At 45.9% G+C, this 288,358-nt stretch overlaps 2 protein-coding genes across 2 annotated transcripts; one reads left to right on the forward strand and one right to left on the reverse strand.

Moving 5' to 3' along the window:
- The first annotated feature begins 4,464 nt into the window (after nucleotides 1-4,464).
- On the forward strand, nucleotides 4,465-137,749 carry pigk (phosphatidylinositol glycan anchor biosynthesis, class K). Its single transcript, XM_080195161.1, has 11 exons — nucleotides 4,465-4,589; nucleotides 14,728-14,781; nucleotides 17,869-17,960; nucleotides 19,037-19,172; nucleotides 20,412-20,523; nucleotides 24,248-24,344; nucleotides 27,841-27,958; nucleotides 29,295-29,405; nucleotides 47,397-47,569; nucleotides 77,206-77,281; nucleotides 137,134-137,749. Exons 1-11 carry the CDS (start codon nucleotides 4,482-4,484, stop codon nucleotides 137,248-137,250), a joined length of 1,194 nt encoding a protein of 397 aa, XP_080051287.1. The 5' UTR covers nucleotides 4,465-4,481; the 3' UTR covers nucleotides 137,251-137,749.
- A 21,969-nt stretch (nucleotides 137,750-159,718) lies between these two features.
- On the reverse strand, nucleotides 159,719-221,076 carry st6galnac5a (ST6 (alpha-N-acetyl-neuraminyl-2,3-beta-galactosyl-1,3)-N-acetylgalactosaminide alpha-2,6-sialyltransferase 5a). The gene is made up of 5 exons (XM_080195163.1): nucleotides 220,907-221,076; nucleotides 220,457-220,654; nucleotides 195,333-195,742; nucleotides 173,785-173,892; nucleotides 159,719-160,098 (listed from the first exon to the last, which is right to left on the reverse strand). The coding sequence occupies exons 1-5, from the start codon at nucleotides 220,946-220,948 to the stop codon at nucleotides 159,864-159,866; spliced, it is 993 nt and encodes a 330-aa protein (XP_080051289.1). The 5' UTR covers nucleotides 220,949-221,076; the 3' UTR covers nucleotides 159,719-159,863.
- Between the last annotated feature and the right edge of the window lie 67,282 nt (nucleotides 221,077-288,358).

A 288,358-nucleotide genomic window follows, 5' to 3' on the forward strand; every position in this document is an offset into this window, starting at 1 on the left:
ATCTAATTTCTTCTTGAAATCAGGCATTTTGGCCTCAACTATATTCCGTGGCAGTGAATTCCACACATTCGGCACCCTCGGGTGAAGAAATTTCTCCTCGCCTGAGTTTGAAAAGGTTTACTCCTTATCTTCAAACTATGACCCCCTAGTTCAGGACTCCCTCACCATCGGTAACATTCTTTCTGAATCTAAGCTGTCTAACCCTGTTAGAATTTTATAAGTATCTCTGAGTTCCCCTCTCACTCTTCTAAACTCCAGCGAGCTGCCTTTTTGAATTGCTGCTGTCCTTGTGGTGTAGGTACACCCACCTTGCTGTCAGGCAGAGCAGCGATGGTGAAGGAACCGCGATATATTTCCAAGTCAGGATGATGTGCGACTTGGAAGGGAACCTCCAGGTGGTGGTGTTCACATGTGCCTGCTGCTCTTGTCCTTCTAGGTAGCAGAGATAGTGGGTTTGGAAGGTAACATAGAATCATAGACTCCTACAGTGCAGAAAGAGGCCATTCAGCCCATCAAGCCTGCACCAACAGCAATCCCACCCCAGACCCTATCCCCATAACCACACATGTTTATCCTGTCAGTCCCCCGATACTAAGGGGCAATTTAGCATGGCCAATGCACCTAACCTGCACATCTTTGGAATATGGGAAGAAACTGGAGCACCCGGAGGAAACCCACGCAGACACGGGGAGAACGTACAGATTCCGCACAGATAGTGACCCAAGCTGGGAATCAAACCCAAGTCCCTGGAGCTGTGGGGCAGCAGAGCTAACCACTGTGCCACAGTGCCGCCCATATGGTAGAGAAAGAATATTGCGTCTCTCCCAGTGACCTTTCTTTAAAACTGTGAAAAATTAAAAACATAACAGATGGGATTCCCTGGCCGTGCTCACCCTGAAACGGGAGAATCCCACCCAATGTCAGTGGGCCTTTGTGTGATCCGTTCCCCCCCAACATCCGCCACGATTTCCATGGTGGGTGGGATAGGAGAAATCTCCCCCAACGTGAATTAAACAAGCGGGAACGGTAAAAAGAACAGAAAGGAAGTTGTTTGATAGGATGGACAGCAGGAGAACTTGAGTGATTATAGGGTTGTTTAGGGTGCAGGCCCAAAGAGGGCCAAGTAAAGAAACAAAGTAAGAGTCTTGAAGAGGTGTGAATGGCAGGAATCTGAAATCAAAATAAAGGAAGCGAGTGAAAACCCCTAGCAAAGAAAAGTGAACACAATGAGACCATGGATTACAATCTCAATTTGTGGAGTGCTCAAAGGTGAGGCACTATTCCCTCAACTCGTGTTGAGATTTGTTGGAATTCTGTAGCAGAGCAAGGACCATAGTAGCCACCTATAGCCCGAATGAAATGATCCTGTAACCAATGGGTCAGGCGCCCTCTCGCTCCAACTGGTCATGATTACAGAAAACATAAGATCATAAGAAATAGCAGCAGGAGTAGGCCATCTAGCCCTTCAAGCCTGCCCCACCATTCAATAAGATCATGGCTGATCTGAAGTGGATCAGTTCCACTTTCCTGCTTTCTCCCCATAACCCTTAATTCCCTTGTCTGTCAAAAACCTATCTACCCGTGACTTAAATATATTTAGTGAGGTAGCCTCCACCACATCAATGGGCAGAAACCAGGCAACCAACAAGAGTCAGAGGCTCTGTGTGTACTTGCACCCTCAATCTTAGCAGGTCCCAATCTGTGATTTGGCACAATCTTCACCACAAATATCCAATGAAAGAATCTACTTTGCCTCCTACCAAAGCCCCCAGCATCATAGGCACTGGGATCCGGCTAATTCGATTAACTCCTCGTGATGCTAAGAAATGTCTGAATACACCAGACACAGCACCAGCTCTGGGCCCTGACAATATCATGGACTGAAGACCTGCACACTGGAACTAGCAAAGTGACGATAATACAGGTTACTTGGAAAAACTCCAGTTGCTGGTTCCCTACCTGACACTCAGGAAGAAAGCTGTTGAGAATGGCAGCCTTGGTCACTTGGACTAAGTAAAGTAAAGTTTATTTATTAATGTCACAAGTAGGCTTACATTAACACTGCAATGAAGTTACTGTGAAAATCCCCTAAACAAGCGGAGGTGAAGGGTCAGGCTTGGGTAGATGTAGCAAATCAAGAGGCAGGGTCAAGGCTGGAGAGAGCAAAATACTAACATGGGAAATGAGGGGCAGAGAATGGCAGGAAGGAACAGAGAGAAAAAGTCCTAAACCAACAGTCAGGACTGAACGCTACAAAGATAATAGTGTGACAAAACTCTATACCTGTGCATAGCATTCAGATATAGAATTTGGGCAGCAGGGTGGCACAGGGAGGCACTGCTGTCTCACAGTGCCAGGGACCCAGATTTGATTCCAGCCTTAGGTCACTGTCTGTGGAGTTTGCACGTTCTCCCCGTGTCGGCATGGGTTTCCTCCGGTTTCCTCCCTCGCTCCAAAGACGGGTGGGTTAGGTTGATTAGTCATGCTAAAATTGACCCTTAGTATCAGGGGATTTAGCAGAGTAAATATGTGGGGTTACAGGGATAGAGCCCGGATGGGATTGTGATTGGTGCAGGCTCAAATGGTCTCTTTCTGCACTGTAGGGATTCTATGATTCTATTCATAACAAAGTAAATGGATTGGTTGAGCACATTAAAGTAAGTAAATATGATCTGATAGACATTATGGAGACATGGCTGCAGAATGACAAGGATTGGTTTTAAGATTATTTATTATTGTCACAAGTGGGTTTACACTAAAACTGCAATGACGTTACTGTGAAAGTTCCCTTGTCACCACATTCCGGTGCCTGTTCGGGTATGCTGATGGAGAATTTAGCATGGCCAATGCACCTAACCAGCATGTCTTTCAGACTATGGGAGGAAACCAGAGCACCCAGAGGAAACCCACGCAGACACAGGGAAAACATGCAGACTCTGCACAGACAGTGACCCAAGCTGGGAACTGAACCCAGGGCCCTGCCGCTGTGAGGCAGCAGTGCTAACCACTGTGCCACCATGGGTCTTGAACATAGAGGGATATATGACATTCAAGAAAAATAGGAAGCTCAGTAAAGGTGATCGAGGATGGCATTGGTACAAAGAGATTGTTATATATTTAAGTGGTTACATGATTGAGTTAAGAGCTGGTCACATGATTCGATGGTACAGTCATTGGTGTGTTTCACAGGCTACCACTTAGCTTCAGTTTCTGTCCTTTCAATAAACTGTTGTCTATTAGTTTGAATCTACATGTGAAAACCAGCCCTTGTCTATTTGTTGAAAACCCATAACCCCCAACACAGTTAGTACATTACAGAGATGACCTTGGTTCAGGAGGTAACGATGTAGAGTCAATGTGGGTGGAGATGAGGAATGGTAGGGGAAATGTAGGGTAACACAGTAGCTCAGTGGTTAGCACTGTTGCTTCACAGTGCCAGGGACTTGGGTTCAATTCCTGGCTTGGGTCACTGTCTGTGTAGAGTTTGCACATTCTTCCAGTGTCTGTGTGGGTTTCCTCACAGCACCAGGGAGCTGGGTTCAATCCCTGGCTTGAGTCACTGTCTGTGCAGAGTCTGCATGATTTCCCCGTGTGCGTTTCCTCTGGGCGCTCTGGTTTCCTCCCAGTCTGAAAGACATGCTGGTGAGGTGATTGGCCATGCTAAATTCTCCCTCAGTGTACCCGAACAGGCACCAGAGTGTGGAGACTCGGGGATTTTCACAGTAAGCCCCTGATCGAAGTCTACAAGATTGAGGGGCATGGACAGAGTGGATAGTCAGAAGCTTTCTCCCCCCCAGGATGGAAGAGTCAATTACTAGGGGACAAGGTTTAAGGTGCGAGAGGCAATGTTTAAAGAAGATGTACGAGGCAATTTCTTTACACAGAAAGTAGTGGATGCCTGGAACTCGCTGCCGGGGGAGGCAGTGGAAGCAGACATGGTAGAGACTTTTAAGGGGTGTCTGGACAAATACATGAATAGTATGGGAATAGAGGGATATAGTCCACGGAAGGTTTTAGTTCAGTCAGGCAGCATGGTCGGTGCAGGCTTGGAGGGCTGAAGGGCCTGTTCCTGTGCTGTAATTTTCTTTGTTATTTGTTCGTTGCAGAGTTAATGTAAGCCTATTTGTGACAATAATAAATTTAAGCTGGCCATTGGCATCAATCTCAATGTGAATTGGGCCATGTGAGCAGAGGTGATCGATTTAAGAAAACTGGCTGCTCAGTGTCATCTTCTGTATCCACGACAACGTGACGGATAGGTCAGGTTGGGGCAACAAGTCAGACCCTTTGAGATCTGTAGTGGGGTCAGGCACAAAAATGTAGTCTCATTAAAGCTTCGTTATAAATAATCGGTGGATGCAAAACAGAGAGGCAGTAAAGAAGTTGCATTGTTAATATTGTGTGTGCTGCAGCCGGAACCTTTGTTCGGGGGCTGGTTTTGGCCGGACGTTTGCAGAGCGCCGGTTCTACTTCCGGTCAAGATGGCGGCCCCCAGAGCCGGTTGGAGGCCGCTGCTCTGTCTGTGGAGCCTGGGGATTGTTTGGAGTCTTCTGGCCGGCCGCGGCGCTTCGGAGGCGGAAGGAGTCCAGGTGAGGAGACTCCGCCGGGGTTTAGCCCTCGCCGAAAGGTCGGCGGTTCCCGGGCCGGGCGAGGTCTTAGGGCCAGGGCTGAGGCTGGAGCTGGGGGAGTGAAGCAGCCCCCGGAGCTCCGGCTGCTCTCAGCCTGGCCCAGAGAGGGGCTGGACCGTCATTTAACCCCGAATTGGAGACAATGTTGACCATTCCCCTGGTTATTGGGGAGAGGGCAGGTGTTGATGATGCACTCTGTAGGTGAATAGCCCACACACAGCATTGCTTGTGTCAGTCTGTGTTTAGAGAGGAACGTCTGCATTCCGCCAACATTTCTGAGTGTGATGAACAATATGATAGGGACCAGATAATTTTGTGCTGTTGATTGAAGGATTGATATTGGCCAGGACAAGACCCACAACAGCGCAGAGTCGCTGAGCAGAGACTGATAGCCAAGTTCCACACACATGAGGACGGCCTCAACCAGGATCTTGGGTTCATGTCACACTACCTGTAACCCCCACGACTTACCTGGGCTTGCAAAATCTCACTAACTGACTTGTCTGGAGACAACACACATCTCTTTAACCTGTGCTTAACTCTCTCTCTACTCACATTGTCTGTACCTTAAGACTTGGTTACCTGTAAAGACTTGCATTCTAACCATTATTTTGTAAATTGAGCTTGTGTCTTTATATGCCCTGTTTGTATACAGAACTCCTACTTGCCTGATGAAGGGGCAACATTTCGAAAGGTAGTAGATTTTGCTACCAGATAAACCTGTGGGATTTTAACCTGGTGTTGTGAGATTTCTTGTTGTGTTTACCCCGTCCAACGCTGGTATCTCCACATCATGGTTTAGGTCTGGCCAGATAACGATGGCAGAACTGCAGACTAAGCCAGTTGCAACGTTGCCAACACTTACAATAATCAAAAGTTTAAAATTCTCAGCTGCAGAAATATTATCTGGAAAGGAAGAATGTGCAGGGTTACAGAAAGAAGGTGGGGAAATGGCTCATGTGTGATTGCTCATTTGGAGAGACTGGGCAAATGGCTGGCTCCTGTGCTGTAACAGTTCATGCCCCTGCCTACATCAGAGGATGAAGTAGTAATGGTTGAGAGCTTCAAGTTTCCAGGTGTCCAGATTACCACCAAGCTGTCCTGGTTCCCCCATGCTGACACTATAGCTAAGAAAGCCCGTCAACACCTTCTTTCTCAGAAGACTAAGGAAATTTGGCATGTCAGTTACAGCTCTCACCAGTTTCTACAGATGCACCATAGAAAGTATCCTTTCGGGATGTGTCGCAGCTTGGAATGACTCCTGCTCTGACCGTAAGAAACTACAAAGGGCTGTAAACATAATCCAGTCCATCACGCAAACCAGTCTCCCGTCCATTGACTCTGTCTATACTTCCAAAACAGCCAGCGTAATTAAGGACCCTACGCATCCTGGACACATACTCTTGTACCTTCTGTCGGGAAAAAGATACAAAAATCTGAGGTCAGGTACCCCCCCCCCCCCCCCCCCATTGACTCAAAAACAACTTCTTCCCTCCTGCCATCAGACTTTTGAGTGGACCTACATTATATTAAGCTGATCTTTCTCTGCACCCTAGCTATGCCTATAACCCTATATTCTGCACCATCTCCTTTCCTTCTCCCCTATGGACTCTATGAATGTATGCTTTGTCTGTGTAGCAAGTAAGAAACAATACTTTTCACTGCATACTAATACATGTGATGATAATAAATCAAATCAGTTCTATGAAGTTAGTTCATTCCAGATTACAACTGGCTGCATCATCTCCTCCTTCAAACCTCACCTCCCTCTTTTTGCCAGTTATCGTAAATTCATGTGCTGCGGTTTTTGCAGGATCCTTAGAGAGAGAGCAGATCAATAGGACCAATTGGATAGCTAGTACAGGCATGATGGGCCAAATGGCCCCCTTGTGTGCTGTATAGTTCAGTGATAATTATCTGAATAAATGCCTGCTTTCATTTCATTAAAGATTTTTTTGTACTGCATACTGAATTATGTTCTGAGCGCAGAGTAATTGGATAGATGTTCTGAAAGACAATTTCCTAAATGTGACTTTTTCATTTGTCGTCTCTACTTTGCATCTTTCTGTTTGTGACTAACAGGATGAAAGATGCCAATGATAAATATCACTGCCATTTTGTTACTGGATCTAGAACCAACTTCCAGTAGATCAGTTGGTTAAAAAAATGCTGTATCCATTGTAGAGGGAGTTTTACTCTTTATTTAACCACACTTCACTTTGGAGTGCATGATGGGACAGTGAAGGGAGAGTTTTACTCTCCCTCTAACCCATACTGTAACTGCTCAGTGAGTGTTTATCCAGCTGACTGGGATGACGCTTGCCTGGTTACCTTTTTATCTATCTACTTGTAGCCAGAGAACCGCTAGCAAAGTCTTCTCTTTCTTCTCCCCCACCATCACCTCTGATGTCCTCCCAGGATCTTTCCCTCTCCTGTTTCTCATCCACAGGCTGCTACTCAGTGAAATTATCTGAAAATACATGGCCAGTTTCCACATCTTCAAGTCACATTTGTACCACACAAGTGCCAGGCAATGGCTGTCTCCAACAAGAAAAAATTTAATCATTGCCCCTTGATATGCAATGACATTAGCATTGCTCAATCCCCCACTATCAACATCCAGGGTGTTACCATTGACCAGAAACTGAACTGGACAAGCACTATAAATACGGTGGCTACAAGAGCAGGTCAGAGACTGGGACTTCTGTCACAAGTAATTCACCTCTTGACCTCAGTGTGGATTAGCTGGCAGAGGTAGTCACAGCTATCTTCAATCTCTCTCTACAACAATTGGAGTCTCTATCTGCTTCAAGAAGTCAATCGTCATCCCAGTACCAAAGAAAAGCCAAGCAGTGGGCCTTAATGACTATCGGCTGGTGGCTCTGACATCCATCATTATGAAATGCTTCAAAAGGTTAATCATGGCACGAATCAATTCCAGCCTTTCAGGCTGTCCGGATCTGCTACATGTTGCCTATGCCGTAACAGGTCCACAGCAGACACCATCTCCTCGGCCCTGCACTCAATCCTGAAACGCCTAAATAACAAAGACATCTCTTATTTATTGACTACAGCTCAGCCTTCCTGCAAAACTCCTCTCCAAACTCTGTGGCCTGGGCCTCGGCTCCTCTCTCTGCAACTGGATTCTGAACTTCCTAACTCAGAGGCCACAATCAGTAAGGACAGGGAACAACACCTCCAGGATCATCCTCAAGACCAGTGCCCCACAAAGCTGTGTTCTCAGCACCTTACTATACTCCTTGTACACCTATGACTGTGCGGCCAAATTCCCCTCCAATTCGATTTTCAAGTTTGCTGACAACACCATAGTGGATTGGATCTCAAACAATGAAGAGAAAGAGTACAGGAATGAGATAGAGAATCTGGTGCGGCAACAATAATCTCTCTCTCAATGTTAACAAAACAAAGGAGGTTATCATCGACTTCAGGAAGCGTAAAGGAGAACATGCACCTGTCTACATCAAAATGGCCAAAGTAGAAAGGGTCGAGAGCTTCATGTTTTTAGGTGTCCAGATCAACAACAACCTGTCCTGGTCCCCTCCAGTCTGACACAACAATTTAAGAAAGCCCAATAATGCCTCTACTTTCTCAGAAGACTAAGGAAATTTGGCATGTCAACTACAACTCTCACCAATTTTTACAGATGCATGATAGAAGGCATTCTTTCTGGTTATATCTTACTTGATATGGATCCTGCTCTGCCCAAGACCCCAAGAAACTTAAAAAAGGTTATGAATGTAGCTCAATCCATTATGCAAAACAGCCTCCAGAGTCCGTACACTTCCCGCTGCCTTGGAAAAGCAGTGAACCTAATTAAGTACCCCACACACCCCGCACATTCTCTCTTCCTCCTCCTTCCATCATGAAAAAGATACAGAAGTCTGAGGTCACGTACCAACCGACTGGAGAACAGCTTCTTTCTTGCTGCCATCAGACTTTTGAATAGACGTACCTTGCATTAAGTTGATCTTTCTCTACACCCTAGCTATGACTGTAACACCACATTCTGCACTCTCTCTCATTTCCTTCTCTATGAACGATATACTTTGTATAGCGCACAAGAAGCAATACTTTCCACTGTATACTAATACATGTGACAATAATAAATCAAATCAAATCAAACCACCCACTAGGATGTTGATCGTGGGGGATTCAGCAATGGTAATCCAACTGAATGTCACAGGGCGTTGGTTAGATTCTCTCTTTTTGGAGATGATCTTTGCCTGGTACTTGTGTGACGTGAATGTCACTTGGCAGTGCAAATCTGAGTGCTGAGCTGGTCTTGCTACATATGGGCTATTAACATAATATACACCATAGAAACAAAGTAGGCTGGAAAGGCTCAGGTCTGGCAGCAGTAGATTCTGATTTAATTTGATTTATTATCACATGTATTAACAACATTATTGTTTCTTGCACACTATACAGATAAAACATGTGATTCATAGACAAGAAAAGGAGAGGGTGCAGAATGTGCTATGGAGAGAAAATGCTTGGATAATATGTTTTTTTTCTAGGGGAGAAAAGTCAAGTACTAGAGGACATAGGTTTAAGATGCGTAGGGAAAAGTTTAGAGGAGATGTGCGAGGCAAGTTTTTTGCACAAGGTGGTGAACGCCTGCAACGTGCTGCCTGGGGAGGTGGTGGGAGCAGGTACCATAGCAGCATTTAAGGAGCAGCTAGACAAGTACATGAATAGAATGAGAATGGAAGGATATAGACTTCATAAGTGCATTATGGTTTTAGTTTAGGCAGACATCATGATTGACGCAGCTTGGAGGGCTGAAGGGCCTGTTTCTGTGTTGTACTGCTGTTTTATTCAGGTTGATGTTGTTTGTCCATTGTTGTCGATGAGGACCTCGACACCATTAGTCATTTTGAGGCTGGTTGCAGTGTGTCCGAAGGTGACTGATCAGGCCAATTCAGGCACGGAATGTCTTGGCACATATTGGACAGACTTGTGTAGGCACTGTAGTTATTGCGCTGGTGGCTCTGGACTTGCGCAGCTCGAGCTTAGGTTGTGCTTCAGCAATGCACCTTGCTTCGTAAGCTTGACATCCCTTGTGGATGAGGCAGTGTCAGGTAGGGTGGCTTTGTGCCAACAGGACAATGATGATGATGATGGTGTCGAGATTAGCGCTTGATTTGGATTAAAGTGAGGGAGAGTTGCGCAGCATCAGCCTCACTCACTCTTCCCAATTCCCATCCAGTGGGAGGACAAGAGTCAAGATGGCTGGAGATGAGGCACAGTGGATGACCAGGACGTCTTTTGTATCTTGCCCTGCTTTTCATGTTCCATGACACTTGCAGAGACTGCATTCTTGACCGTTGGATCTTCCATTGGTCTTGTCTAGTCAATCCACCGGAGTCTGTCTTCACATGCTGGGATAGATGTCTCCCCATCTTGTCGAGGATTGAGACCTATCGGCTACCCTCACTTGGTTTAGCCGGCTTGTCGATGCTGTTGCCTGGGGAGTGGCTGCTCTCGCATGCAAACAGCTATGGGGAGTGACAGGTGAGAGCTGAGTGCCAGGTGGGGGAAAAAGGATGGACAAACCTCCCTGAAAGGACGCGACATGTTCCCCCACCAGAGGTACAACTCCTCCCTGACACCCCATACACCCATACGATTTGACCTTTTATCAGAACTCAGCACTTGGTTGAACTGAAGGATGTGAGTGAATAAGTTAGATTGTTAATGACAGCTTTACTAGTGCCGCCTCACAGATGGAACTTCATAACTAGTAGGGTTTGGACCTACAATCCCAAAATTTCTCAATCAGTCCCTAACCACCAAGCTACATTACTAATGAAGCTATTAAGGCAGGGACATGTATTTATTCAGGATATTCTTACATTCTTGGAACATTCCAGAGCAAATAACAACCAGCAATGTGTTGTAGTGTAGGGAAATGTAATCGGCAGTTAGTGAACATCAAAGATTGTACAGACAGAGGAGATGTGTGGCCAGTTAATTTGTTTTGATGCAGGTTAAGGGGAATGTTGGCCACAACACTGGATTCCGGATCCATTCACAATCTTTTACATTGACCCCATCATACAGAAGGGGGCCTCAGTTTAAAATCTTAGCTGAGCGAAAGCACTCCTGACAGTGTGGCACTCTCTCAATACTGTACTCGAATATCAGCCAAGGTTATGTGCTCAGGTCCTGGAGTGAAATGCAACCAAAAGACCCCAGCTGTCACAATTCTGTACATACACTTGTGTACAGCTCTGGTCACGCTGTTATAGAGAGAATATCATTAAACTAGAAAGAGTTCAGAAAAGATTTACTAGAATGTTACTGAGACTTGATGGTTTGAGTTATAAGGAGAGGCTGGATCGTCTGGCGCGTAGGAGGCCGAGGGGTGATCTTGTAGAGGTCTGTAAAATAATGAGGGGTAAAGATCAGCTAGATAATCAATATCTTTTCCCCGAGGTAGGGGAGTCTAAAACTAGAGGGCATAGGTTTAAGGTGAGAGGGGAGAGATACGAAAGGATCCAGAGGGGCAATTTTTTCACACAGAGGGTGGTGAGCATCTGGAACAAGCTGCCAGAGGTAGTAGTAGAGGCGGGTACAATTTTGTCTTTTAAAAAGCATTTAGCCAGTTACATGGATAAGATGGGTATAGAGAGATATGGGCCAAATGTGGGCAATTGGGACAGTCTTAGGTGTTTTTTAAAAAAAAGGGCAGCACAGACAAGTTGGGCTGAAGGGTATGTTTCCATGCTGTAAACCTCCATGACTGTATAATTCATAGAATCCCTGCAGTACAAAAGGAGGCCATTCGGCTCATTGAGTCTGCACGACTGTCTGACAAAGTATCTTACCCAGGCCCTTTCCCCATAAACCAGACATTTACCATGGTTAATTATTAAACCTACACATCTTGGGACACTAATTTCACTATAGCCAATCCACCTAACCTGCGCGTCTTTGGACTGTGGGAGGAAGCCGGAGGACATACACAGGCACGGGGAGAATGTGCAAACTCCATGTACAGTCCCCGAGGCCGGAATGGAACCTGGCTCCCTGGCACTGTGGGGCAGCAGTGCTAACCACAGTGCCACCCACTGTTGATGGGATTACAACTGCAAAACGTAACAGAGAAAAATGAATGTTTTGAAATGTTCCCAGGCAGACTGCAGGCCCAGAAGAATATTTACCACCCAGGGGTTGTATCGTTGCTCCTTGATGTTGGGGCTGGTTCAATCACATTTATATTAAATCAGTGTGGTTCAGAAACACCCCTGCTACAATGCAGAACTGACGGGTGTAACTGGCTGCTCAGACCTGTTAAGCCAGACACATTGCAGACACACAACTAGACAGCAAAGCAATTACTTACACATGTGCTCACTTTAACATTGTAAAACACTCAGAACACTGACGTTTTATTGGGTAAAACTGAAGATGAGCCAAGGGGGACACTAGTATTTGGTCAAAGAGGTGATTTTCTTTAGGAGAGAGAGGTGAGAGACAGAGGGGTTCAGGAAGAGAACTCCAGCTCTCTGTCTTGGCAACTCACAATAGGCTCGCACATAAGATTCAATCAAGAAAGCATTAAAACAGGAACCTCAATTTGTGTGTCGATAAGGAAAAGGAAGCAAGCCTTGCATTTATATAGCACCTATCATGACCAGACATCTCCAGTGTGTCAATCAAGTCCCTTTGACAGACAGTTGCTGTTGTAATGCATCAAATAGATTCCAAAAACGCAACCTGTAAAATAATTAGTCTCTGCGACTAGATGTATTAAGTCTCAGCATTTTCTCAGAAATGAGATTCTGAATTTAATTTCAGGAGGAGATTCATATCCCAGTTGATCCACGACCTCATTAGCAATGGTGCCAATTTGATTAACTCCAGGCAGCTGGTTCTCTCCACTAGTTACTGCAGATTGCTTAATCCTTCTGTGCAAATCCAATTAGGGTCTTTTATCATTCATCTGCAGAGATACACTCTCTTTAACAAGTAAATTATTTAAAAACTTTTCATTTTTTCCTGTCCCTGAATGATTTCACATTAAAATCAGAGTCTCTACACTGCAAAAGGAGACCATTCAGCCCACTGAGTCTGCACTGACCCTCCAGCAAAGCATCCCTGTAACCCCATGTACTTACCCCACTGATCCCCCTATCTACACATGTAATCCAATTAAACCACATGGGGGGAGGAGGAGGGGGCTATAATGAAACAATAAAAACCATCTCATGTTGTTTTTATTGTTATAGAGGCAGTGGCGTAACGGTACTTTCGCTGGACTAGTAATCTAGAGGTCCGGGGTACTCTGGGGACCCGGGTTTAAATCTCACCATGGCAAATGACATAGAGCCATTGTCGATTGTTGTAAAAACCCATCTGGTTCACTGATGTCCTTTAGGAAAGGAAATTTGCTGTCCTTACCTGGTCTGGTCTAAATGTGACTCCAGAGCCACAGCGGTGTGGTTGACTTTTACATGTCCTTTGAAATGGTCTAGCAAGCCATTCAGCTCAAAGGCAACTAGGGATGGGCAATAAATGCTGCCCCATCCAGTCACATCCTATGAATGAATTTAAAAAAAAATTAACATTGCTATCGAGTTCACCCATTTTATGTTCTTCTGCAGTTTTGGGAGGTCAGTTTGTTTTAGCAATTACTGTTTTGTAAGAGCATTGAGTGCAATTATTCTCAAGAGGTTTTCTTCTCCCACTCAATAAAGCCAGATAGAAGGGCCGAATGGCTCACTGCTGTTGCTGCCAACATTTCTGGTTCTATCACTGTTCTTAAAGCAAATTCTCGCTCTGCGTATGTGTCTGTGTGTATGTCTTGCTCTGCCTATGTGCGTGTGTGCTTGTTTGTGTGTCTATCTCTCTCTCTCTTGCTCTGCCTGTGCCTGTGTCTCTCTCTGGCTCTGTGTGTGTGTGTGTGTGTGTCTCTCTCTCTCATATTCTGCCTATGTGCCTGTGTCCCTCTCTCTCTGTCGCTCTGCCTGTGTGTCTGTCTCTCTCTTTCTCACTCTGCCTGTGTGTTTGTGTGTCTTCCGCCCTTGCTCTGCCTGTGTGTGTGTCTGCCTCTCTCACTGTGCCTGGGTGTGTATGTCTGTCTCTCTCTCACTCTGCCTGTGTGTATCTCGTTCTCTGTCTTGGTCTGCCTGTGTGTGTATGTGTCTCTTTATCTCTCTCTGCCTGTGTGTGTCTCTCTCTCTCTGTCTCTCGCTCTGCCTGTGGGTGTCTCTCTCTCTCGCCCTCTCTCTCTCACTCTGCTTGTATGTATGTGTCTCTCTCGCTCTCTCTTCCTCTGCTTGCATGTGTGTGTCTCTTTCTCTCCTCCTGCCTGCCTCTGTGTGTGTCTGTGTCTGTGTGTGTCTGTGTCTGTGTGTGTCTGTGTCTGTGTGTGTCTGTGTCTGTGTGTGTCTGTGTCTGTGTGTGTCTGTGTCTGTGTGTGTCTGTGTCTGTGTGTGTCTGTGTCTGTGTGTGTCTGTGTCTGTGTGTGTCTGTCTGTGTCTGTGTCTGTGTGTGTCTGTGTCTGTGTGTGTCTGTGTGTGTCTGTGTGTGTCTGTGTGTGTCTGTGTGTGTCTGTGTGTGTCTGTGTCTGTGTCTGTGTCTGTGTCTGTGTCTGTGTGTGTCTGTGTGTGTCTGTGTGTGTCTGTGTCTGTGTGTGTCTGTGTCTGTGTGTGTCTGTGTCTGTGTGTGTCTGTGTCTGTGTGTGTCTGTGTCTGTGTCTGTGTGTGTCTGTGTCTGTGTCTGTGTGTGTCTGTGTCTGTCTACCTTGCTCTGTACGTGAGACTGTGTGTATGTTTTGCTGTCTCAGCTTCCAGTGCTGCCTTGTGAAGCCTCATGGCTGAAGCAAAGTACTGATGGTCACCCAGTGCCTCTGAAACCTTTGGAAGTTCTCATTCTGGTCTAATCTGAACCTAACACAAATTAAATCGCTCGATTATAGACGTCTGGATCCCTCCCAAATTTAAAGGAAAATAACTTTACAAAGTTTGGATTTAAACACAACATGTGACTGAGAAGCAAACAAAAAAAAACAGTTTGTCGTGAAGTTCAGAATATTTCCTAATTGATAAGTGTTTTGTTTTTGTTCACACAGACTCGAGTAAAACAGTTCTTCAGAAGCGGTCACACGAACAACTGGGCTGTACTGGTGAGATTGAACAAGACACAAGACAATTGTGATAGTTTTGCACTGGTTGATGGGGCTTGTCCCAATAACTCAGCTGCCTTATATTGTTTCCAAAAAATGCATGTTTGAAATTTTCATCATGGTCTCGTTTCTATCTCTGCAACTTCCTCCAGCCCTACAATCTGCCGATAACTGAGTACTCGTCCAATTCTAGTGTCTCAGGCTACCCCAGTTCTTTGCCCCCCACCACAAGTAGCTGTATCTTCAGCTGCCGAGACTTTAATTCCTGCCTCAGACCTCACTGGAACTCTACCACTTTCGTCTATAAGATTCTTCTTGAAACGTAGATCTTTGACCACTCAGCATGCCTGGACACACATGTCTCTCAGCACCAGTGACCGTGTTCGATTCCAGTCTTGGGTCACTGTCTGTGTGGTGTTTGCACATTCTCCCCTGGTGCACCAGGTCCCTTTCACAGTCCATAGGTATGCAGGTTAGGTGGATAGACCATGCTAAATTGCCCCTTAGTGTCCTTGATGTGAGTTAGGCGAATTAGCCGCGATAATGCACAGGGACGGGGGTAGGGGAGGGCCTGGGTGGGATGGTCTTTCAGAGAGTTGGTGCAGAATCGATGGGCTGAATGGCCTCCATCTGCACTATGACTTTACTGTGATTTCAAGAGCAGATCAGACACTGGGACAAGTAACTCACTTCATGACTCCCTAAATACTGTCCATTTATAAGACACAAGTCAGGAGTGAGATGGAATACTCTCCCCTTCCGTCGATGAGGGCAGCTCCAATAACATTCAAGAAACTAGTCACAGAACCAAAGAATACTACTCGTTGAGTCAGCTCATCGAGTCTGCCCCGATGCATGAAAGGCCCTGACTTGCCCACCTAATTCCACTTGCCAGCACTTGGCCCATAGCCTTGAATGTTATGGTGTGCCAAGTACTCATCCAGGAAAAAGAAGTTTGCTTGATACTGATTAAACAGTAGTAGCACATAGTGGTAACAGTATGTATCATGTTCAGGATGCACTGTAGCATTTGCTAAGGTTTCTTCGACATGGGCGGCATGGTGGCACAGTGGTTAGCACTGCTGCCTCACAGCACCAGGGACCTGGATTCGATTCCAGCCTCAGGTCACTGTCTATGTGGAGTTTGCACATTCTCCTCGTGTCTGCATGCGTTTCCTCTGTGTGCTTTGGTTTGTTCCCACGGTGCAAAAATGTGCGGGTTAGGTTGATTGGCCATGGTAAATTGACTCTAATGTCAGGGGGGATTAGCAGGGTAAATATGCATGGTTACAGGAATAGGGTCTGGGTGAGATTGTGGTCGATGGGCCAAAAGGCCTCTTTCTGCACTGTAAGGATTCTATGACAACATCTTCCAAATCCGTGACCTGTACCACCTAGAGGGACAAGGGCAACAGGGGCATGGGAACCCCACCACTTGGAAATTTCCCTCTAACCCCTACCACATCCTGACTTGGAACTATAATATCATTCCTTCAGTGTCACTAGGTCAAAAACCTGGACTACCCTTATGTACTGACAGCATATAGACTGCAGCTGTTGATGAAGATTCACCACCTCCTCAAGGATACTTAGAAATAGGGAATACTGGCCTAGCCAGCAAAGTTCACATCCTATGAATGGAACAATATCTCCTTATGCAGTTTGATGTCAAGTTTTGTTTGGTAACACTCCTGTAAGACGCCTTGGAACATTCTAACATATTAAAGGTGTTACATAAATACAAATCGTTGTTGAATAAGGTGACTGACAGTGCTGGGGAACGAAGGCCTATCGCTTTCTACCCCCTGGTGCCCATCTCTGCTGCTCTGGTTAAGCAGAATGCTCTGAAGCACAGTAAACCTGTTATCAATTTAAGTGGTTGCGTGATTGCTTTAAGAGGCAGTCACGTGATTTGATAGTGATGTCATTGGGATGTTCCACAGGCTCCTGCCTTAGTTACGTTTTCTGCTGCAGTTACTCCCAAAATAACCCTGCTGTTATTTTAAATCTGCGTGAATAAACCACGCCCTTTTCTTTTGTGTAAAACCCACAGCCCGCAACATAGTTAGGACATTGCAGACCTCTCTTTTCAATAATGTTCTATAAAACAAACTTGGCTAGCATGTGGAGATCTAAAGCTCCCTCTACGTTGTTCCATTAAGTGCTTCCAGTTCAGTTTGTTTAGGTATGAAGCTGCCTCTATATTGTCTTAGCCTTACCCTCTGATACCCTGACCTAGTGAGAGGTATCTGAACAATAAGTAAGTGGACCTCTTCATAAGTTGATAAGATATAGGAGCAGAATTAGGCCATTCAGCCCATCAAGTCCGCTCTGTCATTCGGTCATGGCTGATATGCTCCTCATCCCTATTTTCCTGCCTTCTCCCCATAACCTTTCAACCCATTGCCAATTAAAAATCTGTCTAACTCTTCCTTAAATTTACTCACTGTCCCAGCATTCATCGCACTTTGGGGGAATTCCACAGATTCACAACCCTTTGGGAGAAGTAGTTTCTCCTCAACTCTGGTTTAAATTTGCTACCCCGTATCCTAAGATTATGACCTCTCGCCCTCGAGTGCCCCACAAGAGGAAGCATACGCTCCACGTCTATTTTATCCATATCTTTTAACATCATGTCCACGCAGCTGAAAGCTGGATTCAGGTTAATGATACATCTGAAAGATGCTGCTTCAAGCTCCAGGGACCTGGGTCTGATTTCTGGCTTTGGTCACTCCCTGTGCCTGCGTGGTTTTCCTCTGGGTGCTCTGTTTCCTCACACATTCTGAAAGATGTGCTGGTTAGGTGCATTGACCGAAACAAGCACCGGGCTGTGGCAACTAGAGGAATTTCACAGTAACTTCATTTGTAATGTTAATGTAAGCCTTACTTGTGACTTCAATCTTATATATCTCTAAACTATAAATGTTAGTGGTTTGACTGGGGTGCCTCAATCAGCTGGTAGCTGATCATTTTGCAATTACTGTTGGAGTAGAATTTGTTGCCGTGCATCCTTGCACCTTGTCATGACTGGATGGCCTGCCTTGATGTAGTGTTAATTGTTCTGCTCTTCTGGTTTCTACTCCCAAGGTGTGCACATCCAGATTCTGGTTCAACTATCGTCATGTTGCCAATACGCTGTCAATTTATAGAAGCGTTAAGAGACTCGGCATCCCAGACAGGTAAGAGAAACTCCAGCAGATTATAAACAGCCCACCTCGTTCTTCAGTCCGTGGAACCCAGTAGAGAGAAACCTGACCACGCTGTAAATGCCCTGTGCCATCTGGTGTTGATGTGATAGTTTTTCTGGTCACTCGTGTAACTCGGGGCATACTTGCATTACTCAAAGGCAAGTTCATTCTTTCCTCTTTATGTCCCGTCCCTCGACACGGCAGGTTGTCCCACTGGGTTTTGCAGCCAGCCAAGTATCTTGGACGTGCACCATTGCTGCAAACTAGTAAAATGTCATCCAATTTGTGCACAGCAAGCTCCCACAAATTGCAATGGGATAAATGACCAGTAATTTCTCTTTGTGATGTCAGTTGAGGGATCATCATTAGCCATGGCACCAAGCAGAACCCTCCTGCATGTCTTTGAAATTGTGCCTTGAGATATTTAACATCCAGAGAGTCATAGAGGTTTACAGCATGGAAACAGGTCCTTCGGCCCAACTTGACCACCCAGCTGAAAGGGCAGCTGTTATCAGGTTAACGATACATCTGGGAGACACAGTATTGGGGTGGCATGGCAGCACAGTGGGGTTAGCACTGCTGCTTCACAGCACCAGGGATCCGGGTTTGATTCTTGGCTTGGATCACTGTCTGTGTGGAGTTTGCACGTTCTCCCCGTGCCTGTGTGGGTTTCCTCCGGGTGCTCTAGTTACCTCCCGCAGTCTGAAAGACATGCTGGTTAGGTGCATTGACCATGCTAAATTCTCCCTCAGTGTACCTGAACAGGCGCCGGAATGTGGCAACCAGGGGAATTTCACAGCAACTTCATTACAGTGTTAATGTAAGCCTACTTGTGACAGAAATAAATAAACTTCAAACTCTTAAATCTAACAATAATACCGCTAGGCCATCACCTCCCCACTTTTTTTTTGTTATGGGTTTCAGAGTGGAGATTGAGGTGAAAGTAGAGGAGTATTTCAGAGACTTGTTGCTGAACATATTGGGTAACATGGGTTTTCCAGTTGTATCTGGTGACTGTGGAATGCATATTGAGCTCTGGAGCTAACGCTAACCTCTCTCTGTTCCAGCCACATCGTGTTGATGCTCGCTGATGACATGGCGTGTAACCCCCGGAACCCCAAACCCGCCACCATCTTCAGTCACAAGAACATGGAGCTGAATGTCTATGGAGACAATGTTGAGGTTGACTACCGGGGCTATGAGGTCAGAGTGCTCGCTGTATGGTGTAGCTTTTTGTTGGTGTAAAATTATCCCTTTTACCCCCATTTAGTAATTAAAATATAACATACCTTTATGGAACTGTTGAGAGAGGAGGGGGGAAAGTGGGGGAATAGGAGGTGAAGGAGACGGGGGTAATGAAGAGAGAGAAACGGGGGTAATGGGGAGAGAGAGAGAGAAGGACAGAGGTAATGGAGAGAGAGAGAGAAAGACGGGGGTAATAGAGAGAGAGAGAGAGAGATGAGGGTAATGGAGAGAGAGAGAAAAACGGGGGTAATGGAGAGAGAGAGAGACGGGGCAAGGAGGAGCGAAGGAAGGGTAGAGGTGGGGGAGGGTAAAGGAGGAAACTGAGATGGGGGAGTAAAGGAGGAGTGGAATGGGGGCTGAAGGAGGGAGGATGGGGGCAGCAACTGACAGCTCCCTTCCCACAACTCTGGTATTCTCCAAATGTACACCTTGTGGTCACACTACACCTGATTATGAAACGAGGGTAACATCAGGAAAAGATTGAGGAAGCATTGATATAATGCTCACACTTTTGTGGGAAGCCTGGATTGACCAGATTGTCTTTGTCTTTGTGTGTTCATTATTGTTTGTTTCCGATTTCCACCGGTCACAGTGCCTGTAATGCAGCTTCATTGACTATTTGTCTATTTATGTCTGTAAACACTGAGGAGCTCCACACTGTGATTTCTCACTTTGTGTGTGAATTTGGAAAGGAACCCTCTTCTCCCAGGATGAATAGGGCAATGTTATTGGACTGGAATAAAGGGAACCTCACTCTCTCTGGCTAAGCTCTACCTGATGTGAGAATGTTTAATATCGACACTGCATGTCCAGCGCTGACCTCTTATCAAGATTGCAAAGAACCCAGTGACTTACAGCAAAAAGAACTGAATTTATACGCACAAGATCACATTTCTCAAAACATTCAGCTGATTACTTTGACGGGCAGTTGCTATGTGGATAAACGCAGCTGCAAAATGTGACCAGATCCAGAACAGGCAAACATGTTTCCTGCATTGTTAGTTGGAGGATGGACGGTAGTGGGGGGGAGCAGTGACTGGGGGGAGTGGGGGGGCAGTGGCTGGGGGGGAGGGGATGGTGGCTGGAGGGGAGGGGCAGTAGCTGGGGGGCAGTGTTGTTGGGGGGGGGGGTGGTGGGATGAGGTGTGGGCCTGGACATTAGAGGGGATTTAGCCTCACTGATTTATTTTCTTCTCAGGTTACTGTTGAAAACTTCTTACGGGTGTTGACGGGTCGACTGCCTCTCAGTACACCCCGATCCAAACGCCTGCTTTCAGATGACAGGAGTAATATTCTCATCTACATGACGGGTAGGTACGGTGAGGGAGTCTCCTAATATTAAACTAGCCGGAAAGAATGTGTTTAGATAGTGGATCTCTCAACCTCAGAATTTCTCAAAGCACTGTTGTAATGTATAAAAGGTGACGGCCAATTTGTGCACAGCAAGCTTCCACAACCCATCTGAGAATGATCAGATAACTCCCCCTGATTTAAGAACATAAGAACATAAGAAATAGGAGCAGGAGTAGGCCATCTAGCCCTTCGAGCCTGCCCCACCATTCAATAAGATCATGGCTGATCTGAAGTGGATCAGTTCCACTTTCCCGCTTTCTCCCCGTAACCCTTAATTCCCTTGTCTGTCAGAAATCTTATCTACCTGTGACTTAAATATATTTAGCGAGATAGCCTCCACCACTTCAACGGGCAGAGAATTCCAGAGATTCACCACCCTTTGAGTGAAGAAGTTCCTCCTCAACTCTGATCTAAACTGCGACCCCCCCCCCCCCCCCCCCTTTATTTTGAGGCTGTGCCCTCTAGTCCTGCTATCCTTTCTAAGCGGGAAGAATCTCTCTACCTCTACCCTATCCATCCCCTTCATTATCTTGTACGTCTCTATAAGATCTCCCCTCATCCTTCTAAACTCCAACGAGTACAGACCCAGTCTATTTAGTCTCTCTTCATAGGCTAACCTCCTCATCTCCGGTATCAGCCTAGTGAACCTCCTCTGCACTCCCTCCAAGGCCAATATATCCTTGCGCAAGTGCAGCGACCAGAACTGCACACAGTACTCCAGCTGCGGCCTCACCGGTACTCTGTACAGTTGCAGTAAGACCTCCCTACTTTTATATTCTATCCCCCTTGCTATAAAGGCCAACATTCCATTCGCCTTCTTGATCACCTGCAGACTAGGTTTTTGCGACTCGTGCACAAGGACCCCCAGGTCCCTCTGCACTGTAGCATGCTGCAGCTTTTCACCTTTTAAATAATAATCCCTCCTAGCATTATTTCTGCCAAAGTGGATAACTTCACACTTGCCAACATTATACTCCATCTGCCAGGTCCTCGCCCACTCGCTCAGCCTATCCAGATCCCTCTGCAGACTTTCCACACCCTCCATACAATTTGCTTTTCCACTCATCTTTGTGTCGTCAGCAAATTTCATTACCCTACACCCAGCCCCCTCCTCCAGATCGTCTATGTAAATGGTAAACAGTTGAGGCCCCAGCACCGATCCCTGCTGCACTCCACTAGTCACCAACCGCCAACCAGAATAGCACCCAGTGATAGCAACTCTCTGCTTCCTATTAGACAACCAATCCTCTATCTACACTAACACCTTACCCCCAACTCCGTTCCCCCTAACCTTCTTCAGCAAGTTAGGATTAACTATTGCCAAGAATACGAGGGATAATCTACCTACTCTTCTTTAACGTGCTACCTTGGGATCTTTGCGGGCAGACAGGGCCTCAGCATAATATCGCCCCCGAAAACTGATGCTTTTGACATTGCAGCATTCCTGCAGTGCGGTGGTCAGTCTAGGGTTTTGTGCCCACATCCCTGGATCTTTCAGCTCTGTTTGAACAAGCTGTGGTTATGTGCCTTTCAAAGCGTGAGTTTCCGATCTTCCAGTTTGAAGAACTTACTTTTGAATTCTTTCCAAATGTCGCTTCCAGTTGGATGTCTTCAACAATCTTGCCTCCTGAGGTTCCTTTCCTCTGGATTTCCGAAGTATTGTCAGGCTTCACCTTCCAAGCACGCACTCAGATCTTCGTCCGTGCCAAGCAGAACGCCACTGCTCCAGAAGGGTACCTTTGCTCTTACGGCTCACCAATGTGTGGCTGCCTTCTCAGATTTTCTGGCCTTTTCTCAAGCCCGCTTTATTTCAAGTCAGCTCTCCCCATGCTATTTTTTAATTTGGGGCAGCACAGTGGTTAGCACTGCTGCCTCACAGCACCAGGGACCCATTCTGGCCTTGGGAACTGTGGAGTTTGCACATTCTCTCCATGTCTGTGTGGTTTCCTCTGGGTGCTCCAGTTCCCTCCCAAACTCCAAAGATGTGTGGGTTAGATGGATTGGCCGTGCTAAATTGCCCCTTTGTGTCTCAAGATGTAGCACTTGGAGCGAATGAGATCAAGGGTTATGGGGAGAAAGTAGGTTTAGAATGTTGAGTTCGATGATCAGCCATGATCATAATGAATGGTGGAATAGGTTTGAAGGGCCAAATGGCCTTCTCCTGTTCCTGCCTTCTATGTCTCCATGTAAGATGGGTAGGTTAGGGGGATTAGCAGAGTAAATACTTGGGGCTATGGGGAACAGGTCTGGGTGGGATTGCCCCTTAGTGTCAGGGGGATTATGTGGGATTAGGCCTGGGTGGAACTGTGGTCGGTGCAGACTTGATGGGCTGAATGGCCTCTTTCTGCACTGTAGGGATTCCATGATTCTGTGGAACCTTTTGTGTTGCTGCTGTCATTGATTTTGACTCAATGGGATTTATCTCTGATTCCTACCTTTGGCCGTGCCTGGAACCTTCCAGTGGGAACCTTCTCTCCCTGCTCTGAGATGACCTTCTTGATTTGGGGCGTTCTCTCTGTCCCATTTCTTACGTCCTGCTTCCTGGAACGATTCCTGCCGAATGTTAGCAGAACCAGTTCCCGATCTGAAGACATAAAAGAAACAAAATGCGTGTGTGTGTGCGCATCCCTCCCTCCTGCCGACACAAGCACAGAAGTCCCAAGGCCTGTTGGGAAACTCGTGTTGCCCCACTGAACATCGAAAACTGTTTTCTTGCCGTTTTCTTCTCATCGCCAAACAGATGTAGAAGCTTGAGTCCACAAATAAAGCAGTAGAATGCAGCGTTTAAAGAATGATCGTCTTTGTATAAATAAAAACAAAGTTTAACTCAGCAGAACGGTAATATCTATGAAAATAAGAGCACTAATAAAGCAGTTCTTGTTTACAGAACACTCTCTGGCAGACTGAAAACCCCTCCAAATGGAACATATGCTCAGAATCCTTAACTTGCGTCATTAAAGTAATTACAGAGGAGAAAAGGTTCATAAGAACACTGTACTCAAAATGACACTGTAACATGAACAAATATAAAAATAACTTGAATTGAAAGCTCGCCTTATTAACGGTGACCATGAAACTATTATCGATTGTCATAATTTGCTATTGTTTATTGCTGTCCCTTAGGGAAGGAAATCTGCCATCCTTACCCCTGCTGGCCTATAGACCCATCACAATGTGATTGAGTTATAACTGTTCTCAATCTTAGAAATCATAGAATCCTCACCATTCAGGAGGAGGCCATTCAGCCCATCAAGTCTGTGCTGACTCTCTTACACATTCTTTCTCCCCTACTCTATTCCTGTAGCCCTGCACATTTTACTGTGGCTGATCCGCCTAACGTACACATCTTTGGACACTAAGGGACAATTAGTATGGCCAATCTACCTATCCTGCACATCTTTGTACAAGAGATGGGCAGCACATGTTGCAACCCACATCCCATGAACAAACAAACAGAAACAGCCTCCCCATCAAGCTCCCAATGTCAGCATGAACAGGGTTTCAGTTTCATGTCTCATTTGGGTGTCGTGGAATGCAGACTTCAGTCTTAATGGAGGGTGAGAGAATTGGAGGGTGTCTTAGTCCCACAAATCTTCTGAACTAAAAACAGGAGCACTGCACACTGACCTGACCGCCATATCATCGTTACTACTTGTGCGATTGTCTTTTTTTATATTAAAGGACACGGTGGCAATGGTTTCTTAAAATTCCAGGATTCCGAAGAAATTACTAACGTCGAGCTTGCTGATGCATTTGAGCAGATGTGGCAAAAGAGAAGGTAAAAAGATTGAACAAGCTGCTGCTTAGTATTCACTATCCTAGCCTGGATATATGTGTAAGGAGTGATGCCACAGTCAGACACACTCAGAGACTAAGGTATTTGCAGGTAGACCTATCCCATGCCACAGCCCATGTTCCTTTTTAATTCTGACAGGTAGAAAGCCACTTGTTGTCCCTGTTTAGTCTTCTCAGATGTGCACAAATTGGGTGCTGGTCTCTGCCAAGGGATCACTTGTGTATGACACACTCCTCATGTTGTGGGGAAGAGCCCTAATGAAAGGCAGACAGAATCTACTGTTCAAGAACATGGCATAGTGGCACAGTGGTAGCACTGCTGCCCAACAGCGCCAGAGACCTGGGTTTAATTCTGGCCTTGGGTGACTGTTTGGATCACAGAATCCCTATGGTGCAGAAGGAGGCCATTCGGTCCATCGAGTCTGCACAGACCACAATCCCACCTGGTCCTATTCGCATAACCCCGCATATTAACCCTGCTAATCTGCCTGACACTAGGGTCAATTTAGCATGGCCAATCAACCTAATCCAAAGAACAATACAGCACAGGAAATAGGCCCTTCAGCCCTCCAAGCCTGTGCCGCTCATTGGTCCAACTTGACCATTCCTCTGTATTCCTCCATTCCTAGTCTGCTCATATGACTATCCAGATAAGTTTTAAATGATCCCAGCGTTTCCGCCTCCACCACCCTGCTTGGCAGTGCATTCCAGGCCCCCACCACCCTCTGTGTAAAATACGTCCCTCTGGTATCTGAGTTCAACCTCGCCCCCCTCACCTTGAACCTGTGACCCCTCGTGTTTGTCACCTCCAACCTGGGAAAAAGCTTCCCACTGTTCACCCTATCTATACCCCTCATAATTTTATACACCTCTATTAGGTCTCCCCTCATTCTCTGTCTTTCCAGGGAGAACAACCCCAGTCTACCCAATCTCTCCTCATAGCTAAGACCCACCATACCAGGCAACACCCTGGTAAACCTTCTCTGTACTCTCTCCAAAGCCTCCACGTCCTTCTGGTAGTACGGCGACCAGAACTGGACGCAATACTCCGAATGTGGCCTAAGCAACATTCTATACAGCTGTAACATCAGGCGCCAATTTTTATACATCTTTGGAGTGTGGGAGGAAACTGGAGCACCAAGAGCACGCAGACACGGGGAGAATGTGCAGACTCCACACAGACACGAGGCCAGAATTGAACCCGGGTCCCTAGCACTATGAGGCAGGAGTGCTAACCACTGTGCCACAGTCCCTCCCCATATCTGTGTCGGTTTCCTCTGGGTGCTCTGGTGTCCTCCCACACTCCAACTGGCGATACTGAATTGCCCCTTAGTGTCAAGGGGATTAGCAAGGTAAATACGTTGGGTTACGGTGATAGGGTCTGGGTAGCAGTTGTCAGTGCAGGCTCGAAGGGTCAAGTTGCCTCCTTCTGCACCGCAGGGACTCTATGATTCTGTTTAATCCCTCTTTCCTCATTGCTTAAACGTATGCTATGTTTAAATGAGAAGAAAAGTAGTTGTCACCACCCTCCTTGTATTTTCGCCAGCAAATCAAAGTTGAGCATAATTTTCAGATGTAAACTAAGACTGACATGGATGGGCCAGAATTTTAATTTCCCTGAGTTCCACATCAAACACTAGTCAGCCATCCACAACTCCGGACCAGATTCTGGAGTCTAAATGAATAAGGAGAGGTTTTTGCTGGAAGCTATGTTTATTTTCCTATCCTCAGTTGTTTTGTGTTTGTGAGACAGGCGCAGAATGAAACAAAAACGGTAACCAAAAATTCAGAAAGACTTGCGGGATGCCTTGGGAGAAATCTAAACCGCTAATTGCTAACTAAATTTTTTTCTCCAAGCTGAGATGACTGACTAGGAATTTGGAAACATCATTTAAAAGAAAACTCAATGAAAAGTGCTCATCGAGAAGCCATTAGCCTCAGACCTTTTTTTTTGCATCTATTTCTGTCGGTAGACAGGGAGGAGCTTCACGCTGTGATTTCTCAACCTGCGCTTCCTGCAAGTGCCACTCCGTGCTGAGATTGTCTGACTAGGGAATTGGCTGCTTCGAGATGAGATTAAAACTGGTGGTTCAGACACCAGAATGAAATTAAGATCACTCCAGGACTAAATTAGCACAATGTGTGCGCGTGGGTTTGTGTGCCTCAGCCGTGGCTTTGTGGCAGCACTCACGTCTCTGAGTCAGAAGGTTAGAGTCATAGAGGTTTACAGGGTGGAAACAGGCCCTTCGGCCCAACTTGTCCATGCCACCTATTTTTTAAACCCCAAAGCTAATCCCAATTGCTCGCATTTGGCCCATATCCCTCTATACCCATCGTACCTGTGTAACTATCAAAATGCTTTATAAAAGGTATTATACCCTCTACTACTGCCTCTAGCAGCTTGTTCCAGACACTCACCATCTTATGTGTGAAAAAATTACCCCTCTGGACACTTTTGTATTAAGAAGAAAGCTCACCACCACCTTCTCAAGGACAATGAGGGATGGGCAGTAAATGCTGGCCACACCATGAAAGAATCTTTTTAAAAAGGAGGGATAGAGAGGTTTGATCTCCATGTCAGCCTTGCAAAAACAGATAGTTCTCTCTGGCAGTCTGAATCAATAACCGTGATACCTTTTCGAACCACGTAAAGCTCCCCTGATTTTAGTTCAGTCCGTCACTCCTCTGTTCAAATCCTTTTTGCTAATACCTCGAACCAAGCAGTGCTCTTTTAGCAAGAAATCCAGAGCTTCCCGTCCCATCCTTTCAAAAGGCTGGGTACATGAATCAGGAAGAGTTAGCAAGCAGGTACAACACGAGATTAGGAAGACAAGTGGAATGTGGCCATTTATTGGGGAGTGGAATATAACAATTGGGATGTTTTGCTATAGTTGTACCATTGGTGAGATCACAGTATAGCGCAGTGTACAGAATGTTGTGGGCTGTAGTGCCCGTGCGCCCCCCCCACCGAAATTTGAGCATAAAAGCTTTCACTGCAGCATCGAAAGATTGATTTGGGGCTCCCCGCTGCCTCCCCCCATTCCCTGCTCTGCAACCCTTTGACCCCCCCCAACCTCCACTGATCACTCCACCCTTGCATACCCTCCCTTACTGATCATCCCATGTATGCACAACTCACCCCTTGCAGAGCTCCTCTCTTTGCCTCCTTCCCTCCCTGAAGGTCTCTCTGACACCCCCCCCCCGCAGAGCTTCCCACCCTTGTCTCCCATTCAGCACCCTCGGCAACTCTGCGCCCGGCGCCCTCTGAAAGTACTTCATGTCGGTAAAAACTTTGGGACGTTGAGGTTGTGAATGGCGCTATATAAATGCAACTTCTTTCGTAGCTGGAGAGCTGCCGACTGTTTTGTTTTGTTCTTCAGTGGTTTGGGAAAGGGAGAGCCTGTGAGAGCAGCTTGATTTACAGGATGCAGGGAGGCCACACCTTTGCTCTGAGACTGACGAGCGTTTGCTTTCTCCAGGTACCACGAATTGCTTTTCATCATCGACACTTGCCAGGGAGCCTCCATGTATGAAAAGTTTTATTCTCCTAATATTCTGGCTCTGGCCAGCAGCCAGGTTGGGGAGGACTCCCTTTCAGTAAGTCTGCAGCTCTGTTGAGAATCTGATTGATGATAATCTGTGTAGAAACAGTAAATGGAGAAAATATGGAGCTGAGTAGTGAAAAGATGGATGTTTGTGGCTGGTGCCCTTGTAGAATCTTACAGCAGTGAAAGAGGCCATTCGGCCCATTGAGTCTGTGGTGGCTTCATCCCATCGTGCCCACATTTTGTCTGTTCCCCCATAAATTCAACTTCACACAGCGCGTCCACTTCCTTTCAAAATTATTTATGGAATCAGCTTCCAACAGGGCCCTCAGAACATTTTAGGCCACGGTAACTCTGCGAGAGCACATTTCTCCTCATCCTCCCACTACTCTCCTCCACCAATGATGTTAAATCTCTCTCTGACCTCTGATAACTGATCTGCTCTGTTGAAACCTCTCCGTTGAAAAGCATCTGTTATTCCTCTCTTGACCTTTGCTCCAAGGATAACAGCCCTAAAATTTTCAACCCCTCCTCTCATATCTGAAGCCCTTTTCACTGATAACGTCCTGGTAAAATTCCTCAGGACCCTACCTAAAACCTGGAGTGTGCGGCCCAGATTTGTCCAAAGTTCTCCGGTTTTTAAGTTTAAAGTTTATTTGATAGTGTCACAAGTAGGCTTACATTAACACTGCAGTGAAGTTACTGTGAAAATCCCCTAGTTGCCACACTCCGGCACCTATTTGGGTACACTGAGGGAGAATTTAGTATGCACCTTTCAGACTATGGGACGAAACCCAAGCAGACACGGGGAGAACGTGCAGAATCCACACAGAGACAGTGACCCAAGCTGGGAATCGAACCCAGGTTCCTGGTGCCACGAGGCAGCAGTGCGCTAACCACTGTTTCACCCCAGCTGAGGCCTTTAATAATTAATGAAATTCTAATAGGATTTCTTTTCTTTTATATTCTGTCCCTCTATTTATATACCCAGTAACCCATATAATTTTTTAAAAAATCACCGTATTAACTTATCTAGACTGGCCTACAGGTGACTCCAGGGCCACAGCTCTTAACTACAGCCTGAAATGACCTGGCGAGCCGCTCAGTTCAAGGGCAGTTAGGGGTGGGCAACAAATGCTGGTCTTGCCAGCGATGCCCACATCTCATGAGGGAATGACTAAAATAAATGACATTTCTGTTACCACTATTCAGAGACAGGTTAGTTCCCCAGAGCTATGATGATGTATTTATTCAGTCAGTGAACAATTTGAGAGCAGACTAGTTAATCTTTGGTGAAGAGTGATGCTGCTGCTAAATATTCTCGTTGTCTCACAGGCTTTCATACATTTACCAATGACTGCTTAACGTTTGATTTGCCTTTCTATTAGCACCAGCCAGATCTTGCCATTGGGGTCCATCTGATGGACAGATACACTTACTACCTTCTGGAGTTTTTGGAAGACATTCGCCCAGCCAGCCAGAATAACATGAACGACTTGGTAAGTCCACTCAATCAGGCAGATTCGAATGGATTACTCCTGTGGAGGAGTCGCTTGCACTCCAGTCTCTGAGTTGGGAGGTAGGGGGGCAAGTTCCATTCCCACTTCAGAGTCTTGAGCACATTATCCGGACTGAAGCTCCAGGGCATTACTGTCGGAGCGCCGTCTTTCAGTTGTGATGTTGAACTGAGGTCCCATCTGTCCACTCAGGTGACCGAGTTGGCTGTGTATAATTTGCTAAGTACAGTTTGACTGTCATGCTTCCTCCATTACAACAGCGATTATAATTCAAAAGAATGCAGGTAACAGAAGCAGGAAGCGGCCACCAGGCCCTTCAAGCTTGTCCCGTCATTCAATATGATCCTGGCGATCAATGCCAGTCTCAAAACCTTTTCAGTGCCATTTCCCCATAGCCCTCTATTCCTTGATTTATCAAATATTTATCCACCTCCACTTTAATGCTTCTAATGATCCAGCCTCCCCCCACTTTGGGGTAGAAAATTCCAGAGATTTACCACCCACTGCAAGAAGGAACTTCTATGCATCTCAGTTTTACATGACCAGCCCTTTATCTTGTAGCGATGCCCCCTTGTTCAAGATTCTTCCACTAGTGAAAACATCTCACCATCTACCCTGTCAAACCCCCCCTCCTCAGGATCTGACAGGTTTGAATAAGGTCACCCCTCACTCTTCTAAACTCCAAGGAGTACAGAAAGCAAAAGAGAAAATGCTGGAAAATCTCAGCAGGTCTGGCAGCATCTGTAAGGAGAGAAAAGAGCTGACGTTTCGAGTCCAGATGACCCTTTGTCAAAGCTCTTACTCCAATATTGGCACTTCATTGGCTGTAGACTAAAGCTGGAACCGAGATTTTCTAATGATGACTCGGGCAGAGGCTGTGATGCTGGGGGTGAGGATGGAATTGCGAACCGACTAGAGGATTCCAGCCTCATTGGCCCAGGGTCTGACTTAGACGGGAAATTAGCGAAGAGGTGCAGCTATCCACAAATTAGTGCTGCTGCATTCAGGAGAGATGGGAAGCAGAAGTTGAAAGGAGATCTATTTTGTGAAAGAATGTTATTGTTTGGGCGGGAGGTCTTGAGGCATAGCGGGCAGCGTTTCTGCCTTTGAGTCAGAAGCTCCAGGTTCAAATTCCACCCCAGGATTTATCATTGTCACGTACTGGGATGCAATAAAAAGTATTGTTTCTTGCGTGCAATACAGACAAATCACATTGCCATAGAGTTCATGGGGGAGAAGGTAAGGAGAGGGTGCAGGATGTAGTGTTATAGTTACAGCTGGGGTGTAGAGAAAGATCAGCTTAATATATGGTAGGTTCATTCAGAAGTTTGATGGCAGCAGGGAAGCAGCTGTTTTTGAGTCATTTGGTATGTGACTTTGAGACTTTTGTATCTTTTTCCCCAATGGAAGAGAGAATCTCTGGATGCTTGGGGTCCTTATTTATGCTGGCTGCATTTCTGAGATAGCAGGAAGCGTAGATGGAGTCAATGGATGGTTGGCTGATTCCTGTGATGGACTGGGCTACATTCACGACCTTTTGTAGTTTGTTGCAGCCTTGGGCAGAGCAGGAGCCATATCAAGCTGTGATACAACCAGAAGAAATGCTTTCTATGGTGCATCTGTAAAAATTGATCAGAGTTGTAGCTGACATGCCAAATTCCCTCCGGAATTCTCCTGAGAAAGTGGGAGCGTTCATGGGCTTTCTTAACTATAGCATCAGCATGGAGAGACCAAGACAAGTTGTTGGTGATCTGGACGCCTAAAACTTGAAGCTCTCAACCATTTCCAGTTCATCCCCAGTTGATGTAGACAGGGGCATGTCCTCCACTACACTTCCTGAAATCAATGGCTATCTTCTTTGTTTTACTGACATTGAGGGAGAGATTATTGTTGTTGCACCATTTCACCAGGAAGATGCCAAGGCCACGATGACCAAGGAAGGTGCATTCATAACGCAGGCAAATTAAGGATGGGCAATAAATGCTAACCTAGCCCGCGACACCCACATTCTGTAAATCTGTGGTCTCCAATCAGCTGATCACGATTGACAAGTCAATCCTGGAGTCTCAAAGTCAAAGGCTGCTGAAGGTGTGCGGAACTCGGACATCTAGTAATGATGAGCGAATCAGCTCATTGGCTGCCAAAACACATGCGCCAAACTGTGGACTAAGCTGAGTGAAGACATGATGAACGAGGAGACGGGGAACTCTCAAGAGAGCAAAAACCTACCATTTCCACCAGAAATGGGAAAGCGAATTTCACTTATGTCACAGACAAGACCATTTGTCAGCAGAATGCAGCACTGAGTCAAAGAGGTGATTTGGAATGGCATCACAAGATAATGCATGCAGAATTTCAAGAAAGTTTCCCTTTAAACAGCACCATTCGGACACAAAAAGTTGGGGAGTTAAAGGGAACATGTTGCAAGCTCAGCAGTCACGCTTTTCAATACCCACGGCAAAAGGCAAGGCTAGCAAGGAGACAACTTTTCACCTTAGCCATCTGCTGGCAAAACATAAACTGTTCGCTGATGACAAGGTTTTCAAGGAGGCTACGATTGTTGCTTCTGACACCTTGTTCCAAAACTTCAAAAGCAACAATGAAATTATGACAACAGTCAAGAATGTGCCACTTGGTGCTTTAACCGTGTCTAAGGGTGGAATAGTTTTCTGAGGATGTGTCTCAGTAAATATACCAAGAATCATCAGGCTGTGAATATTTCTCAGTACAGTTTGATGAGTCGGTAGACGTGACGGCTAGGGCCCAGCTGACTGTTTGTTTGCTTTCATGTGGCATTCAAAGATGTAGCAACAAAGGAAGACTCCTTCAGTCTTCTGCCAGTCAGAGTATAGGAGGTGTGGACGTCTACAACAAATGTAAAAGATATGTGAATGAGAAAAACATTCTCATCAACAAGCCCATTTCAATCACAACATCAATGCTGGGTGTCAGTGCAGGCTTTGTTGCATTTTGCAGAAATTGATCCTGAATTCCCCCCCCTTTGTCAGTTACCACTGAGTTATCCACCAACACGCGAGCAAGGTCATTGACTTTTCTCCTGCAATGACAGTTGTTGTCAAGACTGTCGACTCCATTCGTGTCAGAGTTCTGCAACTTTGCTTGTTCAAATCCTTACTCGAACTTGATGCCATTTCATAGAATCATAGAAACCCTACAGTGTAGAAAGAGGCTATTCGGCCCATCGAATCCCACCTGGGCCCTAACCCCGTGACCCCACATATTTGCACTCCTAATCTATGCATCTGGGCACTAATGGGCAATTTGGCACGGCCAATCAGCTTAACCAACACATCGTTGGACTGTGGGAGGAAACTGGAGCACCACGAGGAAACCCACACAGACACAGGGAGAACATGCAAAGTCCACACAGACAGTGACCCAAGCCAGGAATCGAACCCAGGTCCCTGGCACTGAGAGGCAGCAGTGCTAACCCTTCAGTGTTAATCACCATGCTACCGTGCCGCCCTGAACTAACTGTTCATGGAGAAGTGAGGTGGTTAAGTCAAGGGAAAGTCCTCCAGAGATTTTTTAGATTGGCTTCCTGAAATTGTCACCTTAAATCGAGAAATGAGATGTACAGAGAGCAGTCAGATAAGGTGTGGTTGCAAAAATTGAATGAGCTGAGCTGTGAACTGTGGGGGAGGGACAGAGACTCGTCACACATGATCAGTGCACTGAATGTGTTCAAGTTTAAACTTGGCCCATGGTTCTCCCAGTTGAAGAACAAAATTCCTTCCCAAATCTGGAGAAAATCCAACAACAGGTCAAACAGATAGAGTTTTATTCAAACAAGTTCTGTGATCACCTGAATAAATTGGAAAAGGAATTCTGCCCATTTTGGGAGTTAGACAAGTTGGAGCAAATCGTTCTGTTTGTCTCGCATCCTTTTGTTCAAGTGGATATTGGATAGCTGGCAGCAAAATGTCAGCAGGTGTTGGAACAAAGCAGTGGACGTGACATGGAAATAATCACTGTGCAAAATGACATAGAGCTGAAAGCTAGATCAAGGGATAAAGACTTTTGGGGATTTGTAAACAGAAAGAAGCACCCTCCTCTGACATTGTGCGCACTCAAGGTAAAGACTTACTTTGGTTCCACGTACCTCTGCGAGCTGGCTTTTTCCCTTGATGAAAATCATCAAGTCCAAGTATTGGACTCATCTCAGAGGTGCCCATCTGATGGACTGTATGGGACTGGCCATCTCAAACTTTTTAAGAGTAGATCGTGTGTTGAATTTTGATGCTAAGCGTGATCTTGTGCTTGGGATTGGTTCAACTGGGCCTGGAGTCAATAGAGTTTAGAAGGATAAGAAGAGATTTGATTGAAACATACAAAATTCTATCAGGGCTGGATAGACTGGGTGCAGGGAGAATGGTTAGCCTGGCTGGGGAATCTAGAACCAGGGAAAATGTCTTTACTCAGAGGGCGGTGAATCTGTGGAGTTCTCTACCATAGAAGGCCGTGGAGGCCAAGTCACTGAATATATTTAAGAAAGATTCTAATGGCATTAAGGGCTATAGGGAGAAAGTGGGAATATGGCATTGAGATAGAGGATCAGCCATGATCATAGTGAATTGCAGAGCAGGCTGGTAAGGCTGAATGGCCTACAACTGCTCCTAGTTTCTGTGTTTCTATCTCTATCAAGTAGTTTACAACAAAGCCATGTATAAGACTAGGAAAAGCTTAGTAGTGGAGAGCTGTGGGAACTGTGGACCCAAAGTCCCTTGATCCTCTCAAGCATATTGCACTTACCACAAAGATGTGCGGGTTAGGTTGATTGGCCATGCTAAATTGCCCCTTATTGTCAGGGGGTCGAGCAGGCCTCCTTCTGCATTAAGATTTTATGATTCTATGTCTTGTCTCAAATTATTCACATAATACATTTTGTAACAGAGAACTGAGCCCTCCTGATCAACAGTAGTGGGCCATTTAGCTTGTTAAGAAGACCAAAAATCGTGACTTTAGTCTTCCCAGTATTTGTTCATGTGGAGTTTGCATGTTCTCCGTGTGTCTGTGTGGGTTTCCTCCGGATGTTCTGATTTCCTCCCACAGTCCGAAAGACGTGATGGCTAGGATGCATTGGCCATGCTAAATTCTCCCACAGTGTACCTGAACAGTTGCCGGAGTGTGGCGAATAGGGGATTTTCACGGTAACTTCATCGCAACGTTAATGTAAACTGACTTGTGACACTAATAAGTAAACGTAAACTGAACAAAATTTCTTTGCATCCACTAATGGATGTTTGAAACGCAGTTAGATAACCTAGCAACAGTGAAGAGACCACGAATGTTGGTCTTTCTTTTAGTGAGGCAATTTCCCCATCCTCAGACAGCCGTCTCATCTCCATGTAATTCCCTTAGTCTGTATATTGATATAGGGTTTTAAAAGCTAATAAATGTAAAGCCTGAAATATTAATATCTTTCAGTGGGATTTCGCTGACATGCTTCGTCTTTTTAAAATTCTCGATCAATGTTCACAAAACCAGCTGTCTCTAAAGCTTGATGGAATGACCTTATAGACTTTAGATTTAAGTGAAAAGCTGAACTTTGCTTTAATTAGCTGGCTCTGATCCCTGTGTTAATAAGGCTGTGGACACAGTGAAAAGATTTTATTAAACTGGTGCTGAAGGTGAGTGATATTCCTGTTGGGGATTTTCACACTTTTCCTCTTTTGGACAACCGGTGCTGGTGTCAAATTCTCCCAGGTTCATGCGGACCGGGGGTTTGATGCAAGTTAAAGATACCTCCACTCTTGTCACAAAGAAATATTCTTGTTTCTCAGCCCCAGCCTCCAGAATGCAGCAATTCCCCCCTCCCCTTCCCCTCTCCTGTACTAGCCCATCTTGTGGCTTCTCCAAGTGAAGAGCGCCAATCTACTGTTGAGTTGGAGCAGTTTGTGCAGGGAGTCTATGCTCAGGAGGAAGGGGATGGAATATGTGAAGGGTGGCATGCTGGCACAGTGGTTAGCGCTGCTGCCTCACAGGGCCAGGGACCCAGGTTCAATTCCCAGAGCTCGAATCGCTGTCTGTGTGGAGTTTGCATGTTCTCCCCGTGTCTGCGTGGATTTTCTCTGGGTGCTCCGGTTTCCTCCTCCACTCCAAAGATGTGCTGGTTAGGTTGATTGGTCATGCTAAATTGCTCCTTTGTATCAGGGAGTTAAAAGGGTAAATAAGTAGGGGTATGGGGATAGGGCCTGGGTGGGATTGTGGTCGGTGCAGACTCGATGGGCCGAATGGTGACCTTCTGCACTGTAGAGATTCTATGAATCTAACTATCGACGGGACACGGTTGTCACTGGCTGGCCTGAGGGCAGTGGAGTGTCAACCACATTGCTGTCACTCTCGAGTTGCATGTAGACCAGACAGGTAAGGACGGCAGATTTCCATCTCTAAAGGACATGAGTGAATCAGATGGGTTTTTCCGATAATTGACAATCGTTTCATGATCATCAGACGATCCTTGATTCCAGATTTTTTTTTTATTGAATTCAAATTCCACCATCTGCTGTGGCGGGATTCGAGCCCGTGTGCCAGAACATTAGCTGAGTTTCAGGATTAATAGTCTATGATGATACCACTAGGCCATTTTTGTTATGTGTGTGTTATGAGGAAATGGTAATGAAAAATTAAATGTGAGAGTTCACATTTATTGGTGTCCTTCATGACCTCTGGATGTCCCACAGTGGTGTATAGACAATGAAGCACTTTTTGTACAGTGTGGTCATTGTACTGTAAACAAATGTAGCGACCAATTTGCACACCATAAAACTGCAATGGGGTAATGATCTGATGAACTTTTTGCTTCAGTGATGTTTGTTAGAGGGGTAAATAATTGGCCATGACATTGGGGAGAACTTGGGTGGCACAGTGGCAGAGTGGTTAGCTGTGCTGCCTCGCAGCGCCTGGGATCCGGGTTTGATTCCAATCTCGGATCACTGTATGGAGTTTGCATGTTCTCCCTGTGTCTGTGAGGGTTTCTTCTGGGTGCTCCGGTTTCCTCCCACACTCCAAAGATGTGCGGGTTAGGTTGATTGGCCATGCTAAATTGCCCCTTAGTATCAGGAGGGACTAGTAGATAAGACATTTCTTGATCTAATTCCCTCTTAGTGTTGTGGAGACTATAAGACATTTCTTGACCCAAAGAGTGATGAGCCTGTGGAATCCATTACTACAGGAAGTCACTGATGCCAAAACATTGAATGTATTCAAGCGGCGGCTGGACATTGCACTTGGGGCGAATGGGATCAAAGGTTATGGGGAGAAAGCAGGATTAGGCTGTTGAGTTGGACGATCAGTCATGATCGTGATGAATGGCAGAGCAAGCTCGAAGGACCAGATGGCCTCCTGATGTTTCTATGTTTCTAAATGCATGGCGTAACAAGAATAGAGTCTGGCTGCGATTGTTGGTGCAAGTTCAATGGGCCGAATGGCCTATTCCTGCACTGTAGGGATTCTAACGCCATGAGACCTGTCACACCCAACCTAGTCAGCAAATGAGTTCTCGGTTTAATCTGAAAAATAGCACCCCCCACAGTGCAGCACTCCCTCCATACTGCACTGATGTGACTGTATGTGATGTGCTCAAATCCTCTGGTGGGCCTGCTACACACTATACCGATATTAATCAGTGTTACATTTGATGAACCGAGAATTGAGTATTCCAGGAATCTGCTGTGCATTCATGCAGTGACATATCTTGTATTACTTTAATGTTGCTGCTCTGCGTGTTGCTGGGTGACTGGTCGCCCACACGCAACCCTCCATCAGTAACAAGCTGGGATGTTTTGATGATATTTCACGTAGATTCAGGGAAAGAGAAGTTATTCTCTCGGCGGGATGCTCAGAGGCCATTTACAATGCGGTACCATTCGTCCAAAATAAAAGTGTTATTTTTAATTGATGGAGAAGTGAAAGCCAATTGAAGGAATAAAGATTAAAACCTATCGCTATTTAAACAGCACCAACCCCTAAAGCACTGTCTGCTGCCTGACAAACTTGCTTCGTATTAGGGGCTCCGTGCATTTGCGAGTTGTTTTGCACATGGCTCGAGCTTCGCTTATTGGCACTTTGTTTCTGATTCAGGGAAGGCACCTGAAAAACCTGGCTCGCTGGTTTGAGTGGCGATCTCGAAGGTTAAACTTTTTGTTGTTTTTAATCCCATTCCTGAGTAAAGGAGCTTGATCTAGTGGAGAAGATGCCTGCTGGAGTTGTGGGGAAAGGGCCTGGGAGGGAGTGTGGTTGGTGCAGAGTCGATGGGCTGAATGGCCTCCTTCTGTACTGTAGGGTTTCTATGATTCTATGGCATCAGTCCCTCTCGTATGCAAATGGATGCTGCACCTTTGTGTGAAAACACCCAGATTGGGTGGCTGAATGAAGCAATTAGTAAAGACTTGAAGTCCCAGGAGATGAAAGTGGGGGGAAATTGCACCACAGAAAGCATCCTTCCTGGATGTATCACTGCTTGGTATGGGTCCTGCAATGCTCAAGACCACAAGAAACTACAAAGGGTTGTGAACAAAGCCCATTGCATTAGCAAACAGGCCTCCCATCCATTGACTCTGTATACACTTCTTCCAGCCAGCTTTTCCGAGGCAACGAGAAGGACCCCACACGTCCCGGACATATTCTCCCCTCCTCCCTCTGGCGGGAAAAAGATACAAAAGTCTGAAGTCATGTACCAACTGACTCAAGAACAGCTTCTTCCCTGCTGCCGTCAGACTTTTGAATGGAGCTGCCTTATATTAAGTTGATCTTTCTCTACACCCTAGTTATGACTGTAACACTGCATTCTGCACTCTCTTCTCTTCTCCCATAAAACCATAGAATTCCTGCAGTATAGAAGGAGGTCATTCGGCTTATTGAGCCTGCACCAACAGCAATCCCATTCTATCCTGTTAACCCCAGATATATTTACTCTGCTAATCCCCCAGAAACTAGGGTCAATTTAGCATAGCCAATCAACCTAACCCGCACGTCTTTGGAATGTGGGAGGAAACCGGAGGAAACCCACGCAGACACGGGGAGAATGTGCAAACTCCACACACAGGGTGACCTAAGCTGGTATTTGAACCTGAGTCCCTGGCACTGTGAGGCAGCAGTGCCAACCATTGTGGTGCCCTTCTGTACTCTATGAATGGTATGCTCTGTATAGTGTGCAAGAACAATACTTTTTACTGTATCCCAATGCATTTGACAAGAATAAACCAAATAAACTGAGATAAATTAAATAATTTGGTCAGTCTGAGAAACTATCCCAAAACTGAAAATACCCCTCCCTCCCACCGACACATACCTATAATCTAAAAGATCCATCTTAAATTTTTTACACGTGTATATTTGGTATTTCCAAGTCTGGACAGTGCGTGACTCGGAGGGAAGCTTGCAGGTGGTGGTGTTCCTCCTAGGTGGGAGAGCGCATGGTTTTGGAAAATGCTTTGATGAGCTGGTGCAGTGCATCTCATAGATGGTGCACACTGCTGTCACTGTGCGGTAGTGATGGAAGGTACGTCCTTGATATGCGTGCATCACCCTGTTCATCTAAAGGGAAGACTAAAGTCATGATATTTACTATCGATCTGAGATGAAAAGGAATGTGTAAACATCTGGACGAGAGTGTCTTGAATCGAAGAGAACACCTGTGGAATGGATCTTTTCAAGAGCAGACTTGGTTTTGATATTGTATTGACTCCAAAGGTCAAAGCAGCACCTTCTCTTTAGAAGATTGGTGGCTTTTGATGCTTTGTTGATGAGTAACTTACACAGATGTAGCCAGTTGGATTTTTAAAAGCCTTTAGAAGCGTCCGATTTAAACAGAATGTTTTACATTTGTGTGAAAAACTCTGAGCCTGGGATGCAATCGTTTGGGCTTACTTGCCTTGGAGGCCTCGCTGGGAGAGGTGGCACAGTGGTTAGCACTGCTGTCTCATGACACCAGGGGCCTGGCTTGATTCCCGGCTTGGGTCACTGTCTGTGTGGAGTCTGCACTTTCTCCCCGTGTCTGCGTGGGTTTCCTCCGGGCGCTCCAGTTTCCTTGCTCAGTCCGAAAGATGTGCAGATTAAATGAATTGGCCATGCTAAATTCTCCCTCAGTGTACCCAAACAGGTGCCAGAGTGTGGGGACTAGGGGATTTTCACAATAACTTCATTGCAGTGTTAATGTAAGCCAACTCATGACACTAATAAATAAACTTTAAAGTTTAAAACTTTAAGAAATGCCTCAAAAATGAATTGGTACAAAATGAAGTTTGGTCGATTCTGTAGAAAATTGGGGAATCCACTTTGTACCTGATGAGTAATCTTCTTTGTGGCGTTGCTTTGGGAAGGAATGCTGACTTTGATTTTAGACCTTTAAGACCTTTATTCCAGACTGCCTTGGTTCAACCCCGCTCCTGAAAAGCAAGATCTCCGATAATGCAGCATCTGAAGTAGGGGCCACGATTCCACACGCGGGAGGTGGGATTTGAACCCAGACCTTCTGACTTGGAGGGCGGAGAACTACCTTTAGAACCAAGCCAATGTACCTAGTATGCACTTTGTGTATTTATGATTTAAAGTTTATTTATTAGTGTCACGAATCGGCTTTTATTAACACTGCAATGCTGTTACTGTGAAAATCCCCAAGTTGCTACACTCCGGCGCCTGTTCGGGTACACTGAGGGAGAATTTAGCATGGCCAATGCACCTAACCAACACATCATTTGGACTGTGGGAGGAAACCGGAGCACCTGGAGGAAACCCACACAGACATGGGGAGAATGTGCAGACTCCACATAGAAAGTGACCCAAGCCAAGAATTGAACCCTGGTCCCTGGTGTTGTGAGGCAGCAGTGCTAACCACTGTGACACTAACCACCAATGACCTGAAACAACTGCCTTAGCATGATTATGGAAATCAAGGAAATTTGGCTTCAGTAACTTGTGCTGTCTTTACACTATTTCTGTAATTGTTTAATCTTTACCAGTTTGAGAAAATCCCTGCTAGATCCTTCCATTGTTCAATAAGGCAGCCCCCCCGCGCCCTGTGAAAATACTTTGTGATGAATTTCCTGAACTGATGCCAGTTCAGACAGGAGGGTCAGGAGGCTGGGAGGGAGGGAGGGAGGGAGGGGAGGGGGTTGTAAATTTGCTCTCGAGGACTCGGGAGCAGCAGGATAATTTTTCTGCATTTTTTCAGCGTAGTTCTTTTCCCCCTTTGCTGAGACCTACATTATAGTTTTTGTGTCTGAAAGTGTTCTTATGGAATCAAATTTATTTGTATTAGGATTTGTAAGAAGTTCCACAGTTGCATTTTCTTAAATGTGGCGTATCTAATATGCAGAGATGAAGGTTTCAGATCTCAATTGTTATGCATTTGGAGCAGTTTACAGAAGGAATATGGTGTGTGTTCCACACTTTGCTTTGGGACTGATTTGCTTACATTGATTTCCATTAGTTTTGCACTGATTTAAAGTTCTGGTGCTTTTTGTAATAAGATTCTCCAGTACTGACTCTCATTAGCTTTTCAGCTCAAGGTTTCCATCATAAGCAAATAGCCTTGATCAGACCCCAGCTACAGTACGTGGTGTCCCGCTTTGGGAACTGCATCTCACAATGGATGTATTGGCTTTAGAAGTGGATATTGCGTGCAGGAATCAGAATTATACCTGGCCTTAAAGGGCTAAATTATAAAGACGGGTTGAATGAGCATGATTCGTACTCCCTTCAGTTTAGAAATGGAATGATTTCATTGAAGCGTTTACAATGATGAGAAGAATTCAGAATGGTAGCTGAGTTTGGATTCTGTCAGGGCCACTTAGTTTCCAACCTCATTACTACAGCCTTAAAGTTAAAGTTTATAAGTCACAAGTAGGCTTACATTAACACTGCACCAAAGCAAATGTGAAAATCCTCCAGTCGTCGCACTCCAGCAGCTGTTTGGGTACACTGAGGGAGAATTTGGCATGGCCAATACACTTAACCAGCACATCTTTTGGAATGTCGGAGAAAACCGGAGCACCTGGAGGAAACCCCGCAGACCTAGGGAGAATATGCAAACTCCACACAGACAGTGACCAAGCCAGGAATCGAACCTGGGTCCTTGGTGCTGAGAGGCAGCAGTGCTAACCACTGTGCCACCATGCTGCCTTGGTCTAAACAAGGGAAAATGAGTTGGATTCAGGAGGTGAGGGGAGAATGACTCTTGACATTAGGGTAGCATTTGTGGTAAGAGCAAACCCTAGCAAAATTGGAGCTCATGAGAATTAAGAAAAACTTTCCAATTGGTTGGATTTGTACCCAGCACTGCTTGTTGCAGGCCTATAAGCTCAGTTCTAGGTCATCACTGCAGGAATTCCTTAGGGTAGTGTCCTAGGCCCAAAAATCTACCCACCTGTTTCAATAATTACTTTCCCTCTGTAATACAGTCAAAAATGGAGATGTTTGTAGATGATTGCACAGTATTCAAATACCTTTCTAAACTCCTCAGAGGCTCCCTCCTGTGTGTCTGGCCTACTTATATAAGCCATTGAACTGGTAAACCACAAATCTAGATCAATGCTTTGGGGTTTCAGGTTCAAATCTCACCAAAACTCCTCAGATAATAAAGGATTCCATACCAACATGCAACAACACAAGACTGGGGAAGAAAATGTGCCAGTTAATGGCACTTACAAACACGGTTCAGTACTATTTGCCATGCTTCATAGTAAAGCAATCCTTCATAGAATCCTACAGTGCAGAAGGAGGCCATTTGGCCCATCAAGTCTGCACTGACTACAATCCCACCCATGCCCCATCCCCATAACCCCATGCATTTATCCTAGCTAGTCCCTCTGACACTAAGGAGCAATTTAGCATAGCCAGTTCATCTAATCTTTGAACTGCAGGAGGAAACCCATGCAGGCATGGGGAGAATGTGCAAACTCCACACAGACAGTGACCCAAGCCAGGAATTAAACCTGGGTCTGGCTTTTTGAGATAGCAGTGTTAATCATTGTGCTGCCCCATGTGCAATAAGACCAGGACAACAGTCAGGCATGGGCTGTCAAGTGGCAAGTAACACTGGCACCACACAAGTGCCAACCCATGGCCATCTATAGCAAATGAGAATGTAATCATCTCTACGTGATATTCAATGACAGTCTTCTCTTATCTACATCCATTGGCCAGAAACTGAACTGGACCAGCTACATAAATACTGCGGCTACCAGAGCAGGTCAGAGGCTGTGACTTCTGGAGTGACTCTCCAAAGACTGTCCACAATCTGCAAGGCACAAGTCAGGAGTGTGATGGAATACTCTCCACTTGCCTGGATGGGTACCGCTCTAACACTCAAGGAGCTTGACACCATCCAGGACAAAGCAACCCACTTGATTGGCACCCCATCCACCACCTTCAACATTCACTCCCTTCACCACCAATGCACAGTGGCAGTCCAGTGTGTACCATCTATAAAATGTACTGAAGGAACTCACCAAGGCTCTTTAGGCATCATCTTCCAAACTCATGACTGCTGCCATCCAGAAGAACAAAGGCAGCAGACACATGGGAACACCACCAGCTGAAAGTTCCCCTCCAAGTCACATCCTGTTCTGACTTGTAACCATAGATCTGTTCCTTCATTTTGCAGGGTCAAAATCCTGGAAACCCCTTCCTTGGGGCAGCACAGTGGCATAGTGGTTAGCACTGCTGCCTCACTGCCGGGGACCTGAGTTAAAATCCGGTTTCGTGTGGAATTTGTTGCACGTTCTCCCCGTGTCTGCTTGGGTTTCCTCCCACACCAAAGATGTGTGAGTTACGTTGATTGGCCGTGCTAAATTAACACGAGTATCGGGGGATTAGCAGAGTAAATATGAGGGGTTACAGGAATAGGCGGGATTGTGGTTGGTGCAGACTTGATGAGCTGAATGGCCTCCTTCTGCACTGTAGGGATTCTATGATTCTTCCCTGACACAGCTCTGTGAGTATAGTCATACCAGAGGAACAACAGTGGTTTAAGAGGAGGCAACTGATCAGCAGCTTTTTGAGGGCAGTTAGGATTGGGCTATAAATACTGGTTTTGCCAATGTTGTGTGCATCCCATGAAAGAATTAAAATAAAAACAAGATAACTAGTGAGTAATTTTTTTTCACTTAGCAGTTAGTGGAATCAAAAAATTCTTCCAGTGCAGGAGGAGGCCATGTGGCTCATCCAGTCTGCACTGACAACGATTCCACGCAGCCCCTACCCCTATGACCGCACGTATTTACTCTTCCAGTCCCCTAAGGGGCAATTTAACGTGGCCAATACATCTAGCATGCACATTTTTGGACTGTGGGAGGAAACTGTAGCACCCGGAGGAAATCCATGCAGACATGGGGAGAATGTGCAAACTCCACACAGACATTGACCCAAGCTGGGAGTCGAACCCTGGTCCCTGGCGCTATGAGACAGCAGCGCTAACCACTGTGCCACCCGTGCCCCCACTTTCAAATGGTTCAACATCTTTGGAATGAACATACTGCCGCTCTCAATAGAGATTTGTTACCCTACAATCTCCACAAACTCAGCCTTCAGGTTCTAATTTCACAAGCTGGTCAAATGGTTTTGATGCCAACCTTCCCGCTGTAAATGGAAGGAACAATAAAACTCTGATAAAGAAGAATCTGTAGCTCCTTCAAAAGAGACTTGGAAGAGGGTTTAGTTGAAATTTTCAATACTGATACTGACAAGTCTTTAGGGAAGATCACCAAGGGATGTGGAACAAAGGGACGTGGAGATCAGCCATGATCTGAAGAAAGAGGCTTCTCACATCTATTATTGAATCAGACAGAACACATAGTAACATAGAAAATACTGCTATGGTTTGCAAAATCTCATAACTGTCTTGGCTTGAGACAATTCACATCTCTTTATCCCTCTCACCACGCACACTGTCCGTAACTGTAAAGACTTGATTCCCTGAAAAGACTTTGTTTCCTGTAAAGATTCGCATTCCAACCATTCTTCACATTCTAGTCTGTAATTTTCTTGCAATTGTGCCTTTGCCTATATATGCCGTGTTTGTGAACTAACCTCCATTCACCTGATGAAGGAGCAGTGCTCCGAAAGCTCGTGATTCCAAACAAACCTGTTCGACTTTAACCTGACGTTATGAAACCAGTCCAACGCCAGCATCTCCACATCATAGAAAATAGAAGCAGGAGTAGGCCATTTCGCCCTTTGAACTTGCTCCACCATTCATTTTGACCGTGGCTGATCATCAAATTCAGTATCCTGCTGCAGGGGAGGCTATTCGGCCCATTGTGCCCTTGCCGGCTTTTTTGAAAGAGCTTCCCAATTCGCCCCACTTTCCTCTTTCTCCATTGCCTTGCACATATTTCCTGTCTAAGTATAACTCCACATCAAATTACTGTTTGATCTGCTCCCGCCACCCTTTCAGGCTGTGCGTTCAAGATTATTGCATCTTACTGCGTTTTAAGTAAAAAAAAATCCCTCCACTTCCTTCGGTGTGTTTGGACAATTATCTTAAATCTGCGTCCTTTGGGTAACGGAAACCATTGTCACTACCTATTCTCTATATAAATAAACCCTCAGAATTTGACCATTTCTCTTCAATCTCCTCTGAACTTTTCTGCTCGAAGAAGCCCAATCCCACTTTCTCTAATTTCTCCATATAACTCTCCATCTCTCCGTGATGTAAGAGGAGAGGTTGACCAGGTGGGGTCTGTTTTTGCTGGAATTCAGACGAATGAAGGGGGGGGAATCTCATAGAGACTTACAAAATTTTAACAGGACTAGACACGGCAGATGCAGGGAGGATGGTCCCGATGGCGGGGGAGTCCACAACCAGGGGTCACAGCCTGAGGATTCAAGGTAGACCATTTAGGACGGAGGTGAGGAGACATTTCTTCACCCAAAGAGAGGTGAGTCTGTGGAATTCATTACCACAGGAAGTAGTTGATGCCAAAACATTGAATGTATTCACGAGGCGGCTGGATATAGCACTTAGGGTGAATGGGATCAAAGGTTATGGGGTGAAAGCAGGATTATGCTATTGAGTTGGATGATCAGCAGTGACCGTAATGAATAGTGGAGCAGGCTCGAAGAGCCAAAAGGCCTCCTCCTGCTCCTATCTTCTATGTTTCTAAATAACTGGTGCCGTTCTGATAAACCTCTTGCGCACATCTCCAAGATCTTGATCTTTCTAAAGAATTGGAACACAAATACCTTCGCTGAAATTTAAACAGTAGCCTTTAACAACTAAAACCCGCATTTGAATTGCAGCTTCTATGTATCCTAAATATCCCTAAGCTGCTTCAAAGAAGTATTAGAATTTTTGACACCAAGCTGTGTGGAAACATGAGGGCTGATTAAGTTTTTAAGTTTAAAGTTTATTTATTAGTGTCACAAGTAGCTTACATTCACACCGCAATTAAGTTACTGTGAAAATCCCCGTCTGGCCACACTTTGCCCCACCTGCTAAGGCAGAATTTAGCATGGCCAATGCACCACGCGATGGCCGAGTGGTATAATCACTAAACTATTAATCCAGAAACTCAGCTAACGTTCTGGGGACCTGGGTTCGAATCCTGCCATGGCAGATGGTGGAATTTGAATTCAATAAAAAAAAATCTGGAATTACGAATCCAGATGACCATGAAACCATTGTCAATTATTGGAAAAATCCATCTGGATCACCAATGTCCTTTAGGGAAGGAAATCTGCCATCCTTACCCAGCCTGGCCTACATGTGACTCTCAACTGCCCTTCGGGCAACAAGGGATGGGCAACAAATGCTGGCCAGCCAAAGACGCCTATGTCCTATGAAGGAATAAAAAAAAAGCAGCACGTCTTTTGGACTGTGGGAGGAAACTGGAGCAAATGGTGGAAATCCATGCAGACACGGGGAGAATGTGCAGACTCCACACAAACAGCGACCCAAGCTGGGAATCGAACCCAGGTCCCTGGCACTGTGAGGCAGCAGTGCTAACCACTGTGCCGTCCAAGGAATGGATTTTAGAATCATAGAATCCTACAGTGCATGAGAAGGCCACTCAGCCCATCGAGTCTGCACCAACTACAATCCCTATCTCCATAATCCCATTTACCCTAGTTAATCCCCTGACACTAATAAACAGTTTAGCATGGCTAATCCACCTAACCTGCACATCTTTGGACTGTGGGAGGAAACCCACGCATACGCGTGAGAACGTGCAAACTCCACACAGACGGTGATCCATGCCGAGAATTGAACCTGAGACCCCAGTGCTGTGAGGCAGCAGTGCTAACCACTATGCTACCATGCACCCTAGGAGTGGTAAAGAGATTTATAACTTTTTACCATCATTCCCTGGCTTTGTAACATCTTTACCAATTTTAGGAGCTCAGAAAGTTACCTAACAGCGGGTGATGACGTTGATCTGTAGTCACTGTCACTGGAGAATATGTGGCAGCCATTCTGCACAAAGCAAGTTCAGCAAATATGTTTGGCATAATTGCCAGATAATTTGCTAGTTTATGATGATGGTTTAGGAATAAATATTGGCTACGGCACCGTGATGACTCTCCTTTGGATTAGTGCTATGGGATCTTTGTTATCCACATGAGAGAGCAGGCAGGATCTCGGTTGAATGTCTCACACAGATAATGGCATATCTGGCAGTGTAGCACTCCCTCGGCACTGTCTGATCCAGAAGAATTTTGTCAGTCTGAACTGGGGTTTCAGTCCATGGGATTCAGAGAGGAGATTGGTCCCTTTAACCTGTGACTGATCTAATTGAATGATACCCTGGGCTCAACGGACTGAATGGCCGTCACGGTTTTGTCGTATACTTGCCAACAGATTTATCGGGATATTTTAGTCGGGTAAACCAATTTGGGAAATTGCGGGACCAGCTATGATATCTGTACTTGCAAACTGTGACAGACATGTTCTAATGCCTTTGCGAGGAGCTTCTTGCTTCTGCATTAATCTTTGGCTTTTTTATCTTCCAGTTCAAAGTTTGTCCCCCGAGCCTGTGCGTTTCTACCCCTGGGCACAGGACTGATCTATTCCAGAGGAACCCCAACAGCGTCCTCATTACAGACTTCTTTGGCAGTGTCCGCAAGGTGGAAATAACAACCGACATCATCCAACTGACCCCGAATGACACTGAAACCGAACCAGAGTAAGTGGGTCTCTGTGTGTGTGTGTGTGCGTGTGTGTGTGTGTGTGTGTGTGTGTGTGTGTGTGTGCCTCTCTCTCCCTCTGTCTGCGAGTGTGAGTCTCTCTTTGTCTGCGAGTGTGAGTCTCTGTCTGCGAGTGTGTGTCTCTCTCTGCCTGTGAGTGTGTGTCTCTCTCTGCCTGCGAGTGTGTGTCTCTCTCTGCCTGCGAGTGTGTGTCTCTCTCTGCCTGCGAGTGTGTGTCTCTCTCTGCCTGCGAGTGTGTGTCTCTCTCTGCCTGCGAGTGTGTGTCTCTCTCTGCCTGCGAGTGTGTGTCTCTCTCTGCCTGCGAGTGTGTGTCTCTCTCTGCCTGCGAGTGTGTGCCTCTCTCTGCGAGTGTATGTGTCTCTCTCTCTGTGCCTGCGAGTGTGTGTCTCTCTCTCTGCCTGCGAGTGTGTGTCTCTCTCTGCCTGCGAGTGTGTCTCTCTCTCTGTGCCTGCGAGTGTGTGTCTCTCTCTCTGCCTGCGAGTGTGTGTCTCTCTCTGCGAGTGTGTGTGTCTCTCTCTCTGTGCCTGCGAGTGTGTGTCTCTCTCTGTGCCTGCGAGTGTGTGTGTCTCTCTCTCTGCCTGCGAGTGTGTGTGTCTCTCTCTCTCTGCCTGCGAGTGTGTCTCTCTCTCTCTGCCTGCGAGTATATGTCCCTCTCTCTGCCTGCGAGTATATGTCCCTCTCTCTGCCTGCGAGTGTGTGTCTCTTTGTCTGCCTGCGAGTGTGTGTCTCTTTGTCTGCCTGCGAGTGTGTGTCTCTTTGTCTGCCTGCGAGTCTGTGTGTCTCTTTGTCTGCCTGTGAGTGTGTGTCTCTTTGTCTGCCTGCGAGTCTGTGTGTCTCTCTGTCTGCCTGTGAGTGTGTGTCTCTTTGTCTGCCTGCGAGTCTGTGTGTCTCTTTGTCTGCCTGCGAGTCTGTGTGTCTCTTTGTCTGCCAGCAAGTCTGTGTGTCTCTTTGTCTGCCTGTGCGTGTGTGTGTCTTTGTCTGCCTGCGAGTCTGTGTGTCTCTTTGTCTGCCTGCGAGTGTGTGTCTCTTTGTCTGCCTGCGAGTGTGTGTCTCTTTGTCTGCCTGCGAGTGTGTGTCTCTTTGTCTGCCTGCGAGTCTGTGTGTCTCTTTGTCTGCCTGCGAGTCTGTGTGTCTCTTTGTCTGCCTGCGAGTGTGTGTCTCTTTGTCTGCCTGCGAGTGTGTGTCTCTTTGTCTGCCTGTGCGTGTGTGTCTCTTTGTCTGCCTGCGAGTGTGTGTCTCTTTGTCTGCCTGCGAGTGTGTGTCTCTTTGTCTGCCTGCGAGTCTGTGTGTCTCTTTGTCTGCCTGTGAGTGTGTGTCTCTTTGTCTGCCTGCGAGTCTGTGTGTCTCTTTGTCTGCCTGCGAGTCTGTGTGTCTCTTTGTCTGCCTGCGAGTCTGTGTGTCTCTTTGTCTGCCTGTGAGTGTGTGTCTCTTTGTCTGCCTGCGAGTCTGTGTGTCTCTTTGTCTGCCTGTGAGTATGTGTCTCTTTGTCTGCCTGCGAGTCTGTGTGTCTCTTTGTCTGCCTGTGAGTGTGTGTCTCTTTGTCTGCCTGCAAGTCTGTGTGTCTCTTTGTCTGCCTGCGCGTGTGTGTGTCTTTGTCTGCCTGCGAGTCTGTGTGTCTCTTTGTCTGCCTGCGAGTCTGTGTGTCTCTTTGTCTGCCTGCGAGTGTGTGTCTCTTTGTCTGCCTGCGAGTCTGTGTGTCTCTTTGTCTGCCTGCGAGTGTGTGTCTCTTTGTCTGCCTGCGAGTCTGTGTGTCTCTTTGTCTGCCTGTGAGTGTGTGTCTATTTGTCTGCCTGTGAGTGTGTGTCTATTTGTCTGCCTGCGAGCCTGTGTGTCTCTCTGTCTGCGAGTGTGTTTGTCTTTCTCTGTCTGCTTGTGTGTGCATGTATGTCTGCTTGTGCGTGTGTGTGTGTGTGCATGCATGCAGTCTCATGTCGGTGTATGCATGCATCTGCATAGGTGTCTGTGTGCGTCCGTACACCTGTATGAGTGTGTGTGAGAATGGGTCTGTGTATATTAGCTGCCTGAGAATGAGTTTGGAATGAGTTGCTGTTGGTGAGTGTATCAGTTGTTTTCCTGAGCCAGGGCAGTGTGACGAATGTAAGCGTTAAGGGTAGAATGAATGTAACAATGTAGGTGTGTAATTGCTGCAAAAGACATTTTGCCAAAGCTTTCCATCTTGTACTCATCAGGACAGTTGTAAGAGTAACAATATCAGGGGAGACAACAACTTTATACTGCATCAGAAGGGAGTGCTGATTGGTTGTCAAGTGACTGTATTGGTAGTGACATTGCCATGGAGAATGCACCAGTTGATGATGACTGATAGTTAATTGACAAGCAATATTTGAGATTCAGAGTAGGCAGCTTGACTGTGGTCAAGATACTGCCCCGAGGAATGAATCAGTGGATGGAGATCAGTTAGTTTGTTTAGCTGAAACAGGTGCAATGTGTTCTTCTGTCTGCAAAGAATCGGGTCTTATTTATTAATGTATGTAGCTTCCAGTACACACACATGCTTGTCAGATTGTCAGTGTAATATTTAGCACATCATTGGGATTTATTTAGCAAATATTGTCCAATTACAGAATCACATTTAATGTTCAACACAATGTTTTGAGTTTTGCAAGCAGAGTCTGTACCTTGCCCACCGCAAACAGTGGTGGGGATGTATTGTTTACGATCCGCCAGTCTTTGGGATGTGCGACCTATATACTTGGCATCACACTGAAGTTCATATATCACATTACGCATTAAAGAACTCAGCAGCCAACCTGAATGAGATGCCACTACGCTAACTGACTTCATTAGTAAGTATGTAGAAGACTGCGTGCCAAAGAAGCAAATCCATGCGTTTCCCGACCGGAAACCCACATGGATGAACAGGGAAATCCATTTCTTGCTGAAGTCTGGGTCTGACATGTTCAAGCCAGGCAACACTGATCTAAACAAGAAATCCAGATATGATCTGCGGAGAACCATCAAAGATGCTAAAAGACAGTACTGAACTAAGCTAGAGTCCCAGGCTAGCCACACTGACTCCCACCGACTATGGCAAGTTCTGCAAGATGTAACAGGCTACAAGTTGAAGGCATTTAAAATTGCCGGCTCCAACGCAGTGAGCTCAAAACATTCCATGCCCATTTTGAGCAAGTGGTCAGTGAGAGCGCGCCTTTCCTGGAAGCCTCGGCCTGATTGATTTCCGAGGTCACCATCACAGATGTCAGATCATTCTTCTTGAAAACCAATCCGTGGAAAGCGACTGGCCTGGATGGGATACCCGGACGAGCACTCAGATCCTGCGCAGATCAGCTGGTGGGGGCATTCGCAGGCATCTTTAACCTCTCCGTACAACAACCTGAGGTCTCTCTCTGCTTCAAGAAGACAACCATCATCCGTGTGCCAAAGAAAAGCCAGGTAGTGTGCCTTAATGACTATCGGCCAGTGGCTCTGACATCCATTATTGTGAAGTGCTTCGAAAAGTTAGTCATGTAACAAATCAGTTCCAGCCTCCAGGACTACCTGGATTCACTACAGTTTGCCTACCATCCCCCTGGCCCTGCACTCAACCCTGGAACACCTATAACAAGGGCACTTATGTCAGATGCTTATTTATTGACTACAGCTCAGCCTTCAACATCATTATTCCCATGAAACCCATGTCCAAACTCCGTGGCCTGGCCCTCAGCTCCTTCCTCTGTGACTGGATGCTGAACTTCCTAACTCACAGACCACAATTAGTAAGGATAGGCAACAACACCTCCTGCACGATCATCCTCAACACCGATGCTCCATGAGGCTGTGTTCTCAGCCCCCTACTGTACTCCTTATACATCTGTTACTGTGTGGCCAAATTCCCCTCCAATTTGATTTTCAAGTTTGCTCATGATACCACCGCAGTGGGTCAGGTCTCAAACATGATGAGACAGACAACAGGAAAGAGATAGAGAATCTGATGAACTGGTGCAACGACAATCATTTCTTCCTAAATGTCAATAAAAAGGAGATTGTTATTGCCTTCGGAAGTATACTGGAGAACGTGCCCCTGTCTACATCAAAAGGGGACAAAGTGGATCTTCAGGTTTCTGGGTATCCAGATCACTAACAACCTGTCCTGGTCCCCATTGCCATTGCTTTAGTTAAGAAAGCCCATCAACATCTCTACTTTCGCAGGAGGCTAAAGAAATTTAGCATGTCTGCTACGACTCTCCAACTTTTACAGATGCACCATAGAAAGCATTCTTTCTGTTTGTGTCACAGCTTGGTATGGCTCCTGCTCTGTCCAAGACCACAAGAAACTACAAAGGATCCTGAATGTAGCCCAATCCACCACACAAACCAGCCTCCCATCCATTGACTCTGTCTACATTTCCCGCTGCCTCGGCAAAGCGGCCAGCATAATTAAGGACCCCATGCACCCCGGACATTCTCTGTTCCACCTTCTTTCGGGAAAAGGATGCAAAAGTCTGAAGACACATACCAACCGAACCAAGAACAGCTTCTCATCAATGCTCTGTTTAATTGAAGCATTATTTCTAAGATGGCGCCGATGCGTGGTGATTTCTTGCAAGCATACCCTCTAATTTTATCTTTTACTCTCGTTCTAGGCTCTTAAAACCCTACTCTAACTCATTTTAGGTCCATCTCACATTACGCTGATCTTTCTCTACACTCTAGCTATGACTGTAACATTACATTCTGCAGTATCTCCCTTCCTTCTCTCCGAACAGTATGCTTTGTATAGTGCGCAAAAAGGAATACTTGTCACTGTATACTATTACATGTGACGATAAATCAGATCAAAATCAAAGATATTACTGGTGCAAACTCGATGGGCTGAAGGGCCTTTACTGCGCTATATGTCTCTATGAGATGAACGAATGGCTGTATAGCAACCATCGGAATACAGAAAGAAGGGATAAAGCAAGAAACAAGCCTGTAAAAGAACATTTAAAAGAAAGCAGAAGAAACGCACACTGAATAAAATGGAGGTAGAGGTTCTGCTCTCAAGTTGTCAAACTCAATATCAGATGTTGAATGCTGTCAAGTGCCAAATCCTGGAGCTGGCACTGAGCCTTCTGGACTCAATATTTAATTGACTAGAGAGCGATAATTCATTTTATTTGTTGACTTTTACAGGCAGATCTTCAGATACAGAATGCAATATAAAGGAGGTGTTTTATTTATGCAGAACTATGTGTACAACTCCCTCTAGTGTGATGTTATTGTAAATATTAAAACAGAAATTTCAGCCTGTTTGTGCTACAAGTGAGAATTGTTTTGTTACTCGTGTATTTTGACTGTTGTTTGATATTTTTTCAGCTCTTTGCTGTGAATTGTTTGCGCAACATTTGGCATTGAATCTTCTGGAAGCCTAGGGCCTCATGCTGGTCTGTCCTTAGCTATGTCAACAGCTTGAGTACATTTACTGATGTCAAAGTTCATGTGTTAATTTTCTGCTCACTTTGTCCAACTCACCATGTCATTTTTGAGCCAATTCTTGCAAATCAACTGCCTCCACCGGCTTGACATTGTTTGTGAACGTGATTCATTAATGTTGAGCTTTTAAATCTATAATTAATTTTTATTTCTCAAATTTATTGATTCAACTATACCACACAGTTTTAAAGACAAACAGGACTTGATAATTTTGAACATCACCTCACCCTTTTTACAGTTGTATTGCTTACTGACTCAGTGACTCTCATTAGGTCTGTCACTCTGGAATCATAGAATCCCTTCAGTGCAGGAGGCCATTCAACCCATCGAGTGTGCTCTCCAACAGAGCATCTAACCCAGGCCCATCCCCACCCCATTCCCTTAACTCCATGCATTTACTCCACTAATCCCCCTAACCACGTTTTAGGGCACTGAGGGGCGATTTAGCATGGCCAATCCACCTAACCTGTGCATCTTTGGCTTTGGGAGGAAACCAGAGCACCTGGAGACACGGGGAGAATGTGCAAACTCCACACAGACTGTGTCCAAGTTGGGAATTGAACCCGGTCCCCTGGCTATGAGGCGGCAACGCTAACCAAAACTCTATTGCCATGTCTCTCTCGGTGTCCTGGGATCAATATTATCTTTCCCTAACATATTCAGTTTGAACTGGTTTCATTAATGGAAGATTTTCATCATTATTTATGCTTAGAGAAAGGTATGATGTTCGTGCCTTCCTCCGTTACATTTAAAGGCTGTAATTATTGAAGATTATTTAGTGTTTTTGCTGATTCCCTGCGACATGCATAGCCTTTTTTTTAGTGCATTGCTCTGAGGGATAAACCAGCGAAAAGCTGCCTCTCATTTTGTTGGTTCATTCCTCTTGGCAATGCCTTGACGAATCAGTCAAGCTGCCTGGTTTAAATGTCAAACTAAGATTACCAGTTAACTATCAGTCACCATGGACTGGTGCATTCTCCATGGCAATGCCTCTACCAGTCAGAGTCCATTTGCCAACCAATCAATGCCATCTTTTCATGCAGGATAATTATGTTGTTTTCCCTTTCTTGTATTCTTGTGAATTGTCCTGATGAGTGCAAGGTGAAAAGCTTCAACAAAATATGTTTTCTTTTCTGCAAAACTCAAGTTCTGTACTAGTAAATGACTATTTAACCAGTTTATTGGAGTTCTGTGATGAGGTAACATGTTTTTTCTTTTATTCATTCAAGGGATGTGGACTTAGCTGGCTAGGTCAGCGATTATCACCCTCCCTAACTGTCCTTGAGAAGGTGGTGATGAGCAGCCTTCTTGGGCTGGTGCAATCCATATTATGTGGATTAAGGGGAACCAGTAGATGTACTGTACTTAGATTTCCAGAAGGCATTTGATAAGGTGCCACATCAAAGGTTATTGAGAAACATAAAAGCCAATGGTATGTGGGGTCATGTATTGATTTAGTTTGATTTATTATTGTAACATATATTAGTATACAGTGAAGAGTATTGTTTCTTGCATGCTATACAATCAAAACATACCATTCATAGAGAAGGAAAGGCGAGACTGCAGAATGTAGTGTTACAGTCATATCTAGGGTGTGAGAAAAGATCAACCTAGTGCAAGGTAGGTCCATTCAGAAGTCTGATGGCAGCAGGGAAGAAGCTGTTCTTGAGTCGGTTGGAGTTTTGTATTTTTTTCCTGACAGACGAAGGTGGAAGAGAGAATGTCTGGGGTGTGTGGAGTCCTTAATTATGCTGGCTGCTTTTCTGAGGCAGCAGGAAGTATAGACAGAGTCAACAGATGGGAGGCTGATTTGCGTGATGGATTGGGCTTCATTCACAACCCTTTGTGGTTTCTTATGGTCTTGGGCAGAGCAGGAACCATATCAAGCTGTGATACAACCAGAAAGAATGCTTGCTGTGGTGCATCTGTAAACGTTGGTGAGAGTTGTACTGGATATGCCAAATTTCCTTCGTCTTCTGAGAGAGTAGAGGCATAGGTGGGCTTTCTTAACTATAGTGTCGGCATAGTGGGACGAGGACAGGTTGTTGGTGATCTGGACACCTAAAAACTTGAAGCTCTCGACCCTTTCTACTTTGTCACCGTGGATAGAAGATTGGCTGGCTAACAGGAAACAACAAATAGGCATAATTGGTTTTCTGGTTGGCAGGATGTAACATGTGGTCTGCCACAGGGGTCAGTGCCAGGGCCTCAACTGTTTACAAGTTATATAAATGACTTGGATGAAGGGACTGAATGTATGGTCTTTAAACTTGGTGATGTTGGTAGGAAAGTGAGTTGTGAAGAGGATATAAGGAGGCTGCAAAGGGACATAGATAAGTTAAGTGATTGGGCAAGAATCAGGCAAATAGAGTGTAATGTGGGCAGATGTGAAATTGTCCACATCTGAGACGTAGAGGGATTTGGATGTCCTAATGGATGAAGTGCAAAAAGTCAGAATGCAGGCACAGCACGTAATTAGGAAAGTTAATAGAATGTTATTGTTTATTGCAAGAGGATATAAAAGTAGGAATTTGATTTATTATTATCACATGTATTAATATACAGTGAAAAGTGTTGTTTCCTCTGTGCTATACACATAAAGCATAGGAGTGCAGAAGAATGTAGTGTTACAGTCATAGTTAGGGTGTAGCGAAAGATCAACTTAATATAAGGTAGATCCATTCAAAAGTGAGTTAGAATAGAGTTTTAAGAGCATAGAACGAGAGTAGAAGATAAAATTAGAGGATATGCTTGCAAGAAGTCACAATGCATTGGCGCTATCTTGGAAGCTATGCTTCAGTTAAACAGGGCATTGGTGAGAGAACAGTTAGAGTACTGTGTACAGTATTAATCTCCTTTAAGGAAGGATATAAATGTGTAACTATTCAGAGAATGTTTACAGTACTGATCTAATACCTAGAATGGGAAAGTTGCACAGGGGAGGCTTGTATTGGCTGGAGTTTAGAAGGGTGAGAGGCAACTTGATTGAAACATAAAACGTACAAGATTCTGAGGGTGAATGTAGAGACAATGTTTCTTCTTGCAAGAGAATGTATAACTAAGGGGTCGCTCATTTAAAGCAAAGGTGAGGAGAACTTATTTCTGAGGGCTGTGTGTCTTTGGAACTCCTTCCCTCAAAAGGTGGTGGCGGCAGAGACTTTGAATACTGTTAAAACAGAGCTCGATAGTTTCTTGATAAGCAAGGGTGGCAAAGTTATTGAGGGTAGGAGAGAATGCGACTTCGAGGTCAAAGACCATAAGACATAGAAGCAGAATTAGGCCATTCGGCCCATCGAGTCTGTTCCTCCATTCAATCGTGGCCGATGTGGTTCAAAATAGGATCAGTCATGACGTCCCTGAATGGTGGAGCAGGCTTGAGGGGCCGAGTGGCCTACCCCTCTTAATTCACACGTTTGAGATTTCGCCCTTGTTCCGATTACTTCTTGGTTAAAATGTAAATTTGGTTGAAGTGCTGAAAATAATGAGGGGTCTAGCTAGTCGAAGGGTAGCAATTGTTCTGGTTGACAGGAGGGTCCGTGATGGGAAGGCACAGATTTCCTGTAATTGGCAATGCATCAGAGCGGAGGTGTTTTCATCATGCAGAGTGTTACAATCTGGAATGTACTGCTATAGAAAGAGGGATGGCAGCAGATTCAGTTATAACTTTCAAAAGGGGATGGAATAAATATTTGAAACACAGTGGGGGAGTGGAAACTATTTGGACTGTCTTTCAAAAAGCCAGCAGCAGAAATGGTGAGTGGAGTGGCGTCCTGCATTGCTACATAATTCTATTACTATATGAAAGCACTGATGTAATTTTCACACCAACTAATTATCTCGGACAGAGGAAATTGCATTGCTACCTTGATATATGTATTCCAGCAGTGGCGCAAAATGCCCCCTGCTTTCAATTTTGTCGTTTTTTTAAAAATATTGGACCAAAGTGGTTTCTTTTGGTTGATTTGCGGGATACGGACATCGCTGGCTAGGCCACCATTTTATTACCCATCCCTAATTGCCCATGAGCAGATGGTGGTGAAACACAAAGTGGTGACATGGGCATGAAGAGGTGAGGTAAATACCAAGTGCAATGATGCACCAAGTAATCGTGTGTCACGACTGCTTTCCAGTAGGTGTCCCCCTCTCTCCTTTTTTTTGAAAACCAGGCACTGTGTATTTCTCGCTAATCTTACTCGCGGTGACTCCTCACTGTGCAAGCCACTGAAGCGGAACTCAAAACAGCACAGTATGAGAAGTTAATGATGTGAAAAAGCCACTTGGCCCTCTAAAGGTCATTTGCCTCGGATTAACAGCGACTCGGATTTGCATAAGGCCTTTAACATAGTCAAATATCCTGATCAGAATAAAGATGGCACTGAATCATTGAATCATTGAATCCCTATAGTGCAGCAGGAGGCCACTGACAAGAGTCCCAACCAGGCTCTATTCCAATAAACCCACATATTTATCCTCCTAGTTTCCCTGACAGCAAGGAGCAATTTAGCACGGCCAATCCACCTAACCTGCACGTCTTTCAGACTGTTTGAAGAAACTGGAGCATGTGGAGGAAACCCATGCACACATGGGGAGAACGTGCAAACTCCACATAGACAGTGACCCGAGGCTGGGATCGAACCTGAGTCCCTGTGAGGCAGCAGTGCGAACCACTGTGCCACCCTAGTTTGTTTATTAGTGTCACAAGTAGATTACATTAACACTGCATTTGAAAATCCCCTAGTCACCACACTCCAACGCCTGTTTGGGTACACTGAGGGAGAATTTATCATGGTCATTGCACCTAACCAGCACGTCTTTTGGACTGTGGGAGGAAACTGGAGCACCCAGGGGAAACTCACGCAGACACGGAGAGAGTGTGCAGACTCCGCACAGATAGTGACCCAAGCTGGTAGTTGAACCTGGCTCACTGGTGTTGTGAGGCAGCAGTGCAAACCACTGTGCCATCATTCCAGAGAGTCAGTTATGCACAGAAGGAAGCCAATTTGCCCATTGCGTCCACCCGAGAGATATTGAGAAGTTGTGATCAGTGCAATATTAATGTAAACCTTTCTATTATGAATCCTGTCCCCGTTAATCAGCTCAGCTGCTTTCCAATAGCTGTGGTCTGCCGCTTCCTAATGTAAAGAGCCATTGGCCTAACCAAAATCAAAACCTCTCCAAAGGTAATTGAAGTTGAAGATATAGAAAATTAAAAGCTAGTTGCAGAAGCTTATTGGTGAAACTGCAGGTTTAATCGAGGTACTCGAAATGATGAGGCCTTACAGCAGGAAGTGTTTCTAGTAGCTGGGAGGATTGGTAACGAGAAAGTGCAGATTTAAGGTAATTGGTAAATGAGCCAGCAAGGAAAAGGCAGTGCTTTCATTACACAGCTAGTTTTTCTGTCATTAACTTCCTATACTGTGATGTTTCGAGTCCCGCTTCAGTGGCTTGCACAGGGAGGAATCATTGCAAGAAAGAAAAGACCAGGGGTTCAAACCATGATCAGATATAGCTTTTAGATTTAGACTTCCAAAGATTCGGGTAACAGTAAAGTCACCATAGTCCCAGACGACCACAGGCTGCCCCCCTCTGAGGGGGAGAGCTGACTGGTGGCGATTTTAACCTGAGGATCATCACAGATCAGGAGAGGGCAAGATGGGTTGGCACGGTGGTTAGCACTGTTGCCTCACAGCGCCAGGACAATTCCAACCTCTGTCTGTGTGGAGTTTGCACATTCTCCCCATGTCTGCATGGGTTTCTTCCAGATGCTCTGCTGTCCTCCTACAGTCCAAAGATGTGCAGGTTTGGTCTATTGGCTGTGCTAAATTGCCCCTATGTGTTGGGGGGGTCATGGGGATGGGGCCTAGGTGGGATTGTGGTCGGTGGAGGCTCAGTGGGACGAATGACCACCTCCCGCACTGTAGGGATACTGTGATTCTACAAAGATTGAGAAGATGGGGCCTTCATGAATAACCTCAACTGGTACGGGAATTGAACCCGTGCTGATGGCATCATCCCGCATCATAAACCAGCCGTCCAGTCAACTGAGCCAAACCGAAAGATTAGAGACTAGTCAGTCGAAGGCATGGCTGCCAGGGCTGAGATGTCAGCAATCAGAGTTGCGCAGGAGGTCTGTATTGGAGGACTACAGAGAGCTGGGAGGATTATAGAGCTTGGAGAAAGCTTCAGACAGGGAAGGATTGTGATAGCTTCTGTCTGTACTTTGGGTGACTGCAGTATTTCTGTCTCTACCAGCCTGTGTGGTAGATTATTCCAAGCATTTCTTCATCTTTCAGCAAAACGATTTCGCTTCATATCTGATTTTTAAATTCATTTGTCACCAATTTAAATCCTTCCCCTCTTGTCCCATTCCCTGTTCTCAGAACTCGAACTAAAATAAAAGGCTCATTTTAAAAAAAGCCTTGATTTTATTCCAGAGCAAAAACTGCCACCCTTCCTGCTCGATCAGACCATTCACATTAAAACTGCCCCATCTGCTCTAGAGAGGCAAACAGCAAAGGAATCGGGTGGATGAAAGAGGGTAGGTGGCTAAGTGTGGAAGAAAGAGGGAGCCTTGACTATAAACTTGCCCAAGGATTGGGCTGGAGTCACTTTATTTTTTATTCATTCGTGGGACATGAGTGTCACTAGCTGGCCAGCATTTATTGCCCATTCCTAGTTGCCTAAGGGCAGTTGAGATTCAACCATATTGTTGTGGCTCTGGAGTTACATGTAGGCCCGACCGGGTAAGGACGGTAGATTTCTGTCCCAAAAGTACATTAGTGAAGCAGATGGGCTTTTCCAACAATCAACAATAGTTTCATGGTCATCAGTAGATTCTTAATTCTAAATTTTTTAAAATTGAATTTGTATTCCACCAGTTGCTGTTGTTTCACAGCACCAGGTACCTGGGTTCAATTCCGGCCTCTGCCTGTGTGGAGTCTGCACGTTCCCCTCGCGTCTGCGTAGGTTTCCTCCAGGTGCCCCATCTCCTCCCACAGTCCAAAGATTTGCTGGTTGGGCCTATTGACCATGCAAAATTGCCTCTTTGTGTCAGGGGGTTACAGGGATGGGGCCTAGGTGAGCTCACTGAGTTTCTGGATTAATAGTCTAGTGATAATACAACTGGGCCATTGCCTCCCCACCTGGCCCTGAAATCATTAATGTCGCATGTATCACAACTTCCCAATATCTCTCGGGTGGATTCGACGGGCTTCCTTCTGTGCTGGAATGATTCCATGGCTCTTTGGTTTGGTGTCACCTTTATTCTGACTTCATCACAAATGAGTTTTTAGATAGAGGCTAATGTTGTTTGTGAAATATTCCACACAGACACTTTGACCCAGTTTATCACATTTACTCAAGTGCTTTTACTTTACGAGACAGACAAAGGACTGTGGTTCAAACTGAGTTTTATTAAAAACATTCACGGACTAAAGAAATAACCCTTACACAATAGATTTAAGTTAACGTTCCCCAAACTAGGTTAATTGCCTGAGAAATAGATATTACCCAGTCTGGTGAAATTGAGTGGGCTATTGAATTTAATTCACTGAACTCACAGTGACAGGTGAACTCAGGGTCCTCTGAGCACAGAGTTGGATCCCGCACGCCGTCTTGCATCATCCCAGGTCGCAGTAGGTTTGGTGGCGTCGTTGCTGGAGTTTGTCTTGTCTCTTTTCTTCTTTGAATGTTCCCTGGTTTTTGGCCAGTGGGGTGACTGTGGGGGTGGTGGGGGGGTGTCAGAATGGAGGGGGTCACAGCACCCAATGAGGTTAGCCCAGGTCGTCCAAGTTGTGCATATTCTTTCCAGGATATTGTTAATGACAGGGAGTCTGGCTGACACTAGGGAATACACAATCGTAATGTCCTCTGGCTGAGTACCTCCTGATGAGTTTCGGCCATGACGACTATTTCATTGTAAAGTTTGAGCCTCTCTGTTCAATATCTACAAAGTCTGGCTCTGCTTTTGGGTCATGATGACATCCCTATTGTAACGTGAAGCACCCCTGTTTGAGCTCTGAGACAGTTCTGGTATGTGTCCCTGTTGGCTTTTGACCTGTAGTAAACATAAAGAAGCAATTTTTAGCTGTATTAATTTAAAATGTCCAGTTTTATGTTGGACCTAATTTCTCAGGCCTTGTCCATTTCACCACAGTATAATGGCATAGAATTGGATAAGGAATTTGAAACGGAGGCAGAGCATTTGCGGGCAGGTGGGTGGGTGGGGTGGGGGTGTTGCATGGGACTGTAGTTGGAGCTCTTTGCTTTATTGAGCAGCTACGGTTAGAACAGGCCGAATGGATTGAGTGGCCTCCTGTGCTATAGAACACACCACCTGGAGGCTCCTCTTTGAGTCACTCACCATCCTGACTTGGAAATGTATCGGCCATTCCTTCACTGTCACTGGGTCAAAATCCTGGAATTCCCTCCCTCGCAGCACTATGGATGTACCTACACCTCAGGGACTGCATGATCCCAGAAGGCAGTTCACCATCACCTTCTCGAAGGCAATTAGGGATGGCAATAAATACTGATCTAGCCAGCGACAGCAATGGACCCACTATTTCCAGGGTGCTACCCTTAAATACTCTGGGATGAAGATTATCAGGGCCTGGGGACTTATTTCAATTTCCCTGAAACCATTTCTCTACTAATGTTGATTTCCTTTAGCTCCTCACTAAAACTCTCAGAACTTCTGGTATGTTATTAAGTTTAAAAAAAATCCACACCTCGGTCAGATCAAATTTAAATAAAACTCCAATGAATACAATCCGAACCGAATTAATCTCTCCTCATATGCCAGACCTGCCATCCCAGGAATCAGCCTGGTAAACCTTGACCGCACTTCCTGTATAGCAAGGACATCCTTCCTCAGATAAGGATGCCAAAACTGCACACAATACTCCAGAGATGGCCTCACCAGCGCCCTATACAATTGCAACAAAACATACCTATCCCTGTACTCAGTTAGAGAGTTCAGACAGTTAGTGGGTAAGATGAGTATAGAGGGATATGGGCCAAATGCAGGCAATTGGGACTAGATTAGGGTTTAAAAAAAACAGCGGCATGGACAAGTTGGGCTGAAGGGCCTGTTTCCATGCTGTAAACCTCTATGACTCTATCGCTCTACTCAGATCCTCTTGCTATGCAGGCAACATAACATTTGCCTTCTTTACTGCTTGCTGTACTCGCACGCTTACTTTCAGCAACTGATGCACAAGGGCACCTAGGTCTTGCTGAGTATCCATCTCTCTCAATTTACACCCATCCAAATAATAATCTGACTTCCTATTTTTGCTACTGAATGGATAACCTCACATTTACCCATATTATACTGCATCCGCCATCCAGATGCCCACACACTCAACCTGTCCAAATCACGCGGAAGCATCTCTGTATCCTCCTCACAGCTCACCCTCCCACCCAACTTTGTATCATCTACAAATTCGGAGATAATACATTCCGTTCCCTCTTCCAGATCATTAATGTATACTGTGAACAGTTGGGGTCCTAATACAGATCCCTGCAGAACCCCACTAGGCACTGACTTGCCAATCAGGAAAAAGACCCATTTATGCCAACTCTTTGCTTCCTATCAGCTAACCAGCTTTCTACCCATCTCAGGACATTACCTGCATCCCATGTACTTTATATAGTCATCTGAAACCTTGTCGAAAGCCTTCTGGAAATCTTAATAAACCAAATCCACCATTCTCTTCGGACAATTCTACTAGTTACATGCTCACAAAATTCCAATAGATTCATCAAGCCTGATTTCCCTCCTGTAAATCAGTGCTGACTTTGTCAGAATTCAGCACTGCCTTTCAAATGCTGAACAATGAAATCCATGATAATAGACTCTAGCAATTTCTCCAATGCTGATCTTGGTCTATAGTTCCCTGTCTCTCTATCTCCCTTTTTGAATAGCGGGGCTTACATTAGCCACCCTCCAATCTGTAGGACCTATTTCCAGAGCCCAAAGAATTTTGGAAAATGACCACCAATGGAGCTACTATTTCTGGGCCGCTATCCTTAAATACTCTGGGATGAAGATTAGCAGGGCCTGGGGACTTACCCACCTTCAATCCCGTCAATTTCCCTGAAACCATTTCTCTACTAATGTTGATTTCCTTCAGCTCCTCACTAAAACTTGTTTCTCTCAGCACTTCTAGTATGTTATTCATGTCTTCCTTTGTGAAGACTGAAGCAAAATACTCAGCTATTTCTTTATTCCCTGTTATGAATTCTCCCAGACTTGCTGAGTTTTCCGACGTTTTCTAAGTGGTTTAAGAAGTTAGATTTGGAGGTGGTTACATGAAGGAAAAGGGTTCAGAAGGATGTGTTGATGAGATTGGTTGGAGTAGGATGAGAGGGGAGTTTGTGTTGGGTCTGTTGGATGGGACGGCCAGTTTCTGTTCTATAAAAGCAGTAGAATCCTTACTGAGCATCTACACTGGTTGCATCAGCCACTTGATGTGGTCACGTGCTCCACATTCTAAGCTTCCTCTGGGTAAAGGATTTCTCCTGAATTCCCGATTGGATTTATTAGTGACTGTCTCATATTTATGGCCTCCGGTTGTGGTCTCTTGCACAAGTAGAAGCAGCATCCCCTATCCCTACTCTGTCAAACTCATTCATGATCTTTGCATAATCATATGTAGCTTTGGTTTCTGGATGACACAAAATGATTTATATCTTTAGGAAACTACATTTTCTCTTAAAAGAAGCCAGCATTGCGATTGCATTGCTGTTTATAATGTATAATAGGAAACAATGGTTTCCCAGGGAACAGGCCACTTTATGAGTCAGGCCCATAACTCTCACACCTACAGGGGAGATGATTTATTAGGTCTGATGGTGGCCTGTTTATCAAAATCATTACGCTCTTTTGTATCCTTTTTGTAGGTGCTGATGACATTTTAGGTGGTTGCGCTGTGAATTAGAAATTCAGATAGATTTATCTTGCTTCATCCAATATTTGAGGCAATTACCATATCAATTTTCATAACTGGTGTGCCAGTGGATCACCCAAGGCAATTGTTTTCAGCTCATTCTGTGCGCAGAGTGGCTGTGATGTTTGTTTGTTGGAGAACATCGCTTGAGACTTGAGGTGTGGGTTTAGCTGCTCTATCTCTGTTACGGCCGTTGCTGTGTTAGGGCAGTTGCCAAATTCAGGGAACCCTGATTAAAAATAAAGCTTTGTGCATTTCCTGATGTCAGGACATCTCAGAAGTGCTTTTTGGCCAATGAAGCATCATTGAAGTATGGCCAGTGCTGTAAGATAGCAGCCAACTCACATGCAGCAAACTCACACAAACTACAGAGTGATGATCTGTTTTATTTTTAAGTGATTATTGATCAGAATAGGCCAGGGGGTGGGGTGGAGGTATCTACCCTTCTTCCTTTGAAATAGAGCCAAGGGATCTTTTACTCCTGCCAGAGGGGGCATTGCTTTAAGTGCCTTCCAAAAGACGACACCTTTGACAGTGCGGCACTCAGTATTGTACTGAAGTGTCGGCCTACATTTTGTGCTCAAGTCTCTAAAGTCAATCTGAACCTACGACCTTCTGATGCACAGGTGAGAGAGTAGTCAACCGAGCCATGGGTCAACAGCAACATCCAAAAGAAGCCTTGAGGCCAGTGCACTGAAATGCTATTGATATTTAGTTCGAAGCTGTTTTGTAGGGAGTTGGCTCGTAGCTGAGTAACACGAACAAGCAGGTCACAGGTTCGATCACCAGTCTGTAGGAGAGGTCGTAGGACAGTCATGGGTTCAGTAAGAGATGCATGGTTAAAACTGCCTGTTTCCACTTACATAACACTGACTCTCCACCTCTGCCTTGCTCTACCCAAACTATAACTGGCATCTAAATGCCAATTCTTTTGACTCCATTTCTTCTCTTTATTTACCAGGGATTGAGGGAGCAGCTTTTATCTTGCAAGGGAAGGTTGGGCAGGTTGGGCCTGTGTGTATTGGAGTTTAGAAGACTGAGAGGTGAAGTTATTGAAACAGACAAGATCCTGAGGGAACTTGACAGAGTGGATGTTGAAAGGATGTTTTCACTTTATGGGGGACACTAGAACTAGGGGGGAAGTTTAAAAAGAAGGGGGGTCTCCATTTAAGACAGAGATAAGAACAATAATTTCCTTTGAGTTGTGAATTTTTGGAACTTTCTTGACTGGAAAATAACGGTGACAGAGTCATTGACTATTGTTAAGACAGAAGGAGATAGATTCTTGAGTGAAATGGGAGGGAGTTTGTGGTTATTGGAGTGGGGTAGGAGGGGGGGCAGTGTGAGGTAGATATATAGTCAAGGCCACAATCAAATCAGCTGACTGAAGGGGCTGAATAGCCGACTGCTTCTAATTTGCATGTTTGTATAATACCCAATCTGGTGTACAATCCTCCAACCCCATCCCCAGAGAAAAAGAAACTACAAAGAATTGCGAACGTAACCCAGTCCATCAGGGAAACCAGCCTCCCATCCATTGACTCTGTCTACACTTTCCGCTGCCTCAGCAAAGCAGCCAGTGTAATTAGGACCCCATGCACCCCGGACGTTCTCTGTTCCACCTTCTTTCATCAGGAAAAAGATACAAAAGTCTGAGATCAGGTACCAAATGATTCAAGAACAGCTTCTTCCCTGCGGCTGTCAAACTTTTGAATGGACTTACCTTATATTAAGCTGATCTTTGTCTACACCCTAGCTGTGACTGTAACACTACATTCTGCACCCTCTCCTTTCCTTCTCCCCTATATACTCTATGAATGGTATGTTGTATCAGTAGGGCACACAAGAAACAATACTTTTCACTGTACACTAATGCATGTGATAATAATAAATCAAATCAAATATCTGCCTCCTTGCTGTTCTTGACCTGTAATATTACTGAAGAATGATTGTTTAGTGTTATGCATTCCCTTGTAGTGATATACTGTTGAACGTAAACATCATTGACCCTCCTGAGTGCCGACTTGATTAAGTCAGTGAGTTACTGAGCTGATTGGGTTTGAGTTGTCCTCTCTGCTGATCTCATCTAGAGTCAGCTAATGGGCAAAGAAGGTTTGACTTCAGGAAGGAAACATAAGGTAGACTTTTCAATCCTGATTAATGCCAAGAGCCCCCACCCGTTCCTATTGGAAGGTTTGTTAGACACAACTATTGGATGCGGTTGTGTTAGTTCATCATATGATGGCCCACGCAGTTGAGTAACCTCATAGTACACTTTGCCCAGTATCATGCAAGAAGATTGGACCTCAGGGGAGGGGCTGGATGGTGACTCTGGGCCCACAAGTGTCAGCACCTTTGCAAGAGGAGAAAGAAGGAAGTATTAGACTCCCCTAAAGAATGGAGTGTGATTGATATTCCCCCCATGCCTGCAAATGTAGACACATTTCAAAAACAAAATGGTGTAGTAAATGACATGCCAGATGCTCTTCATTTCATTCTAATTACTATAATGTAGGGCTTATATGAAGATTAGTAGTTACATCTGCTCAGGTTCATCTGTCATTTGAGAGGACCTGGATTGCTGTGTGCATTTAGAACTTCATTAATGTTGGTACCTGATGGAGACCTAATGAGCGGTTCCCAGCCCCCTGCCAACCCCCCCCGAAACAGGCTGTCCTACAGAGTGAGGGCCCTCCTTCCAGGGCACTCATGTGGAAGGGATGCTTGGTGGTGGGAAGTTTGACGTGAAGTAATGAATTGTTCCTCTGTGGTTCTGGTGGACGGTAACAATGAGGGCAGAGGCTTGTGAGGAAAGACTTCCATTTCTAAAACATTTTTTTGACCTCATGATGCCCCAGTGCACCATTCGTTCATAAGTTCATAAGATATGTTGCCTGGCATGGAGGGTATTAGCTATGAGGGGAGATTAAATGAAGTGGGATTGTTCTCACTGGAAAGGCGGAGGCTGAGTGGCGATCTCAGTGAAGTTTATAAAATTGTGAGGGACATAGAGAAGGTGAACAGTTGGAAGCTTTTTCCCAGGACAGAAATGACAATTACAAGGGGGCACAGCTTCAAGGTAAGGGGGGAAAGGTTCGGTGGAGATGTGCAGGGGAGGTTTTTTACACAGGGGGTAGTGGGGGCCTGGAATGCACTGCCAAGTGTCAGGGGGACTAGCTAGAGTAAGTGCATGGGGTTATGAGGATAGGGTCTGGGTGGGATTATGGTCAGTGTAGACTTGATGGGCCAAATGGCCTCCTTCTGCACTGTAGAATTCTATAATTCTATGACGTGAGATGGTTGAGGCAGATACGTTTGCGACATTTAAGATTTATCTGGATAGATACGTGAACGGACGGGAATAGAGGGATGCAAGTGTTGGTCTAGATAGGACAACGTGATCGGCACAGGCTTGGTGGGCTGAAGGGCTGTTCCCTTGCTGTACTGCTCTTTGTTGTATATAGGAACAGGATTATGCCATTCAGTCCATTGAGTGAGCTCCGCCATTCGATCATGGCTGGTAATTGAAGTACTTATTGTTTGAAGAAATTAAGAAATAGGAACAGGAGTAGGCAATGCGGCCTCGAACTTGCTGTGCCATTTGACCCGGCATGGCTGATCTCTGGCCTCAACTCCACTTTCTCACCCAGGTTCCCATCTCCCTGGGTTCCCCGAGAGAGCAAAAATCGGTCTATCTCAACCTTGAATATATTCAGTGTTGACGCAACTGCCACTCCTCACAGTGGAGAGTTCGAAAGATTCTAAAGAGAGTGAAGATCTTTCTCACCATTTCAGTCCTAAATGATCTTCCTCTTGCTCTGAGGCACTTCCCTGTTATTGGTTCCCCAGCCAGGGGAAAACAGCCTCTGGGTCTGCTATCTAGGAAACACTGCAGCCAATTTGTGCACAGCAAGCCCCCACAGTAACAGTGAGCCACACAAACAGACAATCTGCTTTTAGGCATTGGTAGAGGGACAAATATTGGCCAGAAAACTGGGGAGAATTTGTCTCTTTTTTGAAACAGCACCGTGGCATCTTTTCTGTTCACCTGAGAGGGCATTCGTTTTAACGTCTCATATGGAGGATGATACCTTCACTGCATGGTGGCACAGTGATTAGCACTGCTCCTCACAGCACCAGGGACCCCGGTCCAATTCTGGTTTTGGGTATCTGTCAGTGTGAAGTCTGCATGTTCTCTCCGTGTCTACGTGGACTTCCTCTGGGTGCTCCGGTTTCCTCCCACTGTCCAAAGTTGTGCAGGTTAGGTGGATTGGTCATGCCAAATTTGTGCGATTACAGCATTAGGGTGGAGAAGAGTCATAGTCATAGAGGTTTACAGCATGGAAACAGGCCCTTCGGCTCTACTTGTCCATGCCACCCTTTTTTTTTAAATGCCTAAGCTAATCCCAAATGCCTGCATTTGGCCCATATCCCTCTATACCCATCGTACCCATGTAACTATCTAAATGCCTTTTAAAAGACAACATTGTACCCACCTCTGCTACTACATCTGGCAGTTTGTCCCAGACACTCACCACCCCCTGTGTGAAAAAATTGCCCCTCTGGACACTTCTGTATCTCTCCCCTCTCACCTTAAACCTATGCCCTCTAGTTTTTTGGGAAAAGATATTGACTATCTACCTTGTCTATGCCCCTCATTATTTTGTAGATCTCTATAAGGTCACCCCTCAGCTTCCTACGTGCCAGAGAAAAACGTTCCTGTCTATCCAGCCTCTCCTTATAACTCAAACCATCAAGTCCCGGTAGCATCCTAGTAAACCTTTTCTGCACTTTTTCTAGTTTAATAATATTCTTTCTGTAATAGGGTGACCAGATTGCACACAGTATTCCAAGTGTGGCCTTACTAACGTCTTGTACGACTTCAACAAGATATCCCACCTGCTGTATTCAGTGTTCTGATCGATGAAACCAAGCATGCTGAATGCCTTCTTCACCACTCTGTCCATCTGTGACTCCACTTTCAAGGAGCTATGAACATGTACCCTTAGATCTCTTTGTTCTGTAACTCTCCCCAACACCCTACCATTAACTGAGTAAGTCCTGCCCTGGTCCAATCTACCAAAATGCATTACTTCGCACTTATTTAAATTAAACTCCATCTGCCATTCGTCAGTCCGCTGGCCCAATTGATCAAGATCCCACTGCAATTGAAGATGCCACCAACCTTGGTGTCATCTGCAAACTTACTAACCATGCCGTCTATGTTCTCATCCAAATCATTAATATAAATGACAAATAACAGTGGGCCCGGCACTGATCCCTGAGGCACACTGCTGGCGTGGAGAGGACTTGAGTAAAATAATCCGTTAGAGAGCCAGTACAGACCCGATGGGCCAAATGACCTCTTCTGCATTGTAAAGATTCTATGATTCTACCTCTAACAGTGCGCACTCCCTCAGTACTGCACTGGAGTATCAGCCTAGCAATTGTGCTCAAGTCTGTGGAGTGGGTCTTGAACTCATAACCTTTTGACTCGGGCAAGAGCATAATCCATAGAAAATTTCTTCAGAGACCATTTTGATTGTTATTCATTGTCTTCTGTGTTTCGAGCTTGTTCTGCAGGATTACTTGGACACTGAATTCTATTATGTACTCAGAAAAGGCACACAGGGTGGGGTATGGAGCCTGTCATAACTCCCCGAATTTGTTGCGAAGTTTTCAAGCAACAAGTAAGTTACACATTGGCTGGAAGTCTATCACCTCGCCTGACATGGAATCAGAGCGGGCAATGGCCCGACAACAGAAAGCTTCACTGACCTCGGGTGAGAATTTCCAGTTTCACCCGAGCGAGGCTGTAAAATCCCGCCCAGTGTGTTTTTTATTCATTCATGGATGTGGGCACCAGTGACTGGGTCAGCAGTTATTGCCCATCACTAATTGCCCTTGAACTAAGTGGCATTTCCGAGTCAGCCACATTGCTGTGGGTGTGGAGTCACATGTGGGCCAGACCAGGTAATGATGGCAGATTTCCTTCCCTGAAGGAAATCATTAATGAACCAGATGGGTTTTTCCGAAATGGCTTTTTGACAATGGTTTCATGGTCACCAATGGACTTTATAATTCCAGATTGTTTTTTTAATTCAAATTTCACCATCTGCTGTGGTGGGATTCGAACTCAGAGCATTACCTTGAGTCTCTGGATTACCAGTCCAGTGACAATACCAGTGTACCACCGCACAGCTTGAGATCTTTATAATATCGATGTGATTTTTTTATCAGCTTTGGCGGTCATCGGCACTCGATGTAACTGCTGGTTGCTCCTGATTTGTGTGCACTGTAATTTATTAGTCCCGACTACAGTATGACTTCTGAGCATTTGTTATCCTAGTTTATGACCTCATCTGATTAAATTCTTACCTTCCAGTTGGTCTTAAAAGTATTCATTTTTCTCTGTCTAAGCACTATGACATTTATTGGCAGTTTAAAACAAAAACAAATACATTCGCAAACCAGCTCCAGAAGAGCTGTTGGGAATTGTACAGAAAATCTACTCAGAGGACGGATGTGTTTTGAAGGATGGGTTCTCCGTAAGCAGGGAATTAATCACCAGCTTCACTCTGTAGGCACTTCTGATTTCATCTGTTGTGCTCTGTTGATTCAAATTCAAAATGATCATCTTTGTATTCACATCCTCCCATCACCGCACCAGCATGCCCTTTATCTTTCTGTGCCACGGTGGCACAATGGTTAGCACTGCTACCTCACAGTGCTAGGGATCCGGGTTCGATTCCTGGCTTGGGTCACTGTCTGTGCAGAGTCTGCACGTTGTCCCTGTGTCTGCATGGCTTTCCTGCGGTTTCCTCCCACAGTAAAAATATGTGCTGGGTTAGGTACGTTGGCCATGCTAAATGGCCTCTTAGTATTTGCGAAAGGATATATTGACCTTGGAGGGAGTACAGAGAAGGTTCACCAGGCTGATACCGGAGATGAGGGGGTTAGCTTATGAAGAGAGATTGAATAGACTGGGTCTGTACTCGTTAGAGTTTAGAAGGCTGAGGGGGGATCTTATAGAGGCGTACAAGATAATGAAAGGGCAAGATAGGGTAGAGGTAGAGAGATTCTTCGCGCTTAGAAAGGATAGCAGGACTAGAGGGCACAGCCTCAAAATAAGGGGAGGGCAGTTTAGAACGGAGTTGAGGAGGAACTTCTTCACTCAAAGGGTGGTGAATCTCTGGAATTCTCTGCCCATTGAAGTGGTGGAGGCTGCCTTGTCGAATATATTTAAGTCACGGTAGATAGATTTCTGATAGACAAGGGAATTAAGGGTTATGGGGAGAAAGCGGGAAAGTGGAACTGATTCACTTCAGATCAGCCATGATCTTATTAGATGGCGGGGCAGGCTCGAAGGGCTAGATGGCCTACTCCTGCTCCTATTTCTTCTGTTCTTAGTGTACCCAAACAGGCAGTAGAGTGTGGCGACTAGGGGATTTTCACATTAACTTCATTGCAGTGTTAATGTAAGCCTATTTGTGACTAATCAATCAACCTTTTATTTTTTCATTAGTAGCTGTGCCTTCAAGCAGGGAAACTTTAAGCTCTGGAATTCCTTAATGGCATGGTGGCACAGTGGTTAGCACTGCTGCCTCTCAGCACCAGGGACCCGGGTTCGATGCCCAGCTTGGGTCACGGTCTGTGAAGAGTCTGCAAATTCTCCCTGTGTCTGTGTGTGTTTCCTCTGGGTGCCCCGGTTTCCTCCCATAGTCCAAAGATGTGCTGGTTAGGTGCACTGGCCATGCTAAATTCTCCTTCAGTGTACCCAGAGTGTGGCAACGAGGGGATTTTCACAATAACTTCATTGTAGCGTTAATGCAAGCCTACCTGTCACACTAATAAATAAAATTCTATTCCTCTCTCTCCCCCCTTCAAGATGCTCCTCAAAACCTTTGACTAAGTTTTAGCCTCTGTCATTAGATCACCTTCTGTGGCATGGATGCCTAACTGCCTAACCTGAGAATGTTCCTCTGGTGCACCTTGGGAAGTTGTAGGTGCTACTGAAATGCAGCTCGTAATGTAGTGGGCTGAACAGGTACAGCCACAGATCCATTACCACGCAGGAATTTGAATGTTTTAAGCCATTACGTGAGTGAGCTTCTGTGAAAATGTGCAGCAAGCAATTAGGAAGACAAATGGTTTTGTTGGTCTCTATTGTGACAGGAGTTGAAGTGGAAATGTTATGCTGAAATTGTCTGGAGCCTTGTGAGATCACACCTGGAGTGCCAATGCGATCTCTTTACCTAAGGAAGGAAATACTTGCAGTGAACGTTCAGCAAACAGATTCCCGGGATGGTGGGACTGACCTAATTGAAGCATGTACAATTCTTAGGGTTCGACTAGGTAGATGCAGGAAGGACGTTTTCCTTGGCTGGGATTGTGGGTGTGGGATGGGGAGTGGGGGTGGTCTAGAACTAGGGAACACAGCCTCAGAATAAGAAGTAGGCCTTTAAGGACAATGAGGAGGAATTCCTTCACTAAGGGCAATGAATCTTTGGAATTCCCTATGCCGGATAGCTATGGAGGCTCAGTCATTGAGCATGTTTGAGATGGATATCGATTGCGTGACACAGTGGTTAGCACTGCTGCCTCGCAGCGCCAGGGATCCAGGTTCAATTCCCGGCTTGGGTCACTGCCTGCACAGAGCCTGCACGTTCTCCCTGTGTCTGCATGGGTTTCCTCCCACAGACCGAAAGATGTGCTGGTTAGCTGCATTGGCCATGCTAGATTCTCCCTCAGTGTACCCAAACAGATGCCAGAGTGTGACGATTAAGGGATTTTCACAGTAACTTCATTGCAGCGTTAATGTAAGCCTATTTGTGACACCAATAAATAAAACTTTAAAAATAACCCAGATATTGTAGGTGTCAATGGAAATGGATGTATTGGGAAAATGGCATTGAGGTCAACCTGTTTGAATGGCAAAGTGGGGCCGAGTGGCCTACTTCTCCAATTTTCAATGTTCTGATGAAGTATGCATTGGGAGCTCCAGTTGTGCTCGCAGTTCTGGTCCCAGACACCAGCCTCTACCTTGCAGCCTGAACTTGGGACAGGAATGCATGGCATTGCCTCCTCCAATAAAAGTCTTTTTTGTTTAAATGCTTATGCCCGTGCGTTTCGTAAACGGGAGCCCAGAAACAGGCACCAAAGTAAAACGAGGCTTATGAAAAGGGACAGAGCCATAAACCACTCCGTGACAAAGATGTGGTGATCTTCTGTGCGTGTTTTTAATATAAAGTGCACAATTCTCCCATCAGTCAATGTAACTGGCTAATGTGTGAGCTTGTGGGGGAAAATGTAATGAGCTCCAGTTTTTACCTGGATGAATCATGAATAACGCTTTATAAAGCTGCATGAAACAGGGCTGTATGCTGCATGCAGCAAGAAGAGCGATTTAATTACCTGTGGTGATTTGTTACCAGACATCTCTCTCTTTTTTGAGAAAAAAAGGAAGTAAATTCAAAGGTGCAGTGAAGAGATAGGAACTGGGGAAGGTGCATTTGGAATAAACTGGGTTCTCATCTCTCGCAGACGATAGCAGATCCACAGTAACATCAGCTGCCAGAAAGAGAATTAAGTCCTGGGTTTGCACTGGGAGCTTGGTGGTGTGTTGTTTCAGTAGATGTTACAGAGAGCTCATTTTTAACTATCAGCATTGGCGGGCAACAGCTGCATTGATCTCTTCCTTCTTTGTCACTGCAGGTTTACTGCGAAAATTGAACCAGAACATTGAAAATTGGAGAAGTAGGCCACTCAGCCCCACTTTGCCATGCAAACAGTTCGACCTCAATGCCATTTTCCCCACTACACCCATTTCCATTGATACCTACAATATCTGTCTTTTTTACAGTTTTATTTATTGGTGTCACAAGTAGGCTTATATTAATGCTGCAATAAAGTTACTGTGAAAATCCCCCAGTTGCCATACTCTGGGCCAGTTCGGGTACACCAAGAGAGAATTTAGCATGGCCAATGGGGCAGCAAGGTGGCACAGCGGTTAGCACTGCTGCCTCACAGAGTCAGGGACCCGGGTTCAATTCCAGCTTCAGGTCACTGTGTGGAATTTCTTTCGGGTGCTCCGGTTTCCTCCCACAGTCCAAAGATGTGCGAGGTTAGGCGGATTGGCCATGCAAAATTGCCCCTAAATGTTAGGGAGTAAATCCATTGGGTTATGGGCCTGAGTGGGATTGTGGTTGGTGCAGACACGATAGGCTAAATGCTTCTGCGCTGTAGGGATTCTATGAAATACCCAGAAGATATTCGAGTAATGCCACTTTCTAATGGATCAGCAGAATTACTTCCTTGCCAGTTTATTTGTCTTAACCTGAGGAGAATGCCTATATGACAGAGACAAGTAATTGCATTCTTTCTGCAGTTGACATTGTTCCTCTGCTGAAGAAGAGCAGAAGAGACAATCTGGGCAATTATAGGCCTGTGAGCCTTACATCAGTGGTGGGGAAATTATTGGAGAAGATTCTTACGGACAGAGTTTGATTTGATTTAATTTATTATTGTCACATGTACTAAGACACAGTGAAAAGTATTGTCTATACAGACAAAGCACACTGTTCATAGAGAAGGAAACAGGAAAGTGCAGAATGTAAAAGTGTTAGAATTAAATTTTAGAAGCGTTGAACAGGAGTAAAATATAAAATTAGAAGGTATGCTGGGCACCTCTTGCAAAATGTTGCCTTGCTCTGGCGCCATCTTGGAATCCACATTTGGAAGAGAATAGGCTTTTTAGCGATAGCCAGCATGGTTTTGTGAAGGGGAGGTCGTGCCTCACAAACTTGATTGAGTTCTTTGAGGAAGTGACAAAAAAAATTGACCAGGGTAGGGCAGTGGACGTTGTACACATGGACTTTAATAAAGCCTTTGATAAGGTTCCTCATATGGGATCCAAGGTGAGCTGGTAAAATGGATACAAAACTGGCTTGGGCATAGGAAGCAAAGAGTAGCAGTGGAAAGATACTTTTCTAACTGGAGGTCTGTGACAGGTGGTGTTCCACAATGCTGTTGCTTGTAATATATATAAATGCTTTGGAGGAAAAGGTAGGTGATTTGGTGAGTAAATTTGCAGATGATGTAAAAACTGGGGAGTAGTGGATAGCGAGGAGGATTGTCAGAGGATATAGCAGGATATAAATCGGCTGGGCCGAAAGATGGAATTTAACTGGACAAATATGATGCGATTTGGAAGATCTACTGCAGAAGGAAAGTATACATAAATGGGAGAGCCCTTAGAAACATTAGCATACGGAGGGATCTAGGCATGTGGATCCACAGTTTCCTGAAGGTGGCAACACTGGTGGACAAGGTGGTCAAGAAGAAATATGACGTGCTGGCCTTCATTGGTCAGGACATTGAGTATAGGAATTGGAAAATCATGTTGCAGCTGATTAGGCCACATTTGATTTGGGTTTGATTAGCTTTGATTAGGCCACATTTGGAATATTGTGTATAGTTCAGGTCGCCACAGTTGCAAAAGAATGTTGATGCATTGGAAAGGGTGCAGAAGAGATTTACCAGGATGTTGTCTGGTTTGGAGGATATAGACTATGAAGAAAGATTGAACAAACTTGGATTGTTTTGATTGGAGTGTTGGAGGATCAGGGGGGACCTGGTAGAGGTTTACAAGATTATGACAGGCTTGGATAGAATGGATAGTCAGAATCTTTTTCCCAGAGTCAAAGGATCAATTACTCGGGGGGATTGGTTTAAGGTGAGGGGGGAAAGTTTAAAAGAGATGGGAGGGGCAAGCTTTTCACACAGTGGGTGGTGAATACCTGGAACGTGCTGCCGGAGCAGATGGTGGAAGCAGGTTCCACAACAACGTTCAGGAGGCATCTGGATGGATACATGAATAGGCAGGGAATAGAGGGATATGGGCCACATTGAGGCAAGAAAATATTAGAGAGGCATCTGTGGTAGCACAGACTTGGTGGGCCGAAGGGCCTGTTCCTATGCTGTACTGTGCTTTGTTCTCACTGAGTAGTGGAGCAGGCTCAAGCGATCGAATGGCCTCCTCATATTTTTTGTGCACTTGTGTTAAATTTGTGAAGGGATTTTTGTCCATGTGATTGCCGCTGGGGAACAGAATATGTGCTAGTTGGCATAGCTCATGCCAAACACCTCCTCCAACAACCCCCCCCCCCCCCCCCCCACCCCCTCATCTCCACCAAGCTACCACCCTTCTCCTTTGCCAATATACCCGACAAGAGCAGGGTATCTGGGATTCATGATCAGGTTCTTTTCCCAGCTTGGGTCATTTTCCCCACACCTTTCCCTTGGGCAGGTGAGAGTTTCATCGAATGGCAGACCCAAGGTGATACCATTCGACCTCGCTAAGACTTTTAACATGTACTTGGTGCCAGATGCTCACTTTGCCAGGGCCACAGGCTCTGAAGACAGGCCGAGATGGGAAGTACATTTGATTGTGTTTTTTTCTGTTTCCTTGTGAACCACAGAAATGCTCTTCCAAGCCCCTGGCTGACACCTTGGATCTCCCCATGTCCTGTCTTCTTATTGCACCCCACTCCCCCAATCAACATGCATCTCTGACTACTGGAGACATTTCCCTTGGATACAGAGGGCATATCCATTAACACTGCTCCCTCAGCAACTTCTAGATGCAAAATAAAACCATTTCTTTACCACCCAAAATGACCACCATGTTGTGTGCCCTAACCCCCAACCTCCACATTAGTATATAGAATCATAGAATCCTTACAGTGCAGAAGGAGGCCATTCGGCCCATCGAGTCTACACAGACCACAATCCCACTCAGGCCCTATCCCCACAACCCTATGCATTTACTCCGCCTAGTCCCCCTGACACTAAGGGGCCAATGGCTAATCCACCTACCTACACATCTTTGGACCATGGGAGGAACCCGGAGGAAACCCACGCAGATACAGGGAGAATGTCCACACAGACAGTGACCCAAGCTGGGAATTGAACCTGGGTCACTGGCGCTTTGAGGCAGCAGTGCTAACCAATGTGCCACCGTGCCATCCTAGATAAATAATATAACTTCCTTACCCCATGCCAGCTATCTTGTTGCCTCGTTTGAGCAGCATTGCTGATTTGGAGATCGTTTCACATTAGGGCCTTGTTACTTGGGAACTCCATCATTTTCGTTTCGAACCTTGGGCTTTAATTGCTGCCGCGGTTTGTTAATGAATGATTTGTAAAACTTCTGTGTTTATTTTTAGCTACTTTACAGAAAGCCAGGCGACTCCAACGCTGAAATATGTGGACCAACTTGCCGTGGCACAGATAATTCATCAGGTATGATTAAACCCTCACTCTTTAAATGCTGTTGCAGAGGCTCATTTAACTCCAGGGCCCATCCATTCCCCGAAAAGGGTTCTGTTTTTGCACATCATGCGCATAACTTTTTTAAGAGGCTTGTGATGATGGGTTGAAGCTGCTATATTTATGTGTGATTGATTTTTCTTTCTGCACAGCGGATTGAGAAATAGAGCTGGAAACTAGGTCTGGTCTGCCTGCTTCACTGCTCTGGGAGAACCTTAAAGATCCTTCGTCCTTGCAAATTACTACCCATTTCTTCACCCAGAGGGTGGTGAATGTGTGGAATTCATTATCACAGAAAGTAGTTGAGGCCAAAAACATTGTCTGATTTCAAGAGAAAAATTAGATATAGCTCTTGGGGCTAAAGGGACCCAGGGATATGGGAGGAAGGGGGGGAATCAGGATATTGAATTTGATGATCAGCCATGACCAAGATGAGTGGCAGGGCAGACTCGAAGGGCTAAATGGCCTACTCCTGTTTCTAGTTTCTATCTTCAATCTCCCTTTCTTCTGTGAAGTTATTGAACGTGCTGTTGCCTCCAAAATCGCTACCTATCTTCCCTGCAATTGCGTGCTTGGGTTCCGTTCGATCAGATTTGCATACTTGCCACATCGGTGAAGCATTGCTTTAAGCAATCATTGGTGTGTCCTCATGACCGGTTAACAATCGCTCTTGCACACTAACCCGGATAGAACTGCCTTCCAGGATATCCACGATAACTCCCCTGCTCCCCTTCCATCAAGAAAGTGCCGTGGGATCGTTTCTGTCCGCTACATCTCACGGGAAGGATTCACTCGGGTCTGCACTGTGAGTGTCGGCTGAGAATATGTACCCTGGAGTGTGGCTTGAACCCACAACCTTCTGCCCCAGGGGAGTGAAAAAACCCAGGCCAGAAACTCCAACTCCGGAGAGAGGGAAAAAGCACTGTCGCTCCTTCCCACTTCGAGGTGCAATTGAAAAATGAAAGTAAAGACTGGAATTTTCTAGAATCCTAGAATCCTTACTGTGCAGAAATAGGCCATTTGGCCCATCGTGTTTGCACTGACAACAATCCCACGTAGGCCCTATACCCATAATGCCATATATTTACCCTGCTGATCCCTCTAACCTATGATCCTGGGACACCAAAGGGCAATTTAGCATGGCCAATACACCTCACCTGCATATCTTTGGAATGTGGGAGGAAACCGGAGCACCCAGAGGAAATCCATGCAGACACGAGGAGAATGTGCAAACTCCACACAGTGACCCAAGCTGGGAATTGAAACCAGATCCCTGGCGCTGTGAGGCAACAGTGCTAACCACTGTGCCACTGTGTCGCCCATTTTCTGTGGGAAAAAAGTAGCTGTGCACAGACATTTCACCTGACCTTTCAGTCAACCTCAATCAGGCTCCACTCAGCAATTTTCAAAGGACCATTAAACCCCAGAATACTGCATTAGTCCACATTAAAATCTGCATGATGTCCATTATAGTGCTCCAGTAATAATTAGAGGACATCAGCTGCAGACGACACAGTGCTGACAAAATCCTGCAAAGAAACATACTTAAAGTACATTTCTTAAAGGCACAGTACCGTCACAGTCAGAAAGCAACCTCTGAGCCATTGCTAATTCCAGGTTGCCTTTGCCACTGTTTGAAATCAAAGGCCAGAACGCCACCAATTTCAAAGTTTGTGAATTCTTGTCCCACTCCAGAGATAGGAGCATTTAGCTTGACCCTTAAATGCAGCACTGCGGGAGTGTTGTATTGTCAGAGAATTAGATCACGATCTTCAGAGCTATCGGATAAATACAGAGGAGCGGCACCTGACGAATCGCTCTCGCAGAGAGCCAGCACAGATACAGTGAGCCGAGTGGCCTCCTTCTATGCTGTGGCTGATCTGTGAGCATGGCTGATCATCAAATTCAATATCCTGATTCCCCCTCGTCCTCCCATATCCCTGGATCCCTTTAGCCCCTGTTCCGGGACCAGCATTCCTCCCTCTGATATGGTTGCTCGAAGCAGATTAAGTGTATGTTTATCCAGTCACTGTGAATGCGACGCTTGCTGAATTTCTGCCACTTCACCAAGGTGACGGTTTCTCTGAAGCATGATTGACACTTTTGGATCAGGCATTTACAAAAGGGAAATCATGCTTGATGAATCTACTGGAATTCTTTCAGGATGTAACTACTAGAGTCGGCCGAGGAGAACCAATGGATGTAACTTATTTAGACTTTCAGAAGGCTTTTGACAAGGTCTTACATAACAGACTACTATATAAAGTTAAAGCATATGGGATTGTGTTTTGACATGGTTAGAAAGCTGGTTAGCAGATAGGAAGCAAAGAGTTGGCCCTTTTCTGATTGGCAGGCAGTGACTAGAGGGGTTCTGCAGGGATCTGTGCGAGGACCCCAACTGTTCACATGATATATTAATGAACTGGAAGAGGGAACTGAATGTAATATCTCCAGACTTACAGATGATACAAAGTTCGGTGGGAGGATGAGCTGTGAGGAGAATGCAGAGATGCTTCAGCATGATTCAGACAGGCTGAGTGATTGGGCATACGCAAGGCAGATGGATAAATGTGAGGTTATCCACTTTGGTAGCAATAATAGGAAGACAGATTATTACTTGAATGGATGTAAATTGAGAGAGGTGGATACTCAGTGAGATCTTGGTGTCCTTGTGCATCAGTTGCTGAAAGTAAGTGCACAGGTATAGTGGGTAATAAAGAAGGCAAGAGGATTTGAGTATAGAGATAGAGATGTTTTTGTGCAGTTGTATAGAGCGTTCATATGGCCATACCTGGAATATTGTGTGCAGTTTTGGTATTCTTGTCTGAGGAAGAATGCCCTTGCTATAAAGGGAGTATAGCGAAGGTTTACCAGGCTGATTCCTGGCATGACAGGTCTGTCATATGAGGCGAGACTAAATTGGTGAGGATTATATTCCTTGGAGTTTAGAAGAGTGAGAGGGGATCTCATTGAAACTTATAAAATTCAACAGGGTTAGACAGTGTAGATGCAGAAAGAATATTCCCAATGGTGGGAGGAGTCCAGAACTAGGGATCATAGTTTGAGAATAAGGGATAAACCTTTTAGAACTGAGGTTAGGAGAGATTTCTTTGCCCAAAGGGTGGTGAAAGCTTGGAATTCACTATCACAGAATGCAGTTGAGGCCAAAACGTTGTCTGATTTCAAGAAGAAATTAGATATAGTTTTGGGGCTAAAGGGATCAAGGGATATGGGAGGAAGGGGAGGGGTCAAGATATTGAATTTAATGACAGCCATGATCAAAATGAGTGGTGGAGCAGACTCGAAGGGCCGAATGGCCTATTCCTCCTTCTAGTTTCTATGTTTCTATTAGTGCAAGCCTCATCAAACTGCACCTCTAACATGTCTGCCTGGTTAAAAGAAAATGGGGATTGGCTCAAATCTTTTTTTATTTGTTCATGGGAAGTGGATGTCGTTGGCTGGGCCAGCATTTATTGCCATCCCTGAGGGCATTTTTAAGAGTCAACCACATGTAGGCCAGACCGGGCAGAGACGGCAGATTTCCTTCTCTGAAGGGCATTAGTGAACCAGATGGATTTTTACAACAATCAACAGTGGTTTCATGGTTATTATGTGGATATGCTGGCGTTGGACTGGGGTAAACACAGTAAAAAGTCTGACTTTTGACTGTGTTCATGGTCACTAACAGACTTGTAATTCCAGATTTTTTATTGAGTTCACATGTCACTATCTGCCTTGGCAGGATTTGAACCCAGGTTCCCAGAACATCACCCTGGGTATCTGGATTACTAGTGCAGCAACGATACCACTACACCACGACCTCCCTATCACTATGGGACTGTTAAATTACCAGCCAGATGTTCAGTTTGACTAAATCCAGATGAATCGTAGAAGTAGTAAAGAGAATAGTGCCAGGAAATCCAACTCTGCTTCAGTGAGTATAGCAAAGGGGTGGTGGGGGTGGGGTGAGATAGAGGAGGAACCAAGCCCAAACCCTGCCGAGCATGGATGAGTGGGGTCAGGAAAGATTTGGGGAGGTTTTCCTGAAAAGCAGAGGGATTTGCTCGTATGGGAACAGTCAGTGCACTTTACAGTAATTCCACTGTATGTGAAGTTGTTTTGGTCTATTTCTCCAAGATGTGACGAGTCGCTCTCGAAATGCAAGCCTTTCTTTCAAGGAGGTAATGGCGTTAAAGACAGATATAGATTTTACTGTCTACAGGATCGGTGTAGGTTGATGTAAATTATGCGTTAAAGCTTTTGCTTCCACTTGAAACTGTTGACTCCGGGGCTTTCCAGGTCTTTGACTGACAGTTTCACCTTAGGGAAAATAATTTGTCTGCCCAGCAAATGGAAGATTGAAAATCTGAGACATCTTGTGTGACAGAGGCTCCCGGAGGCTCTTTCAGCTTCCAGTGACCCTACCCGCTGGAAAGAGCCACTTGCCGAAAATTCACTCTTCACGGCTGGATCATCCGGTAAATGAAATGAACAGCGGACCAGGCGAGTTGTCAATATATTTTCATAAGCAAGAGTGAAGATAGTAATGAATTACAGAGCCGTGCTCAATGGTGTTCTCACCGTTACTGTGCTGCTGTGTCACGCAGGGAATTGGAGATGGCACTAAACTGTGTATCCAGGGCAGCCCAGTGTCAAAGTTGCAACCTTGCTTTTGGAATCTTAAAAAGCTGCCAGCTGATGCTACATCCGGCTGGGGTTTTTGATGTGCTAGCAGGTTAAAGGGTCTCAGCCGGGGCATTCAATTAGTTCGACTTTACCAAACATGTTATTGAGCCTTGGGTCAGCAGGACATGCGATTAATATTCTTTTAACACCGTAATGCTACTTGGATTGTTTAGTACAGTTCCCCACCTCGTTTAATAAACTAGCAGTAGTTTATATAGAACACAAGCCGTAATCCTCTCTGCAAACAAAAAATTGGAGTTGCCGGTCATATCGTCTTAAGGCGCTCTGTTTGTCTTGGCAGAAATAGCCACGTCTACTTACTGATGACAAGAGTTCACAAGTCAGCTATTGCCACAGAATCAATCTGCCTAAAGCCGCAACTTTTACCAAGGGCAGTTAATACATGTGAGCACTGTTTGAGCCTCTCGATTACTGTAGAGTGAAGGAGACACGAGTCCTTCTTCTTCATAAAATACCTTTATTTCACTGATCCAACTCCACACACAATTCTCCACCAACCAACACCTGTGGCCCTCTCATATATCAGTGACTTTTATTGAATAACTGACATCAAATTAGGACTTAATTGGAAGGTCTGTCAACCCATTCCTAACAAGCACCGTCCCCTGCAAGTTCCCCTCCCAGTTGCACACCACCTTGACAGGGGACCCTATCGGAATTTTCACAGTAACTTCATTGTGGTGTTAATGTAAGCCTAATTGTGACACTAATAAATAAACTTCAAACTGTCACTGGATCAAAATCCTGGTATTCTCTTCTGTGGGTGCCCTTACACCATGATGGACTGCAGCGATTCAGGAAGGCAACACTCTACCATCAATCGATGGTAACTAGAGATAGGCAATGAATTGCTGGCCAGCCAGCAACGCCTACATCCTGTGAAGAAATATTTTTTTAAAAATACATCAGATTCCTCAAGGTTAGAGTTAGTGCAATAGTTAGTGTTTAAGTTTGAGCAGTTAGCCCACATGGTCTTGGTTCAAAGTCACTATTATTTTCTTAGAAGAAAAGGAAGATTTCATTGTGCAGCATCTTCTATGAATAAAGGATATCTCAAAGCGCTTTACAGCCAATTTGTGGTGATGTAGGAAGCATAGCAGCCAATTTGAAGATTCTTAAACATTCACTCCCTCTAACCCTGGTCACACAATGTTATTGTCACATAGTGTTACCCTGTTATGCCAGCCATTACTTTGTTAGAACATAATAAGAACATAAGAAATAGGAGCAGGAGTAGGCCATCTAGCCCTTCGAGCCTGCCCCGCCATTCAATAAGATCATGGCTGATCTGTCGTGGCTCAGTTCCACTTTCCCGCCCTCTCCCCATAACCCTTAATCCCCTCTCTTATCAAAAACCCATCAACCCGCGTCTTAAAAATATTTAGCGAGGCAGCCTCCACCACTTCAACGGGCAGAGAATTCCAGAGATTCACCACCCTTTGAGTGAAGAAGTTCCTCCTCAACTCCGTTCTAAACCGCCTCCCCTTTATCTTGAGGCTGTGCCCCCTAGTCCTACTGTCTTTTTTGAGCGGGAAGAGTCTCTCCACCTCTATCCTATCCATCCCATTCATCATCTTATACATCTCAATGAGATCTCCCCTCATTCTTCTAAACTCTAACGAGTACAAGCCTAGTTTATTCAGCCTCTCCTCATAGCTCAACCCCCTCAACTCTGGTATCAGCCTAGTAAACCTCCTCTGCACTCCCTCCAAGGCCAAAATATCTTTGCGCAGGTGCGGCGCCCAAAACTGCACACAGTACTCCAGCTGCGGCCTCACCAATGCCCTATACAGCTGCAGCAAGACCTCCCTACTTTTATATTCAATCCCCCTCGCTATGAAGGCCAGCATCCCATTCGCCTTCCTGACCACCTGCTGCACCTGCAAGCTGGGTTTTTGCGACTCATGCACAAGGACCCCGAGGTCCCTCTGCACCGTCGCCTGCTGCAGTTTTTCGCCACGTAAGTAATAGTCCTTCCTACCATTATTCCTACCAAAGTGGACCACCTCACACTTGCCAACATTAAATTGACATGAGCAACATAAATGGACAATTCAGAATTACGTTTCAATCAAGCGAGGGAGGCTTCACACAATGAGAGATTCTGATAGTTTGTAATAGAGTGCAGAAAAGTCCCTTCAGTCTATTGAGTAAATACCTAGTCTTTTTTTTTAATTAGTGTCACAAATGGGCTTACATTAACATTGCAATGAAGTTACTGTGAAAATCCCCTAGTTGCCACACTCTGGCGCCTGTTCGGTACACCGAGGGAGAATTTAGCATGGCCAATGCACCTAACCAGCACGTCTTTCAGATTGTGGGAGGAAACCGGAGCACCTGGAGGAAACCCCTGCAGACACAGGGAGAATGTGCAAACTCCACGCAGACAGTGACCCAAGCCAGGAATCGAACCCTGGTCCCTGGTGCTGTGAAGCAACAGTGCTAGCCACTATATCATATAATAGGATTACTATTGCAACAACACTTTTATCATCAGTAGGGTAAAACTAACCTGTCTCATGATGGCCTAAGCCAACTCACATTCCCTATTAGTGGGTGAACAATCCAACACTTGGTGAATTCTGCTTCACAATGATAGGAAGAGCTGACTTTGAAGGATCAAGAAGCAAAGTCACTGTGAATGCTTGGCTGCCACAAGCCAATTATCCTTGTGGTAACTTTTCTGACACCTCCTACTTAAAACCCAAAAGGTCAGAAGGATTGTGAAGCCCAACTTTCACGATCTGTATTTGTACTGAACTTATTATCTACCTCTAAAGGCCCACTAATCCCATTTTCCTACGCTTGTCCCATAGCCTTGAATGTTATGATGTTTCAAGTGCTCATCTAAATATATTTTAAAGGTTTCCCGACTCCACTACCTTCCCAGACAACGCATTCCAGATTCCCACCACCCTCTGAGTGAAAAGGTTTTTTCTCAAATCTCTTCTGAATCTCCTGTCCCTTAACCTAAAACTATGCCTCCTCGTGATTGAGCCTTCAACCAAGAGGAACAGCTGCTTCCTATTCACCCTGTCCATACCCCTCATAATCTTATACATCTCAATCATGTCCTCCCTTAGCCTTTTCTGCTCTAAAAAAGAACCAATCTAAGCCTATCTAGTCTTTCCTTGTAGCTTAAATGCTCCATCCAGGCAACATCCTGGTGAACCTCCTCTGTACCCCCTCTAGCGCTATCACATCCTTCCCATAGTGAGATGACCTGAACTGCGTGCAGTACTCCAGCAGCTAATACAGGACTTGAATATTGCTAAAAATGGCAGGACTATTTAACCACTCAAAAGTAGTGAGTAAAGAATAGTTACAATATACAATGGAAATGATATGCATAAAATCAACCCCATCCAGTGTATTGTAGCCTCCAGGTGTTACTGAAGAAGAAATTGCCCACTCTTTAGTATTACCACCATAAACATTCTTTCCATCATAGAATTTCCACAGCGCAGAAGAAGGCCGTTCAGCCTGCACGTATTGTCCAACAGAGCATCTGTCCCAGCCCCTCTCTTCCCACTCCGTGCCTCCGTGGGTTTCCTCTGGGTGCTCCAGTTTCCTCCCACAGTCCGAAAGACGTACTGGTTAGCTGCATTGGCCGTGCTAAATCCTCCCTGTAATTCACTTTGGTAGGAGCAACAGATGTGTCGAGTATAGGGCTAACGGGAGGACTTTGAATAGTGTGGATGAACAGAGGGATCTAGGTGTGTGTGTACATAGATCCCTGAAAGTTGGGAATCAAGTAGATAAGGTTGTCAAGAAGGCGTACGGTGTCTTGGCGTTTATTGGTAGGGGGATTGAATTTAGGAGTCGCAGTGTAATGTTGCAACTGTACACTACTCTAGTGCGGCCGCACTTGGAGTACTGTGTGCAGTTCTGGTCCCCGCATTACAAGAAGGATGTGGAGGCGTTGGAGAGGGTGCAGAGGAGGTTTACTAGGATGTTGCCTGGTATGGTGGGGAGGTCCTATGAGGAGAGACTGAGGGATCTAGGGTTGTTTTCGTTGGGAAGAAGGCGGCTAAGAGGGGATCTTATTGAAACATATAAGATGATTAGGGGTTTAGATAGGGTGGATAGTGATAGCCTTTTTCCTCGGATGGAGAAAGCTAGCACGAGGGGGCATGACTTTAAATTAAGGGGGGGTAGCTACAGGACGGATGTCAGGGGTAGGTTCTTTACCCAGCGGGTGGTGAGGGATTGGAATGCCCTGCCTGCTGCAGTTGTAGATGCGTCTAGTTTGGGGGCGTTTAAGAGATCTCTGGATAGGTTTATGGACGAAAAGGGATTGGTATAGGCTAGTGGGTCATTGTTTTTGTAACTGGTCGGCGCAACATCGTGGGCCGAAGGGCCTGTTCTGCGCTGTAATGTTCTATGTTCTATGTTCTATGTATCTGAACAGGTGCCGGAGTATGGATTTTCACAGTAACTTCATTGCAATGTTAATGTAAGCCTGTTTGTGATAATTAAAGAGAATAAAAGCCCATCATGTGTTCCACCTCATGATGCCTTGATCTGGAAACATCAGGATACCAGTCATTGGGAAAACGCAGGGAACACAATGAATTTTTTGACTGCTCCTGATATATGAGCACATTTAATCAGCCAGCTTGTGTCGTGGGAATACTGGGTGACCCCAAAGAATTAATTGACCCCCCCTTCCCCTCCCCCAACTCCCTAGTTCCTAATTCAGCTAATCCTTTTCTGTCAGCAGCTAAAAATAATTTTACTATTAAGAAGAGCCAGTCTTTCCTTCAGTAATGGTTGGCTAACAGTTTGAAATGATGCCTTTAGAGAAATCTCTGTATAAATTGGAAGGGGTGAATGAATTTAATAAGATTTGGGGCCTGTTTTGACAGTTGAATATAATTGCATTTCGTGGCACCTTCAGGCTGAAGGCTTTCTTCAATCTTAAGTTCAGCTCATTGCATTAATGTAGATTCATCAATAATGGAAACTGATGGAGCCGTGTGACATTTTCTATTGCTGCTGTGTTTCCTATATTACAGCAGTGAATACACTTCAGAAGTACCCCTGACTGGGGAACGCTTTGGGATGTCCTGAGAATGCCATTGGATCCTGACAATGCAGAAAGAGGCCATTTGGCCCATCGAGTCTGACTGATTCTCCAAAAGACCGTTATACCAAAGCCCTTTTCCCCATAACCCTGCGCATTTACCATAGCCAATTCCCCTAAGCTACACATCCTGGGACACTAAGGTGCAATTTAGCACGGCCAATGCATCTAACCTGCACATTATTGGACTGTGGGAGTAAACCGGAGCACCTGGAGGAAACCCATGGAGATACGGGAGGGATGTGCAAACTCCACACAGACAGTGAGCCAAAGCTGGAATTGAACCTGTGTCCCTGGTGCTGTGAGGCAGCAGTGCTAACTACCGTGCCACCGTGATGCTCTGGGATAGTGAAAGTAGGTAACGAGATAAGTGCAAGTTCTTTTGGCCTTAGTGCTGTTGTCAGTTTACACACAGTAAAGTCCCTTTAAAAGCAGAAGCACATGACATGGTAAGTCGTTTTGGTAATGTTGTTTGAAGGATTCAGATTGGCCGGAACAACAGGAAAAACCCTCCTACTCTTCAGTGTGATGGGAATGTGTGCGTTAATCAGATTGGAAAACGAGGCCTGTCAGTGCAGCACACTCCCTTGGGATCACAATGAAGCACCAAGCTCAATGGCCTGTTTCTGTGGTCCTGCTCTCTATGGGAATCACCGCAGGCAGGATGGAAAATCTAATGAACCAGTTAAAAGGCCGGTGACTTGCTTCCTTCCTGCTCACTCACCTAACCTGTCTCTGCTCCTTCGCAGATTGTTTGTGCTCTTCCCACAGCTCACTTTCTCATCTAGCTTTGCGTTGGATACATTTCACTCCATTCCTTCATTGATATGTACATTAAATAGCAGAGGCCCTAGCCCTGATCCTCCTGGCACCCAGACAGTTACAGCCTGATAATAATCTTTATGTCCAATCTCAGTTTTCTTTCCTTAAACCAATCTTCATAGGATCATAGAATCTACGGTGCAGAATGAAGCCATTTGGCCCATCAAGCCTGCACTGACAGCAATCCTATCCAGGTCCTGTACTATCCCCTTAACACCACATATTTACCCTCCCAATCCCCCTGACATTAAGGGGCAATTTATTATGGCCACTCAACCTAACCTGCACATATTTGGACTTCTGCCATTTTAGATTTCTAAACATAAAAACATTTTATGTTCTTATGTTTAGAAAGGGAGGTGGTGGTGTAGTGGTATTGTCAATGGGCCAGCGACCCACAGTAATGCTTTTAGGTGCCATGTTCAAATCCTGCCATTTCAGATTGTGAAATTTAAATTTAGCAAAAATCTGGAATCATGAAATCACAATTGTCATAAAAACCCATCTGGTTCACTAATGTATGGTGAATAAGTCTGAAGGAAAGCCACATGTGGGGATGTACAGTGGCTGGGTGGCTAGCACTGCTGCCGTACAGCGCCAAGGACCTAGTTTCAATTCCCGACTCTTCCCACACTCTGCATGGAGTCTGCGTGTTCTCCCGTGTCTGCGTAGGTTTCCTCCGGGTGCTCTGGTTTCCACCCATAAAGATGTGCTGGTTAACTGCATTGGTCATGTTAAATTCTCCCTCTGTGTACCGAACGGGTGCCAGAGTGTGGCGACTAAGGGATTTTCAGATTAACGTAATTGCAGTATTAATATAAGCCTGCTAATAAACACTGATAAATAAACTTAAGCTATGTTTAAACTTGATGGTTTGAGTTATAAAGAGAGGCTGGATAGACAGGGACTTTTTCCCTGGAACGTAGGAGATTGAAGGATGATCTTATGGAGATCTATAAAATAATGAAGGTTCAGCCAGATAGTCAATATCTTTTCCCAAAGGTATGGGGAGTCTAAAACTAGAGAGCATGGGTTTAAGGTGAGAGGGGAGAGATACAAAAGTGTCCAGAGGGAAATTTTTTCACACAGAGAGTGATGAGTGTCTGGAACAAGCTGCCAGAGGTAGTAGTGGAGGTGGGTACAATTTTGTCTTTTAAACAGCATTTATACAGTTACATGGGTAATATAGGTATAGAGGAATATGGGCCAAACATAGGCAATTGTGATTAGCTTTGTGGTTTAAGAAAAAAGGGCAGCGTGGACAAGTTGGGCTGAAGGGCCTGTTTCCATGCTGTAAACCTCGATGACTGTGACTTCAGATCCACGGCAATGCGGTTAACTCTTAATTGCCCTTTCAAGAGATGGGCATTTAATACCATAATAACTCCCAATCCTGTAGTTTAAAGGAGGGGAGAGAGAGAGACAAAGAGGATTAGGGAGGGATTGGAGAGCTTGGGCTCCAGACAGCTGAAGGTACAGTCTCTAATGGTGGGGCGAAGAAGCTCACAGGAAGGAAGAAATGCACAATAAACACATCCATTTATTAACTTCACGCTGGGTCTTGTCTCACATACATTCTGCTGGACTGTGTTGCATTAAGGGCACAATTAAAACTGGAGTGCTTGCAAAGGACAACAAGTTCAGATTCTTCAATTATTTCCCCACAGCATGCAGGTTTCAATTGAAGTTGTCAGCAGGTTAAAAAGAATGGCGCTTACAATGTCAGGATTTAGAGTTCGTCTAAATAGCTAATTATATTGCAATTAACTGCCAATTTCCCACACTGCCGTGGGCAGTAGTAGCTTAACAAGAGAAAAAAGATAATTACTATTAAATTGTCAACTGTGAAATAATACCTTTTTTTCCCTTAATGATAGATTAGGATCGCAACTTTGGTTTCATATCACATTCGAATTTTAGCAGCAGCAAATTACAGTCACATTTGTCATTAGCATTGCCGGAGGCTGGTTTTAAAAGTTATTATGCATAAAAGCCTGTGCAGTTAGATATCACTGACGGCGAAAGAGATTTATAAACATTCACTTGTATATGGAATCACCTCGGGCCTTGTTTCATCTCGGATGAAAATGCACCCTGGAGCCACCTGGGCGGAACAGTAGCCTTGCAATTTTGTTTTATTTTCACTTGAGCAGTTGGAGATACAGGTTTTGCTGTTTTTCTGTCGCTTAAATCATTGAAACACAGAGTACAGGAGGCCATTTGACCTGTTGTATCTGTGGTAGCTCTTTGAAAGTGCTCACCATTCCCACTTCCTCATTCATGCAATGTGGGCATTCCTGGCTAGGCCAGCATTTATTGCCCATTCCTAATTGCCTTTGACAAGGTGTTGTTGAGCCGCTTTCTTAAATTGCTGCAGTCCCTGAGGTGTAGGTACACCCACCGTGCTGTGAGGGAGTGGTCGAATTTTCACCCAGCAAATGTAATGCCCAAACCACCCACACAACAGAACTTGTTTCCAACTGGCTTCCCCCCAACCCCGATTTTTGCAGCCCCTCTAATGGAACAAAATATCTTGAAGCACAAATGTTACCAAACAAAATTTGACAGCAAGCTACATAAAGAGCTTTAAGGCAAGATGACCAAAAACTTGGTCAAAGAGAAAGACTTCAATGCAGGAATGAGAGATAACGGGGGATTTGATTTATTATTGTCGCATTGTAGGGACGGCATGGTGGCACTGCTGCCTCACAGCTCCAGGAACCCAGGTTCAATTCCGGCTTGGATCACTGGCTGTGTGGAGTTTGCACATCCCCCCTGTGTCTGTGTGGGTTTCTTCTGGATGCTCCGATTTCCTCCCACACTCCAAAGATGTGCAGGCCTGGCGCATTGGCCAGGCTAAATTGCCCCTTTGTGTCCAGGGATGTGTAATTTAGTGGGTTAGCAGGGTAAATATGTGGGTTAGTTACAGTGATAGGTAGGATTGTTGTTGGTGCAGACTGGACGGGCCAAATGGTCTCCTTCTGTACTGTAGGGATTCCATGTATTGGGATACACTGAAAAGTATTCTTTCTTGCGTGCTCCCAGGAACAGGCCCAGGTAAGGTGAGGAAACATCACACCAAGATCTGACAGAGTCTTGATTCACTCTGGGGCGACATGGTAGTACAGTTCTTAGCACTGCTGCTTCACAGCTCCAGGGACCTGGGTTCCATTCCTGGCTTGGGTCATTGTCTGTGTGGAATTTGCACATCCTCCCCGTGATTGCTCTGGGGTCCTGGCCAGTATTTATTCCTTAAACATGAAGCAGATGGTTAGCACTGCCATCTTACAGTGCTGGCACTCGGGTTCAATTCCAGCCTTGGGTCACTGTCTGTGGAGTTCGCATGTTCTCCCTGTGTCTGCGTGGGTTTCCTCTGGGTGCTCTGATTTCCTCCCACAGTTCAAAGATGTGCAGGTTAGATGAATTGGCCATGCTGAATTGGCACAAGTGTCCCAAGATGTGTAGGTTAGATGGATTAGCCATGGTGAATGTGTGGGATTAGGGGGTAGGGCAGGGGAGAGTGCTTAGGTAAGATACCCTGGCAGAGTTGGTGCAGACTGGATGGACCAAATGACCTCTTTGCACTGTAGGGATTCAATGATGTCAAGAACAGATTGTCTCATCATTATCACTATTTCTGGGAGCTTACTGTGCATAGATTGGTTCCCATATTTCCTACATAGAAACTGTGACTACCCTTCAAAAATACTACTTGTCTGTAGCATTTTGGAATGTCCTGAGATTGTATAAATAAATGTGCACCTGTTTTTTTTCAAAATCAGGAAGTATTTTATATTTAGTTTTTGATGGGAGTCGCAATTGTTTCCTACCCCAAGTCAAACTGAGCGACTTGTTCAGTCATTTTAATAATTGCCTTTGGTCTGGAGTCACCTATAGGCCAGACCAGGTAAAAATGGTCGATTTCCTTACCTGTGATCCAGATGCTTTTTATGAGTACCTTTCAAAAATACCACATTTTATTTAATTGTGTTTGAATTCCACTGCTTGCCATGATGGGATTTGAACCCAGGTCTCAAGAGCGTCTGAATGCCCAGTCCAGTGAAACTACTATTCTACCATCATCCCGTGGCTAAACTTGTCCTGGACCAATAGGCTGTTCACCTCTTCAGAATAATTGAATATGATGAAGGGACGAAGCTTCATGATTGGAATGGCATGGGCAATCTTAATGGAGCGCTGGTATGTGACTGAGTGACTTGAACAAGAAGCCCCATGGATTACAAAATGTTAACCCCGTCAAAGTACAATCCTTTGCAAGGACAGCAACATGCAGTCAAACTAGAAAATGCCTAAAATTCTGTGCAGAGGGGAAGTAAGAGGGAACATAAGAACATAAGAAATAGGAGCAGGAGTAGGCCATCTAGCCCTTCAAGCCTGCCCCGCCATTCAATAAGATCATGGCTGATCTGAAGTGGATCAGTTCCACTTTCCCGCTTTCTCCCCATAACCCTTAATTCCCTTGCCTACCAAAAAGCTATCTACCCGTGTCTTAAATATATTTAGCGAGGCAGCCTCCACCACATCAACGGGCAGAGAATTCCAGAGATTCACCACCCTTTGAGTGAAGAAGTTCCTCCTCAACTCCGTTCCAAACTGCTCCCTCCCCTTATCTTGAGGCTGTGCCCTCTAGGGGTAAATGCATTGGCACGGAATCAAGAAAGGTGAAAGCTTAGATGGATTAGCCATGGGGAATGTGTGGGGTTAGGGGATAGGGTAGGGAAAGGGCCCTAGATACTCTGTCAGAGAGTTAGTGCAGAATCAATGGACCAAATGGCCTCTTCTGCACTGTAGAGATTCATTGATGTCAAGAACAGATTATCTGGTCATTATCCCGCTGCTGTTTCTGGGTGCTTGCTATGCGCAATTTGTTTCCCACATTTTTTACATAGCAAGTGACTACACTTCGAAAGTACTGAAAAGCTGAAATATTCTCAAAGAATCCAAAGAGCTTCTACAAATACATAAAGGGCAAAAGGGAGAGCGTAGGGCCTCTTAAGGATCAACAAGGTCATCTATGTGCGGATCCACAAGAGATGGATGAGATTCTAAGTGAATATTTCTGATCAGTATTTACTGTTGAGAAAAGCATGGATGTTAGAGAACTTGGGGAAATAAATAATGATGTCTTGAGGAGTGTACATATTACAGAGAAGGAGATGCTGGAAGTCTTAAAGCGCATTAAGATAGATGAATTCCTGGGACCTGATCAAATGTATCCCAGGACATTGTGGGAGGCTAGGGAGGAAACTGTGGGTCGCCTAGCCGAGATATTTGAATCATCGATAGTCACGGGTGAATTGCCTGAAGATTGGAGAGTGGCAAATGTTGTGCCTTTGTTTAAAAAGAGCTGCAGGGAAAAGCCTGGGAACTACAGGCCAGTGAGCCTCACATCTGTGGTGGGTAAATTTTTTGGAAGGTATTTTGAAGATAGGATCTACAGGCATTTAGAGATGCAAGGACTGATTAGGGACAGTCAGCATGGCTTTGTGAATGGAAAATCATGTCTCACAAATTTGATTGAGTTTTTTGAAGGAGTAACCAAGAAGGTAGATGAGGGCAATGCGGATAATGTTGTCTACTTGGACTTTAGCAAGGCCTTTGATAAGGTATTGCATGGTAGGCTGTTGCATAAGATTAAATCTCACGGGATTCAGGGTGAGGTATCTAAATGGATACAAAATTGGCTTCTTGACAGAAGACAAAGGGTGGTTGTGGAGAGTTGTTTTTCAAGCTGGAGGCCTGTGACCAGCGGTGTGCTTCAGGGATCAGTGCTAGGTCCACCGTTATTTGTCAGTTATATTAATGATGTGGATGATAATATAGGAGGCATGTTAGTAAGTTTGCAGATGACACTAAGGTTGGTGGCATAGTGGACAGTGAAGAAAGTTGTCCCTAATTGCAATGGGATCTTGATCAACTGGGCCAGTCGGCTGACGAATGGCAGATGGCGTTTAATTTAGACAAATGTGAGGTGATGCATTTTGGTAGATTGAACCAGGGCAGGACTTACTCAGTTAATGGTGGGGCACTGGGGAGAGTTACAAAACAAAGAGATCTAGGGGTACATGTTCATAGCTCCTTGAAAGTGGAGTCACAGGTGGACAGAGTGGCGAAGAAGGCATTCGGGATGGTTGGTTTCATTGGTGAGAACATTGAATACAGGAGTTGGAATGTCTTGTTGAAGTTGTACAAGACATTGGTAAGGCCACCCTTATAAAACTGTGTACAGTTCTGGTCACCCTATTATAGAAAGGATATTATTAAACTAGAAAGAGTGCAGAAAAGATTTACTAGGATGCTACTGGGACTTGATGGTTTGAGTTATAAGGATAGGCTGGATAGACTGGGACTTTTTTCTCTGGAGCATAGGAGGGGTGAACTTATAGAGATCTATAAAATAATGAGGGGCACAGATCAGTTTCATCGTCACTGTCTTTTCTCAAAGGTAGAGGAGTCTAAAACTAGAGGACATAGATTTAAGGTGAGAGGGAAGAGATACAAAAGTGTCCAGAGGGGCAATTTTTTCACACAGAGGGTGGTGAGTGTCTGGAACAAGCTGCCAGAGGTAGTAGTAGAGACGGGTACAATTTTGTTTTTTAAAAAGCGTTTAGATAGTTACATGGGTACGATGGGTATAGAGGGATATGGGCTAAATGTGGGCAATTGGGATTAGCTTATGGGTTTAAAACAAAAAGGGCGGCATGGACAAGTTGGGCTGAAGGGCCTGTTTCCATGCTGTAAACCTTTATGACTCTAAGACGAGCGAAATGGAGAGGCTTGAGGCATTCTAGCATATAGGACTCGGCAGCTCGTGGCTTATTTGCCTGTGGCTCATAAAGTATTAAGTTTCTTGTCACAAGTAGGTTTATGTTAAGATAATGAATTGTATGGGTATTCAGTAAGATCAGCCGTGATCTTATTGAATGGCAGAGCAGGCTCGAGGGGCCAGATGGCCTCCTCCTGCTCCTAGTTATTATTTTCTTAACACTGCAATGAAGTTACTGTGAAAATCCCAGTAGTCCCCATACTCTAGTGCCTGTTTGGGTACATTGAGGAAGAATTTAGCATGGCCAGTGCACCTATCAGCACGCCTTTCGACTGTGGGAGGAAACTGGAGCACCCGGAGGAAACCCACACAGACACGGGGAGAACGTGCAAACTCCACACAGACAGTGACCCAAGTTGAGAATCGAACGCGGGTCCCTGGTGCTGTGAGACAGCAGCGCTAACCAATGTGTTGCCCATGATACTGTCAGAGTTGACACTTAGACGGTAGTGCAGTATCTCTCACCTTGCTGCATCCAGCTATCCTTTGAACCTTCCCAATTATTTTTCCCCAGCTACACCCATCTGGTAAATCATTTCACATATTTCTCACTATTTGTGTAACAGAAGCCCCTTCTGACATCTAATGATGCCCTGTTCTACAATGTTCCCTTGGTATAATTTGATGTAATATTCTCAGTTTACCTCATGTATACCACTTATTATTCAACGTGCTCACAGCCTTTGTCTGCCGGGAGCTCCATACAATTCATTATTCAAAGAATGGCTTAATTATTCTTGGTCACGCAGCTCTGGCAGGCACAAGTGTGCGTATACACCCTTGCCCAGAAAGAATCATCTTTCATTTGTGTGGCACCTTCTTTCATTTGTGTGGCACCTTTTGAATTTGTGTCCTGTGACTGAACTCTCTCAGTTTTGTCATTAGTCTTGTCTCTAACTGCAAGTCTATTTATTTACTTATTTTATTTGTTAGTGTCACAAGTAGGCTTACGTTAACACTGCAATGAAGTCATTGTGAAAATCTCTTGATTACCACACGCTGGCGCCTGTTCGGGTTCTAAAGTTTAAAGTTTATTTTATTATTGTGATGAGTAGGCTTAAATTAATACTGCAATGAAGTTACTGTGAAAATCTCCTAGTCCCCACACTCTGGCGCCTGTTCAAATATACTGAGGGTAAATTTAGCATGGCCAATGCACTTAACTAGCATGTCTTTCAGACTGTTGGAGGAAACCGGAGCACTCGGAGGAAACCCACACAGACACGGGGAGAATGTGCAGACTCTGTCCAGACAGTGACCCAAGCCGGGAATCGAACCCAGGCTCCTGGCGTTGTGAGGCAGCAGTGCTAACCACTGTGCCACCATGTTGCCCCCCCCACTAGTTACTTTTATCACTTGATAAAATTGTGATGCTCAATGTTGCAACCTCTGTTAATTTGAGGGGTAACATGCCTGTAAGAACATAGCCTGTTTAGCCCCTTCTCGATTCGTTGCGGACTCGATGGGCCTCTTCTGCACTATATGATTCTATGACTGTTGCACTCGAGGTGTCTCGAGAGGCTTCACAGCTATTACATTCCTTTTTGAAGCGTAGTTACTATTGCTGTGCCAGAGGAAAATGATATAGACGATCTGGAGGAGGGGGCTGAGTGTAGGGTGACGAAATTTGCTGATGACACGAAGATGAGTGGAAAAGCAAATTGCGTGGAGGGTGTGGAAAGTCTGCAGAGGGATCTGGATAGGCTGAGCGAGTGGGCGAGGACCTGGCAGATGGAGTATAATGTTAGCAAGTGTGAGGTTATCCACTTTGGCAGAAATACTAGTAGGAGGGATTATTATTTAAAAGGTGAAAAGCTGCAACATGCTATGGTGCAGAGGGACCTGGGGGTCCTTGTGCACGAGTCGCAAAAACCCAGTCTGCAGGTACAGCAGGTGACCAAGAAGGCGAATGGAATGTTGGCCTTTATAGCGAGGGGGATAGAATATAAAAGTAGGGAGGTCTTGCTGCAACTGTACAGTGCACTGGTGAGGCCGCAGCTGGAGTACTGTGTGCAGTTTTGGTCGCCGCACTTGCGGAAGGATATATTGGCCTTGGAGGGAGTGCAAAGGAGGTTCACTAGGCTCTGGAATTCTCTGCCCGTTGAAGTGGTGGAGGCTACCTCGCTAAATATATTTAAGTCACGGGTAGATAGGTTTTTGATAGACAGGGGAATTAAGGGTTATGGGAGAAAGCAGGAAAGTGGAACTGATCCACTTCAAATCAGCCATGATCTTATTGAATGGCGGGGCAGGCTCGAAGGGCTAGATGGCCTACTCCTGCTCCTATTTCTTATGTTCTTATGAAGTGGTGACCAATTTGCTTGCAGCAAGATCCTACAGGCACCATTAGGGTAAATAGCCTCATAACCTGTTTCCCACAATGTTGGTTGAGGAATGAATGATTTAACAAAAAAATTTTATTCATGGGACATGGGCGTCACAGGCTGGCCAGCATTTATTGCCCATTCCGAGTTGCCCTTGGAGAGTCGACCACATTGCTGTGGCTCTGGAGTCACATGTAGGCCAGACCAGGTAAGGACAGCAGATTTCCTTCCCAAAAGGATATTAATAAACCTGATGGCTTTTCCAACAATCGACAGTGGTTTCATGGTCATCAGTAGATACTCAATTCCAGATTTTTTTATTGAATTCAAATTCCACCATCTGCCATGGTGGCATTTGAACCCCGGTCCATAGAACATTAGCTGAGTTTCCTGGATCAATAGTCTGGTGATAATAGCATTAGGCCATCGCCTCCCCGGGAAGACCAGGGTACTGGGAGAATTCACTCTTTTCTTGGAACAGTGCCATGTGGTCTTTTAATAGCGTGCATATATAATTAAGATCAGATGTACCTCTGATCTGATCTATATGTGCTTGAACTAATGAGCTGCAGGATGGGATAGTCCTCCCACTGTTTGGCATAAAGGGTTTTGGAGAGATGGGGAGACAAAAGGAATTTTGAAATGAAATGATGTGTTTTTGACTGGAGAAGTTGGATCAGTGATGAGTTTAGATGCATAAAGCTCAGGAGCAGTGGGCCGAGAGAAGTGTGTTCATTAATTAATATTTACAGTTGTGATCGTGTTGCATTTATAAAGAAAATACTCTGTGTGAAGGAGTTGGATTTTAACAACATGCCTTGACTCAAGCACTTAGTATGTGTAATTAGTTCCACTGCTGTGACTCACCAAAGGGGAATCAAGCAATGATAACCTGCAATCTGTTTTCAGCCTGGCGATGCCACAGATTTAAAATTTTCATCCTTATGTTTGCACTTGACCCCTTTCCTCCCTATCCCTTGTAATCTCCTCCAGCCCTACTGTCCTCTGATCCAGGTGTTCCTCCAACCCAGCTTGTCTTCATCTCCAATGTCCTTGGCCCAAAGGTCATTGTTCTACCTTTCCCTCCACCTCTCCTTTAAGGATAGCAACATGACTTCCCATTCCCATTTAGTCCGTCATGCTAGTGTCAGCTGGAAAAGAACCATCCAGCTTCATCCCACATCCCAGCTCTAGTCCTGTAGCCCTGTCTATTTCAACTCACCCAATTGCATATCCAAGTTCAGTGCACAGTGGTCAGCACTGCTGTTTCACAGCGTCAGGAAGCCGGGTTCAATTTCCAGATTGCTGACTGTGTGGAGTCTGCATGCCCCCCTGTGTCTATGTAGGTTTTCTCTGAGTGCTCCGGTATAGAGTCATTGAGGTATCCTCCCACAGTCCGAAAGACGTGCTGGTTAGGTGCATTGGCCATGCTAAATTCTCCCTCAGTGTACCTGAACAGGCGCCGGAGTGTGATGACCAGTGCAGTGTTAATGTAAACCTACTTGAATCTAATAAATGAACATAAACTTATGCCATTTGGCTTTCTTAATGCTTGCTGCATCTGCATGCTAACTTTTGGCATTCCATAGACACAGATGAACGGAGGGACTTTGGGCTACATGTCTACAGATCTATGGGCGGCATGGTAACACAGTGGTTAGCACTGCTGTCTCACAGCGCCAAAAATCTGGATTCTGTGTGGAGTTTGCACATTCTCCCTGTGTTTGCGTGGGTTTCCTCTGGGTGCTCCGGTTTCCTCCCATATTCTGAAAGATGTACTGGTTAGGTGCATTGATCCAAACAGGCGCCAGACTGTGGCAACTAGTGAGAATTTCGCAGTATCTTCATTGCAGTTTTAATGTAAGCCTTACTTGTGATTAATAAATAAACTTCTTGTTTTTTTTTTAAATGGAATGAGTGTTCCTGCATCTATCATCATTCAGTCGTGAGTACGATACCCCACCACCCTCTGATCCTTCTGCCAATTGCTTTAAATCTATGTCCCCTGCAAATTGGCCTCTCGGCTAAAGCAATGAGCTTCTTCCTATCTACTCAGTTTGGACCCCTGATAATTTTTGCAGTTCAGTTAAATCACTGCTCAGCCTTCTCTGTTCCATTAAAAGCAATCCCAGCCTATTCGATTGATCCTCATAGCTAACATTCTCCATTCCTGACCACATCCTCATAAACTCACCCAAGGCTCCTCAGGCAGCACCTTTCAAACCCACGGCCGCTAGTATCTAGAAGTGCAATGCCTGCTTGCATTCACTCTATCTATACCCATCAAAATCTTATACACTTCTATCAAATCTCCCCTCATTCTTCTACGCTCCAGGGAATAAAGTCCTAACCTATTCAATCTCTCGCTGTAACTCAGCATCTCAAGTCCCGGTAACATCCTTGTGAACCTTCTGAGCACTCTTTCAACCTTATTTACATCCTTCCTGTAACTAGGTGACCAAAACTGTACACAATACTCTAAATTCGGCCTCACCAATGCCTTATACAACCTTACCATAACACTTCTATACTCGATGCTCTGATTTATAAAAGAGTACCAAAAGCACTCTTTTTCCACCTGTGACATCACTTTTAGGGAATTCTGTACCTGTATTCCCAGATCCCTTTGTTCAACTGCACTCTCCAGAGTCCTACCATTTACCCTGTACGTTCTACTTTGGTTTGTCCTTCCTCTGTCCTATCTTTAGTACGTTCACATCCTCCTTGTAATGCAGTGCTCAGAACTGTATACAGTACTCCAGCTGTGGCCTAGCTAGTGTTTCATACTGTTCTAGGCTTTTATTCTCTGCCTCGAAGAATAAAGAAAAATGTCCTGTATGCTTTCTTAACCTCCCCATCCACCTTCAGGGATCTGTAGACGTGTAGTCCAAGATCCCTCTGTTCCTTTATGGAATGCAGAAAGTTAGCATGCAGATGCGGCAAGCAATGAGGAAGACAAATGGCATGTTGGCTGTAAATCCATGGGGATTGGAGTGCAGGAATAAAGAAATCTTGCTACAGTTGTACAGGGCTTTGGTGAGACCACATCTGGAATACTGTGTGCAGTTTTTGTCTCCACACTAAATAAAGGATATGCTTGCTCCGAAGGCAATGCAGTGAAGGTTCAATAAAGTGGCTCCCGAGATGAGACTGTTGCGCTGTTACGAGAGGCTGAATAAATTGGGCCTGCATTCTCTGGAGTTTCGGAGAATAGAGGTGATCTGACGGAACCGTACAAGATTCCAGAGAATAAGGTGGATAGTAAAAGATTGTTTCCGCTGATGGGGGAATCGAAAGCACTGGGGCACAGCTTCGGGGTATGGGACCGATTGTTTTGGACAGAGATAGGGAGAAATTCTTCAGTCAAAGAGTTGTGAATCTTTGGAATTCTCCACCATAGAAGGTTGTGGATGTTCCGTTGTCAAATACATTCAAGGCTGATATAGATTTTTAGTCTCTCATATGGAGAGTGGACAGGAAACATAGAAAATAGATCTGAGGAAGGAGCAGTGTTCCGAAAGCTCGCGATTCCAAATAAAGCAGTTGGACTTTAACCTGGTGTTGTGAGACTTCTTACCATAAGAAATAGAAGCAAGAGTAGGCCATTCGGCCCTTCAAGCTTGCTCCGTTATTCATTTTGATCATGGCTGATCATCAAATTCAATTTCCTGATCCTGCTTGCCCCTCCATATCTCTTGATCCCTTTAACTCCAAAAGGAGTTTCTTCTTGAAATCACAACATTTTGGCCTCATCTACTTTCTGTGGTAGTGAATTCCATGCATTTATCACCCTCTGGGTGAAGAAATTTCTCCTCACCTCAGTCCTAAAAGGTTTATCCCTTTTCCTCAAACTATGACCCCTAGTTCTGGACTTCCCCACCATCAGGAGCATTCTTTCTAAATCTACCCTGTCTATTAGATTTTAGATTTATTTAGATTTTATCTATTTAGATGTTTTTTTCTATGAGATCTCAGTGGCGTTTACAAGGATGTTGCCTGGATTGGGAGGCATGCCTTATTTTACAAGGATGTTGCCTGGATTGGGAGGCATGCCTTATTTTACAAGGATGTTGCCTGGATTGGGAGGCATGCCTTATTTTACAAGGCTGTTGCCTGGATTGGGTGGCATGCCTTATGAAGATAGGTTGAGGGAGCTAGGTCTCTTCTCCCTGGAGAGATGAAGCTTGAGAGGTGACCTGATAGAGGTTTATAAAATGTTGAGAGGAATAGATAAGGTGGATTCTCAGAGGCTATTATCCAGGGCTGAAATGGTCACTACGAGAGGACACAGGTTTAAGGTGCTGGGAAGCAAGTACAGAGGAGATGTTAGGGGTAAGTTTTTCACTCAGAGGGTGGTGAGTGAGTGGAATTGGCTGCCGTCAGTGGTGGTAGAGGCGAACTCGCTGGGGTCTTTTAAAAGACTTCTGGATGAGTACATGGGATTTAATGGGATTGGGAGTTACAGGAGGGCTTGTTTGTGCTGTAGTGTTCTATGTTCTATCCCAGGAATTAGCTGATAAACCTTTGCTGTAATCCGTCTATAGCAAGGACATCCTTCCTCAGATAAGGACACCAAAACTGTACACAGTGCTCCAGGTGTGGCCTCTACGTCTGCAATAAAATATCTCTATTCCTATATTCAAATCCTCTCAGTATGAAGGCCAACATACCAAAGGAGTTGGAGCCCAAGATCAGCCATTGAATAAGGGAGCAGACTCGATAGGTTGTACAGTCTACTCCTTCTCCTATTTCTTGTGTGTTATTGCATAATCCTTTACCTTGTTTGTCCTCTGCAGAACTTCTTGCTTCTCCTGAATGGATTCCATTTTCCACTTTTCTACCCACTGATCAGCCCAACCAATTTGTATCCTTACTTTGAACTATCTCTTTGACCAACCTTTTGGTTAACATGTCCCAGTATGCGGTTCAGTATGGCTTTGATATTTCTCCTTTAGAACAATTTATGATGTGAATGGTGCTATATAAATGCAAATTGTTGTTGATGGGCTGGCTCAGTGGCGTTCTAAACAAGTCTTCGCTCAGCAGGTTCTGTACGTACTGCCCACCATACAATAAATCAAGAGGATGGCAATGTCCTGATGGATCTTAGTAATGGATTCAGTCTAGGAGGCTGATAGCAACATTCAGCCACTGGAGACCGCTCCATAATTCAATTCATAAGAACATAAGAACATAAGAAATAGGAGCAGGAGTAGGCCATCTAGCCCTTCGAGCCTGCCCCGCCATTCAATAAGATCGTGGCTGATCTGTCGTGGCTCAGTTCCACATTCCCACCCTCTGCCCATAACCCTTAGTCCCCTCGCTTATCAAAAACCCATCAACCTGCGTCTTAAGAATATTTAGCGAGGCAGCCTCCACCACTTCAACGGGCAGAGAATTCCAGAGATTCACCACCCTTTGAGTGAAGAAGTTCCTCCTCAACTCCATTCTAAACCGTCCCCCCTTTATCTTGAGGCTGTGCCCCCTAGTCCTACTGTCCTTTCTGAGCAGGAAGAGTCTCTCCACCTCTATCCTATCCATCCCATTCATCATCTTATGTGTCTCAATGAGATCTCCCCTCATTCTTCTAAACTCTAACGAGTACAAGCTTAGTTTATTCAGCCTCTCCTCATAGCTCAACCCCCTCAACTCCGGTATCAGCCTAGTAAACCTCCTCTGCACTCCCTCCAAGGCCAAAATATCCTTGCGTAAGTGCGGCGACCAAAACTGCACACAGTACTCCAGCTGCGGCCTCACCAATGCCCTATACAGCCGCAGCAAGACCTCCCTACTTTTATATTCAATCCCCTTCGCTATGAAGGCCAGCATCCCATTAGCCTTCCTGACCACCTGCTGCACCTGCAGGCTGGGTTTTTGTGACTCATGCACAAGGACCCCGAGGTCCCTCTGCACCGTCGCCTGCTGCAGTTTTTCGCCACGTAAGTAATAGTCCTTCCTACCATTATTCCTACCAAAGTGGACCACCTCACACTTGCCAACATTAAATTCCATTTGCCAGTTCCTGGCCCATTCGCCCAGCCTATCTAGATCCTTCTGCAGACTCTCCACACCCTCCGCGCAATTTGCTGTTCCACCAATCTTGGTGACATCAGCGAATTTCGACACCATACACTCGGTTCCCTCCTCCAGATCATCTATATAAATGGTAAATAGCTGAGGCCCCAGCACCGACCCCTGGGGCACTCCACTAGTCACCGACCGCCAATCCGAATAGCACCCATTGACCCCCACTCTCTGCCTCCTATTTGACAACCAATCCTCTATCCACGCTAACACCGTACCCCCAACCCCCAATTCGATCCTGGCTAACCTCTGCACCTTGATTCCGTTTACCTGCTTCTGATCCCTATCCCTTGATAACCGTACCCAATAAAATCCGATCGTCCTCAAAAGACTGGACACTCCTAGAAAGAATGGCTTGGTCCCTGACAAGTAAGGCGACAAATGGGTTGATGGAGTTCTACACAAAGTTTTAAATTGTTTTTAGCTTTATTACTCAGGGATACAGGCTGCACCGGACTGACATATCTCCTCCCACTCAATTCCTCTATTGACCAGAGCTGTAAATTCTAATAGATATTTGTTTGTAGTTGTTCAAAGAAATATTGATTGTCCAAACTCAATTTATTATTTGAGAGAGCTGAGAGAACTGTGTGTGGATTTTGGAAATGGTGGGGAGATGATGGGGGAAGGAGGGAGAGAGCTGGGTTGCTGTATAAGTTACTGTGACAAGAGCCCATTATTGTGATGGGCTATCTGTTTGGAATAGGTAGAGAGGTCATGTCTTAGCTTTTAAGTTTTAAGTTTATTTATTAATTTCACAAGTAGGCTTACATTAACACTGCAATGAAGCTACTGTGAAAATCCCTGAGTCGCCACACTCCAGTGCCTGTTGGGGTACACTGAGGGAGAATTTAGCACGGCCAATCCACTGACCAGCACATCTTTCGCACTGTTGGAGGAAACAGGAGCACCCGGAGGAAACCCACGCAGACACAGGGAGAATGTGCAGACTCTGTACCGACAGTGACCCAAGCTGGGAATTGAACTCGGGACTCAGTGCTGTGAAGCAGCAGTGCTAACTACTGTGCTGCTTCTGGGAGGACATCTGAATGGCGAGAACTGTGCTACATCATTGCTTAAAACAAAAGATTGCTTATCAAAGGGACTGTTGGGTTGCATTTTTTTTATACGTTAAAAGTTTCAGACTTACTTAAAAGTCTGAGGCTACAATTTAAAAGTCTGAAGTTGTGCAAATTACCCTTCACTTTCCCTGCATTGCACTGTTGATTGCACTTTATATGTGCTTTGATGACTGTGTTGCACTTTGCCAGCACTGAACCTTGTGGAACATCACTTGTCACAGACCTCCAGTTAGGAAGTACCTTTCCACTGCTACTCTCTGCTTTCTATGCCCAAGCCAGTTTTGTATCCATCTCATCAGCTCACATTGGATCCCGTATGACTTCACCTGTATCAGCCTGCCATGAGGAACCTTATCGAAGGCTTTACTAAAGTCCATGTATACAAGATCTACTGCCCTGCCCTGGTCAATTTTTTTTGTCACTTTCTCTAAACTCAGTCAAGTTTATGGGCAGCACTGTGGCACAGTGGTTATCATTGCTGCCTCACAGTGCCAGGGTGAGTTCAGTTCTGGCCTCAGGTCACTGTCTGTGTGGAGTTCTGTGTGGAGAAACTCCCCGTGTCTGCGTGGGTTTCCTCTCGGTGCTCTGATTTCCTCCTACAGTCTAAAGATGTACGGATTAGGTTGATTGGCTGTGCTAAATTGACCCTAGTCATGGGGATTAGCAGGATAAATATGAGGGGTTACGGGAATAGGGCGTGGGTGGGATTGTGGTCGGTGCAGACTCAATGGACCCAATGGTCTCCATCTGCACTGTAGGGATTCTATAAGTTTGTGAAACCTTCCCTTGACAAAACCATGCTGCATATCGCTTATAAGCCTATTTCTTTCCGGATGTGAGCACATCCTGTTTCTAAGAATCTTCTCCAATAATTTCCCGACCATTGATGTAAGGCTCACAGGCGAATAATTTCCAAGATCCTTAAACAGAGGAACAATGGTACCTACTCTCCAGTCCTCTGCTACCTTGCCGGCGACTAGAGGATACAAAGATTTTGGCCAAGGCCTAAGTAATTTCTTCCCTCATCTCTGGCACTAAAGGAATCCCAGTCTGTGTTGGACAAATTAAAATCGCCCATCACAAAAATCCTTTTGTTTTCACATCATCCCATAATCTGCTGACATATCAGCTCCTCCACTTCATGCTGTCTGTTGGGAGGTCTGTATTGCAACCCCAACAGTGTGATTGCACCGCTCCTGTTCCTGAGTTCTACCCATATGGCCTCACTGCACGATCCTAACAAGATGTTCCCCCCTTTGTAAAGCTGTGACATTCTTCCTAATCAATAAAGTGACACCTCCACCTCTTTTGTCACCCTCTCTATCTCGCCTGAAGCATCTAAGTCCTGGAATGCTAAATTGCCAGTCCTGCCCTTTTTTCATCTAAGCCTTCGTAGTTGCCGCAACATCATAGTTCCATGTAGTAATCCAAGCTTTAAGTTCATCCGCCTTACCTGTCATGCTCCTTGCATTAAAGCAAACACACTTCAGACCATCTGTGCTGTTATGTTTTGAACTCAGTAAGAAGTCTCACAACACCAGATTAAAGTCCGACCAGTTTATTTGATAGTAAACCCACAAGCTTTTGGAAATGCTATTCCTTTGTCAGGTGTGTGGTTCGTCAGGTGTGCGTCACACACTTGACTAGTGAACAGTGTTCCGAAAGCTTGTGGGTTTCCTATCAAATAAACTGGTTGGACTTCAACCTGGTGTTGTGAGACTTCTTACTGAGTTTACCTTAGTCCAACACCAGCATCTCCACATCATGTTTTGAACTCCACAGGGTAGATGCAAGGAGGATGTTCCCAATGGTGGGGGTGTCCAGAACCAGGGGTCACAATCTGAGGATTCAGGGCAGACCATTTAGGACAGAGATGAGGAGATATTTCTTCACCCAAAGAGTGGGGAGCCTGTGGAATTCATTACCACAGGAAGCAGTTGATGCCAAAACTTTGAATGTATACGAGAGGTGGCTAGATATAGCACTTGGGGCAAATGGGATCAAAGGTTATGGGGAGAAAGGAGGATTAGAGTACTAAGCTGGATGACCAGTCCATGATCATTACGAATAGTGGAGCAGGCTCGAAGGGCCAAATGGCCTCCTCCTGCTCCTATCCTCTATGTTTCTACGTGCACTCTCCACGTGTTCTATTTCTCTTATCCTTACTGGACCCATTCATTGAGTTCTCCACAGTCTCTGTACTCTCTTATCTGCTGCTGTGGATCCCACCCCTTTGCCTTATTAGTTTAAATCCACCCGAACTGCATGGTCAAATTTCCCTGCTGGGCTGTTAATGCCCTTCCAGTTAAGATGCAACCCGTCCTTTTTGTACAGGTCCCATCTGCCATGAAAGAGATGCCAGTGGTCTAAGAACCTGAAGCAGTCCCTCCTGCACCAACTCTTAAGCCACTCGCCTGCGCCTCCCAGCGCCAGGGACCTGGGTTCGATTCCCGGCTTGGGAAGAGGTTGCTGGTGAGGGGTTTTCACATTCTCCCTGAATCTGTCTGGGTTTCCTCAGGTGTTCCCGTTTCCTCCCATACTCCAAAGATGTGTGGATTAGATGGGTTGACTGTGCTATATTGCCCCTTAATGTTGAGGGACTAGCGAGCGTAAATGCAAAGGGTTACGGGAATAGAGCCTGGGTGGAATTGTGGTGCATGCAGCCTTGATAGGCCGAATGGCCTCCTTCTGCATTGTAGGATTCTATGATTCACTTATTAAGCTGCACTATCTTCCTACTCCCTGCCTCATTGCCACATGGCACAGGGAGTATTCCTGAGAATAAAACCCTGGAGGTACTGCATTTCAGCTGTCTTCCAAACGCCTTGAATTCACTTTGCAGGACCGCATTTTCCTTCCTATCTATGTCGTTTGTTCCAACATGGGCCGCGACTACTGTCTGTTAGTCCTCCCGCTTCAGAATACCCTGTGCCCGCTGAGATATGTCCTTGACCCTGGCACCGGGGAGGCAACAAACCATCCTGGAATTTTGATTGTGGTCACAGAAGTGCCTGACTGTGCCCCTTACTACTGAATCCCCGACCACCTCTGCGTGCCTGCACTTTGACCCTCCCTGCTGCACAGCAGAGTCAGCACTGTCGTTGGCCCATTGCTGTCATCACCTTCTGATACACTGCCCTTCCATCAGCATCTAAAATGATGCATCTGTTTGAGAGAGAGGGAGAGGGACAGCCTCAGGGGGCTCCTGCACTGACTGCCTACTGTTTGTGACTGTCACCCATCTATCTTTGTTTACACGTTCTCCGTGGGTTTCCTCTGGATGTTCCAGTTTCCCCTTTCAGTCCAAAGATGACCCTTCCTGCTGTACAGCAGAGCTACTGTCAATTATTGGTTAGATGGTTATAGATGTATAAAGAACAAAGAAAATTACAGCACAGGAACCTCCAAGCCTGCACCGACCATGCTGCCTGACTGAAATAAAGCCCCCTACTCTTCCAGGGACCATATCCCTCTGTTCCCATCCTATTCATGTATTTGTCAAGGTGCTCCTTAAAACTCTCTGTCGTATCTGCTTCTGCTACCTTCCCCCGGTAGCAAGTTCCAGGCACCCACCACCCTCTGTGTAAAAAAACTGCCTCGTACAACTCCTTTAAACCTTACCCCTCACACCTTAAAACTATGTCCCCTAGTAATTGACTCTTCCACCCTGGGAAAATGTTTCTGACTATTCACTCTGTCCTCACCTCTCATAATCTTGTAGATGCTATCCTTGCTACTGCTGTCATCATCCTCCGATACACTGTCCTCCCCAACAATAGTACAGACAGCATCACTGTACAGTCCAACTGTATAGTCCCTGCCCTGACAGCGTTTGATGTCAGCAACAGATGCCTGAAATGGAAAGCGTTCCATTCCCCAGAACTAACAATTTTTGCTTCAGTGAGCACAAAAACACATTTCTGTTGAGACTTTGCAACCCTGGCGGATTGCCATACATAAAATTTAATTTGTGTGGTTTGGAGATAGAGTAGGAGATCAAAGAACCCACCGGCAGACATCTTGAGTCTCATCTAGTTGTAACCAATTTCATGCTTGGTAGTTACATGGGCAGGTTAGCAAGGTCTGATTTAACAGTTTGAAGCTATTGCCGTCAAAGTAAAATCAGTGTTGCCATTTTGGGAGATGGCTCCAATATCATGTGAGCTACATAAAAATAAATGTACTTTGCTGAGCTGTAAATCCTTGTGACAGCTGTGGCTCAATGAGTAGCACTCCTGCCTCCAAGTCAGAAGGTTATGGGTTCAAATCCCACTCCTGAGATTTGAGTATAAAATCTAGGCTGACACACTCATGCAGAACTGCTGTTTTATTTTGACGGAGATGGCTAAAATGAGTCCCTGTCTGCCTGCTCAAGTGGATTTAGGAGATTACTGTGAAGAAGCAAAGGGGAGTTCTGTGCATTGTCCTGGCCAGTGTTTATCCCTGAACTGGCTTCACTCAAAACAGATTATCAGCCCCTTACTGTTTGTTTGTGAAGTTTACCATACGCACACGCTAGCCATTGCGATTTCTATATCACAGACATGACTACACTTCTGTTTTGTTTCATTGGCTGTTATAGAGGAGATGGTAGTGTAGTGGCAGTGTCACTGGGTTTGTAATGCCCAGGCTAATGGTCTGGGGACACAGATTCAAATCCCACCACGGCAGCTGGTGGAATTTAAATTCAATGAATAATCTGAAATTATTTATTGGCATGGTGGCACAGTGGTTAGCGCTGCTGCCACATGACACCAGGGACCCGGGTTTGATTCTTGGCATGGGTCACTGCCTGTGTGGAGTTTGCACATTCTCCCCATGCCTGCGTGGGTTTCCTCCGGGTGCTCTGGTTTCCTCCCACACCCCAAAGATAGTGCAGGTTAGGTGGATTGGCCATGCCAAATTGCCCTTTAGTGTCAGGGGAACTGGCTAAGTAAATGCATGGGGTTATGGGGATAGGGCCTGGGTGGGATTGTGTAGACTCAATGGGCTGAATGGCCCCCTTGCACTGTAGGGATTCTAACTCAGTAATGGTGACCACTGAACCATTATCGATTTGTTGTGAAAACCCACCTGCTTCAGTAAGGCCTTTAGGGATGGAAATGTCACCTGGTCTGGTCTACATGTGACTCCAGACCCACAGCAATGTGTTTGGCTCTTAATTGCCCCTCTGACATGGCGGGGCAAGTCACTCAGTTCAAGGGCAACAAGGGATGGGCATCAGATGCTGGTCTAGCCAGTGATACCCACATCCCACGAAAGATAAAATGTGAATAAGAATACGTGGGTTAGTGGTATAGGGCCGAGATGGGATGCATGTCAGCACAAGGACTCAGTGGGCCGAACAGTCTCCTTTTGTACTGTAGGGATTCTATGAAAAACACTTCTGAGTGCTCTGAGGTCTTGAAAGGCACTGTATCAATGCAAGTTCCTTATTTCGTGCTAGCAAGAAAAAGACAAAGCATTGTGGTATTGTAGTGACATGGGTGTGGGTGAAACATTCACTCCAACAGTTGTCAGCGCTGGGTTAGGTCTCTCTGATATGCTCCTCAGATGCTTCCTAAGCTCCAAGGTGCTGAAGATGTCATCCAACCTCATTGAAGAGTCTCTTTGCTTTCCAATTGGTCTGTATGGGATATATTTGGAATACTGTGAGCAATTTTAGGCCCCTTATCTAAGAAAGGATGCACTGGCCTTGGAGAGAGTCCAGAGGAGGTTCACAAGAATGATCCCAGGAATTAAGGAAGTGTTTGACGTATGAGGAGCGTTTCAGGACATTGGGCCTGAACTCAGCGGAGTTGAGAAGGATGAGGGGGGATCTCATTGAAACTTACAGAATACAGAAAGGCTTGGATAGAGCAGACATGGGAAAGTTGTTCCCATTAGGAGAGACTAGGATCCGAGGATACAGCCTCAGAGTAAAGGGGCGACCCTTTAGGACTGAAATGAAGAGAAATTTCTTCAGCCAGAGGATGGTGAATCTGTGGAATTCATTGTCACAGAAGGTTATGGAGATCAGGTCTTTGAGTATATTTAAGACAGAGACAGATAGGTTCTTGATTGGTAAGGAGATCACTGGTTACGGGGAAAAGGCGGGTGAATGGGGCTGAGAAACCTATCAGCCGTGATTGAACAGTGGAGTTGACCTAATGGGCCGAATGGCCTAATTCTCCTCCACTGGGAGCGATTCTCCCATTCCACTGTGTGAACCTTTTAGCTCAGTGGGCCGGGAGAATCACACAGGGGTGATTCATGGGGTTCCCGCAAAGTGTTCGCGCCCCGCTGGCGTCTCTTAGTGTGTGGGATTTCTGGTGCAGTCTGCTCTGTGCTGGAAATTGGTGGGGAGGTGGGGCTAGCATTTAAATGACATTTTAAATATCACTTAAATATTACTTGCGGGCCCTGTTCTGAATTCTCCACGCCCACTCACCTCTTCCATCCTGCCAGAGTGTTTCACTCCAGCGGGGTTTAGAATAGCTCTCGACTTTTGGGGAACTAGCAGGAGACCCTGCTGGAGTGAAGGGGGAGCAATCAGGGCCCTCCTGGGGTCAGGCACGAGGGGGATGTTGCCCCCTGGGCGTGGGCACCCTGGCAGTGCCAGCTTGACCCCCCTAGCATTGCCCATGGGCAAATTGCCCAGGCCCAGGGGGCACCTTGGCACTTCCTTTCAGGGCATCAGGCAGTGCCAAAGGGGCAGGGCATATGGGGCGGGACCTACAGGCGATTGGTAGGGGTGGGGGGGGTCCTGCTGCCACTCTGCATTGGTATCAATGAGGGTAGGAGGGAGACCAGCAATCGGGGTGGACTGGGGGGGTCTGCACTGCAGGGGCGGTCTGCACTTAGGGGTGGTGTCTGCACTGAGGGGGTGTCTGCACTGCGGGCGGTATCTGCACTGCGGAAGTGTTACTGCGGGGGTGTCTGCACTGTGGAGGTGTTACTGAGGGGGTGTCTGCACTGCGGTGGGGTCTGTACTGCAGGGGTGTCTACACTGCGGGGGGGGGTCTGCACTGCGGGGGTGTCTGCACTGTGGGAGTGTCTGCAATGCGGGGGTGGTCTGCACTGCGGGGGGGTGGTGGGGGGGGTGGTCTGCACTGCGGGGGTTGGACGGAATGGCACTACAGGCATGGTGGGCTGGAGATTGGGAAGTGGGAGAGGGGATCACAATCGGGCAGGGGGCTTGAGAGGCACCACTGTAGGGATCCCGGGCTAGCCAGCAATCGAACAGTCCTTCAAATAGGAGGCTGACAGTTCGGGACCACTGCGCGTGCACAGAGGCCTGCTGGTTTCAGCCTGCCAAGCGGGGAGAGGTCCCGTACCCCTGAAATCTAATGACGTTCAAACAGTGCATAGTGTGTGGGAGATTCTAGTCTGAACTCCCACTGAAAGAAACAGCATGAATTCTCCAGTTTTCCCGCAAACTAGCAGTTTGAATTGTTTTGAGAGAATTCCACCCTACACTTTATGCTCTTATGGTTTATCTCTTGTACGGATCTGTCAGCTGACCAGGGTGGCAGGAAGTCCTGTGCTGATCCCTTCTGGAATATATCCATTCAGTGTCAGGAACCCTCCGGGGGGTGGGGGGGGGGTGGGGGGGGAGCTGTTATGTTTGTTGGAACCGGACGGGCTGCGGAAAATCCCTGGCGTGTCGGGGCTGTCGCCGTTTTGAGTAGATGTATGTAGACGGTATTTAGTACAGCAAGTAAAATGGAAATTCTGCAGGAGATTCAGAGACAGGCACGTGCGAGCCACGTGTCAGCGGATCATTTCTCTTGATTTATAAATCCATAGCCTTGGCTGGGACCTATCAAGGGCAGAGTTTCCAGCATATCCATAAAAGCAATCGGAATGGAGAGCCGAAAGCTCCGGGCAGGTTATTGGGCTCCTTGATAATGTAAGCCTTTTGACATTTGAAAGGATATATGTGTAAATATCTGGGATTTGATGGCCAGCTGCCACAGTTCTGTAAACGTTCTGGACAGGCTTGTTGTCGGAACGTTGATGGGTGATTGTTGCCTCAGGAAGGCGAGGATGGATGATGTAGGTTTTTCTGTTCTCTATCCACCGCCCCCCCCTCCTTCTCGCTCGCTATTGATCTCAGTTCAGTGCAAGGTCACTTATCCAATCTGCAACACGCACAAGGGCACCTGAATGTTTTTCAAACTCCGAGCCCCTGACGCTTTTTTCTCAGCACGGGTGTCACCCAGTCGGATAACTGGATTAATAAAGAGAGAAATTGAGGGCGGAGGTGGAAGAGAAGCTAACAGGGAGCGTCACAGCTGGATTTGGGCTTTCTCATTTCTAACATTTGCTTTGTGTAGCAGTGAGAGAGGTAATGCCAGTCCATCAGCTAGCCAGGTCCTCACCTGTATCCTTCTTATCCCAGAATGAAAGAAAGAAACTAGAAACTAGAAACAGGAGTAGGCCTTTCGGCCCTTCAAGTTTGTTCCGCCATTCATTTTGATCATGGCTGATAATTGCATTCAGTATCCTGATTCCCACTTCCGCCCCCATATCTCTTGATCGATCTAGACCCAAAAGCTATATCTAATTTCTTCTTCAAATCACACAATGATTTGGCCTCGACTACATTCTGTGGGAGTGAATTCCACACATTCACCACTCTCTGCGTGAAGAAACTTCTCCTCACCGTAGTCCTAAAAGGTTTACCCCTTATCCTCAAACTATGATCCCTAGTTCTGGACTCCCCCACCATCGAGAACATTCTTTCTGAATCTCTCTGGCTAATCCTGTAGAATTTTATAAGTTTCTATGAGATCTGATCTCACTCTTCCAAACTTCAGTGAATATAATCCTCGCTGACTTAGTCTCCCCTCATATGACAGATCTGCCTTCCCAGGAATCAGACTGGTAGACCTTTGCTGTACTCCCTCTATAACAAAGACATCCTTCCTTAGATAAGGACACCAAAATTGCACACAATGTTCCAGGTGTGGCCTCACCAACGGCCTATATAATTGCAGTATAACATCCTATGCTCACATTTACATAGCACTTCTCAAGGTCTCAGGATGTCACTAAGCACTTTACAGCCAGTAAGCACTTCCAAAGCATAGTCACTAATGTAGGAAATGAAGGGGGTTGGGGGGAGCCAATTTGCATGCAGTAATATTTCCACAATCAAAGTTGAACAGAAAGCAAAGTCAGACTTGACAGTACTAACTGCACTCTCTGTAATAGCAAGAGTTGAATACTGTCCACCATCTACAAGGTACAGGACTTGCCTGGATGGGCGCAGCTCCAACAGCTGTCAAGAAGCTTGACGCCATCCAGGACAAAGCAGCCCACTTGATTGGCATAACATCTACAAATATGCACTTCCTCCACCACCGATGCTCAGTAGCAGCAGTGCGTACTATCTACAAGATGCACTGCAGCAATTCACCAAAACCCTTAGACAGCACCTTTGAAATTCACGACCACTTCCATTTTAGAAGGACAAGGACAGCAGATAACTGGGAACACCACCACCAGCAAGTTTCCCTCCAAGCCACTCACCATCCAGACTTGGAAATATATCACCGTTCCTTCACAGTGGCTGGGTCAAATTCCTGGAATTCCCTCCCTAACACATTGTGGGCCAACCCACAGCACATGGACTGCAGTGATGCAAGAAGGCAGCTCACCACCAACTTACCAAGGGCAACAAGGGATGGGCAATAAATGCTGGTCTAGCCAGCAATGCCCATGTCCCACGAATGAATAAAAAAAAAGCACTTAATAACTACCCACCATTATTAAAACAGAGGTCGATATTGCAGCATTATTGGATGTGATAATGAGTGGCAAGCCACGTCCTGCTCAAGAGGTTTAAGAGTCGCACCCAGCAATGTTGACTTGGCTAAAGAAGATGAACAAAGACAGCGTGCAAACTCAGGCTCCTTAAACCCATCATACTCACTCTGCTTTGGTTTTTATCAGCCCTGCCTTTCCAGTTTACTCACCAGATCTTTCAGCCGCCTCTTTTCTTGAGTAAGTCCCTAACTTCCCAACCCTTTGCACAGAGGCGTTTATCTGGGATTCTCTCCCAGCTGGCTTAGGTCGAATTCTGAAATCACGCCCACCCCTTTGTTCTGAAAATATCAAACATCTGCCATTGTGGAATCATTGTAGGTATAAAGCAGCAGTGGCAGTACACATTGCTCAACTTGCACACTATTACTTTCCTTTGAGAATCACAGGGGCTGCACTCATCACTAATCTGCTTCAGAATAAGGGCCCCGGAGGTTTCTTTACAATCTTGAAAGTCAATGAGGATCTACATGAGAGAGAATAAGGGAGGTGTGCTGCAGTTGCAAAGCTTGTGCCTGACTTTGCCAGATTTGCTTTGAAAGGATTCGGTTAGTTAGCAGACAGTGGGACACATAATTTGATTGAGATCGCTTGGCTTAGAGACTATTAACAGTCGGAATGATGCGACGGTCCGCTTGGAACCATCGGGGAATCTATTCAATTTGGTGCTGGAGGATTTTGATAGGGAGTGGAATGCATAATGTGGAGGGATGATTAACGCTATCCTTCACTGCTATCACAGCCAGGGGATATTCAAAGTAGCACTGGGACTGAGAAGACAGCTTCATGACAGTGCTGTCTGCTACTGAGGTCAGACCAGGCTGTATACAATCTTTGGCGTGATGACTTTGAAGAATGGCTTGGGAGCAAAAGCTATCTGTGGAGGGGGAGATAATCCCATCTGTTCTTTCATACTTTGGAAGTACTCACACAAACTGCTCACCCTGGTGCCACCAGGTAACGCTTGTAACTGCAAATTGACGCAGAATTACTGCACAGTGACCATTCAGCCCAGTTGACGTACACCAGCCTGTGATCTACATGATGTAAATTAAAGGTAAAGTTTATTTATTTATTAGTCACAAGTAAGGCTTACGTTAACACTGCAATGAAGTTACTGTGAAATTCCCCTAGTCGCCACAGTCGGACGCCTGTTGGGGTCAATGCACCTAACCAGCACGTTTTGCAGACGGTGGGAGGAAACCAGAACTCCCAGAGGAAACCCACACAGATATGGGGAGAATGTGCAAACTCCACACAGACAGTGACCCAAGCCGGGAATTGAACCCAGGTCCCTGGCGCTGGGAGGCAGCAGTGCTAACCACTGTGCCGCCCATGATCCCACTCCATTTAACTCTATCTATCAGAATTGCCCATTCTTCACTTTCCCATGTATTTATATAGATTAAGTTGTGCCATTTGCCTCAGCTGCTTCTTGCCATCATAACTTCCACATTATAGTCACTCTCTAACTAATGATGTTCCTTCTGAGTTTATTTTTAGATTTATTAGTTGCTATCTTATATTGAGGAGACGATGGCCTCGTGGTATTATCCCCAGACTATTAATCCAGAAACTCAGCTAATGTTCTGAGGACCTGGGTTCACCTCGGCAGATGGTGAAATATGAATTAAATTTTTAAAAATCTGTATTATCTGGAATTAAGAATCTACTGATGACCATGAAACCATTGTCAATTGTGGAAAAACCCCATCTGGCTCACTGATGCCCTTTTAAGGAAGGAAATCTGCTGTCCTTATCCAGTCTGGCCTACTCTTGACTCCAGACCTACAGCAATGTGGTTGACTCTCAACTGCCCTCCAAAGGCAACCGGGGATGGGCAATAAATGCTGGCCAGCCAGTGATGGCCGTGTTCCACAAATAAATAAAAACAGACTGTAGATTTCAGAACCCCCACAAATGGGAATAGTTTCTCTATGTTTACCCTCCATAATTTTTTAAAAATCTTTCATGGGGTGTGTCATTGGCTAGACCAGCATTTTATTGCCCATCCCTAATTGATTTGATTTGGTTTGATTTGATTTATTATTGTCACATGTATTAACATACAGTGAAAAGTATTGTTTCTTGCGCGCTATACTCTATGAATACCGTTCATAGAGAAGATAACGAGAGAATGCAGAATGTAGTGTTACAGTCATAGCTGGGGTGTAGAGAAAGATCAACTTAGTGCATGGTAGGTCCATTCAAATGTCTGACAGCAGCATGGAAGAAGCTGCTCTTGAGTCAGTTAGTACGTGACCTCAGAATTTTGTATCTTTTTCCCGACGGAAGAAGGTGGAAGAGACAATGTCCGGGGTGTGTGAGGACTTTAATTATGCTGGCTGCTTTGCCAAAACAGCAGGAAGTGGACAGAGTCAATGGATGGGAGGCTGGTTTGCGTGATGGACTGGGCTACATTCACGACCTTTTGTAGTTCCTTGCGGTCTTGGGCAGAGCAGGAGCCATACCAAGCTGTGATACAATCAGAAAAAATGCTTTCTATGATGCATCTGTAAACGGTGGTGAGAGTCGTAGCTGACATGCCAAATTTCCTTAGTCTTCTGAGAAGATAGAGGTGTTGATGGGCTTTCTTAACTACTACGGTGTCTGCAAGGAGGCACCAGGACAGGTTGTGGTGATCCATACACGTAATTGCCCTCAAGAAGGTGGCAGTGAGGGGCTTCCTTGAACCGCTGCTGCCCATGTGGTGTAGGTACACTCTTAGTGCTGTTAGGGAGGAAGTCCCAGGATTTTGACCCAGTGACAGTGATGGGTCACCAAATCAGGATGATGATTGGTTTGGAGGAGAACTCTAGGTCATAGTATTTCCATGCATCTGCAGTTCTCGTAGCCACAGTATTTATCTGACTGTGCTGTGGTCAATGGTGACCCCCAGTAGCACGGGATTCAGGGACAGTAATACACTTGACTGTGAGGGGGAGATTGTTAGATTCTCTCCTGTCGCAGCTGGTCATCGCCTGGCACTTGGGTGGTGCAAAACTAGTTCTTTTTCTCAGAGGGCCATGAGTCTCTGGAACTCACTTCCTCAAAAGGCAGTGGAAGCAGAGTCTTTGAATAACTTTAAGGCAGCGCTGGATAGATTCTTGATTAACAAGGGGGTGAAGGGTTATTGGGGAGTAGGCAGGAATGTGGGGTTAAGGTTACAATCAGATCAGCTATGCCTTTATTGAAAGGCAGAACAGGGTTGAGGGGTCGAATGGCCCACCCCTGCTCCCGGCTCCTACGTCTGTATGCCATTTGGGGCGGCACTGTGACACAGTGGTTAGCATTGCTGCTTCACAGCGCCAGTGACCCAGGTTTGATTCCTGACTTGGGTCACTGTCTGTGTGGAGTTTGCACATTCTCCCCATGTCTGCGTGGGTCTCTTCCAAGTGCTCCGGTTTCCTCCCACATTCTGAAAGTTAAGCGCATTAACCTGAACAGGCACCGGACTGTGATGACTAGAGGAATTTCACAGTAACTTAATTGCAGTGTTAAAGTAAGCCTTACTTGTGAGTAATAAATAAACTTTAACTTTTAACTTAGTGATTTAAGCCTAGCTATCGCTGCTGCATATAGACATGGATTTCTTCTGAGGAATTATGAATGGTGCTGAACATTGTGAGCATAATTTTAAAGACATTTGTTGGGTCATCTCTCGGCCTTTTTTCTGAAGGAGACACCCTAACTCGTTCTGAAAGCTGTATCCTATTAGGTTTGGTTTCATTCATGCAAATCCTTCTTGAGCTCTCGATACTGCTTTTATATCCTTTATTGTAAAGTCGAGGCCACAACACTGCACAGTACTCCAAGTGTGGCCTAACCAATCTTAACATAATCTCTCTGCTTTTGAATTCTATACATATTAAAGAAAAATGAAAGCAAGGCTGGAAAAAAAGGCGGAAAATATTAAATTTGTAGCTGGGATTTGTTGAGGGCCTCCACACCCAGCTGTCTACTATAATCGTATTCTTCTCATCTTCCTGTTATCTCCTCTTCAATTGTCGAAATCTCCTTGGGGGGAAAAGAGACTGGCATTTAGAATCATAGAACCTTACAGCGCAGAAGGAGGCCATTCAGCCCATCAAGTTTGTACCGGCCACAATCCCACCTAAGCCCTATCCCCTCAGCCCTATGCATTTATCCTAGCTAGTTCCCCTGACACGAAGGGGCATGGCCAATCCATCTAACCTGCACATCTTTGGACAGAGAGGAAACTGGAGCACCTGGAGCAAACTCCGCACAGTGACCTGAGGCTGGGATCGAACCCGGGTCCCTGTCGCTGTGAGGCAGCAGTGCTAACCACTGTGCCACCATGCTGTCCACATTCTCCACTTTGATTTGGGCAGCACAGTGGTGCAGTAGTTAGCACTACTGCCTCACAGTACCAGGGATCAGGGTTCCGTTCCAACCTTGGGTCATTGTCTGTGTGGAGTTTGCACGTTCGCCCTGGGTTTGCATGGGTTTCCTCCGGGTGCTCCGATTTTCTCCCACAGTCCAAAGCTGTGCAGGTTAGGTTGATTGTCCATTCTAAAATTGACCCTAGTGTCGGGGGGAAAAGAAGGGTAAATATATGAGGTTATGGGAATAGGGCATGTGTGGGATTGTGATTGGTGCAGGCTTGATGGGCCGAATGGCCTCCGTCTGCACTGTAGGGATTTGATGATTACATTGTGCCTTTCACAATCTCCATCCGTCACAGAGCTTTTCCAACAGTGAATTATTTTCCAAACATGCTCGCTGTATTGTGGGGAAAGTGGCGACCAGTATGCCACACAGCAGGTTGTCACACACAGCAATGCAATACTGCACAGATAGCCTGTTTCATTGGAATTTCAGAGGATAGGACCTGGGCAACTGATGGCTCAGTTACAAGTGGAAGGGGGGAAGGAGGGGGAGCAATGGAAATGGGTGATGTGCAGAAGATCAGAATTGGAGGAGTGCAATGCTTTCAGAGGGATGAGGGGCTGGAAGAGGCTGCAGAGACTGGGGGGGGGTGGCCTCCACAAAAAGGTTTGAAGATCAGGATAAGAATTTTTATAGTGTGTGAGACAAGGGACATATACTTTGTTTATAGTGTGTGAGACAAGGGACATATACTTTGATTTGATTTATTATTATCACATGTAATCGCGTACAGTAGAAAGTATTGTTTCTTGTGTGCTATGCAGTAAAGTTTATTTATTAGTCACAAGCAAGGCTGACATTAACACTGCAATGAAGTTACTGTGAAATTCCCCTAGTTGCCAACTCTGGCACCTGTTCAGGTCAGTGCACCTTACCAGCATACCTTTCATCAATGCATACTGTTGAAGGGAGGGTGTGCAGAATGTGGTGTTATAGTCATAGCCAGGGAGTATAGAATGATCTACTTAGTGCGAGGTAGGTCCGTTCAAAAGCCTGATGGCAGAAGCTGTCCTTGAGTTAATGCAGGTTGGTGAGCAAAACTGGATGTGAGTTTTTTTTATTCATTCGTGGAAATGGGCTTTGCTGGTTGGCCAGCATTTATTGTCCATCTTTAGTTGGCTGAGGGCAGTTTAGAGTCAACCTCATTGCTGTGGCTCTGGAGGCACATGTAGGCCAGATCAGGTAAAGATGGCAGATTTCCTTCCCTAAAGGACATTAGTGAACGATATGAGTTTTTCCGACAATCGACAATGGTTTCATGGTCATCAGCAGATTCTTATTTCCAGGTATGTTTTTATTGAATTCAAATTCCACCATCTGCTGTGGTGGGATTTGAACCTGGGTCCCCAGAGCATTAGCTGGGTTTCTGGATTGATAGTCTAGCGATAATACCACTGGGCCATTGTCTCCCCTCGTAAAATAAGGACAGCATAGTTTTTTGTAAGTGCTCACATTTATAGTGGCTGGAAGATGGGATGCTTGTGAAGAGATCATTGGGTGGTCAAGTTGAGGACTGACGAAGCCAGAGATAATGGTTTCATCAGAAGATGAGCTGTGTTAGGGGCAGAGCTGGGAGATGTTGTGGAGACAGACATAGCCTCTCCATCTCCAAGACCATCTATCCGGTTGGGTGATGCCCCAGGTCTGATTCAGCCTCAAGACAATGGTCAGCTGACAGGGCTGGAGTCAGTGGTTAGGGAATGAGGTTTGTGATGTTTCCAATGGCAATCGCTGGGGTTTTCCAGCCACGTCCGGTGCCGGAAACTTCTAGCCCCGCCGAAAGTCAAAAATCTTTTGGCTGGCCCGGCCCACAGCATTCTCTGCACTGGGTCTAGCCATGGAGGGACTGGAAAAATCCCAGCCAATGGCTTTTGGTCTTCCCAATCTGTAGCTGGGTGAAATTCCTAATTCTCTATTGAAGAATGAGCCACCTTGTTGAATGGTAAATCGTATCTGCTGCTCCAGACTTTGTATGCAACGTGGGATGACCATGTCAAGACCATTGTCCTACTTTGACACATCTACATCCTTACAATTGACTAATTTAGTTTTGCCTTTCCCACAAGAATAGATCTGACTTTTGACAGTGGGAGAGGGAAAAGAATTGCTGCTGTGTCTCTGAGGGAATCTGATTTTCTCATGGAGTAAATATAGAAGTTTATTCATTGTTTGATGGTGTTTGAGGTTTGCAAAATAAGCAATGGATGTTAGAGTGATCTTGTTTAATTTTTCCATGTCACTTATCAAGGCAGGTAACCACAGCCTCTGTGGATGTAGTGCTTTGAACTCGAAAAAGATATTTGATACAATTCAGCACTTAAAACAAGAGTCCACAGAATTGGAGATAACCTTGTGATATGATCTGGCAATTAGTTACAAGAATAGAAACATAGAAGATAGGAGCAGGAGGAGGCCATTTGGCCCTTCGAGCCTTCTCCACTATTCATTGCTGATCATCCTGCTTTCTACCAATAACCTTTGATCTCATTCACCCCAAGTGCTATATCCAGCCGCCTCTTGAATACATTCAATGTTTTGGCATCAACTACTTCCCGTGGTAATGAATTCCACAGGCTGACCACTCTTTGGGTGAAGAAATGTCTCCTCATCTCCATCCTAAATAGTCTACCCCGAATCCAGACTGTGACCTCTGGTTCTGGACTCCACCCACCATTGGGAACATCCTCCCTGCATCTATCCTATCTATGATGTGGGTATGCCGGCGTTGGACTGGCGTAAACACAGTAAAAAGTCTGACAACACCAGGTTTTAGTCCAACCTATTTATTTGATAATATACTCACAAGCTTTCAGGGTTAGTCCCTTCGTCAGGTGAATGGAGAGTTCTGGCGTCAGACAGAGCATATAAAGCACAGACTGTCTGTGCTTTATATGCTCTGTCTGAGGCCAGAACTCTCCATTCACCTGACGAAGGGACTAACCCCGAAAGCTTGTGAGTATATTATCAAATAAATAGGTTGGACTAAAACCTGGTGTTGTCAGACTTTTTACTGTCTATCCTATCTAGTCAGGTTAGAATTTTATAAGTCTCTTTGAGATCCCCCCTTATTTGTCTGAACTCCAGTGAATATAATCCTAATCTAGTCAATTTCTCCTCATATATCAGTCCCGCCAACCCCGCAATCAGCCTGGTAAACCTTCACTGCACTCCCTGAAGAATAAGAACATCCTTTCTCAGAAAAGGCGTCCAAAACTGCACACAGTTTTCTAGGTATTCTCTGTTTGGTATGATGTAGCAAATATGTTACCCAGGGAGTTGCCAGAACCTTTCCCTGTTAATAGACTTGAATGAAGGAATAGGTTGTTGCCTCTCCAGGCCTGCAGATCACAGTAAGTTAGGAGACACAGCAAGTTGTGTAGATAGGAGCAACAAGCTACAAAGAGACATGGGCAGACTATGAAAGTTAAATGTGCGGAACTGGGAAGTCATCCATTTCAGCTCTGATGAAGACAAATTGGAATATTTTCTTCATGGTGAGAGACTAAGAGCTCCGGAAGAGTAAAAGGATTCAGGTATCCATGTCCATAAATTACTAAAAACTGGCGCACAAATACCATTGTCTCAACAGGAATTACATTTGGAATATCACTGGATCAGTAATCCAGAGGACCAAGCTAATACTTTGGAGGCGATGGTTTAAATCCCGCAATCCCAGCTAGTGGAATTTGAATTCAATTAATAATAGTCATAGAGTCTCACAGATAAAACAGGCCCTTTGGCCCATCGTGTCTGTACCAACAAAACTACACTAAATCTGCACTCATCCCATTTTCCAATCGATAGCTTTGAATGCTGTGACATTTCAAGTGTTCATCCACGTACATTTTAAAGATTGTAAGGCTACCCGCCTCTACTACCCTCCCAGCAGTGCATTTCACATTTCCACAACCCTCTGGGTAAAAATAATTTATTCGGATCCCCTCTAAACCTCCTGCCACTCACCTTAAAATTATGCCCCTCGTTATTGATGCTTCAACAAGGCGAACAGCTGCTTCCTGTGTATCCTGTCCATACTCCTCCTACATCTTGATCAGGTGTTACCCCCACCCCGTCTCAGCCTTCTCTGCTCCAGAGCAAACAACCCAAGCCTATCTAGCCTCTCCTTATAAATGCTCCATCTCAGGCAGCATCCTGGTGAATCGCCTCTGCCCCCTCTCCAGTGCAATCACATCCTTCCTGTCATGGGGCAACCAGAACTGCGCACAATACTCCAGCTGTGGCCTAATCAAAGTTTTGTACAGCTCCAACATAATCTCCCTGCCCTTATAATCTGGGATTGAAAAGCTAGTCTCAGTCAATTGTCAATTGTTGGAAAAACCCATCTGGTTCACTTTAGAGAAGGAACTCTGCTGTCCTTACCTGGTCTGGCCTACACATGACTTGAGACCCACAGCAATGCAGTTAGCTCCTATCTGCTTTTTGAAATGGCCCAGCAAGCCACTCCACTCAAGGGCAGTTAGAGGTGGGCAGCACATGCTAGTCTTGCCTGTGAATCCCATGAATTTTTTAAAAAATGGCAAATGGAATGTTGACCTTTACCTGGAGATGGTTGGGATGTAAAAATGCAGAAGGGGTGGTTTTGCGCAGACTCCATTTTGAGTAGTACTTTCCGTTCCAGACACCAAGAGGAAGGAAGGATATACCAACCTTTGAGGAGGTGTGGCTTAGACAAACCAAAATGATACAAGGGTTAAATTCTGAGGCAAAGTGGCAAACTGGTCTTGTATTCCCTTGAATTTGGAATGTTGCTGGGATGGTCTGTTCCAAATGAAAAAAATATATACTTTTTGTTCTATTCATTCTCAATTTGTGGAAGTCACTGGCTGGCCAGCATTTATTACAAGTTGCCCTTGAGAAGGTGGTGATGAACGACATTCTTGACAACTTGAGTGGCTTGTTAGGCCATTTTAGGGGGCTGCTGTGGGTGTGGAGTCACATAGGCTAGATGAGGGAATGATAGCGTCCTTCATAAAGTTTGTACGTTCGTATTTATTTATTAGTGTCTTAAATAGGCTGACATTAATACTGTAAGAAGTCTCACCACACCAGGTTAAAAGTCCAGCAGGTTTATTTGGTAATCACGAGCATCTCCATATCATGGCTACATTAACACTACAATGAAGTTACTTTGAAAATCCCTACATTGCCACACTCTGGTGTCTGTTGGGGTGATGGAGAATTTAGCATGGCCAGTGCATCTAACCAGCACATCTTTCGGGCTGTGGGAGGAAACCACAGCACCTGGAGGAAACCCACACAAACATGGGGAGAACATGCAAACTCCGCATAGGCAGTGACCCAAGGCTAGAATCGAACCCGTGTCCCTGGCACTGAGGCATCAGTGCTGACCATTGTACCACCGTGTGATCTTGTAGATTGGGTTCCAGCTGGAAGGAGCTAATAGTGTGTGGAATTTTGTGAAGCCTATTTTAACAAACCGTGCCAGGTACCCTGAGAATATCACCGCCCCCACAAGCTGCAGCTGAATTAAGAGTTATTGCTGGGGGGCTTCGAGAATTGAAAAGACAAGTTTAATGCAGGAACGTATAATTAGGGAGAGGATAGAGGCCAAACAGTGGCTATTAATCCAAGGTGCAGTATTGTAATCCCGCAATAGATTTTTCCCACAGCGCTGACCTAATGAAAAATGAAGAAGCCAAAAAGTTCAGTAGTGGCGTCAGGGTGCAGCAGAGTAATGACTGTGCGACTGAGTTAGTAATCCCGACAATAAAGCTCAAATTCCACCGTGGCAGTTTGAGATTTCGAACTTAATTAAAGCATAAAACCTGCCAGTGAAAAAGACCTGTGTAGCATGTTTGACCATCTCAGAATCTTTCCTTAAAGTACATTTGGAGTGTAATCAATGCTGCGACGTAAGAGATGTGGCAACCAATTTATACACATTAAGCTCCCACGGACAGTAATGTGGTAATGATAGAATCCTTACAGTGCAGAAGGAGGCCATTCAGCCCACCGAGTCTGCACCTACCACAATCTCATTCAAACTCTATTCCAGTAGCCGCACATAATTACCCTGACACTAAGGGCAATGTAGCACAGCCAGTCAACCTAACCCGCACATCTTTGGACTGTGGGAGGAAACCAGAGGACCCGGAGGAAACCCACGCAGACAAATAATGATTCAATTTTTTTGTAGCGATGTTGATTGAAGGATAAATATTGGCCCGGATACCAGGGATTACTCTGTACTGTAGGGTTTCTACAATTTCAATGATACTTCCCCTGCTGTTTTTAAAATTTTTACATTCTTCTGAGCGAGCAGGCAAGGTCTTACTTCAAAAATGAGCACCTCCATTATTCAGTGGTGCACTGGAGTGTCCACGTGATTGTGAAACTATTGGTCTGTCACACACAAACCACGTGCTTCTTCACTGAAGTCCTGTTGTCCTTACCTGTTTATAGAATTCCTACAGGAGGAGGCTATTCGGCTCATCGAGTCAGTACCGACCACAATCCCACCCAGCCCCTGTCCCCGTAGCCCCACGCATTTACCCTAGCTAATCTTCCTGACACTAAGGGTTAACTTATCATGGCCAATCAACCTAACCTGCACATCTATAGACTGTGGGGAGGAAAGCCAGAGCACCCAGAGGAAACCCACGCAGACACGGGGAGAACGTGCAAACTCCACACAGTGACCCGAGGCTGGAATTGAACCTGGGACCCTGGAGCTATGAGGCAGCAGTGCTAACTGCCGTACCACCGTGCTGCTGTTCTGGCCTTTACCTGACTCACCCACACCACACTGTCCTTTGATGTGGCTCTCAGTTATACATCTTATTCTCAAGGCACCTAAGAAATGAATGACTGCATGCTGAAACTTAATTTAGAAAGAAAACATATCCCCTGATAGCAGACGGCTTGTACATTAGCCACTTTTCTATATAATTTTGTTAAAGCTCGGATGTACCCGATGAGGACAATTGATTGGAAAACTGGGCTGTATTCCTGCTGTTTTCGAGCCACTTTTGATTTATTTCTTGGAAGCAGTAAGAATAAAAACCTGCTGAGCAAAGAAATCAGACACTTTGCTCTTTACTGCCAATGTAGTGTGGGACACGCTGTGAGGAATTGATGGGACGCACAATTCGAGAGAACAGTAATCAGTGATATTCTCCCAAGTTAGTTAAAGTTTGTTCCGCCAAGCAGAATTACGTAGAATGCGGCACAGACACCAGCTGTTTGGCCAAAATATTTGAAGTGAAGATTATCGGCTTGAAGGAGAGAAAGAACTTGCATTTATTTTAGGCCTATACTCTCTGGAATTTAGAAGAATGTGGGGAGACCAAATTGAGGCATGCAAGATGATAAAAGGTATGGATAAAGTAGACATGGAGCAGATGCTTCCTCTTGTGGGGCTTTCTAGGACAAGAGGTCGTAGTCTTTGGATAAGGGATAGGAAATTTAAAACAGTTGAGGAGAAACAACTTCTCCCAGAGGGTTGTGAATCTGTGAAATTCGCTATCCCAAAGTGCAGTGGATATTGGGACAGTGAGTCAATTTAAGGAGGGGTTAGACGAATTTTTAATTGGTAATGGGCTGAAGGGTTATGGGGAGAAGGCGGGAAAATGGGGATGAGGAGCAGATCAGCCATGATCGAATGGCGGAACGGACTCAATGGGCCAACCACCGAGGGCAGAGATTTCTTCACCCAGAGAAAGGGTGCCAATTCTGGAGGTGACCAAACTCTGGATATGATAACAAAAGCAACATGTGGTGGGCAGCACGATGATACAGTGGTTAGCACTGCTGCCTCACAGCGCCAGGGACCTAGGTTCAATTCCCAGCTTGGGTCAATTCCCAGCTTGTCTGTTTGGAGTCTGCACATTTTCCCCATGTCTGTGTGGATTTTCCTCACAGCTGCTCCAATTTTCTCCCTCAGTCTGGAAGACATGCTGGTTAGGTGCATTGGCCATGCTAAATTCTCCCTCAGCGTACCCGAACAGACATCGGAGTGTGGCGACTCTGGGATTTTCACGGTGACTTCATGCAGTATGAATGTAAACCTTGTGACTAATAAATAAACTTTACTTTATGTTTGCAAGTCTATAAATGCAGAAGCAAATGGAGTACAGAATACCAGAGGCACATTGCCAATGACTAACTCAGGAATGAGCAGAACTCAATTGATCTTGCAGAGTCCAGCTCAAGAATAGATGTACCCCAGTGATATTTAGATGCATAAAACCTAATAACCACCAAGATATAAGATTAAAGCAAAACAAAACACACACCCTGGAATTTTCATGTGATTGAAACACCAGTGGTCAGGAATATAAGTAATTGTTGTGCTCGTATTTGTAATCACTGAGTTTGGTTTGTGGTTCCTAATCCAGATAAGGAATGTGCAATTTCAAACAACAAATATGAGCTTTTAGTTTTTTTAGTTTGTGATTTCAAAAGAGAGAAAGACTTGCATTTATTGAGCGCCTTTCACATCCTCAGGACACTCCCTAAGTGCTTTATGGCCAAATCTCGTGATGCAGGGATGAGTGGCAGCCAGTTTGCACACAAAGTGGTCACACAAACAGCAATGAGGTGAATAACCCGGTATAAGAACACAAGAACATAAGAAATAGGAGCAGGAGTGGGCCATCTAGCCCCTTGAGCTGCCCCGCCATTAATAAGATCATGGCTGATCTGAAGTGGATCAGTTCCACTTACCTGCCTGCTCCCCATAACCCTTAATTCCTTTACCGATCAGAAATCTATACACCTGTGACTTAAACGTATTCAACGAGGTAGCCTCCACCTCTTCAATGGGCAGGGAATTCCAGAGATTCTCTACCTTCTGAGAGAAGAAGCTCCTCCTCAACTCTGTTCTAAATTGACTCCCCCTTATTTTGAGGCTGTGCCCTCTAGTTCTTGTTTTCTTTCTAAGTGAAAAGAATCTCTCTGCCTCTACCCTATCTAGCCCCTTCATTATCTTATATGTCTCTATAAGATCACTTCTCAGCCTTCTAAACTCCAACAAGTACAGGCCCAATCTACTCAAGCTTTCCTCATAAGCTAACCCCCTCATCTCCGGTATCAACCTGGTGAACCTTCTCTGTACCCCCTCCAAAGCCAATATATCCTTTCGCAAATAAGGGGACCAAAATTGCACACAGTACTCCAGCTGTGTCCTCACCAGTACCTTGTACAACTGCAACAAGACCTCCCTGCTTTTATATTCTATCCCCCTTGCTACAAAGGCCAACATTCCATTCACCTTCTTGATCACCTGCTGCACCTGCAGACTGAGTTTTTGCGATTCATGCACAAGGACCCCCAGGTCCCTCTGCACTGTAGCATGTTGTAATTTTCCACCATTTAAATAATAGTCCATGATTGTGTTTATAGTCCATTGTGTGCTTGTGATTATGTCCATAGTCCATATGATTGTGATGATGTTTGGTTGAGAAATGAATGTTGGCCAAGACACTGGGGAACTCCATTGCTGCGGTTTAGCCTTTGTTAGCCCCGCTGTGAGAACAGATACGGCCTTGGCTTAACATTTGTCTGCGAGGCAGCAACTCCAGCAGTGCAGCACTCCCTCAGTGCTGCGGTACTCCCTCAGTGCTGTGGTACTCCCTCAGTGCTGCGGCACTCCCTCAGTGCTGTGGTACTCCCTCAGTGCTGTGGTACTCCCTCAGTGCTGCGGCACTCCCTCAGTGCTGCGGCACTCCCTCAGTGCTGCAGCACTCCCTCAGTGCTGCGGTACTCCTCAGTGCTGTGGCACTCCCTCAGTGCTGTGGCACTCCCTCAGTACTGCACCATGGAGTTCCAACCTGGATTTTGCACTCACACCTCTGTAGGGGACAAGATCATAAAATCATGGGGGTTTACAGCATGGAAACAGACCCTTTGGCCCAACTTATCCATGCCACTCAATGTTTACCACTAAGCTAGTCTCAATTGCCTGCATTTGGCCCATATCCCTCCATACCCATCTTACTCATGTAACTGTCTAAATGCTTTTGAAAAGACAAAATTGTACCCGCCTCTACTACTGCCTGTGGCAGCTTGTTCCAGACACTCACCACCCTCTGTGTGAAAAAGTTGGACCCTTTTGTATCTCTCTCCTCTCCCCTTAAATCTGATGAAGGAGCTGCACTTCAAACCCATTGGACGATAACCTGGTGTCGTGTGACTTCTCAGCTTGTGCACCCCAGTCCAACACCGGCACTCTGGAGGGGAAACAATTCCTGACTCCAATGGTTCGGGTGTTACCCTCTGAGTCACGGCTGACCCCTATCATAGAATCCTACAGCGCAGAAAGAGGCCCTTCAGCCCATTGAGTCTGCACCGAATACAATCCCACCCCTATCCCCATATCCCTACATATTATACCCACTAATCCCTCTAACCTACACATCCCTGGACACTAAGGGGCAATTTCTTACCATGGCCAATCAACCTAACCCACACATCTTTGGACTGTGGGAGGAAACCCACGCAGACACGAGGAGAATGTGCAAACTCCACACAGACAGTGACCTGAGCCGCGAATCGAATCCAGGACCTGGAGCTGTGAAGCAGCAGTGCTAACCACTGTGCTACCGTGCTGTCCAGTTGCACCCTAATTAGGTTTAATTCTCATTGATTAAAATAGGCAGTTGTTTATAAAACATACGTGTGTCTGAGTTGCATACCTTGGCCGGCAGTAAACCTTTGACCTGTTCTGATACGATTCAGTATCAACGTGTTAACATCACACAGCCTTTCACCAAAACCGTGTTGCTGCCTATCCAGTTACATTTCAGTTGACACTGTCTGTGCTGTGGCTGATGCTTCATTTTCTGACTTTCTCTCCATTAACTCAGCAGCCTCCCAAGGCTCCAATTCTGTTTCTCGTTATGCAAGTCCGTCCACGCCCTGATGATTGCACTCTGCCTTCATAGCTTCAGATTTCCCATCCTGTATTGAAGGAACCCTGCCGTGTTCTCCTCGGTAGAATGGCTGAAACATCTTGAGCCTCCCCTGTGTCCTGCAGGGAATAAAAAATTCCTTCAGTTCCCCAAGGATGCAGTTTTTACATTTCTCCAGAGGCTAACCTATAGCTTAAAGCTCGAATATCCCTGTTGGATCCATTCATTCCTTTAAACAGACGAGGGGACGGCACTTGGGATGAGTTTAAAAGGCTTTTCTTTGAACAGAACTTAAAAAAATTAACATGACAAAAGAAAAAGCGAACTTGGAGACTGGCTTCCCAGGCAGGCACTGTACTGAACTTGAACACAGTTCCAAAATATATTTCAACCCTTATCTCATTACTGGCCAAATCCTTGGCAGGCTTTCTCTGTCTAGAAAAACAATCCTTGCAGCTGTTGTTAAGTTGTTGTTTGCCTGCATTGTGTACCCATCAGGAATGCAGACAATTTTTCGCTAACCCATCATGCCTCCTGATTCTAATGTAGTCAAGCCAGCTACAGTTGGTCAGCTTAGCAGAGTTAGTCACATAGGCAGAAATATCTTTGCACAGACTGAAGCAACTAGGGCTAAGCTTACGTAGGATCTCACCCTCCCTCACACAACAGTACCCTCAGCCTCAGAATGTCCTCTTACTGCAAATGGCGCTCTCACCTTCTCAACCCTCACAATTCCTCATATACACATTGCGCCCTCCTCTATTACACGACAGCATGGTATCTTAGCTTAACACACTTCTTCCCTCCTAATTTCCTGAGTTTTGGTTATGGTGTGTCTAATAAAACACTAATTAAGAATAATTTCCAAACTACTAAAGATGTAGAGACAGGAATAGAGTGCTTAACCTCACAGCCTTGGCCTCAACAGCAGGCAGCACATGTTTGAATATTGGGCATCCCCAAATGGGCATTTCTTCAGCCGCCCATTTCAGAGTGGGCACAAGGGGAGCAGGGGAGAGGACGTGTGGGGAGCAGGGGAGCGGGCGTGAGGGGAGCATGGGAGTGGGCAGTAGGGGAGCAGGGACACGAAGGGAACGGGTGCAAGGGGAGCGGGGGTGCGAGAGAGGCAGGGGTGCAAGGGGAGCAGGGGAACGGATGTGAGAAGAACGGGGAACCATGCTGGCAGGGTAGGACCTGAGTGCTCTCGAGAAGTGAGGAGGAATGCTCCCACCTAGACCAAGTATTAAAAGTAGAGTTAAAACCCAGGTATGGATCTAGATTGAGGCTAGTCTGTAATTTAGTCCCATTGAATGACCTCAGCTAATAAAAATTTATCAATCTGCATTCTGATATTTTTCCTCAATCCTCAATATTAATTTGTTTGGGTTGTTTTGAGGGGGAGGGGGTGCGGTTGTGGCCGGAGTTCCAGATTTTCACTCCTTTTTGCTCCACTGTGCTCCTGGCTGGCTACCCATTAGCTGCCCTCCCACCGGCTGCCTTCTGTAAACTTCAGGGCATCCACAGCCCTGGCATCTGGGATTGCATTACCTCCCCTCCCCCCCCCCAGCCCCCCTCCACACCTCACCCTCCCCACACCTCTCCCTCCCCACACCTCTCCCTCCCCACACCTCTCCCTCCCCCCCAGCCCCCCTCCACACCTCACCCTCCCCACACCTCTCCCTCCCCACACCTCACCCTCCCCACACCTCTCCCTCCCCACACCTCACCCTCCCCACACCTCACCCTCCCCACACCTCTCCCTCCCCACACCTCTCCCTCCCCCCCAGCCCCCCTCCACACCTCTTCCTCCCCACACCTCTTCCTCCCCACACCTCTCCCTCCCCACACCTCTCCCTCCCCACACCTCTCCCTCCCACCTCTCCTCTCCACTCCCACACCCCCACCCCTCTCCTCCCATACCCCCCCATCCTTGGCCCCCACACCACCAACATCCCCCCCCCCCCCACACCACCACCCCACTCCTTCCCTCCCACACTCCCCCACCCCTCCCCTTCCACACCTCCACCCCTCCTCTCCCCTCTCACACACCCTCCCTTCCTCTCCCCTCGCCTCCCAGAGCTGATAAATTCTCAATTGGTTTGTGGCCTTGCCCCCTCCCTAAGTCTGTCAGCTGTGGTGTTCACTGGATGGTATTTTTGTCTCTGAGTCACGTCCTTCTTCAGCGACTTGAACAGAGAAAGAATCTGAGCTGACAATCCCAATGCTGTGCGGAGGGACTGTTGCATTGTTTGAGGTGCTGTCTTTTGGCTGAGATGTTAAACTGAGGACCTGTCCAACCTTTTAAATGGAGAGCAGGGAATTATCCTAATATAAGGCAGATTAGCTGGTCACTCTGGTATTGCTGTTTGTGGGAGCTTGCTGTGCACAAGTGACTGTGTGCAGGTCGCTGCCACACTTCCTTACATTCCAACAGCAGCTTCAAAAATACTTCACCTGCCACAAAGCGCGTTGGGACACCTGAATCCTTAAACAGTATTGTTTGTAGAATCATAGAATCCTATAATGCAGAAAGAGGCCATTCGGTCCATCGAGTTAGCACCAAACACAATCCCACCCAGGCCCTGTCCCTGTAACCCCACACACTTACACTACCCAACCCCCCCCGACATTAAGGGTCAATTTAACATGGCCAATCCGCCTAACCGGCACATCTTTGGAGTGTGGGAGGAAACCGGAGCACCTGGAGGAAACCCACACAGACACGGGGAGAACATGCAAACCCCAAACTCCACACAGACAGCGATCTAAGCCGGGAATCGAACCCAGGTCCCTGGAGTCACGAGGCAGAGCTTCCACACGGGTTTCTCTGCCTTCAATCAAAAGTCAACTCTGCGTCAGCTGCGGTGCCGGAAGTGAGTGAGTTCATTGACGTGTGGCTGGTGAATCGAAACAAAAACGTTTGAATTCTTGCAGGGGAGAAGGGCCAGGAGAACGGTATTGGAGATAAGATCGTTGGTGAGATTGTTTAGGCTGCGCTGTGTGAGAATGCTTCACAGCAAAACGGCCAAGGGCAGAGGTAATTTGTCAGTGAGGTCAGCTGCCACTTCTGGGGGAATGCACATCTGATGTTAATAAATGGAATGATTGATGGGACTAACTGGATGATGAAAAGTGCAAAGCAACCTACACAATGGACTTGCATGTTAATTGGACGATTTTAAATGCAGCAGCCGCATGTTATAGATTACTGTTTGAGACCGGCTAGCCCAACAGAATGTTAATGGACTGTGGCTTCCAATTTGTTTTCTGCCTTCCCCCCTCTCCCCCCGCGCCCGCCCCACCACCCCCACCCCCGGCTCCCATGTATGTATATGCACCATTTTCAAAAGTACTCGAAGTGTGAAGCATTGCAGAGAGAGCAAGTGGCGGCTGCTGCATAATTGGAACAGAAGTTCAATTTAATCCCGCAACAGGATTTAAAATGTGCTTGGCAAAAAAAAAATAATCTGCGCACCTCACCGAGCTCACATGATATTTGAAGCAGCAATCTCGCGTCGAATGTGGTCAAATTGTGTGTTGCAGCTGGCTGTACACGGGCTAGATTGAACTCCAATGAGTTTAGATGCAATCAGTTTAAATGGCAAACACTGACTTGCTAGATTCTTAGCTGAACTAACGGAACACTGCCTGCATGAAACAATCCCGTCTCATCATTATTTCTCTGCCTGAGCTCTTTATGTAACTTTTTTTTGTACTTAATATTTTAACTCTTCAGAGGCAAGAATCGAGTCAGACTAGCCTTCTTCATACAGCACTTGGAGCGAATGGGATTAAAGGTTATGGGGGGAAAAGCAGGATTAGGCTATTGAGTTGGATGATCAGCATTGATCATATGAATGGCAGAGCAGGCTCGAAGGGCCAAATGGCCTTCTCCTGGTCCTATGTTTCTACGTTTAACTACCTTATCTAGCCTGCTGTTTTCAGAGATCTGTGGGCGGCACAGTGGTTAGCACCTGCTGCCTCACAGCGCCAGGGACCCGGGTTCGATCCAGTGTCTGTGTGGAATCAGCACGTTCTCCCCGTGTCAAGGTTAAAAGCAAATTACTGCGGCTGCTGGAACCTGAAACCAAAAGCGAAAATGCTGGAAAATCTCAGCAGGCATGGCAGCACCTGTAAGGAGAGAAAAACAGATGCTGCCAGACCTGCTGAGATTTTCCAGCATTTTCGCTTTTGGCTTCCCGTGTCTGTGTGGGTTTCCTCCAAGTGCTCCGGTTTCCTCTCTCAGTCTAAACGATGTGCAGGTTAGATGGATTGGCCTTGCTAAATTGACCTTCTGGATCAACGGGACTAGCTAGGGTAAATTATAGGGTTATGAGGACAGGGCCTGGGTGGGATTGTGGTCAGTGCATACTCGATGGGCTGAATGTGCTCCTACTGCACTGTAGAATTCTATGATTCTATAATAACATGGTCTGGCAGCTGTACAAATAAAGATAAAATGGAGATGAGGAGAAACTGTCTCCCTCCAAGGGTGATGAATCCATTTCTAAGGAAGGATATTCTGGCCTTGGAGAGGGCCCAGGAGAGGTTCACAAAAATTATTCCAGGAATGAAAGCCTTGATGTATGAAGAGCATCTGAGGACTCTGGATGGAGTTTAGAAGTTTGAGGGGGGATCTCATTGAAGCTTACAGGATACTGAAAGGCCTGGATAGAGTGGACCCGGGGAAGATGTTTATTAGTCGGAGAACTAGGATCCGAGGGCACAGCCTCAGAATAAAGGGACCACCCTTTAGAACTGAAATGAGGAGGAATTTCTTCAGCCAGAAACTGTGGAGTTCATTGTCACAGAGGACTCTGGAGGCCAGGTCATTGAGTGTCTTTAAGATGGAGATAGATAGGTTCTTGATTGGTGAGAGGATCAAAGGTTACAGAGAGAAGGGGGTTGAGAAACATATCAGCCACGATTGAATGGTGGAACAGACTCGATGGACAGAATGGTCTAATTCTGCTCTGACATCTTATGGTCTTATGAATCTGTGGAATTCACTACCCCAGAGTGTGGTGGATGCTGGACCATTGAGTAAATTTGAGGAGGAGATAGACAGATTTGTAATTAGTAATGGTTGAAGGGTTATGGAGAAAGGGCAGGAAAATGGAGTTGAGGCTGAGATGAGATCAACCATGACGATATTGAATGGCAGAGCTGAATTTCCCACTCCTCTTCCTAGTTCTTATGTTCTTTCAGCCCAAAACAATAACAACACAACAAACATTTAAATTCTGCCTTGAACATGCTGAAGAAGCTCAAAGAAGTGGTTTTTAAGGAGTGTCTTTAAGATATACCTGCAAATTCTCCTCCCAGCCACTCACCATCCTGACTTGGAAATATATCGGCTGTTCCTTCTCTGTCACTTGGTCAAAATCCTGGAACTCCCTTCCTAACAGCAGTGTGGGTGTACTTACAGCACATGGACTGAAGTGGTTAGAGTCATAGAGGTTTACAGGGTGGAAACAGGCCCTTCGGCCCAACTTGTCCATGCCACCTATTTTTTAAACCCCAAAGCTAATCCCAATTGCTCGCATTTGGCCCATATCCCTCTATACCCATCGTACCTGTGTAACTATCAAAATGCTTTATAAAAGGTATTATACCCTCTACTACTGCCTCTAGCAGCTTGTTCCAGACACTCACCATCTTATGTGTGAAAAAATTACCCCTCTGGACACTTTTGTATTAAGAAGAAAGCTCACCACCACCTTCTCAAGGACAATGAGGGATGGGCAGTAAATGCTGGCCACACCATGAAAGAATCTTTTTAAAAAGGAGGGATAGAGAGGTTTGATCTCCATGTCAGCCTTGCAAAAACAGATAGTTCTCTCTGGCAGTCTGAATCAATAACCGTGATACCTTTTCGAACCACGTAAAGCTCCCCTGATTTTAGTTCAGTCCGTCACTCCTCTGTTCAAATCCTTTTTGCTAATACCTCGAACCAAGCAGTGCTCTTTTAGCAAGAAATCCAGAGCTTCCCGTCCCATCCTTTCAAAAGGCTGGGTACATGAATCAGGAAGAGTTAGCAAGCAGGTACAACACGAGATTAGGAAGACAAGTGGAATGTGGCCATTTATTGGGGAGTGGAATATAACAATTGGGATGTTTTGCTATAGTTGTACCATTGGTGAGATCACAGTATAGCGCAGTGTACAGAATGTTCAGAGTGCAGTGTACATTTTTGGTCTTATTTAGGAAAGGATATGTTTAGGAAAGCGGGGGACAGCACGGTGGCACAGTGGTCAGCACCACTGCTTCACAGCTCCAGGGCCCTGGGTTCGATTCCCGGCTCAGGTCACTGTCTGTGTGGAGTTTGCACATTCTCCTCGTGCCTGTATGTGTTTCCTCCGGGTACTCCGGTTTCCTCCCGCAGTCCAAAGATGTGCAGGTTAGATTGATTGGCCGTGCTAAAAAATTGCCCCTTAGTGTCCAGGGATGTGTAGGTTAGAGGGATTAGTGGGTATAATATGTTGGGATATGGGGTTAGGGCCTGGGTGGGATTGTGTTCGGTGCAGACTCGATGGGCTGGAGGGCCTCTTTCTGCACTGTAGGGTTCTATGATCTATGATCTAAATGTGTTAGAAGGAGTTCAGAGAAGATTCATCCCACTGATACCTTAAGGGGACAGAGTTACTTTAAGAGGAAAGGTTGCACAGACTGGGTCTGTGTCCATTAAATTTGAGAAGAATGGATGGTGATCTTGTTGAAACGTATAAGATGCTGAGGAGAATTGACAAGATGGATGCTGAACGGTTGTTTCCCCTTGTGGGAGAGACTAGAACTAAGGGACGGCACATTGGTTAGCACTGCTACCTCGCATAGCCAGGGACCTGGGTTCAATTCCTAGCTTGGGTCATTGTCTGTGTGGAGTTTGCACATTCTCCCCATGTCTGCGTGGGTTTCCTCTGGGTACTCCAGTTTCCTCCCACAGTCTGAAAATGTGTGGGTTAGGTGGATTGACCATGCTAAATTGCCCCTTAGTGTCCCAAAATCATATTTTGGCCCATTGAGCCTGCATTATAACAATCCTGTCATGTCCTAACCCTGTAACCCTACTTATTTACCCTCCTAATCCCTCTGGCACTAAGGGGCAGTTTAGCAATCCACCTAACCCGCACACATTTGGACTGTGGAAGGAAACCGGAGCACCCGGAGGAAACCCACGCAGAGTGGGGAGAATGTGCAAACTCCACACAGACAGTGATCCAAGCCAGGAGTCGAACCCGGATGCCTGGCGCCGTGAGGCAGCAGTGCTAACCACTGTGCCACCGTGCCACCCCAAATGTTTAGGCTAGGGGAATTAGCAGGGTAAATATGTGGGGTTACGGGGATAGGGCCTGGGTGAGATGCTCTGACGGAGAGTTGGTGCAGACTCGATGGGCCGAATGGGTTCTGCAATGTAGGGATTCTATGACACAGTTTAAAAATAAAGAGTTTTTAACTGGAGATGAGAAGAAATCCTTTCTCTGAGGTCATGAATCTTCCCCAGAGAGCAGGGAAGGCAAGTTCAAAGTTTATTTTTAAGGCAACATTGGATAGATTTTGACTAACAAGGCAGGCAGAGAATGGGGAGTTGAGGCCACAGTCAGCCATGGTGTTACAGAATGGCAGGACAGGCTCGAGGGATCGAATGGCCTGCTCCTCCTAATTCATATATCCGTAAGCTGACTGTGAAAGTCCACTCAGCAGGTGTGGTTTTTTTAAATGCCAACACAGCCTGATGATCATTTCTTTTTTCTTGTCTTTCAGAAACCAAAGCAAAAAGACTGGCATCCCCCAGACGGTTTTATCCTGGGCCTCTGGACACTAATCCTCCTGGTATTCTTCAAAAGCTACGGACTGAAGCACCTCAAGCACATCTTCTGATAGATGTTGCTGAGCTGGCAATGGGAGGGCCCGTTCCTCAATCCTCGGCCCCCGGAGAAGGATTTGCCTGTCGGCGTAATGCACTGCTGTAAATTATTTTTGTTTGTTCTTTTTGAGGTTTTTATTTTTTGGGAAGCGTGGCTTGAGGGTAAAATAATGGGGAAGGGGGTGAGCTTGAGGGTGTGTTCAGGGGTTTAGAGTTGAGGTGAAGCTACACTTGTGTGTAAATTGGCTGGAATATCCAGAACTTGGCTGCAGGGCGAAGCCCCTCAGTAAGGGGGACTTGTTTTACTCATCTCTGATGTTCAGTCAGACCATGACTTAAACTCAAGCTGAATTTACACCATAAACATCAGCGTTGGAGCGAAGGGAAACAAACCAACGCTTGAACGCTACCTTTGTTCCAGTAAAAATGACCGAAAAAGATGCTTTGACTGATTGTAAGCAGTCATAAAAATAAAATATATTCTGAAACGCCTGACACAGTCTGACAATATTACCCACAAAGTTGCATTATTCTGTCTTAACCTCTCACAGTAGACAAATATCACGATTAAGGATAAAACATCTGTTCAGAATTTGCATTAATTTTCTTTGATTTGTTTCTGTTTGTTCATGAGGCGAATCAGGCCTTATTTATGGACAGAGTTTCCGAACTCTGCAGTCATGTCAGGTGGACAGCTGTCAGTGGGGTGGCGCGGTGGTTGGCACTGCTGCCTCACAGGGCCAGGGACCCGGATTCGATTTCCGAGTTGGGCCACTGTCCGTGTGGAGTCCGCATATTCTCCCTGTGTCTGCGTGGGTTTCCTCCGGGTGCTCCGGTTTCCTCCCACGTTGGGGTAGGGTGCGGGGTGAGCCTGGGTGAGATGCTGTGTTGGAGTGCCAGCGCAGACTCGATGTGCTGGTGAGGTGCATTGGCCGTGCTAAATTCTCCCTCTCCGAACAGGTGCCGGAGTGCGGCGACGAGGAGATTTTCACAGTAACTTCATTGCAGTGTTAATGTAAGCCTACTTGTGACACTAATAAATAAACTTTAAATTTTATTTGGTTCAGTTGGCGACCCTCTGGTCTGTGAATCAGGTGTACATGGTGCAGAAGCCTGCACCGTGAGAAGTCTTACAACACCAGGTTAAAGTCCAACAGGTTTATTTGGTAGCAGGCGCCACTAGCTTTCGGAGCGTTTGCTGCTCCTTCGTCAGGTGAGTGGGAGATCTTTTGACAAACGGGTTTACCCCAGTCCAACGCTGGCATCTCCACATCATGGAGTGCTGCACTGCCAGCAGAGCTGGCTTTCAGAAGAGGTTTTGTTTTTCATAGAATCCCAGAATCATAGAAACCCCCCAGTGCAGAAAGAGGCCATTTGGACCATCGAGTCTGCACTGGCACTCCGACAGAGCATCTCACCCAGGCCCACCCTGTGCCCTATCCCCACAACCTCACACACCTATCCTGCTAATTCCTGTAGCCTACACATCTCCTGGAGCCACACCCCGCGCACCCCCCCCATCCCCGGCAGACATGACGATAGAACACTTTGTGATTCTGTCGTGGTGCTTGCTGATCCACCCATCCCATCCATCGCGCCCCCCCCCACCACACACACACACGCACACACACATGCACGCGCACGCACACGCACACACACACCCCACCTCCAGAGTTCTCAAACATGTTTATTTGCAGATAAAACTGTTGTACCATATCTTGTCAATAATAAAAGCAATTGCAGCTATGCAAATTGTTATTAGATTAATTTATTTAACAAGAGACACCTTAATTAACCCATCATATTTGTACAAATGATTTATTTGTTTAATCTCGCAAGATGATGTTGTCAAATCTTCTTACTTGCCGCAGATTAATGTTCGCAGAAAAACAAGCTGCCATTGAGACTGGCGGGCAAACCTAGCAGGCACTCTGAGCCAACACTGCAATGTGCAGTTAATTTTACGTCCATTAGAGGTGGAATGTTAGCCAGGCTGCCAACAGAGATCCTGTGCTGCTGTGGAATTCGAAAGGATCCAGCGATTATTGACTGGCCTTTAACAATGCTGCACTCCCTCAGTGCTGGACTGCAAGGTCTAGAGAAGAGGCTCAAACACCTGGTCTGAAACATGAGATTGCGGTTGGCTGGGTCAAACCATCACCTTGGTTCACTGTGGTTAGATGGTGGCCATGTTGAATCTCAGCCTAATGACATGATATTGGTTAATATTAATTATCTATTCCTCTCCTCAATACTCCTTAAGACCTACCTTTCTGACCAAACATTTAGCCACTTGTCATAATATCTCCTTTTGGAGCTCAGTATCAGAAATGTTTGATTACACACCCGTGAAGCACACTTGGCTACACTGAAGGCGCCATATAAATTGTTGTTGCATTTAGGGTATTAGCTATGAAGAGAGATTGAGTAAACTGGGATTGTTCTCCCTGGAAAGGTAGAGGCTGAGGAGTGACCTGGTAGAAGTTTATAAAATTGAGGGGTATTGATAAGGCGAACATTTGGAAGCTTTTTCGGCAGGGCAGAAATGACAGTTACAAGGGGGACACAAGTCTAAGGTAAGAGGGACAAAGGTTCAGTGGAGGTGTGCGGGGTAAGTTTTTTACACAATGGGTGGTGTGGGCCTGGAATGCACTGCCAAGTGAGGTGGTTGAGGCAGATACGTTAGCGACATTTGAGACTTATTTGGATAGACACAGGAACAGGCGGGGAATAGAGAGGTACAGGCGGTTGGTCTGGATAAGACAATGTGATCAGCGCAGGCTTGGAGGGCTGGAGGACCTGTTCCTGTGCTGTAATGTTCTTTCTTCTTCTCTGAATTTTAAAGCTGGCTCATTGAGCTGAAATGTGATCAAGTTTAAATCCAAACTCAGCAGATAAAAAGTAAAGTTATTTGTTAGTCACAAGTAAGACTTACGTTAACACTGCAATGAAATTCCTGTGAAATTCTCCCAGTCACACATTGCGGCACCTGTTCAGGTCAATACACCCCTAACCAGCACGTCTTTCAGGTTGTGGGAGCAAACTGGAGCACGCAGACACAGGGAGAACGTGCAAACTCCATGTAGACAGTGACCTGAACCAGGAATTGAACCCAGCTCCTTAGAGCTGTGAGGCAGCAATGCTAACCACTGTGCCACCATACCACCCAAAGTGGTTAAGATGTTAAAATGCATTTGCAATGTTGCTGCCCCTGTTGTCTGGAAACCCCAGTGTGGGTTCTAACTTTGCAGCTCCCATTTTATATGCAGTAATTTTTGTTGTAATGTAGAATAATATCCTGAGGTACTTCTCAGAAAGGTAATAAAACAAACAGAAAAGCTAATGGTTCAGAGCCAGAGGTGGTGAGATCAGGAACCAAAAGGCTGGTGAATGGGGTGCATTTTAAGCAGGATCTTTAGGAAAAGGGGGAAAGTGAAGAATGTTGGGGGCTCAAACATCACTCATCACATACAAACTGGCAAATCTATAAAATTATTCTCTTTAAAATGGGACAAAGGCTTTAAACTGATTGAAGCCATGACTGGTTATGACTCTCACAAAATGAATTTTTGGCTTTCAGAACAGCAGCAATCTCATTATCTCTGAGGATGTGCTATTGCCCCTGCAACTTAGAATCAAATAGAACAGAATAAAATCCCTACAGTGTAGAAGGAGGCTATTCGGCTCATTGAGTCTGTGCTAACTATTACGCAGGCTTACCCCGTAACTCTGCTAACCTAAGGGGCAATTTAGCATAGCCAGTCAACCTAATCCGCACATCTTTGGCGTGTGGGAGGAAACCGGAGCACCTGGAGGAAACCCATGCAGACACGGGGAGAATGTGCAAACTGCAGACACACAGTGACTCAAGGCTGTAAGTGAACCGGGTTCCTGGCGCTGTGAGGTAGCAATGCTAACCACAGTGCCACTGTGCTGCCCAAATCCCCAGGACTTGGAGAAAGGCAAATGGGGAGGATCACTCTGCAAGGGCAAAAGGACTGAGAAACATTTCATAGAATCCGTAAGTGCAGAATGAGGCCTTTTGGCCCATCAAGTCTGTACTGACTGCAGTCCCACCCAGGCCCTACCTCCATAACCCATGTATTTACCCTAGCTAGTCCCCCTGACACTAAGGGGTAATTTAACCTGACCAATCCACCTAATCCGCACATCTTTGGACTGTGGGAAGAAACCCATGTAGACACGGAGAGAACGTGTGAACTCCAGTATTGACCCCGGGTCCCTGGCGCTTTGAAGCAACAGTGCTAATCACCGTGCCACCCCGCATACATTTGTTGAGTTTAATAATGGATGAAACATTGACAATCTGAAGAAACCACGCCAGGAATTGACATCCTTTGCCCAAACTAAAGTGAAGAAGTGGGATTTATGTCATGTGACACCCCCATCCTAAGTGGCTAGAATCTGTAGTATTACCTTGTGAAGCTGAAAAAAGACAGACTCATTAACAAAAATGTCTAGCAGACAGCTACAGACAATTGCAAGTGTTTGAATACCTGGCTCCGCACTGACATTGTAACTCTGAATGTCTGCACCAGTGCTTCCAAAACCAATTCATCCCAGGGCCCATCTCATCATGGAAGCCATCTCTGCTGGGAAGTGGATTATCCAGCAGCAGTCTTCAACCTGCCAACTCTGAAAGATTACATCAGTCAACTTTGATTCATGAAACAAATTCTTCTTTAGTCTGTGGTCTTTGCCCAGTAACTTATCCTGTTCTCTATCCCACCTTTATTGTATGAATGAAAGGAGATTATTTTGTGTCCCTTCTCCCGTGATTGAGTGTGTATAAATAAATTAATGCTTTTAGAACATAGAAAAACTACAGCACATATAGGCCCTTTGGCCCACAAATTGCGCCGATCATATCCCTATCTACAAGGCTTACCTATAACACTCAATCTTATTAAGTTCCATGTACTCATCCAGAAGTCTCTTAAAAGACCCTATCGAATTTGCCTCCACCACAACTGACGGCAGCCGATTCCACTCACCCTCCACCCTCTGAGTGAAAAAAGTTCATCCTCGTTTTAGTTCATCCTTTTAGTTCATCCTATCTCAAGTTTGCTGTTGAGGTTACGATTAGAGAATTGGATCACACCAAAATTGATGGGTTTGAGGAATTTGGAAAATACCTGACCACAAAGCACAGCACAGCACAGCACAGGAAACAGGCCCTTCCGCCCTAACAAGCCCACGCTGCCCATTTTAACACTCACTGAGTGCCTTATTCAAGTCTTTCGTCGATCGTTGATGATTTTTGTCAACCTGTAGTGGAACTTCACAATAAAAGGGGTGCAAATTTAGGGAAATAGGAACAGGAGTAAGCCATTCAGCCTGTCAAACCTTCGCTACCATTCAATTCGATCATAGCTGATTGTTTATTTAAGTTTATTAGTGTCACAAGTAGAGTCATTTTAACACTGCAATGGAGTTACTGTGAAAATCCCCTAGTTGTCGCACTCCGGCACCTGCTCGGGTACGCTGAGGGAGAATTTAGCACAGCCAGTGCACCTAACCACTCTTGGATTGTGGGAAGAAACCGGAGCACCCGGAAGAAACCCACACAGACATGGGGAGAAAGTGCAGTTACTCAAAACAGGAATTGTACCCAGGGCACTGGCACTGAGAGGCAGTAGTGCTAACCACTATGCTACAGTTCCTCCCATATAAGGGGAAATCAAAAATACCTTTCTGCTTATGAACGGTGGAAGGTGAAACTGGGGCTGTTTAATCCCTCCAGACAGAACAAATTAGTGAGGACATTAAAGACCAAGGGCACAGATAACAAATAGGAGCAAGAGGAGGCCATTCAGCCCATCACGCCTGCTCATCCATTCATTTTGATCATGGCTGAAGACTCTCAGTGGTGGGGATAAAGTGAGCACATTTGGCTCATTCTAGAAATGAAAGTTGTACATACATATTTATTTGAAAGATTAAAACTTTTCACTCAAAGAAATTGTTTTACTATTGTCTATCATACCCTGGTCACAATGTGGGGTGGCACAGTGGTTAGCGTTGCTGCCTCACAGCGCCAGGTACCGGGCTCGATTCCCATCTTGGGTCACTGTCTGTGCGGAGTCTGCACATTCTCCCCGTGTCTGCATGGATTTCCTCCAAGTGCTCCGGTTTCCTCCCGCAGACTGGAAGCTGGTTAGCTGCATTGGCCGTGCTAAATTCTTCCTCAGAATACCCAACCAGGCACCAGAGTGTGGCAACTCGGGGATTTTCACAGTAACTTCATTGCAGTGTTAATGTAAGCCTACTTGTGACTAATAAATAAAAAATAAATAAATGTGATGAACCAAATTGAGGTCTTTCCAAATCTATTTTCTTTGCCCAGAGATTTACCCCTTCCTTTGCTCAAGTTGCTACATTTTGTAAATTCATTAATTAAATGTCAGCGTCGCTGGTGGGACCAGCGTTGCTCGAACTGAGTCATTTCAGAGGGCATTTAAGAGTCAACCACATTGCTGTGACCCTGGCAGCAGAACAGGTAAGGACAGCAGATTTCCTTCCCTAAAGGACATTAGTGAACCAGATGGATTATTAAGACAGTGGTTTTATGGTCGTCATTGGACTTTTAATTCCGGATTTTTGTTTTATTGAATTCAAATTTCACCATCTGCCATGATGGGATTCGAACCCAGGTCCCCAGAGCTTTACCCTGGTCTCTGAATTGCTAGCCCAGCTACAATACCACTCTACCACTCTTGATAGGCTTTCCACTGGTGCCTGAACAGGCAGGAAATTCCACCATGACTGCGTACATTTCCTGAGATGGGAGGTCTTGTGTACAGTCGGTTGTATTCCTACACCCAAGCCAGATGTCCCAGGTTCAAGTCCCAGCCCAGGACTTGGTGACCAAAGAATGTGGCCAAACCAGTTGGTTATCAAACTGTAATTCCTTCTAATGCATCCTATGACTGGTAGGAAGAGTGGGAGAACTTCCTGTTCGACCAGAACCAGGTGACAAACATCCTCCTTTCTTCAAGGGACTGCTGATGAGAGAATTTCCTGAGATCCCTTCATTACGAATGTCATTCTTTATTGGCAAAGCGACCATCCCTTAAATACCATATAGAATCCCTACAGTGCAGAAGGAGGCCATTTGGCCCATTGAGTCTGCACTGACCACAATCTCACCCAGGCCCTACCCCCATAACCCCACATAAACCTTATTGGTCCCCCTCACACTAAAGATCAATTCAGCATGGCCAATTTACCTAACCTGCACATCTTTGGAATGTGGGAGGTAACTGGAGCACCCAGAGGACACCCATGCAGACACGGGGAGAATGTGCAAACTCTACACAGACAGTGACCCAAACCAGGAATCGAACCTGGGTCTCTGGCCTGTGAGGCAGCAGTGCTATCCACTGTGCTACCAATTTAGTAGTAGTCACCAAGTTAACAGTGTAAACCTAAATGGATTTGACAAAGGGTCATCTGGACTCGAAGCGCCAATCCTTTTCTCTCCTTACAGAAGCTGCCAGACCTGCTGAGATTTTCCAGCATTTTCACTTTTGGCTTCTGAATCCAGCAGCCGCAGTAATTTGCTTTTTGATTTGATTTGATTTATTATTATCACATGTATTAGTATACAGTGAAAAGTATTGCTTCTTATGCACTATGCAGACAAAACATACCATTCATAGAGAAGGAAACAAGAGAGTGCAGTGACTGAGTCACTGCCTTGTTTTGAACTGTGTTACCACTGGGTATGGATCAGCACAAACCCATGGTCACTGAGCAGTCTTTGAGTGTAAGTTAATAGCCAGAGTGGATGTAAAATCCATTATTAGGGTCAGTGCTTTCAGTTTCCGCTTCAGTGGTGACTGAGTGCTTGCCAGGTCTACACCTGCATTCAGCAGTTACTGATTGTGGCTGTAAGCCTGGCAACAGCGTCAACATTGCGTGTGACTAGACTCTTCTCCACCTCCCACTGCTGCTGTTAACCACAGCTCCGTGGTAGCACTCTGCTGCTGACTCAGTTTCAAGTCTGGAAGCTTCAGCACAAGATCCAGGCTGGCACACCAACGCAGTTCAATGTAGTGCGGGTTTGCTGCCTCGGAAAAGCAGCCAGCATAATTAAGAACCCCATGCACTCCGGACATTTTTTCTTCCACCTTCTCCCATCGGGGAAAAAGATACAAAAGTCTGAGATCATGTACCAACTGATTCAAGAACAGCTTCTTCCCTGCTGCTGTCAAACTTTTGAATGGACCTACCTTGCATTAAGTTGATCTTTTTCTACACCCTCGCCATGACTGTAACGCTACCTTCTGCACTCTCTCCTTTCCTTCTTTATGAATGGTATGCTGTCTGTATAGCGTGCAAGAAACAATACTTTTTACTGTATACATGTAGCAATAATAAATCAAATCAAATCAAATCAGTAGTGAGTGAATACTGCATTATCAGAGGTGTGTCCCCATCAGAAATGTGATTTAAATCTCAGCCTGTGGTAATAGGTCTGATGGCGCAGTTTCAAAGGAGAGTGGGGGAGCTCTCTGCAATGCTACAATACTTCACAAAACTGACTACATCTCAAAAGCACTTAGTCGAGTCTAAGGTCTTCTGGGACATTGTATAGCCATTAAAGGCACTATGTAAGTGATAGTTGTTTTCTTTCACACCCATTCTGTGAGTACTGGAAGGAAATAAGTTTTATTTATTTGTGGGACATGGGCATCATTGGCTGGCCACCATTTATTGCCCATCCCTAGTTGCCCGAGAGCCAACCACATTGCTGTGGCTCTGGAGTCACATTGAGGTCATACCAGTTAAGGACAGCAGATTTCCCTCCCTAAAGGACAATAGTGAACAAGATGGATTTTTCCGAAAATGGTTTCATAATTAAGAGTAGATTCTTAATTCCAGAGACTTTTTTATGAATTCAAATTCAAATGGCAGGATTTGAACCCGGGTCCTGTAAAACATTAGCTGAGTTTTTGGATTAATAGGTCTAGCAATAATATTACTGGGCCATCACCTCCCTTACCTTTACTGTGCTTGTGTGGAAGAGGCTTTGTAAGCTACTCTTGTGAGTTGTTCAGGGAGAGTCAGATATTAGGTCTGGATTTTAATGGGTAAATGAAGGCCCTTGTTCCTTCAGGCAAACACTGAGGTTTGGTATTAGTAAAGTGCAGGTCCAACAACATGCAAGAAACTCAACACTATCCAAGACAAAGCACCCCACTTGATTGGTACCTCTTCCACAAACGTTCACTGTCTCCACCACTGATGCATATTGGCAGCAGCACCATCCACGACATACACTACAGGGACTCTCTGAGGCTCCTTAGTCTCTTTGTGACCCAAGCTGGGGATTGAACCCAAGTCCCTACTGTGAAGCAGCAATGCTAACCACTGTGCTACTGTGTCACCCTGTCGGTACAGACTCGATGGGCCGAACAGCCTCCTTCTGCACTGTAGGGATTCTATGATTCTAAGCGTTTATCTACTCTAATTTCCCATTCCAGCATTCAGTCTCTAGCCATGTACGCTGTCAAGTGCCCTTACAATGAAGTCCCCTCAGTTTTCTCTTTTGTCAAAGAGCCTCAGCCCATTCCCCCACAGTTCTGATATAATCCAAGTAAGTCTAGAAGGATGAGGGCAGCAGATACCTGGGAACACCACCACCCTCACTCACCACCCTGACTTGGAAATATATCGCTTTTCCTTCCCTGGGTCAAATCCTGGAACTCCATCCCTAACAGCATTGTGGGTGTACCTACACCACATGGACTGCAGCAATTCAAGAAGGCAGCTCATCGCCACCTTCTCAAGGGCAATTAGGGATGGACAATAAATGGTGACCCAGTCAGTGACACCCACATTCCATGAATGAATGAAAAAGGGGAAGTTAGTGTGGGTGTGTAAGGCGGGCCCTATTTGTGTATTCTTCAAATGTTGACTCGTGTCACTCTGAAGAATCTCTCTGTTTATCAGGAGTCAGTTGCCACGGCGAGAATCAATTACTACCTGTATTGAATGATGGAACAGGCCTGAAGGGCCAAGTGGTCAACTATGGCTGCTTTTGGCATTCAACTCCACTGGCCCCACCCATTCCTCACATCCCTTGATTCCCCGACAGGCCAAAAATCTGTCCACATCAGCCTTAAACGATGGAGGATCCACTGACGTCTGGAGCAGAGAGTTCCAACAATCCTTTGAGTGAAGTAATTTTACCTCATGGCTCTGCTAAATGATTGGGTCCCTCATCCTGAGACTGTGCCCTAATGTTTTAGATTTCCTGACCTGTGGAAACAATCTCTCTGCATCACCCCCTTACCAAGTCCCTTCACAATCTTGTACGCTTCAATGAGATCATCTCTCATTCTTCTAAACGTCAGAGAAAATAGACCCAATTTGTTCAACTTCGTTTATGTCATGGGACATGGCTGTCACTGGCTGGCCAGCATTTATTGCCCATCCTTTGTGGCCCTTGAGAAAGTGGTGGTGAGCTGCTTCCTTGAATCACTGCAGTCCACGTGCTGTGGGTTGACCACAATGCCATTAGGGAGGGAATTCCAGGATTTCAACCCAGTGACTGTGAAGGAACAGCGATATATTCAGAAATTATGCTGGTTTTTAGTGATGATCATCACACCACCACAGGACAGTGAAGAAAGAGGTTCAGGAGCTATTTCATGATGTAAAGCTTTGGCAGTGTGGAATACTTTGTGCAAGGAATGATCCTTTACATCCAAGGAGACAGATTTTATGCTTCATCCAACACCCCCAACAGTGCGGCACTCCCTCAGCACTGCACTGGAGGCTCATCCTGCAATGTACCCTCAAGGTGGTATGATGGCGCACCATAATGCCTCACAGCACCAGGGACCCAGGTTCGATTCCAGCCTCGGGTCACTGTCTGTGTGGAGTCTGTACGTTCTCCCTGTGTCTGCGTGGGTTTCCTCCCACAGTCCAAAGATGTACGGGTTAGGTTGATTGGCCCATGCTACTGCCCCTTAGGGAAATTAGCTAGGGTAAATGCATGGAATTATGGGATAGGGCCTGGATAGGATTGTGGTACAGACTCGAATGGCCTCTTTCTGCACTGTATGATTCTATGAAATCTCTAGACTGGGGCAGGGGAGGTTTGACCTCTGACTCTGAGGTTACCCTGGCTAACCTAAGAAGTGTCATCACATTGCAATCTCAATTCAATCATTATTAAATCATAATAAATTATGTATTTTAAAAGTTTTTTTAAAAACAATCTCCTCTTGCAATAGTGTTACGCTTGCTGCGCTGATTAGCAAGAAGGCTGTTAGCACAAAGAAGCTGAACGGGTCACTGTCAAAACCCCAGTCAAGCAAGAGATTAAAACAGTTTACCTTCCAGATTTATTGGCTTTTGTCAGGTACTGCAGGTTCTCGGCCTGTTGTAGGGTATTGATTAAGTGGAGTGGTGTAGTTTACTGCCCCTCCGTGTTCTCCATTGACTTGGCAGATTTCATTAGGCTCCTGCAGTTTCAATCAAAACACCCAATTTAACATTTGAACCAAACTAAATTATATGGAATTCACAACACAGAGTTCATGCTTCCCAAGAGCCTCCTTTTACCAAACCTTCTCTCACCCCCTTCAAAGATCCTCTATTCCGTTCTCCCCCCCCCCATACTTATCCAGATTCCCCGTGTACCGGCCTATGCTATTCAAAAAGGACGGCATGGACAAGTTGGGCTGAAGGGCCTGTTTCCACACTCTATACTTCTGTGACTATGACCTCAAGTACCTCTTCTCCTTCAAGTTCCACATCCTCACCACTCGCTGGGGAATGAGAGTTCTCTTGAATTTGTTTTTATTGGGGGCGGCACAGTGTCACAGTGGTTAGCATGGCTGCCTCACAGCGCCAGGGTCCCAGGTTCAATCAGGGCCTTGGGTGACTATGTGGAGTTTGCACATTCTCCCCATGTCTGCGTGGGTTTCCTCCGGGTGCTTCGGTTTCCTCTCACACTCCAAAGATGTCCAGGTTAGGTTAATTGGCCATGCTAAATTGACACAAGTGTCAGGGGGATTAGCAGGATAAATGCATGAAGTTACGGGAATAGGGCCTGGTTAGGATTGTGGTCAATGGACTGAATGGCCTCCTTCTGCACCATAGGGATTCTATGATTCTATTAGTCAACGGATGAAATTCTCCAGCCTTCTGTGTTTCCCGCCAGCAGGAGGTGGCGCATTGTTTGCTGGTGCTGGTATTCCCTTATCCTTCTGCTGTCAATGGGAATTCCCATTGATGTCACCCCATGCCAGTGGGAAAACCAAGGGCAGGGCTGCACTCCTGGCGGGACTGGAGAATCCCACTGGTGGGAAAGGCCAGAAAATTCCAGCCAGTACCTTAACCATGGAGACATAGGAAGCAATCTTACCAAAAACATTCCAAGTGGCGAATGCGTATGAAAATGGGAGAGTTTCACAGGAAATCCCTTTTTTTGGCTAGGCAACCAATTTAATCTTAGGAGCTGCCATTCGGCTCAACGTATCTGCACTGGTGGCATGATGGCACAGTGGTTAGCTTCGCTGTCTCATAGCGCCAGGGACCCGGGTTCTAATTCTGGTCTCAGGTCACTCTCTGTGTGGCGTTTGCACGTTCCCCTGTGTGTGTTTCCTCCGGGTGCTCCGATTTCCTCCCACAGTCCAAAGATGTGCTGGTTAGGTTGATTGGCCATGTTAAATTGACCCTAATGTCAGGGGAATTAGCAGGGTAAGTATTTGGGGTTACAGGAGTAGAGACTGGGTGGGATTGTAGTCATAGAGTCCCTACAGTACAGAAAGAGGCCACTTAGCCCATCGAGTCTGCACCGACCACAATCCCACCCAGGCCCTACCCCCATATCCCTACATATTTACCCACTAATCTAACCTATGCATCTCAGGACACTAAGGGTAATTTTAGAATGGCCAATCAACCTAACCTGCACATCTTTGGACTGTGGGAGGAAAACAGAGCACCCGGAGGAAACCCATGCAGACATGGGGAGAATGTGCAAACTCCACACAGACAGTGACCCACGCTGGGAATTGAACCCAAGTCCCTGGAGCTGTGAAGCAGCAGTGCTAACCCACTGTGCTACCGTTGCCACCCTGTCAGTACAGACGCGATGGGCCGAACATCCTCCTTCTGCACTGTAGGGATTCTATGATTCTAAGCGTTTACCTACTCTAATTCCACATTCCAGCGTTCAGAATGTAGGCACGTACGCCGTCAAGTTCTCTTACATTGAAGTCCCCTCAGTTTTCTCTTTTGTCAAAGAGCCTCAGCCCATTCCTCCACAGTTCTGATATATTCCAAGTAAAGCTGTTTTTGTACCTTTGCCAATGCCTTTAGGTGTTTCAAGGTGCTTGATGTTCTTACAGAGTGAGAGCAGCCTGGTTTAGAATCTCACAGATGGTGTGGAGGTAAACTCCCGCTGTGCATTTAATTTGCAATCTTACAGAGAGAAAGCAAGAGGAAGAAGGAGGCCGCCCAGACCTTCAGAGGGAAAACTCTGCACGTCAAACTGTCAGGGTGGCCGTGGCCTCGTGATATTATTGCTGAATGAGTCATCCCGAGATCTGGGGAAATTCCCTGAGAGCAGGGTTCGAATCCCATCACGGCAGATGGCGGAATATAAATTCAACAAAAAATTATCTAGAACTCAAAGTCTGCTGATGACCAGGGAACCATTGTCGGGAAAACCCAGCAGGTTCACCAATGTCCCTTAGGGAAGGAAATCTGTTGTCCTTAACTAGTCTGACCTATATGTGAATCCAGAGCCACAGCGATGTGGTTGACTCTTAAATTGCCCTCAGGGATGGGGCAATAAATACTGGCCCAGCCAGCGATACGTACATCCTGTTAAAGAATTTTAAAAATGGACGTGCCCAGGTTAGGATGGGAAAAGATTGCTCCATTTTGACACAGTGCGCAAACCGAAAGCCCACACACTTCTAGGAATAAAGGCAAACAGGCCCCTGTCTACATCAACAGGGGCAAAGGAGAAAGGGTCGAGAACTTCACAAGTTTTTCGGTGTCCAGATCACCCCGATCCCCACCCCAGCCGATACTATAGTTAAGAAAGCCCAACAATGCCACTACGTTCTCAGAAGACTAAGGAAATTTGGCATATCCGCTACAACTCTCACCAGATGCATCATAGAAAGCATTCTTTCTGGTTGTATCACAGCTTGGTATGTCTCCTGTTCTGCCCAAGACCGCAAGGAACTACAAGAGATCGTGAATGTAGCCCAATCCATCACACAAACTAGCCTCCCATCTATCGACTCTGTTTACACTTCCCGCTGCCTCAGCAAAGCAGCCAGCATAATTAAAGACCCCACACACCCCCAACATTCTCTCTTCCACCTTATTCTGTCAGGAAAAAGTCTGAGGTCACATATCAACTGCAGCTTCTTCCCTGCTGCTGTCAGACTTTTGAATGGACCTGGCTTGCACTAAGCTGATCTGTTTCTACACCCTAGCTGTGACTGTAACACTACGTTCTGCACTCTCTCATTTCCTTCTCTATGAACGGTATGCTTTGTCTGTACCGTGCGCAAGAAAAGAAACTTTTCACTGTATGTTAATACGTGTGACAATAATAAATCAAATCAAATCCAATAGGATGGGGTTTTTCAGCCATGCTCAGCCCCCCAGACTGGAAACTCCTGTGTGAGGTCGATGGATGTTTGCGTGATCCACCAAAGTTTCTGTCCCGGCTGCTACCATTCCCATGGTGGGCGGGACGGAAACCTTTCACCCCTTCCCCAGACTCTGATATCAGAATCCCTCAAATCCACTTCTTGGATACCCTTGAGCAACACCACCACCTCCCCCCACCACCCCCGACGCCCCGTTTCCCCACCCCCCCCCCCCCCGGAACTGTTTCTTGTGTACAACAATAACTTGAATGTACGTTGGGCTGGATTTGGTTACAGAAATAGGGTGGACCTGGGCCATGGAGGGATTAGAACCAGATGAGAACTTTAAAGTTGAAGCTGTGCTTGGACTGGGAGCCAAGGTCGCTCAGTGAGCACAGAGTGGATGAGCCACTGGGCTGAGTTCAGAAGGAGGGAGAAGGATGAGTCAGTGTGTCTAGTGAATGCAGAGCTTCGGAATAATTGGATCTTGAGGTAACCAAGACATGACTGAGGGTTTCGGCAGCAGATCAGCTGAGGCAGGGATGGTGAAGTACGTGCTACACCATCTAAGAACATCATGTTTCACACGTACTCCAGCGATTCTCAGCTCCATCTCCCCACTGCCTCTTTCGGCCCCTTCATTAGCAGCACGGTAGCACAGTGGTTAGCACTGCTGCTTCACAGATCCATGGACTCGGTTCGATTCCCGGCTCGGGTCACTGTCTGTGTGGAGTTTACACGTTCTCCTCGTACCTGCGTGGGTTTCCTCCGGGTGCTCCAGTTTCTTCCCACAGGGTGTGGGTTAGGTTGATTGGCTGTGCTAAAATTGCCCCTTAGTGTCCTAAGATATTTAAGTTAGAGAGATTAGTGGGTAAATATGTAAGGATATGGGGGTAGGGCCTGGGTGGGATTGTGGATGGTGCCATTGATGGGCCAAATGGCCTCTTTCTGCGCTGTAGGGTTCTACGATTAGCCTTTATTGTTAAGGACTGGGATATGAAAATAAGTAAACCTTGCTGCTATTATGTAGGGCTTCAGTAAGCCCCATCACAACACAGAATCATAGAATCTTAGCATAGAAAGAGGCCATTCAGCCCATCTTGTCTGCACTGGCACTCAAAAGAGCTACCCAGCTTGCCTAGTTCTCCAGCCCTATCTCTGTAGCCCTCTCCAATCACTTTCAAATATGTCTCCAGTTCTCTTTTGAAACCTCAGATGGGATCCACCTCCACCACTCCCCGAGGCAGCGCATCCCAAATCAATTCTCTGAGTAAATAACTTTCACCTCATCTCACTCCTAGCTCTCTTCTTAACCATCTTGAAAGTGTAAGCTTTAGTCATTGACAACTATGTGGAGTCTGCCACGTTCTCCCTGTGTCCGAGTGGGTTTCCTTTGGGTGCTCCGGTTTCCTCCCACAAAAATGTGCAGATTAGGTGGATTGGCCAATGCTAAATTGCGCCTTAGTGTTAGGGGCACTAGCAGATAAATAGATGGGGTTCATTGTGCTCAATGCCCACTTGATGGGCTAAATGGCCTCCTTCCGCACTGTGGGGATTCTCTGATTCTATACTAAGTAGCGCAAACAGAATATCCTTCTTCACCCTGTCAATATTGTTCATCATTCTGAACACCTCAGTAAGATCACCTCTTAACCTTTCCTGCTCCAAGGAGAGGAAGGCCAATTTTTCCAATCTCTCCTTGTATCTCTCATCACCAGGGAGGTGATGGCCCAGTGGTATTATTGCTAGACTATTAATCCAGAAACTCAGCTAATGTTCTGGGGACCCGGGTTCGAATCCCACCAAAGCAGATGGTGGAATTCGAATTCAATAAAAAATATCTGGAATTAAGAGTCTACTGATAACAATGAAACCACTGTCGATTGTTGGAAAAACCCATCTGGTTCACTGATGTCCTTCAGGGAGGGAAATCTGCTGTCCTTCTCTGATCTGGCCTACATGTAACTCCAGAGCCACAGCAATGTGGTTGACTCTCAACTGCCTTCCAAGGGCAACTAGGGATGGGCAATAAATGCTGACCAGCCAGCAACACCCATGTCCCCTGAATGGATAAAAAAAATCTAAAATTCCACATTCCTGGCATCACTCTGGCAAATCTCCTTTGCACTTTCTCTCTCTAGGGCATTAACATCCTTCCTTAAGTGAGGAAATAATGACTATAAAGTTTTGGTCTCCTGAAATAAAGAACGATGTGCCTTGGTGGGGGGAGGGAGGGAGGTGAGGGGTGGGGAGGTGAGGAAGGAGAGTGACGGGGGTGAGAGAGTGGTGGGGGGGTGTGGGGGCAAGGGGGTGGTGAGCGAGGGGGGTGGGAGGTAGGGAGGCGGGGGGTTCAAATGGACATTCACTCGATTTATCAGTTGTTCCATTCCATGTTGTGCCTTTGTTTAAAAAGAGCTGCAGGGAAAAGCCTGGGAACTACAGGCCAGTGAGCCTCACATCTGTGGTGGGTAAATATTGGAAGGTATTTTGAGAGACAGGATCTACAGGCATTTAGAGACGCAAGGACTGATTAGGGACAGTCAGCATGGCTTTGTGAGTGGAAAATCATGTCTTACAAATTTGATTTAAGTTTTTTGAAGAGGTAACCAAGAAGGTAGATGAGGGCAGTGTAGTTGATGTTGTCTACATGGACTTTAGCAACGCCTTTGACAAGATATCGCATGGTAGGTTATTGCATAAGGTTAAATCTCAGGGGATCTAAGGTGAGGTAAACAAATGGATACAAAACTGGCTTGATAACAAAAGCCAGAGGGTGACTGTAGAGGGTTGTTTTTCAAACTGGAGGCCTGTGACCAGCAGTGTGCCTCAGGGATCAGTGCTAGGTCCACTGTTGTTTGTCATTTATGTTAATGATTTGGATGAGAATATAGGAGTCATGGTTAGCAAATTTGCAGATGACACCAAGATTGGTGGCATAGTGTACAGTGAAGAAAGTTATCTCGGATTGCAACAGGATCTTGATCAATTGGGCCAGTGGGCTGACGAATAGCAGATGAAGTTTAATTTAGATAAACGCAAGGTGATGCATTTTGGTAGATTGAACCAGGGCAGGACTTAATCAGTTAATGGTAGGGTGTTGGGGAGAGTTACAGAACAAAGAGATCTAGGGGTTCATGTTCATAGCTCCTTGAAAGTGGAGTCACAGGTGGACAGAGTGATGAAGAATGCTTGGTTTCATTGGTCAGAACACTGAATACAGGAGTTTGGACATCTTGTTGAAGTTCTACAAGAGATTGGTAAGACCACACTTAGAATATTGTGCACAATTCTGGTCACCCTATTATAGAAAGGATATTACTAAATTAGAAAAGATTTACTCGGATGCTACCGGGACTTGATGGTTTGAGTTATAAGGAGAGACTGGGTAGACTGGGACTTTTTTCTCAGGAGCGTAGAAGGCTGAGGGGTGATCTTATAGAGGTCTGTAAAATAATAAGGGGCAGATCACAGGGGGTGGGGGTGGATGCAATACTCATGGCTCCTAATTGATACGCTGTTGTGTCCAGGGTGGTGCAAACTCAGGGCTCCTATCTAGATTAGCTAGCTAGTCAATATCTTTTCCCAAAGGTAGGCATGTCTAATACTAGAAGGTTTAAGGTGAGAGGGGAGAGATACAAAAGTGTCCAGAGAGGCAATTTTTTCAGAGAGTGGTGAGTGTCTGGAACAAGCTGCCAGAGGTAGTAGTAGAGGTGGGTACAATTTTGTCTTTTAAAAAGTATTTAGACAGTTACATGGGTAAGATGGGTATAGAGGGATAGGGACAAAAGCAGGCAATTGGGGCTAGCTTCGGGGTTTAAAATAAAAGGCAGCATGAACAATTTGGGCCGAAGGGCCTGTTTCCATGCTGTAAACCTCTGTGACGCTATGAGATATTGAGTACAGCGAGCTTCGATTCTCTGGAGTTTAGAAGAATAAGAATTGATATAATTGAAGCATATAAAATTCTTAAAATGACTTGACAGGTTAGATATTGAGAAGATGCTTTCCCAGGATGGACCAGGGAGTTATAGATTCTGATTAAATTATTGGCCACATAGGACTGAGATGAAGAGAGATTCTTCATCTTAAAGATTCTTGTGAATCTTTGCATTTCTATTTCAGAGCGTACATTCTGTATTGAGATCAATAGATTAATTATGAAGCACGATAAAAATCAAGCAAAATGGGATAGGGCAGGTATGTGGAATTAATATAAAAGTTTAACCATAATTTTAATGGAGGTTTAAGGATATTCTTTCATTCATGTGTGGGACAGGGGTGTCGCTGGCTGGCTAGCATTTATTGCCCATCCCTAGTTGCCCTTGGAGGGCAGTTAAGAGACTGCGATTCTGGTGGAGTCACATGTAGGCCAGATTTCCTTTTCTTAAAGGACATTAGTGAATCAGATGGGTTTTTTCCCCCCAACAATTGATTCTTAAATCCAGATTTTTTAAATTGAATTCAAATTCCATCATCGGCTGTGGAAGGATTCAAACCCAGGTCCGCAGAACATTAGCTGGATTAATAGTCTAACGATAATACCACTAGGCCATTGCCTCCCCTAATACAAGAACTGCTACTTGCAAAAGAGTATTCATTCGTGGTATATGGGTGCCGATGGCAAGGTTGCCTATCACATTTATTGTCTTTGGAAAGGTGGCGGTGAGCTGCCTTTTTGAACCATTGCAGTCCATGCAGTGTTCGGCTGGAGTCCCAGGATTTCAACCCCATGACAGTGAAAGAACTGTGATATAGTTAGTCTGTGGCTTGGTGTGTACGCCCTTGCTCTTTGAAGTGGTAGGGATGTGTGTTTGGAGGTGCAGTTACAGGAAGGACCTGCATTCCTTACTCCCTAATGCACTTATACAGTCCTCACTATCTGTTAGTAGTGTGGCCAAGTGGCCTAAGGTGCTGGATTAAGGCTCTGGTCTTTTTTTGGAGGTGTGGGTTCGAATTCCACCTCTGCCACAGAGAAACTTCCATGGGCGGCACAGTGAATAACACTGCTGCCTCACAGCACCGGGGACCCAGGTTCAATTCCTGGCTGAGGTCACTGTCAGTGTGGAGTTTGCATGTTCTCCCTGTGTCTGCGTGGGTTTCCTCCCACAATTCGAAAGATGTGCTGGTTAGGTGCATTGGCAGTGCTAAATTCTCCCTCAGTGTACCCGAACAGACGCCAAAGTGTAGCAACAGGAGGATTTTCACAGTGACTTCATTGCAGTGTTAATGTAAGACTACTCATGACACTAATAAATAAACTAAAACTTTGAAACTTAAATCTATATTATTCACCTCACTTTAACCCTGTGATAATGAATTAATGTCACTCTGGCTAAAGACTTCTCAACTGGATACGTTTGTTGACGACCTGTTGACGAAATCCTGGGAATCCAGCCATAGACTGCAACACTTCAAAAAGACAGCTCACTGTCACCTTCCCAATGGGATAGCACAGTGGTTAGCACTGTTGCTTCACAGCACTAGGGACCCAGGTTTGATTCCCAGCTTGGGTCACTGTCTGTGTAGAGTTTGTACATTCTCCCCGTGTCTGCGTGGGTTTCCTCCGGTTGCTCCGGTTTCCTCCCACGTTCTGAAAGACCTGCTGGTCAGGAGCCATTGTGTGGCGGCTAGGGAAATTTCACAGTAACTTCATTGCAGTGTTAATGTAAGCCTTACTCAAGATGTCGAAATTAACTTTATCTTGTGTGGATGGTCCCTCATTTTAGAAGTGCCAGCACAGCACCCACACGCAGGTATGGTTCATTTTTTGCATTGCATGCAAACACCAAACATAGACTGAAAGCCAAAGGCAGTTGGTGATTATTGGATAAGTGTCTCACCCGCGTACACACAGAATACATTTTATTGACAAGGTTGATTTGGAGGCGATGGAGGAACTGGCTTGCTGTGTGCAAGGCCCTGAAAGAGATGACATTAACTGCATTATTGTAATAATTAGCACCTTGCGATGATCTATGTTAGTGCACATGAATAGATTTCTGATTTTATGCACTTAAAGTCCATCAATTGCTGTGTATGAGCCGGAATGGGTGGTTGCGATCTGTCTAACAGGCCAGGAACACCATTTGTTGTTTATTATAAACAGCAGAGGGAAAATTCAGAATACAACATCATCCATTGATTCTTCTCCGCCCATTTCCTCCCCTTCCTCTTCCGGAAGTTTCCAGTTCCTTTTTGGGATGTAGCTTCCCCAGGTACCAGCTGCCCTGGTGTGGCCCAAACTCTGCCTCAGCTGGTAAAACCGTGACATGTAGGAAGGTGGAAGGGAGCCACTGGATGTACAGCCATCGAGTTCTACAACTAACCTGAGGCCTCCTCTGCTTACACGGGGCTCCCTCCCTTCTCAGGGCTTGCTCTATTTCTTCCAGGCCTTGCAATCTTTCCAACTCTCTCCCCCTTTGGGCCTCTCTCTCCTTTTCCAGGCCTGATCCAGGCCTCTCCCTTTCGAAGTCAGGCCATCTTTCCAGCTCTACCTGGCCTCTTCCATTCCAGGCTTCTCTCTGTGCCGTATCCTCGGTTTTGCCAGCCCCCTTCCTGTGGCTTGGGCCTTCTCAATTGGTTCAGGCACCACAGGACATGGGAGGGGCAAGGGAGTAGGGGGAGCGGCTGGGGTCTGTGTCAATTGGTACATTGTTTAAAGTGTTGATGGAATGTTAGCCTTTATCTGAAATTTAAAGTGGTAACAATTAGGCTTCAGTCATTTAAAGGCCCCGGTCAGACTCTATCTAAAGAACAATTCAGTTCTGTGCCATATACATTAACCAGAGTAATGCCAGAGTGTGTGTGTGTGTATGTGTGTGTGTGTATGTGTGTGTGTGTATGTGGTGGTGTGCGTGTATATGTGTGTGCATGTGTGTATATGTGTGTGCACGTATGCATGTGCGCATATGTGCATGAGTGCACATGTCATGTATGTGTGTATGAATGTGTGCATGTGTGTGCGTGTGTCCGTGTTGCACGTGTGGGTGCACACGTGTGGGTGCATGTATGTGTGCACACATGTTCACATGTATGCGTGCATGTGTGCATGCCTGCATACATGTGTGCACACACATGATTGTGTGTGCATGTATCCACTTGTGTCCATGTGTGTACGCATGTGTGCACATCCATGTGTGTGCCCACGTGTGTATGCATGTGTGCGCATCCATGTGTGTGTGTGCATATGTGTGTGCGCATGGAGGGCAGTGGTGTGGAAGGTGAGGTTCAACTGAGAAGTTGAAAATGGAGCTGGGTATATTTGTTGGGGTCTGGGTATGAAGGGTATTGAGGGTGTTGAGGGTTACGAAACCAAGGCGGGCAGGTGGAAGGAAGATATCATCCATGATCTGCCGTGGTACAGGCTTGAGGAACTGATGACATCCTCAAGCTCCTCACGTTTCAAAGCTCAGAACAGTTGACATCTGAGCTAATATTCTTGCGCCAGTATTTTCTTGCACAGAGTCCTTGGTACACAGGAAGATTAATGAGTTGTTACAACTCCGAGCTGCCTGTGGTATTTGGTTCAAATGTCAGCAAAAGTTCAAAAGTGATGCGCTGGAACTCAATGAGGTAATAAATTGTCTCCAATACAAATAATATTACAGCTCATCGATTGGGGAGCGACCACCACACATATAAAAAAAACCACTGAGAGGATGGCAGAGGCTGCAATGATTAATTAAACCAGTGTCGATAAGTCAAATGCCACTTCTTCTCTCTTCCTGAAAAAGGGAATGTGGTTATCCCGGGTCTGAAAGGTTCCCTTTGCTCCATTCCTTGGGTTGCAGCCATTTCAGAATCTCCGCACTACTCCACTTCACAACAGTTCCAAAGTGGTTGTAAACGGCGCTAACTAAATGCAACATTTTTTTTTCCCTTTTCGTTCACAGGATGTCGATTTTGAGAGAAAAGCTACGGTCCCTCGAGCTGGGTGGTTCTGCTGATTGGTCAGGTCCACTGCCAGGGTTTCCTCATCTCCGGCGCGCTGTGCCTGCCGAGTTGTTGGAACCCGGTGACTCGGGCTCCCATTCCGGCTGGTGGAAGTGGATGTTATATTTCCTCGCCCATCTGGCGAACACGTGTTTCTCCGTGATGAACCGGTGGTGACTCCCCTTTCGCCCGAGCTCGTGCGAGATGTACATTGTGCACTCGTCAATTCCAGTGGGTTCATAGTAATGATACGGCACCGAGCGGTGGCCAGGATCCCTGAGTAAGGAAAGATAAGTCAATACACAGCTACTTCTCATTATTTGATTTGATTTTGATTCGATTATTGTCACATGTATTATTGTACAGTGGAAAGTATTGTTTCTTGCGCGCTATACAGACAAAATATACTGTTCATAGAGAAGGAAAGACAAGAGTGCAGAATGTAGTGTTACAGTCATAGCTAGGGTGTAGAGAAAGATTAACTTAATGTGAGGTCGGTCCATTCAAAAGTCTGACAGCAGCGGGGAAGAAGCTGTTCTTCAGTTGGTTGGCACATGACCTCAGACTTTTGTATCTTTTTCCCAATGGGAGAAGGTGGAAGAGAGAATGTCCGGGGTGTGTGGGGTCCGTAATTATGCTGACTGCTTTGCCAAGGCATCAGGAAGTGTAGACAGAGTCAATGGATGGAAGGCTGGTTTGTGTGATGGATTATTTCATGGGATGTGGGTGTCACTGACAAGGCCAGTAATTGGTACCCATTCCTAATTGCCATCGAACTGAGTGGCTCGCTGGGCCATTTCAGAGGGCAGTTAAGGGTCAACCACACTGCTGTGGGTCCGGAGTCACATGTAGGCCAGATTGGGTAAGGTAGAATCCTTATAGTGCATTTGGCCCATCGAGTCTGCGCTGACAACAATCCCACCCAAGCCTTTTCTCTGTAATCCTACATATTTACCCTACTAATTTAACCTAAACATCCCAGGACACAAAGAGGCAATTTAGCATGGCCAATGCACCTAACCCGCACGTCATTCCGACAGTGGGAGGAAAACGGAGCATCCGGAGGAAACCCACTCACACACGGGGAGAATGTGCAAACTCCACACAGATAGTGACCCAGGCTGGAAATCGAACCTGGATCCTTGGCACTGTGAGGCAACAGTGCTAACCCTTACCCATCTTTCCTTTGCTAAAGGACATTAGTGAATCAGGTGGGTTTTTGCAATTTTCAATGATAATTGCCATGGTCACCATTATTGAGACTAGTTTTGTATTCTACATTTATTATCTGAAAAATAAGTTACTTTTATTTATTTGTGGGACATGGGCATTGCTGGCGGGCCAGCATTTATTGCCCATCCCTAATTGCCCTTGTACAGAGGGCAGTTGTGAGTCAACCACATTACTGTGGCTCTGGAGTCACATGTAGGCCAGACCAGGTAAGGATGGCAGATTTCTTTCTCTAAAGGAACATAAGTGAACCAGATGGGTTTTTCCGACAATGGTTTCATAGAACATAGAACATAACAGCGCAGAACAGGCCCTTCGGCCCACGATGTTGCGCCGACCAGTTAAAAAACAATGACCCACTAACCTAAACCAATCCCTTTTCGTCCATAAACCTATCCACGGATCTCTTAAACGCCCCCAAACTAGGCGCATTTACAACCGCAGCAGGCAGGGCATTCCAATCCCTCACCACCCTCTGGGTAAAGAACCTACCCCTGACATCCGTCCTATAACTACCCCCCCTTAATTTAAAGCCATGCCCCCTCGTGCTAGCTTTCTCCATCCGAGGAAAAAGGCTATCACTGTCCACCCTATCCAAACCTCTAATCATCTTATATGTTTCAATAAGATCCCCTCTTAGCCGCCTTCTTTCCAGCGAAAACAACCCCAAATCCCTCAGTCTCTCCTCATAGGACCTCCCCTCCATACCAGGCAACATCCTGGTAAACCTCCTCTGCACCCTCTCCAAAGCCTCCACATCCTTCCTGTAATGTGGGGACCAGAACTGCACACAGTACTCCAAGTGCGGCCGCACCAGAGTTGTGTACAGTTGCAACATGATGCTGTGACTCCTAAATTCAATCCCCCTACCAATAAACGCCAAGACACCGTATGCCTTCTTAACAACCGTATCTACTTGATTCCCAACTTTCAGGGATCTATGTACACATACACCTAGATCCCTCTGTTCATCCACACTATTCAAAGTCCTCCCGTTGGCCCTATACTCAACACATCTGTTATTCCTACCAAAGTGAATTACCTCACACTTCTCCGCATTAAACTCCATCCGCCACCTCTCGGCCCAGCTCTGCAACCTGTCCAAGTCTTCCTGCAAACTATGACACCCTTCCTCACAATCTACCGCACCTCCGACTTTGGTGTCATCAGCAAATTTACTAATCCACCCAACTATACCTTCATCCAGATCACTAATAAAAATTACAAACAGCAGTGGCCCCAAAACAGATCCCTGAGGCACACCACCCATCAGCGGATTCTTAATTCCTGATTTTTTTAAATTGAATTCAAATTCCACCATCTACTGTGGCGGGATTCGAACCCGGGTCATTAGCTGAGTTTCTGGGTTATTAGTCTAGTGGCAATACTATGAGGTCATCACCTCCTCCTATCTAATTAACTGAATGTAAATAATCCCCTAGTTACAAGGGTGGAATTCAAAGTTGAACCTTAATTTGTTAGTCTGTGTCTCGTAATATTAGTCCAGTAATAAAATCACTACGCCGTCATCTCCAACCGGCTGGTTCTTACCATTCACTCAGGCAATTCCAGTGTCACACCCAACAGAATTCCTTCTCTGTAACAGATGCTCAGTTTTATCCAGCGCAACCAGCTTTGAACAAGAATGCTGGAGATTTACCAGGATGTTGTCTGGTTTGGAGGATATGGGTTATGAAGAAAGATTGAACAAACTTGGATTGTTTTGATTGGAGTGTTGAAGGATGAGGGGGGGCGGTACCTGATAGAGATTTACAAGATTATGACAGGCTTGGATAGAGTGGATAGTCAGAGTCTTTATCTCAGGGTCAAAGGGTCAATTATTCAGGGGGCTTAGGTTGAAAGTGAGAGGGGGAAAGTTTAAAGGGGATGTGAGGGGTAAGTTTTTCCACACAGAGGGTGGTGAAATGTACTGCCGGAGGAGGTGTTGGAAACAGATTCTATAACAGCATTCAAGAGGCATCTGGATAGATACATGCATAGGCAGGGAATAGAGAGATATGGACCGTGTAGAGGCAAGAAAATCTTAGATTAGAGAGGCATCTGTGTCGGCACAGACTTGGTGGGCTGAAGGGCCTGTTCCTGTGCTGTATTGTTCTTTGTTCCACACAGACAGTGGCCCGAGGCCCTGGTGCTGTGAGGCAGCAGTGCTAACCACTCTCTTACACATGATGATGGTTTCAGGGAAGCTAGACATCTTAGTTCTGAAAAGTAGATAAGGGTCTAAAGCTTCCATAAAGAGAGTCTCTGGGTACATATGATGCTTTGTGACAGAAATCTAGTCAATAGGGGTGGCATGGTAGCACATCTGGGTTCGATTCCTGGCTTGGGTCACTGTGTGGAGTTTTCATGTTCTCCCCATGTCTGCGTGGGTTTCGTCTGAGTGCTCCGGTTTCCACCCACAGTTCAAAGATGTGTGGGTTAGATTGATTGGCCATACTAAAATTGTCCCTTAGTGTCTTGAGATGCGTAGGTTAGAGGGATTAGTGGATAAATATATGGGGGTAGGGCCTGGTTGGGACTGTAGTCAGTGCAGACTCGACAGGCCAAATAGCCTTTTTCTGCACTGTAGGGTTTCTATGATTCTATGAATACTTCTGATGTGGCATTCCCATCCACACTTTTTGTCACAGAGGTTTATAGACGATGTTACACATTTTCCTTTTGATTTGCCTACTGCTGCACATCTACCTCAGGTTGTTTTATTTATATTTTCACAATGTAAGACTTCAGGGAATCTAAAGGCCAACTTGCTTTTACTTGGTAGCTTCTTCAAAGCGTTCTGTCTGTGTTAACCTAACTCTGTTGTTACTACCCCAGCCTGAGTGAGAAGCTTGTGGGATCAAACTCTGCTTCAGGATGTGATGATGTTAACTAAGCCAGTGTGTTTAGTGCAGCTCTGTGGGAGTGCTGCAGTGTCGCCTTTTACACGAGGAGCCATTTTTCAAGAATAAATAAGTAGAAACTGTTTCTGCAGCTTGTTTTTATTTTATTCATTCGTGGAACATGGGTGTCGCTGGTTGGCCAGCATTTATTGCCCATCCCTAGTTATCCTTGGAGGGCAGTTGAGTGTCAACCACATTGCTGTGGCTCTGGAGTCACATGTAGACCAGACACAGTAAGGACGGCAGATTTCCCTCCCTAAAGAACATTACTGAACCAGATGGGTTTTTCCAACAATCGACAACGGTTTCATTCCAGATGTTTTATATTGAATTCAAATTCCACCATCTGGGCAGCCTAGTGGCACAATGATTAACAATGCTGCTGCACAGCACTCGGGACCCGGGTTCAATTCCTGGCTTGGGTCACAGTCTCTGTGGAGTTATAGTAATCATAGAATCTACAGCGCAGAAGGAGGCCATTCAGCCCATCGAGTCTGCACCGACCACAATCCCAAACAGGCCATGCATTTTACCTTCGCTAGTCCCCCTGACCCCTACGTCTTTGGACTGCACATTCTCCACATGTCTGCATAGGTTTCCTCCCACGGTCCGAAAGATGTGCTGGTTAGATGCATTGGCTGTGCTAAATTCTCCCTCAGTGTACCTGAACAGGCGTCCGAGTGTGAAGACTGGAAGACTTCATATTAATTTCATTGCAATTTTAATGCGGCAAGAATAAATAAACTTTAAAAAAAAAACATAGAAACAAAGAAGATAGGAGCAGGAGGAGGCCATTTGGCCCTTGGAGCCTGCTTCACCATTCACCACAACCATGGCTAAAGTCTAACTCAGTAGCTCTGCTATAAAGTCCTTGATAATGGATTTGAGAATTTTCTCCACTATTGATGTTAAGCTTACTGGTCCATAATTCCCTGTTTTCTCTCTACCTCCATTTTTTGAATACTGGAGTGACATTTGTTACCCTCCAATCTGCAGGGATTGTTCCAGAGTCTATGAAATACTGGAAGATGACCACCAATGCATCCACTATTTCTAGAACCACTTCCTTAACTACTCTGGGCTGTTGATTATCAGGCCGTGGGGATTTATCCGCCTTCAATCCCATCAATTTTCCCAGCACCATTTCTCCACTAATAGTGATCTCCCTCAGTTATCCCCTCTCATCTGCCGTGGTGGGATTTGATCCTAGGTGAGCTGGAGATACAGATTTAAGGTAAATTTTAAGGTAGCAAAACTCAAGGGGAGATTGGGAAGATGTTTTCTTTTCTTTGTACTCGACTGGAAGCTTAGAGACTGAATTATGGCTAACACATATTACGCGTTCAGGCTCGTTCTCAGCACTCACAGACACAACACAGCATCCAAAAATATATTAGCCTTGTTTCCACACCTTGAGTTTGAACTTGAAGAACGGTTGCTTAGTGAAAAAAGCTTTTCATCTTGCACTCCTCAGGAGAGAAACCAATGTATTGAGGAGAGGCAGTGGCGTAGTGACATTGTCACTGGATTCAAAATCCAGCGACCTAGGGTAATGGCCTGGCAACAAGGACTCGAATCCCACCACAGCAGATGGTGAACTTTGAATTGAATAATAAAAATCTGGAACTAAAAGTCTAACGATGACCATGAAATATTGTAAAAACCCATGTGGTTCACTAATGTCCTTCAGGGAAGGAAATAGTATTCTGTAAACTGTGTGTGCCTTTATATACCCTTCTTTGATCAGAACTTTCCACTCACCTGACGAAGGAATAGCGTTCCGAAAGCTTGTGGGTTTACTATCAAATAAACTTATTGGACTTTAATCTGGTGTTGTGAGACTTCTTACTGTAATAAATGCTGGCCAAGCCAGTGATGTCCACATCCCATAAAAGAACTTTAAAAAATGTCAGGGGAAACAACAACTTCAGATTATACGAGACAAGTACTCTGTCTACACTTCCTGCTGCCTTGGCAAAGCAACATAATTAAGGACCCCATGAACCCCGGACATTCTCTCTTCCACCTTCTTCCCTCGGGAATAAGATACAAAAGTCTGAGGTCACGTACAACCGACTCAAGAACAGCTTCTTCCCTGCCGCCATCAATCTTTTGGATGGACCTACCTTATATTAATTTGATTTTTCGCTACACCCTAGCTATGACTGTAACACTACATTCTGCAGTCTCTCCTTTCCTTCCCTATCAACAGCATTGTCTGTATAGCATGCAAGAAACAATACTTTTCACTGTATACTAATACATGTGACAATAATAAATCAAACCAAATCAAAAAGGATGCTGATCGGTTGGAAAGCGGCCTCTGATTGGTAGAGATGTTGCTATGGAGAATGCACCAGTTAATGGTAATTGACGGTTAACTGCCAAACATTGTTTGAAATTTAAATCAGGCAGCTTGACCCTGATTGGTCAAGGCATTGCCCTGGGGAATGAACCAGCAAATGGCTGTCACTTACTTTGTTTAGCTGAAATGGGTGCAATGTGTGGACCTGTTCTTTCTGTCTGCAAAGCACAGGACTCTCTGTATTAATATAGGTAGCTTCCAGTGCACTCAAACGTGCCACACAGAGTCTGACTGACGATTTTAAATTGGTTATAAGAATTATTTAGCAAATGATGTCCAATCGCGTACCGAGCGGCCTCTCAGATAAAGGGATCCGACATAACACAATCCGAGACAAGAGGATGAACCTTATATAACATATTCCATGACAGCAAGCAAGACAGCTTTAAAAAAAACTAGGCTTGTTGCTGAGGAGGGAGGGGGGTGCAAGGTGGGAGCAGAAGTTTGAGCCACTTCTGGGGAGGTGATGGCGTAGTGGTATTATCACTAGATAATTAATCCAGGAACTCAGCTCATGTTCTGGGGACCTGGGTTCGAATCCCACCACAGCAGATAGCAGAATTCAAATTCAATTAAAAAAATCTGGATTTAAAAATCTACTGATGACCATGAAACCATTGTCGATTGTCAGAAAAACCCATCTGGTTCAGTAATGCCCTTTAGGGAAGGAAATCTGCCATCCTTACCTGGTCTGGCCTACATGTGACTCCAGAGTCACAGCAATGTGGTTGACTCTCAACAATCCTCTAAGGATAACCAGGAAAGGGCAATAAATGCTGGCCAGCCAGTGACACCCATGCCCTTTGAATGAGTAAATAAACTAACCTCTTCAAGGAATTAAGTCAATGTTGCAATGGAACAAGAGAATGACAACTTCTGCGGAAAGGGGTGATATCCCCACAATGGAATGATTATGTGTAGGCTCCAGGTGGGTAGGGCATCATAGCTGAAAGATCTTTTCTCTCTCTGTCTCTCTTTATATTTGATGAAATCAGAACCCACTTTCTCTCCTGACGGCTAAAGAAAGATTTATCTCCAAAGCTACAATTATCTTTCAACCGCCTTCCACATCAATATAGAGTAAACACATAGTTGTTAATGCACAGTGGCACAGTGGTTAGCATTGTTCTGTAGCCCTCTCTGTTTCAACTCTCCCAACTGCATATCCAAGTCCAGTGGCACAGTGGTTAGCACTGCTTTCATGGACATCAATAGATTCTGAATTCCAGATATTCTTATTGAATTCAAATTTCACCATTTGGGCAGCACAGTGGCTCAGCAGGTTAGCACTGCTGCCTCATAGCGCCAGGGACCCAGGATCGATTCCTGGCTTGGGTCACTGTCTGTGAGGAATCTGCATGTTCTCCCCGTGTCTGTGTGGGTTTCCTCTGGGTGCTCCAGTTTCCTCCCACAGTCCGAAAGAAGTGCGGGTTAGGTGCATTGGCCATGCTAAATTCTCCCTCAGTGTACCCGAACAGGCGCCGGAGTGTGGCGACTGGGGGATTTTCACAGTAACTTCATTGCCGTGTTAACGTAAGCCTACTTGTGATATTAATAAATGAACTTTAAACTATAAACCTTTGCTTTACGATCTTCGGAGAGAAGTGACATAAGTAACATTAACAGTGACATTATCCAATGAACCATTGCCGACTCAGCTACAGACGATTGCAGAATCTTTGCCTGCTTTGTTCTGATAAGGATCCACAAAACAATTCTTCCAAGCTTCCTAATGACAGGGTAAAACCTGCAGCAGTGGGTATTAACGCGAAAACTGTCACACCAGTCAGACATTATAACTTGTCCTCTTCGGTTTCCTTTGACAATTAAAGATGAAAACTGCCAATTAGAATACACGTAATCCAGAATCTCTCTGTGTGTGGCACCTTCCAGTGTGTCAATCGAGCTCGCGAAAGCATTAATAAAATATGTGAAGTATTCTGAAACGCACTGCGGATGATTTTGTTTCGGATCGTCTGGGTCATGTTTCATTGGGTAATTTGTGATTAATGACGGATATCCAAAAATGTAATTTAAAAGAAAATACATTTAAGCTCCGAGACTCTGATTTTGCACATTCCGACCTCAGCGCTGTTGCTGCATTTTGATGGATCAGGCTTCAGTGGTCAGTATCCTCCTCTCTGAATTCTGAAATGCCTGGACAGAATGGACATGGAGGAGATGTTTCCATTCGTAATAGAGACTCGGATCTGAGGACACAGCCTCAGAGTAAATGGACAGCCCTTTAGAACCTAGACGAGGAGGAATTTCTTCAGCCAGAGGGTGGTTAATCTGTGGAACTCATTGCACAGAGGGCTGTGGAGGCCAGGTCACTGACTGCATTTAAGATAGAGATAGATAGGCTCTTGTTTTGTAAAGACTTCAAAGATTACGGGGAAAATGTGGGAGAATGGGGTAGAGAAACTTATCAGCCATGATTGAATGGTGGAGCAGACTCGATGGGCCGAATGGTCTAATTCTGCTCCTATATTTTTATGGTCTCTGAGTTAAAAGCTTTTTGGATTCAAGTCCCTACTCTGGAGAGCTCAGCATATGGACGGCACGGTGGCACAGTGGAGAGCACTGCTGCCTCACAGTGCTAGGGACCCGGGTTTGATTCCAGCCTCTGGATTCCAGCCTCGGGTCACTGTCTGTGTGGAGTTTGCACATTCTCCCCGTGTCTGTGTGGGTTTCCTTTGGGTGCCCCGGTTTCTCCCAGAGTCCGTAAGACGTGCTGGCTAGGTGCAGCAGCTGTGCTAAATTCTCCCTCAGTGTATCCAAACAGGTGCCGGAGTGTGGCGACTAGGTGATTTACACAGTAACTTCATTGCAATGTTAATGTAAGCCTACCTGTGACTAATAAATGAACTTTACTAGGGCAGATGACCAATTCAGTAGAATACTGAGGGAGTGCTGCACTGTCAGCAGTGCTATTTCATCAGAAGGAATGTTAAATAGAGGTTCCCATTCTCAGGTGGAAGCACGCAATTCTGTGGCACTGATTAAAGATCGCAGATTTCGCCCTGACATTCTTGTCAATATTTATTCCTCTGATAACATGACTGAAACAAGTTAGCTGGTCTTTATCGCATTCCTATATGTGTGATCTTGCTGTGCACAAGTTGGCTTCTGTGCTTCTGAAATTATGACAGTCACCTTGCTTCAGAAGTGATGTGGAGATGCCGACATTGGACTGGGCACTCACCTGATGAAGGGGCAGTGCTCCGAAAGCTCGTGCTACCAAATAAACCTGTTGGACTTCAACCTGGTGTTGTAAGACTACTTACTGTGGCTTCAGAAGTGTTTAATTGGCTGCAACAATACAATTTTTCCCTTGTTCCGTTGGATGCAACAAGGGCGAATGCAGGGTCAAACACCAAATCAATTTATTAGCTTGAATGAACTACGAGGTGGACAACCCCCCCGGTACACTGCACCTACCCATATAGGCTTCTTCAACAAGAAGGGAAGTCATGTTGGAGTTGTATAGAACTTTGGTGAGGCCATAGCTGAAGCTTAATTTAGGAACAATATGATTGCACTGAAGGGGGAGATTCACCAGGACGCTGCCTGGGATGGAATATTTAAGTTATAAACAGAAGTTGGATAGGCTTGGGTTGTTTTTGTTGAAGAGAAGTTTGAGGGGCGATTTGATTGAGGTGTGACAAGATTATGAGGGACATGGACAGAGTGGTTAAGGAGCAGCTCTTCCCTAATTTGAAGGGTTAGCCACGAGGGGGCACGAGTTCAAGGTGAGAGGCAGGAGGCTTATGGGGGATGTGAGGGTGGTGACGGTTTGGAATGCGCTGCCTGGGAGGGTGGTGGAGGTGGGGTGCCTCACATCCCTTAAGAAGTATCTGGATGAGCACTTGGCACATCTTAACATTCAGGTCAAGTGCTGGGAGATGCTTCTGGGTCAAGAGCTGCTTCTATGAAGCACCGCCACCAGCGAAACCCACCATCTGGAAGAACAAGGGCAGCCGAAGTTTTTCAGCTTGTACTCAGCAGATTGACACAAGAATGCTAAATTTCAAAGGAAGCAATAATGTACATGTAGAATCCCAACAGTGCAGAAGGAGACCATTCAGCTCACTGAGTCTGCACCCACCACAATTCCATCAGGTGGGAGTTCAGGTGTTCCTAATGTGTCATTTGGACCCAAAGGGCCTTTCCTGTGCTGTACAACTCTAATTCTACGACAGCACCACCACCAGCGACACCCACCATCTGGAGGAACGAGGGCTTCTGACTTACACACCACCCTGACTTGGACATATGTCACCATGTTCTGATTATCACTGGTGAAAATCCTGGAACTCCCTCCCTGACAGCACAGTGGGGATACCAACACCATCCGGGCCGCAGTGGTTCAAGGTGATGCCTCATCATCACCTTCTGAAGGGGAAATTAGGGATAGGCTACAAACGCTGGCCTGGCCCTTGACTCCCAAAACACCAGGGTAAATGTTAATAAAACTAGGCCACTTTGGTATGTCCACTACGACTCTCATCAACTTTTACAGATGCACCATAGGAAGCATTCTTTCTGGTTGGTATGGCTTCTGCTCTGCCCAAGACTGCAAGACACTACAAAGGGTCACGAACAAAGCCCAGTCCATCACGCAAACCAGCCTCCCATCCACTGGCTCTGTCTACATTTCCCACTGCCTCAGAAAAGCAGCCAGCATCATCAAGGACCCCACGCATCTCGGACATTCTCTCTTCCACCTTCTTCCGTCGGGAAAAAGAATCAAAAGTTTGAGGTCCCGTACCAACCGACTCAGGAACAGCTTCTTCCCTGCTGCTGTCAGACTTTTAAATTGACTTACCTTGCATTAAGTTGATCTTTCTCTACACCCTAGCTATGACTGTAACACCACATTCTGCACTCTCTTGTTTCCTTCTCTATGAACGGTATGCTTTCTCTGTACAGTGTGCAAGAAACAATACTTTTCACTGTATGTTAATACATGTGACAATAATAAATCAAATCAAATCCAATAGGATGGGGTTTTTCGGTCACGCTCACCCCTCCAAGACTGGAAATTCCTGCGCGAGGTCGATGGATGTTGGCGTGATCCACCAAAGTTTCTGTCCCGCCCGCTACCATTCCCATGGTGGGCGGGACGGAAAAATTTCACCCCTTCCCAAGACTCTGATATCAGAATCCCTCAAATCCACTTGTTGGATACCCTTGATTGCACCACCACCACCACCAACCCACCCACTACCCCCCCACCCCCCCGGGACTGTTACTTGTGTACAACAACAACTTGAATTTATGTAGGGCTGGATTTGGTGCAGAAATAGGGTGGACCTGGGCCATGCAATCAAACCACAAGGTCACAATCTTGGATCACCATCTGTGCTGGGTTCATTGGATCCAAAAGTTGCCTCAGTCCCCGTTGAAATCAGCATCTAACATCATGAGGGGCTGATTGTGGACAAGTCGCCAGGACTGGATGGAATGCATCCGAGGGTTCTGAAAGACATGGCGGTGGTGATAGTGGATGCCTTGGTGGTTATTTTCCAGACGTCGCTGAATTCCGGGGAAGTGCCGGAAGATTGGAAAACGGCTAATGTTACGCCGTTGTTTAAGAAGGGTGCCAGGCAAAAGGCAGGGAATTATAGGCCGGTTAGTTTAACGTCTGTTGTAGGTAAAATGTTAGAATCCATCATCAAGGAGGAAATAGCGAGGCATCTTGAGGGGAATTGCTTGATAGAGCAGACGCAGCACGGTTTTGTTAAAGGGAAGTCGTGTCTGACAAATTTACTGGAGTTCTATGAGGATGTGTCTAGGGCGGTGGATAGAGGAGAGCCAGTGGATGTGGTCTTTCTTGATTTTCAGAAGGCGTTTGATAAGGTACCTCACAAGAGGTTATTGCAGAAGGTCAGGGGACATGGAGTTGGGGGTAGGGTGTTAGCGTGGATAGAGGATTGGTTGTCAAATAGGAGGCAGAGAGTGGGGGTCAATGGGTGCTATTCGGATTGGTGGTTGGTGACTAGTGGAGTGCCCCAGGGGTCGGTGCTGGGGCCTCAGCTATTTAACATTTATATAGATGATCTGGAGGAGGGAACCGAGTGTATGGTGTCGAAATTTGCTGATGACACCAAGATTGGGGGAACGGCAAATTGTGCGGAGGGTGTGGAGAGTCTACAGAAGGATCTAGATAGGCTGGGCGAATGGGCCAGGAACTGGCAAATGGAATTTAATGTTGGCAAGTGCGAGGTGGTCCACTTTGGTAGGAATAATGGTAGGAAGGACTATTACTTACGTGGCGAAAAACTGCAGCAGGCGACGGTGCAGAGGGACCTCGGGGTCCTTGTGCATGAGTCGCAAGAACCCAGCTTGCAGGTGCAGCAGGTGGTCAGGAAGGCTAATGGGATGCTGGCCTTCATAGCGAGGGGGATTGAACATAAAAGTAGGGAGGTCTTGCTGCGGCTGTATAGGGCATTGGTGAGGCCGCAGCTGGAGTACTGTGTGCAGTTTTGGGCGCCGTACTTACGCAAGGATATTTTGGCCTTGGAGGGAGTGCAGAGGAGGTTTACTAGGCTGATACCGGAGTTGAGGGGGTTGAGCTATGAGGAGAGGCTGAACAAACTAGGCTTGTACTCGTTAGAGTTTAGAAGAATGAGGGGAGATCTCATTGAGACGTATAAGATGATGAATGGGATGGATAGGATAGAGGTGGAGAGACTCTTCCCGCTCAGAAAGGATAGTAGGACTAGGGGGCACAGCCTCAAGATAAAGGGGGGGCAGTTTAGAACAGAGTTGAGGAGGAACTTCTTCACTCAAAGGGTGGTGAATCTCTGGAATTCTCTGCCCGTTGAAGTGGTGGAGGCTACCTCGCTAAATATTTTTAAGACGCGGGTTGATGGGTTTTTGATAAGAGAGGGGATTAAGGGTTATGGGGAGAGGGCGGGAAAGTGGAACTGAGCCACGACAGATCAGCCATGATCTTATTGAATGGCGGGGCAGGCTCGAGGGGCTAGATGGCCTACTCCTGCTCCTATTTCATACGTTCTTATTATGTTCTTATGTAAGTACTCAGGCTGAGTATGGCAAGGATCAGGCTCAGTCGTGATGCTCTCCAATGTCAGGGCTTGCACACTGAGATTGGCCCTGTTGTGGTAGTTATATATTTCATAAATCTCTCGCTTCTACATTTGCAGCAGGTGTATTTACAAGAATTTCATAATATCTCTGCAATCACAAAACGTCTGCATTCATGCGTTTCCCAGCCCAGGCTTCGAGTATCTTCCATGTTTACTTTAGCTCGGAATCCACACCCAGGCTTAATTAATCAATCACAGTGAGCATAGATCAATCACTAGACTCTTATAATCAAACGCAGAATAATTAAATCCTTGAACACTACGGGTCACTTTGGGAAGGTATTGGTGGAGGGGGGGGAGTGTTGCAAACAGACACAAAACAACATAAATGTGGTGAGTTGAGACCTACTTGCAGCGGTTCGGTGGAACCATGCCATAGACGTCAATTCTGTCGCAAAGTTCAAGGGCGATGATCATGGTGAACCAGCCAGTACTCAACCACGAATTGGAAGTTTTCCTAGAAAACAAACACATTGTTCTTTCGTATCACCAGTGACAAAAACATTTACCACAAAGCAGATTAAAGATTGGGTGAATAAGGGACATGTTTTGGGAAACTAGCCAGAAAGAGCAAGGGAAGCCGGCAGACTTGATCTCTGGAAATAGGAAGACAAATATTCGTTTGGCAGCACAGAGTTTGATCATTGCTAAGAAAAAAAGAGGCACCCTGTCGAAGTTTTTCAGTTTGTACTCAGCAGATTGACACAAGAATGTCAAATTGCAAAGGGAGCAATAGTGTACACGTAGAATCCCAACAGTGCAGAAGAAGACCATTCAGCTCACTGAGTCTGCATCGACACAACCCCACCAGGCCCTATCCCCATAACTCCATGCGTTTTACCCTAGCTAGATCCCCTGATACTAAGTGTCAATTTAGCATGGCCGATCCATCCAACTCACACATCTTTCGGACTGTGGGAGGAAACAGGAGCACCTGGAGGAAAACCATGCAGATTTGGGGAGGATGTGCAAACTCCATACAGACAGTCATCCAAGCTGGGAATTTAACCCAGGTCTCTGGCATTGTGAGGCAGCCCCGCTACTCACTGTGTCACCATGCCGCCCCATGTACTGTATGAGGATTGAGGGTTATAGGTAAGCCTAGTAGGTAGAGATAAGATCGGCGCAACTTGTGGGCTGGAGGGCCTGTTTGTGCTGTAGTTTTTCTATGATTCTAAAAGGTGCTGATTGGTTGATGGTGCATTCCCCACTGCAACACCTCAATCAATCAGATTTGTCTTGCCTACCCATCAGCATCCTTTTCTCATGAGGTATAAACGTCACTGCCTTTAAAATTTGGCATTCTTGCATCTGTCCTGATAAGTTGAAGACAAAAAACTTTGACAGTAGGCCTCTTTTTCAGCAATAGTTTGTCTACCATCGCAACAGGCCCACAGCAGTTGCCATCTAACTGGCCCTGCACTCAACCCTGGAACACCTAGATATCAAGGACACCAATGTCAGACTCTTATTTATTGACCACAGCTCAGACTTCAACACCATTAATCCTACAAAACTCATCTCCAAACTCCATGGCTTGGGGCTCAGTTCCTCCCTCTGCGACTGGATCCTGAACTTCCTAACCTAACCTACAGGCCACACTCAATAACGATCGGCAACAACACCTCCTCCACAATTATCCTCAACACTGCTGCCCCATAAGGCTGTGTTCTCAGCCCCCTACTTGTACATCTGTGACCGTGCGGCCAAATTCCCGTCCAACTCAATTTTCTGTTTGCTGATGACACCTCTGTAGTGAGTTGGATCTCAAACAGTGACGAGATAGAGTACAGGAATGAGATAGATAATCTGGTGAACTGGTGCGGCAATAATTTCTCCCTCAATGTCAACAAAACAAAGAAGATTGTCATTGACTTCAGGAAGGATAGAGGAGAACATGCCCCTGTCTACATCAATGGGGACGAAGTAGAAAGGGTCGAGAGCTTCATGTTTTTAGGTGTCTAGATCACCAAGAAACTATCCTGGTCCCTCCATGCTGACACTATACCTAAGAAAGCCCACCTATGCCTTTATTTTCTCAGAAGACTAAGGAAATTTGGCATGTTAATTATGACTCTCACCAACTTTTACAGATGCATCACAGAAAGCATTCTTTCTGGTTCTACCACAGCTTGATATGGCTCCTGCCCTGCCCAAGACCACCAGAAACTACAAAAGGTTGTGAATGTAGCCCAATCCATCATGCAAACCAGCCTCCCATCCATTGACTCTGTCTACACTTCACTCTACCTCAGCAAAGCAGCCAGCATAATTAAGGACCCCACGCACCCCGGATGTTCTCTCTTCCACTTTCTTCCATTGGGAAGAAGATACAAAAGTCTGAGGTCACATACCAACCGTCTCAACAACAGCTTCTTCCCTGCTGCTGTCAGGCTTTTGAATGGACCTACCCCGCATTAAGTTGATCTTTCTTGGCTATGACTGTAACACTACATTGTGCACTCTCTCATTTCCTTCTCTATGAACGGTATGCTTTGTCTTTTGTATACTTTTCACTGTATGTTAATACATGTGACAATAATGAATCAAATGAATTGGATGATCAGCCACGATCAAAATGAATGACAGAGCAGGCTTGAAGGGCCAAATGGCCTATTCCAGTTTGTAGCTTCTACGCCCTCTGAAATGGCCTAGCACTTAGGGATTAGGGAAGGGCAATAAATACTGGCCCAGTCAGTGGCACCCACATCCCATCAATAAATAAAAATCTTTGTTGTTTGTGGGACCTTGCTGTGGATAAATTGGCTTCTGCGACGTTTCAGAGGGGCTTCATTGATGAAAATTATTTTGAGATGTCCTAAGGTTGAGAACACTGCTAATTGAAAATCCGACACGTATTTGCCTACATAACACGAGTGGCTGGAGCAAAGCACACTGAGAAATCCTGAGGAAAGACGTGACATAAATAGGAGATTTTTCGCTCTCTCACTGTTGGTGTTATTAGCTGCAGCCTCTCAGCTGCCTTCATCTAAAATCTGTCCACAGTTTTCTCATTAGCCCCTTCAAAGTAGAGAGACAAAAGGATGTTCAGACAAAAGTGTTCATTCGCCAATATCTCAAAATAACCTGCTTGTCTCCGAGTGAAACAGTATTCGATTCCAGTCTCACCCCAGGGACTAGCACATGGTAGCCAGGCTAACACTCCAGCGCAGTGCTGAGGGAGTGCTACACAGTCAGACCTGCAGTCGTTCAGGATTATTAAACCTGGCTCCCTGCGCCCTCTCAGGCAGATGTAGAGTTCCCTCGAATGGGAGCTAATTTTTCCCAGGTCCTAATCCCAATATATCCCTCAACCAGCACTCATAGAAGCATAGAATCCCTACAGTGCAGAAAGAGGCCATTCAGCCTATCAAGCCCACACTGACTCTCCGACAGAACATCTTTACCTTAACTTACGTATCTTTGGACACAAAGGCCAGTATTTTACTGCCTCACCTCTCCTGGAATCGGGTGAGGCTCACAGACTGGCATTCTCCATTGGCCTGGGGTGGGACTTTATGACCCTCACGCAGGCGAGGTGGTAAAATTCTGGCAAATGGCTGGAATTTTCCCATTGTGCCCGCCACGGGAATCGGGCACGATTTTCCGGTCTCGGAACAAGTGCAGCCAGACAATCCTGCCCTAAGGGCCAATTTAGCGCGGCCCATCAACTTAACCTGCACATCTTTGGACTGTGGGAGGAAACCGGAGCCCCCGGAGGAAACCCACGCAGACACGGGGAGAACATACAGTCTTCACACAGTCACCCCAGGCTGGAATCGAACCCGGGGCCCAGGCACTGTGAGGTAGCAGTGCTAACTACTGTACTGCCCTAAAGCAGATTTCACAGCTTGGGTTACTTGCGGCGTGAAAATCGGCTGCTTCAGTTCCTGTAACGGTGACTACATTTAAAAAGAGCTTCGCTGGGCAGAATGTGCTGTGGCATCCCTGAGGTGGTCCTCTGCTGTATAAAAACACGGTATGAATAGAAGTGTTTTCTTTTTACCTGCTAGGTTTTTTTTTCTCTCTCTTTGTCTCATATTCCTTAATTAAATTTCTTCACGCTGCCAGCCATTGGTGCAGCGTTTATTTTTACTCATTGCCTGTTGGACATTTTAATCCACTTGCAGGTAGATTTTCTGATGTTTAAAATCATTGAATCATTTGGCCCACCGAGTCTGCACCGACCACAGTTCCACCCAGATCCCATCCCCATAACCCCATGTATGTGGGCAGCACGGTAGCACAGTGGTGAGCGCTGCTACCTCACAGTGCCAAGGATCTGGGTTCCATTCCTCACTTGGGGCACTGCCTGTGTGGAGTCTGCACGTTCTCCCCGTGTCTGCGTGGGTTTCCTCCGGTTTCCTCCCACAGTCCAAAGATATGTGGGTTAGGTTGATTGGCTATGCTAAAATGCCCCTTAGTGTCTGGGGGACTTGGACTGTAAATAAAGTAAAAGTATAAAGTTTATTTATTAGTCAGAAGTAAGATTTACATTAACACCGCGGTGAAGTTACTGTGAAATTCCCCTAGTCGCCACACTCTGGCACCTGTTTGGATCAATGCACCTAACCAGCACATCTTTCAGATTTGGATTTGGTGGCCAGGATAAATGTGGGCGATTACGGGGATAGGACAGAGGGGGGTGTGCTTTGGTAAGATGATCCTTTGGAAAGTTGGTGCAGACTCAATGGGCCGAATGGCCTCCTTCTGTAATATAGGGATTCTATGAAGCTAGTATACAGCTGAATTGGAGGACAGGGGCTGATTATCCACATCCTCTGTTTCGATTTCCTTTTTCAAATTTCTTGTCTTCTCGCCGAAGTTTAAGTTTATTTATTATTGTCACAAGTAGGCTTACATTAACACTGCAATGAAGTTACCGTGAAAATCCTCCAAGGGAGAATTTAGCATGGCCAATGCGCCTAACCAGAACATTTTCAGACTGTGGAAACCAGAGCACCCAAAGGAAACCCACAGAGACATGGGGAGAATGCGCAGACTCCACACAGACAGTGACCCAAGCTGGGAATCAAACTGGGTCACTGGCGTTGTGAGGCAGCAGTGCCAACCACTGTGCCACTCTGCTGCCACTTGATGACTACCGCCTGGCATATAACTGGACAACTGCTGCCCATCGTAGAGGTCCTCATTGAAGTGGCCACGAGCATGACTTTTGATAACGAGTGTCGACAGCTCAATGACCAATGGGGTGGCAGAGATTAGAGAACAGAATCACTGAGGCCATTCTGTGCTTGTCTAATCTCCATACACACAATTCCCACAGGAGTGGCCGGAAAACCTTCAGGAATGGGGGTGAACTTGCTTAGCCCTTTCCTTAACCCAATCTTCAAATAAATGTAAAAGCAAGAGGCCAACAAGTAATCCGATTCAGAAACTGGACCAACCAGCGAAGAGCTGAAGGGATAAGATTCACTTCTGGGCAATCCTACTGCCTTGGAGAACATTTGTCGGTGCAGACTCTGGCAGGCAGCATCACTTCCCACACAGAACACTTTTCCTGAAGTAAAGATATCTGTGTTGTCATGGGAACGTGGCAGTAGGGCCAATCTGCTGCCACAGAGCGAGAACAGTGGGTGATGCTCCTCACCCGGTCTTTGTTCAAGGCTGTGACACATTTGCCCTCTTTTGAAACTGGCTTTGGGCTCAGAGCTCCCAAACGTTGGTGCGTTAGTCTCTGCTTTTATAGCCCTGGGTGTTATTGAAGGGCTTGCTGTGACTCAGTTGGTAATACTCTAGACTGAATCAGAAGCTAGTGGGCTCAGCCCTTACCCCAGGACTTGAGAACATAAACATAAGAACATAAGAAATAGGAGCAGGGGTAGGCCATCTGGCCCTTCGAGCCTGCCCCACCATTCAATAAGGTCATGGCTGATCTGTCCTGTCTCAGTTACACATTCCCGCCCTCTCCCCACAACCCTTAATCCCCTCTCTTATCAAAAACCCATCAACCCGCGTCTTAAAAATATTTAGCGAGGCAGCCTCCACCACCTCAACGGGCAGAGAATTCCAGAGATTCACCACCCTTTGAGTGAAGAAGTTCTTCCTCAGCTCCGTTCTGAACCGCCCCCCCTTTATCTTGAGGCTGTGCCCCCTAGTCCTACTATCCTTTCTGAGCGGGAAGAGTCTCTCCACCTCTATCTTATCCATCCCATTCATCATCTTATACGTCTCAATGAGATCTCCCCTCATTCTTCTAAACTCCAACGAGTACAAGCCTAATTTATTCAGCCTCTCCTCATAACTCAACCCCCTCAACTCCGGTATCAGCCTAGTAAACCTCCTCTGCACTCCCTCCAAGGCCAAAATATCCTTGCGTAAGTACGGCGACCAAAACTGCACACAGTACTCCAGCTGCGGCCTCACCAATGCCCTATACAGCCGCAGCAAGACCTCCCTACTTTTATATTCAATCCCCCTCGCTATGAAGGCCAGCATCCCATTCGCCTTCCTGACCACCCGCTGCACCTGCAAGCTGGGTTTTTGCGACTCATGCACAAGGACCCCGAGGTCCCTCTGCACCGTCGCCTGCTGCAGTTTTTCTCCACGTAAGCACTGGCACAGTTTGAGGCTGACACACCCATGCAGTGCAAAGGGAGTACAGCATTGCTGGAGGTGTCATCTTTTGGAGGACTGTCAAGGTGGCACCCTCTCAGGTGGAATTAAGTGGTCCCATGGCACAATTTTATAGAGAAATTATCCCTGGCATTTAACCTAATAGGGAACCTAATTGTTATCATATTGCTACAACAACAAGAACATAAGAACATAAGAAATAGGAGCAGGAGTAGGCCATCTGGCCCTTCGAGCCTGCCCCGCCATTCAATAAGATCATGGCTGATCTGTCGTGGCTCAGTTCCACTTTCCCGCCCTCTCCCCATAACCCTTAATCCCTTCTCTTATCAAAAACCCATCAACCCGCTTCTTAAAAATATTTAGCGAGGCAGCCTCCACCACTTCAACGGGCAGAGAATTCCAGAGATTCACCACCCTTTGAGTGAAGAAGTTCCTCCTCAACTCCGTTCTGAACCGCCCCCCCTTTATCTTGAGGCTGTGCCCCCTAGTCCTACTGTCTTTTTGAGCGGGAAGAGTCTTTCCACCTCTATCCTATCCATCCCATTCATCATCTTATACGTCTCAATGAGATCTCCCCTCATTCTTCTAAACTCTAACGAGTACAAGCCTAGTTTATTCAGCCTCTCCTCATAGCTCAACCCCCTCAACTCCGGTATCAGCCTAGTAAACCTCCTCTGCACTCCCTCCAAGGCCAAAATATCCTTGCGCAGGTGCGGCGCCCAAAACTGCACACAGTACTCCAGCTGCGGCCTCACCAATGCCCTATACAGCTGCAGCAAAGTTCAGGTCAAGTGGCACAGTGGTTAGCACTGCTGCCTCACAGCGCCAGGGACCTGGGTTCGATTCCCGGCTTGGATCACTGCCTGTGTGGAGTTTGCATGTTCTCTCCGTGTCTGTGTGGGTTTCCTCAGGGTGCTCCGGTTTCTTCCCACAATCCAAAGATGTGCAGCTTAGGTGATTGTCCATGCAAAATTGACCCTAGCAGGATGGATATGTGGGGTTACGGGAATAGGGCCTGGGTGGGATTGTGCTCACGCAGACTCGATGGGCTGAATGGCCTCCTTCTGCACTGTAGGCATTCTATTTGTTTCATGAAACTCTCGATTGCATTTCGGATTTCAAATAATTGCAGTTTGCGGACAGGGGCGGCACCCTGGCACAGTGGTTAGCACTGCTGCCTCACTGCACCAGGGACCCGGGTTCAATTCCGACCTCGGTCACTATCAGTGTGGAGTTTGCACATTCTCTCCATGTCTGTGTGGGTTTCCTCCGGGTGCTCTGGTTTCCTCCCACAGTCCAAAGATGTGTGGGTTCGGTTGATTGGCCACGCTAAATTGTCCCTTAATAACAAAGAAAATTACAGCACAGGAACAGGCCCTTCGGCCCACCAAGTGTGCACCAACCATGCTGCCCGACTGAACTAAAACTCCCCTACCCTTCCGGGGACCATATCCCTCTATTTCCATTTTATTCATGTATTTGTCCAGATGCTCCTTAAAACTCACTACGTATTTGCTACCACCATCTCCCCGGCAGCAGGGGGACACATCTTAGTGTAGGTTAGAGGGATTAATCGTGGGGGATAACGGGGATAGGATGGGGAAGAGGGACTGGGTAAGATACTATGTCAACCCGATGGGCTGAATGGCCTCTCCTGTACTGTAGGGATTCCTTGACTTTGCATATAAGCTTACATTGCAATAGCCTAAGTGTAGGCTGTCTATAGGCTAATGTAAATACAATAGCTCGAAAAGATGTATCATTGAATAATCTAAACGGAGTGCCTGTAATAATTTCCCACCCGTGGATCCTTTTGGGATTCTAAAGTAGAGGCTCCTTAAGGTAAACAGTGCAGATAAAAATCTCAGGGTAAACGAGGCAGACAAACAATTTGACTTCCGTGCTAAAGGTCATATTGTATCGACTGGAAGCACAGGTTTTCTATGCTGAAGGTTAATGAGGTTTTGTGGTGCAGTGGTACTGTCACTAGACTAGTATTCCATGAGCCCCAGGGCACAAACTGGGGATCCAGGTTCGAATCCCACCACAGCAGATGGTGAAATTTGAACTCGATGAACAACCTGGAATTAAAATGATGATTATGAAACCATTTTTGGAAAAAATCCATCTGGTTCAATAATGTCCTTTAGGGAAGGAAGTATGTCATCCTTTCCTGGTCTGGCCTACATGCAGTAATGTGGTTGATTCTCAAATGCCCTCTGAAATGGAGTAGGGATGGGGTAATAAATGCCGGTGACATCCCATTAATAAATTAAAAGAAACAAGTTCTTGGATTTGTGGAGAAAGGGTATTGTGGGTGCAGAAAGTTCTGGAAATACTCAGGTCAGGCAGCAGCTGTCCAGAGTTAACGGACAAAACTTCCCGATCCTTCCTGTGGTACGATTTTCCGATCCCCGTCGATGGTGAACTCCTGTGCCGCGCTCCCCTCAGCGGTGCGAGGCACACAACTCTCCGTAGACATTGACGGAAGAGGAGTTCCCACTGACGGCCGATGGTTCTGGAGTGAGAGAAACCCAGGGAATGTTTCAGGTCAATTTCCTTTCCTCAGGAAGTCCGAAAGGTGAAACGTTGTGGACTTCGACAGGTCAAACGGGGTGACAAAGAACTGAAGGGAAAGCCTACCATAGGGCAAAAGATGGGACAGAGCCAAAAAGTGATTGATAGTGGGGCAAACAAACAAACAGGTGGGGCGGCACGGTGGCACAGCGGTTAGCCCTGTGGGGTAGTGAATTCCACAGGTTCACGTTTAAGAAGAGTGTTTGTGCCGTGTTCCCTGTGAGGGATTCAGCTCTGTTTAAACGGTGCCACTTTGACTGCAACCAGCAGCTGTCATGCTAAGCAGGCAGAAGAATAATTGTCCTAATTACTGGAGTATTTATTTTAATCTGAGTTAATGCAGTTTTGTTATTTTCAGGGTTTCACCATGGAATTTTAGAGTAGGGTTTAATTAGACAAGAAGGAAGCCACGTGAATGTGCGGGACTAGGCTACAGAGAGACAAGCAGGCAGTTGCTGTTTGATTTTGAAAGGAGCAGCAGCAGCTCTCTCCCTTTCTCTCTCTCTCTGAAATCTGGACCAACTAGAAAATAGGATCTCTCTCCAGAGATCTGCAAATGGCAAGAAGTGTTTTTTCTCTCTTTCTCTCTATGGACTTCTAATGTGAGGCCAAGTCAAATCTTTCTCTAGAGTTTTGTGTTTACATCTAGATATGAATGCCAGTACCTCAGTAGCCTTTTTGCATTATTACCTATCCCTGTTCAGGACATTCAGAGATCAATATTTCCTGGATCTCAGTCCTTTTGAATCTTCATTGTTTGTGGCTTTGTGAATGTACCATGTTGTAGAATCACAGAATCCCTACAGTGCAGAAGGAGGCCATTCAGTCCATCGAGTCTGCACTGCCCAAAATCCCAGCCAGGCCCTATCCCCAAATCCCTACATACTTGCCTTATTAACCCGCTGACACTAAGGGGCAATTTAGCACAGCCAATCAACCTAACCCGTCAATCTTTGAAGCATGGGAGGAAACCGGAGCGCCCAGAGGAAACCCACACAGACACAGGGAGAATCTGCAGACTCACACAGACAGTGACCCCAGCCGGCAATCGAACCCGGGTCCCTGGCGCTGTGAGGCAGCGGTGCTAACATTGTGCCACTGTTCTAGTCTATTTACATTCAAATAACTTCACATTTACTGCACTCAAGTCAATTTGTCAATTTTGTCCATTCACTTAATTTATTAATGTAATTTTGTGATCGTCTTTGCAATGCTGCCTATCTTTGTGTCATCACAAATCTGAATATGTGGCTTTTGATCCCAATAACTTGGTCATTAATGAATAGAGTAGTTAAAGTCTGAATATAGATTTTTGCAGGACACACCTGCCACTTAGAGTAGGGATAATGAGTAAGTGCTCCATCTCCTTCCATTCAACTCCTTTCCCTCTCATAATCAATAAATCTTGCGTGAAGAACTTGATCCTGGGGGTAGCACAGGGACCTGGGTTCAATTCCAGCCTCGAGCCATTGTTTATGTGGAGCTTACACATTCTCCCCGTGTCTGTGTGCGTTTACTCCCGGTGCTCCAACAATCCAAAGATGTGCGGGTTGAATGTCCATGAATAAGTGCCCCTCGTAGAATCATAGAAACCCTACAGTACAGGAAGTGGCCATTTGGCCCATCGAGTTTGCACTGGCCACAATCCTACCCAGGCCCTACCCCAATATCCCTACATATTTATCCATTAATCTCAGAACTCTAGCGGGTAATTTTTAGCATGGCCATTCAATCTAACCCGCATATCTTTGGACTGTGGGAGGAATCTGGAGCACCAGGAGGAAACCCATGCAGACACGAGAAGAACGTGCGGACTCCACACAGACAGTGACCCAAGCTGGGAATCGAACCCAGGTCCCTGGAGCTATGAAGCAGCAGTGCTAATCACTGTGCTACCGTGTCGCCCTCAGAGGATTAGCAGGATAAATACAGAGGTTCACAGGAATAGGGCCTGGGTGGGATTGTTGTTGGTACAGGCTCGAATGGTCTCTTTCTGTAGGGATTCTATGATCAAATTCCTTCTGGAAGCCCAGATAAAAACCTATCTTTCAATCCCACAGTCATTACCAGCTAGAGGGACAAGGACAGTTGTCACATGGGAACATCACCACCTGGATCATCAGGACAATCCTGACTTGGAACTTGTGGTAGCGTGGTCCCTTTAAGGGGGAGTTCCCGAGGGTCACATGATCGGGCCAGACCCTATGGAATGTCGAGACAGGAAGCCGAGCCTATCAGGTGCAAGGGTGCAAACCGTGGGTCAGGCAGGATCCTCAGTTAGAGTCAGGGAGGAGAATGGTGTTGTCACACAGTTAATTCTGTCTGACCATTCGTTGCAAATAACTGTTTATTGTTGGCAATAAATCCTTCCGTATTCTGAACCAAATCAAGTTGCCCACCGTTTATTATAGAACTATAGTCATGATGTGGCGTTCCTGGTGTTGGACTGGAATAGGCACAGTTAGTCTCATCAGACTACTTACTGGAACTATAATCACCGTTCCTTCACTGTCACCGGGTCAGAATCCTGGAACTCTCTCCCTACCTGTGGCTGTACCCCTAATATAGGGGTTGGGAGAGATGGTAGCTCACCGCAACCTTCTCAAAGGCAACTAGAATAAATGCTGGCCAGCCAGTGACACACACATCCCATCAATAAATCTTTCAAAAACTTCAATCAGATTTGTCAGGTATGACCATTAGAAAAGTTACAGCACAAAAGGAGGCCATTCAGCCCATCTTGTCCATGCCAGGACACCCAGGTGTTCTTTTTAATCTCACTTTCCTGCACCTGTCCCATAGCCCTGTAGCTTATAGAACTTATGGTGTAGATCCAGGTACTTTTTTAAAAAAAGAGTTTAGGGTCTCTGCCTCCACCGCCAACTCAGGCAGCAAATTTCGGACATCTCTGCGTAAAATAAAGTTCTTCCTCATGACCCCTCTATACCTACTGCCACTTACCTTGAATCTATGTCCCCCCGTTCTAGAATTCTCCACCAAGGGTAACAATTTTATCATGTCCACTCTATCTCTTCCCCTCATAATTTTGTACATCTCTATCAAGTCACCCCTCAGCCTTCTTTGTTCTAAGAAAAATAACCTTATAATAACATGAGATGAGGGGTTTGGCCTATGAAGAGAGACTAAATAGACTGGGTCTGTACTCGTTGGAGTTTAGAAGGATTAGGGGGGATCTTATAGAGACGTATAAGATAATGAAAGGGATGGATAAGATAGAGGTAGAGAGATTCTTCCCGCTTAGAAAGGATAGCAGGACTAGAGGGTACAGCCTCAACATAAGGGGGGGGCTGCAGTTTAGATCAGAGTTGAGGAGGAACTTCTTCACTCAAAGGGTGGTGAATCTCTGGAATTCTTTGCCCGTTGAAGTGGTGGAGGCTACCTCGCTAAATATATTTAAGTCATGGGTAGATAGGTTTCTGATAGACAGGGGAATTAAGGGTTATGGGGAGAAAGCGGGAAAATGGAACTGATCCACTTCAGATCAGCCATGATCTTATTGAATGGCGGGGCAGGCTCGAAGGGCTAGATGGCCTACTCCTGCTCCTATTTCTTATGTTCTTATTTAAATGGTATAAAATTGCAGCATGCTGCTGTGCAGAGGGACCTGGGTATCCTTGTACACGAATTGCAAGGAGCTGGTTTGCAGGTGCAGCAGGTAATTAAGAAGGCAAATGGAATTTTGTCCTTCATTGCTAGTGGAATGAAGTTTAAAAACGGCAAGGTTATATTGCAGCTGTATGAGGCCATACCTGGAGTACTGTGTACAGTTTTGGTCTTGTTACTTGAGAAAGGATATACTGGAACTGGAGGAGGTGCAGAGGAGATTCACTAGGTTGATTCCAGAGTTGAGAGGGTTGGCTTTTGAGGAGAGACTGGGGCTATACTCATTGGAATTCAGAAGAATCAGGGAGGTCTTATACAAACATATAAGATTATGAAAAGATTAGATAAGATAGAAGCAGGGAAGTTGTTTCCACTGGCAGGTGAAACTAGAACTAGGGGCATAGCCTCAAAATAAGGGGAAGCAGATTTAGGACTGAGTTGAGGAGGAACTTCTTCACCCAAAGGGTTGTGAATCTGTGGAATTCGCTGACCAACAAAAGAGTTGAGGTTACCTCATTGAATGATTTTAAGGCAAGGATAGATAAATTTTTGAACAGTAAAGGAATTAAGGGTTATGGTGAGCGGGCGGGTAAGTGGAGCTGAGCCCATGAAAAGATCAGCTATGATCTTACTGAGTGGCGGAACAGGCTCGGGGGGGCCAGATGGCCTACTCCTGCTCCTAGTTCTCATGTTCTTAACCCCAACCTATCCAATCTTTCCTTATAGCTACACTTTTCTAGCCCTGGCAACAATATTGTAATCTCCTCTGCACTCTCTCTCCACAACAATTACATCCTCCCTGTAACATAGTGATCAGAACTGCACACAATACTCCAGCTCTGGCCTCACCAGTGTTTTATACAATTCCAACAATATGTCCTTACTTTTAATATTCCAAAGCTCTGCCAATGAAGGAGAGAGCTCCATATGCCTTCTTTAACCTTGTCTACTTGAACGGCTATCTTTAGAGACCTGTGTACTTGTACCCCAAGATCCCTCACTTCATCTACCCCTTAGTATCTTCCCATTTATTGTGTATTCTCTATGACTGTTTGAAGCCCCAAAATGCATTACCTCACGCATTACCTGTGTTAAAATCCATCTGCCACTTTACCACCCACTCCACCAACCCATCAATATCGTTTTGTAGATTATCCTCTACACTATCCACTACTCAGCCAATCTTTGCGTCGTCTGCAAATTTCCCAATCATGCCCCCCTCCCACATTCACATCCAAATCGTTAATGTATAAAGCAAACAAGGGCCTTATCACCGAAGCCTGTGGAACACCAGTTTCAACAACTCAAACCCACGCCAGCTTTCTCTCCTGATCAGCTGGAATATTTTTAAGATGTTCGGTCACCCTGAGCTTAAGTATACACTCAATCTATTTCCCAATAGATCTCAGGCTGATTGATGGATAATTTCCTGCTTTCCCTCTGCCACCTTTGAACTATCCGTACAATTTTTATAAAATCCCTACAAGGCAGAAGGAGGCCATTCGGTCCATCGAGACTGCACTGACAACAATCCCACCCAGGCCCTATCCCTGTAACCACATATATTTAACTTGCTAATCCGCCCCCTGGCACTAAGGGGCAATTTAGCACCTAATCTGCACACCTTTGGACTGTGGGAGGAAACTGGAGCACCTGGAGGAAACCCACACAAACAGGGAGGCTTTGGAGAGGGTGCAGAAAAGATTTACCAGGGTGTTGCCTGGTATGGAGGGCATTAGCTATGAGGAGGGGTTGGAGAAACTTGCTTTGTTCTCACTGGAATGACAGAGGTTGAGGGGAGACCAGATAGGAGTCTATAAGATTATGAGGGACATGGACAGAGTGGATAGTCAGAAGCTTTTTCCCAGGGTGGAAGAGTCAATTAGCATAGGTTTAAGATGCAAGGCACAAGGTTTAAAGAAGATGTACAAGGCAAGTTTTTTTACACAGTGGGTGCCTGGAACTCACTGCTGCGGGAGGTAGTGGAAGCGGATACGATAGTGACTTTTAAGGGACATCTTGACAAATACATGAATAGGATGGGAATAGAGGGATATGGTTCCTGGAAGGGTAGGGGGTTTTAGTTCAATCAGGCAGCATGGTTGGTGCATGATTCTATTGCTGGAATTCTACCACCCCGTCTGCCACGGGAATTGGGTGAGGGGTGAACCATAGAGAGATCTGTTGACCTCAAATGGGATTTTATGGTTCTGGAACGCATGAGCTGTAAACCCCTGCCCTACAAGTCTACGATCGTTAAGAGTGTTTTTTTGTATAAGTTTTTTTTTGCAAGCTTCCTTTTTGCAGCTCTTTCCAATAATGGGATTGCTGATTAATCTCAGCAATCGATCTGTATCTATTAGTCTTCCACACACCCAAACTGACATGAGGAGAACGCTCCAGTGGAGATCATTCAGAAGCATAGCTCCAAGGTGACCTGTTCTTCCCGTGTGTGCTATACTTCAGCGCATGCCGTGACTCAAATTACTCAGATATTATAACCCAAAATGTCATTTTCTGAAAGAAAACTATCTAGTTTTTATTTTAACATTTTAAGAAAAGTCTTTGCTACTACCTCTATAGGAAGCACAATCTTACTGGAAGGACAGGAAGATTCAATATTCAAAAATGAAAACCAAACTCTAATCCAAACTCAACTTGTGGTTTTCATGGGGGTGGGTTTGGAGGGGGCTGGCGTGGTACAGTGGTTAGCATCGCTGTCTCACAGTGCCATGGACCTGGGTTCGATTCCCAGCCTGGGTTACTGTCTGTGTGGAGTCTCCAAGTTCTCCCCGTGTCTGCGTGGGTTTCCTCTGGGAGCTCTGGTTTCCTCCCACAGTCTGAACGATATGCTGGTTAGGGTGCATTAGCCATGCTAAAATTCTCCCTCAGTGTATCCGAAAAGGCGCCGGAGTGTGGTGACTAGGGGATTTTCATAGTGTCTTCATTTTAGTGTTGATGTAAATCTACTTGTGACACCAGGGATGCGGGCTCAATTCCAGCCTTGGGTCACTGTCTGTGTGGAGTTTGCATGTTCTCCCCGTGTCTGCGTGGGTTTCCTCCGGATGCTCCAGTTTCCTCCCACAATCCAACGATGTGCGGGTTAGGTTGAATGGCCTTGCCAAATTGCCCCTTGGTGTCAGGGGGATTAGCAGGCTAAATATGTGGGGTCACGGGAATAGGGCCTGGGTGGGATTGTTGTCGGTGCAGGCTCGATGGGCTGAATGGCCTCCTTCTGTACTGTAGGGATTCTATGATTCTACTCTATGACTATATATAAAGTTTAAAACTGACTTGCTCTTCAGACATGGTTTTTATTTTTATTTCTTTTTTTCAATTCATGGTGTGGGCTGGTTGACAAAACCCAGGTTAAAGTCCAACTAATTTATTTGATAGTAAACTCGCAAGTTTTTGGGGTTTGCCCCTTTGTCAGGTGAATGGAGAGTTCATCTGATGAAGGGGTAAACCCTGAAAGCTTGTGAGTTTACTATCAAATAAACCTGTTGGACTTAAACCTGGTGTTGTCAGACTTCTTATTGTGTTTACCCCAGTCCAACGCTGGCATCTCCACATTGTGGGCTGGTTGGCCAGCATTTATTGGCCGCCCTGAATTTTCCTTCAGAAGGTGGTGATAAGCTGCCCCCTTGAACTGCTGTGGTCTGAAGTGTAGGTACACCCACAGTGCTGTTAGGGAGGGAGTTCTCTATTTAAATATGTTGATGAGACTGCTTGCATCAAACCTACCTCCAACACACGGGCAAGAATTTCCCATGGTTGATAGCTGAAGGAAAGGAAGATCAAATCCTTCCAACCGCTTCTGGGCTGCGAGGAGCAGCAGTGCCGGTTCATGGTTACCGAGCTCACCTGCAATCCTCACCCTGGTCTGAGCCCCCCTTCCCCCACGCACTCGCCCCCGCCCCGCCCCCGCTCGCCCCCGCGCCCTCCCCGCCCCGCCCCCGCGCCCTCCCCACCCCGCCCCTGCGCCCTCCCCTGCACCGCCCCCGCGCCCTCCCCACCCCGCCCCCGCGCCCTCCCCTGCATCGCCCCCGCGCCCTCCCCTGCACCGCCTCCACTCACCCCCGCGCCCTCCCCGCCCCGCCCCCGCTCGCCCCCGCGCCCTCCCCACCCCGCCCCCGCTCGCCCCTGCGCCCTCCCCTGCACCGCCCCCACTCGCCCCCGCGCCCTCCCCTGCACCGCCTCCACTCACCCCCGCACCCTCCCCACCCCGCCCCCACTCACCCCCGCACCCTCCCCTGCACCGCCCCCACTCACCCCCGCGACCTCCCCGCCCCCACTCACCCCTGTGACCTCCCCGCCCCCACTCACACCTGCACCCTCCCCGCCAATATCCTCTCTGCCCCCTTCTCAGCTGTCTTCTCTGACCCATTGCAATGTACCCACCCTTCTCTGCATTCCCCAGGTGCAGCTAGTGCCACTGCCCATCCTTCTGGACAGATAGCCAGTCAATCTATAATCCCTCTCTACTTCTGTCCCCCCAAATGTCACAGAATCATGGAAACTAGAAGCGGGTGGAGGCCATTCTGCCCTTTGACCCTGCTCCACCATTCGTTTTAATCATGGCTGATCATCAAATTCAATATCCTGATCCCCCTTCCTCCCATATCCCTGGATCCCTTTAGCCCCAAGAGCTTTATCTAATTTCTTCTTGAAATCAGACAACGTTTTGGCCTCAACTACATTCTGTGGTCGTGGATTCCACACATTCATCATTTTTTGGGTGTGGAAATTTCTCCTCACCTCAGTTCTACAAGGTTTACCCCTTATCCTCAAACTATGACCCCTAGTTTTGGACTCCCCCACATTGGGAATATTCTTTCTGAATCTACCCTGTCTAATCCTGTTAGAATTTTATCAGTTCCTATGAGATCCCCTCTTGCTGTTCTAAACTCCAGTGAATATAATCCTAACCGACTTAATCTCTCCTCATATGACAGACCTGCCATCCCAGGAATCAGCCTGGTAAACCTTTGCTGTCCCCCCTCTATAGCAAGGACATCCTTCCTTAGATAAGGACACCAAAAATCCTGGTTTCAAGTGCCACTCCACATAATCCAGACAAACACTCCAGGGGAAGTCCTGCACTATCAGAAATCTGTTCTGGATTAGATATTAAACTCCTTGTTCAAAGGGACAGATCCTACATTATTCCTGAAATGGGGAAGTTTCCTCCAAACCATCTGACCAACATTTATCACTCGATCAGCATTTGCTGAAAGTCTTCATATCTCTGACCATGAAAGGTTATCACCAACTTTTTTTTAACAATTTCTTTCAGGAGATGTGGGCAGCACTGGCAAAGTCAGTATTCTTTTGTCTGTTCCTAATTGCCCTTGAATTGCTGGCCCACTTGAGAGGGCAATTAAGAATCAAACACATTAGTGTGGATCTGCAGTCACATGTACCATAAAATCCCTACAGTGCAGAGGGAGGCCATTTGGACCATTGATTCTGCACTGACTCTCTGACAGAGTAGCTTACCCAGGCTTTCTCTCCCACTTTATTTATCCCTGTAACCCCATGCATTTCCCATGGCCAATCCACATAACCTACACAACTTTGGACACTAAGGAGCAAGTTAGCATGGCCAATCCACTTAATCTGCACATCTTTCGACTGTGGGAGGAAACCAGAGCACCAGGAAGAAACCCATGCAGACATGGAGAGAATGTGCAAACTCCACACAAACAGTGACCCAAGCCAGGAATCAAACCTTGAGGCAGCAGCGCAAACCACTGTGCCACCTGAAACCAGACAAGGATGACAGCTTTCCTTCACTGAAGGAACCAGATGGGTTTTTAACAACAATTGACAACGGTTTCACAATCTCCAATACTGAGACTAGCTTTAGATTTTATTAATTGAATTTAAATTCTGCCAGTTACTGTGGTGGGATTTGAACCCGTGAACCCAGAGTATTAGCCCGGGCCCCTGGATTACTAATCCACCATCTTCTCCCCATCTGACAGATGCTATTTGGGCTCTGATTATTCGTATTTTGGATTTTGTTTCTGATTTCCATCCTCTATTTTCCTTTTGTAGATAAACAACCCCTGTTAAAGAATTAATCCATGGACATCCAACATTCCGTCCCCACAGGGAAATGTATCTGGAGTCTAAATTTTCATTTTGCTCAGGAACAGGAGCTGATTGTCAGCTCCAATTTTAAGATTATGCCCCCTTGTTTTGAACTTCCAGCACCACAGCAAACTGTTTCTCCTACTCTGAAGAAATCAAATAACAAATTAGAATAAATAAAAAAAGGACAAATTAAAGGGGTAGTCCCCTAAAGAAGACTGCATTAAATATAAAAAAAAATTCCTGCTGAAACTTCAAACATTAAACCAAAATGTGATCAAAGCGGTCAATAAGGCATCCCAGCTTCTGCCGTGCCCATTGGGCATGGAAAGTCTTGATGGCATCAGTAGACAGCACATGCTCCCTCTCCCAGAACACCTGGCCGCGAGTGTAGCCATTGTACAAGGGAAGACAGTCAGGTCGGATGTCCCCCTCGATCACCCAATGCCTCGACTTGTTGATGGCACATCTGGCCAGGCCCAGAAGCAGGTTCACAATGAGGTCCTCCTCCTTCCCTGTTCATCTCCTCAACGGGTGAGGAAATTGTTTCTCTTCCTTTTTTTATTCATTTGTGGGACATGGGCATCGCTGGCTGGCCAGCATTTACTGCCCATCCCTAGTTGCCCTTGTTCAGAGGGCAGTCGAGAGTCAACCACATTGCCATGGTTCTGGAGTCACATGTAGACTAGATCAGGTAAGGATGGCAAATTTCCTTCCTGAAAGGAAATTAGTGAACCAGATGGATTTTTCCAACAATTGGCAATGGTTTCATGGTCATCAGTAGATTCATAATTCCAGATACTTTTTTATTGAATTCAAATTCCACCATTTGGCGTGGTGGGATTCGAATCCAGGTCCCCAGAAAATTGGCTGGTTTAATAGTCTAGTGATAATACCACTCGGCCCTAAACCATATTAAGTAGTTTATCCAAACTAGATCATTCCTTTAACCTGTATTTAAGGGTCATCAGCCTTGTTTATACATCCTGTGCCAATCCTGGTCAGCATGTCAGAGTGCTATTGTCTAACTGGTGAGTCAGAATACTAAGAACTGTTCTCCACATCTTTCCTTTCTGCAGCACTTGGGACAACCCAGCCAGTAAGAGTTAGGAGCTGAAATGGAAATCCAGCTCTTCCACGACCTGATGGTCAAACTCGAAAGGTTTTGGGAGGCTCGGATTGTGCAGCTAAAGGACAGGTCCGAGTGCCAAAGTGCATCAATTGCATATCCCTCAGCCACTGATAATTAGAGATCCTCGAGATTTACAGCATGGAAACAGGTCCTTCGGCCCAACTTGTCCATGCTGTCCTTTCTCTTTTAAAACCCGTGAGCTAATCCCTATATCCCTGTATACCCATTTTACCCATATAACTGTCTAAATACTTTTTAGAACACAAAATTGTACCCGCCTCTACTAATACCTGTGGCAGCTTGTTCCAGACACTCACCACCCTCTGTGAAAAATCTGCCCCTCTGGACACTTTAGTATCTCTTCCCTCTCACCTTAAACCTATGCTCTCTAGTTTTAGACTCCCCTATCTTTGGGAAAAAATATTGACTATTGGGGCTGCTTCATAGGATACACAATGTTCAGCACAGAGGGAGACCATTTGGCCCCTTGTCTCTATTCTGGCGCCATCACTTCAGAGGTACTGACTCACTTCCACTCCCCTGCTCTTCCTCCAATACTAATTTGTAGGGCGGCACAGTGGTTAGTGCTGCTGTCTCAGAGACAGGGACACAGATTTGCCTCCCACCTTTGGGTCACTGTCTGTAAGGAATGTGCATAGGTTCCCTCCGGGTGCTCCAGTTTCCTCCCACAGTTTGAAAGACGTGCTGGTTAGACGCATTGGCCATGCTGAATTCTCCCTCAGTGTATCCGAACAGGTGCTGGAATGTGGCAACCAGGGGATGTGTCACACTAATAATAAATAAACAAGCTTAGTCTTTGTATGGTATTCTGAAAATAATAAAAGGTAATTCATGGGACAAGTCTTGGATAGAAATTTGACAGAGAGTCGCATCAGGAGACATCTGGACCAGAAGTCATAACCTGGAGAGAGAGAAGTGGGGTTTACAGAGGCTTCTGTTGTTGTGGGGGGGGGGGGGGGGGGGGGCGCGGGGGGGGGGGGGCGCGGGGGGGGGGGGGGGGGGCGGTGGGGGGGTGCTAATCCAGAACTTTGGAGATTGGTAGCTGCAGATGCCTCACCTAATATAATGAGAATGCCAGAGAGGCCAGGCTTAGAGGGGCATACAGACATTGGTGGTTTATGGGGCTGGAGGGGATCCGAGGGAAGGTGGGATATGAGCAGGGTGGGAGTGGAACTGGGAGTCATGCCGACACTATAGTTAAGAAAACTCACTAATGCCTCTACTTTCTCAGAAGACAAAGGACATTTGGCATGTCCGCTACGACTCTTTCCATCTTTTACAGCTGCACCATAGAAAACATCCTTTCCGGTTGTATCGCAGCTTGGTATGGGCTCCTTCTCTGTCCAAGACTGCAAGCAACTATAGAGGGTTGTAAATGTAGCCCAATCCATCGCGCAAACCAGCCTCCCATCCATTGACTCTGTCTACACTTCCCACTGCCTTGGCAATGCAGCCAGTGTAATTAAGGACCCTACGCACCCCGGACATTCTCTCTTCCACCTTCTTCCTTTGGAAGAAGGATACAAAAGTCTGAGGTCACAAACCAACCGACTCAAGAACAGCATCTTCCCTGCTGCTGTCAGACTTTAGAATGGACTTACCTTGCATTAAGTTGATCTTTCTCTACACCCTAGCTATGACTGTAAGACTACATTCTGCACTCTCTCGTTTCCTTCTCTATGAATGGAATGCTTTGCCTGTATAGCGCGCAAGAAACAATACTTTTCACTGTATACCAATACATGTGACAAGAATGAATGAAATCCAAGCAAAGTTGGCTAGTGGGTGAGGACGGAGTGACAGATCCCTGTTTTATTTTGTTGGGAAGAGCTGCGATACTCCCTCTGTACCTGTCCTTCCCTGTCTCCCTCTTGAAGAGTTCGTCAAAGTGCAGCATCTTCTGCCGTGTGATGGTGTGCAGCCTCAGCTTGGGCTGGATGCGGTGGATGAGCTGCAGGTGGTTATAAAGGCGCCCCTTGCCGTCTCTCCTCATGCAGCTGCTGGGACCCCAGAAGATGAAGGCTGGTTCCTGGCTGGCATTGAGAAGCTCACCGCCCTTCTGCAGCAGTCGCTGGATGCTGGAGTGAGCCACCACCCGCAGGCTGGTCCGCCGCCCCACGTCCTCCTGATAGCCCCGAGTCGGTGCGTCGTTCATCCGGATTACACACTCGGCGCTGTCAATCTCTGCCCCTCGCCGGCCCCCGATGAGTTGTCCGGAGCTGGTGACCAGAGCGCAGTGCTTACAGTGGACCTGCAGATCCTGAGAACAGAGAGAACAATGACATCCTGGTGAACCCTTCGCCAAAAGAAATAAAACTCAGGGGGAAACCCACCAGCCTCCAGCTGTGACTCACTGGGTCCCAATGGGTGGCACAGTGGTTAGCACTGCTACCTCACAGCGCCAGGGACCTGGGCTCAATTCTGGTCGGGTGACTGTGTAGAGTCTGCATGTTCTCCCCGTGTCTGTGTGGGTTTCCTCCGAGTGCTCCAGTTTCCTTGCACACTTCAAAGATGTGCGGGTTAGATGTGCCATGCTAATTTGTCCTTAGTGTCAGGGTGATTTGCAAGGGTAAATACATGGGGCTACGGTGATAGGGCCTGGATGGGGATGGTACAGGCCCGATGGGCTGAATGGCCTCCTTCTGCACTGTAGGAATTCTAATGATGACTTGATAACCGGGATTGGATCAAATCTGTAAACTTTATAAATCACAACCTGCATTTATATTGCACCTTTAACCTGATAAAACATCACAATTAATTTCAGGGAGCGTTATCCAATAGAGTCAGAGGTTTCCAGCTTGGAAACAGGCCCTTTGGCCCCACTTGTTCATGCTGCCCAGGTTTAATCACTAAGCTAATCCCAATTGCCCATAATCCCTCTATACCTATTTTACCCATGTAACTGTTTAAATGTTTTTTAAAAGACAAAATTGTACCTGACTCTACTACTACTTCTGGCAGCTTGTTCCAGACACTCACCACCCTCCGTATGAAACAATTGCCCCTCTGAACCCTCTCCCCTCTCACCCTAAACCTATGCCCTCTACCAATAAAGGTTGACACTGAGCTACGGGCGGAGACATTAGAATGGGAGAGAATAAAGGATTGGTCAATGAGGTAGACAAAGGGAAAAGCAGAAAACAGATTTGATTTGATTTATTATTGTCACATGTATTAGTATTGAAAAGTATTGTTTCTTGCACACAATACAGACAAAGCATAGCGTTCATAGAGAAGGAACGGAGAAGGTGCAGAATGTAGTGTTACAGTCATAGCTAGAGCAGCTTCTTCCCTGCTGCTGTCAGACTTTTGAACGGACCTACCTCGCATTAAGTTGATCTTTCTCTACACCTTAGCTATGACTGTAACACTATATTCTGCATCTCTCCTTTCCTTCTCTATGAAGGTTATGCTCTGTCTTATAGCGCGCAAGAAACAATACTTTTCACTGTACACTAATACATATGACAATAATAAATCAAATCTAAAAGAGATTGAAGCAAAGCATTGTTAGAGAGTTTGAAAGAGTTTTAGTCGCATTTTAAAAGCACAGAATGAGTGTAAAAGGTAGAATTGGAGAATGTACTTGGGACAGTGCACAAATTGCCACCATCCTGATGATCCTTGAAGAAGGGGTCAGATTGTTTAAGAGTTTTAAAGTTAAAAGTTTAATGTGTTTTGAGTAGAGTTTATTTATTCGTGTCACAAGTAGGCTTACATTAACACTGCAGTCAAGTTGCTGTGGGTGGCAGGGGCGGTCTGCGATACTGTGGGAGACTGGAGAGATCGAATGGCAAGAGTTACCAAAGAGATAAGGCAAGGAAAGAAACCAAGGATGTGCCACGGGTGGACACGCTGCTGCCTGAAAGCAAAACTGAGAGGAAAATTGAAACCCGCCAAGGAAGAGAAACAACATGGGGCAGAGATTCTACTCTGAAGTTGCTGAATCCAATGGTTGAGTTTGGAAAGCCTCATTGAAAGTTGAGGCGTTGTTCCTCAAGCTTATGTTGCACTTCATTGTGACAGAGCAGCAGGCCGAGGGCAGGGATATCAGTGAGAGCAAGATGCAGAAATAAAATTACAGACCACTGGAACCTCAGGCTCATTCTTGGGGACTGAGCAGAGGTTTTAGGGAGCGCGTCTCAAAGAAGGTGGGATGTAGAGACGTAGGGAGGGAATTTCAGATCTTGGAGCCTCCAGCTACAAGGTACAGTGAGCAACGTGTGAAGGAAATTGGGATTTGCACCAGATGGGGCAGCACAATGGCACAGTGGTTAGCATTGCTGTCCCATAGCGGCAGGGATCTGGGTTCGATTCTCGACATGGTCACTGTCTGTGTGGAGTCTGCACGTTCTCCCCGTGTCGGTGTGGGTTTCCTCCGGGTGCTCCGGTTTCCTCCCTCAGTCCAAAGATGTGCTGGTTAGGTGGATTGGTCATGCTAAATTGCCCCTTAGCATCAGGAGGACTAGCTAGGGTAAATGTACAGAGTTATGGGGATAAGGCCTGGGTAGGATTGTGGTCGGTGCAGATTCGATGGGCCAAGTGGCCTCCTTCTGCACTGTAGGATTCTATGCCAAAACTATCCTTTAAATTAAAAGTGCGACGGTTAAAGTGAGGAAAGATGTATAAATCTGAAGAGAAAAATCAAGATCAGCATAAAGATTTGGCTAAAGTTAAGCATGTAGGAAGGAACAAAAATGTTTATCAGAAATACAGCTTCAGAAAAATCAATTAAAGGAAAATGATAAAAAGATAACATTAAAGGCACTTCATCTGGATGCACAAAGCATTCGAAATAAGTGGCACAAATAAAGATAAATGGGTTTGACAACAAGCATTCCAGAGACACGGGTGCACAGAGACGAGCTGGGAACTAAATATTCCAGACTGCTTAACATTTTAAAAAGTGAACAGCTCTGATCCCAGATGATAGGTGAGGCAGGTGATGTCCTAGTTGTGTTATCGTTGGACTGTTAATGCAGAAACTCAGCTAATGTTGTGGGGACCTGGGTTCGAATCCCACCACGGCAGATGGTGGAATTTGAATTCAATAAAAAATATCTGGAATTAAGAATCTACTGATGACCATGAAACGATTATCAGAAAAACCAACCCATCTGGTTCACTAATGTCCTTTAGGGAAGGAAATCTGCCACCCTTACCCGGTCTGGCCTACATGTGACTCCAGATCCACAGCAATGTGGCTGACTCTCAACTGCCCTCAAAGGGCAATTAGGGACGGGCAATACATGCCTGTTGTCAAACCCATTTATCTTTATTTGCGCCATTTATTTGCTTGCCTTATTTCAAATGCTTTGTGCATCAGATGAAGTGCCTTTAATGTCATCTTTTTATTATTTTCCTTTAATTGACTTCTCTGAAGCTCTATTTCTGATAAACATTTTTGTTCCTTCCTATGTGCTTAGTTTTAGCCAAATCTTTACGCTAATTTTGACTTTTCTCTTCAGATTTGTACATTTTTCCTCACTTCAACCTTCACACTTTTAATTTAAAGGACAATTTTGACCAGCCAGTGATGCCCATGTCCCACGAACGAATGAAAAAGAAAGGAAATGGAGTGAGGAAGGACCTGGAAGATCAGGGTGAAGAGTCAACATGGTTGCAGGTGAGAGATTAAGGGGAGAATATGGGGCGACATGGTGTCACACTGGTTAACACTGCAACCTCACAGCACCAGGGACTAGGGTTCGATTCCCAGCTGGGGTCACTGTGTGTGGAGACTGCATGTTCTCCCCGTTTCTGCGCGGGTTTCCTCCAGGAGGTCCAGTTCCCTCCCACAGTCCAAAGATGTGCCAGTTAAGTTGATTGGCTATGCTAAATTGCCCCTTAGTGTCAGGGGCATTAGCAGGGTAAATATACATTTCTAAAAATGATTATTAGTGTTACAAGTCAGCTTAACATTCACACTGTGAAAATACCCTAGGGTTACGGAGGATAGGATCTGGGTGGGATTGTTGTTGGTGCAGACTGGATGGGCCAAATGGCCTCCTACTGCACAGTAGATTCTATGATTCTTAGACACTGAGTCTTGGCATGTAATTTATTCTGGGGGTTGAAGATATTCATTCCTAAAAGCAGATTCTTCCTGAAATTTTTACAAATGGTTCCCTCTTAACAACTGCAAACTTTGATGCACGGTGAGGTCAGAGAGAGAATGTTCAGTGAATACAATTCTTCCAATGATATTTCACACAGTTGTAAGGTTGACAATGCTGTACACTGAACTCCGCACATCCGAGAGCAATACACAGATTTCCCCAACAGAATATTACACGTCTCGTTAAAATTAACGAGCTGCTTAGTTTAGTAACGGTAATGGATGCTGACGAGAACATAGCTTGAAATGTATTCAGTGCGAGTGAATCTCTCTCAGGGTCTTCATCTGTCACTGGCCCATAACCCGAGCTGTACTGCACCCCCACTTCACACAAATGGAACGTACTCATCTGTAGCCTTACAGAGATGAAATCCACTCTATACAACATGCTATATATCTACCTACGCTATACACCGCCCCGCCCCCCACCCCCCCCACTATTTACCCACCTGCTCTATATCACCTCCCTCCCGCTATTTACCCACCTATTCTATACACCACCCTGCTATTTACCCCACCTACTCTATACACCACCCCGCTATTTACCCACCTACTCTATACACCACCCTGCTATTTACCCCACCTACTCTATACACCACCCCGCTATTTACCCACCTACTCTATACACCACCCCGCTATTTACCCACCTACTCTATACACCACCCTGCTATTTACCCCACCTACTCTATACACCACCCCGCTATTTACCCACCTACTCTATACACCACCCTGCTATTTACCCCACCTACTCTATACACCACCCCGCTATTTACCCCACCTACTCTATACACCACCCTGCTATTTACCCACCTACTCTATACACCACCCTGCTATTTACCCACCTACTCTATACACCACCCCGCTATTTACCCACCTACTCTATACACCACCCTGCTATTTACCCCACCTACTCTATACACCACCCCGCTATTTACCCACCTACTCTATACACCACCCCGCTATTTACCCACCTACTCTATACACCACCCTGCTATTTACCCCACCTACTCTATACACCACCCTGCTATTTACCCCACCTACTCTATACACCACCCCGCTATTTACCCCACCTACTCTATACACCACCCCGCTATTTACCCCACCTACTCTATACACCACCCCGCTATTTACCCCACCTACTCTATACACCACCCCGCTATTTACCCCACCTACTCTATACACCACCCCGCTATTTACCCCACCTACTCTATACACCACCCCGATATTTACCCACCTACTCTATACACCACCCCGATATTTACCCACCTACTCTATACACCACCCGCTATTTACCCCACCTACTCTATACACCACCCCGATATTTACCCACCTACTCTATACACCACCCGCTATTTACCCCACCTACTCTATACACCACCCGCTATTTACCCCACCTACTCTATACACCACCCCGATATTTACCCACCTACTCTATACACCACCCGCTATTTACCCCACCTACTCTATACACCACCCGCTATTTACCCACCTACTCTATACACCACCCCGCTATTTACCCACCCACTCTATACACCACCCGATATTTACCCACCTACTCCTATTAGACTAGGAAGGGATTCTAATTTGACACCATTTGGTTGCACGATTCTCTTTCATTGAACCTGATTTTACCATTTTCATTCTCCGTGCTGAATCTGGGTGGAATGCAGATCCGAGTGAGAAACCTGCTTTCAGGCACCCCCATTCACACTCAGACAAAGGAAAAAAAGCGCGCTGTGGCCTGGGCTTAGCGCGGCCAAAACGATCGGAGCTCTGAACTGCGCAGTTAGAAAAACATTTGAAAAAGCACGTCAGATCACTCCTGGGCTGCAGAAAGTGGAGAAAGCAGCTTAGGAGTGAAAAGCGGGAGTGATGGCCCTCACAGACATCACTGTCCCCTTCCCCCCTCACCGATCGCCCACAGTATGGCAGCGGACCCCCCCCGTACCCCACTACCAGAGATCCATCTGCCCCTCTCCCCCATCTGCCCCTGCACCCCCTCCCCCAACCAGTGAACAATCTTACCACTCTCTCCCAGGCAATGGTCTGGCCTCACTCCCCCCCGATGCCCCAGAGGAACATCCAACTTGCCTCCTCCTCACCCCTCATCCCCCCAATCAGATAACAGTCAGCCCTCCCCTCTCACCTCCCCCCCCCAACCACCAATGATCGGTCCTCCCTGCTTCCTCCCCTCCCCACAAACAATGATCAGCCCTCCCCACCACCCCTCTCCTCCCCACCAGAGATACACCTGACCGCCTCTCCTCCCCCATCCCACAACCAGACAATGATCTGGCCTCACTCCCCTCCCCCCATTCCAACCACAGAATGATCTGACCCCCCCCCCCACCCCATTCCAACCACAGAAAGATCTGACTCCCCCCCACCCCATTCCAACCACAGAATGATCTGACCCCCCCCCACCCCCACCACTGATCTGAGTCAGGGAGCCGTTGGAAGCTCTGAACTCGCTCTTCAGCAGCTGGAGCACCTGATTCAGACTTTTATTCAGCAGGTCCATTACGGCACGGTTAAACGCTAACGCATTTAAATCACCGTTGCGCAAATTGGATCGCAGCCATTCCCGGGTCTTGGTAAAGTGGCAATCTGCATGGACATGGGCTTGGATCGTGTTAATGGCCTCACACGCGACTTTACCACGTTTCTGCGCCTGCAGTGGTAAAATCAGGCCCAATGTTAATTGGCAGAGATTAACAGCTAACAGTATTTGGATACAACTGCAGGCTGGTTATATATAGGCGGGTGGGTACTAGGCAGAGTACAGCACGCTATTTTATCCTTTAGCTAGTTGAGGGGTGCTGGGCTCCTGCAGCTTCAACCCTACCTCACCCCTACACAAGCTCAACATCTTCCCCCAGTCTTCTAACTCTGGGCCTGACTGTTAAAATCCTCAGTATCTTAAAACGCCCATCATCTGACTCAATAAATCCAATCCTTTTTATCTACACTGGTTCAATTTTTGTTTTGCTGTTGCCCAGGGAATTGATATTCCAGATATTTTTTATTGAATTCCAATTCCACCACCTGCCGAGGCAGGATTCGAACCCAGTCCCTAGAACTTTAGCTGAGTTTTTGGATTAATAGTCTAGTGATAAAAGCACTGGGCCATCACTTCCCCAAATGTTTCCCATGATGTTGGATAGGGACTGGAGATTCCAAGTGCAAAAGTGACAATGTTTCACAATGCTTTATTGGTTGTCAATTTTGGGGAGTCCAGCGATTGTAAGATGCACTCTGCAAATGATTTTATGATGGGTTATGATGGCTATAGATGGATCATATTCTGCACGGAGGTTGATCACGCGTGGAGTGCCCCAGGGATCTGATCTGGGACCCTTACTCTTTGTGATTTTTATAAATGACCTGGATGAGGAAGTGGAGGGATGGGTTGGTAAGTTTGCTGATGACACAAAGGTTGGAGGTGTTTTGGATAGTGTGGAGGGATGTCAGAAGTTGCAGTGAGACATTGATAGCATGCAAGACTGGGCAGAGAAGTGGCAGATGGTGTTCAACCCAGATAAGTGTGAAGGGGTTCATCCTGGCAGGTCAAATAGGATGGCAGAATATAACATTAACAGTAGGACTCTTGGCAGTGTGGGAGATCAGAAGGATCTTGAGGTCCGAATTCATAGGACGCTCTAAACAGCTGTGTAGGTTGAAGCTGTGGTTAAGAAGGTGTATGGTGTACTGGCCTTCATCAATCGAGGGATTGAGTTTAGGAGTCGAGAGATAATGTTGCAGCTGTATAAGACCCTGGTCAGACCCCACTTGGAGTACTGTGCTCAGTTCTGGTCGCCTCATTACAGAAAGGATGTGGAAGCCATAGGAAGGGTGCAGCGGAGATTTACAAGGATGTTGAGGATAGGTTGAGAGAGCTCGGCCTTTTCTCCTTGGAGAGACGAAGGATGAGAGGTGACCTGATAGAGGTGTATAAGATGTTGAGAGGTATTGATCGAGGTATTTATGGATGAAAAGGGATTGGTTTAGGTTAGTGGGTCATTGTTTTTTAACTGGTCGGCGCAACATCGTGGGCCGAAGGGCCTGTTCTGCGCTGTAATGTTCTATGTTCTATGAGTGGATAGTCAGAGGCTTTTCCCCAGGGCTGAAATGGTTGCCACAAGAGGACACAGGTATAAGGTGCTGGGGAGTAGGTACAGAGGAGATGTCAGGGGTAAGTTTTTCACCCAGAGAGTGGTGGGTGCGTGGGATGGGCTGCCGGTAACAGTGGTGGAAGCGGATTCAATAGGGTCTTCTAAAAGACTTTTAGATAAGTACATGGAACTTAGTAAGATAGAGGGTTATAAATAAGCCTAGTAATCTCTCAGGTAGGGACATGTTCAGCACAACTTTGTGGGCCAAAGGGCCTGTATTGTGCTGTAGTTTTTCTATGTTTCTGTGCTTCAAGTAGGGATATGAAACATCTTTCGGCGAGGAGAGATGGTGCGTCAGTTTAACGTTTCATCTGAAAGCTGGCACCTCCCACACCTGCCAGACCGAAGAGTGGGTTCAGATTTTGTGGTCACGGTTTTGGCGTCAAAGTGAAAGCTACAATCCTGTGACTCAGAGGCACGAGTGATACCAGCGAGCTGTGATTAAACAGTAATCCTTCGCATAAACCGTGTAAGATTAGAAACAGGAGGGGCTTTATTGAATTTCGTGACAGGCAAAAGAAAACAAAAATCGATCAATCGAAGCAGCGATTCGAAAATGAAAAGCAACCGCAGGAAGTGTAGAGTTAGACAAAGGATAGAGAAAGGGAGGAAAAGCAAATATATCTTTTTAACATTACAGCCTCTGGAATGGTTGTCAAAGAATGATATTAGGATAGAGGATAGTGTAATCTACTGAGCAAACTACAACTGCAGTGGGAGATTGGCTGCCTAATGGTCCCATTAGGATGCCAAAGTAAGTACAGTCTTAGAGATGATCTTGAAAGCTTCACAATTGTCTCTGGGCCTCAACATTTTCGGCTTACTTTATTTGTAGACGTCAGAAGAATTTTATTACGAGGCGGGATTTTCCACGCAATATGCGTTTATTATAGTGATGGCAGAGGTGGTCCGGCATTGGTTGGTGGTGGGACCTTCTGATTCTGTCGTTGTCAATGAGGTTTTCCATTGAACGCGCACCCCCTGTCAGGAAATCGTGGTGGGAGGGGGGGGTGCACTGTCAGCAGGACCGGAAGATCCCATCGGTGTTGAACGGCCGAAAAATTCCAGCCCCACATTCCCAGAAGGCATTTGTGGCTCGCTGTCAATTTCTCTCTGCCATGTTTGGAAATCTGTTAGGTTCTCCCTTCAGTTGTAATATATTCCAATTGGCAAAAAGAAACACAACCAATCTCGTTTTTGGTTGCTGCATTTTTGCCCTCACCAACTCAGGAATCCATCTTCCCTCCCAGAAGATCTTTCAAAGTAGCCCAAATGTTAGGCCAGAACTTCCCAGGATAAACACACAGGTGAAATCCAGGAGTTGAGGGCAGGTGGGCTGGGGAGAGAACAGCAGAGGGAGGAAAGAGAAGAACTCTTCAGTTCAGGTGCCTGAATGGATTTGTGACACTTCCCTGTGAGCCTCACAAGGACAGCACTGTGGTCATCCAGGTTGAAGAAAGTGCTGCTTTTGTGGTGTAAATTCAACCCCTTACAGAAAATTCAGGCTGAGTCCATTTAGCCCGTTAAACCTGGCCCACAGCCATTCAAAGACATAGTGACTGAAGTGTGACCTAAACCACATCACCACCACCACCACCCCACACACTTTGCCACATATCCCCGAATCCCTCTGGCTCAGAAATCTATCAATCAGTCTCAGATTTAAAACAGATGAATGATCCATTATTAAAATTTTTAGCATTGTTGGTGTTGAGACGTTTCCCACTTTCACCCTTGCTCTGTACACTATCTTCCCAAGTCCTAGATTCTGCAGTGTTTTCTCTCTGTCTACCCTGTTTCCTTGCAAAAACTTCAACTCGTTTCTCCTATAATCTTCCAGAATCCATAGAATTGCTACAGTGCAGAAGGAGGCCATTCGGCCCATCGAGTGTACACTTTTGCTGACAGAGCATTTTACATAGGCCCCATTCCTGTAACTCGTATTTACCCCCCTAATCGGCACATCTTTGGACACTAAAGGACAATTTAGCATGTTCAATCCCCCTACTCTGCATGCCTTTAGACTGTGAGAAGAACTCATAGATTCTGCAATTAAAATTAACCCACTCCTCAGATTTGTCACGGGGGTATAATTCTCCCCAAACATTTCTCAATGTGGTCTCACTGGAGGTCTGTGACAGCACGACAACAGTCGGAGCGTTGAGTATAGGAATTGGAAAATCGTGCTGTAGCTGTTTCAGACTTTGGTTAGGCCGCATTTGGAGTACTGTGTACAATTCTGGTCACCACACTATCGGAAGGATATTGATGCATTGGAAAGGGTGCAGAAGAGATTTACCAGGGTGTTGCCTGTTTTGGATATCGACTACGAAGAAAGGTTGAACAAACTTGGATTGTTTTCGTTGGAGTATCAGAGGATGAGGGGGGCCTGATAGAGGTTTACAAGATTATGACACGCTTGGATAGAGTGGATAGTCAGAGTCTTTATCCCAGGGTCAATTACTCAGGGGCATAGGTTGAGAGTGAGGGGGAAAAGGTTTAAAAGAGATGTAAAAGGTAAGTTTCTCCACAGAGGGTGGTGAATGCCTGGAATGTATTGCCAGAGGTGGTGGTGGAAGCAGATTCTATAACAATGTTCAAGAAGCATCTGGATAGATAGATGAATAGGCTGGGAATAGAGGGATATGGATCATGTAAAGCCAAGAAAATATTAGATTAGAGAGGCAACTGTGTCAGCACAGACTTAGTGGGCAGAAGGGCCTGTTCCTGTGCTATATTGTTCTTTGTTCTCATGAGAAAATTGGTGCAATTCCCACCGGATGGTTTGGCATGAATGTGGTCACAATCCACCCATACTGTGGCAATTGGTTAGAGGTTGGGGTGATTTGTGCCGCGAGAGGGATGTGCGGGAATGAAAGATGCCAGCAAAACTGACCCCTCATATACCAAAGGACACACAGATCTCAAAGTAAAGCTGAAGGTCCTTTCCTAATCCCCAAAGACATCATAAGAGCCCCCCCCAACCCTGCCTTGCAGGCATGGGGAACACCCCCCACAAACCTCAATCCCAGAGGGATAACCTCCACCCCAATGCTAAATATCCGTGTCACTCCCAGCCCTCCCCCACATGCATCAGGGTGATCCCCACCCCCCCACTCACCTATCCTCTCCAGCATCAGGACATCAGGCCTTCCCTTATCACTGGCATCAGGGTTCTGCCATCCCCCTGCCTGCCGCAAGTGAACGATACCCCACTATAGGAGTGCAGAAGACCCCACCCTCTTCAGGCACCCCTTCAGGCCCAGCCCAGCCCCTTGCCAATGCCATACTGTTGGTGGGGGTAGAACCTCAGAGGGGGTTTTTCCAGATGCAGATCACGTTTGCCCCATCTCGTGCGACTCTCAGCCATAAATGTGGGCCTGTAGAGTTGCCCCACAGGGTCTCAGCGATGCTGGCTCCACTCAGACTCTTTGGTGTTGATATCACTGAAGGGAATCCATCAGGCCCATCCCAGATCTAACCAGAGCTGGCTATTACCATCCTGCTTCCTTGTCCTTTTCACATCCTTCTTTTTCAAATCTGTGGCTGGATCTTTCTGAAACAGCATCAATAGCTCCTACTGATCAAACATTCTGAACCAGATAATCCACTGTGAGAAAGAAAATCTCTAAATTGCCCTCCAATTATTCTGATCATAATCCTGCTCCAAAATCCCTGGTTACTGATTGATTATCTCATGGAAAGAACCTTTTTCTCAGACTATTTACCCTCAAGAATTCATTCTAGTGAATCTTCAGTGTACGTTTTCAATTTCAGGGAGCCGATGGCCTAGTGGTATTATCGCTCGACTTGCCCAAAAAAAAGGCTCAGCTAATGTTCTGAGGTCTTGGGTTCGAATCCTGTCACAGCAGATGCTGGAATTTGAATTCAATAACAAAATCTGGAATTAAAAATCTATTGGTGATGATGAAACCATTTTCGATGAAAGCCATCTGGTTCACTAATGTCCTTTGGGGAAGGAAATCTGCTGTCTTTACCCAGTCTGGCCTACATGGAGCAACACGGTGGCACAGTGGTTAGCACTGATGGCTCACAGCATCAGGGACCTGGGTTTGATTCCTGGCTTAGGTCACTGTTTGCGTGAAGTTTGCACATTCTCCCTGTGTCTGCGTGGGTTGCCTCCAGATGCTCTGGTTTACCCCTCTGAAAGATGTGCAGGTTAGGTGAATTGGCCATGCTAAATTCTCCTTCAGTGTACCCAAACAGTCACTGGAGAGTGGCGACTAGGGGATTCTCAGTGACTTCATTACAGTGTGAATGCAAGCCTTCCCGCTCAAAAAAGACAGTAGGACTAGGGGGCACAGCCTCAAGATAAAGGGGGGGCGGTTCAGAACGGAGTTGAGGAGGAACTTCTTCACTCAAAGGGTGGTGAATCTCTGGAATTCTCTGCCCGTTGAAGTGGTGGAGGCTGCCTCGCTAAATATTTTTAAGAAGCGGGTTGATGGGTTTTTGATAAGAGAGGGGATTAAGGGTTATGGGGAGAGGGCGGGAAAGTGGAACTGAGCCACGACAGATCAGCCATGATCTTATTGAATGGCGGGGCAGGCTCGAAGGGCCAGATGGCCTACTCCTGCTCCTATTTCTTATGTTCTTATGTTCTTATGTTCTACTCATGACTAATAAACCAGCCTTGACAAAGGGTCATCTGGGCTTAAAATGCCAGCTTTTTTCTCTCCTTACAGCAGCTGCCAGACCTGCTGAGATTTCCCAGCATTTTCTCTTTTGGTTTGTGACGAATAAAGTTTAACTTTGTGACTCCAGAGTCACAGTAATGTGGTTGACTCTCGACTGCTCTCGAGCAACTACGGATGGGCAATAAATTCATGTCCAAGAATGAATAAAAAAAATTCTGGTCTGTATTGGATTGCCCAGGACTCTGTCCGAAATGTGGTCTAGCCAATGTCTTATTTCATACTTAATGCCAGTCTTTCTATCTTTTATAAACTGCTGCAGGAGTTCCTCAGGCTAGAACTCTCGGCCCAGCCATTTTCAACAGCTTCATCAATGACCTCCCCTCAATCATAAGTGGGGATGTTTGCACAATGTTCAGCACCGTCTACAACGTCTCAGTTTATTCATTCATTTGTGGGACATGGGTGCCACTGGTTGGGCTAGCATTTATTGACTCTGAACTGCCCTTGGGATGGACAATCACATTGCTGTGGCTCTGGAGTCACGTGTAGGCCAGACCAGGTAAGGACGGCAAATTTCCTTCCCTAAAGGACATTGGTCAACCAGATGGGTTTTTCCCGACAATGGTTCCATGGGTCATCAGTAGATTCTTAATTCCAGATTGTTTTTATTGAATTCAAATTCCACCATGGGATTAGAGCCTGTGGTTGCTTTCCAAGTACAGGATCTTTCTGGAAGCTTCTCTCAGCTATCAGCCTCTTGAGGGCAAGGGAGATGCAAAGAGTCTGATTCAATGTCTATCTTATGAAATCGCACGTTCTATCAGTTGTAGCATGAAGTAATGCTTGCAGGGAGTGCTTTTCAGAACAGTCAGAGAACATTCAGGCCCTCAAGACTGTTCATCCGATCAGATTATATAGAATGTGTAACACAGCGACAGGTTATTTGGCCCAGCTAGTAAATGCTTTATACTCTGCAAGAGCCTCTCTCCATCTAACCCTATCACATATCCTTCTATATCTTTCTCCCTTATTTGTTCATCTAGCTTCCCCCTCAATGCATCAATTCCAATGTCTCAATCCAATCTTGTGGTTGGCAGTTCCATATTCCGAGTGAAGGAATTCCTCTCAAATTCCCTACCATATTTACTAATGTTCATTTATATATTAATGACTTTGGTCTTGAGTCTAATTATCACACTTTAAAACTTTTATCAGGACACTGCACACAGTCTTCACTGTTCTAGAATCATATAGTGCAGGAGGCGGCCATTTGGCCCATCGAGTCTGCACTGACCACAGTCCTGCCGAGGCCCTATCCCCATAGGCCTGTGCATTTACCTTGCTAGTTCCCCTGATACTATGAGGCAATTTAGCTTGGCCAATCCACCTAACCCGCATATCTTTGGACTGTGGGAGGAAACCAGAGGAAACACATGTAGGCACGGGGAGAACATGTAGACTCCGCACAAACTGTGACCCAAGCTGGGAATTGAACCTGGGTCCCTGGCGCTGTGAGGTGGCAGTGTGTGAAGAAAGAGCCCCAGCCAGTTTAGTCTTTCCTGGTATCTCAGGAGTGAAATTTCCATTACCATGTGTGTAAAGACGCTAATATCATTGCTGAATCCCTCACTACCAACATCCCTCGGGTTATCATTGACCAGAAACTGAAGCGGACTAGCAACATTATAGAAATCACCTCCCCATTATAGAAAGATTATTAACCTAGAAAGAATGCAGAAAAGATTTAGTAGAATGCTACCGTGACTTGATGGTTTGAGTTACAAGGTGAGGCTGGATAGACAGAGACTTTTCTCTCTGGAGCGTAGAAGGCTGAGGGATAACCTTAGAGGTCTGTAAAATAATGAGGGGCACAGGTCAGCAAGTTGGTCAATATCTTTTTCCAAATGTAGGGAGTCTAAAACTCAAAGGCATAGGTTTAAGGAGAGATGGGAGAGATACAAAAGTGTCCAGAGGGGCAATTTTTTCACTGAGGGTGGTGAGTGTCTGGAACAAGCTGCCAGAGGTAGTAATAGAGGTGGGTACAATTGTCCTTTGAAAAGCATCTAGACAGTTAGGCAAGATGGGTACAGAGGGATATGGGCCAAACACAGGCAATTGGGAATAGCTTAGTGGTAAAAACTGGGCAGCATGGACAATAAATACTGGTCTAGCCTAGTGATACACGTATCCCATGAACAAATAAATAAAAGCAGAAAATGCTGGAAAACCTGGGTCTGGCAGCATCTGGAGAGTAAAACCGTTAACGTTTTGGGTGTGGATGACTCAGATAACAAGGTGAAATGTGATGGATTTTATATTGTATGAGAGGGGGTGTAACAGTCAGAGCAGAATCAGTGATGGGTGGGAGCTAGGAGAGATTAGCAACAAAAATGTGTAGGGCACGAAACAGAGGAAGCATTACATGGTGCAAGACTAAAGGAAAGACTATGCAAGACTAAAGGAGGTGGCATTAAAGCAAGATATCAGGAAGTGTTAATGGGGGCACAAATGCCAGTGTTCAGTGAAAGCAAGGTTTGTGGTGCTGGGGGTGGGGGGTTATTCTGTGGGACAAATATTTTTGATTAATAAAAAGTGGGTCATGATGGAGGAGAAAGGTTACAGTCCCATGTTGTTGAACTCTGAGCTTGAGGGCTGTAACACACATAATTGGACAGTCTAAAGTTGCTGAACTCAAAAAGCAAGCTAGACTATGCTACCATGTCCTCAAAATGTAACTCTATTAGCTTTGGTCCATTCCAGTCAATATTGCATTCCCTCTACGACCAGAAGTAGAGAAATTCAGCCCTTCAAATCTAATCTGCCATTCAATCAGATCATGGCTGATCTCTTCCCTGGTCTCAAATCCATCTCCCCACTTGTTCCCGGAAACCCGGAGGAAAACCATTCCTACATGGAGAGAACATGCAGACTCCACACAGACAGTGACCTGAGACCAGAATCAAACCTGGGTCCCTGATACAGTGAGGCAGCAATGCTAACCACTGTACAGTTCAGGTTTATTAAAATTATATGGAAGGAAAAAGAACAAAGGGAAATAAATACAGTATCACATTTCAGTATTTTTGATCATTTTCTCAAAGAAAGGATTTTGGCATTAAGCGATGGTTAGATGCTGTATTTAATAATATAGAACTTGCACAGATTTTTAAAGTCTTACAGGCATCTGAAGGATGTTTATTAAAGCCAGACATTAAAACTATTACCATTATGATCAGAAACAATAAGAGAGACAGAATGATATTTATGGATGATATTAGAATAGTGTAGGTCAGATGGGCTTTAGATTGTTGCACCGACCTGTGAAACCATCAGGGGCCGAAGGGTCTGTACTGCGCTGTAATGTTCTATATCCCTCTTTCCTATCTCCTTCTTGAAACCAATGATTCAGACAGTGAGTTCCACAAATTCACCGCCCCCCTCTCTGTGAGATGTAGTCCCTCCTCAACTCTGTTTTAAATCTACCGCCTCTCAACCTATACCTGTGACCTCTTGTTTCCTCTTATGGGGAAATTTAGAACATTTGGTCTACATTGGTAGCCTCCATTTATCAATCCCTTTCAAAATTTTATGTAACTCAATCAGATCCCCTCGCATCCTTCTAAACCCCAGCGAGTGTAAACCCAAACTGTTTAATCTCTCCTTGCACTTCAACCCTTCCATTCCCGGAATCAAGCTGGCGAACCTCCTCTAAACCACCTCCAACACCACCACATCCTTCTTCAAATAAGCAGACCAAAATTGGACATAATCCTCCAGATGTGGTCTCACCAACACCCTGTATGACTGCAACAACACTTCTCTACTTTTATAAAAGCGGATGCTGGAATCTGAAACCAAAAAGAGAAAATGCTGGAAAATCTCAGCAGGTCTGGCAGAATCTGAAAGGAGAGAAGATCTGATGTTGTGAGTCCAGGTGACCCTTTGTCAAAACTTTGATAGCTTCGACAAAGGATCATCTGGGCTTGAAACATCGGCTCTTTTCTCTCCTACAGATGCTGCCAGACCTGCTGAGATTTTCCAGCATTTTCTCTACCTTTATGCTCCAGTCCCTTTGCAATAAATGCCAACATCCCTTTTCCCCTTGTTTATTACTGCACTTGCATACTGACAATCTGCAATTCATGAAGGGACACCCAGATCCCTCTGCCCAGACACATTTTAAATCTGCTTTCCATTGAGGTAGTAATTTGCCTATTTTTAATTGCCAGAATGGAAGAATCTCCCTGAATGCTGTAATCCAGATGCAGTCTATAGAGCTTTGCATAACTTCAATAATTTGCATTCTCGCCCACTTGAAATGAAAGACTAATATTCCATTCACATTTTAATTATTTCTTTTGCACCTGTCCATGAGTTTAGTGATTCTGTGCATGGATACATAAATCTCTCTCCCCATCCACAGCTCTTCACTGCTTATCATTTAGCAAATATTCTGACCAAACCTTCTTTGGTCCAATGTGGTTGACCTCTCTCATCCACACTGAATTTCATCTGCAAAAAAAGTTTAGCCACTCATTTAATCTACCAGTGTCCTTTGCAACTCTTCTCATCTACAAACTTTGTGTCATCAGCAAACTTGGATAAACAACTCTCCATTCTTTCGACCAAATCATCTGTAAATATAGTGAAAAGCCTCAGTACAAATACCCAGTGACCACTAGTCACATCCTGCCTACTGAAGTTTGTACTCTTAATCTTTAGTCCAAAACCTGAACTCATTCCCTACCCATGTTAACACAAGATGAAGGAGCAGAAGTAGGCCATTCAGCCCATTGAGTCTAGTTCAATGAGATCATGAATGATCTGTTTTTATAATGCTCAACTCCACTTTACTGCTCTCTGGGGATAAGGCAAGAAGGGATAGAGAATTCCAAAGATTCACAACCCTCTGAGTCAACAAATTCTCTGCATCCCAGTGGCTTCCCCTTGTTTTGAATATCTACCACTTGATTCTAGACTCCCAACCAAGGGAAACATCTCAGCTGCATCTACCCTTTAAGTATTCTTTAATATTATTCAAACAAGATCACATCTCATTCTTCAAAGCTTTAGAGAATATAGGCCCAGTTTGCCCAATCTCTCTTCATAAGATAGCACTGCCATCTCCAGAATAAATCTGGTGAACCTTCATTGCGCTCCCTCTATGACAATGATATCCTTTGAGAAATGGGGAACATAATAAATGTACAGGACACTTCATTAACAAGGCTTCACCTGTCCATCCACCAGTATAATCCCTACAAAATGAGGTGAATACAATTCCAAGAAGAAATTGACTGTAAGTGGTTTTGATATTAAGCTATGATGTGACAGGGGCTAGATGTGGTCTGGGGGTTCGACGATGGCCTGGGCTTGAAAGTAACTGAAGGTCTATTGGAAACCCTCTGCTGTCTGCAAACTCTTCACCCAGTGCCAATTGGGTAGGAGATTGAAGACTGCCTCACATTGGAGCTCTGCTGTCATAATGCTCAGTGTGGTAAAATGGCATAAGTGGCATGAAGTAGGGTGCCACAGTGGTTAACACTGTTGCCTCAGTTGCAGGGACCTGGGTTCAATACCCAGCTTGGGTCACTGTCTGTGTGGAGTCTGCATGTTCTTCCTGTGTCTGCGTGGGTTTCCTCTGGGTGCTCCAGTTTCCTCCCACAGTCCAAAGATGTGCGGGTTAGGCTGATCGGCTATGCTAAAATTGCCCAGGATGCATAGGCTAGATGGTTTAGCAGGGTAAACATGTGCCTAGGTGGGATTGTTGTTGGTGCAGACTTGATGGGCTGAATGGTCTCCTTCTGCACTGTAGGGATTCTAAAGATCATTGGGCATTCTTTAGAGATTTCAGTTAATGCTGAGTAAAGAACTGTCAGCTCATTGGGTAGCTCTGTCATCTTTCGATAGAAAGGGTCATGGGTTCAAGTCCTACTCGAGGTGGTGTATATCCTCCAGGCTGACATTTACAGCTGCTGAATCAGAGTCATCTGAGTGAGGCCACATCAGGCGGAAATGAAAGATTCTTTTTGTAAAACCACTTGATCGCCCCGGTCTAAACACCTCAGCAAATCCACTCTTCAGTTTTCTCTTTTCAAGGGAGAGTAACTCCACTGCAGTGTTAATGTAAACCTACGCGTGACACTAACAAATAGACTAAAAAAAAGAGTCAATTTTTCCTTGTATGTCACTGTTAATCATCCCTGTATTCCCCCCACCCAGGAACCTGAGAGAAACAAGGAAGCTCCCCCCTGGATCCTGTCTGGAAGAGGGGAGCTGACCCCTCCCCACCCCAGAAACCCATCTGAAATAAGGAGGTTCTCCCTCCTCCCCTGAGGAACCCATCAGAAACAGGGAAGCTGCCCCCTCCTCCCAGATCCTGTGAGAAACAGAAACTCTCTCTTCTCTCCCCCTGGTAAGCTGTGAGAAACAGGGAGATTCTCCCCAGTAACCTAAGTGCTAGGTTCCCCATGCTTGCTGGCAGTGGTAGCTTGGCGAGAGAAACCAGAACACTCCAGCCAATATTGATGAGGAATTAGACACCAAGTACTTCATTTAGATGACAACCAGTCACTACCTCAGCTCAATGTACCTCCTCCTTCCCTAACACAAATCTATCAATCTCAGCTGTGAAAGCTTCAATTATCCAGCTAAATACTGATACTATAATTCTACTACCAAACGCTTTGAGAACATTTTCTGTCCTAAATGGCCTAGATCTAATTTTAATATTGTATTCCCTTGTTCTGGACTCCACCACCAGATGAACTAATTTCAGTGTTTATTCTGTACCATTCTTAAACACCTCAGTTAAATCCATCTCTAAAACACAACAGTCTATGCTATCTCGCCTCAATTTATCCCTTTACACCCCGGCTTCACTGGGGGTGTAACCCGGAGGTCGATATATCTGCTTCCCTGCAGTTACATGGTCAGAGGTGCTGGCTTTGAGAGGTAGATAAAATTACAATTTAGGGAGAGGAGTAGGCCACTCAGCCCCTCAAGCCTACTCCAAATTCAGTAAGGGCATGGCTGATCCAGGCATTAGGAGAGTGTATGATGGGGCTGAGGGTTCACGGGGAGGGAAAGAGTGCGATAGAGCTGGGAGTCTCGAACAAGCCACCAGAGGTAGTAGGAGAAGTGGGTACAATTTTGTCTTTTAAAAAGCATATAGACATATGCAAGATGGGTATAGAGGGATATGGATCAAATGCAGACAATTGGGATTAGTTTAGGGGTTTTAAAAAAAAGGGCAGTGTGGACAAGTTGGGCCAAAGGGCCTGTTTCCATGCTGTAAACATCTATGACTCTATGCAATAGGGTTGGGGGTCCATGGGAAGGGGCTGGCGGTCGATGGAGAGGGAGAACGGGCAGGAGTGTTGGTTGAAATCAATGCTCAGAAATCACAGCCTCATGATTAAAGAGGGAATTGAATTTTTGCACAGCTTGAACCTGATAAGGTGGGATTAACTGTGTGCATTCTGACAATTCAGCGTTATTCACAAAGGGAGGTGTTTTTAACAAGTTAAAAGCAGCGATCAATATCCGTACTTGCATGGCGCTCAATTTACATCCTGTGGGGTGTGGGTGGGGACAGGAGGAAGCTCCACAGATAACACCCACCCCATAAACAGACACTTTCCCACCCTGTAAACACTCTTGCGCACTCCTCTGCATTTCCTCTCCTCTAGTATATACACTGACATTTGGCTCAGAACGTTCTAAAATATAGAATGCTCTGCAGTATAGCTAGATGGGTCAGCATGGTAGCAGTGGTTAGCACTGCTGCTTCACAACACCAGGGACTCAAGTTCAATTCCTGGCTTGGGTCACTGTGTGGAGTCTGCACATTCTCCCCATGTCTGTGTGGGTTTCCTCCCACATTCTGAAAGAGGTGCTGGTTAGGTGCATGGACCCAAACAGGCCCCAGAGTGCAGCGACTAGGAGAATTTCAGAGTCACTTCATTGCAGTGTTAATGTAAGCCTTACTTGTGACTAATAAATAAACTTTACTTTGGATTGGAAGGATTCAAGATAGGAATGAGAGGAGCCATTCAGCCCTTCTAACCTGTTCCACTATTTGATTACAGTAAAGGAGTCTCAACACCAGGTTGAAGTCCAACAGGTTTATTTGGAACCACAAGCTTTCAGAGCACTGCTCCTTCATCAGGAGAGAGGAGTGACTATTTCATCAGACCATGGCTTCATATTAACTCTTGCATTGCTTATTTTACCCTCAATAGGTTTGGCTGATAAAAATCTAACACTCAGTTTCCACATTTTCAACTGTGCACTCCACCCTCCCCCTCTCCAACTCCCCTTGTCTCAGCAGCTTTGTTGAGGGGAGTGAATTCCAGATTGCCACTACACCTGGAGTGTCGAAACACCTGGAATAAGGATGGTCATCTGTGGCAGCACAGGTAGATGGGTGGTGAGGATGGCAAAGGAATGCTTTTTTTGATTTGATTTATTATTGCGACATGGATTAACATAGTCAAAAGTATTGCTTCTTGTGTGCTAAACAGACAAAGCATACCTTTCATAGGAGAAGGAAAAGGAGAGAGTGCAGAATGTAATGTTACAGCCAATAGCTAGAGTGTAGAGAAAGATCAGTTTAATGTGAGGTAGGTCCATTCAAAAGTCTGATGGCAGCAGGGAAGAAGCTGTCATTAACCAGGACATTGAATATGTGAGTAGGGAGGTCTTGGTACAAGTTTATCAAGCATTAGTTAGGCCACAAATGGAGTATTGTGTAGTTCTGGTCACCACACTATGGGAAAATTCTGACTGCACGAGAGAGGGTACAAAGGAGATTCACCAGGATTGTTGCCTAGAAAGGAAAGTTTTAGCTCTGAGGAGAGACTGGATAGGTTGGGTTTGTTTTCCTTGGAACAGGAGAAGCTGGGGGGGGAGCGTGGGGGGGTAGAGATCTGATCGAGATATACAAAATGATGAGGCATAGATTGTAGGAATCGTTTTCCCCCCACGGCAGAGGGGTCTGGTGTAGAGATGCTGCTGAAGTGTTCGCCAATCCTAGTACTTTGGCAATCACCAGGCAAGACTGTTCCCTTTCTGTTGGCGAACACTTCAGCGCTTGTGGACATTCGACCTCTGATCTTTGGATAAGCATTCTCCAAGGCAGCCTTCACGACAGCGCAGAGTCGCTGATAGCCAAGTTCCACACACGAGGAGGGCCTCAACCAGGATCTTGGATTCATGTCACACTATCTGTAACCCCCATGACTTGCAAAATCTCACTTACTGTCCCATCTGGAGACAATACCTATCTCTTTAACCTTTGCTAATGCTATCTCCACTCACATTGTCTGGATCTTTAAGACTTGAATAGTGGATTAGCTGTAAAGACTTGCATTCTAATCAGTATTCTGTAAACTGTGTGACAGTATCTGCCCTTCTCTGATCAGAACCTTCCACACACATGATGAAGGAACGCTGTTTCCGAAAGCTTGTGGGATTACTATCCAATAAACTGGTTGGACTTTAACCTGGTGTTGAGACACCTCTTAGAGGTGTCTAGGAAGAGATCATAGGTTAAAGGTGAGGAGTAAGTGGTGTAGAGGGGATCTGAGGAAAGATTCTCACCTCGTGGGTGATGGAAATATGGAACACACTGCCTAAGAGGGTAGTGGAGGAAGGTACCCTTGCAATATTTAAGAAGCATCTGAACTGCCATGGTGTGGCAGGCTTTGGACCAAGTGCTGGTAAATGGGATTAGTATAGATTGGTATTTGATGGTCAGCGTAGACATGGGCTGAAGAACCTGTGCTGTATGATTCTAAGGGTGGGATTTTGCAGCCACGCTCGCCAAGAGCTGAAAAATCTGACACAAGATCAACAAATCTTTGTATGGTCCATGTCCTGCCTGTGACTAGACAGGCAATGGGATGGGAAAATTTCACCCTCTATCAATTCCCAAGGACACTCTCACAGTAACTTGTCTCCTTTCCAATTTAATTTCCTTTTTAAAAGTTCCTATCAACTCTGTATCCAGCACCTTTTTTCATTCCGTGGGTTTCTGATTATCAGAACACACAACATCTTTATTCAAAAAACTCACCTTCCCTGTGGATCCTTACATTTTCTTAAATCTACATGCTCTCGTTACTGACCCTCCCTGCCAGTGGAAACAGCTTTACCGCCGCAGATTTCACAGAATCCTCCTACAATTCTGAACACTACATTAAATCCAAAGGTGTGCAGGTTAGGTTGATGCTAAATTGACCCCAGTGTCAGAGTGGATATGTGGCATTACAGGAATAGGGCCTGGGTGGGATTATGGTCGGTGCAGACTCGATGGGTCAAATGACTTCTTTCTGTATGGAAGAGATTCTATTAAAAAGTCCCACCCCTTAATCCTCTCTGCAGGGAAGGCAGTGGTTTTATGGTATTGTCACTGGACTAGTAATCCAGAGGTAAAGATAGAATACTGCAGATGCTGGAATCTGAAACAAAAACAGAAAATACTGGAGAAATGCAGGTCTGTGGAGAGAGAATAGACCCAACGTTTTGAGTCTGGATGACCCTTAGTCAGAGCTCCAGAGACCCACAGTATAGAATCATAGAACACTACAGTGCAGAAAGAGGCCCTTCGGCCCATTGAGTCTGCACTGACTGCAATCCCACCCTGGCACTACCCCATATCCCTGCACATTCACCCACTAATCCCTCTAACCTACACATCCCTAAACACTAAGGTGCAATTTCTTAGAATGGCCAATCAACCTAACCTGCACATCTTTGGACTGTGGGAGGAAACTGGAGCACCCAGAGGAAACCCACACAGACATGGGGAGAATGTGCAAATGTTCTCTGCTCTGGGGACCTGGGTTCAGATTCTAGCACAGCAGACAGTGAAATTCAAAATCTGGGCTTAAGAGTCAAATGATGGCCATGCAAACATTGTTTTTTCCTTATAACAACCAACAATGTCCTTTAGGGAAGGAAATCTGCTGTCCTTACCCAGTCTGGTCTACACGTGACTCCAGAGCCACAGGTGGTTAAAATGTTCAGTGGTGGGCAATAAAAGCTGGTCCAGGCAGCAACACCCACATCTCATGAACAAATACATAAAAAAATGCAACAATCTCTCACCCATTCACATAACAGTGTGGAGTCCTTTTCAATTATGGAAAAGGAAACAGTCAATCATCATCCTTCAAATGAAACTGATGTTACTGATTTTCTAACAGAATCAAAATCACAGGATACCTTAGCATCCCTACAGAGACCATTTGGCCCAACAAGACTCTTCAAAAGCACATCCCACTCAGGCCCACCTCTCCACCCTATCCCCATACATTTACCTTGGTCAATCCACCCAACACACATCTTTTGCGCTGAGGGGAAACTGGAGCACCCAGAGGAAACCCACACAGACACAGGGAGAATGTCTCTCTGTGGGGAGTGTGCACACAGTCACTTGAAAGAACCCAGATCCCTGGCACTGAGACACAGCAGTGCCAAGACTGCAATTTAGGAGTAATAACCCCTCACTGGTGCATGGAGGAGATTCCCCCACAAGTTTGGTGGGGTGGATCTGTAAATCTCAGGAAAATTAAGAGTTAGAGTAAAGCTTGTCAGAACTGCTCGTGAAAAATGGAAAAAAGATTAGGACATCGTGAACTGTCTCTTATTTTTCTGGGGATGGAGATTACTTTCCAGTTGGATGTTCCAGTGAAGTGAGTTTGCTGGGTGGAGGTGTGGTTTGTTGAAATATTGAACTGGACATTTGACACAGTGGCACAGACAGAGACAGAAGCATAGAGAGAGACACACACACAGGGGCACAGAGAGAGACACACATACACACAGCACAGAGAGAAACACATGGGGGCACAGAGAGACAGACAGAGACAGAGACACACACAAGGGCACTGAGACACACACATGGGGACAGAGAGACACATACAGGGACACAGACAGACACACACACACACACAGAGATACACACAGAGGGGAGCCCCCCCCCCCCCTTCCCCTGCTGTATCCCCTCTCTCTCCCCTCACCTGGTGGTCGATCAGACTGATGTATCCCTTGAGCAGAGGCAGTGGGGAGGGCTGCGGGCTCTTGTTGGTGGCTCTTCTCCTCCTGCCCTCTGCACTGAGCAGCACTAGCGGACCAACTCCGCGATCGCTGCCGGAGCTGTACAGGAGCAGCAATGTCCCACAAGTGGAAATGGCCAGAAACACTCCGAGCAGATGCCGCTGAATAAACAACAAGAACAAAACACAGACACGGAGAGAGAAAAATGCAATGTTAAAACAAAAGCGTGTTTAAAAAAATCCCCACTACTGTCACAGACAAGAGAATGCAAAGTGAGTTCAATTATTATTTTGTAAAAGTTGCATTCGTTAATTTAACTGCTTCTGCAATGCTGCAGTTAAAATTGGCAATTAGCACCCAAACTGCAAGTAACAAATAGTTAAGATGTTTCTCTGAATGTAAATGTGAATTACCAGCAGTGTCTTCATGTTGCTGCTTGGATCCTGGCTTATCATCTCTTTCCTTCTCTCTCTCTCTTTACCTGGACATCTTTACCAGCTCTGCTTTTCCACCCTGCTTCCCCATTCAGGCAGGGGATTCTGCAAAGGTTACCCTCGATGTGAGGGACATCATGCTTTTTTTTTCCCCCCTTCTCCCAGGCTGGGAATATCACATTGACTGCTCCTCTCTCGCTTTCTCTCCACCTTTTATACTGCAGACTCACTCAACCCTGTGGACTTGGGGAGTCGAGAGGACTCCGCGGGGTCCCAGTGCCCGACCTGTTCAAAGTGAGCTCCACCTAGACCCCACCATCCCACACCCCCCCCCACCCCGCCCCTCTCCCCCAGTATAAAAAGTTGAGGTACATCTCAACCTGCCTCCTCCCTTTCTCCCCACACACTGCACTGCTCCTGATCGCAGGCATTTCATAGAATTGTCGAATCCCCACAGAAGGAGGGCATTCGGCCCATCGAGTCTGCGCCAGCTCTCTGAAGAGCATTTCACACTAGACCTCCACACCTCACCCTGTCCCCGTAACCCCACACATTTACCGCACTAAACCGCACCCCCACCCAACCCACAAACACACCTTTGGACACTAATGCTGGAATGTTACTGGCACGGAACCCCCCCCAGAATCGGGGTGGGCAAGGCTCACAGAATGGCATTCTCCATTGGCCTTGTGCGGGATCTTATGACCCTCGGGCAGGCATGCCGTTAAAATTCCAGCATAAGGGGCAATTTAGCATGACCAATTCCACCTAACCTGCATATCATGGGACACTAAGGGGCAAATTAGCAAGGCCAATCCGTTCCACCTACACGTCTTTCGACTGTGGGAGAAAACCGGACCACCCAGTTTTCTGAAAAATAAATCTCACTAAACCCAAGACTCGGAGTTGGGACGTGAATCCTCTACCCCCACCCCCTCCCCGCCCCCCACAACTCCCACCCCAGCCTTGCACCCCCCCAAAGGCAAAGATACTCCCAGTCCTGCTGGGATATTCCCAGCACATTCTGCTTTTTTGTTTAAATTTGAAATTTCCCATCTTGCCCCTTTTGGTTTGATCGCTGAAGCGGGCGGGGGGAGAGACAACTCTCCGCCGTGGAAAACAAAAATAAGGGAAAATCATTTTGTTGCCACCGCAACGGTGGAGAATTTGATTTAACTTCAGCAGGAATCTTCAAAAGATTACCACTGGCTGCATTAGGAGATACTTTGCATTGCAAAACACCCCATTATATCAGCAATGTTACCAGAGGCTGCTGGAAGAGGTCACCAGGAGATGTGCAGACGTAATTAAAACAGGAATTGGTGGAATTTCTTCTAAATTATTCATTCGGGAGAGGTGGGCATCGCTGGCCCGGCCCAGATTTATTGCCCATCCCTAATTGCCCCTTCAGAAGTTGGTGGTTGAACCTGCTGCAGTCCGTATAAATGTCAGTGATGAAGGATCAATAGCCTCGAAACGTTAACTCTGTTTCTCTCTCCACGGGTGCTGCCAGGCCTGCTGAGATTTTCCACCACTTTCACTTTTGAATTCAGGTCTCCAGCATCTGCAGCATTTTTCTGATGTATAAATGCAAAATCTTTTCACTATCGCTAACCATGGCACCTCAGATCCTCCCCCGACTCCCCAACCTTCTATTCCCCTGTCTGCGCTCAAGGGAAAAGTAATGTCGGCATCAGTTCCTGGCCTAACAATGACAAAATGAAATGGGAATGAGTACAGGAGTGAGGAGGTCTTACTGCAGCTGTACAGGGCCTTGGTGAGGCCACGCCTGGAATATTGTGTGCAGTTTTGGTCTCCTGAACTAAGAAAGGATATAGATACCCGGGAGGGAGTGCAGTGAAGGTTCACTGATTTCTGGGATGACTGGATTGTCGTTTGAGGAGAGATTGGGTTGGCTGGGCCTGTATTTACTGGGGTTTAGAAGAATGTGAGGGAATCTCTTTTTTTTAATTCATTCGTGGGACATGGGTGTCGCTGGCTGGCCATCCCTAGTTGCCCTTGTAGGGCAGTTGAGAGACAACCACATTGCTGTGGCTCTGGAGTCACATGTAGGCCAGACCAAGTAAGGATGGCAGATTTCCTTCCCTAAAGAGCATTGGTGAACCAGATAGGTTTTTCCGACAATGGTTTCACGGTCGTCAGTAGATCCTTAATCCCAGATTTTTTTTTAATTGAATTCAAATTCCACCATCTGCCATGGTGGGATTCGAACCCGGGTCCTCAGAATATTAGCTTAGTTTTTGGTTTAATAGTCTAGTGATAATACCACTAGGCCATTGCCTCCCCCATTGAAAAGTATAAAATTCTGGCAGAGCTGGACTGACTGGATACAGGGATATTGCTTCCTCTGACTGGGAGGTCTAGAACCAGGGGTCACTTTCTTGGGATACGGGATAGACCATTTGGGACTGAGATGAGGAGAAACATCATCTGAACCTATGGAGGCCAAATCATAAGAACATAAGAACGTAAGAACATAAGAAATAGGAGCAGGAGTAGGCCATCTAGCCCTTCGAGCCTGCTCCGCCATTCAATAAGATCATGGTTGATCTGAAGTGGATCAGTTCCACTTTCCCGCTTTCTCCCCATAACCCTTCATTCCCTTGCCTATCAGAAACCTATCTACCTGTGACTTGAATATATTTAGCGAGGTAGCCTCCACCACATCAATGGGCAGAGAATTCCAGAGATTCACCACCCTTTGAGTGAAGAAGTTCCTCCTCAACTCCGTTCTAAACTGTCCCCCCCCCTTATCTTGAGGCTGTGCCCTCTAGTCCTACTGTCCTTTCTGAGCGGGAAGAATCTCTCTACCTCTACCCTATCCACCCCCTTCATTATCTTATAAATCGCTGAATATATTTAAGAAGGAAATAGATAGATTCCTAGTCTCTAAATCTAGTCTCTTACAAGGGGTGTGGGACAGTGTGGGAGTATGGTGTTGAGATAAGGGTCCAACCACACTGAACAGCAGAGCAGGCTCGAATGAGCTGATTGACCTACTCTTGCTCTGATTTCTTATGCTCCTAAAAGCGAAAGTGGGAGAAAGAATAAACCAAACTGATAACACGTGACCAAGCATCCCACAGGACAACAAATGCCCCATGTGCCATATTGTCTGCAGATCCCAAAACAGCCTCATCATCCACATTTGGATTCATGGAAGGTATTCAGAGAATGGCCTCCTTCTGCACTGTAGGGATTCTATGACTGCATGCTCTCTGAATCAAACCCGCCTCTCCAATGAAACATTGACTGGAGGGACTGCCTGCCTTCTCCGTGAACAGAGAAGATCCCATGGCATTAATTCAGAGCACAGCAGGGGTCTTCTCCCTGGTGGGATATTATCCCTCAATTTATATAATTGAAACAGGTTATCACTATCGTTATGCTGTTTGTGGAATCTTGCTGTGCGCAAAAATCTCGCAACATTTTTGACTTCATTTCACCGGATGTGAAGCCATTTTTGATGTTCTATAGAAGTGAAAGATGCTGTCTATCATAGAATTGCTACAGTGCAGAAGGTGGCCATTCGGCCCATCGAGTCTGCACCGACCACAATTCCATCCAGGCACCTTTCCCATAACCCCACATATTTACCCTGCTAGTCCCCTGACACTCGGGGCAATTTAGAATGGCCAATCCACCTAACCTGCACATCTTTGGACTGCGAGTGGAAATCAGAGCACCCGGAGAAACGCACACAGACACGGGGAGAATGTGCAAACTCCACACAGACAGTGACCTGAGGCCAGAATTGAACCCGGATCCCTGGCACTGTGAGGCAGCAGTTCTAACCGCTGTGCCACCGTGCCGCCCGTGTAGATGTAAGTTCAATCTTTAGTTCTTAAGATAGGGAGGGAGAAGTCTAAGGAAGGTGGCGAGGGAGAGGTTTGTCACCAGATTGTCCTCCTCAACTTGGATATGGTATTTTGGAAAAGGGTCTTGAAACTGAAGTTGTTATTTGAATATTGTGTGAAGTGGTAATTCACCAAAGCACACAGGATGAAATGGAGCGTTGTTAGAATCATAATTTTTGACAGTAGAAAAGAAGGCCATTCGGCCCATCATACCTATGCTAACACTTTGGAAGAGCTATCCAGGCATCATCTGTGGAGAGGGGAACAGAGTTATTGGGCAGATTATCCACTCTCTGCCCCTACCCTACCCCCCGCAGCAGGATCTTCTGATCCCATCACCGTCAACGGAGGTTCCTGTTGTTCACACCACCGCCACTGATGGGAATGGGAAATCTCGAGGGCAGAAGATCCAGCCCAACACCTCAGAGAGAAAGGAAGCGTCCTTTCTGGTTATGTCACAGCTTGGTCTGGGCTCCTGCTCTGCCCAAGACCCAAGGAACTACAAAAGTTCATGGATGTAGCCCAATCCATCACGCAAACCAGCCTCCCATCCATTGACTCAGTCTACACTTCCCGCTGCCTCAGAAAAGCAGCCAGTGTAATTAAGCACCCCATGAACCCCGGACATTCTCTCTTGCACCTTCTTCCGTCGGGAAAAAGATACAAAAGTCTGAGGTCACGTACCAACCGACTCAAGTACAGCTTCTTCCCTGCTGCTGTCAGACTTTTGAATGGACCTACCTCGCATTAAGTTGATCTTTCTCTACACCCTCGCTGTGACTGTGACACTACATTCTGCACTCTCTCCTTTCATTCTCTATGAACGGTATGTTTAGTCGGTATGGCACGCAAGAAGCAATACTTTTCACTATATGTTAATACATGTGACAATAATAAATCAAATCTGGTCGGTGACCTTTGATTGGAAGTGGGACAAGTTAGAAGTTTGGCAGGTTTTGAGATAGGGACAGACAGGATAAGGACAGGAGGAAGGTTGGTCTGTGATAGGCAGGAGAACCGGAGAGAGCAAATAGCAGACAATGACAATTCATCAAAGATCCTTAGATAGTGCCTTCCAAACCTATGACCACTTTCCTGTAGAAGGATAAGGGCAGCAGGTACATGGGAACATCACCGCGTGCAAGTTCCCCTCCAAGTTACTCACCATCCTGACTTGGAAACGTATCGCATTCCTTCGCACTTTCCCGAACAGCATTGTGGGCCAACCCACAGCACGTGGACAGCAGAGATTCAAGAAGGCAGCTTACCACCACTTTCTCAAGGGGCGACTAGAGGTGTCCGGCCAATGATGCCCATGTCCTGTGAATGAACATAAAAAAGACAAGATGGTCTGACGGGGTCAATGCCGGAGCAGGGAAATAAACAAAGAAACTAAAGATGTGCCCTGGGCAGGTGCACTGCTGACTAAAATCAAAAATAAGAGAAGAAAATGAAACATAGAAACAAAATGGTGGTGGGGGGACGGTGGAGGGGTGGGGGTGTGGCAGAGATTATGATCCAAAACTCGACGGGGAGTCTGAAAGGCTGTAACGTGCCCAATCTCAAGATAAGATGGTGTTCCTCCATCGTCATTGTAACAGAGCGGCGGATCGAAGACTGGGATGTCAGTGTGAGGGGCAAGGTGGAGAATTAAAATAACAGGTCACTGAAGGTCAGGGACATGTTTGTAGAGGCGTTCGACACATCAGTCACCCAATCTGTGTTTGGTCTTGGCAATGTAACATTCAGTAATATTCACGGGCCAAGTGCTGGCAAGTGGGATTAGGTGGGCAGGTCAGGGCCTTTCACATATCGATACAGGCTCGATGGGCCGAAGGGCCACTTCTGCACTGCAGCATTCTGTGATTTTGTGATCGAGTGTAGGAGAGACCACGTTGTCAGTACCAAATGCAGCATTCAGTTCAAAGGAGTGCGTGTAAAGCACTGCTCCACCCAGAAGGGTAGTTTGGTTGCTTGGACGATGAGGAGGGTGTTGGGGCAATGGAGGACTAGGCCAGGGTAGAACGGAGGGAATGGCCCCTCGGAGCCGTAACAGTGAGGGGAGGGGAGGATATTTGTGGTCACAATATCATGCTGGAGATGGCTGTAATGGCAGAAGATTTTCACCGTATAAAATTCTAACAGGATTAGACAGGGTAGGTTCAGAAAGAATGTTCCTGATGGTGGTGGAGTCTAGGGGTCATAGTTTGAGGATAAGGGCTAAACCTTTTAGAACTGAGCTGAGGAGAAATTTCTTCACCAGAGGGCAGTGAATGTGTGGCATTCACTACCACAGAATATAGTTGAGGCCTAAGAGTTGTGTGATTTCAAGAAGAAATTAGATATAGCTCTTGGGGCTAAAGGGAATCAAGGGATATGGAGGGGGGTGGGGTGATCAGAATATTGAATTAGATGACCAGTCATGATCAAAATGAATGGTGGAGCAGGCTTGAAGGGCTGAATGGCCTACTCCTGCTTCTAGTTTCTATGTAAGATGATCCATTGAACGCAAAGGCTGGTGGGGTGAAAGGTGAGTACAGGGAGACCTTCTTCATCATTCTGGGAGAGAGGGGAAGGGGTAAGAGTGTGGGAAATGGGTGGGACATGGATGTGGACTCTGTCAACCCCAGTGAGGGTCCCGTCAACTATAGTGAGGGTGAATCCTTGGTTGAGGAAGAAGAAACACGTATCAGAAGCAATAGGATGGAAGATTGCATCATCAGAACTGGGCACTGGGGAGAATAGAATGGAATCCTACCATGGGGTGTCGGGAATGAGGAAGTGTGGGCAACATGGCTGTGGGGTCACGGGCATTATAATGAAGCTTTGTGAATAGCCCAATCCAAAGAAATGGGAAGAGAGAAGGGAGGGAAGAATCAGGGGAGGAGAAGGATGAAATAGTTGCTGAAGTTTTCCACCTCAGAGGGAGAGGTGAACAAGGTAGAGAAACAGTCATCAGTGTCCCAGAAAACAGGAGGTGGGAGGGAGCCAGAATAGCACCAGAAGACAGAGTTCTCCCCATTCATCAATGACATTCTTTCCATCATAAGGTTCGAAGTGAGAATGTTGGCTGATGATGGCACAATGTTCAGCACCATTCGTGATTCTTCAGATACTGAAACAGTCTGTGCCATTGGCAGCAAGGCCTTGGCCTTCTCTGAAGCCTAATCGACGTGGATTGCTCGAGCTTGCTGCCCCCTTTTTTAATTATTTGGAGGGGCTGCTTCTCTACCTTTGGTTGCACTTCAGCCCCACACGCTCCTAATCTTCGCCCACCAGACGGGGATGATGGGGATGACAGGGGGGAGGTGCTGGGCATGAGGAGGGAGGTAGGCCATCTTGGTAATCCTGCTCCTGGACCTTCCGAGTCAGCCATTAATGAGTTCAGGCGGTCGAGGGGACGTCTGACCCGACTGCCTGGCCCTTTACCACAGCTACATTCGTCACTGTGTGGCCTTGCTGAGGCAGTGCCTGCTGGCACACCTAGGCCTTCCATGCCCATGGACATTGTGGAGGCTGGGGTACATCATCACCTCCCCCCCGGGAATGATATTTTAATTGGTTAAGTTTCCTTCTGAATTTTTTAATGACAGTCCTTGTTTAATTTAGTGAATTATTATCAAAAGCATATGCACCAAGATATTCAGACTATCCACCATCTACACAGTGCGAGTCAGGAGTGTGATGGAATACTTGCCTGGAAGAGTGCAGTTCCAACAACACTCAAGAAACTCAATGCCATCCAGGGCAGAGCAGCCCAGTTTGACTGGCATCTCATCCACCACCTCCAACATTCACTTCCTCTACAGTAGTAGCAGTGTGCACCGTCTCATAACACGTGTGTGTGCGTGCGTGTGCCTTCCAAACCTACCACAAGGGCAGCAGACACATGGGAACATCACCAGCTTCAAGTTCCCCTCCAAGTCACACCCCACCCTGACATGGAAATATATCACCGTTCCTTCACCGTCGCTGGATCAAAATCCTGCAACTCACTCCCTAGGTGCGCTACAGGTGTACCTACACCTCATGGACTGTAGCAGTTCAAAAAGACAGGTCACTGGCACCTTCACATCTAGGGTTGGGAAATAAATGTTCATCTACCCGGCAACACCCACATCCCATAAACAAATAAAAACACAAAAAAAAAAATCACACAAAGGGAGGCATAACTAGAGCCCATGTGGGTACCTGTTGTAACACTTTGAAGTTAGTTTAATAACTTTATTGAATATTGCTGCAAAGATACACACCGGAATTTTACTGCCCTGCTGCCATGGGAATCGGAGCAGGCGAGGAACAGACAATGGGAAAGCCCATTGATCTTGGGCGGGATTTTACAGTTTTGGGGCGAGTGAGGCCATAAAATCCCACCCACACACAGAACACACACGCACACACTCACAACACGCACACGCACACACACACACGCTCACAACACACATTCGTACGCATGCACGTGCGCACGCATGCACACACACATGCACACACGCACACACATACACCCGCATACACATACACGCACACACATACACACGCACACACATACACATACACGTGCACGCACACTCCCCGTGTCTGCATGGGTTTCCTCCGGCTGCTCAGTTACCTCCCACAGTCCGAAAGATGTGCAAGTTAGATGGATTGGCCATGCGAAATTCTCCCTCAGTGTACTTGAACAGACACCGGAGTGTGGTGAATTTCACAGTAACTTCATTGCAATGTTAATGTAAGTCTACTTGTGACACTAATAATAAACTTAAACTTAATCAACATGTCTTTCGGGCTGTGGGAGAATGGTTTTAAAAATATTCCTTTCCAGGAAAAGAGCAGAACAGAACCACAGCATCATTGGTGAGCTTAGCAGAATCTCACGGTGATTTCCACCACAGCAGAATGTTAGTGTGACAGGACTGGAAGAATTTATTAGGCTATATAAGCTGTACAAGGTTATGGTACATATATTTATTTATGGTGGTAGCACACCGGCAATAGCCACAGGGTCCACACTGAAGATGTTGGGGGAATTATTGTCTCTCCTCTCTGATACTGACTTCTGGCAGTTTCTTTTGCAATCTTTCTGTGATATTCAAATCCATCCTACAAAAATTCCACTGGACCTTAGCTGTAAAATATCACATAACATCCTAATGTTGAAAAAGACACTATTATAAATGCAAATTCCTCTTTCTTTTTAATGCTCTCACTGTGACCTCTCTCAATGTTCACAAAGGTTTAGAATCAGAGAATCCCTACGGTGCAGAAGGAGGCCATTCATCCTATCGAGCTTGCACCGACTACAATCCCACACAGCCCCTACCTTCATAATCCCTTGTATTTACCCTACTAATTACCCTGACACTGAGGGGCAACTTAGCATGGCCAATCCACCTAATCTGCACATCTTGGAGTGTGCGAGGAAACCGGAGCGCCTGGAGGAAACCCATGCAGACACAGGGAGAATGTGCAACCCCCACACAGACAGTGGCCCAAGCAGGGAATTGAACGCAGGTCCCTGGTGCTGTGGAGCAGCAGTGCTAACTGCTGTGCCACTGTGCCACCCAGCACTGCCTTTTTTGCTTCAGCAATCTATACTGTATGATTTGATTTGCTTTGTTATTGTCACATTTATTAACATATGGTGAAAAGTATTGTTTCTTGCACTTTATAGAGACAAAGCATACCATTTATAGAGGAGGAAATGAGTCAACTAAGCCAAGTGTTAGGTACAATACATAAAAGAACAAAAAACAAAGAAAATAACTGGACAAGAACAGGCCATTCAGCCCTCCAAGCCTGCGCCAACCATGCTGCCTGACTGAACTAAAACACCCTACCCTTCCAGGGACCATATCCCTCTATTTCCATTCTATTCATATATTTGTCAAGGCTCCCTTTAAAAGTCACTACCATATCTGCTTCCACTACCTTCCCCAGCAATAAGTTCCAGGCACCCACCCCTCCCTGTGTAAAAAAAATCTGCCTTGTGCATCTCCTTTAAACCTTGCCCCTCGCACCTTAAACCTATGCCCCCTAGTACTTGACTCATCCACCCTGGGAAAAAGCTTCTGACTATTCACTTGTCCATGCCTCTCATCATCTTGTAGACTTCTACCAGGTCTCCCCTCAATTTCCGTTGCTCCAGTGAGAACAAGCCAAGTTTCTCCAACCTCTCCTCACAGCTAATGCCCTCCATACCAGGCAACATCCTGGTAAATCTTTTCTGTGCCCTCTCCAAAGCCTTCACATCCTTCTGGTAGTGTGGCAACCAGAAAGGAACACTCTAAGATTCTAAAAAGCTGTAACATAACTTGTCAATTTTTAAACTCAAAGCCCCAGCTGATGAAGGCAAGCATGCCGTATGTCTCCTTGACTACTTTCTCCACCTGCATTGCCAGCCACTTTCAGTGACCTGTGTACCCGTACATCCTTTGTCTATCAATACTCTTAAGGTTTCTGCCATTTACTGTATATTTCCTATGATATTAGACCTTCCAAAATGCATTAGTTCACATTTGTCCAGATTGAACTCCATCTGCCATCTCTCTGCCCAAGTCTCCAACAGATCTATATCCTGCTGTATCATCTGTATGGTCCTAATCTCTATCCACAAATCCACGAACCTTTGTGTTGTCCTCAAACTTAGTAATCAAACCAGTTACATTTTCCTCCAAATCATTTATATATATTACAAAGAGCAAAGATCCCAGCACTGATCCCTGAGGAACACCACTTGTCACATCCCTTCGTTCAGAAACACACCCTTCCACTGCTACCCTCTGTCGTCTTTGATCAAGCCAGTTTTGTATCCACCTTGTGAGCTCACCTCTGATCCCATGCGACTTCACCTTCTGCACCAGTTTGCCATGAGGAACCTTGTCAAAGGCCTTACTGAAGTCTATGTGGACATCATCCATTGCCCTACCCTCATCAATCATCTTCGTCACTTCCTCGAAAAACTTGATCAAGTTCGTGAGACACAACCTCCCCTACACAAAACCATGTTGCTTCTCACTAATATGTCCATTTATTTCCAAGTGGGAATAAATCCTGTCTTGAAGAATCTTCTCCAATAATTTCCCTATCATTGACGTCAGGCTCACCAGCCTCTAGTTACTTAGATTATTCTTGCTACCCTTCTTAAAGAAAGGAACAACATTGGCTATTCTCCAATCCTCTGGGACCTCCCCTGTAGCCAGTGAGGATACAAAGATTTCTCTCAAGGCCCCAGTAATTACCTCTCTCAGTATTCTGGAGTGTATCCAATCAGGCCCTAGGGACTTGTTTACCTTAATGTTTCTCAAGAACCCTAATGTCTCCTCCTTTTTGATCTTGAGACGACTCAAACTATCTACACAGCCATTTCCAAATTCATCATCTATCAAGTTCTTCTCTTTGGTATTCATGGAATACATGCTATTCTTTTCTCTTTAAAAATATACAGAGAAACCTGTCTGTGTGTGTATCTTTCAGTAATAGCTCATAAACAGTTAAACATTTATTACCTTTGTTTAAAAAAAAACCCTGTTGTAGTCAAACAAGAGGCAGAGAAAGAGGAGATCAATTCCCTCCCTCCTCAGCTGATTGTACCAATGCCACATTTCCCTTCTACCTCACATTTCTCCACATTAGACACTGTCAAATCTTCTTCTGGAGCAAAGGGAGGGAGTGAGTGATGGTGCAGTTTGCAATCAGGCCCCATCTGGAGAGCTGAATTAGGCTTCACAGGAAGAATATATTGCCCTTGAAGTGGGTGCATAAACTCTGTTTGTATTTCCCTGATGGAAGAAGGTTAGGGAGTGATGTGATCATAGTGCTAAATTCATAGAATCCCTACAGTACAGAAGGATCCTTATGTCAGCGGTAGGGAAATATTTGGAGAGAATTCTTCAAGGTAGGATTTAGTCTCACTTGGAAATAAGTGGACGAATTAGTGAGAGGCAACATGGTTTTTTGAAGGGGAAGTCGTGTCTCACTAATTTGATCGTGTTTTTTGAAGATGATTGATGAGGGTAGGGCAGTGGATGTTGTCTACGTGGACTTCAGTAAAGCCTTTGATAAGGTCCCTCATGGCAGACTGGTGCAGAAGGTGAAGTCGCCTGGGATCAGAGGTGAACTGACAAGGTGGATATACAGAACTGGCATGGTCATAGAAGACAGAGGGTAGTAGTGGAAGGGTGTGTTTCTGAGTGGAGGGCTGTGACAAGTGATGTTCCTCCGGGATCAGTGCTGGGACCTCTGCTCTTTGTAATATATGTAAATGATTTGGAAAAAAATGTAACTGGTTTGATTAGTAAGTTTGCGGATGACACAAAGGTTGGTAGATTTGTGGATAGCGATGAGGACCATACAGATGATACAGCAGGACATAAATCAGTTGGAGGCTTGGGCGGAGAGATGGCAGATGGAGTTTAATCTGGACAAATGTGAGCTAATGCATTTTGGATGTTCTAATACAGATAGGAAATATACAGTAAATGGCAGAAACCTTAAGAGTATTGATAGGCAAAGGGTAGAAGTACACAGGTCACTGAAAGTGGCAACGCAGGTGGAGAAGGTAGTCAAGAAGGCATACGGCATGCTTACCTTCATTGGCTGGGGTATTGAGTTTAAAAATTGGCAAGTCATGTTGCAGCTTTATAGAACCTTAGTTAGGCCACACTTGGAATATAGTGTTCAATTCTGGTCGCTACATTACCAGAAAGATGTGGAAGCTTTGGAGAGGGTAAAGAAAAGATTTACCAGGATGTTGTCTGGTATAAAGGGCATTAACTATGAGGAGAGATTGGAGAAACTTGGTTTGTTCTCATTGGAACGACAGAGGTTGAGGGGTGACCTGATAGAAGTCTACAAGATTATGAGGGGCATGGACAGAGTGGATCATCAGAAGCTTTTTCCCAGGGTGGAAGAGTCAATTATTAGGGGCACAGGTTTAAGCTGTGAGGGGCAAGGTTTAAAGGAGATAAGGCAGATTTTTTACACAGAGGGTGCTGGGTGCCTGGAACTCGTTGCCGGGGGAGGTATTGGAAACAGATACAATAGTCAGTTTTAAGGGACGTCTGGACAAGTACATGAATAGGATGGGAACAGAGGGATATGGTCTCTGGATGGATCGGGTGTTTTAGTTCAGTCGGGCAGCATGATCAGTGCAGACTTGGAGGGCTGAAGGGCCTGTTCCTGTGCTGTAAGTTTCTTTTTTTTTGTTCTTTGAGGCCATTCGGCCCATCGAGCCTGCACCAACAACAAACCCACCCAGGCCCTCTCCCCGTAGCCACACATATTTACCATGCTAATCACCCTGACACCAAGGGGAAATTCAGCATGGAATCATATAATGCAGAAGAAGGCCATTCTGTCCATCGAGTCTGTGTCAACCACAATCCTACCAGCCTCCATCCCCATAACCCCATGCACTTATCTTAGCTTGTACCCCTGACACAAAGGGCAATTGAGCACGGCCAATCCACCTTACCTGTACATATTTGGAGTGTGGGAGGAAACCAGAGCACCCGCAGGAAACCTACGCAGGGGAGGATGTGCAAACTCCGCACAGACAGTGATCTGAGGGAAGGATTCGCTTTGATGAGGTTTCACTTTGTGAGTGAATTGTGAATAGCCACTATTTAGTTTCCTTCAAACTATTTATTCGGAACGACAAACATCCAAGAGAGGATGGCACGCACTTTGTCCTCTGGGCACTTTGATCCCTGTTCTGTGTTGCGCCCCATTGGAGCTTTTTGATCACCTGACCTTGATGTCAAGGTTTCATCATCATTATATTATTGTCTAATTAGCATTAACCATTAACTCTTTACTCTACAGGACTCAACAGGGTAGGTGGAGAAACTATCTCCTCTGGTGGCGGAACAGAAATTGGAAAGACATAATCTTATACTTAGAATTTGGTCATTTTGGAGGGAAATCAGGAGGCCCATTTTCACACAAAGGGTAGAACAAATCCGGAACTCACTGCATCATTCTGACTCAAGTTTGAGACTGAGGTTGACTTTTTTGGGGTAAAGTGTCAAGGGATACAGGGCTAAGGCAGGTAAATAGAATGGAGGTGCATACGTACAGACTATTGTATGAAGGAGTACATTAGACTCAATCCACATAAAGGGTTAATTGTAATAGGTGATGTTGTAGGTGGTGGTGTCTTCAGTGGTGCCAGTGGTGCTGGTGTTATTGTTGGTGGTGTTGTTGGCAGTTGTGTTAGTGGCAGTAGTTTTGGCACTGGTGTTGGGGTGACAGCGCATTGGTACTGGCGGTGTTATTGGTGCCAGTGTTGTCAGTGTTGTTGGCAGCAGCAACGGTGGGGTTGGTGGTGGCAATAGTGGTGGCCGTGGCAATGGCGATGAGAAGGGTGATAGTTCTGGAAGTGCTGGTAACAGTCCTGGTGGTTACAGTGCTGGTCGTGGTGACGGTGGCTTTGGTTGTTACAGTGGTGGTTGCAATGATGGTTGCAGCGGTGGCATTGATGGTGACAGTCTCACTGGACCAGTAATCCAGAGGCCCAGGCTCTGGGGACAACACTTGATGGATTGCTGGAATTTAAATGCAGTCAAGAACCATCTGAAATATTAAGCTTGTTTCAATCAATAATGCTGACCAATTAACTATCATTGTTTGTCATAAAAGCACATTTGTTTCACTTTCGGGAAGGAAATCTGTTGCCCCTACCTCGTCTGGCCTACATGTGCCTCCAGATCCATTGTTAAGTGTCTTAACTGCTCTCTGAAATGGCCAAGACTCACCGTTCAGCTCAGGATTGGGCAACAAAGTGCTGGCCTTTGTTTAGGCACATCCAAACGTGTCCAAATATGATTCGAAGAAATGTAGGTTAGGTGGATAGGCCATGCTAAATTGCCCCTTAGTGTCCAAAGATGTGTTGGCTAAGTGGATTGGCCAGTCGGTTTACCAGGATGTTGCCTGGTATGGAGGGGAGGTCCTATGAGGAGAGACTGAGGGATTTGAGGTTGTTTTCGTTAGAAAGAAGGCGGCTACGAGGGGACCTTATTGAAACATATAAGATGATTAGAGGTTTGGATAGGGTGGACAGTGATAGCCTTTTTCCTCGGATGGAGAAAGCTAGCACGAGGGGGCATAGCTTTAAATTAAGGGGTGGTAGTTATAGGACGGATGTCAGGGGTAGGTTCTTTACCCAGAGGGTGGTGAGGGATTGGAATGCCCTGCCTGCTGCAGTTGTAAATGCGCCTAGTTTGGGGGCATTTAAGAGATCCGTGGATAGGTTTATGGATGAAAAGGGATTGGTTTAGGTTAGAGGGTCATTGTTTTTTAACTGGTCGGCACAACATCGTGGGCCGAAGGGCCTGTTCTGCGCTGTAATGTTCTATGTTCTATGTTCTATGCTAAATTGCCCCTTAGTGTCCAAAGATGTGTTGGTTAAGTGGATTGGCCATGCTAAATTTCCATCTGGTGTTCAAAGATGTGCAGGTTAGGGAGATTAACTGGGTAAACACATGAGTTTCCGGGGATAGGACAGGAGGAGGAAATGGGCCTGGGTCCGATGTTCTGTTGGAGAGTTGGTGCAGACCCGATGGGTCAAGTGGTCTCCCCCTGCACTGTGAAGATTCTATGATTCTATGAGATTTCTATGATCAACAATCATCCTCACATCTTAGGAAAAAAATAAAAGCATTATGTCACTGAAGGAAGTGAAATAAATTCAGATGATCTGAATTTCTAGGAGGCAGTAAGATGGAAAGAAGTGAGTGAGAGAATGTTCTCACTGCCGTGAGTATGGCTGGGATTTTCCTCTCCTTCCATGTTTTGCGGTGATGAGAAGTGACGTACCGCTCGCTGGCGGAGGGATTTTATAGTTTCCCATTGAATGCACTCATCACTGTCGGCAAACCCGCAGCAGGGTGTGCTACAGCAAAATTGGAATGTTTTGCAGCTGGCAGTTTTCAGGATTATTGAAGCTGCTTCAACCCAACAAACAGACCAACCATGACTTAACTGAATGATGCAGCAGGGTCAAAGGGCTGAATGGTCTCCGGCTGTTCTTATGATCTAACCTGTGGACGATGTCCCATGCTGACACTATCGTTAAGAAATCTCACCAACACCTCTACTTTCTCAGAAGTAGAAATTTGGCAGGTCAGCTACAACTCTCACCACCTTTTACAGATGCACCATAGAAAGCACTCTTTCTGGTTGTATCATAGCTTGGTATGGGCTCCTGCTCTGCCCAAGACTGATGTGGGTATGCCGGCGTTGGACTGGCGTAAACACAGTAAAAAGTCTGACAACAAAGCTAGTGAGAATATTATCAAATAAATAGGTTGGACTAAAACCTGGTGTTGTCAGACTTTTTACTGCCCAAGACTGCCAGAAACTACAAAACATCGTGAATGTATCCCAATCCATCACGCAAACCAGCCTCCCATCCATTGACTCTGTCTACACTTCCCGCTGCCTCGGCAAAGCATAATTAAGGACCTCACGCGCCCCGGACATTCTGTCTTCCACATTCTTATATCGGGACAAAAGTACGAAAGTTGGAGGTCATGCACTCACCGACTCAAGAACAGCTTTTTCCCTGTAGACTTTTGAACGGATGTACCTTGCACTAAGTTGATCTTTACACCCCAGCAATGACTCTAACACTACATTCTGCACTCTCTCCTTTCCTCCTCTATGAATGGTATGTTTTCTCTGTATAGCGTGCAAGAAACAATATTTTCACTGTATGCAAGTACATGTGACAATAACAAATCAAATGTGTTTAGGTCTTTGGAATGCAGCTTGAACATGAGTGCCTGCCTCAGTAATGAGAGTGCTACCTATTCAGCTGGAGCTTAGATTTGGTGCAATGGTGATTAACAGGAAGGATGTTACAAGTGAGAAGTGACCAGCCAATATAGTGTTACATCGTCATCCTGCAGGAGAAGGGTAGGCCGCCTTGGCTAACCGTAGAGGGTGAATCTCTCCTTCAGATGGAACTTGAACATCTGAAAGCGTGCGAGTTGCACAGTGACCTATTATTTATTCAGTCGATCGGTGAGACTTTTGAACAGATTCTGGGATGAATGATGCAGTCCTGACCCTTTATGGCAGCAATTCACATTTGTGTAGAATGTTAAGTGCAGTCAAATGCCTCAAGGCAAAATACTTCACTGGAGCATTCCCAGACAACATTTGACACCGAGACACTATCTGCAGCTAATGGGACAGGTGTTCAAAAGCCTTTGCAAGAAAAATTGGTGAGGTTTGGGGAAGGAATTCCAAAGGCCTTAGGCCTGGTAGGATCTGCAAACATGGCTGCTAATAATGGAGTGTCTGATGATAGCGTGCTATTGCTATGGATATATACGTGTATATATTCTTTCTTATTTTTTATGGGGACCATTATAAAGTAGATTTTTTTTCAACAGTAGGTAGTATGTCCAGGGGGAATGCAGCTCAGATGTTGCAAAAGAAGGATACCTACTCATTTTAGCCACCTAAGTCACAATTTTCCCAACATAAATGTGAGAAACTCAGAGTGATCCGGACCGTAATTGTCCCGCACATGGTCAATTTTTGAGAGAATGGTGGGTTCTGGGAAGAACGAGGCCTAAACATGTTGATGAGCCCAGCTGCAAAGCGATGGAAGGGAGCCCCGATCTCATAGTGCACTGGGAGACTCCCCCTCTCCCCCCACAGACATTGAGACCACTCTCCCTCATTGGAGGCTTGATTTGCCATTCCCTCCCCGACATTGATCGCCAGAATCAGGCCATTGGGCCCTCCCAATGAGTCCCCCATCATGACCCGACGTGACACCTTTCATGGCCACCAACATGGACTCCCATTCATGACCCACGCTTCACAACCCCCCACTACATAGCTCTCCCTTCATTCCCCTGCCATTATAACCCACTCTCATATGTTAAGGCCCCCCCCCCCCCATTCAAGCCCCACTCCATTCAGGCCCCATCACTTTGACAGATTAGCAGTGCCCATCGCAGAGGTGGGCATTGCCAGTGTGCCAGGTAGGCACTGCTAGGTGGGTTCTGCCCAGCCATGTTCCTGACCACCCAAGGGTCTCAATGGCCTCTGAGCTCCCTGGGCATGGCCATTATGCCTGGTCTCCACTGTGAATGCCAGTATTGATTCTCACCGGACTTATGTCACACCCGAGGGTTGGAAGGTCGCAAGAGCTGGGAGAATTTGGCGTAGAACAGGCTATGCATATTTAAATACTACTTTAAATTTGCTAAGTGGTTTCATGCTCTTTCTGGGTGTCATCTAGTTTGCTCCAACAGTTAGGGACTAGGATGATTGCAAACCGTTTGACATCAAGTGCAAAGCCAGTTTTCAGACCCATATACTACATTCTGGGATCAGTGTGATCTGCACCAGGTACAGCAAGGCCAGAAGGTCATCCCTGTAGAGTTTATATAGGAGAGAGCTAATGGATATCAGTTTACAAAATGGAAAGGTCCCCTGGGATTTTGGATTAAAGGAATTGAAGGTAGGTTTGGATTGACATGGTCATGTGATAATGTGGTTAATGGGAGAAGCCATGGTTGCTAAATGTATTTCAAGTGGTTTTTGAGCCTATAAGAAGAATGATGCTTGATTGGAACTGGAAGAATGATAAGTTAGACATTAGAGTTGTTCCTTTTCATGTTTACATATGTTGAACAAGTAATGGTTAAGCTGCTTCATTTGTTAGAGTTACTATTAAACTGTGTTATGAATAAAGCTTGCTTTGATAAATTTAATTAATTCCTAATTTGTCAGTGGAATTACTTCTGGAGTGAAATACCCTAACCTCACATTTATGCCCAAATTGAAAAATTATTGAGGTTGCATCTGCTTTTCTAATGTAACTTGGGGTTCTGGTCCAGAGCCCTGATAGAAACTGGGATAAGCCATGGAAGGAGTGCAGATATCTCAGGGAGTTGTGGGATTGGAGGAGATTGCAGAGCTTGGGAGGCAATGAAAGGACTTGAAAATGAGGATGGGGAGTTTGTAAATTGCAGTTTTGGTCAGATTGCCTGCCGATGGAGGCAAGGGTGAAGGGGAATCTGGTGGAAGTTAAGAGAGAGACAACAGAGTTTTGGCAAAGCTCATGTTTACAGAGGGTGGGACACCAGTCAGTAGAGCATTGAACGAATCCAATTTCCATTGGATGAATCAATTGAAATTATTTATCAGCACCAGCTTTAAAAGAATCTTTAAGAGTATTGATAGGTAGAGGGATCTGGGTGTACAGGTACACAGGTCACTGAAAGTGGCAATGCAGTTGGAGAAGGTAATCAAGAAGGCATATGGTATGCTTGTCTTCATCAGCCAGGGCATTGAGTTTAAAAATCGACAAGTCATGTTGCAGCTTTATAGAACCTTAGTTTGGCCGCGCTTGGAATGTAGTGTTCCATTCTGGTCGCCACATTACCAAAAAGCTGTGGAGGCTTTAGAGAGGGTACAGAAAAGATTTACCAGGATGTTGCCTGGTATGGAGGGCATTAGCTACGAGGAGAGATTGGAGAAACTTTGTTTGTTCTCGCTGGAACGGCAGGGGGTGAGGGGTGACCTGATCAAAGTCCACAAGATTATGAAGGGCATGGACAGAATGGATAGTTAGAAGCTTTTTCCCAGCGTGGAAGAGTCAATTACTCGGGGGAACAGGTTTAAGGTTGGACGGTCAATGTTTAAAGGAGATGTATGAGGCAAGTTTTTTACACAGAGGGTGGTGGGTGCCTGGAACTCGCTGCCGGGGGAGAGGTAGTGGAAGCGGATACAGTAGTGACATTTAAGGAAAATGAGGTCATTGTTTCAGGGATGCTCCTTGAAGGATCAGTTTTAGCCAGAACACCTGAGCAAGTTCCCCGGCTCTTCTTCAGATATTGCCATGGGGTCTTTACCATCAACTGGAAAGGAGCAGACAGAGCCCAGGTTTAGCATCTCATCCAAATGATGGCACCTCTGGACAAATACATGAGTAGGATGGGAGTGGAGGGATGTGGTCCCCAGAAGGGTAGGGGGTTTTAGTACAGACGGGCAGCCTGATCAGTGCAGGAGGGCTGAAGGGCCTGTTCCTGCGCTGTAATTTTCTTTGTTCTTTGTTCTAAATCTAATGGAGAGAAAGTTCTGCAATTCTTTAGCACATTTCCTGACTCCAGGCTGTCGGTGGAGTACTTTTGGAAGTGTGGCCACAGTTCCGAGGTAAGAAATGTGGCGGCTAATTTATGCATTACAAAACATGACACACAGGAAAAAGAGTTTATTGTTTCAGCGAAGCTCCTTGAAGGATCAATTTTAGCCGTGACAAATGAGAGAGTTCTCCAGATCTTCTTTGAATATTGCTGTGGGATCTTTACCATCGACTGAAGAGCATCGGACAGAATCTGGGTTCAGCATCTCATCCAGATGATGGTGCCTCTGACAGCACAGCGCCCGCTCAACACTGCACTGTCTCCAGTATGTGCTCCGATCTTTGGAGCATTACTCACTGAGTGAGGACTGACACGTTGATAAAGTTAATTATCACATTCTGAAGCTGCGAATCCATCAATAACACTCACCGAATATTGTAATTTGCTTTAGTGAATGGCTAATTACCGTAAGACCATGAGACCATGAGATATAGGAGCAGAATTAGGCCATTCAGCCCACTGAATCTACTGCGTCATTCTATCATGGCTGATGTGATTCTCATCCCCATTCCCTTCCCTACTCCCTGTAACCCTTGATCCCCTTATTAATCAATAACCTACTATTTATCTCTGCCTTAGAGACACTCAATGACCTGGCCTCCACAAACCTCTGTGGCAATGAGTTCCACAGATTCACCACCCTCTGGCGAAAGAAATTCCTCCTCATCTCAGTTTTAAAGGAGCGTCCCTTCACTCTGAGGTTGTGCCTTCAAGTTCTAGTCTCTCTCACAAGTGGAAACATCCTCCCCTTGTCCACTCTATCCAGGCCTCTCAGTATTCTATAAGTTTCATGATGTAAAGGTCACGCTCCCATTGCTGTGTGATCCCGCTAAACGTAACCACAGCAAATGGGGAGGCTTAGATTTCTTCTTTTTAGTGGGATGAATTTTCATCCAGCACCCCTCTCCTACAGGCATTGCCTCCCTGCATTGAACTTTATTCCACACACACTGGTGCCCCGCATCCCAGTAGGCAGGCAATGAGTCCTGTGGCACAGTGAGTTAGCATCCCTGCATCTGGGCCAGAGGCTCTGGGTTCAAGTCCCATTCCAGGACCTGATGATCAAGGAAGATGCATCCAGAACGTGGCTAAATAACTTGTTTATCAATCTATAAATCCTTCCAACATGTATCAAAAGCAGGTGGTCAGAGTGGGAGCGATATGATGGAAGGAACATTGGAGCCTTTGGCTATCCATATCACCAGAGTGTAGTGCCCATAGAAACATAGAAGATAGGAGCAGGAGGAGGCCATTTGACCCTTCAGATGTACTCCGCCGTTCATCATGATCATGGCTGATCGTCCAACTCCTGCTTTCTCCCCATAACCTTTGACCCCATTCACCCCAAGAGCTACATCTAGCCACCCAAATACACAGAAAATGCTGGAAAAACGCAGCAGATCTGGCAGCATCCGTGGAGAGAAAAGCTGAATTGACATTTCAGGTTTGTGTGACTCTTCTTCAGAGCTGGGGAGGTGCAGACTTGAAACATTAGTGGGTGGCAGGGTGGCACAGTGCTTCATGGCGCCAGAGACCTGGGTTCGATTCCTGGCTTGGGTCACTGTCTGTGCAGAGTATGCACGTTCTCCCCGTGTCTGTGTGGGTTTCCTCCAGGTACTCCAGATTCCTCTAATCTGAAAGGTGCGCGGGTTAAGTTGATTGGCGATGCTAAGTTGCCCCTTAGTGTCAGGGGATTGGCAGGCTAAATATGTGGGAATAGGGCCTGGGTGGGATTGTGATTGGTGCAGACTCAATGGGCTGAATGGCCTCTTTCTGCACTGTGGGGATTCTATGATGATTAACTCCTATTTCTCTCCCTGTCAAACCTGCTGGTTATTCCAGCATTTTCTGATTTTATTTCAGATTTCCAGCATCCGCAGTATTCTATTTTTACTTTTGTGTTAAAAAGTGCACGTTGCCATAGTAACCTGGACTCCCTGAATGATCTGTAACCCGTCACCACACACCTCTCTTTCTCTTTCTCTCTCTCTCTCTCTCTCACATGAACAATTAGGTAAATGAGTCAGCTTGTTGCTGGAACAACTACAATAGGGAATGGACATTTACCTCAGGAAGAAGGCAAAAATATAATCCACAAAAAAATACCATATTTAGCTGACCCCATCACATAAACTGACACCTACAAATAATTTTGTAGCTTCCTGTTTTAAGAAGCAAGTCCGTTTGTTCTCCAACTGAAATTCATGGACGAACAGGGATATCCACAGTTTGCTGAAGTCTAGGTCTGAGGTGTTCAAGTCAGCCGATCCTGACTACACAAGAAAGCCAGATACGATCTAAGGAGATCCATCAAAGATGCCAAAAAACAGTACTGGATCAAGCTAGAGTCCCAGGCTAGCGACACCGACTCCCACAAACTATGGCAAGATCTGCAAGACAATACAGGCTACAAGATGAACGCATGTAGAATAGCCAGCACCAATGCACCCCTCCCTGATCAGCTCAATGCATTCTGTCCCCATTTTGAATGAGAGGTCAGCCAGAGCATGCCTTCCACCCTGGAAGCCCTGGATGAACCTATATCTGGGGTCGCCATTGCAGATGTCAGAGTAACTTTTTTGAAGGCGAACCCACGGAAAGCGACTGGCCCCGATGGGGTACCCACTCGAGAACTCAGATCTTGTGCGGACCAACTGTTGGCAGTATTCACAGACATCTCCAACTTCTCTTTACAATAATCTGAGGTCACTATCTACATCATCCTGGTCCCCAAGAGAAACCAAGCAGCGTGCCTTAACGACTATCGGCTGGTGGCTTTGACATCCATCATTATGAAATGCTTTGAAAGATTAGTCATGGCACAAATCAATTCCAGTCTCTCGGACTATCTGGATCCACTACAGTTTGTCTATTGCTGCAACAGATCCACAGCAGACACCATTTCCCTGGACCTGCACTCAACCCTGGAACACCTAGATAACAAAGACACCAATGTCTGACTCCTATTTATTGACTACGGCTCAACTTTCAACACCTTATTTCTATGAAACCCATCTCCAAACTCCTTGCCAGGGGCTCAGCTCCTCCCTCTGTGACTGGATTCTGAACTTCCTAACTCACAGACCTCAATCAGTAAGGATAGGCAACAACACCTCCTCCACGATCATCCTCAACACTGGTGCCCCACAAGGCTGTGTTCTCAGCCCCCTAATATACTCCTTATATACCTGTATGGCCAAATTCCCCTCCAATTCGGTTTTCAGGTTTGCTGATGACACCACCGTAGTGGGTCGGATTACAAACAACGACGAGACAAAGTACGGGAATGAGATAGAGAATCTGGTGAACTGGTGCGGCAACAATAATCTCTCCCTCAATGTCAACAAAATGAAGGAGATTGTCATCGACTTCAGGAAGTGTAAAGGAGAACATGCCCCTGTCTACATCAACGGGGATGAAGTAGAAAGGGTCGAGAGCTTCAAGTTTTTAGGTTTCCAGATCACCAACAACCTGTCCTGGTCCCCCCATGCCAATGCTATAATTAAGAAAACCCATCGACGCCTCTACTTTCTCAGAAGATTAAGAAAATTTAGCATGTCCGCTACAACTCTCACCAACTTTTGCAGATGCACTGTAGAAAGCATTCTTTCTGGTTGTACCACAGCTTGATATGGGCTCCTGCTCTGCCCAAGACCGCAAGGAACTACAAAGAGTCACGAATGAAGCCCAATCCATCACTCAAACCAGCCTCCCATCCATTGACACTGCTTACACTTCCTGCTGCCTTGGAAAAGCAGCCAATATAATTAAGGATCCCACACATCCCAAACATTCTCTCTTCCACCATCTTCCATCAGGAAAAAGATATAAAAGACTGAGGTCACGAACAAATCGACTCAAGAACAGCTTCTTCCCTGCTGCCGTCAAACCTTTGTATGGACCTACCTGGGTCAAAGAAAGTTGATCTTTCTTTATGCCCGAGCTATGACTGTAACTCTACATTCTGCACTCTCTCTCCTTTCCTTCTCTATGAATGGTATGCTTTGGGTTTATAACATGCAAGAAACAATACTTTTCACTGTATAGTAATATATGTGGAAATAATAAATCAAATCAAACCCAAATCAAACAATTGTTCCAAACACACTTTCAGACTTTAATATTTTGTTTTTACGGTTTGTTAGTCCCGCAAATCTGTTGTTGTGTTTGAGTTCTCAAATTCTCCTGAAATTCCCAGTTCATCCCATTCAGTCTGGCTTCTTATCCTGTTCTCAAACCAGTGGCAACTTAACCAAATCCTGAAAGGGTGTTTTTACCCCTCCTCTCGGCCCCTTCAGGCTTAAGTCTTGCCGGGGTGCTCGGTTTCATTGGGCAGCAGTGCAGCCTAGATGTTGGGCAGGCTCCTGTCCTGGGCAGTGGTGAGACCTCCCCTCCCTGCAGCTAATTGAGATTCTTGTCATGGCGGATGATGAGCTGGAGGTGGCAGTGTCGAGGTGGTGGGATGATGTGGGTCTTCTTCTTATCCTGGGCCACGTTCAGGTACACCAGCGCACCGGCCAGGTAGATTGGGCCCTTGGCACCCATGCTTGGTGGGCATAGTGCCCCATGAGCAACAGCCAGTGACAGGGAAGCTGGAGATCGGCTCTGGGGAAGCGGGTCTCAGTCTTGGTATTCTCTTTGCCTCTGGTTTTACCCCAACCAGATATCTCTCAGTGGACAGCAGTCCCACCTCTGAGGAGGAGGCTCTGAACATGTGCCCAACTCCAAAGACTTGGACACAAAGCCAACATTGATTCTCCGATACAGTATCGAGGCAGTACTGCACTGATGGAGGTGCCATTCTTCTGAACTGATTTTAAACTGAGGCATTTGTCCCTATTTTAGCTCAACGTAAAAAAAAAATCCACTGACATGATTTGAAAAGGGATCCAACATTTATTTCTCAACTAATGTCAATAAAATAGATTACCCTGTCATTATCATATTTCTGTTCGTGTGCAAATTGGTTGCCACATTTCTTATGTTGCAACTGGAACAATACTTCAAACATACTTCATTGTTTGTAAAATACTTTAGGGATCCTGAGATAGATGCTGTCTAAATATGTATTTGTTTCATTTTATGAATAACATTCTCTGTGATTGTACCTGGGAAATATTACTTTTTCTTCTTGTACTGGATGGAAGAATAGCGTTCATACACCTACAGTGCAGAAGAGACCATTTGGCCCATCGAGTCAGCGCCAACTCTGACAGTGTATCTTACCTAGTCCAGCTTGTCCATGCTGCCCAGTTTTTACCTTAAAGCTAGTCCCAATTGCCTGCATTTGGCCCGTATCCCTCTATACCCATCTTACCCATGTAACTGTCTGAATGCTTTTTGAAGGACAAAATTGTACCCGTCTCTATTACTACCTCGTTTCAGACACTCACCATCCTCTGTGTGAAAAATTTGTCCCTCTGGACCCTTTTGTATCTCTCCCCTCTCACCTTAAACCTATGCTGTTTAGTTTTTGACTCCCCTACCTTTGGGAAAAGATGATCTATGCCCTTATCATTCCTCCTGAACAGCACTGTGGTTGTACCCGCTGCACTGCAGCAGTTCAAGAAGAGATGTTGTGTTTGCCAACAATACTCTCGTCCCATGGAAGAGTTAAAGAAAATGGCTCATCACCACCTCTCAAGAGCAATTAAGGACTAGGAATAAGTGTTGGCCTTGCCAGCGATGCCAACCTCCTCTTGAACAAATAAGAAAGAAATGTTTCTTGGCCTTGTTTGTATTCCCCCAGCCCTCCCTTCTCTAATGTCCATGCATCAAGCCTCCCCTTAAATGTATCAGTGCTATCTGCTTCAACCATTCCATGCAGCCATGAGTTTCCCATTGTCATCATTCTCTGCCATAAAATGCTGGCTAATCACTGAAATGTCAATGTGTCGCTGGTGATGCAAGAATGATATTATAACCTCAGCCTTAGTCATTAGGGTTTTGGAGTCCAAATCCCATTGACGTGATCCAGTGATGAAATGTGCCTTTATTGATCAGGGCTAGCTTCATTACCGATCATTCCTTCTTTGCACAATTTCACTCAGAGAATGGGTTGGCACATAAATTATTACACAGGTCTCTCTACTGTGATGAGAATTCAGTAATTATCCAGATGAAATTGTTATCGCTGACCTTTTCCGATAATCCTTTTGTTTATTTAATGACCCTTGTAAACTTGCTGCTCATTTGTTACCCGGGACAGGTTAATTTTGCTGCTCTGAAATTATGGAGTTTGAAAACAAAATGAAAATCAAGTTGTCATTGTGGGGATTTGTTGTTTGCTTCAGACCAGTTTGCCGAGTTCCTCCTATTAATCACACTTCATTTAGCCACTGATAACTGATTCATTCAGCCGTGCAGTGCACTGCTGGCATATCGTTCAACCCATTCCTCTCTCCCCAGCAACTCTTCCTTCAGCTCCCACCAATTTCAATCCATGGCTACGCTCCCCCACCCAGCAACCTGCCTTAGAACCTTGGTAACCGTGCAGGCGCTACATAAATGGGGGTAGTTGCGACCCTGCCTTACTTTGTGATGTATACGAGCTAGATGCAATTGGGGTTAACACAGCAAATACTCCATCAGCATCAGACTTAGAGAGAGGCTTCCATTTACATGGGCAACCTTTTGATCATATCTGGATGGGAGGAGAAAGGAAACCCTTTTTCCCTTTTGCTTGATTGATTTAATATTGTCACATAGAGACATAGAGGTTTGCAGCATGGAAACAGGCCCTTCGAGCCAACTTGCCTGTGCCGCCCAGTTTTTATGATAATGCTAGTCCCAATTGTCCGTGTTTGGCCCATATCCCTCTATACCCATTGTACCCATGTAACTGTCTAAATGCTTTTTAAAAAACAAAATTGTACCCATCTCTACACTGGAAGCTTGTTCCAGACACTCACCACCTTCTGTGTGAAAATTTGCCCCTTTGATCCTTTTGTATCTCTCCCCTCATCTTAAACCTATGTCCTCTAGTTTTAGACACCCCTACCTTTGGAAAAAGATGTTCTAGCTGATCTATCTAGCTGATCTATGCCCCTTATTATTTTGTAGACTTCTATAAGATCACCCCTAAGCCTTACCAGTGATTTGTGCGACTTCAACAAGATGTCCCAGCTCCTGTATTCAATGAAACCAAGCATGCCGAATGCCTTCTTCACCACCCTATCCACCTGGGACTCCACTCTCAAGGAGCTATGAACCTGTACCCTTAGATCTCTTCGTTCTGTAACACTCCCCAGTGACCTACCGTTAACTGAGTAAGTCCTGCCCTGGTTCAATCTCCCAAAATACATCACCTCGCATTTATCTAAACTAAATTCCATCTGCTATTTGTCAGCGCACTGGCCCAATTGACCAAGATCCCATTGTAATCCTAGATAACATTCTTCATTGTCCACTATGCTACCAATCTTGGTGTCATCTCCAAACTTGCTAACCATGCCTCCTAAATTCCCATCCAAATCATTAATATAAATGACAAATAACAGTGAACCCAGCACTGATCCCTGAGGCACACCGCTGGTAACAGGTCTCCAGTTGAAAAACAACCCTCTCCAACCACCCCATCTTCTGTCATCAAACCAATTTTGTATCCAGTTGGCTACCTTACCCTGGATCCTGTGAAATTTAACCTTAGGCAACAATCTACCAAGTGGTACCTTGTCAAAGGCCTTGCTAAAGTCCATGTAGATGATGTCAGTTGTACTGCCCTTATCTACCATCTTGGTTACCCCTTCAAAAGACTCAATTGGATTTGTGAGATCCACAGTCAAGTGTTTGATTACTCTCTGAAATGCCAAGCCCCACCATTCAGCTCAAGGGCAATTACGATTGGGCAACAAATGCTGGCCTTTGTCCAGACTCATCCAAATATGTCCGAATATGGTCCAAAACTATCCAAACAAGGTCCAAAGGTGATACAAACCTGTCCAGACATGGTCCAAAGATAGTCCAGGACTGTCCAAACATGGTCCAAAGATGCTCCAGAACTGTCCAAACATGGTCCAAAGACATGCAGGTTAAGTGAATTGGCCATGCTAAATTGCCCCTTAATGTCAAAAGATGTATAGATGGATTGGCTGTGCTAATTGTTCCTTAGTGTCCAAAGATGTGTAGATTAGGTGGATTGGCCATGCTAAATTGCCACTTAGTTTCCGAAGATATGAAGGTTAGATGGATTGATCATGGTAAATGTACAATGTTATGAGGGTAGGGTGGGTATGAGGCTAGGTGACTTTTTTGGAGAGTCAGTGCAGACTTGATGGGCCAAATGTTCTCTTTCTGCACTGTAGGGTTTCTATTCAATTCTATGAGAGTTCTCCCTGGCCTTCAGGCCAATATTTATCCTTCAATCAATATCACACACACATAAGAAGCAGATGATCTGGTTCTCATTATCCCACTCTAACTCAGCCTTAATCTTTATCAATGATCCAATCTGCAGTTCTGTCAAAAGTTTGGCTCAACTAGGTTAGGGTTTACTGTGAACATACTGACGGCCGTATTTTGTGCATTGTAACAGGGCGTATGCTTTAAAAGTATCCCACTGGTCTTTGTTATCATGCAGAATTTAATTTTCAGGTCTATAGAACAAAGAACAAACAAAAGAACAAACAAAAGAACAAAGAACAGTACAGCACAGGAACAGGCCCTTCGGCCCTCCAAGCCTGTACCGATCATGATGTCTGCCTAAACTAAAACTGTATGCACTTATGGACTCCGCACCCTTCCATTCCCATCCTATTCATGTATTCTCCCAGATGCCCCCTAAGTGCTGCTATTGTACCTTCTCCCACTCCCTCCCCGGACAGCACATTCCAGATATTCACCACGCTCTGTATAAAAAAACGTGCCTTGCACATCTCCTCTAAGCTTTTCCCCACACACCTTAAACCTATGTCCTCTAGTACTTGACTTTTCTACCCTAGAAAAGGGTATCTGACTATCCAATTCTTTTTTCTAAAGTTGCTATCGTAGCTTCTTCTCCGTTCCCCGCAACACAGGTCCTTTCCAGCAGTGCCTTCCGTGTCAAAACAACCAAATGGATGAGATGTGCATCCATCAGCCCCATTGTTACAGGGCACCGTAAGATCTTTGGTCTTGTTTGAGCAGCCAAGCCCATATTTTCCACGAAACAAAAAGCCAAATGCTGCTCTAAGTCTGGAATAAATGCAACAGAAGCGGCGAACTCTCAGCAGGTCAACAAACATCAGATCAGAGAGCAGCAGAAGTGTTTCCTTTCATTAGGACTTGAAAAAGCTAAGAGATGGAGAGCTTTGAAGTAAACACTAGAGCAAGCGTAGAGATCGTCAGCGAAAGAACAAAAGAGTGGCTAAAAATGGTTACAGAATATCCAAGAGAAAACGGAAACAGTGGCTAAGATCTGAAGTCGCTAAATTCAGCGTTAACGTTTGCAGGCTGCAAAGTGCTGAATATCTTTAGACTGCAACATTCAAAGCTTTTTCATTCCTCCTTTCAGCCCTATCTTTTATTTTGTTCCAATGCAGCTACGCGCCTGCTGCAGAAACAATTTGTGTTATGTTTTGCCTGTCTCTTCCATGACTGCGTTGTCAGGATCAATTCAGGGAGAACAGGCCATTAGCTTATCTCTAGGAAGGCAAGACATTGCCCAGTGAAGCACAGGATCTGAAAGAGAGTCCACAGTCAGCTTTTTTGAATCGCCTTCATTTTAGTGCCTGGGTTTCATTGTGGTTCAGGGCTTCTCAACTAATCTTCAGTAGATTTTTACATCTCATATTGCTTCAGTTTCTTCTGGATGAGCCGATTGTTCCAGTCTCAAATCATGGAACAGAGCACAAAAAGTCTGCAATTTTCCCTTCTGTAAATCTTTTTAAAAAAATTGTTTTATGAGATGTGGCAGCAGGGTGACACAGTGGCTAGCACTGCTCCCTCATAGCGCTAGGGACCTGCCTTCAATTCTGGTCTCAGGTCACTGCTGAGTGGAGTTTCAACACTTTCCCCGTGTCTGTATGGATTTCCTCCTATAGCCCAAAGATGTGCTGGTTAGGTGCATTGGCCATGCTAAATTCTTCCCAGTGTCATGGGGATTAGCAGGGCAGATTTACGGGAATGGTGTTTGGGTAGGATTGTGGCAAGTACAGACTTGATGGGCCAAATGGCCTCCTTCTGAACTGTAGGGATTCTATGTGGGCGTCGCTGGCTGGGTCAGAATTTATTGCCCGTCCCTAACTGCCCCTCAATTTCAGAATGCGTTTGAGAGTTTGATTTGATTTATTATTGACACATGTATTAACATACGATGGAAAGTATTCTATCTTGCCAGCTTTACAACAAAGCATATTGTTCATAGAGAAGGAAACAAGAGAGTGCAGAATGTAATGTTACAGTCATAGCTAGGGTGTAGAGAAAGATCAACTTAATGCAAGGTAGGTCCATTCAAGAGTCTGACTGCAGCAGGGAAGAGACTGTTCTTCAATCAACCACATTGAGAATCAGCCACATTGCTGTGGCTCTGGAATCACATGTAGGCCAGGTAAGGGCAGCATATTTCCTTCCGTAAAGGACATCAGTGAACCAGTTGGGTTTTCCCAACAATTGACCATTGTTTCATAGCCGTAAGTAAGCGTTTTAATTCCAGATTTTTTTTTATTGATTTCAAATTTCACCATCAGCCATGGTGGGATTCGGACCCGGGTTCCCAGAGCATCACCCTGGGTCTCTGGAATACTAGCCCAGTGACAATACTACTACGCTGCCACATTCCCTCCAAGGCAGTGATGACAGAATGCTGCACTGTTGGTGGCACTTAAGCACCTTAACCTTAAGTGCTTAAGGTTAAGCACTTATAAAAGCAATTTAAGATGATCAGTCGGACTCACAATGTGGCTCATTTATGCTTGCTAGAAGCTACACATATTCATACTCATGGGACCTGTCCTCTGCAGGCAAAAGAAACATGTCCAGGCATTACTCCTTTTTGAATGAAACAGAAGTGTGAGAAAGAGTAGTTCCCTGGTGCATTCTCCATGGTAATGCCTCAACCAATCAGGGTCAATCATAGAATCTGTATAGTGCAGAAGGAGGCCATTCAGCCTATCAAGTCTGCACTGACTCTCTTTTCAGAGTATCATATCCAGGCCTTCTCCTCTGCCCTATTCCCAAAACCCCACACATTTACCATGGCTATTCTCCACCTAAACTACACACCTAGGGACACTAAGGGGCACAGCCAATCCAACTAATCTGAATGTCTTTGGATTGTGGGAGGAAACTGGGGCACTCAGAGGAAACTCACCCCTACATTGGGAGAACGTGCAACTCCACACAGACGGTTACCCAAGGCCAGAATCGAATCCGACCCCGGAGCTGTGAGGCAGCAGTACTAGTCATTGTGCCACCATGTCACCTTGTCAATTAATCATCACCTTTTTATTCATGCAGTTTAAATTGTTGCTCCCTTTGAAATTTGGTATTCTTGCATCCGTTCTGATGAGTGCAAGATGAAAAGCTTCAACAACATGCCTTTTTTTCAGCAATGCTCAAGTTCTAATGTCAAATGACTAGTATATCTTGGTTCTGTGGGAATTTCTGCCCACAACTATGAGGCATATCTCTGGAGCAAATTCACGCAGGTAATGTAGTTCTCTCGACTTTCATGAGTGGAGATTTATTATTAGCTGGTGTCCTGCCTCTGACGTATTCAATTTATTGGCTTCCAGTATTGAGAAATGTAGGCAATTCGTTGTGGCACTAAAAATAGGAACTTACACAAGAAAGACCCCATCATGCATTAGGGGTTACTGGCAGGAATTACATCCATCTATTATTAGAACATAGAACATAGGATGCCTACAGTGCAGGAAGAGGCCCTTACGCCCATTGAGTCTGCACTGAACACAATCCCACCCAGGCCCTACCCCCATATCATATCCTCTAATCCCTCTAACCTATGCATCTCTGGACACTAAGGGGCAATTTCTTAGCGCGGCCAATCAACCTAACCCGCACATCTTTGGACTGTGGGAGGAAACCAGAGTACCAGGTGGAAACCCACGCAGACACGAGGAGAACGTGCAGACTCCACACAGTCAGTGATCCGAGCTGGGAATCGAACCCAGAACCCTAGAGCTGTGAAATAGCAGTGCTAACCACTGTGCTATTGTGCCACCCAGTATTTAAACAGCAAGGGAAAAACAAATGCAAGACTGGGATGTTTAAACGGACACTAAATTTGTTCAAACAGGCTAACCTGAGAATCAAAGCAGAATGGTCATTATTTAATAGGTATTGAAGATGGAGTTATACTGTATGGTTTCAATGAAAACCTAGGTAAGCCTAGTAGGTAGCGATATGATCGGCTTGTGGGCCGAAGGGCCTGTTTGTGCTGTAGTGTTCTATGTTTCTAAAACACAGTGGGTGGCACGGTGGCACCATGTTAGCACTACTGCCTCACAGCGCCACGGACCTGGGTTCGATTCCCAGCTTGGGTAACTTTCTGTGTGGAGTTTGCACATTCTCCCTCCATCTGTGTGGGTTTCCTCCAGGTGCTCCAGTTTCCTGCCACATCCAAAGATGTGCAGGTTAGGTAGACTGACCATGCTAAATTGCACCTTAGTGTCCCAGGGTGTGTAGGTTAGGGGGATTAGCCATAGTAAAATGTGTGAGGTTATGGGGATAGGGCCTGGGTAAGATACTCTGTCAAAGATTTAGTGCAGGCTCGATGGGCTGAACAGTCTCCTTCTGCACTGTAGGGATTCTATGACTCGGTGATCTCAGGAGGTGCCAATGAAATAATTTTGAATTCCTTATTGCAACATAGAAAATGAAATATCCAATGTGGACACAACAAACTCCCACCGCAATGTGGTCATGACTGGATATTCTAGTTTTGTGATGTTTTGAAGTTCATTTATTACTGTCACATGTAGGCTCACATTAACACTGCAATGAAGTTGTAGTGAAAATCCCCTAGTCGCCACACTCCAGTGCCTGTTCGGGTACACTGAGGGAAATTTAGCACAGTCAATGCACCTAACCAGCATGTCTTTTGGACTATGGGAGGAAACCAGAGCACCTGGAGGAAATCCGCGCAGATATGGGGAGAACATGCAGACCCCACACAGACAGTTACCCAAGCCAGGAATCAAACCCGGGTCCCTGGCGCTGTGAGGTGGCAGTGCTGACCACTGTGCCACCATGATACCTGTAAAGTCGATTGAGGGAAAAAATAGGTGAGGTCATCCAGGAGATCACCCCTCCCCCCACCCCCACCACCTTTCTTGCACTTTCTACAATATAGTTCCATAGAAACCATAGAAACTATAGAAAATTACAGCTCAGAAACAGGCCTTTTGGCCCTTCTTTGGCTGTGTTGAACCATTTTTTGCCTAGTCTCACTGACCTACACCTGGACCACATCCCTCCACACCCCTCTCATCCATGAGCCCGTCCAAGTTTTTCCTAAATGTTAAAAGGACCCCGCATTTATCACTGTATCTGGAAGCTCATTCCACCCTCCCACTACTCTCTGTGTGAAGAAGCCCTCCCTAATATTCCCTTTAAACTTTTCTCCTTTCACCCTTTACCCATACCTTCTGTTTTTTCCTCTCCCCTAGCCTCAGTGGAAATAGCCTGCTTGCATTCACTCTATCTATACCAGAGAGTAGTTGTGGAGGATTGCTTCTCTGAGTGGAGGCCTGTGACTAGTGGTGTGCTGCAGGGATCGGTGTTGGGTCCATTGTTGTTTGTCATCTATATCAATGATCTGGATGATAATGTGGTAAATTGGATCAGCAAATTTGCTGATGACACAAAGATTGGAGGTGTAGTGGACAGTGAGGAAGATTTTCAAAGTTTGCAGAAAGATTTGGACCAACTAAAAAAATGGGCTGAAAAATAGCAAATGGAATTTAATGCAGACAAGTGTGACGTATTGCACTTAGGAAGGCCACTCTGGCCTTCAAGAGGACCAATTTTATCCTCACTATCCTTTTGCTCCTTACATACTTATAGAAGGTCTTTGGATTTTCCTTCACTCTGTCTGCCAAAGCAACCTCATATCTTCTTTTAGCCCTCCTGATTTCCCTCTTAAGTAGCTTCTTGTACTTTTTATACTCCTCGAGCATCTGATCTGTTCCTTGCTGCCTGTACATTTCATACAACTCTCTCTTCCTCTTAATCAGTGTTACAATCTCCTTCGAGAACCAAGGTTCCTTATTCCTATTTACTTTGCCTTTAATCTTGACAGGAACATACAAACTCTGCACTCTCAAAATTTCTCCTTTGGAGGCCTCTCACTTTCCATTGACATCCCTACCAGAGAACAGCCTATGCCAATCCACACTTCCCAGATTCCTTCTCATTTCATCAAGTTTGGCCTTTTTCCAGTTCAGAACTTCAACCCGAGGGCCAGATCTTTCCTCATCCATGATCAGGTTGAAACTAATGGCATTATGATCACTGGATCCAAAGTGTTCCCTCACACTCACATCCATCACCTGCCCTAACTCATTTCCCAATAGGAGATCCAATATTGCATCCTCTCTAGTTGGCACCTCTATATACTGATGTAGAAAATTCTCCTGAACACATTTTACAAATTCTACCCCGTCTAAACCTTTAACAGTATTCCTCAGGATCTTTTATATCCATCTGAGCGGGTAAACAGGGTATGAAGTTATCACCCGAGTGATGGTACTCCCAACGGTGCGGCACTCCCTTGGTACTGCAGTGGACTGCCAGAGTGGATTATGTCCCTGGTCCTGGTTTCCCCCATGGTAGAACATCCTCCCAGTATCCATTCTATCGAGTCCTTTCAGGGTGACAAGTGAATCCCGCAACAAATCAATGCCTTCATTGGAAATGGCAGGTGCTGGGAGTTTATACTTGTTGCTATCATGACTTGAACCATCAGGTAAAAAGCTCAAAAGATTCGAACGGGCAATGCAAACACTTCAGTAACGACTAATAATCTGTGGCATGGGTTCATTTCTTTCTTATTTTGTTCATTTGTGGGACATAAAATCACAGAGTCATAGAGGTTTACAGCATGGAAACAGGCCGTTCGACCCAATTATCTATGCTGCCCTTTTTTTAACAACTGAGCTAATCCCAATTGCCCGTGTTTGGCCCATATCCCTCCATTGTATCCACGTAACTGTCTAAACACCTTTTAAAAGACAAAATTGTACCCGCCTCTACAATTACTCTGGCAGCTTGTTCCAGACACTCACCACCCTCTGTGTGAAAAAATTGCCCCTCTGGACCCTTTTGTGTCTCTCCCCTCTCACTTTAAACCTATGTCCTCTAGTTTTGGGAAAAGATATTGATTATCTAATTGATCTGTGTTCCTCATTATCTTATAGACCTCAATGAGATCACCCCTCCACCTTTTATGCTCCAGAGAAAAAAGTCCCAATCTATTCAGCCTCTCCTTATAACTCAAACGATCAAGTCCCAGTAGCATCCTGGTAGATCTTTTCTGCACTTTTTCTAGTTTAATAATATCCTTTCTATAATAGAGTGACCAGAAATGTACACAGTATTCCAAGTGTGGCGTTACCAATGTCTTGTACAACTTCAACAAGACATCCCAACTCCTGTCTTCAATGTTCTGACCAATGAAATCAAGCATGCCAAATGTCTTTTGCACCACTCTGTTCAGCTGTGACTCCACTTTCGATGAACTATGAACCTGTGCCCCTAGATCTCTTTGTTCTGTAACTCTCTCTAATAACTTGCCATTAACTGAGTAAGTCCTGCCCTGGTTCAATCTACCAAAATGCATCATCTCACATTTATTTAAATTAAACTCCATCTGCCATTCGTCAGCCCACTGGCCCAATTGATCAAGATCCCGTTGCAATTGGAGATAACTTTCTTCACTGACCACTATGTCACCAACCTTGGTGTCATCTGCAAACTTATGAACCATGCCTCCTATATTCTCATCCAAATCATTAATATAAATGACAAATAACAATGGATCCAGCACCAATCCCTGAGGCACACCACTGGTCACAGGCCTCCAGCTTGAAAACAACCCTCTACAACCACCGTTTCTCTGTCTTTTGTCATCAAGGCAGTTTTGTATCCATTTAGCTACCTCACCCTGGATCTTGTGAGATTTAACCTGATGCAACAACCTACCATGTGGTACCTTGTCAAAGGCCTTGCTAAAGTCCATGTAGACAACATCAACTGCAATATCCTCATCTACTTTCTTGAAAAGAACTTCAAAAAACCTTCCCTTCAAAAAACTCAATCAAATTTGTGAGACATGAATTTTCACTTACAAAGCCATGCTGACTGTCCCTAATCAGTCCTTGTGTCTCTAAATGCCTGTAGATCTTGTCTTTCAAAAAATCTTCTAACAACTTACCTACCACAGATGTGAGTTCACTGGTGTGTAGTTCCCAGGCTTTTCCCTGCAGCCCTTCTTAAACAAAAGACAATATTTGCCACTCTCCAATCTTCAGGCACTTCAACAGTGCCTGTTGATGATTCAAATATTTCTTCTAGGGGATCCAGAATTTCCTCCCTAGCCTCCTACAATATCCAGGGGATTTATTTACCTTGATGCGCTTTAAAATTTCCATCACCTTTCTCTGTAATATGTACACTCCTCAAGACATCACTATTTATTTCCCCACGTTCCCTAACATCCATGCCTTTCTCAACAGTGTACTGATGAGAAATATTTATTTAGGATCTCACCCATTTCTTGAGGATCCGCACATAGGTGACCTTATTGATCATTAAGATGCCCTACTCTCTCCCTAGTTATTCTTTTGCCCTTTATGTACTTATAGAATCTCTTTGGATTCTCCTTTGCCTTATCTTGCTAAAGTCATGGGTATTGCTGACTGACCAGCATTTATTGCCCATCCCTAATTACCCAAGGGAGTCAACCACATTGCTGTGGCACTGGAGTCACATGTAGACCAGATCAGATAAGGACGGCAGATTTCCTTCCCTAAAGAACATTAGTGAACCAGATGGGTTATTCCGAGAATCGACAACGGTTTCACGGTCATAATTAGATTCTTAATTCCAGATTTTTTTTATCGAATTCAAATTCCACCATCTGCTGTGGCAGGATTCGAACCTGGGTCCCCAGAACATTGGCTGAGTTTCTGGATTAATAATCTAGCGATAATACCACTAGGCCATTGACTCTCCTTTCGCATGATGACGTAATGTTGTGTGAATGTGGACATGTTATTTCAATGCTGAATCAGTGTTTAGGTAACAGGATTAGTATCATCAGTGCTTGACACTGGATGTTATTGAATGGGGAGCGATGCCAAGGCAAAGCAGAGATGAAAATAGTCTGACTGGCTGCTCCACATGAGGCATGAGTTACACAGCCTGTTCTCCGTACCACTTACTTCATTCACTGCTTTGCAAAATCTGTTTGAGCTGCCTTCCCCCGTGAACAAGAACCTCCTGCTTCTCACTTGCTGAATGAATCAGCTTGGCTCGGAGTCAGGAACCTCTGCGTTCAAATCTCACTCTGGGATTTGAGTGCATAATCTTGGTTGACACTTCCGTGCCTCATGGAGGGAGTGACGCACAGCTAGACATGCTTTGTTTCACCTAACAGAAAGAGAGAAATGCTCCTTAAAATTTTTCCATGGGATATATGAGAGAGAGAGAACATCATTAACACAGTAAAACTTCCCGTGTGCAACAGTGTTATCGGGCAAAATGTGCCTCTGAAGCACATAAGGAGGTTTCTGGGTCAGGTGAACAAAAGATCATAAAGGTTGAGTTGGGGGAGTGGAGGTGGAGACATTTAGGGAGGGAATTCCAGAGCTTAAAGCCCAGGGAGTAAAACACACAGCAGAAAGAAAATTGGGAATTTTTAGAAGGTTGGGATTGGAGAACTTGGGTTAATAACAATGTACAAAGAACTGTACAGCACAGAAACTGGCCCTTCGGCCCAACTAGCCTGTGCCGACACATGACATCTTCTTAAACTAAAAATCTTTTGCCTCTACATGGTCCGTATCCCTCTATTCCCTGCCAATATCTGTATCTGTAAAGATGCCTCTTAAATTTGCTATTTTATCTGCTTCTGCCATCTCCTCTGGGAGGCCAATCAAGGTACTTACCACCCTCTGTGTGAAAAACTTGCCTCTCACATCCCCTTTAAATTTGACCTCTTTTACCTCAAATTTATGTCCCGTAGTAATTGACATTTATATAAGAACATAAGAACATAAGAAATAGGAGCAGGAGTAGGCCATCTAGCCCTTCGAGCCTGCCCCGCCATTCAATAAGATCATGGCTGATCTGTCGTGGCTCAGTTCCACTTTCCCGCCCTCTCCCCATAACCCTTAATCCCTTCTCTTATCAAAAACCCATCAACCCGCTTCTTAAAAATATTTAGCGAGGCAGCCTCCACCACTTCAACGGGCAGAGAATTCCAGAGATTCACCACCCTTTGAGTGAAGAAGTTCCTCCTCAACTCCGTTCTAAACCGCCTCCCCTTTATCTTGAGGCTGTGCCCCCTAGTCCTACTGTCTTTTTTGAGCGGGAAGAGTCTCTCCACCTCTATCCTATCCATCCCATTCATCATATCCTGGGAAAAAACTCCAACTATCCATTCTATGCATTTCTCTCATAAGCTTGAAAACTGGAATCAATGGGTATCCGGGGCAAACTCTCCACTGGTTGCAGGCATACCTGGGTACATAAAGAGATGGTTGCGGAGGGTCAGTCATATCAGCTTCTTCAGCTGCTCCATCAATGACCTTCCCTCTGTCATAAGGTCAAAACTGGGGGAGATTCACCAATGATTGCACAATGTTCAGCATCATTCACGACTCCTCAGGTACTGAAGCAGTCCATGTTAAAATGCAACAAGATCTGGACAATATCCAGGCTTGGGCTCACAAGTGGCAAGTAACATTCGTGCCACACAAATGCCAGCAATGGCCACCACCAATAAGAGACACTCTAACCACCGCCCTTGACACTCAATGGTGTAACCATCACTGAATCCCTCACTGCCAACATCCTTGCATTATCATTGACCAGAAACTCACCAGGACTCACCACATAAACACAGTGGCTAAAAGAGCAGGTCAGAGGTTAGGAATACTACAGCGAGTAACTCACCTCCTGACTCCCCAAGGCCTACCCATCATCTACAAGGCATAAGTCAGGAGTGTGACGGAATATTCCCCACTTGCCTGGATGGCAGCTCCAACAGCACTCAAGAAGCTTGACACCATCCAGGACAAAGCAGCCCGCTTGATTGGCACCACATCTACAAACATCCACTCCGTCCATCACAGACGCTCAGCAGCAGCTGTGTGTACCGTCTACAAGATGCACGGCAGCAATTCACCAAAGATCCTTAGACAGCACCTTCCAAACCCAAGACCAGTACCATCTTGAAAGACAAGGGGCAGCAGATTAATGGGAATACCACCACCAGCAAGTTCCCCTCCAAGCTACTCACCATCCTGACTTGGAAATGTATTGCCGTTCCTTCACAGCCGCTGGGTCAAAACCTTGGAATTCCCTCCCTAATGACATTGTGGATCAACCCACAGCACACGGACTGCAGCGATTTAAGAAGGCAGCTCACCACCACCTCCTCAAGGGCAACGAGGGATAGGCAATAAATGCTGGCCTAACCAGCGATGCCCATATGCCACAAATGATTAAAAATAAACTCCTATCAGGTTGCACCTCGGTCTCCTAAGTTTAAGTGAAAACAAACCAAGTTTGTCCAATCTTTCTTCATAGCTAACACCCTCCAAACCAGGCAACATCCCGGTAAACCTTCCGTCCCCTTCCTAAAGTCTCCACATCCTTCTGGTAGTGTGGCAGCCAGAACTGTCCACAATATTCCAAATGTGGCTGAACTAAAGTCCCATACAGCTTGCAACATGACTTGCCAGTTTTTATATTGAAGGTAAGTATGCCACACACCTTCCTGACCACCTGTTGCAATCCTGTAACAATGAAGTGTATTCTCCGGATGGTGAGAACAGTCGCTACAAATTGGGGAAAGGATAGGGCATTATTCTTAAGTATATGTAAGAATCAGTTTCCGCCTGTGTGAGTGGGGAGGAAAAGGGAGCCTGTATCCCCTGGAATTTGTGAATAAATCTATGTTCACCAAATCATCGAATCTCTATAGTGCAGAAGAAGGCCATTCAGCCCATCGAGCCTGCACTGACAACAATTCCACCCAAGCCCCATCCCCTGTAACCCCAAAATATTTACTCTGCTAGTCCCCCTGACACTAAGAAGAAATTTAGCCTGGCCAATCAACCTAATCTGCACACCTTTGTTAAAGAAAGACTGGCCCTGGATTCCTCGTTTACTGAATGAATGACCAATGAAACCTTGATGGGTTTTAGGGCTAGAGGAGGTTACAGAAATTGGGGGAATGGGGATCTTGGAGGGATTTGAACACAGGAGGATTTTAAAGTTTGAAGTGTCGTCAACCTGGAAGCCAATGTAGGTTTGAAGTGCATTGATGCTGGGTGAATGGGACACCGTTATATTTACAGACCAACTTGCCAATCATTCCATCATTGTATGTGTGTGTGTGTCAGAGTTTACTGTACACCCATACGATCCTGTAGATTCCACACTATGGAGAAGGAGACCACCTGGCCCATCGAGTCTGTACTGACTCTCCAACAGAGCATCTTACCCAGGTCCACCCCCACCCAATCACCACATATTTGCCTCACTAATCCCCCTAACCTACACATCTTAGGTCACTGTGCTAAATTCTCCCTCAGTGTACCCGAACAGGTGCCAGAGTGTGGCGACTAGGGGATTTTCACAGGAACTTCATTGCAGTGTTAATGTAAGCCTACTTGTGGCACTAATAAATAAACTTTGAACTTTGAGTATGTGGAGAATTTAGAAGCTCTCACCGATGTTGGTGGAAAGCTATGTGCAGTCTTTAGGTTGTGTCGTATGTTGTATCAAATCAAATTCTTTGCACCTTCCCATTGCCACCTTCAGGTACTTACTCTACCACACATTATTGTGTTGTGAAAACATGTGAGCACTTCACACAATGAATTACCTCTGGAATCTGGCTGCTGTTATAAATCAATTAATCCAAAACAGAGTCAGGCCGGTAATGACAGCGATGTAGATGTGGATTAATACCACAGATTATACGTGTATTGCCTGCTGACTGTCGCTTCACCAGCTCCGCACTACCCTCAGTGTGAAGTTTAATATCTTTCAAAAGGCGGACAAATTACCTTTTCATTATAACATAATGAAATCAGAGCGAACAATTAAATCTGTGTGGCAGGATAACAATGCCTCGCGGAAAAAAAAGGCGAAATCTAATTTATAAAAAAACTCCTTTCCGCTGGGTATGAATGTACATTTCAATTGGCCAGTGCAGGGCTCTGTGCTGGCTGCCTCCATTATTAAGCTTCAATGACACAAGGACACAAGGGCAGTCAGGGGTGAAGCGACCCAGTTCAATCTCATCGTTCCCCACACACTCCCCACTGAGTCCAGAACCATTCAAGCTCCCTCTTTGTCAAGGTGTCTCTGTTTGCTTTGAGCAGTAACATTGTAGATGGGCAAACAGTATTTCTTTATTTAATTTATGTCCTTTATTAGTCTCACAAGTAGGCTTACATTAACACTGCGATGAAGTCACTGTGAAAATCCCCGAGTCGCCATGCTCCAGCGCCTGTTCGGGTACTTTGAGGGACCATTTAGCGTGGCCGATGCACGCTAACCAGCATGTCTTTTGGACAGTGGGAGGAAACCGGAGCACACAGAGGAAACACACGCAGACATGGGGAGAACATGCAATCTCCACACAGGCAGTGACCCAAGCCAGTAATCGAACCCGGGTCCCTGGTGCTAGTAAGTTAGGAGCGGAAGGTGGCCTTTCATAGAATCATAGAATCCCTACAGTGCAGGAAAGAGGCCATTCAGCCCATCAGGTCTGCACTGACCATAATCCCACCCAGGACCTATCCCATAACCGCATGCATTTACCCTAGCTAGTCCCCCTGACACTAAGGGGCAATTTAGCCAATCCACCTGGCCCGCCCATCTTTGAACTGTGGGAGGAAACCGGAGTACCCAGAAGAAACCCATGCATACATGGGGAGAACATACAAACTCTAATAATAGTGATCCAAGTCGGGAATTGAACCTGGGTCCCTGGCATTGTGAGGCACCGGTGCTAACCACTGTACCACTGTGCCGCCCCTTCAACACCTCCGACCAGTTTTGGCATTCCTTTTGTCCATTTATAGGATGTGGGCTTCATTGGTTAGTCCAGCATTTATTGGCCATCCGTAATTGCCCTTGAGAAGGTAGCGATGAGCTGCCTTCTTGAATCACTGCAGTCCATGTGGTGTAGGTGCACCCCAATGCTGGTAGACAGGGAATTCCAGGATTTTGACCCAGCCATGGTGAAGGAGTGGCTGACATATTTATTAAGGCAGGATGGTGAGTGGTTTGGAGAGGAACCTGCAAGTGGTGGTGTTCCCAGGTATCTGCTGCCCTTGTCCTTTTAGACGGCAGAGGTTGGGAAAGTGCTGTCCAAAGAGCCTGGATTGATATTTGTACCTGCCATATATGTTGCAGTTTGCATTTCTCACACTGTCTCATCTGTATCTGGGTTTCATTGCTATTCATAGAACTTTCCCACAGAGAAAGTGGTGACATGGTCCATTTTTGATTTGATTTGATTTATTATTATCACATTATTGGGATACAGTGAAAAGTATTATTTCGTGTGTGCTATACAGATAAAGCATACCATTCATAGAGTACATTAGGGAGAAGGAAAGGATGTGGTGCAGAATGTAGTACTGCAGTCATAGAAAGAGAAAGATCAACTTAATATATGATATAACCATTTAAAGGTCTGATAGCAGCAGGGAAGAAGCTGTTCTTGAGCCGATTGGCACATGACCTCAGACTTTGTATCTTTTTCCCGACGAAAGAAAGTGGAAGAGAAATTGTCCGGAGTGCATGAGGTCCTTGATTATGCTTTTCCGAGGCAGCGGGAAGTGTAGACATTATCAATCGATGGGAGGCTGGTTTGTGTGATGGACTGGGCTGCATTCATGATCTTTTGTAGTTCCTTGCAGTCTTGGGCAGAGCAGGAGCCATACCAAGCTGTGATACAACCAGAAAGGATGCTCCCTATGGTGCATTTTTGCCTGTGTCGGTTAATTCAAACAGCAAGCTGATCGCTCCCACCCACCCCCCACCCTGCTCTTTCTCCACCCCATGCACATTTTTCACCCTCATTTCTCCAATCCTTCTTTGAAAATTACTATTGAATCTCCCCCCACCTCCTTTCCAGGCAGTACTTTCCTGATGGTAACAGCGTTTAAAAAGATCTTCTCATTTCCTCTCTGCTTTGTTGCTGATTGCCTTCAATCTGTGTCCTCTTGTTACACACACTCCTTGCAGAGGAATCAATTTCTCCTTATTTACTCCATCTAAACTCTGTGTGATTGGGAACACTTCCTATCAAATCTCCTCTTAATCTTCGCTGTTCTAAGGAGGACAATTCCAGCTCCTCTAATCTCTCTATGTGATTGAAGTGATTAGGGACAGTTCTGGGCTGTGGATGATGGCAAGCCATTACGTTTATTACAGACAGAACTTGTCTGGATTAACTCAGGCTCCTTAGACACAGAGGCTGGAACTTTCCGGCTGTTCGCAATGACGGGATCTTCCAGTCTCGCCGACAGCGCACCTTCAGCAGCATGGGGTGCGTTTGTCGGCAAACCTCATTGACAATAGCAGGACCAAAGAATCCTGCCACTGAGTAATGGTGGACCACCTTTGCGGCCATGGAACAGTTGGCTGGTTGTGCAGAGAATCCCACCCTGAGACTCCCATTCCCCTCCAGTCTCTGCTGAACTTATAGTTCCCCCGCTGGCAGGTTGGAATCGAGGTGAGCGCAGGCACAAAACCTCTCAGCTGGCCCTCTCACCTGCCTGCCCCCAACCCTTCTGCAATTTTACACTGGGGAGGGCGAGGCCCAGGCCTGTCTGCCCACACTTGTCCCAGTTGAGGCGCTTAAGTAACCAAGGCACGGTGGTACAGTTGTTAGCTCTGCTGCCTCATAGTGCCAAGGATCCGGGTTCAATTCCAGCCTCTGGTGACTGGGTGACACCCAGACATACCTGGTCCTGAACACCAGAGAGCTGAGAAACTAGGAGCAAGAGTAGGCCGTTCGGCCTTGCACGACTGCTCTGACATTCATTGTGATCATGGCTGATCATCCAACTCAGTAGCCTGATTCCCCCTTCCCCCCCATATCCTTTGATCCCATTCCCTCTTCAATCAGGCCATTGAGGTTGTCCTATTGGAATATGAACTCCCTGATTAAGGAGTCAATTGATGGGCCAATCAGGGAATCTTTTCCTTGTATTTTCCCAGGAATGTCAGTTCCTCTGACCCTCCTGAAGGTAGAATGCTGACTGATAACACTCAGTGCGCTGCTGTTGGAATCTTATAAGAGTCTACGAGGTCCCCCCATCATTCTTCTGAACTCCAGTGAGTGCAATCCCAACTGATTCAATCTCTCCTGATCCCAGGAATTAACCTGGTTAACCTTTGCTGTATTCCCTCTGGAGCAAGAACGTCCATCCTCCAAATGGGAAACTAAGACCGGACAATTCCCGTCCCATGGGAATGGTAGAGGGCAGGAGAGGGGATGGAAAGACCATGCAAAGGTCTGTTGACCTCAGGCAGGATTTTCCGGTTTTGGGGTGAGCTGGAAAATCTCACCCCAAAACTGCGCGTGGACTCTGAGGACAGAGGGGTGGGATTTTCCAGCATTTTCTGTTTTTGTTTCAGATTCCAGCATCCGCAGCATTTTGCTTTTATTTTTATTTTCCCGTTTTACTGGTGTCCCATTTTAAATGTACAAGACCAGTTTGGACTGGCATTCCCCGTTTTTACTGTATGTTCTTTCTGAGTGGGACGCAGGAGTGCGGAGTTAGTGTAGAAGACCAGACGTGGTCTTATTAAACGGTTGAGTTCTTCCTCTCGTTTCTCATACCAGTTTCCATGTTTACTCTGAATAGAGCGATGGGCAGCAGGGAGCCTAACGATTTTTGAATAAGGGGTTCTATTGAGAGTCTTTAGCTCAGCGCTGGTGCAGTGAAGCAGTCAAATTCACACTCACTGGAAGCAGGTTCAGTTAATTCAAATCGCTGTAAATCCTCAGCGCTCACGGACTTGAGACAAGTGAATCCTCAGGACGTGGGCATCAGTGGCAGGGTGGGTATTTACTGCCAATCTCTCCTTACCCAGTCTTTGGTACAGCAGAGAGGCTCTCTCAACAGTTAAAAACCAACCAGCTTTTTATGGCACATAAAGGCCACGCAAACAGCAGATGTCAGCCGCTGAAGGACACTAAGTCGAGCAGTTGGGTTTTTATGACAATCTGACAGCTTCATGGTTCTTGCACTGATACCACCTTTTTTTTAATGTCTCGCGATTTTGAACGGAATTAAAATTCTCAAACCGCCACAGCGATCTGAGCACACGTTCTCTGGGTTATTGGTCCAGGCGGTCTCGATTATTAGTCCACACAACAACTAATATACCAGTGCTGGAAACACTCGTTAGGTTGCTTCGCAGCATCGCAGGCCCACATTCAAATTCTGCCAACGTTTGTTAGTGTCTGTCAAACCAGCAATGATAATAGGGTGGCACAGTGGCACAGTGGTTAGCACAGCTGCCTCACAGGGCCAGGGACGTGGGTTTGATTCCTGGCTTGGGTCACTGTCTGTGCGGGGTCTGCACGTTCTCCCTGTGTCTGTATGAGTTTCCTTTGGGTGCTCCGGTTTCCTCCCACAGTCCGAAAGACGTGCTGGTTAAGTGCATTGGCCATGATAAATTCTCCCTCAGTGCACATGAACAGGCACTGGAGTGTGGTGACTAGAGGATTTTTACAGTAACTTCATTGCAGTGTTAATGTATGCCTATTTGTGACACTAATAAATAAACTTAAACTTAAATGATTGGCTGAGATAGTGGCTCTGAAAATAAAGGACTTTTCAATGGCAATTGTTCCAGTGGAGGTGGATGGTGGCACAGTGATTAGCTCTGCTGCCTCACAGTGTCAGGGTCCTGGGTTCAACTCCCGGCTTGGGTCACTGTCTGTATGGATTTTGCATGTTCTCCTCATGTCTGTATGGGTTTCCTCTGGGTTCTCCAGTTTTTCCCCACAGTCCAATGATGTTCAGGTTAGAATAAATGGTCTTGTTAACTTGCCCCTTGGTATTTCATCAATTCAGGGAATTAGTGGGGTAAATATCTGGGATTATGGGTATAGGGTCTGGCCATAATGTTGAGACAGTACATATTCAATGGGCTGAATAGCCTTCTGCTGCACTGTAGGGATTCTATGAAAGATAGATCTTGAAGATTTCCAGTGATGGGACTGTGACCATTATCTTGTGGGTTTGTCCGTGGGAAGAAGGATTATTGATTCGCTGTCTTGGAAATAAATGTTCTATGTAGTTTGTGTGGATGGCTACCTTGTGTATTATCCAGGTACTTATTCTGTCAATTCCATCGGTCTCTCCTATATTTTATAGAACATGGGCAGTCAATTTTTTTTCTCCTTTGCTGGAATCATTCCCATTCCAAATTTTTAATCTCAGATGTTTTCTGCATATTGATTTGTGCAAAACTGTGTCTTTGGATCATTTGAAACTTATGCATATCTCCCGCTGTATAAGGTCACCGCACACAACCTGCGCCAGAGTTGGATAAACAAATGTTTGGGAAGCTAAGCTCTGGTATTTTTTATTGTAATAGCAATGATTTCTCCTCAGGAATCTAAGAAAGCTGTTTGCTTTGGATGCTATCTTCTGAATGTGGAGTCCTTACTGAGAACTGTTTTTAAATGAACCCCCAGGAATGGTTGTGTGTCTATCTGTTGGAGAATTTGATTACAGAATTTAGAATGTGTTGGTGGATCTGTTTTGTTGGTAATGTTAAGAATCTGAGAACTGCAGGCTGGTGAGCCTCACGCCTGTGGTGGGGAAGTTGTTGTACGGTATTTTGAAGGACAGGATCTACAGGCATTTAGAGATGCAAGGACTGATTAGGGACAGTCAGTGTGGCTTTGTGAGTGGAAAATCATGTCTCACAAATTTAATTGAGTTTTTTGAAGGGGTAACCAAGAAGGTAGGTGAGGGCAGTGCAGTTGATGTTGTTCACATGGACTTTAGCAACGCCTTTGACAAGACATCACATGGTAGGTTGTTGCATAACGTTAAATCTCATGGGATTCAGGGTGAGGTAGCTAAATGGATACAAAATTGGTTTGATGACAGAAGACAGAGGGTGGTTGTAGAGGGTAGATTTTCAAACTGGAAACCTGTGACCAGCGATGTGCCTCAGGGATCGGTGCTGGCTCCACTGTTATTTGTCATTTATATTAATGATTTGGATAAGCATATAGAAGGCATGGTTAGTAAGTTTGCAGATGACACCAAGATTGGTGGCATAGTTGACAGTGAAGAAAGTTATCTGCGATTACCACAGGATCTTGATCAATTGGGCCAGTGGGCTGGTGAGTGGCAGATGGAGTTTAACTTAGATAAATGCGACATGATGCATTTTGGTAGATTGAACCAGGGCAGGATTTACTCACTTAATGGGAGGACATTGCGGAGAGTTACAGAACAAAGAGATGTAGGGGGACAGGTTCATAGTTCCTTGAAAGTGGAGTCACAGGTGGGCAGAGCAGTGAAGAAGGCATTAAACATGCTTGGTTTCATCGAACAGAACATTGAATACAGGAGTTGGGACATCTTGTTGAAGTTGTACAAGACATTGGTAAGGCCACACTTAGAATACTGATCAGTTCTCGTTGCCCTATTATAGAAAGGATATTATTAAACTAGAAAGAGTACAGAAGAGATTTACTCGGATGCTACCAGGGCTTGATGGTTTGAGTTATATGGAGAGGCTGGATGGATTGGGATTTTTTTCTCTGGAGCATAGAAGACTGAGGGGTGATCTTATAGAGATCTATAAAATAATGAGGAGCATACATCAACTAGATAGTCAATATCTTTTCCCAAAGGTAGGGGAGTCTAAAACTAGAGGGCATAGGTTTAAGGTGAGAGAGGAGAGATACAAAAGGGTCCAGAGGGGCAATTTTTTCACACAAAGGGTGGTGAATGTCTGGAACAAGCTACGAGAGGCATTAGTAGAGGCGGGTACAATTTTGTCTTCTGAAAAGCATTTACACAGTTACATGGCTAAAATGGGTATAGAGGGATATGGGCCAAACTGGGGCTAGCTTAGGGATTTTAAAAAAAGGGCTGCATGGATAAATTGGGCCAAAGGGCCTGTTTCCAGGCTGTAAAGGAGATAACATTAATAAGGTACCAGAAGAATTGTGTCCATGAGATCATAGACGAACACGCACAAGCCCACCTTACGTAATGCCTTTTTCATTGGATATGTGACTAATGTATGTAATCTGTAATCAATATTATTGGATAAGGTCCAGCCGTGATGGGCTGTGTCGATGTCTGAAAAATGTATAAGAATGGATGTTTTCCCTTTGTTCATCGGAGAAAGGCACTGGGCTTTAACAGAAGCCATCTCCTCGCCAGCGAAATAAACTGTTTGATGCAAGGACCTGAGCGTTCAATGGTTTCTTTGAGATTCTCTCCTGCTATCAAAAACCTAGCTGCTGTTAAATGCTAAGACATTTCACATCCTTGAGGAGAAACTCGGAATGGCACTTCCTAACTTCTTTTTTGGAATTTGGTATAACATGAGGAAAGAGATGGGACCCAGTGAGGAGTGTCAATGCCTTGTTGCAATAATTCAACAAAATAACTACTTATTAAATAGTAAAATACAGAACACAAAAGGTAACAAAAAACACTAAACTACAATAATGGTTGCATGCACATAATATACTTAAGTTGATTCCATTTCAAAACCCACTAGTTTCTTAAACTCAGAACTATACCTCCCCAAAAACAACATCCCATAGGTTTTAACCCTTAGGAGAAAAATCCAGCAATAATTACCACGCTCGGCACTTATACCTCTTTTGGGAAATTTTGTCTGGTTTAGAATAGCAACAACTGGCAATTTGACAGGAATTTCCAGGCAAAATCTTGCTTTTGAGAGAGATCATAACTTCCAGCAATGTGTGACTGCGACATTGGCAACATTTCTCCTCTACTCCACTGATAGGGTCAACCTAGCTACAGATGTAGTGGTTTTTTGTTTGATCATATTTTATCTGAAGTACTTGTCTTCGGAGTCCCTGTTAATAATATTTGTTACATGAGCTCCCTCCTTTTAGTATGTAAGTGAGACATTGATCCTTTCTTTCTTTTTTGAATATATGCGTCTTACATAAAAAAAATAATAAAAGCAGGGGAGGCCATTCAGCCCTTTGAACCTGATCCACCATTCATTATGATAATGGCTTGATCTACCTTCCTGCCTCCCCCCAGTATCCATTGGTCCCTTTAGCTCCAAGTGTTATATCTAACTCCTTCTTGAAAACATTCAATGTTTTGGCCTCAATTTGTTCCTGTGGTAATGAATTCCACAGGCCCACCATTCTCTGGATGAAGAAATGTCTTCTCAAATCTGTCCTACCCTGTATCCTCGAGCTGTGACCCCTGGTTTTGGAACATCAAAGAACAAAGAACAATATAGCACAGGAAACAGGCCCTTCGGCCCTCCAAGCCTGTGCCACTCATTGGTCCAACTAGACCATTTGTTTGTATCCCTCCATTTCCAGTCTGCTCGTGTGACTATCCAGGTAAGTTGTGAACAATGCCAGCATGTCTGCCTCCACCCCCTACTTGGCAGTGCATTCCTGGCCCCCACCAGCCTCTGTGTAAAAAATGTCCCTCTGATATCTGAGTTATACCTCGCCCCTGTCACCTTCAGCCTGTGACCCCTCGTCCTTCTTGCATCTCCCCTGTCTAGTCCTGTTAGAAATTTATAGGTTTCCTTGAGATCTCCCCTCATTTTTCTGAACTCCAGCAAATACAATCCTAACCTATTCAACCTCTTCTCATAAATAAAAGTGGAGGCTGGAATCTGAAACCAAAAGAGAAAATGCTGGAAAATCTCAGCAGGTCTGGCAGCATCTGTAAGGAGAGAAAAGAGTTGATGTTTCGAGTCCAGATGACCCTTTGTTAAGGCTCTTTTGACAAAGGGTCACCTGGACTCGAAACGTCAGCTCTTTTCTCTCCTTACAGATGCTGCCAGGCCTGCTGAGATTTTCCAGCATTTTCTCTTTTGGTTTCAACCTCTCCTCAGACATCAGTCCCACCACCCCAGGAGTGAGTCTGAAACTTAAGCTTCATCCATGAGGAAAACCAAGAGTTGTTGAAGATAGCAAGGAAACTGTCTGTACAAGGGAATCCGCAGAGCAATATAAATCAACAAGCCAACTTTGGAGATTGCCAACTCCTGATGCATCTCTTAATCCCCTCAATTTGTTGGTCAATTTGCACATTAATAAGGATGTGAAAATGCCATTGTTTTGTACAGCTGGTCCTGGCACGTACCGAATCCTCTAACCTTCAGCAAATCTCAAATTGGCGGCAGTATTGTCGCTTTTAACTCCTTGAGTCCAAGAATTTGCATTTTTTAAATTCACAGGATAAGATCAGCCTCCTGTTTCTGCTGGGTGCTGGTGGGGGACAGTAACACGGTGGGGTGACTTTGGCATCTTTCACATATTCCCATTGCTGTTGAGTTCACTCACACCATTTGCCTTATTCATTTGCAACCCGATTTCTGCAGTGCAACAAAACATTGAAAATGGCCAGAAAACTGGACAGAGCAGACAGGGAGACACTGGATGGAATTCTCCAGCCGCGCTGGTCTAAAAGCCGGGAATTCCCACTGAATGGGGTTTCACATTGTCCACAACCCACAATTCCAGTGGCGGGCAGGATGGGAGAATTCTGGCCAGTTCCTGCTGCTCAGAGGTTCAAGGATGAGCAGGCAAAGATTGAAAGTAATTTTCAAAAGAAGCAAATGTGATAAGACCATAAGATATAGGAGTAGAATTAAGCCATTCGGCCCATCGACTCTGCTCCAGCTTGGCTGATATGATTCTTGTCCCCATTCTCCCACCTCCTCCTGTAACCCTGATCCTCTTATTGATCAAGAACCTATCTATCTCTGTCTTAAAGACACTCAGTGACCTGGCCTCCTCTGTGGCAATGAGTTCCACAGATTCACCACCCTCTGGCTGAAGAAATTCCTCCTCATCTCAGTTCTAAAGGAGCGTCCCTTCTCTCTGATGCGAGGAAAAGCTTTCTCACGCAGCGAGTGCTTGGGCTCTGGAATGCGCTGCCTGGGAGTGTGGTGGAGGTAGGTTCAATCGAGGCATTCAGCTGGCCGTTGGGTGATTAATTTGAGCAGAAGCAATGGCCAGAATTTTCCCCCTTCCATTTCTCTCTGGTGGGCTTGGCAGCGGGAGTGGAAAATCCCAGGCGAGGCCCAGAATCCCGTTTCACACTGACGTAATGGCATGATGCGATTCCCCCCACCTGACTCCGTGACATAACGGAGCTCCTGACGTAATGTCGGGAACATTGGTTGGAATTTTCCGGCCTTTCACTGTTGCCAATGAGGATGGAGGATTTGTCGCTCAGCCAAATCTCTGTCAACTGCAGCTACTGGAGAATCCCAACTGAGTGACCAGTCGGAGAATCCCGCTGGAGTGAACAGCCGGAGAATCCCGCTGGAGTGAACAGTCGGAGAATCCCGCTGGAGTGAACAGCCGGAGAATCCCGCTGGAGTGAACAGCCGGAGAATCCCGCTGGAGTGAACAGCCGGAGAATCCCGCTGGAGTGAACAGTCGGAGAATCCCGCTGGAGTGAACAGCCGGAGAATCCCGCTGGAGTGAACAGCCGGAGAATCCCAACCATCATTTCTACACATTAACATATCACTATCAGGTCTCTACCCTTCCCGCCTGCTACTCCCTTTTGCCAACCCCGCCCACCACTCCTGATGTTTCCTGGACATTCCTCCCTGGCGCTGCCCCCGGCACTCCCCCCAGCATTGTCCTGATAGTTCACTGGCAGTGTCCGCAGTACTACCTGGACATTACCCTTTGGCACTGCCTGGGCACTGCCCCCAAGCAGGAGTCTGGGGAAAAGGCAGGGACACTGTACTAAATCATGATGCTTGTTTGGAGAGCTGGTGCAGACACGATGGGCCAAATGGCCCCCTTCTGCAATTGTGAAAATCAAAGAACTGCAAGTGGCACAAACGTGAAATAAATTCAGAGGATGCTTGAAATGCTCAGCAGACCAGGCAGTGCCGAGAGAGAGAGGAACTGGAGTTAGTGTTTCAGGCCAATGGCTTTCCATTGGGGCTGGGGGAGATGTTGGCAGAGGGGTGATGGGTATGGTGTTTGGGGTGGGTTGTTGAGTAGCATTGGTCAAGGAAAAGTGCCTGTGAGAGGATGGAGGGCAGGAGTGATTAAAAAATGAAACAGATGATCGGGACTTGCTGGAATGTGGGGGTTCATAGAAATCTAAAAAATCCTACAGGGCAGAAGGAGGCCATTCAGCCCATTGAGTCAACACTGACTATAATCCCGCCCTAGGCTTTATCACTGTAATGCCACATATTTAACCCGCTAATCTAACCTACACATCCCAGGACACTAAGGGGCAAGTTAGCCTGACCGCTTTGGGAGAGTCATAGAATCATAGAATCCCTACAGTGCAGAAGGAGGCCATTCGGCCCATTGAGTCTGCATCAACCATAATCCAACCCATGCCCTATCCCCATAACCCCATGCATTCACCATAGCTAACCTCCTTGACACTAAGGAGCAATTTAGCATGGCAAATCAACCTAACCCGCATATCTTTCTGACTGTGGGAGGAAACCCACACAGTCACGGGGAGAATGTGCAGACTCCACTCAGTCACCCAAGCCAGGTATCGAACCCAGGTCCCTGGAGCTATCAGATAGCAGTGCTAATCGCAGTGCCAACACACCATCCCAGATTGCAGCCAGATCACACAGGGCTGTACTGAATGATGGGGAAATTTGAGGGGCTGAATGGCCTACTCCTGCTCCTATTTCAGATGTTCATGTGTTCGAATTCGATGGGGCAAGGCAGTGATATTTGGAACCAGCACAGAACAAGAAGATGGGTTCAGAATAAATGCTTAAACAACATCCGAGATAAACCTGGAACAGAGGTCGTGACCTGAAGTTGTTAAATCTCAGCGAGAAAGCAGGAAGCTGCAAAGTGCCTTCTGCACCATCAGTTAAATGACTCACCCAGTTATGACTTCCCATCTCTGAGAAGCAATCACATAATCTTTTATTACAGGGTCAAGGAACTGCTATAACACAAGGGCAAGGTGCTGCGGATACTGGGCATCTGAAAAATACAACAGAAAATGTTCAGCAGCAGATTTAATGCTTCCCTCGCCAGCTGACCCCTCCTCCAGGGGCCGGGGCAAGATGCTCTGTTGGAGAGTTGGTACAGACTTGATGGGCAGAATGACCTCCTTCTGCACAGCAGAGATTCTATAAATCTACGATCACTGCTATGGGTCACCGCAGTCGAACATGTTCAGAAGTCATTGGTGCGTTCTTGCACTCCCGGGGCAGAATTTTACGAAAAGAATTTTAAGTGCCCAGCTCACGTGAAAATGGGAGAGTTGCAAATCCATTTTTCAATCTCACTCTCATGCACACGGTGCTTGAAAAATGGGCTAGACTGTTTCGAGCTACTGCAGGCAGTGGGTGGGGCTTAATTCGACAACCAGCTTGATCAGGCAGCAGAGGGAGCTAGTGCGCACACGCAGACCTCTGTGACTGCACGTGCGCAATTCCAACAGCCTGACAGATAGAGACAGAGAGCACACACACACACACACACACACACACACACACACACACACACACACACACACAGACATCTCAACCAACCCTTCCTCCCACAATTGTGGGGGCTCACCAGCGCCACACTGACCAAAAATATAACCCCATCACCTTCCCGCTGCCCAGCCCCGATCACACCCCTCGCTCTAATCTGATGCAGAGTAGCCCCCCTCCCACCTTAATCTGATGCGGAGTGTGCAGTGGGACCCTCTCCCTCCCCGATTGGGCCAGCCCAGCATGGCCCTGTAGCCCTGCTCCATATGCACGCTCTCTCAGGCCCCATCCCACATGAGCCTCACTGTTCCCGCCCCCTCGACACCCCCCCCTTCACCCACCCCACCCTGTTTAGACCTGGCCCCCTGAAGACCCTGCCCCCTAGCACTGCCCAGTGCATTGCTATGGTGCCAGGTTGGCAATGCCAAGGTGCCAGGTTGGCACTGCCAATGTACTCCCTCCTTGCCCTCGGTCTCTCCAGGGTGTGGGGGGTCTGAAAGGCCTTTGGTTCTACTGGCACGGGCAACATGACTGTTCCCCGCACATGGGGAGCAAGTGTTTTCCTCACTGGGGAGAACCTTTTCTGGCGAGGCTGCAAAGGCCAGCGAGCCCAGACAATTAAACACCAGGCTCACTAAACAGATGGAAATGAAGGCTAGACTAAACTTAAATAATTTATTCAGCCTCTCGATGGAAGTGGGCGCAAAGTTGATCGCGGCGGAAATCCGGTAAGAGCGCGAGAGCTGAGAAATCAGGCGTTCACCTGCTTTAAAGAAAAGATAAAGTTTATTTTTTAATCACAAGTAAGTTTACTTTAATGACATTACTGTGAAATTCCCCTAGTCGCCACATCTGGAGTCTGTTCGGCTACACTGAGGGAGAATTTAGCACGGCCAATGCACCTAACCTGCACATCTTTCGGACTGTGGAAGGGAACCGGAGCACCTGGAGGAAACCCACGCTGACATGGGGAGAATGTGCAACCTCCACACGGACAGTGACCTAAGCCTGGAATCGAACATGAGTCATTGGTTCTCTGTGTGTCACCATGCAACCCGGGAATATGGGCCCCTCAGCCTTGGGGGAATATGGCCTTACTATCTACTCTCCTCAAAACCCCTCGTATTTTTATGATTTTTGTAATCACAGGGTGGATTTTCCACCCCAATCACCTTTTCCACCAAAGGGCTTTGGATGTCTGATTGGGCCATTGAATCTCCCGAGACGGGTCCCTTCACAGCGGGGCCAGGAAATCCGAGCTGGATAAATTTATACCATGGTGGGAGGCTATTGGGCCCATTGCACCAATCCAGCTGAATCCCACCTTCCAGCTCTTGGGTCTTGTAGCTTGCAGTACTTCAGATGTATCTCCAATCACTTTTAAAATGTTCTGCGGGTTTCTGCCTCTGTCACCCTTTCATGTAGTGAGTTCCAGAATCTCACCACCCTCTGGGTGAAAGAAAATCCCCTTGAGTCCCCTCTAAGCTTCTTATCCCTAACACAAAATTTATGCCCACTTTTTAAGTTAACGTTTATTTACTAGTCACAACTAGGCTTATATTAACACTGCAATGAAGTTACTATGAAATTCCCCTAGTCACCACATTCTGGCGCCTGTTCGGGTACACTGAGGGACAACTTAACACGGCCAATGCACCCTAACCAGCGTGTCTTTCAAACTGTGGGAGGAAACTGGAGCACCCGGAGGAAACCCATGCAGACACAGGGAGAGTGTGCAGACTCGCATAGCCCCAAGCCAGGAACTGAATCTGTGTCCCTAGTGCTGTGAGGCAGCAATGCTAATCACTATGCCACCATGCCACCTTAGTGGTATTCTCACTTGACAATTAATCTAGAAATTCAACGAATGTTCTGGCAAACCCTGTCATGATGTGGATATGCCGGCGTTGGACTGGGGTAAACACAGTAAAAAGTCTGACAACACCAGGTTTAAGTCCAACCGATTTATTTGATAGTAAACTCACTAGCTTTCGGGTTTGTCCCTTCGTCAGTTCATAGCAGACGGTGGAATTGGAATTCAATAAAAAATATCTGGAATTAAGAATCTACTGATGACCATGAAACCATTGTCGATTGCCGGAAAAAACTCATCTGGTTTACGAATGTCCTTTAGGGAGGGAAATCTGCCATCGTTACCTGGTCTGGCCTATGTGTGATTGAAGAATGATGTGGTTAACTCTTAACTGCTTTCTGAGGGTAACTAGGGATGGGCAATAAATGCTGGAGCCACGATGCCCATGTCCCATGATTGATTTAAAAAAAGTGACTCAGTGACAGACTTTTTATTTGATTTGATTTATTATTGTCACATGTATTAACATGCAGTATTGTTTCTTGCGCGCTTCACAGACAAAATATACCGTTCATAGAGAAGGAAATGAGAGAGTGCAGGATGTAGTGTTATAGTCGTAGCCAGGGTGTAGAGAAAGATCAACTTAATGCAAGATAGGTCCATTCAAAAATCTGATGGCAGCAGGGAAGAAGCTATCCTTGAGTCAGTTGATATGTGACCTCGGACTTTTGTATCTTTTTCCTGATGGAAGAAGTGGAAGAGAGGATGTCCGGGGGGCGTACTGCTGGTTGCTTTGCGGAGGGAGTTGTAGACACAGAGTCAATGGATGGGAGGCTGGTTTGCATGATGGATTGGGCTACATTCACGACCTTTTGTAGTTCCGTGTAGTCTTGGGCAGAGCAGGAGCCCATACCAAGCTGTGATACAACCAGAAAGAAACTGTGCCGAAGTGGCTCTTTGTGAAGCACTTTGGAACATTTTGTTACCTTAATTGGCGACATTGCTGATATTTTCCTCGCAGCCTCATTATCAAAAAGAGAAGAAAAGAAGCGTCTGAAATGCTTTAAGATACCCAACAGCGATCAGACCATAAACCTCACTGCTTACTTCAATCGTCTGTCTGGATTGATCTGGATATAATCAGCGCCCAGCCCTCCACAATGCTTTATGCTTGTCTCGAATTTGCATGCAGATGACGCAGGGTGGTATTTCAGATGTGCTAATGTGAATCATGTTTCTTCTCTTGGTATGTCTTTGTGCAGTCCCTCGAGTCAGCCCTTCAATGACTAACAATTAAAAAATAATTGATTGGACGGTTAGTTTTTGCTCAGTTGGTTTCTTGCTTCTGAATCAAAATGCAGTGCGTCGAAAACTCTCGACTGGTGGGAGGTGTGGTGTTTTAAATGAGAAGGTCCCTTTTAGAGGCAAATGAAATACCTCCGTACACTATTCGGAGGTGGCAAAGAGCGCTGGCTAATCTTCCAAACTGAAACACAGATTACCACCTTCTGGGAGACGGTGGTGTAGAATTCTGCCGGGGAGACGGTGGCGCAGTCGTAATGTCACCAGACTTACAATCCAGAGGCCCTGAGCACAAGAGTTCAAATTTCACCATAGCAGCTGGTGGGATTCAAATTTAAATCATTGCATCCCTATAGTTGCCCCATATTGCTTTCATGACAAATCACTTTATGGAAATTTAGGTTAATGTTTTCAGTGAATCATAAAATCCCTACAGTGCAGAAAGAGGCCATTCAGCCCCTCCAACCTGCACCGACAACAATCCCACCCAGGCCCTGCTTCTGTAACCCCATACATTTACCCCAGGCTAATTCCCCTGACACTAAGGGGAAATTTAGCATGGCCAATCCACCTAATCCACACATCTTTCGCACTGTGGGAGGAAACCGGAGCACCCAGAGGAAACCCACGCAGACACGGGGAGGATTTGCAGACTCTGCACAGACAGTGAGTGACCCCAGGCCAGGCCAAGTTAAGCTGGAATTGTCCAGCTGTTCACGGCCTGGTGCTCAGCCGAAGCTCTGTTCACTACAGTAGGACGAGAGAATCCCACTGGCATGAACGACCAGACAATATCTCAGTAATCACAGAATGCCTACAGTGCAGAAAGAGGCCATTTGGCCCATCGAGACTGAACTAGCTGCAATCCCACCCAAGCCCTATCCCCAGAACCCCATGCATTTACCTTCACTAGTCCCCCTGACACTAAGAGGCAATTTAGCGTGGCCAATCCACTAAACCAGCACACCTTTGGATTGTGGGAGGAAACCTGAGCACCTGAAGAAAACCCATGCAGACACGGGGAGAACGTGCAAACTCCACACAGACAGTGACCCAAGCTGGAATCGAACCCGGGTCCCTGGCACTGTGGGGCAGCACTGCTAACCACTGTGCCACCGTGCCGGCCAATGGTGACCATTAAATTATCATTGATTGTTGCCCCCATCTAGTTCACAGATGGAAGGAAATCTGCAGCCCTTCCCTCATCTGCTCTGTCTAAATAAACTGAGGTAGTTTAAAATTTTTTTCTGTTTCTGCATTTGCGTGTTAAGAAGGGGTCAAGAACATTTCTGAAATATGCCTGCATTGTACTGAGGGTTTTATGATGTTAAAGCAAATGGGGTTTAAAGAAAAAAACTAGGCTGTTGCTTAGCAACCAAGGGTTACACTGAGACAGCAAGAGCATTTGGACTGGAGCCAGATAAGCCAGGAGAAAACAGCTGTCACAGAAATTGCTCAAAGACACGAAGAGAGACTGCAAGACCTAAGCTAGTTCTTTAGAAATCAAGATGTGGGATAAACTACTGTTCCGTGAAGTGCAGGAAAAGCATTCTGAAGTAGACACAGCTGCAAGCAGCAGATTTTAAAGTCAGCTTGAGAGAAGCCAGACATCCGAATATCTAATCAGAAGATTGGAGTCTCCTTGTTGTGAGGCAGTGGTGTTTTGTTGGCGAGGCTGCCTACCTGAGAGATTGTGTAGAAGCTTGAATGCACATGGTGATCCAGGGCAGAGGAATACTGAGAGATCGGTGGAGGGATCATTGAGAAGGCTTATTTGGGAGATTTCCCCTTTCTTTCAGCTCCAGCTCCCTGAATGAAGGTAGTTCAGATGTAAAGATTTATTAACCTCAGATGGGATTCTTCGGGTTTGAGGTAAGTGTAGCCAGAGAATCCGGCCTATGATTTTTACAGTCCTCACAAGCCTCAGTGATGCAGTTATGTTGCTGTGTGACTGGGATGAGTGCTTTTATTTGTGACTTCAGTGATTTAAATGGGGTTGTTTGTGTTTACTCTGGGATTAGTTTTGCAATCTTGCATTGTTAGGAAGACAGTCATGTGTTTTTGGACTGTTTTTGTCTTCAGTTTGGAGTTGCAGGTTTGAGTTTTAATTATAGAAGGGACAACAAGCTAAAAAGAAATGTTTTCTCCTCTCCCTGTCCTTTTGAAAATTCTCTTGATTAGCAGAAAATAAGACCTTGTTTTTTGTGAAAGGTGAAAACCTGCTGTTGTTGGGGGCTGGACCAGAGTCTCTCTGGTGTTTCAGGAAGCTATCTTGTCTTCAAACTGTTTGGAATGAATCCAGAGAATTGTAGGCTGCAACCAAAGGACTCAACTTCCCATATCATGTGAGCTGTAGACTTTGCTGTATTGAACCTGTTTAAAGGGTTTTGTCTATGGCAAGGGTTTTGGTTTGATGGAACACATTAGATATTTTTGTTAAGGATTATACATTATAATGATTGTTTTGTTTCTTATTTGTAATTGATAAAAAAAATCTTGCTAATTTTCTTACTATACATGTTAACTATATTCTTAAATAAACTTTGTTTGATAGAAGTAGGTCTTTTGAATCATACCCGAAGTGGAACATATCATCTTATCCTAGCCAATTTCAAGACGCAAAACTTATGATTCAGGTGGGCTCCATCGAACACTTTGAAGTTTCTAACCTGTGCCATATCAACATGATGGTTCTCTCGGGTGGTTTGGAGGGTATGATCTTTGACAGCGGAGTTTGGAAAACATCACATGAAAGTCAGAGTTCAAGTGAGATCAGCTGCCAAATGTCTGGGGGAATTTGAGGAGAAATCCATAGAAATTTTACAGGATGGTTCCAGAGTGTGGGGTGTCTGACCACATTCCACCCATTGATTAACGGGGACTGTGTATTTACTCTGAACATTGGAGTGTAATGGAGTTTACCATTATCCTTCTGGCATTATACTTATTGGAAAAAATAAACAGGTCTTTTCTCTTGAGAAGGGAAGGCTGGGAGTGACTCAGAGTCCTTTAAAATGATGAAAGGTTTTGATGAGACTGGAGACAGAGAGAATGTTCCCTTTTGTGGGGAACAGCATAACTGGAGACAATCAATATAAGATAGCCCCCATGAAATCCAATAAGGAATTCAGAAGAAACTTCTTTACCCAGAGACTGGTGAGAATGTGGAACTCACTCCCACAGGGAGTGGGGAGAATGTGGAACTCACTCCCACAGGGAGTGGGGAGAATGTGGAACTCACTCCCACAGGGAGTGGGGAGAATGTGGAACTCACTCCCACAGGGAGTGAGGAGAATATGAAACTTGCTCCCACAGGGAGTGGGGAGAATGTGGAACTCACTCCCACAGGGAGTGGGGAGAATGTGGAACTCACTCCCACAGGGAGTGGGGAGAATGTGGAACTCACTCCCACAGGGAGTGGGGAGAATGTGGAACTCACTCCCACAGGGAGTGGGGAGAATGTGGAATTCACTCCCACAGGGAGTGGGGAGAATGTGGAACTCACTCCCACAGGGAGTGGGGAGAATGTGGAACTCACTCCCACAGGGAGTGGGGAGAATGTGGAACTCACTCCCACAGGGAGTGGGGAGAATGTGGAACTCACTCCCACAGGGAGTGGGGAGAATGTGGAACTCATGCCCACAGGGAGTGGGGAGGATGTGGAACTCATGCCCACAGGGAGTGGGGGAGAGTGTGGAACTCATGCCCACAGGGAGTGGGGAGGATGCGGGACTTGTTCCCACAGAGTTGGGAGAATGCGGGACTTATTCCTACAGGGAGAGGGGAGAATGTAGAACTTGCTCCAGTGAGTGGGGAAAATGTGGAACTGGGAAATAGGTGAGGTGAATGATGTAAATGTATCTGAAGGGAAGTTAGACAAGTATTTGAGAGAAAAAGGAATTGAGAATTACGCTGATGTTATATAAAGATGGCAAGGTGGAAGCTGACGTGAAACATCAATACTGGCGTTTACTGTTAGGCTGAATGGCCTGTTTCTGTACTGTCTCTCCTGTATAAATCCACGTGAAAAGAAATATGGAAACAAAGGTGACTCATTAACATTCAGGAGGGAAGAAAATTCCGAGAGTGTGATCTTACCGGCCATTCATGCAAAGTGCCCACTGCAGCGAATTCGAAGAATTCGGTGCCTGGCCAAATCTCCCCTCACTGTGGCAGGATGGGAAAATCCGACTGTGTGTACAGTGGTAAGCTTTCAACCCTAGTCCAAAGCTGTGCGGGCTAGGTGCATTGGCTGTGCTAAATTGGCGTGGGTGGCACGGTAGCACAGTGGTTAGCACTGCTGCTTCACAGCTCCAGGGCCCTGGGTTCGATTCCCGGCTCGGGTCACTGTCTGTATGGAGTTTGCATATTCTCCTCGTGTCTGCGTGGGTTTCCTCCGGGTACTCCGGTTACCTCCCACAGTCCAAAGATGTGCGGGTTAGGTTGATTGGCCATGCTAAAAAATTGCCCCTTAGTGTCCAGGGATGTGTAGGTTAAAGGGATTAGTGGGTATAATATGGGGGTAGGGCCTGGGTGGGATTGTGTTCGGTGCAGACTCAATGGGCTGAAGGGCCTCTTTCTGCACTGTAAGGTTCTATGATTTCTATGAAATTGCCCCAGGAGGATTAGCAAGATAAATATGTGGGGCTATGAGGATAAGGTGGGATTGTTGTTGGTGTGGACTGGATGGACCAAATGGCCTCCATCTGTGCTGTTGGGATTCTATGATTCTAGCCTTTGGCCTGTGGGTAATGCCAATCCCACACCAACGGGGTTCAGAAGTCTCTGAACATAGGCACTCTCAACTGTATCACTTCAGCCAGGAGACACATCCCCAGCTGGTCAGGTCAGCCAGGGATGGGTAATAAGTACCAGCCTTGCCAGCAATGCCCCAATTCTGAGAATGAATTTAAAGAGAATGCTGGCTCGGACACTGGCAATACTGTGTTACTATTCTTTGAATGTTGCAGTGGGATCCATGCCACCTATCCGAATTTGGCAGAAGAGAACCTCAGTGAGACGTCTCATTAGAATTCCTGTTCCCTTGTCTGCAATCTATTCGGTTCAGTTTAAAAGAATTCTCCACTAATTTCCATTGAGAACTGATTCCAAGATGATACATTACTGGTGACAGTTTAGGATTTGACTCCATGCCAATTGTCCCACCTCCAATTTGCTGAGATACTAAATGAAACATTAAACCTTTGACAAGAGCCTGCACGAGAAAGAAAAACAGAATTGTATCTTGTCACAGGGGTTGCCAAAATGCCTCACTGCAGAGAGTCAGCCGGATCAGAAAGGCATTTATGCAGCACCTTTCACAACCACATTGTTCTACTCCACTGGCCAAGTGATGGAGGGTAGAACTGGAGACAATCTTTATGGAGGGCGGGAATTCTTCCACAATTTGTCAGAGTGTCAGGCTGTGATTGGTGTGTATCTCTACCCAATGCACTGCCGAGATTTCAGGCCCGATTTTTGATTTGATTTATTATTGTCACATGTATTAACATACAGTGAAAAGTATTGTTTCTTGCACGCGATCTAGACAAAACATGCCGTTCATAGACAAGGGAACGAGAGAGTGCAGAATGTAGTGTGATAGTCATAGCTAGGATGTAGAGAAAGGTCAACTTAATACAAGGTAGGTCCATTCAAAAGTCTGACAGCAGCAGGGAAGAAACTATTCTTGAGTCAGTTGGTATGTGACCTCGGTCTTTGGTATCTTTTTCCCGAAGTAAGAAGATGGAAGAGAGAATGTCCAGGGCGCGTGGAGTCCTTGATTATGCCGGCTGCTTTGCCAAGGCAATGGGAAGTTAGACCGAGTCAATGGATGGAGGCTTGTTTGAATAATGGACTGGGTTACATTCACAACCCTTGCGGCCTTGGGCAGAGCAGGAGCCCATACCAAGCTGTGATACAAAAAGAAAGACTTTGTGGCTGACTAAATTAGGGAGCCATCATTTACACCATCGTTCAGGAGGGGCGAGGCCTGCTAGAACCGGCAAAGCTGGCTCCACAGAGATCAGGGCACCATCTTGAAAGGGTGCCCCAATGAGAGGTTTGTTGTATGAAGAGAGATTGAACAGTTTAGGCCTGTGCTCTCTGGAATTTAGAAGAGTGTGGGGAGATCAAATTGAGGTATTCAAGATGAGAAAAGGTGTGGCTAAAATAGACGTGGAGCAGATTCTTCTGCTGGTGGGGCATTCTGGGACGAAAGGTCACAGCCTTAGGATAAGGGGTAGCAAATTTAAAACACAGTTGAGGAGAAACTACTTCTCCCAAAGGGTTGAGAATCTGTGGAATTTACTACCCCGAAGTGTGGTGGATGCTGGGACAGTGAATAAATTTAAAGGGGAGTTGGACAGATTTTTAATTGGTAATGGGTTGAAAGGTTATGAGGAGAAGGCAGAAAAATGGGGATGAGGAGCACATCAGCCATGACCGAGCGGCAGAGCCGACTTGATGGGCCAAATAGCCTAATTCTGGTCCTATATTTTATGAACTTATGAACTTACTTTAAACTCCCCTCAGTCCCTTCTGCACCACCCCCATGCCCCTTCCCAACCCCTGAACCACCTCTCTCTCTCCTTCCAATTAGACAATCTGCCTCCCCCACAGCCACTATGGCAGTATTGATGCAATCCTTCCTAGTGCCCATGCCCCTCAGAGCCCACCTGCCCCCATCGAGGCAAGCCCCCCGCATCAATGGCCGCTCTTCTATCACTGCCCCCCACTTCAAAGTTCTTGGTGCTCTCCACCCCCTCAACCACACATGAAGGGGAAAGCTTGCTCCAATTGGGCCCATTGGAATAGGCACATGCTGGTACTGCCAGGCTTGCAACACCAGGGGAAGTGCCCAGGCATGTCCCTATTCTCCCCACTGCTCCCCCCCTTCCCTCAGGCCTCTAGTGACCTGGAGCCCCCAGTGGGAAGCCCTCGACTGTTTGCTATCTTCCTGTTGTGACCCTTGTCGATGTGATGGCACATTGACGAAATTTGCATATTCAGGGGGGTTCATGTGGCGTGAAAGCCATTTACTAATAAGTAAATCCATTAACACGTATTTAAATTCCTACCCTAGACGGAAGTGATAGCCTAGTGGTATTATCACTGGATTATGAATCCAGAAACTCAGTTCTGGGGACTCGGATTCGAATCCTGCCACAGCAGATGGCGGAATTTAAATTCAATAAAAAATATCTGGAACTAAGAATCTACTAACGAAATCATTGTCGATTGTCAGAAACCCATCTGGTTCACTAATACCTTTTAGGGAAGGAAGTCTGCCATCCCTACCTGGTCTGGCCTACATGTGACTCCAGAGCCACAGCAATATCCGCAGGCAACGAGGGATGAGTAATAAATGCTGGCTCACCCAGTGATGCCCCATGTCCCATGAATGAATAATAAAACGCTAGAACAGTGTAGTCCTCATTCAGTACTACACTGGAACGTCAGCTGAAAATTTCTGTACTCAGTTATAGAATCCCTACAGTTCAGAAAGAGGCCATTCGGCCCATTGAGTCTGCATTGACCACAATCCCACCCAGGCCCTACTTCCATATCCCTACATATTTTGCCCACTGATCCCTGTAACCTATGCATCTCAGGACACTAAGGGGCAATTTTAGCATAACCAATCAATCTAACCCGCACATCTTTGGACTGTGGGAGGTAACCGGAGTACCCTGAGGAAACCCACACAGACACGAGGAGAATGTGCAAACGCCACGCAGACAGTGACCCGAGGCGGGAATCGAACCCAGGACCACTGGAGCTGTGAAGCAGCAGTGCTAACCACTGTGCTACCCGAGTCTTTGGAGTTAGCCACAACCTTTGGCAAAAGAAGAAAAACGGTTTTCAATTCTAAGAATCGTTCATGACCTCAGGATGTCCCTATGTCCCCTATAGCCAAGGAAGCACTATTTTTTTGAGGTTTTGTCCTTGTTGTAAGGTAAGAACTGGAGCAGCCAATCTGTGCATGGCAAGATCCCAGGACATGAGGACATTCCAGTTTTTGTTTGTGATTTTGACTGAGGGATGAATTTGGAAACAGGGACCAGGTGAAAGCTCTTCTTCACAATGGTGCAGTGAGATCTTTTACCTGGACAGCTGACAATGCACTGCGGCAAAACAAGGGTGAACGTGGGACCCACAGCGTCTCAGAAAGTGACACGTGTCCTTGAAAATAGAGTCAGCTGAGGACGGTGCAGAGACCTGTGCAGAAGCAAGCAAGGAATTAGCTCATAGCTTGGGCTGTATGCTGTATAAATATACATAGTCATGTTTTATTAATAAACACAATGTTCAACTATACAAGACTCCAAATCTCTTTGTGAGACCTCCTGAAGATGCAACACACTGTCAATTCCTAGAATGAGCCTTGAATTCAGAACCTAATGACACAAAGCTAAGAGTGCCAGGCTGAGGCCTAATTCTGATTAGTCTCTTTCCGTAGCTAGGAATCCCCAGGACAGCTCATTAGTCTATCACCGGAGGCTTATAGCTTGAGCACTCCACAGGTGTCTCTCCCGCTCTGTTTGCCCGCCATTGGCAGGTTTGGAAAGGTTTGCAGTTTGATACTCAGCCTGTTTGACTGTGTTATGAATACACCTTCTTTGGTCATCAATTCCTGGGGGACTCGAACACGGGGCTTCTGGCTCATGGGCAGGGTCGCTAACCCACTGCGCCACAAGCACCCCCCACTACCCCCCCCTCACCCCATCCCCCCCCTCCTATTGTTACCTAAACTTAGTTTCAAATCATTTAAAATGCTCTACCATCCAGAATCATAAAATCCCTACAGGGCAGAAGCCCATCGATACTACATCGACTCTCCGACTGAGCATGTTACCCAGGTCCACCCTCCACCCTATCCCTGCAACCCCATGCTTTTGCCCTATTATCCCTCCTAACCTACACAGCTTGGGACAATAAGGGGCAATTTATCATGGCCAATCAACCCAAGCCACAGTTCTTTGGAGTATGGGAGGAAGCTGGAGCACCCGGAGGAAACCCACACAGACACGGGAAGAATGTGCAAAGTCCACACAGTCACCCAAGGCTGGAATCAAACTCAGCTCCCTGGAGCTGTGAGGCAGCAGTGTCACCCATAATCACGGCTATATTAAATCCATCAACTACTTTCATAGAATAAAGCAAGCTTCTGGAGAAAAAATGAAAGTGGGAGAAGTGCCCAGAGACAGTATTAACACAACGATCACTAATTAAATTTCACTATAAGTAGGTCCAGTTTAACACAATGCATTGAAGTGTAATATCTTGCATGTTAGTCACAACTGCAATCAGCAATGAAGCTTGTAACATCACATGAGGGAGAATAAAGGATGAATATGAACGGGCTAATGATGCTCGAAGCTATTGGAAATTAAGTCTAGGTTTGGCTTTCTTAGTCCAGTGCACTGGAGCTAACCTAGCAGCAGCTCCACTCTATTGATAATGGTCTCAGCTTCCACACACCACTGTGTACATGAGCCCCACTGTAAAATCTGAACCTTATAGTGCAGCTCAACCTTCCAGCTGTGTGCTCAACAAATGCAATTGATATGCTCATTTAAAGGTATTGATATTTAATGATATTTCTCAAGGTGCTTCACGGCAGCATTCAGAGTCTGACACTGAGCTCCTTAAGGAGTTATTAGTTCAGTTGTCAAAAACCTGGTCAAAGACTCATCTATTAAGGAATATCTTAACTGGAGGAAAGGGAGATGGAGAGATGGGAGTTTCAGAGCTGAAGACCCCAGCCGCTACTGAGGGAATGATTATGACTGGGAGGCCAGAATTAGTAAAAGATAGAGGGTTAGAACAAAGAACAAAGAAAATTACAGCACAGGAACAGGCCCTTCAGCCCCCCAAGCCTGCACCAACCATGCTGCTGGACTGAACTAAAATCCCCTACCCTTCCAGGGACCATATCCCTCTATTCCCACCCTATTCATGTATTTGTCAAAACGCTCATTAAAAGTCACTATCGTATCTGCTTCCACTACTTCCCCCAGCAACGAATTCCAGGCACCCACCACCCTCTATAAAAAATCTGCCTCATACATCTCCTTTAAACCATGCCCCTCACAGCTTAAACCTCGTAATTGACTCTTCCACCCTGGGAAAAAGCTTCTGACTATCCACTCTGTCCATGCCCCTCATAATCTTGTAGACTTTTATCAAGTCGCCCCTCAACCTCTGTCATTCCAGTGAGAACAAACCAAGTTTCTCCAACCTCTCCCCATAGCTAATGGCCAATGTTGTGGGGTTGGACAGGATAACAGAGATAGGATACACTCAGTAATATCACCTGAGGGAGAATAAAGGATGAACATCATCAAATTTCATTAAATATCCATAC

This window comes from Carcharhinus amblyrhynchos, chromosome 9 (genome assembly GCF_965287045.1).
Source record: "Carcharhinus amblyrhynchos chromosome 9, sCarAmb.v2.hapA, whole genome shotgun sequence".
NCBI lineage: Eukaryota > Metazoa > Chordata > Chondrichthyes > Carcharhiniformes > Carcharhinidae > Carcharhinus > Carcharhinus amblyrhynchos.

Coding starts and splice junctions, on each gene's coding strand:
- st6galnac5a (XM_080195163.1), bottom strand. CDS start 220,948: ATGATAAGCCAGGATCCAAGCAGCAACATGAAGACACTGCTG. Junction 220,655..220,906: donor GCAACATGAAGACACTGCTG/GTAATTCACATT, acceptor TTGTTTATTCAG/CGGCATCTGCTCGGAGTGTT. Junction 195,743..220,456: donor TCAGTCTGATCGACCACCAG/GTGAGGGGAGAG, acceptor CTCTGTTCTCAG/GATCTGCAGGTCCACTGTAA.
- pigk (XM_080195161.1), top strand. CDS start 4,482: ATGGCGGCCCCCAGAGCCGGTTGGAGGCCGCTGCTCTGTCTGTGGAGC. Junction 47,570..77,205: donor GACACTGAAACCGAACCAGA/GTAAGTGGGTCT, acceptor GTTTATTTTTAG/CTACTTTACAGAAAGCCAGG. Junction 77,282..137,133: donor TGGCACAGATAATTCATCAG/GTATGATTAAAC, acceptor CTTGTCTTTCAG/AAACCAAAGCAAAAAGACTG.